The 245,586-nt window shown below is 42.2% G+C and overlaps 6 protein-coding genes across 11 annotated transcripts in view; 3 read left to right on the forward strand and 3 right to left on the reverse strand.

The window, feature by feature from the left end:
* MAGOH (mago homolog, exon junction complex subunit) overlaps positions 1-5,184 on the forward strand; it is a 7,267-nt gene extending 2,083 nt beyond the window's left edge. The window contains exons 2-5 of the mRNA XM_077824944.1: positions 1,262-1,320; positions 3,680-3,790; positions 4,125-4,207; positions 4,937-5,184. Coding sequence (XP_077681070.1) covers positions 1,262-1,320; positions 3,680-3,790; positions 4,125-4,207; positions 4,937-5,036 — 353 coding nt within the window. The 3' untranslated portion in view covers positions 5,037-5,184. The remainder of the gene's footprint in view (positions 1-1,261; positions 1,321-3,679; positions 3,791-4,124; positions 4,208-4,936) is intronic.
* Positions 5,185-9,771: 4,587 nt separating this feature from the next.
* On the forward strand, positions 9,772-23,618 carry CZIB (CXXC motif containing zinc binding protein). 4 transcript variants are annotated; one of them, XR_013346938.1, is made up of 10 exons: positions 9,772-10,009; positions 10,105-10,188; positions 11,329-11,385; positions 12,428-12,509; positions 14,496-14,527; positions 15,112-15,189; positions 15,674-15,802; positions 19,071-19,255; positions 22,325-22,390; positions 23,367-23,474. XR_013346938.1 is itself a non-coding variant. In XM_077825208.1 (8 exons), exons 1-7 carry the CDS (start codon positions 10,004-10,006, stop codon positions 15,770-15,772), a joined length of 438 nt encoding a protein of 145 aa, XP_077681334.1. In that variant the 5' UTR covers positions 9,772-10,003; the 3' UTR covers positions 15,773-15,802; positions 16,295-18,795. The 4 variants fall into 4 exon arrangements, 2 of the variants coding, with proteins under 2 accessions (XP_077681334.1, XP_077681333.1); XR_013346939.1 differs by lacking the exon at positions 19,071-19,255; XM_077825208.1 differs by lacking the exons at positions 19,071-19,255; positions 22,325-22,390; positions 23,367-23,474 and adding an exon at positions 16,295-18,795.
* A 2,036-nt stretch (positions 23,619-25,654) lies between these two features.
* Positions 25,655-35,638, reverse strand: CPT2 (carnitine palmitoyltransferase 2). The gene is made up of 5 exons (XM_077825206.1): positions 35,428-35,638; positions 33,608-33,688; positions 33,365-33,471; positions 28,453-29,757; positions 25,655-26,731 (listed from the first exon to the last, which is right to left on the reverse strand). Exons 1-5 carry the CDS (start codon positions 35,598-35,600, stop codon positions 26,400-26,402), a joined length of 1,998 nt encoding a protein of 665 aa, XP_077681332.1. The 5' UTR covers positions 35,601-35,638; the 3' UTR covers positions 25,655-26,399.
* Positions 35,639-42,360: 6,722 nt separating this feature from the next.
* On the forward strand, positions 42,361-128,555 carry SLC1A7 (solute carrier family 1 member 7). Its single transcript, XM_077824147.1, has 11 exons — positions 42,361-42,501; positions 43,815-43,894; positions 78,223-78,438; positions 93,705-93,747; positions 96,012-96,231; positions 106,514-106,613; positions 109,940-110,173; positions 116,949-117,143; positions 121,619-121,753; positions 124,256-124,355; positions 128,319-128,555. The coding sequence occupies exons 1-11, from the start codon at positions 42,361-42,363 to the stop codon at positions 128,553-128,555; spliced, it is 1,701 nt and encodes a 566-aa protein (XP_077680273.1).
* A 15,970-nt stretch (positions 128,556-144,525) lies between these two features.
* PODN (podocan) lies at positions 144,526-179,482 on the reverse strand. Its single transcript, XM_077824932.1, has 9 exons — positions 179,225-179,482; positions 176,367-176,460; positions 174,918-174,982; positions 163,606-163,715; positions 160,506-160,662; positions 156,217-156,332; positions 152,707-153,364; positions 149,920-150,068; positions 144,526-144,691 (listed from the first exon to the last, which is right to left on the reverse strand). The coding sequence occupies exons 1-9, from the start codon at positions 179,480-179,482 to the stop codon at positions 144,526-144,528; spliced, it is 1,773 nt and encodes a 590-aa protein (XP_077681058.1).
* Positions 179,483-191,719: 12,237 nt separating this feature from the next.
* On the reverse strand, positions 191,720-242,184 carry SCP2 (sterol carrier protein 2). Of its 3 annotated transcripts, XM_077823668.1 has the most exons (16): positions 242,025-242,184; positions 237,217-237,274; positions 235,569-235,640; positions 233,395-233,526; positions 231,276-231,340; positions 227,910-228,036; positions 226,865-226,928; positions 226,494-226,580; positions 225,723-225,873; positions 224,365-224,512; positions 218,524-218,631; positions 209,063-209,216; positions 202,835-202,928; positions 198,738-198,867; positions 195,764-195,843; positions 191,720-192,561 (listed from the first exon to the last, which is right to left on the reverse strand). In XM_077823668.1, exons 1-16 carry the CDS (start codon positions 242,073-242,075, stop codon positions 192,466-192,468), a joined length of 1,617 nt encoding a protein of 538 aa, XP_077679794.1. In that variant the 5' UTR covers positions 242,076-242,184; the 3' UTR covers positions 191,720-192,465. The 3 variants fall into 3 exon arrangements, with proteins under 3 accessions (XP_077679794.1, XP_077679795.1, XP_077679796.1); XM_077823669.1 differs by lacking the exons at positions 231,276-231,340; positions 233,395-233,526; positions 235,569-235,640; positions 237,217-237,274; positions 242,025-242,184 and adding an exon at positions 228,639-228,707; XM_077823670.1 differs by lacking the exons at positions 191,720-192,561; positions 195,764-195,843; positions 198,738-198,867; positions 202,835-202,928; positions 209,063-209,216 and adding an exon at positions 216,832-217,797.
* Between the last annotated feature and the right edge of the window lie 3,402 nt (positions 242,185-245,586).

The raw sequence follows: 245,586 nt of genomic DNA on the forward strand, positions 1-245,586 counted from the left end.
AATCTGAATCAGCTGAGGGAGCTCCACCTAGCCAGGTAAGGACAGCTGTAAAGTATAGATGGGGTTCTTATGGAACCCTACCAGCATAGGCTGCCTGGAGATATCCTGAATCTGCATCTTCCTGGATAACCTGGCTACATTCCTTCCCTGGCCAGGACTGCCAACTTTGTTAGTTACAGCTCTTCCTCTCAGCAGAGAAGAGGCTATGGGAGGCTTGTGCAGCTGCAACACTTCTACAGATGAATATTCAGCTAATAGCTACCTTGTGAATGGGTCCACCTGCATGAACCCTAGAATAAACTGAGTCCCTTTGTTGAAAAACTTCAGGAACAAATGATGATGACCTTCATCGGGGTAGTCAATAGGCAGACCATGGGCCAAATCTGAACCGCCAGACATTTTTCAACAGACCCAGAAATCTTTTTATTTGCTTATTATCATAATTGTTGTTGTTTTGTTCTTTTATCTGGAGTCTGGACCTTGACTATACCTTGACCAAGAAATTTGGACCTTGACATAAAATAATTGACTACCCTGGCCTACATCTATATAGCAGCTTTCATACGCAGGATCCAAAATGACTTTCAGATGATCCAGAATCAAAATACAGCACCCTCTAAGATGTGGGAATGGCAGCCAGACCTGCAACTTGTCCCCACAACAGGGAGGACAGAATATAAATTTTGACAAGGGCATTGGAGGAAATCTTTATGCAACAATTTAATTGATTTGTTTTTATAGCTGTTTAATTAGGAAGTATTAGCAATCTTAAAAAATCACTACCATACAAGTACCAAAAATACAACATTTACCATTATATAATAGAACCTCAGTTTGTAGAGGTATTGTCCAATTTAAGCACTGGAAAGATAAAAGGCTGAGTCAACCTACTTAACACACACTAACAGTGGCTCACTCTTCCTTTTATAAAAGGAAAAGGAGGACATGTGGCACCTTAGAGACTAACCAATTTATTTGAGCATAAGCTTTCGTGAGCTACAGCTCATTTCCGATGAAGTGAGCTGTAGCTCACGAAAGCTTATGCTCAAATAAATTGGTTAGTCGCTAAGGTGCTACAAGTACTCCTTTTCCTTTTGCAGATACAGACTAACACGGCTGCTACTCTGAAACTCTTCCCTTTATGTGGCTTTCCATACAAACACACACTTTTTTTTATTACATTTTACAATCCTTGAATATAGACCATCGCAGAACGTTGTCTATTGTAGTTTGAATCTAATATTCATCTTTATTTTAACAGGAAAACTGAGATATGCCAACAACAGCAATTACAAAAATGATGTAATGATCCGAAAAGAGGTATGTTTACTCAAATACACAAATACCATATCTTTGAATGCTCTGCAAATAAATCTGAACCAAATAAATGGTTTTCATGAATTTATATAATTGGCTTTTAACACTTAATCAAAGTGAGCATTCCTTTTAAACTGCTTTTTAGCTATAGTAACCCCATATGGTTCTATCACCATAATATCTAATTGTTATACCAATAAAATAAAAACCAGCAGGATCTTATTAAAGGGGAAAAGACAAAATGCCACATTTGTTGTGAATACAGAAAGAATCATAGTAAGCAGTTAGTTATAGTGATAACATTCCATTCAATTTCATATTTATTTACACGTTCATTCATACACACACACACACAGGTTCTGCAAGGTTGTTATCATAGTTACCAGCCTTAGAGTTGCTCATGCCAAGTCACTGGCCAGGTGGCCTGGAGATGAGGAGGGAGCCAGGGCCTTGTCAGATGCTCCTCTGATGTTCCTGGAAGTTGGTTTGCAGAATCAGACCCCTAAGTTCTCACTTTCTAGAGTCCATTTTTATAGGAATTTCTTCCTATGCCAGTCTGTGGGAATTGCTTCATCATGCTGTTGCTGAATCAGTCAGCAGATGGCACATTCCTGATGGCTCCGTGCTGTCAGATGTTATCTTGTTCTTTGGTTCTCCCATCCTTGAGGCTGTTGGGTGGATTCCAGTCTGTCCTCTGGGGGTCCTCTGGTTATTTCCACTTAATGCCTTCTTCAGCCGATGGACACTGGATTCTTAGGCTGGCACATCCCTGATCATTCAGTTACTATCCACACCAAGCATCCATCCACATGCATCCTCTATCTCTATTTTAATCACAATTGTTAACAAAGCGAGATGAATACAACAAAAGGGCAGGGAGTCTCTGGGTGCTGTTTCTGTTGTTACAGAGTATTGCTTTGAGTCTCTCTCTGTGTGAGTAGTTGTTGTTACAAAGAATTGCTTTGAGAACAGACTCTGTCTTAGAATGTACGAACACAATTAGCAGCTTGCAAGTTTCACACAGAGAGGGAGAGAAACAGTACCAAAAACCAAGAGACCTCTTAGTTTAAATTCCAGGGTATTACTAATTATGGGGAATCAAACTCATCTGTGATTTTAATACAGAACTTCTTTAATATGATCCAACATAATTACCTCACAAACAGGAATTGATTTAATTAATTCATCCTCTTACCATTTCTATGACAGATTATAACTACTTTGCATATGGAGAAAAATTAAGGGCCTGATCCAAAGCCCATTGCAGTCATAGGGAAGTTTCCAGTTGACTTTGGTCATTCAGTCAGGTTACACAGTTTGTGCCAAAGCCATGCATTGAATCCTTGTTACCTGAATCTTAGTCCAGTGCTTTAATCATCCTTTCTGTTGTTTCCTTTTCTGATGCCACCTTTCTCCCTGTGTTCTTATTTACTTTAGGAATTAGTTTTATCTGGCATAAATGGTATTGTAATATTATTTTGAGTGTAAAAAAGTTGTCACGTCTAATTTTTTTTTTAAAAGTTATTGTTCATTATTGTTTTTTGCTTAGTTGTACACCCTAGTCAAAACAGGGGATGGGGAGCAGAGAACATGCTGTAAAGTCACTACTCCCATACATGCACTTTTCTCTTCTCCCCTGAGACTAGATCCTCCTAATCTGGGTCCCTTCCAGAAAAAGTGACTGGGCCTTTTACTTCTTCATGACTAGAAGAGTTGACCAGGATCAACTAAATGCTTGGTGTCAGCTATTTATCTGAGTGCATTCAACACTTCTAGCATGGTAACATCCATAACATCGGAACAAATTCTGTTTTGTTAATGCTTTCTGTAACCTACAAGAAGGCTAATAAAAGAGCACTTCATTCATGCTCGGCTCATCCTAGATAGAATAAGGAAGAATAACTTTCATAAATAGATTAGACATAACTTTTCTACACCCAATTTTTGGAGCAGAATAATGGCCTGCTTCTGGAAACCCTTACATGCCTGAATGCTCCTTATTTATGCATGTATTCCCATTGATTTCATGCCCAAGAAAGGGTAACTCAACTGAATAAGGGTTGTCAGAATTTGGACTTATGGTCATATATATTTGTAATATGGAGAGCTGTCTTGACAGTTTCTCTAACTTCTTATGGAAGCTGATAGTTCATCCTCTTATTAATTGTACGCATTTGATTACTGAAAATCCTCATAAGAGCTTTCTGTATTTTGAAAGCGTGTGTTCTTGTTCAGAGATTCAGGGGCCTGAAATACTTTAAAAATGTCTTCAGCATGTCAACTTTCAAACATTAAGTACTTTTCTGTGCGTATGCATCAGCTCTTTGGTATATATTAAGATATGTTTAAATGTTGCTTGTAGGCCTATGTACACAAGAGTGTGATGGAGGAACTGAAGAGAATAATTGATGACAGTGAAATCACAAAAGAAGATGATGCCTTATGGCCTCCACCTGACAGAGTTGGTCGGCAGGTTAGTAGCTTTTCTGCTTGCGTTATTAACATTGTTTTAATTTGGATTTGGTTGCTTGTCATAAGCATAACTGGGTATTTAACATTTTTATTTGTAAACTGAAAGGTCCACTAGAATCTTATTTTTAACAGATCAGTAAATATGTGAAACTTAACGCTGAGTAGTAGAGCAGTTTACTCTGAAAGTGCACGTGCCTGGGTGTTTGTCACACATAATGAGATTTGCTGTTTTTAAATGTAAAACCATTTTATCTCACTGCTTAAACTGTTCCTATCAACCAGCATAATTTTCAAGCAGTTCTGCTATTTGACTGGTTTTTTTATTTATTTTCTAGGAGCTTGAAATTGTAATCGGTGATGAACACATCTCTTTTACCACATCAAAAATCGGATCGCTTATTGACGTAAATCAATCCAAGTACGTAGTTTGTAGAGAATAATTCCCGTTTTGCCAAAATGGTGTCATTAATCAGAAATCTCTGTTGTAACTACAACCAATTTATAAATCTACATTGGGAGCACTCCTTAATACATGATGATCATTATCATTCAAAAACTTCTGTTGTCTCAAACTGACTCTTTTGGAGGATCCTCTGGTAATTATTACACTGCAGAATCTCATTCTTTTGTAGTGTAGGAAAATGACCTGCAAAGTATTTTGCAGACTACCTCCGTGAATTATAAAATATTATCTGTGCATAAAACCCCCAAAATGTATTAAGAGTCTGAAAAAATAAGAAATTATAAACTCTTACAGTGAAATCCTTGCCCCGTTAAGTCTATGGCAAAACTCACATTTACTTCAACAGGAACAGTAGTTCATCCCTAAGATAAACTAAAAAGATTCTGTAACACATGTTCCTAAAAGTCTGTGACGATATTAAACTAATATGTGGAACAAAAAGGCTTTACCTTTTAAAAGTAAAGTAGTGAATGTGGGCCAGACTTACAGTATGTGTCCTTCAGTCTAAGCATGTGTAACTATCAATTTACCACAGTAAAAAGCTGTACCAGATTGAACTATGATGTTTTAAGACGGTCACTGATGAAACAGAACAATCTTAGCTCTGGCTTTTTTTTATGCATTTAGTTTTAGAAATTACTCTTGAAAAGACTTGAAAACTAATGTTTGTTTTTTGTCCTTTAGGGATCCAGAAGGGTTACGAGTGTTTTACTATCTGGTGCAGGACCTTAAGTGTCTAGTCTTCAGTCTCATTGGATTACATTTCAAGATTAAGCCAATTTAAATTGTATAATTTTGAATTTGTATTGTAACGTTGCAAGGGGTGGGATACTTTCATTCGTTATCTCTTCTTGGATAGAACTTTTATGTATGTTTAGGATTTTTTTTTACAAACTGTAAGTGAATGTCTTTAATAAAAATGGTGAAACCTGTATTTTTTTAATTTAAAAGTTGTCCATGTAATCAAGATCTCAATCTTTGAACACTGTTTACTTTCATTACAATATGTTTGAACACTGTTTACTTTCATTACAGCCAAGATGAGTGGCTTTGAGTTCCTGTAGATGAATTCAATATCTAGTTTTAGAAAAAAAACGATATTTTAACTGTTCTATCCATTTAGCACTCTGGGGCAGAACAAATGAAGTTCTATAGATCCCTGGAATTAAACTCTTGTCAGACCTCTTAAGATAAATTTGTGTCCCAGTCTTTAAATGGATGCTTTGAGCATCAGTTAATGATCAGATAAGAACCGAAGCACTGGTTCTGTGCTGGCTTTGTTTTAGCGGTCTCAATGATTGACATGCTATCAAAACTGACACTTTATAACTCTACTCTTTCCTGATACCTGCTCTTAAACCTCTGAATCGGAAGCTTTACAAGATTATTTGCTTTTTATGTGAAGGATTGATGATCAATTTCTTAAATATGGATCAATTTCATTTTCTGTGTTGTTCAAATTCTTATATCTTAAAAGTATTTTAAAAATACTCTTATATACCCCATAAGTCTGCAGGATTCATTTGCTAAGGATATAATTGTGAACATGCAACACAGTAGCCCAGTTTGAGGTAACTTTGCCAAGCAAACAAAGTATATTTTAGGCAAATTATAATATGACCATACATGTGGGGAATATAAACATTTGTCTCGTTACATCAAGTATTTTAGGTTGAAAATGTGACCATCTTTAAAACTGTCAATCAGGTGGTAAATCAGCTGCATGTATTTAAAAGCTATCCTTTTAAAAAATGTGTTTGAAATCATAGAATATTAGGGTTGGAAGAGACCTCAGGAGGTCATCTAATCCAATCCCCTGCTCAAAGCAGGGCCAACACCAACTAAATCATCCTAGCCAGGGCTTTGTGAGGCCAGGCTTTAAAAACCTCTAAGGATGGAGATTCCACCATTTCCCTAGGTAACCCATTCCAGAGCTTCACCACCCTCCTAGTGAAATAGTGTTTCCTAATATCCAACCTAGACCTCCCCCACTGCAACCTGAGACCATTGCTTCTTGTTCTGTCATCTGCCACCATTGAGAACAGCCTAGCTCCATCCTCTTTGGAACCCCCCTTCAAGTAGTTGAAAGCTGCTATCAAATCCCCCCTCCTTCTTCTGAAGACTACATAACCCCAGTTCCTTCAGCCTCTCCGTGTAAGTCATGTGCCCCAGCTCCCTAATCATTTTTGTTGCCCTCTGCTGGACTCTCTCCAATTTCTCCACATCCCTTCTGTAGTGGGGGGGACCAAAACTGGACACAATACTCCAGGTGTGCCTCATCAGTGCCAAATAGAGGGGAATAATCACTTTCCTCGATCTGCTGGCAATGCTCCCGCTAATACAGCCCAATATGCCATTGGCCTTCTTGGCAACAAGGGCACACTGCTGATTCATATCCAGATTCTCATCCACTGTAATCCCCAGGCCCTTTTCTGCAGAACTGCTGCTTAGCCAGTCAGTCCCCAGCCTGTAGCAGTGCATGGGATTCTTCCTTCCTAAATGCTTCCTTCCTTGTCTTTGTTGAACCTCAGCAGATTTCTTTTGGCCCAATCCTCCAATTTGTCTAGGTCACTCTGAACCCTATCCCTACCCTCCAGCATATCTACTTCTCCCCCCATCTTAGTGTCATCTGTGAACTTGCTGAGGGTGCAATTAATCCCATCATAGAGATCGTTAATAAAGATGTTGAACAAAACTGACCCCTGGGGCACTCTGCTTGATACCAGCTGCCAACTAGACATTGAGCCATTGATCACTATGTAAATCCACTGAATGCATCCGATGAAGTGAGCTGTAGCTCACGAAAGCTTATGCTCAAATAAATTTGTTAGTCTCTAAGGTGCCGCAAGTACTCCTTTTTCCGAATACAGACTAACATGGCTGCTACTCTGAAACCTATGTAAATCGATGTAACCATTAAGATGTCCTGCTGTGTAAACAAGAGTGTTTAAAAGAACCATCCTATTTGTTTTAGACATAATATTTTGTATATTTTATAAGTTTTCCATATTTATTTAAGACAATGAGTAGAGAATTTAATGTTTCTCCAAAAATCTGTTTTTGGCTCTGATAACTCATCTCTTTCAAAATAACTATTTAAAGAAATTATATTAAATACTGTGTAGAACATACTTTTAATATTTACAGCTCCAACAACTGAAAGGGTATATAGATATCTTAAAAACATTTAATTTATTTTTACTATAATTCATTCCTTTTTTGTTATACTCAGAAAACAAACACTTTCCCCCTACCATTGCAAAATTGAATCTGTTACTGACCAACATGGTCAATATTAACATTTAACAGTTGTCAAATGTAGCAATAGTTTTCCACTCAAATGACTAATTACACCCTCAGTTAAGCTGCTGTACAATTTCCACTGAACTGAAAATATAATTCTACTATAGACCAAGTGTTGTATGTGACTCTCCTCTTGTCACTTCAGAAAACCAGTGGCAAAGTTGCTCCTAAATACACCAAGGGAACAGAATACAAATAATAGAAACCAAATACACTATAACAACCCACTTTGCTATTACAGTATTTTCCTTTGTTTCTCAGAAGTAAGTTTTATTCTATGAGGAAAAAAGGTAACAGGTAAGTGTAGCAGAACACTGCCATGAAACCAGAGCTTTTTTCCTATTTCTTGTAGGAGGTAGAGCTAGAGTCCTACTTCAGCTTCTGATAGGAAAGAGATCCCTAGACCCAGCAGTGGCTGTGCTTTAGTTGATCAAATGGAGTAATTAGAACTGGTATTTTAAACTTTTTTTTTTAAAGCATTCTAATGCTCTCTGCAGGACCCAAAACCAGCCCTCAAATCTTTAGAAATTTCTTTATGGTTAAGTGTGTTCTATTTGAAGACATACCCTTTCTTTAACATCATCCTACCAAGAAAGAGGAGCCAATCTGGAAACTTACTTCTGTGCATTCTTTAAATACTCCAGAAATTACAGTGTTTAAACCAGAATTCAAACCAAAATCAGAACACTGTTTTTCCTCAAATTATTTACAAGATCTCTTAGAAGCAAAGGGATTTGGAAATGTGACCATGGAGGCCATTATTCAGTTCCCCTGATCTCCCAAATCCATGAGCCCATACAAGTCTCCAGAGTGGAGACGCTAATAATGACTAGAGAGATGCTGAGAGCCCCAATTGATTGCCCGTGGGTGGAGCAATCTCTCCCCTGTAATTCTCCTATGCACACCTTTTTATTTACACTATACCCAGAAACCAGAATTAGCCCTAATTTTGAAACTAACTCTACAAAGCAATTTGGGAAGTAATTTGCATGAATACTATCCCATAAAAAGGTACATTGAGTTCATGATGTTCAGGTTCCAATGTATTATTTCCAGCGATCACCCTGTGGGAGAAAAAGGAACTAACCATCTGCTCTGTCCTCGTTACTCTCTTACGGGTGCCACATATGCCCTTGCAACCGCTTCAGGTTCCCTCCTATCTCCCCACATTTCCCTGGTTAGTTTACGAGCCACAGGGACGAGGAGAGGGAGAGAGTAGCCTGGAGTACTTGTGGCACCTTAGAGACTAACCAATTTATTTGAGCATAAGCTTTCGTGAGCTACAGCTCACTTCATCGGATGCTGTAGCTCATGTTACGAATTATACCTGATAGGACACGCACACAACTGCTGCGAATTATACCTGGTAGGACACGCACTGTTCGAATCTAGGCTGAGGCACATAAACAAAGTCCACAACTGCAGAGTTCCCAAAAAACATCAAGTTTATTACGCTCGAGCGTGGTGCCCTCCTGCTAACCAGGAGGGGACCCCGAATACAGGTTATACAAAGGTTATATACTTTTTAGCAAAGCATGTTGCCCTCGTGCATCGGAAACCGTAGCCAATAAACAAATCCTTTTCTTATCTACACCTATCCCTGCTTGGTGCATTCCTCCTGCTAAACCAGTATGTTAATTACACAGCATGGTCCTAAAACCGTGCATCAGTAACTTTTATTATCAGGATGGGAGGCCTCACATCAAAGGCCAGGAGATAGGGAGTTACAAAAAACAGATACTGGGAGTCAAGGCAGGCTGGAGACAAGGAGGAGGATTTTTACAGGGATGCAGCATCTAAGGAACACTCCTCCTGGTGCAGGATGTGCTTGCTTTTAGACATGGTGGGGCCCAAACCAAAATGGAGTCACATGTGCTAACTTTTCCTTAACACTCAGGAAAGCTTACGCTCAAATAAATTGGTTAGTCTCTGAGGTGCTACAAGTCCTCCTTTTGTTTTTGCGAATACAGACTAACACGGCTGCTACTCTGAAACCAGAGCAGCCTGGTCTTTAAATTCGATGGAGGATGGCGGCCATCATTATTAGGGGCAGCCTCACTACTATCGGCAGAGTTTAGGGAATTTGCGGCCATCTTAACTGAGGCTTTAGTCCCATCCAAAGTAAGAGATGGCGGCCATCTTGGCTAAGGGCAGCTCCGGCTTCAGTCCTTGTGAAAGGCATGGAATGAGGTGACCATTTTGTCTAAGGGCAACAGTTCACAAGGAGAGGAGTCGCTTAAAAAAACCAAACCCGCCAACTACCGCGAGAGTTGGTGGCCGGCCTCTCGCGGGAGGGAGCAGGAGTCGGTGAATCTGGTAGCGCCGCTCCCGCCCCCAGGGCGGCACCCGCCCAGCTGCCTGCGCCGCGGGACTTGGGGGGCAGCTGCTGAGCCTGTCCGGGCTGCGCCTCCAGCTACAGCCGGACCCGCTGCGCGCCAGGCCCTCAGCATGGGGGTGGGTAAGGGGGGCGCGGCCCTGCCAGCGCCTGGGGAGGGGGTGGCGGCGTTGGCTGTAACACTGACTCTGACCCCCCGTCCCCTGCTTTACAGAAGATCGGGCTGCAGCTGAAGGCTACTCTGGAAAACATTACAAACCTCAGACCGGTGGGGGAAGATTTTCGCTGGTACCTGAAGGTATGGCGGGCCAGGGGAGGGTGCAGTGCCGCGCAGTGTGCCACCCCTTTGCAATGCCGGCCAAAGCAACATGAAACGCAGTCTACTTTAAAAGCCCCACAAGCCCCAGTAATTCTGTTTTTACAGTACAAGCCTGTAGTGCTAATTAGAACCCAGTGCAAAATATCATGCAATAAAAATGATATAAAACTATGAGACTGAGAACCAGAGGTCTGGACGGGACCTCGAGAGGTCCTCTAGTCTCCCCACCGCCCATGAATCTTAGAATGACTTGTGTAAATGTGCATCAGCAGGGGGACCTCTCAGACCTGCATTTCTATGATTTCCAGTTGCATGGTTTTGTATCACAGGCTTTTTTTGCATGATATTTTGCATTCTACAGTGGTATTGCAGGTTTCCATTACACAAATTATTGGTATCTAATGGGATCCTGCAATGCAAACCACTGTAGAATGGTTTCTGTACTATGATCATCATTGTGGTATTTCATTGCCATCTAAGATGTAGTTTTGCCCGTATCCAATTGGTTATATGCACCATGTTAGTGGTATCATGGCACATTTCAAGCATGGTTCATTTTGTAATCTAAATAAAAGTAAGAAGAATATATTTGATCCGAAAGTTGTGCAGGTTGTTTTTGTTTGTTTGTTTTGTTAAGTTTAAGCACTTTCTCGAAGTTGAGTAACAGTTTGATCTTTTAATGTAAACATACATACATCTGTTACGATGAAGAAAAATCATAGCTATTCCTCAGTCCATAGAACAGCCATCACCCTCTCTCTTGTGTTTATGATTTTAATTAAGTATAATTGGTGGAAAACTAGCTTGGTTGACAAACTGGTGGGATGTATTATTCCTGGCTTTATTTATTGGCTCCTGCATGTAATCTGTTTCCTTTCTATCTAAGATTCCCTGGAACAGATCCTCACCTTGTGTAAATTGTCATCGCTCACATGAAGCTAATGGAGCTATGAAAATGGACCCCAGTTGAGGTTCTGGCCCCCCATTCTTTAGGGGCAGCTATCCCACGACCTTTCACTACAAAAGGGTTAAACTTAAGTCTAAGAATGGCTTGAGCTATTTTATTGATCAGCTTACTAACAACTTTAAGATTCTTTAGTGTATGTTTTTCTTTTCCAGATGAAATGTGGGAACTGCGGTGAGATTTCTGAAAAATGGCAATACCTGCAATTAATGGTAAGCTGTCAAACTGCAAGGTGTGCATTAAAAACAAAGAAACCAAAAAATGCAGTGCATATTATGTAGAATTGACTTTAATGGAAATGGGGAATATGCTAGTTTAAATGCTGTATAAAGCAGCCTTTGAATAATTATCTACATCGGAGGTGCTGTCAGACTTTGTTTGCAAAGTATTTTGAGATCCTTTAATGAAATGTGCTATAAGAATGGTTGGTGGCAGTGCTTATTCTTTTAAGTCTTTCTTGAAAAGCCTCCCCTCATTAAAGCCAGTAAGTTTCCATAGCCAAGCAAATGGATTTGAAGTGGTATTACAATAGGGTTTTGCCAGTAGTACATTTCCTCTTTGCTAATGATAAAACAACTTTTATGGAAGTTTAGATAACCTGAGGGGGGGAAGGGGAATAATGATGATAAATTAATTTATGCAAGGTACTGGTGTTATTTATAGCATTTCTGTCATGCACATCACTGTATCTGACTGCCTTATGACATTAATGAATTCAAATAGAGAAGTGTTATCCCCACTTTACAGATGGGGAAACTGAGGCAGAGAGGTGACATGATTTGCCCAAAGTAACACAGGAAGTCTGTGGTCTCGTTTGGTATTAGAACCTCGGACTCTCATCCTGAACCACAAGACCATTCTTCTCTGTCCTTGCAGGCCCCAGTCCTGCAACTTGTTGCATGTAGGGACAATAGTGTGCAGTATCAGGGCTCTAATCACACTGGTTGAAGGTTAAATAAATATCCTATGGAATGGATAGAATGTGGCTGTATTGTCAGGACACATTCTATATGTAATTTATTATTTAAAATTTAGAATATAATGTACATTATTCCTTGATAACCATAGTATTGTGAATTATAAATATTCCTTGTCCCGAAAGAAACCTGTCTTCCCTTTACAATATATAAAATCATTGTTAGTTTGCCATTGTCCTTGTAAAAACTACTTTGTCGCTACAGAGGTTTTTGGCTGCTCAATTAAAACATGAAAAAAACTGACACAAAGTGATGGCTCCATTTGTAATTTTTTTAGGACAGCGCTCCTCTTAAGGGAGGCAGAGGGAGTGCCACTATGGTGCAGAAATGCAAGCTGTGCTCCAGAGAGAATTCCATTGGTAGGCTCTTTCACATGATTTAAGGGATTCTGTCAACTTGATTTTTTTAAACTAATTTACGAAAACATTCTAAAAGAGCACCTTTTAAACAGTATGTCCTGAATTTCTGTTATAAGTAGCTTTTTAACAGTGGTTTTTAGGGTCTACTTTCCCCTGCACCAATATGTTTGTCCTCATGTTTGTGCATGAGACAGGAAATGCAGCTGACCATCAACAAAAGAATGAGACTGACTACACATGCAAATACAAAAAGTGTGTAAACACTGGAACAATAAAGACAATTAATTTGTGCCAACTTTAGTTTTAGTAACGGTAGGTGCTAAAACAATAGTATGTTCAAATTTTTCCAACAGAAACATGATTCTGAAGTTAATGGTGTCCCTTTTAAAATGCTTGCTTTTCTTCTATAAAGTTATTTGGAAACAAATTACTGTACTTTCCAGCACTATGTTTGAGTGTACATTTAAGATGTTAACCTTTTTGGGAAAAAATGGGATGCCAATTATTTTTAAGAGAAGAATGAAAAGTAACAGAAGTAGCTCAGAGTTTCCTGGGTAATTTCTGTACTTGCTAGACATTTTTTCTTTCAGTTATCAAATTTTATCTTTTTGTTATTATTGTAGGGATTCACAGAGCAGAGAAGAAGGTCCATCTAGTCAGTGTCTGACCAGTGGTGGATGGTTCTTAAGGAAAGCCCCCCATAATGTCCATAAATAATCAGTATCTTACTATGGAAAGGAAAGTTGTTGGGTTTTTTTCTGCCCTGCAGTTGGTGATCATCTACTCCCCAACATAACTATTTACTGCCATTGTAACTCTGGCCTACAGCTGTTCTTATTTATATGAGTGTTTTTAACCCTTTTTAGATTGTATTAATTTATTTGCCTCAGTATCATCCTATAGCAGAGAATTAAACAGATTGATTATCTATTACATTAATATATATTTCCATTTATCTTTTTAAAGCCTTTTTGCCTTTCACTTTCATTGTGTGGTCTCTCATACTTGTATTATGAGGGAAGGGTAAAAAGGAACACCTGACTCATCCTTTATTATATTTTCTGTGCCCTTTGCCTTCCCAACCAAAATAGTCCCATTCATTGTCTCTTAATCACTTAACTGTTTTCACAAAAATAAGGACTAATCCTGAGACCCTTATACTTGCACAAGTATACTTCAATGGAACTAGTTTTAGGAGTAAGAATTTCTGGACTGGGCCCCAAAAATCTAAAAGCCTGTCTGGTATTTGGAAAATTAAGAGCATCCACACAAGTGTCTGTGTCAAGTGTTCATTTTCCTCTCAAGATATTAGAAACTAGTTTCATGCAAGGAGCTGCCAGCTGTTTGCATTGGCATGGTTCTTGGGATGTTAATATAAAGTTCTGCCCATTTCATAGCCATCCCACATTAGATTTTTTTCCCCCCTGGGATTGAGCTGCGATGTTGTAAAGCTATATCCATGTAAATACTTACTGCAGTAACATGAAGGAAAAGAGAAATTGGTATTAAAAACGTGTCTGATATGAAAGGCACTTCCTGTGGAATAAATACAACAGTGATAAGCTAGTTAAAATACAGGAAGGTATTTACAAGGTCTGTGCTGCAGTGATTATCCCCCAAATCTACATTTATGGGAATTAGACACAAGTAATGGAATCCTGTGGGCTCAATCCTGTAAGTAATTTGCACTCAACCCTCCCATTGACTTTGGAAGACCTGTATGAGCAACAGTTGTATGGTTGGAGCCTTAAAGCCATGTCACAAGAGTATGCATTGCTTTTTCTTCCTTAAGAGGAAAACAAAATAGCAAAACAGGAGATGAAATTCTTGGTAGCCATGGCAAAAACAGGGTCTTAGATTTTGATGGAGTCCCCAGAAATGTTGGCCTTTTTTTGAATAAACAGTGTTTGGAGGGAGGGCTCTTGGGTTTGTGTTAAGGGCTGGAAAATTTGCAGGTTTTTTTTATTCTACCCCCTTCTCTTTTAGATATCTTAAGAGACACAATCAAGCCTTATAATGTAAGTTTATTTTCTCTATGATATTGCAAATGTAAGTGAAATAAGCATTAGTAATGTGATGTTAATTTATTACAAGGCTTCCCAATTTTTGCTATCATGTTCCTCCCAGAAGTACAGGGGAAAAAATATCCAGGTATCGCCTGATAGAGAAACACCGCAAATGGGATGCTGGATGCTACAAAAGTGAAGCTGTGCATTTGGGAAAGTATATTTTAAATAGTGTGGACAACGAGAGCCAATTAATAACTTGCTTTGCCCCTTCTGCTTCACTCAAATATCAGATCATCTGTTTAAATATTTCACAGTCAACATCAGGCACTGATGTCACATTCTAAGCGAATATGTACTAGTTTTACCCTGGTCTCGGAGAGCCTACCTTTGAAGGGCTCAGAGACTTCCCCAGACCAGTCTCTAAGTTAAAGAAATTCTGGTTAGTTATTAACCATGTCAAATAATTCAAAGTTTTTGGTCCAGAGTTTGGTCATGCTGCTTCTAAAAATTTTACTGCATTTTATGCCTAGACTAAAAGGTGTTATTTCCCTTTCGTTAGGTAAAAACTAAATGCTATTCTGACTCAATCCTAGGCTGAAGACAGTGAGAAGTTTAAGACAGTAGTGGAGTTTGAGTGCCGAGGTCTTGAGCCAGTTGACTTTCAACCACAGGCAAGTTCTTATTAATGATTTATTTGACAGCTCTTAGGTGTCTTTTTCTGCTGAACTCTAGATTGATGCAGCACCCTCTCTTTTGAGAATTGCACTGCTCATTTTGGAACAATCTGTGACTCTCCAATAGTCTCCCCTCTCTGCAGTTGTCTTTCTTACCTCATCCTACTCACCTAATTAAATTTACTCACTCTTTGGAGCTGTGCCCCCTAAAGTACCTTGTAAGTCCACCTTCAGTGTAAGAGCACTGAAGATGTGAATTCATTTGGTGGATCTTTAGAGTAGGGCAATAGGAGGAGGAGAGGGGTCCTAAAGCAGTCACATCTTGGATTGCCTAATTAGGGGTCACTGGTGGGAAGAAGAGGTCTGGGTGGGCTACTGTACAGGGTATAGAGAGTTAACAAGCCTGATTTTTGGACACTGTTCAGTATTTGACTGCTGTGCTCAACCAAACTCTGAAGTTCATCCATCTCTACAAACATAGACGTGTATCCACAACAAAATGAGACTGAAAGGCAGAGCAAGACTTGCTGAAGGCATCAGTAGTCTCTTTTGCAAAACACAGCTGAAAATACTGAGTTAAAGGGTCTCTCTGAGCTGTAAACCGAGACAGGTAAGAGAGTTTCAGAAGGGATAGCTATGGATTTTGCTTGGCGGTAGTGAGACTTGGTGACTGGTGTGTTTGGTCCATCTGTGGGTTTGTCTGGCTGTTTGTTCTCTGTGTACAGGCTGTGTAGCTGGGCCCTGGGCCCCTGAGTAAGTAGCTGGAACAGGTCTGTTTGGTGTCTTGGTGAGGTGGAGTGGTTCTGACCCTTGGAACGTTGATCGGCCCAGTTGCTTGAAGTCTGAATTGGTTAATTGCTCCCTGATGGGGAGGGGCCGAGCTGAGCTAAGCAGAGAGATTTCGAGTCACTTGCTAGCAATGTTGAGAGCGACAGACTAAGGCAACTAACAGAAAAGTTTCAGAGGGAGCTGTGGGGGGGGGGATGGGGGGAGGAGAGCTTTCCTTCCAGGATCAGCTCTATGTGCAATTTCAAGACAGCCAGTGATGTAACAGTGGTGGTGACCTGCAATAGATATACCATGTTTTCTTTCCTGCCTGAAGCCAGAAGGGACTTACTGTGCACGAAGTGCAAGTTGATGGCTATATTGGAAGAAAAGATTCTTGAACTGGAAGGGCAAGTGGAGCTGCTACTGAGAATCAAAGAAGCTGATGAATTCCTAGACAGAGAGATTTGGGAAATATGAGTACCCCAGGTTCAAGGGAGAAAGAAGCTGACCACCAAGAAATTGGAGAAAGAAGTTTGAAAAGAGGCTTGGCAGCTCATCAGAGGCAAGGTGGCCATTCTACATGGCTGGAGACAGATGAGGATGGGCAGGCTGCGGCACCACAGAGCAGTGGACTGGAAGGAGTTCCACACAACGACTGCTTAAAAAACTGACCTGGTTTAGAAGGGAAGTAAAGGTAACCACAGGAAAAAATATTTAACAAATGGGAGAAAGGGGAAGTTGATAGTAACTAATATAAATCAAACTAGGAATTGTTGACAATTGATAAGGGATGCAGAGTGACACAAGGAGAAAATTGTAGCTAGGAGACTGAAGGACAATAAGGAGTTTAGGTATATTAGGGACAAAAAGATACTAACCATGACATTGGTCCCTTACTAGATGGAAATGGTAGAATTATCAGTAATAATGCAAAAAATACACAAGTGTTCAATAAATATTTCTATTCTGTATGGGGGGAAACAGATATAATATATGATGATGATAACTCTTTCCATTCCACTAGTATCTCAGGAGGATGTGAAATAACAGCTACTAAAGTTAGACTTTTTAAAACAGCAGGTCCAGATAATGTGACTCCAAGAGTTTTAAAAGAGCTGGCTGACGTGCTTGTCGGATGGTTAATGTTGATTTTTTCAATAAGTCTTGGAAAACTGGGCAAGATGCAGAAGACTGGAAGAAAGCTTAATGTTGTACCGATATTTTAAAAGGTTAAATAGAATGATCTGAATAATTGTAGGCCTGTCAATCTGATATGGTTCCCGGATAAGCTAATGGAGCAGCTGATACAGGACTCTATTAATAAAGAATTAAAGGAGGGTAATATAACAAATGGCGATTTGAGTTTATGGAAAATAGATCCTGTCAAACTAACTTGATATCTCGTTTTTTATAATGAGATTACAAGTTTGGTTCATAATGGTACTAGTGTTGATGCAATATACTTGGACAGACTCCTGTAAGGTGTTTGACTTGGTACCCCACAACATTTTGAGAACTAGAACAGAAAATTAACATGGCACATAGTTAGTTTTAATCAATTTAATAACAGATAGGTCTCACAATGTAATTGTAAATGGGGAATCATGATTGAGCAGGTGTTTCTAGTGGGTACCATAGGGATTGGTTCTTGGCCCTGTGCTATTTAACAATTTTCAGTGACCTAGGAGAAAACAAAATCATCACTGATAAAGTTTGCAGATGACCCAAAAATGGTGTAAATAATGAAAAAGACAGGTCACTGATACAGATTGATCAGGATCACTTGGTAAACTGGGCACAAGCAAACAATATGCATTTTAATATGGTTTAAATGTTATATGCCTAAGAACAAAGAATGTAGGCCATATTTGCAGGATGGGGTCTCTATCTTGGGAAGCAGTGATTCTGAAAAAGATTTGGGGATCAGCTGTGGTCAAAAGGTCTAATGTGCTCTTTGAATGCACAAAAGAGGAATCTCAAGTAGATGTAGAGAGGTTATTTTACTATTTTTGGCACTGATGCAAGCACTGCTGGAATACTGTGTCCAGTTCTGGTGTCCACAGTTCAGGAAGGATGTTGATAAATTGGAGAGGGTTCAGAAAAGTCACAGGAATGAATAAAGGATTGGGAAACATGCCTTTTTAATTAGATTCCAAGAGTTCAATCTGTTTAGCTTAACCTTCACTTTGAGGGGTGACTTGATCTGTAACTACCTATGTGGGGAATAAATATTTGATAATTGGCTCTTCAATCTAGCAGAGAAAAGTATAACATAGTCCAAAGGCTTGGAAGTTGAAGCTAGATAAATTCAGAGTGGAAACAAAGCATACATTTTTAAGTGATGGTAATTAACTGTTGGAACAATTTACGAAGGGTTGTGGTAGATTTTTCCATCACTGATCCTTTTAAAATAATGATTGTATTGTTTTCTAAAATATATGCTCTAGGAATTATTTTGGGGAAGTGTGATAGTGTGTATTATACAGGTCAAAGTAGATGATCATAATGGTCCCTTCAGGCCTTGGAATCTACAGTTCTCCTCCTGCTGTCAGCTATTGGTTTGCTTGTGTCTGGTCATGGTCTACATAAGCTAACTCCCTGCTATATATAACATATTATTCCAGTAGGATTAGGAGTAAATTGCGTAGACTGACCAATAAAAACCTGTGCTTTATCCTTCCTGCAGTGACATTGTACTAAATTTATTATTGTTCTGGGTCATTTTCTAATATGTGGGAGGGGAAAATTCAAGTCTGAGTTCTGTTATAAACAGCAGTGCAATAGAATAGGTCATAAAAATGTAAAATTATTTTTAATAAATATAATTAAAACTTACTGAAGTTGATGAGGATTGTTATTTCCATTGATATTTGTCTGTCTCCCCATACAGTCACCAGAATTCTCACTACAGTCTTAAAGGGGAAAATACCCTTTAGGTCCCTCCATGACAAAAAGAAAATCTTTCCCCTTGGAAAATCCCAGGGATGTATTGTTTTTGTTTTGTTTTGTTTTTTTACCAAGTGGGGAAAAATCTAATTAAGATGCTTGTACGTTTCTTACTTGGTAAGAAGTCTCTTAGTTTTAACTTACAATTATGCTTTTCATTTAAGGTTCCTGAGCTGATGTGTCTATCAAAAATGCCAATATATGCCTCTTTACCTGTATTAGTTCTGTATGGTCACCCCCCCCCGCAGAAGTATTATCCTCCAGATGAAAAACAGATGCATCTTTACAAAGTTTCTTTTCATCCAACTGTAGCTCCCTTGCTTTGTGACAGAAATGACACTTTATAGTGGTAAGCAGAATAACTGCATGATTCACTATGTTGAAAAGTTGGGTGATAAGAATTCCTGTTTTGTTTGTAAGGTGTGTTCTAAGCTTCAGCTACTGTTGCTCCTTAGCCAGTCAGCAGAGGGCAGACAAGTCACTTAATTACTCAGCGCCGTTTAGCAGAGATTAAATTAGAGTATCAACTGTGATGCCACAAACTGTAAGGCATCCTGTGGGTATTCTGTGCCAAAACATTAAAAATTCTGTACACGATATTTTAAAATTCTGCAAGTTATATTTGTCAATAAATAAATGCAGAGGCTCCAGCGTGGCAGGGGGGAGCACAAGCCACTGGCTGCACGAAGGTGAGAGATCACCCTGCAGCTCCCCCACTCCCAGGACACGGACTCCGTGGTGATGCTGCACCTGACCCTAACACAGCACAAGGCATGGGCCTGCCCCAGAAACACCCTGGGGCCCTGCGCCGGGGCAGGCAGGCTCAACCAGGCAGGAGCCAAGTGTGGAGGGATGGTGGTGTGGGGTGAGAGGATTCTGTGTGGGACAATCTGGGTGCAGGCAGCTTTGGGTGGGGGGGGAGTCCTAGATGTGGAGGAGCCTGGATGCACAGAGGTTTGTTGGGGGGGTTTCCAGGTACAGGGGTAATGGGACTCTGCAGGGGCTTCCAGGTGAAGAGGGTTGGGGCTCAGCGGAGGGTCTGGGTGCTGGGGGAGTGAGGCTTGGTGGCGTGGGGGCCTGCATGCAGCTAGTTGGAAGTCAGTGGCATGGGGGTCTGGATGTGGAGGTTTGGGGTGCTGGGGCTCTTCAGGATGGGGGTTTGAGTGCAGGGAGTTCAGTGGGGGGTGGTCTGGGTACAGGGCTGGGGGTCCAGAGGAAGGGGATCTGGGTGCAGGGGGGCTCCAGAGGCAGGGGTTGAGGTTCAGTGGGGTGGGGTTTGGGTATGGAGGGCTAGGGGTTCTGGATGTACTGGGTGAGGCTTGGCAGGGGTGTCTGGGTATGGGAGACACAGGGGTTAGGTAGATGGGGGAGCAGCTCCCTGTATAGTAATCTCTTCCCCCCACAGCTGAGGAGCGATGGGGGCAGGAAGCAGGGGAGGATTCTGAGCTTCCTGCAGCTGGGGGAGGTTCCTGGGGGAGGGTCTGATACAGTCCCAGGCACTGCGTGCAGGGGAAGAAGTCGTCCTGTCCTCTCCTGCCTCCAGCACAGCCGGGACTAGCATGGCTGGGGTGTCCACAGCCCTAGGGTGATCTATCTCTCCGCCGGCTCCAGGTGCCTTAAACTATGTATGTGCACTGAAAGGGAGTGGTGCATGACTGCTCTTGCAGCTTCCCTTGCTTCCCTGTCAGAAAGTCATTTTTATGCAGGGAAGCGAAGAAATCTGTGGGGCGCATGAATTCCGTGCATGCACAGTGGCGCAGAATTCCCCCAGGAGTAAGTTCTGCTGGAATTACAACAGCCTGTCACATGGTTTAATGTTCCATGGATCTCTGTTAAATGTGTACTGGGTGATGTTGGCTCTGCATCCCTTCCACTTTCATTCTTTGCTCTGTTGCAGTTCTGTAGTGTGGCCGATGGAGATGCATCTTCTCTTTGTACTGCTTTCTTCCCCCCGCCTGCCTTCCCCCATGGGCTTGTGATTCTGCTCATGTAAAGGCTGCACTCCCATTGACATTTGTCACGCATTGTGGGATGTGTATGACTAAATTCTTAGTTTTCGCAGATCCCAAAACACTTTAAAATTTATGGCCAGAGAGCACATTCCTTGTACACTCAATCTTCTCATAGTAGCTAGTGGGGATTTATGTCTACAAGGAATCCAAAAGCAAGTTCCATATGCGTTTGTTTGCAAAACCAGGAAAGAATTTTCCTTATACCATAGCCAGTTGTTCGTTTACTTGGTTAAAAATAAAAAGAATCCAAGTAGCTCACAGGAAGGCTTCTTACATTGACCATCCTTTAATTTCTGTCATTGTTCTTAAATTCTTGAGGAATTTTGTTGACCCAACAAAACATTAATCTGTAATTTAAATACCAATTTTTTTAACCCCAACTGTGAACCCTAAAATGTGAGCATGTTCTGAACCTTCTTTGGAAATGCATCCATTGCTTTATGTGCTGGATCCCAGAACTGCACCACCTTGGTTGATCTCTTTATTCCCTAGTAATTTCCTTTAGTGTCATTGTTTGGGGAGGAGGAGTGGCGAGACTGCCTGAGCAGTGGCACACTCATCCATTCACCCGTGGAGACTTAAGTGTCGTTATCTCAGGTCAGTTTCTGCTAGAAAGGGTAGGTTATGCAGACAAAACAGTGCAGATCTCACTCTGAAATTGTGCTGCTTGGATGGAGTAATCTGGTTACAGTTAAAATCTAGCTGATTCTCCTCCTCGTGGTAGTTTGCTTGACTCCTCCATACCTCAATGAACTACACGGGGTGATGATAGTTACAAACACTTGGCCCCTTTTGCCAGAGATGTCTGGGTTCTCATGCTGTTTAAACCAAAACTGAAGACTTGTCTTTTTTCCTCTCTTGCTTTCCATTGTTATCTTGCTATTAAACTGGAGTACACTGTTTCTAAAATGCCTTGAAATATCTTGGTGACAATTTTAATCTAATGCATTCACTGCTAACAGACATACTGGATACACTTAGAAACCTGTGAAGCCCTAGAGATTTTTTTGGGAAAAAATAATTTGCAGGAAAAACAGGTGTGTTCTGGAAAACTGATGTTTCCTTGCTTTACAATATTACTTGTATAGTTTTAGTAATGTTCCTATAGCTAGTAGATACAACCACACTACAGCCATTTTATCCTTTTGGAATTGAACATATGTAAAAATAAAACTTGGGCATGAACAGTCAGGCTTAAACTCTCCTTGATTATTAAACAGAGGGTCATACCCTATATTGAAACCATAGGTCACATAATAGTTTGGCCACTCTTTATACCCACTTGTAAGACAGCTAGCTCCACTAAAATAAATACTTGTACGGGATAACCTGGTTTGTTGAACTATTTTAAACATATTTAACTTATTACAACTCATACCTAAGTTATTTTAATTCTTGTTTTGTAGGCTGGGTTTGCTGCTGAAGGTGCAGAGTCTGGCACACCTTTTAGTGAAATAAACTTGCTGGAAAAGGTACAACTTCTTTTTCCTCAGTTTCCCTAGCCCCAGAAATAGCAATCACCCATTTAAAGTATGGCTTTCTGTGCTTTAGAGGGGTGTGTGTGCACAAATCTTAAGTGGAGGAGGAAACAACCTTCAAACATGAGTGCTCAGCATTAGTGTGCACCTCAGGGTGCTTATTTGGAAGTGTCTAAGCATGGACATCTTCAGTATTTTGAATAGTCATGGTATAATTGCAGCTTGCTCTTGAAAAAATGTGGGGGACCCCCAAATCATGGACTCTTGATCAACTGGGAGATTTTTATTAGGGGGGCACTGGTTTTCTTTTGCTCTGAAACTATTGGGGCAACTCCTGAGAACTCGTCCAGGTGTTGAATAGTGATGTGCAGTCTCCTTTAAAGCTCAGCATAAGACTCTTTGGGCCTGTGTGCACAGAGACTTAGGGCACAGCAGGCTGGGTGTGAACTACAGATACTAGTCAGGCATACACATCCTGCTACTGCACACTAAAAATTCCATAGTGCATTTTGACCTATTGCTGCGTCAAACACAATGTCTCTAGGTAGACAAGCCCATAAATGCTCCAGATCTTCATTGGCCATGAGCAAATCTCTCAAGCTCAGTTCCTCTCTTTGGTATTCCACATGACAGGAAGATTGGCTTGTCTGACTCACCAGAATAGGTACTGTAAATAATCCTTTCACTCCCCATGGTTGCTGGCTTGTCTGTTACTGGCTACAGTCTTCAGACACAGAAAATCTGATTCCTTAAGCTAAAACTACTAAGAAGCTTGACGCTAATTTAATTTGTTTGGTGTTCACCTCTGTTGGACATAGAACTGGACAGGTTAAGGGCATAAACACTTTCTGCAGAAAGTGCGGAACTGAAATTTGGAATGCTGATAAGGTTAATTGATATTCCAATTTGTGATTTTAAATACTACCCCATTCTGTTTTGTATTAATGCTGTAAAATTTGAATTCCTACAGGACTGGAATGACTATGATGAAAAAATAAAGGAGTCTGTTGGAATCTATGAAGTTACCCATAAGTTTATAAAATGCTAAAACTGCTTTTAATAAAATCTTGACACCTTGGCCAAGTAATGGGCTGTAGCTATTATAGAAATTCCTCCAGAGTGACTTTCTGCATGGCTGTACTTCAAAAATCAAATGTTATATCAGCTGAGTTGTACTTGCTGTCCCAAGACTGACTAATAAAGTCATTTTCCACCAGTCTGATTGGTTGTGTTCAAGCAGTTCACTCAGATGAGCTCAGGACAGCGAAACCTAATAGTGGAAGGCCTTGCTATATTTCTTGACTAACACATTGGCCCTTTGGAGACTAAGATTTCACAACGTATACTAGTAATTTTCCTCAGGGTTAAAGACAATATGGAAGGATTTATTATGGGCAAAATACCCTATTATATAAATAACTTTCAGTCTTGATCATCAGCATATTAGGTAATTGCAGCTGTTCAGGCTTGAAGCCAGAAGTGCATCCTTGTAATAGTTTCCTGCTAGTTCAAGTAAACCTGCTGTTACCTTCTGAGAAATAGCTATTTCCTGCTACTTGACTTGTATTTCAAATGTTAAATGACAACTTCGTTAAATGTAAATTACAAACATTAAGCTAAAACATTATGTATAACTACCTTCTGAAAACCAAATGATCTTTACACAGTCAATTTTTTACCCCACTCAGCATGCAAATATTTTCCCTCTTGAATAGAGCTGACATCTTCATTTAAAGGAAACAGTCAAGTACTTCAGAAGTTTTGAATTTATTAATACCTTACCCCACTCGTAAAAATCCCTCATCTTTCCCTGTCTGTTCTGTAAGGTTTTTCCCCAAAACCCAAATGTACTCTTCAGCCCCAGGAAATAATCATTCACCAAAGTCTCAACAGCAAAGTAAGTGCAGAACATAATGTAGTAGCAGCCTGCAGAGGGATAAAAAGCCCTGCTACATATTGATCGATAGGAGTCTGGTCAGTGGCATGCGAGCTAATTTTTAGTGGCACTCTGCTGCCAGCTAGGGTTCCAGCTGCCAACCCCACTCAGCCCATTGCCAGCCTGGATGGACAGAACCCCGAGCCAGCAGCAGGCTGAGCAGGGCCAGTGGCTGGAACCTGGCTGGCAGGGGCTGGCGGACTGAACCCCAGACCAGCAGCGGGCTGAGTGGCTCAGCGTGCTGCCAGTCTGGGGTTCCATCCGCCGGCCGCACTCAGCCCGCTGTCAGTCTAGGGGTCCCTGTAAATGTAAAATTTATTCCTGGCATGCAAAACCTTAAATTTAATGAAGACTTGGCATGCCACTTCTCAAAGGTTCCTGACCCGTCCTAGCACCCTGCAACTTGGTATATACCATCTGCCAGCATGTTAAGTTTTGGTACTGGTCACACAGCTGTGAAATGGACAAAAACCATCAGTTTCACCTGTAATGCTATTTTGAAAAGCTGGCAGCAGAGAAAGGAACCACTGCTGTTTAACAAGGAAGAAAATTGTCTTTTGCGCATTTAAAATAGACAGGGGATGGGGTTGAGGCACAGAGATACTTTCCCTCTTAGAGCAGCCACAAACTTTTTTCTTTGATATGCTGAAGCTAATGCAAAAGATAGAGCCCCAAAGCAAGTGACAGTACTGTTAAGAATCTCAGCAGTTGACGGGATGGGGCACTCCTAGAGGGCCAAGGTTCTTATGTCTTTTGTATGAACTCTGCTGCATTGGGTGTCACATCAGATTCTTGGCATCAAAAGTTACAAGATATTGAATAAATCTAGTAGATATTGCTGCTGTCCTTCAAGAAATTCTACTGTGCCTATTGGAAAGCTCCTTGAATGTCTCCCACCTCAAGCCCAATACCTTGGCAAACAGGCTGAAAGGTTCTAACAGATACTCCTGGTGCCATGCAAGAAGTCTGGAGAGTTCTAGAGGAGGTAGGAAATAGTCATTACGGAGAATGTCTGATGATGATTCCTTCTCCACAGTAGGAGAGAGAGATTTGGGAAAGAAAAGCAGCACTAGCCTCTGGAGAAGCTAATGAGAAATGATTTTTCTGTATTAAAGATACAGGCTTATGCAGGGGAACATAACAGATTATAGGGCAGATTTACAAACAGAAAAACTTAATTTATAAAGTGTCAACTATTTCTATCTAAAAAGTATATGCATTTGACTGTATTCCTCTATCAGCCTCTCTATGCTTATTTTAAAAGTATAAACTCTTCACACTAGGAACTCTCAAATCCCTAATCCTGAGATACTACTAAAACATTTTTTCAACCATGTCATAGGTAGCTTTATTTAAACATTATTTTCCAACCAATTTCTTAACAGTTTGAAGATTTAACACATGATTATGTTTTCGGTATTGTTAAAGTCTCACATTTTCAAGTTTTCATTTAAATCAATCATTACATTGGAAATAGTTCCAACATAAGAGGTACAGTTAGACACTGATTCAAATTTAAAAAAGATGACAGATCTAGTAAGTGAGCATATCACATGTGCAGGATTTACAATTGGTCATTGTATTTAATTTTAAATACAACTTTTGTAGATGTTACAACATTGTTCAAATGTAGTTTCTCATTCCCACTGTAAACATGAACACTTGTAGATCTTAACTGCTCAAGTTTAATCAGTACAATACTAAAGTTCCTTTCTAGAAATGAATATTTAATACCTCGTATATTTTAAGAACATTTTATAATCCATTACATACCAGTTCATAATATCAGAATTAAGTATTTCCTAAATATCACATGCAGGAGGAGCCTGCACTTAATTTCTTTATATGGCTAAGATTTTCAGAAGCTGCCTAACTCCCATGGAAATTCAATCCAAGTTGGTCACTTAACTCTTGTCGGTTCCTTTGAAAATCCCAGTCAAAATGCTTAGTAAATTAGCACTAGCAACGTTCTTCCACATTCAGCCACACATGATCAGAAGTGATCTTGATCCAAACATTTTATATTGTGCATTAAAAAAAAAAAAAAGTATCCCAGCCCTGTTGTGCCTAACTATTGATATGCTTACCTTCTAAAACATGAAAAATATCTTCCAGTGACTTATGCACACACTGGAGGAATTCGTGCACATTCCTGGCTGGGTAAGAGGAAGTATTGCAGCCAATCCAATCATCATGCACGCCATAGGCTACCCCAAAGCCATCCGGCACCACTGGAGCAAATCCTCCCATATTCACAGCTGGGCTGCTCAAGGTGCTTGTGGACAGAATGTTGTGATTAAGCTGAGCATACGCTTGGTCCTGGTAGACGTCAGGTAACGGGATACCTTTTGATGCTGCCAAATAACGCAAACTAAACAAATGCCGGTCAAATCCTTGACCTGTTAAAATAAGCACATAAGAATGTCCATGATGGATCAGACCAATGGTTCATTTAGGCCAGTATCCTGTCTGCCGACAGTGACCAATGCCAGATGCTTCAGGGGAATGAACAAAACATAGCAATTATCAAGTGATCTATCCCATCATCCAGTCCCTGCTTCTGGCAGTCAGAGGGTTAGGGACACCCAGAGCATGAAGTTGTGTCCCTAACCATCCTGGCTAAATAGCAAGTGATGGATCCATCATCCATGAACTTATCTAATTCTTTTTTGAACCCAGTTATACTTTTGGCCTTCACAACATCCCGGGCAACGAGTTTCACAGGTTGACTGTGCGTTGTGTGAAGAAGTTCTTCCTTATATTTGTTTTTAAACCTGCTGCCTCTTAATTTAATTGGGTTTGTATGTTATGTGGAGGAGTAAATAATGCTTCCCTTTTCACTTTCTCCACACCATCCATGATTTTATAGACCTCTATGATATCCCCCCTTAGTCATCTCTTTTCTAAGCTGAATGGTCCCATTCTTTTTAATCTCCTCTCATATGGAAGCTGTTCCATATCCCTAATCATTTTTGTTGCCCTTCTTGGTACCCTTTCCAATTCTAATATATCTTTTTTGAGATGGGGTGACCAGAACTGCACTCAGTAGTCAAGGTATGGGCATACCATGGATTTATATAGTGTCATTAAAATACAAAATACTACAGAAATCACTGCTTTTTCTACAGAAAATAGTTATTTTACACACTAAATATCACACCCCTTCAAAGTCACAAAACTTACATAAGTTTTTCTATAGCAGCTTTCTTACAAGTTATGGTAATATGCTTTACAGAAGGAAATTGCAATGCATTTTTAGCGCATCCATTCTCTGGGACAGGAACTCTGTTTTACTCATTTATGTAGCAGCTACTATAATGGGGCCATGATCTCTGGGACAGATAGGCACTATTGCAATATTAATAAAAATGGTTTTTAACAACAGTTAAGTTAAATGGAGAAGATGAAAATATGAGGTTTGAAAAAGGAATAAATGTTTTCATATTACTTTTAAAAGAGTCTGAGGTAGGGTGTTCCAAATGGCAGGAACTACAGAGGAAAAGGCTATTGAACCAACAGTAAAGAGATAATAATAAAATCGGACAAGGCCCTGTAGGCTACATATTTTACTAAAAATCTAGAAGAAATTAGCAAGCTCTAATTCTGACATTTTAAAATGTAATAGGGTCAGGTCAGATAGAGCCACTTGGGAAAATTTATCACTGGTGCAGCAGAAGGAACCAAGGCCAGTTTGCACAGTGGCCTCAGTACCACCTGCAGGCAGATACATGAAGCAACCCAAAATCCTGCTTTGTGTTGCACTCTCCGGGGCATCAGCTAGTTGCTTCAGATAGCTGCCACGTGTGGGCTAGTATAACAGTAATTTATCTAAGGGATGGGAAAAATCTTGATGTGTGTGGGCCTGAAGCAAATAAGGGGAACTCAAACACACTCCCTTCTTAAGAAGAATGTCACAAGAACAATATGTTTTTTAACCTGGAAAGCACTGCTATTATTTGGCATTCTACAAAGTTTGATGAACACAGGACCTTCAGCAAGATTAAATTACGCTAAGTGAGACTTCTGTAAAAGTTTAGCATTAATGAGCAACTAAGCTGATGAGACTCATTTTGTGAAGCAATGTGAATGTTTATCACCATGACCTGACATTCACACTTACCCATAGCAGCTTCTTTTGTCAATTGGCCGTGGTACTTTGAGCACTCAGCAATCATCTGCTGAAGCTCCTCTGTGGTGTGTTTGGAAGGTTGCCTGACGAAAGCTTCCGTGCACTTCTTTGTATAGATGGAGGCAGGACGGATGGTCTCTGTGCGACCGTGTTTGAAAGCTGCAGTACTGCAAGACTCGTATGTGGCAACAGTCTGGCCATACTGCCGAAGGAAAGCCATCTGGAAAGAAAGCTGAGCCACAGCATCAGGACTTACCTTCTTCTGCTTTAAAAACTCCTTGCCTCCTTTCTTAAACTGAATAAAATCAAGAGTCAAGGTTTCCATAGTGGCATCAAAGTTCTGTTTGGCTTTGGTAATTCCTGCTTTTAAGGCATCGTTCAACTTAAAGCTGAGTTTCTGCACAGCACTGGAAGAGTCAACTGCAGCAGGTTGAGATTGTGGGGTGACAGCTGGCTTCTGGGTGCTGTCTTTAAACACTTCGTTCTGAAATCTTAACACAGCCACACCATCTCCCCAGGAATGTTCAAAATGAATGGCCGCATTGCCATTTTTGGTTAGGATAAGGTTAAAGGATTTGTCATACCAGCGATTAATACCATCTCCATGTAACATGGTGTGGGACAAGTGCACAAGGTCTTTAATGGGGAAGTCATCTAAACATAGACAGAAGACAGCAGAATCCACTTTTTGGAGGACTTCCTCATTACCATTATCAAGAAGCTTCTGTCTCAGTAGTGCCCATATATCTCGGTTTTCACTGGGTAAATACGCAAGAGGGAAGGCTGGGGCTGCACTGTTGTCACTAAGTATGTATTTCAGGTGTGCTTGTATTTCGGAAGGCTTCACTATATTCCCATCTCTATCAATGACATCAAATACATAAAAATTCCCATTTCTGAGCACCAGCAAGTGCTTTGCTTTTTCATCTGTAAAAAGCTCATCTCGACTGAGCTTAGGCAATCGTGTGGAATTGAAAAGCCGGAAGTACTGAGACATATCTAAGGGGTATGCATTGACCATGTAGGCACCAAACCATGAGAGAGATGAAGGCACAAATCGGATGAGTCTCCTAAAGGTTTGAGTGTCACTTTTGACTGGATTGAGGTGAAAAACCTCTGGCTCTAGATAGCCAGCCCTGAGGGTCTTCAAAAAACGCATAGCAGAAACAGTCATGTTAGTTGCTCGTGTGAGCTGATCATTATATTCAGTTTTTGGGTCAGGGTTGAAGGACATAAATGGGTTAAAATTCAAAACAACAGATTCACGTGAACTTAGATACATATCAAACCAGGGACCTAAAAATGGAGAGTTGAAAAATAGATTAATACAGGTAAAATTGGCTAATTGTGAAAGCACTGTTTAGAACCAGCTATATTACAAGTCAAAGTCATTCAGTACAGACCTCCACTATCTGTATTTAATTACAATCCATGGACTGGGGTACATTAGGGCAACATATTCCCACCAAATCAGAAATGTACCTCCCACTGATGTCAGTGGGAGCTTTGCACCAAGATCTAGAATGCAGCATAGCCTTTAGGTTGCATCACTCAGTGGGAAAACATGCTCACCTTTGAGACCACCATTACGTCTGTCCCATTTCCCTTCCTTTCTCATCCTCCTTTCTCTATTTCTCACTTTCTTCTGCCTGTGTCTTGTCTTCTTCCCTTCTGAATTCCTTCCCTGCAGCAATCCCTAATTCCCACTGGGGACTCAGTAAGACCACAGCTGTGACCTAAATCAGAATTTGAAGTCCACATCTCCAGAGATGAAAGACTAGCTAGCATACAAGTAGGGTTTTATAACCCACTCCTCACCATGGTATATAAGCCTCTTAACTCATTCTTCCTCCTCATAAGAGTAATTATATTTTGTTACATTTATGGAAACAAAAAAAATGAACAGGACTTGAAAGTAAGGGGGGAAAAAGGGCCGGTTGTAGCTGCAGCACATAATTTAAAAAGGCACAATCCATTTACACAATAATGCTCAAGAAAACCAGTTAACGATAATAATCTGCCACATTTCCCCTCAACATTAAGCTTAGGTGGGCTATCTGCCAGGGAAATACAGGATGTAACTGGGAGACTGGATGGCAATAACGAGTGAAAGTCATTATCAAAAGGCTGATCAAGCTGGCCTATGCGAGAAGTTGGTGGTTCTCAGTGCAATTCAAATACATGTCTGGTAAACTGCCACCATTGGCACCCTTACTGGTAGCCTCAGCAAAGAGCAAGGATTGAAGCACAATGGCAGGACAGTATGGGGAGAAGATTACACTGCTGCTGCTGCTTGTGCTGTACTGGATATATTCTCTCAGTCTCCATTGCTGTACACCCAGCATCTGCCTTCCACGAACACTATAATCATTTACATTTGAAAGCCATTGGAAGTAACGTGAATAAAAAAAAAAAATCACTAACCTAAAAGCTACATGCTTTCTCTTGCTTTTCTTTCCCTCTTTTCTTTCTCTCTCTGTCTGAGTTTCATCTCCTTCTTTTTGTCTTACGTTCTCTCTTTCTCTCCTTTTCTTTATTCTGGTCTTCCTCTTTCTGAGTCTTTCCTTTTCTTGTTCTTTAAAACAATAATGCTCTGCATTTTTTTAAGGCTGAGGGAGTGTCTTCTTCCATCCCCCACTGTTCAGTCAACTTTCCCAACTTTTCTGAGAATTCAGTTTTCCAAGCAAGCACCTTCAAACAGATTCATGACTGTAACTAGACCTGGGTTAGTTTTCTTAGAGAGGTTACTAGCTTTAGAGCAAGGGGTCAGCAACCGGCGGCATCCGTGCCAAAGGGGGCACGCAAGCTGATTTTTAGTGGCACTCTGCTGCCAGCCGGGGTCCTGGCCGCCGGCTGGCAGGGGCCAGCGGATGGAACCCTAGACTGGCAGCAGACCGAGCGGCTCAGCACACTGCCGGTCTGGGGTTTTGTCTGCTGCCCGTGTTGCCGGTCTGGGGTTCTGTCCGCCGGCCCCTGCCAGCTGGCGTCCTGGCCGCCGGCCCCGCTCAGCCCGCTGCTGGCCCGGGTTCCGTCCATCCAGACCGGCAGCAGGATGAGCGGGTCCAGTGGCCGGGACCCCAGACCGGCAGCACCGGCAGCAGACAGAACCACAGGCCAGCTGAGCTGCTCAGCCCGCTGCCAGTCTGGGGTTCCGTCAGGGGGCCCCTGTAAATGTAAAATTTATACTGGCACACGAAACCTTAAATTAATGAAGACTTGGCACACCACTTCTCAAAGGTTGCCGACCCCTGCTTTAGAGGCATGGAGGAGTCTAAACACTGGAATATACTTGTATTTATATTTTTAATTACTATTGTAAAAATAAACTAAATATTTTTCACTACTGCTTTTCCAATATCCCTCAATCTCCTATAGCAGCAGGACCTTTCTTCTCCAGCAGGAGAAAACATCCAGGGCACAAGATCTTCCTACACAGATACCAACATGTCCTGCACTTGAGCAAGATGCTCCATGCTTAAGGATATTTTGATATAAGGATCCCATATTAACCTTAACTAATTCCCCTTACACATTGGCACTACAGCAGGGGTGGGCAAACTACGGCCCGCTGGCCGGATCCAGCCCATCAGGACTTTGGATCCCTCCCATGGGATTGCCAGCCAGGCATCACTCCCAGAAGCAGCTGGCACCACATCCCTGCAGCGCTTGGGGGGCAGAGGGCTCCACACGCTGCCCTTGCCTGCAGCCACTGCCCCCCGCAGCTCCCATTGGCTGGGAACAGAGCTTCGGGGAAGGTACTCGCAGGTGAGGGCAGCACACAAAACTCTCTGCCCCCCCCCTCCTCCTCAGGGGCCGCAGGGACATGATGCTGGCTGCTTCTGGGAGCGGCACGGGGCTAGGGCAGGCAGGGAGCCCACACCCCTAACCCCTCCTGCACCCCAAATCCCTGCCCTGAGCCCCCTGCCGCACCCCTCCTGCACCCCAACCCCCTGCCCTGAGTCCCCTCCCATGCTCCGCACCCCTCCCTGCACCCCAATCCCCTTCCCTGAGCCCCCTGCTACACTCTGCACCCTCTTCTGCACCCCAACCCCCTGCCCTAAGCCCCCTCCTGCACCCTCCACCCCTCCCGCACCCCAACCCCCTGCCCTAAGCCCCCTCCTGCACCCTCCACCCCTCCCGCACCCCAACCCCCTGCCCTAAGCCCCCTCCTGCACCCTCCACCCCTCCCGCACCCCAACCCCCTGCCCTAAGCCCCCTCCTGCACCCTCCACCCCTCCCGCACCCCAACCCCCTGCCCTACATTCATGGCCCTGCATACAATTTCCCCACCCAGATGTGGCCCTCAGGCCAAAAAGTTTGCCCACCGCTGCACTACAGCATACACAGCATTCTATCAGAGTGGACTATAGTACAAAATGATACTGTATACCACTGAGCAAATGTTTTTTTCACCAATGTGTTCTGATTATATACACAGAAACAAATCTTTTGCTCACTTTAATAAAAATCTGTATACTAAAAGAGTGTTGTGGCAGGCCCTCCATCTTTGATTTTGATAACACCATTGTTCTTCCTATACTACACTTTTTTTTACTATTATATTTTGCTAGTGTACTGGTTTAAGTTATTTTCTTCCAAATGAAAACGTCTTTGAGGAAATCTTGCTGTGGTTGATATTTCTGTTAGGTGACAATGAGAGATCCTAAAGTATTCGGTATATTAAAGATAACATTTTGTGAAGTGCCCTCTTTTTTCCACCAGAGACAGTCTTCTAATTAGCTCAGACATTGTCAAATGGAGTTTTCACATCTTGTTCTGAGTGTAAACAATAATAAGGAGCTTAAACTTTAATCTATTATTCACAGCATTATGAGCTGACTGTCATCAAGCAAGTCTCTCTTCAAAATGAGTCTTTTCTTCATCCCACTGTAAACCTTCCTACCTGAGATGTAACTAGTACGTTTGTTCTGCTTGTCTTGAGCAACCAGCTGCTCATGCAATTCTCTTCCAATTCCATGTTCAAAGCTGCAAGCAAGTTCTTCAGTTTTCCTAAAACAATCAATCAGACAGTCAAAATGCTGTCACCAGGCATTTTTTAAAAAAGATACATCTTCTAATATGTAGGTGTTGGAGTGGAAGATTTGATGTACGCTGAAGCATTGTTTGGTTTTCTGTGTATCCATACCTGAATTGATCATCATCTAAGAGAGGCTTTTGGGCATTCAGGTACCTCCTAACAGTATCTTCTAGTTTGGGAATTGGCAACCTGATGGGGTGAGAAAAAAAGCAAACTAAAATGTTCTTGTTAAAGCTCTGACAGTAAAGATTCTTAAAATACCATATTGTTTGTAAGTTAATTCCTATGCTCTTTTTATAATTAAGCATGACAGAAAAACAGGAACTTGTTTTACAAGTAGCCAACTCACAGATCATCTTCCATAATTTTATATACTGCTAGGCATAGAATGGCTTCTGTATTTTGATTCCTTGTGGAAATTCTAACAAATTTCTTTCCAACACTCATCTTAGCCTAAATATGAAAGCTGTTTTCCCCTAGTTACAGGGCAAGCTATTTTACCTTTTAATGAGATTAATACTTTTTAATGTTTGTGCGTATATTTCCTTCACACATAGTTTGATGTTTATTGTTTTTACTGCCATATTTCTATTTTTTTTTAAAAATGCGTCTTTGTCCCCTGTTGCTCTGTGAAAGAGCCACACAAACAAATGGGGAAACTAACTACAGTATAATGAAACAATGAAGTTAACTATACAGGAAGTGCTGTCCAATGCATAAAATAAACAAATTGGGGGGAAAAAAGGAAATTTATTTTCTCTAATCCCTTTCCTTTGTAATAATCATATGTGTTACTTAAACAATGGTAGATAAGAGATTTGAGACAGGTTATAATTAGATTATAATTTTTAAACTGGCAGTATGTACTTGAATACTACTAGCAAAGATCAAAGTCACTTCCCTCTGTTAGCAATAATAACCTTTCACCTATATAATATACTGTAGCCCATCCCAAAGACAATGTACCCTTCTTGGTCTTGTGCACTTTCAGCACATACCAAACCTCATTCATTAGGGGTGTAGCGAGCAATCTGAAACCAATACATACTGACTGGTCTGTTGACCCCACCACCTGCTGTGTACTGGTAGTTTCCCAAAGTAGACCTGACTTAGTAGCGTGCTATTAAGGCTTCACCATGAGTCATAAAACCTGTTGTTCACCATAAGAAAGCTGGCCCCAGCAATTAAGCTGTGTATTTAATCACCCATAGCACAGGGCTGCCCACTCTGCATTAGAGCAGGGTTGTTTGTTTGTTTGTTTTTACAGACTGCATTTCCTCTCTGAGGTGGAAGAATGTTGCTGCCTTTAAAGCCCACAGTCACCATTTCTGAAACGTAGAGACATGGGACTCCCTTACCAGGGGAAAGGGACTGACCTAGACAAAGGAGAAAATGGGCATTACATGCCAGCAATCATAGGAGAAAGGGGCTCCCTTAGCTGGGCAGGGGAAAGGAGATGGGGGTTTTCTTAGCAGAGGGAAATGCAGTTGGAGGGGTAGCAGAGAGGGAGCAGTTTCTGGGGGCTCAGAAGGATGCCTAGGACTCCCTTACCTAGTATGGGGGGGCTCAAAAGGGGTCGGGTAGGGGGTCCCAGAGTGGCGTGGCTCGAAGGGTGATGAGGGGGCGCTCAGAGGAAGGACCCAGGGTGGTTGTGGGGCTCAAAGGAAGATGGGGAGGTGTCTGTGGCACAGGGGTCCCTGGGGCAGCAGTGAGAGGCTCAGGAGGGGGCCAGGTCTCTAGTGTGGGGATCCCTAGGCTGGTGGTGAGGCACTCAGAAGGGGGCAAGGTCTCTGGTGCGAGGATCCCCGGGGACTGAAAAGGGGACCAGAGGGTAAGTGGGAGCTCTGATGCGGGGGTCCCCGCCTCGAGGGGCTCAGAGGGGTGCCGGGCGCTCTGGCTCGGGGGAGAGAGGGCAGCGGCCGCCTTACCTGGGCAGGCTTTTCTGGAAGTGCATGGTGGGCACGATGCTGCGGTGCAGGTACTGGGAGGAGTCGGCGCTGCTGTAGCCCCTCCGCAGCCCGGGGACCGCCGGAGTGCCCAGGGCCTTAGTCCCCCTCAGGCCGGAGGCAGGGGAGAGCAGCAGCAGCCGCCGGGTCGCCATGATTTCCAAACCGAGCCTCAGTCACTGCGACCCCGCCCGCTCCTGGTGCTCAGTAGCCGCCTTCCGGCCCGCAGCGCCTGCCCACACCCGCCGCTGCCGGAGGCCAAAGGCCGCCCTGGGGCGTGGGCTCGTCCTCCTCCGTGCGCCGCCCTGGCGCCGCGGGCGGGCTGAGCCCCTCTCTGAGGAGATCTACGCGGCGCGGGGAGCTTTGCACCCCCTGCCGGCTCGCTGCAAGGGGTCCCGCCTCCGTCCAGTGCAGGGAGCGGGGGCCCCACTCCCGGCTGTGGCCGGGCTTTCATCCACCCTGTGGGGACTGAGCCCGGTGTAATCTGCCCGCTGCTGTAGGGGGCGGCTGCCTCTAGCACCGTGCTTGCGACACGCTGCCCCTCTCGCAGTTTTGTGGCTTGTGGCCTCCCTTGGTTCGGTCAGTGAAATAGGGGGTAGCTGATGGGCCGTAAAACTGAGATGAGGGTTAACATTCATAGAATACCAGGGGTGGAAAGTCCTCTAGTCCAACCCCCTGCTCAAAGCAGGCCCACTCCCCAGTTTTTGCCCCAAATGGTCCCCTCAAGGATTGAGCTCACAACGCTGGGTTTTGCAGGGCAACGCTCAAACCACGGAGCTATTCCTCCTTGCAGGATGCTGATTATATTTAAAAGCTTGGGGTATGGTATGGACTACTGTAGTCATTGTGGCTGTGCTTGTCCCACCTTTCTTTCTCTAAAAGCAAAGCCACCCTCTCTGATCAGGGCTTGAACCAGTACTCTGGGCAAGTCATAACAGATGGAACCTTTAGGGGGGCGTTGGCTAATGTGTTCAGTAGTTTTCAGCTTCCTTTTGAAGCTGTAAGAGCAAGGTTACATGAGGTTAGCTACTTTGTAACAACAATAATACCTTGCACTCCCTGGAGCTTTCCATTCCAGGATATTAGAGTGCTGTACAAACATGAATAAACTAATTTTCACTCTGCCCCTCCGAGGTATGCAAGTATCAGCCTGTCATTTTACAGTTGGGGAAACTGAGGCACTACACAATTAAGTCACTGGCCCAAAGTCATACGAGTCAGTAGCAGAATTGAGAATAGAGCAAAGACTTATTCACAATCCTATGCATTAATTTGGAGCATACCTAAGCAGAAAAGTAAGACAAACTGAAAGTATGTTTGACAGGAAATATTGTAACTGGACACAACAGGGTATTAAGAGTAATCCTCCATAGGTAAGGATGTGAGCAAGATGATCTGCTAGTAATGGGCCTTCTCCATCTCTTAACATCTTTGATGCTAAAATTACAGCAGCATATTCTTGCAGATGAGTGAAGTATTCATACAGGTGAATGCATCCCACAGCAAATTAAAAATCCACAAAAAGAGAAGCTTCTGTACTTTGAAAAATCTCTTTTCTAATATTTGTAAGATTCCACTTATTTTCAGTTTTGCCCCATCTTTTCCTGCTGCTGTCTGAAGGAATTTTACTGACAACCTTCTAAGACTGAGTTACGTCTGAGATAGGTACAGGTCACTAATGTTACACTGATCTCTGAGTTCCATCTCAGGGGCTGTACTGTCACTTAAATACCTCAAGGAATTAGTTATGGGTACTTCACTAGTAGTTTCATCAATCAAATTACCAAGGTGAAAATATCTTGGTGTCTATGCCGCTTTCTTAACTTCTTATATAACAGAAGCCTCAAAAATGTTTTTAAAATGTTCAGAGGATGAAAATATCAATAATTAAAGAGGCACTTTTGACTTGAAATTTTAGCTTTTAAAAAAAGGTTTAACCTAACAGTAGTTTCAGGAACTATTCTTGCCATTTCATAGAATCATAGAATGTCAGGGTTGGAAGGGACCTCAGGAGGTCATCTAGTCCAACCCCCTGCTCAAAAGCAGGACCCATACCCAATTAAATCATCCCAGCCAGGGCTTTGTCAAGCCTGACCTTAAAAACTTCTAAGGAAGGAGATTCCACCACCTCCCTAGGCAACGCATTCCAGTGTTTCACCACCCTCCTAGTGAAAAAGTTTTTCCTAATATCCAACCTAAACCCCCCCCACTGCAACTTGAGACCATTACTCCTTGTCCTGTCCTCTTCCACCACTGAGAATAGTCTAGAACCATCCTCTCTGGAACTACCTCTCAGGTAGTTGAAAGCAGCTATCAAATCCCCCCTCATTCTTCTCTTCTGCAGACTAAACAATCCCAGTTCCCTCAGCCTCTCCTCATAACTCATGTGTTCCAGACCCCTAATCATTTTTGTTGCCCTTCGCTGGACACTCTCCAATTTATCCACATCCTTCTTGTAGTGTGGGGCCCAAAACTGGACACAGTACTCCAGATGAGGCCTCACCAATGTCGAATAGAGGGGGACGATCACATCCCTCAATCTGCTCGCTATGCCCCTACTTATACATCCCAAAATGCCATTGGCCTTCTTGGCAACAAGGGCACACTGCTGGCTCATATCCAGCTTCTCGTCCACTGTCACCCCTAGGTCCTTTTCCACAGAACTGCTGCCTAGCCATTCGGTCCCTAGTCTGTAGCTGTGCATTGGGTTCTTCTGTCCTAAGTGCAGGACCCTGCACTTATCCTTATTGAACCTCATCAGATTTCTTTTGGCCCAATCCTCCAATTTGTCTAGGTCCCTCTGTATCCTATCCCTGCCCTCCAGCGTATCTACCACTCCTCCCAGTTTAGTATCATCCGCAAATTTGCTGAGAGTGCAATCTACACCATCCTCCAGATCATTTATGAAGATATTGAACAAAACCGGCCCCAGGACCGACCCTGGGGTACTCCATTGACACCGGCTGCCAACTAGACATGGAGCCATTGATCACTACCCGTTGAGCCCGACAATCTAGCCAACTTTCTACCCACCTTATAGTGCATTCATCCAGCCCATACTTCCTTAACTTGCTGACAAGAATACTATGGGAGACCGTGTCAAAAGCTTTGCTAAAGTCAAGAAACAATACATCCACTGCTTTCCCTTCATCCACAGAACCAGTAATCTCATCATAGAAGGCGATTAGATTACTCAGGCATGACCTTTCCTTGGTGAATCCATGCTGACTGTTCCTGATCACTTTCCTCTCATGTAAGTGCTTCAGGATTGATTCTTTGAGGACCTGCTCCATGATTTTTCCGGGGACTGAAGTGAGGCTTACTGGCCTGTAGTTCCCAGGATCCTCCTTCTTCCCTTTTTTAAAGATTGGCACTACATTAGCCTTTTTCCAGTCATCCGGGACTTCCCCCGTTCGCCACGAGTTTTCAAAGATAATGGCCAATGGCTCTGCAATCACATTTAGTCCCCCTTCCAGTTCTTGTGGTTTTAAACTACATTTTCTTGTTTTAAAGTTTTCTCTACCCTGTTGCTTTGTGAAAGACCCACAGGAATAAAAGGGGAAATTGATTCATTGACTATACAGGGGAAACAGTGAAAGTCATTACACACAAAAGTATTTTCAAATGTGCAACATAAACAAATTACAATATATATTTTTCTTTAAGTTATAGTAATCTTTAGTGCTACATGTAATAACAGCACATTTACAGTCATAAATGTGATTTTTTTTAAATTGATAGTCTCTTTACAAGAAAGGTATAAGTAGGAAAATTCCCGAGTGTAAATCACGAAAGGAAAATGCCACAATGATAATACTTTACACCTATTTAAGATACCATCCTTCAAGATGACGAATGCCTCCCATGAGGTGATGAGTGCCCTCAATTCCCATTAAAGTGAACAGGAACTGAAGGTGCTCAGCACCTTGTAGGATCAAGTAATTTCACCACTCTGATCCTGTTACGGCAGTAGTGTTGTCCCCATTTTACAGACATGAAGAGTCTTTCCCAAGGTCATATAACAAATTGGTGGGCTGAGAACTGAACCCATATATAGTATGTGTTTGGTACAACATACCATGGTTATACCATTACACAGATATGATATCAGTGTTCAAGTGAATGGCTAACATTTTATTAATTATAGCATATGCCAGACTTAAGTTTTTATTTACATTCCCTACTACAGTACATAATTATAGTGTAAATTTCATTTTGGATAGTTTATTTTCCTGTTATTACATATTGGTGTGAAGCCTCTTGACCTAGATGTACCACGTAGAAAAGGTGTGTTTTCAGAGACTTAGCAATTCATGGAAGCAAATACGTAGAAGATGGATTGTGGGGGGGTAAGAGATTTAAGTGTTGGATGAGTAATAGCAGATTTTTAATTACCTACATTTAGAAAGTGCCTTTGCTTTAGAAGGGTTCTAAAGAGCCTTACAAACTGTATATATGGGAACTGCTCCTGAAATGCAGCCATCTCTGGGATGGTTTATGACAATAGTCAGAGCACAGCAACATTGCACAACAGTTTGGAACAGGACTTGAATATCATATCCAAGTAAAGCTGTAGAGCAGTGGTTCCCAAATTTGTTCCGCTGCTTGTGCAGGGAAATACCTGGCGGCCTGGGCCAGTTTGTTTACCTGCCGCGTCTGCAGGTTCGGCCGATTGTGGCTCTCAGTGGCCGCGGTTCGCTGCTCCAAGCCAATGGGAGCTGCTGGAAGTGGCATCGGCTGAGGGATATGCTGGCCGCTGTTTCCAGCAGCTCCCATTGGCCTGGAGCTAAATTCTCAGATGATTGTCTGTACTGGACATGCTCCAAACCTGTTCTGTGCACAACTTTCTCTGCATTTGCTCCTCCAAGCACTGAGGAGTAACTGTAACATTAGGTGCAGGAACTGAGAGTAGGGAAACTGTCTTTTCTGTGCTGTCAGTGATCCTGCTGCTAGTGCCTAGGGGCTGCATGGAGAAGGAGGAAGCTGCCTAACTGGAATGCCATAGGGTGATGGGAGCAGAGACAGACTGGGGGAAGGAGGACAGAGGTGGAATAGGATGGGGCAGAGTGGGCAGAGACAAGCTTGTGGGGGATAGAGGCAGTGGCAAGGACAGAGACAGGCTGTGAGGGCAGGGATTAGGCAGAGAAAGGCTGTTATGACACATACTAGGGGTGGGTGGAAAAGAAGGGTCTGTAACCACTAGATACACTTTCTTCCAGAACCTGAAATGAATCCAGGATTCCTGAGTCTCAGCATTACTCCTCTGTCTGGTAAATAACTGTGAAAACCAACTGCTAAAGTGTGTGTCACATCCCCCTCTAGTTACTGGCCCACATCCCAGATAACAACCTGCTCCTGCTATTGATTGCACTGTTAGCTCAAGTGACAAATGTGTGTGCTGTGGAGCGTGAGGATCAATATGGTTCCACATAGTAAAATTTCTGTTTTTTCTGTTTGATTTTTTAAAAATATAAGAAATTATATTTTAAAAAAATCTGTTAAAAGAATATTAAGATTGCAAAGTCAAGCACCCAAAAGTTAGCTTACTCCAGAATTAAGGTTGCCTGTGCAACCTTAATTTGGCCCTCTTGTGCATATAAATTGTGATACAGTCTTTAATTACATAAACACTTTTAAACACACACTTTTTTTTCTGGGATCTAGCCTCATTCAGTGCACAAGATGGAGGGATGCTGCTCACTGCTCATTACTATATTTATGGTTTATTTATTTGTTTATTTTATATTATTTATTTATATTCAGTATTTCTTTTTGGTCTCATCATTCAGTGTGTGGCCCATTGCCATATTTACCATACAAACTCTGTACTGAATACATAATTATTAATTTCCTCATGGGCTTTTCTACAGTGCTCATGTGTAGTGTGCTCATCTATAATATAATACAGTGCTAAACATAATCTTATGAATCCCCCATGTATACTGTACAGTGTTATAGATTGTTTATAGAAACACTTCAGAATGCTAGAGTTATGGTCCAAACACCGTACTAACAATATGGTATGCTATAGTTTAGTGGATGGTTGTGATAGTATAGTTTTACAAGACATTCATTATACTGCAGAAAAATCTATGTTTGAATTGAATGAATGGGACGATTAGACATACCAAAGGAAAGGAAAGATCCATGTGGGTTAGGCTGATAATCCTCTGAAAGTAAGTTGGCCCCTGCTCTAATCAACACAGTGGAAGGGGGGAAAGTGAAATCATTTCACTCCCAAGATAAAAAATGTGAAGTACTGTCGAGTCCCCTTTTATGTTTTTCTCCAATAATATTCAGTTTGTTAATGCAGTTTATCATTGTATTTGCCCAGCCTTTTGCTAACCACATTTACTAAAAGCAAAAACCAGACCTGCTTTAGTTAATGAAGTTCAGTCTCACCTGATCTGACCTGTTGTGATAGTCCAGTTCAAAGTGTTACCTGCCCTGCCCTTTAGTATATGTACTGTATGAAAAATATATTTTCTGTCCATTTAAATGCATAACTTTCACTACTTCTTTCTAGGCCTGGATGTTAGGAGACCATGCTTCAAGGGTTAAGGAATGCATGAAAATATTATTTTTCATTCATGTGAGTGTCACTCTGTTCTGACTCACTCTTGTTTTAGAAATACTACTACATTCTGTTCTAATTTTCCAGAGCTCCTTAATCTTCTTCCAGGTTCTTAATGATGTAGTCAATAATAGGATTGTTGGTATTAATTTGGAACAATAATGCCAGCTGCATGCTTGGTGGCTATTGGCAGAGGGGTGACCTTGCTGGTCAGCTAAGCAGTCCTAGAAGTGCTTTGATCTGATCTATACAGAGCTAGAGCTGTCTATTCTAACAAGGGAAGCTAGTGAGGTCTCTCTGCATGGGATGCTGATTCTTCTCCAAAGAGCACTGAGGACAGCATGGCAGTGGCATTTGATGCAATGCTGGCTCGGGTCAAGGATGTTTGTAAAAGAAATGGTTTGCTCATTCTGTCAGTATTGTCTGTGATAGTGGGATGTCTTCTTGGATTCTTCCTCAGGACCAGGCGGCTCTCTCAGCAGGTCAGTAACAAATGAGTGTGACACCGGGCAGAAAATGTCAGTTCTGTAGCAAAAGAAGAGATAAAACAACCTATGGAACTTCAAGGATGGGTATTTCAAGACAAAAATTAATTTGCTAGTGTGGTAGTATTTTGATAGGCGCCTACCTTGTTTTCTTTGGGTCCTTCCATAGATTTTATATACAATATACGCTGGACAAACTGTCATTAAGACACTGCAAGTCTACCTGAAGAAGCACATTGTGATGTTGCATGTATGAATACAGGGTTTTGAAACTGAATGAAATACTGCATTGTACTATATGGAAATGGTAACAGTGTAACGTTAACTGGTGTCAGAGTACATTCTATTTGAATTTGTATTAGAACATGTATTTCCAATGAAAATACTAGGGAACTTTTTATGGTTAACATACCCAGAGTAACAGATATTTATTTCACACTGAGTATATTTTATAAGAACTGAACTGGGATGTCCCATTAATAAAAGCACAACTTATTACATTCACCAGGGGATTTCTCTTCAAACACCTCTACTAATCTGTTTGTAGGTGCTCAATTCTTCCTATCCAGAATAGCCTGACAGACCAGACAGGCAGTGACAAATGCATTGCTGAACAAATTTTTCCCTAAGAATAAACGTTTTAATATTTTAAACAAGTTATGGTACTTCAAAAATATGTGATCATTAAACCAATTTTGACATATTCTGCTGCTGGCCCTGAGTTGAAAATCTTCTACGTCCAAACAATAGCTTCATGCACATAGAGTGAAATGGGCAAAATACAGAATAAAGAGATTATGCAGCGAAACCTATTAATTGTGGCCCATAAAGGGTCTATATATTTGACTGCTTTGGCACGCAGATGCACAATACAATTAGATTAATATGGAGAAACCACTGAAGGGGATGGAGATATTACTGATCATTAGGACAGGTGTCTGTGACTAATGAATTCTCACTAGCACCTATTTCATTGTACTGTTAAGGCAGAATTGTTTTTTGTTTGTTTTTTTTTAGATCCACAATATTTCAAAGTGTCCCTCAGTGAAGCAAAGCTTATTTTATTTTCTCCTGAACACATTACATAGCCCTAGTCAGAACACATTACGTAGTCCTAGTCATTTACAAAAAATTTCCCCAACTTCTTCCATCTGTACCACTTGAAATGATATGCAATAGTTGCAAGTAATATAAACCGATCGTACAATTTTATGAGAACATTCAGTTTTACCAGCAACTGTAAGGTGCCTTGTGAAGAAAGAGACTCTTACACATCAAAACCATAAACACATCTCTCCATATATTTGTAGGAAATTAGTTATTTCCAATTCCCCGGGGAGTTATTGATGAGGATGCTGAAAATGTTGATTCTACCACTGGTTGTCTCAAGGTAAGTGAGTGCGACAATTTGCTCAAAATAATAGATCTAGTGTCGTAAATGAGGCAACAAAACCACCTTTACATTGTAACTAAGTTGTTGTGTAAGTGCAAAGACTATTGTAGAAAGCGCTATAATGTATTAATATTTTGTGACAGATTTATGAACATGGTTAGAAAAACGTGGCTTTAGCTGAAGAGGGTTCTGGATCAATAGGAACATCCTGCCAAAATAACTCACAGAAATATTGTTTGCTAACAAACTAGCTTTTGAAATGAACTTATATTTTTCATTTAAAAAATGATTTTTTATTGAAACTAAACAAATTAAAATGTAGTATGAATCAACCACTATACCATAAGCTAAATCTAATCAGTTGAAAAAATATAACTTGCAAGTCATACAAAACATCACAGTTAATTTACAGTTCTTTGCCATATTTTGAGAGAGAGACTTGCTATAGAGAGACTTGGGGGGAGGGATAGCTCAGTGGTTTGAGCATTAGCCTGCTAAACCTAAGGTTGTGAGATCAATCTGTGAGGGGGCCATTTAGGGATCTGGGGCAAAAATTGGGGATTGGTCCTGCTTTGAGCAGGGAGTTGGACTAGATGACCTCCTGTGGTCCCTTCTACCCCTGGTATTCTATAGTATAAGGAAAGAATATATGTGGTCACTAAACTAGCATGTGTTTTGTATTAACTTCAACTGGAGTTGTGTTTGCTCTGAAAATCAGGCCCATAATGCTTTGAAAAAAGCATTATATAGACTAGATTATGTGCTCGAAATATTAGCTCTATTTCCAAGAGACAGTGAAATACAAATGTATAGTGTCTGATGTCGTGGCTGCATGGTGGTGTTTATTCCAGATCACTTTTACACTCACTCAAATAAAAAATGACTTTATTGGAGACCTTTTGTTTATTGAGACAAAACTGTAAAGTAGGTATGAAATCTCTACAGTGATATTTGCCAAACCTTGCTCTGAGCCTGTCAGTCAGACATACTAAGAGAAATGACAAGCATAATAAGGAGGAATGGGATTCCAGACTGAACACATTTTTTTTTTTTTGGTCATTGGAATGTACATTCATTTTCACAAAGAAGACTAGGGTAGCTTATCCACAGCTGAGAGCAAAATTAATGTTAATTTGTCTCTTAGTTTGGAGGCACTGTATATGTCCAATGTTAGCAGAGCAGTATTATGTAAGCTCACATAGCTTTTACTTCCGAGGCATTCCTAATCAGTAAAGGCAAGTGTAAACTAACATGCATTATATGGAAAATAGCATGCCTGATGAACTTGCAGCTTAATTAATCCCTTCTGGAAATAATACCATAACTAATTTTATATAGTGCCTTTGCCAAGCTTGGCAAAATTCAACTTTTTAAAATAATTTCAATGGATAATATCCATCTATTTTAAGTGCCTTTTTCTATATTTATTTAAGTTTTCACAGTTGTGGGAAGTTATGTGGGGGGTGTCAGACATCAGTGAGTCAGACAGTAATTATTTAATGAGAGTAGACATTGTGATTCAAAAAATTAAAGTTTTATAATCGTTAAAACCCAAATTGTCACCATCACATGTCAAAATGTACAAAATAAATATTCTTAAATCAAACTCTAATTAGTTCTCAAGCAATATTTTTTGTTACTTTGCCCATCTGTAAATTTGGATTATTATCAATGGAAATATTTTTTGTTGTTTTGTGTGTGTAAACTATCCCACTGCGCAGGAAAGATAGGAAGTATGGCAAGAGACCACCCGGGCTTAACCAGGAGATCTTCAATGATCTAAAACTCAAAAAAGAGTCCTACGAAAAGTGGAAACTTGGTCAAATTACAAAGGATGAATATAAACAAATAACACAAGTATGTAGCAACAAAATTAGAAAAGCCAAGGCACAATACAAGATCAAACTAGCTAGGGACATAAAAGGAAACAAGAAAACATTCTACAAATACATTAGAAGCAAGAGGAAGACCAAGGACAGAGTAGGCCTGTTACTCAATGAGGGGGGAAAGACAATAACAGAAAATGTGGAAATGGCAAAGGTGCTTAATGACTTCTTTGTTTCGGTTTTCACCAAGAAGGTTGGTGGCAATTGGACGTCTAATGTAGTGAATGCCAGTGAAAATGAGGTAGGATCAGAGTCTAAAATAGGGAAAGAACAAGTCAAAAATTACTTAGACAAGTTAGATGTCTTCAAATCACCAGGATCTGATGAAATGCATTCTAGAATACTCAAGGAGCTGACTGAGGAGATATCTGAGCCATTAGCAATTATCTTTGAAAGTCATGGGAGACGGGAGACATTCCAGAAGACTGGAAAAGGGCAAATATAGTGCCCATCTATAAAAAGGGAAATAAGGACAACCCCGGGGAATTACAGACCAGTCAGTTTAACTTCTGTCCCTGGAAAGATAATGGAGCAAATAATTAAGCAATCAATTTGCAAACACCTAGAAGATAATAAGGTGATACAGCATGGATTTGTCAAGAACAAATCATGTCAAACCAACCTGATAGCTTTCTTTGACAGGGTAACAAGCCTTGTGGATAGGGGGGAAGCGGTAGGTGTAGTATATCTTGACTTTAGTAAGGCTTTTGATACTGTTTCGCATGACCTCATAAACAAACTAGGAAAATGCAACCTAGATAAAGCTACTACAAGGTGGCTGCATAACTGGTTGGAAAATCATTCCCAGAGTGTAGTTATCAGTGGTTCAGTCATGCTGAAAGGGCATAACGAGTGGGGTCCTGCAGGGATCGGTTCTGGGTCCGGTTCTGTTCAACATCGTCATCAATGATTTAGATAATAACATAGAGAGTACACTTATAAAGCTTGTGAACGATACCAAGCTGGGAGGGGTTGCAAGTGCTTTGGAGGATAGGATTAAAATTCAAAATGATCTGGACAAACTGGAGAAATGGTCTGAAGTAAATAGCATGAAATTTAATCAGGACAAATGCAAAGTACTCCACTTAGGAAGGAACAATCAGTTGCACACATACAAAATGGGAAATCATTGCCTAGGAAGGAGTACTGCAGAAAGGGATCTGGGGGTCATAGTGGATCACAAGCTAAATATGAGTCAAAAGTGTAACGCTGTTGCAAAAAAAGCAAACATAATTCTGGGATGTATTAGCAGGAGTACTGTAAGCAAGACATGAGAAGTAATTCTTCTGCTCTACTCTGCACTGATTAGGCCTCAACTGGAGTATTGTGTCCAGTTCTGGGCGCCACGTTTCAGGAAAGATGTGGACAAATTGGATAAACTCCAGAGAAGAGCGACAAAAATGATTAAAGGTCTAGAAAACATGACCTGTGAGGGAAGATTGAAAAAATCAGGTTTGTTTAGTCTGGAGAAGAGAAGACTGAGATGTGACGTGATAACAGTTTTCAAGTACATAAAAGGTTGTTACAAGGAGGAGGGAGAAAAATTATTGTCCTTAACCTCTGACGTTAGGACAAGAAGCAATGGGCTTAAATTGCAGCAAGGGAGGTTTAGGTTGGACATTAGGAAAAACTTCCTAACTGTCAGAGTGGTTAAGTACTGGAATAAATTGCCTAGGGAGGTTGTGAAATCTCCATCATTGGGGATTTTTAAAAGCAGGTTGAACAAACAGCTGTCAGGGAAGGTCTAGATAATACTTAGTCCTGCCTTGAGTGCAGGGACTGGACTAGATGACCTCTCGAGGTCCCTTCCAGTTCTATGATTCAAAATATGTAGGCATGATAGTAGGCAAAATATGTAGGTCACACAATGGGGAAGTGGCACTGTATGTGAAAGAAAGCATAGAGTCAAATACAGTAAAAATCTTAAATGAATCCAACAATACCATAGAACCTCTATGGATAGAAATTCCATGCTTGAATAAGAAGATTGTATCAGTAGGAACATACTGACGACCACCTGATCAGGATGGTGACTATGATTGTGAAATTCTCAGGGAGATTAGAGAGGCCACAAAAACAGAAAACCCAATAATAATGGGCGATTTCAACTATCCACATATTAACTGGGAACCTGCCACCTCAGGATGGGATGCAGACATAAAATTTCTAGACATCATTAAAGACTGCTTCTTGGAGCAGCTAATCCTGAAACTCACAAGGGGAGAGGCAATTCCTGATTTAGTCCTAAATGGCACACAGGATCTGTTCAAGAGGTGAATATAGCTGAACCTCTTGGTAATAGCAACCATAATGGAATTAAATGTAGTATCCTTGTGTGGGGGAAAATGCCAAAGAAACCCACCACAGTAGCATTTAACTTCAAAAAGGAGAACTACACAAAAATGAGGAAGCTAATTAAACAGAAATTAAAAGGAACAGTCACAAGAGTAAAATACCTTCAAGCTGCATGGACACTTTTTAAAAACACTATGATAGAGGCTCAAACTAACTGTATACCCAAAATAAAAAACAGAGGACCAAAAAAAAAATTGCCATCATGGCTAAACAACACAGTAAAAGAGGCGGTTAGAAACAAAAAGACATCCTTTAAAAACTGGAAGTTAAATCCTACAGAGGAAAATAGAAAGGAGCATAAATTCTCGCAAGTCAAGTTTAAAAGTATAATTAGGGTGGCCAAAAAAGAAGAGCAACTGGCAAAAGACACAACAAAAATTGCTGTTAGTTTTTAAGTACAGCAGAAGAAGAAAGCCTGCCAAACAATCAGTGGGGCCACTGGACAATCAAGGTGCGAAAGGCTGTTGCAGAGAAGCTAAATTAATTCTTTGCATTGGTCTTCACTGCAGAGGATGTGAGGAAGATTCCCACACCTGAGCCATTCTTTTTAGGTGATAGATCTGAGGAACTGTCCCAGAGTGACGTGTCAATAGAGGATGATTTGGAACAAGTTGATAAACAGAAATAAGTCACCAGGACCAGATGGTATTCCCCCATGTGTTCTGAAGGAATTCAAATATGAAACTGCAGAACTACTAACTGTGGTATGTAACCTATGATTTAGCCTCTGTACCATATGACTGGCAGATAGCAAATGTGAGGCCAATTTTTTAAAAAGGCTCCAGAGGCAGTTACAGGCCAATAAGCCTAACTTCAGTAACAGGCAAATTGGCTGAAACTGTAGTAAAAAACAGAATTATCAGACACATAGATGAACACAATATGTTGGGGGTACGGTCAACATGGCTGTTGTAAAGGGAAATCATGCCTCACCAATATATTAGAATTCTTTGAGGGGGGTCAAGAAACCTGTGGACAAGGGTGATCCAGTAGAAGTAGTGTACTTGGACTTTCAGAAAAGCATTGGCAAGATCTCCACCAAAGTCTCTTAAGCACAGTAAAGAGTCATGGGATAGGGGAGTCAAGAAAACTGTGGACAAAGGTGATCCAGTAGAAGTAGTGTACTTGGACTTTCAGAAAACTATTGGCAAGATCCCCACTGTGCCCGCAAGGGCTGGGGGCGGGAAGATACCAGCGAAAGGAGGACACTCAGGCCTAAGAATAGTAAACTATGCTTTATTGAAGGAAGGAAGAATTAGGCTCCAATCTGCGCGGGGAGCCCCTAAGATGCGCGGAGGGGCTGCAGGGGACTCTGGCCGTTCAGCTGACCTGGCAGGACTCCGCTGGGGGGGAGTTCTCTGCGGCGCTATATTTTCCGTGCTTATCTCGAGGTTACATGGGGTCAACAGCTGGTTACATTCTTATATGTATGATTTATGCTCATTACATAAACTGACTCGTTTACAGGCAAAAATATGCTGAGCTATTCTACAATATCTTTTGGCAGGGTCTGTCGGACAAAGTTCATTGAAACTGCCTGCATCCTCCACTTACCTCCAGTCACATACTCAGTCCACCACTTAGCTCCTCGCCAATCTTCCACAACCTTGCCCCTACACTCACCAAAGTCTATTAAGCACAGTAAAGAGTCATGGGATAAGAGATCCTCTTATGGATCAGTAACTGGTTAAAAGACAGGAAACAAAGGGTAGGAATAAACATCCAGACTGCACAGTGGAGAGAGGTAAATAGCAGAGTCTGTACTAGGTCTGATAAATGCAAAGTAATACACATTGGAAAATATAATCCCAACTATACATACAAAATGATGGAGTCTAAACTAGTTGTTACCACTCAAGAAAGAGATCTTGGAGTCAACATGGATAATTTTCTGACAACACCTATTAAATGTGCAGCAGCAGTCAAAAAACTAACAGAATGTCAGAAACCACTGGGAAAGGGATAGATAGTAAAACAGACAACATCATATTGCCACTGTATAAATACATGGTACACCCACACCTTGAATACTGCGTTCAGTTCTGATCACTCCATCTCAAAAAATATATTTTAGAATTGGGAAAAAGTACAGAGGAGAGCAACAAAAATGACTAGGGGTACGGAACTGGTTGTATATGAGGGGAGATTTAAAACTGTTCAATTTGGAAAAGAAATGACTGAGGAGAGATATGACAGAGGTCTACAATATCGTGAATGATGTGGAGAAAGTGAATAAAGTGTTATTTACCCCTTCACATAACACAGGAATCAGGGGTCACCCAATGAAATTAATAGGCATCAGATTTAAAATAAACATAAGGAAGTACTTCACACAATGCACACCCTTGTGATTGCCAGGGGATATTATGGAGGCCAAAAGTATAACTGGATTAAAAAAAGAATTAGATCAGTTCATAGATGATAGGTCCATCAATGGCTATTAGCCAAGATGGTCAGAGATGCAACCCCATGCTCTGGGTGTCCTTAAACCTCTGACTAATAGAAGCTGGGTATGGATGACGGGGTAGATCACTGGATAAATTGCCCTGTTCTGTTCACTCCCTCTGAAGCATCTGGCATCAACCACCTTTCAGAAGAGAGGGTACTGGGCTAGATGGACCATTTGTCTCACTCAGTATGGCCATTCTTATGTTCTTGTGTGTGGTGATATCAACATTTACCAACATTTACTGATAAAAATCTAATCCTTCCAAGCCCCTCATGCACATACATGCTATCACATTTTCCCCATACCAAATATAATTATATCACACATTGATAATAAGTATGTTCCACTCTGATTTCATGTTGTAATGTTCTATATTATTCTCCTAGACTGTAAACGCTTTTGGACAGGTAACCTGTAATTAGTTTGGGATAGGTCTCCTGCTGTACAGCTCTATGGGCACTTAGGGCACTATAGAAATAATAGCAAATGGTTTAATAACAACAGTAGACATAATGGCCCAGCTCCTTAGTTATGGTTGAGAAATGCACAGCACAGCTCAGGAGAGGGGTACAAAGGTGACCTTTGCACTCCCGCAGTTCTGGGCCAGCTGTGTGCCTGTGCAGTTCCTTGGCATAATGCAGAACAAAAGCCTTTTATCTACTCTAAGTCATTCTATCTGCCGGTGGCCCAAAAGGGATGCTATAACAGCCAAAGATTAGTAGGATATAGGAAAGAAAACCTCTGCCATGTTCCCTGTGCTGACAACAGTAGAGTGAGGACATGTAGGAGCTGCTAGACTAACACTATCCCACTGGATGGCCCTCCCAACCTGGGGTGATCCTTCCATGGATAGCTATCCTGTATATAGGGCCAGAAGCTGCTGGTGGTGCAAAGCAAAGCGGCCAAACTACAGAGTAGGATCTGAGCCAGTATCTCTTGCAATATTTGGTGTTTTTCTTAGAGCACCAGCTCCTAGAGTCAGGTGAATATATCACAATCTCAGCTTTCATTTAAAAACAAAAATAAGTTTTGAGTCTCATGGTTGCACAGAACAGCTTAAAAATGTGAATCCTAAAGGCTCAAACACAACAAAATAAATAAACAGAACCCAACTGTCATAGGGTGATGCCAGCCTTTTCAGAGGGAGTAGGCTCAGTGCACCTGTGATTCATCAGCTGCCTCCCAGTTGGGTTTAAAAGAGGGCAGCTGGGCTCTAGAGGGTGAGAGACCTGGTGAGTTAGGGTTGCCCTAGCGTGCAGACTCAATTATTCAGGAAAAAGGCAGGTGAGAGACCTGGGAGACTCTGGAAGGTCCCTGAAGGAAACTGTAGGTGGTTCCATAGGACGCATGATGATAGGAGAGCAATAATAATAATAGGCATTTGCTGGCTAACTTCCCCAAGCTAGAGAGCCAGGGCTGGAGAGAGTAAAGGCCAGAGAGCAACAGAGGGAGTTGCCTACCGATTTTTAAGCTGGAGAGTCAAAGCCGAGGGCCAGAAAGGATGAAGACAGGGGAACAGCAGTGCGGCTCACCTGCTGATGTCTTAGTACCAGAAAGCTGAACCCAGGGGAACAATGAGGAGGCCAAGGATAGGGAGGGAAGCTCTGCTGGTGAGGATGATCTCCTAGCAAAGAGGCTGTAGGGGTTCCTGCTGGGAAAAGTGGGGTTCCATTCTAGCTGCAAGGCCTGGAGTGGCCATCCTAGCGGAGAGATAGAAGAAAACTGACAAGGAATCTAACTTTGGCAGAAGACACTGGAGTATGGTACAGAAGGACTCCCAGCAGAGATGCTGCGCGTGTGTGGTGTGGTCCCCACTGAGAAGAGTAGGGTTTTAAGCATTATGTACATTGAGTGTGGGAAATGGACTAAATTTGGGACTTTTGTTGAGGACTTTTTGAACTATGTTTTGGTAATAAACTGGGCCCCAAAAGAGCTGTTATTTAAGCAAAAGAGCCTGCAGTGGAGCTATTGGGGATTCTGAAAGGAGAAACTGAGGCAGACACACCTATGAGGGTGTTCAAGGAGGCACTGCTGTAGCACACCAACAATATTTTTTACAATCTCGTGGTTTTTAACTCCATCTCATAATTATTTGGGAGCCTGATTTCATTATTTTTGAAACCTTGGGGTTGTCAGTACTGCTATAGAATTAAATATAGTTATACACAATATATATGTTTTAGAGGGGACTCAAAGGGCATAGACAAAGGAAAAGAGAAGTGTTCAGGGGAAAATTGACAAAGGAAAAGAGAAGTGTTCAGGGGAAAATTGAAAATAAAAGGTCAATTAGATGTGGGGAAGGGGTGAGGCAAGGATAGAAGGAGGTTCCTGCTATGGGGCTAAAAATAGCAATGTAGACACCAGCTTGGACTGGAGTCTGGGCTCTGAAACCTGGCACAAGGGGTAGGTCTCAGAGCCCGAGCTCCAGACCAAGTGGGAACATCTACACTGCTATTTTTTGTGCCGTAGGACAAGCCCAAGTCTGTACAGCCAGGCTCTAAGACTTGCTGCTGGGGGTCTTTTTAGCAGAGTACCCACAGAGTCTAGCTGGACCCTGCCTCCTCCTCTGTTCACCGCAGGAGAACAAGAGCCCATAGTCATACATAAACTAATCATGCATTTGTACACCATAACTTCACTTGTTTTTACAAATATAAGTAATTTCAGAAATATAATTAAATTCCTGTAAAACTGTACATTTTTATAACAACATTTCTCATGCATATATTTAATAAAATCAGCAAGTTAAGGCATATGCTCTCTTTTTTTTAACAATTTACATATACATTTAAAATTAGTCTATTTCTTTGTGGATATGGAGCATCTTCAGCCTGCCCTATAGAAGCAATATTGTTCGAGTTATATGGTAAAGTCCACAGTTTATCCAGGTGGGGTGGGGGAGTGAATTGCTCAGAGGGACTGGTAATTGGGCTACAGAGCCCTTCACCTCTGGGTCACTAATTCAAATCCACTTTTGACCAGTGCTGTAGTTGTCTACTGTGTTGTACACTGTGTGCGCACATATACACATAGGGCACTGAGTTTAAAATCTTTTTATTTTCTTAAAGAGAAAAAGGAATGGGAATATTAAGTGACCAGGGAAGAGCGGATTGTGACAGACAACTGATTTGAGCCAGATCTTGGAATTCAGTAACCCCAAACCTGGACTGTGCTCTGGCCCTTTACACCACTCTACCAGGTGGATCCACCCACTGAATTTGGGCCATGGAGGATATTCTGCAGCAGAGGATCTGTCTCCCTTACTCAGTTCTTATTCAGCCAAAACTTCCACTGACTTCTATTCTTTGGGCTAGGGACTAACTGTTACTTTGAGTCTGTAGAGTCGGTTGCATAATAGGGCTTGATCCTGATTGAGATCTTTGGGTGCTGTCACAATGCAAGTAATAATAATAATTATTATTATTAATAGTTCAAAATATATTTACTATTTATATTCAAAATATTACAGTAAAAATCTTGGGGCCAGTCTCTGATTCAGAGAAGCACACGCATACATGGCTGTAACTGAGGTGAATGTTTTATGCATCCGATGAAGTGAGCTGTAGCTCACGAAAGCTTATGCTCAAATAAATTGGTTAGTCTCTAAGGTGCCACAAGTACTCCTTTTCTTTTTGGGAAATGTGAATGCTTATGAGCCCCCTAATATGTTTAAGAAATGTGAGCCCAGATCAGCTATGCTAATTTACACCAGCCGAGTATCTGACCCAGTGTTTAAATTTACCAAGAAACTATTACAGTATAAATAAGTAGTCCCTTGACCTGTTTAGTTCTGTACTACATGGCTTCCCCCAGCAGATGGCTCTGTTCTAGAAGGCTATGTAAATATCTAATTGCTAGCTAGACAACATGAATGTTCACACTAATTCAGCTGCATTAAAAACACATTTCAATAAGATCTTCTAGGGTATTTTTAATACTATGCCAGTGCCACCTCCCTGCCTACCCAGAACACAAAAAAAAGTCTCATCTCTCTGAATTGACTTAAATATGAGACATATTTTTTAGGGCTGTCGATTAATCACAGTTGACTCACACGATTAACTCAAAAAATTAATTGTGATTTAAAAATTAATCACAATTAATTGCAGTTTTAATCACAATGTTAAACAATAGAATACCAACTGAAATTTATAAAATATTTTGGATTTTTTTTACATTTTCATATATATTGTATTCTGTGTTGTAACTGAAATCAAAGTGTATATTTTTATCATAAATATTTGCACTGTAAAAATGATAAAAGAAATAGTATTTTTCAATTCACCTCATACAAGTACTGTAGTGCAATATCTGTCGTGAAAATGCAACTTACAAATGTAGATTTTTTTTTTACATAACTATACTCAAAAACAAAACAATGTAAAACTTCAGAGCCTACAAGTCCACTCAGTCTGACTTCTTTTTCAGCCAATCACTAAGAGACAAACAAGTTTGTTTATGTTTGCAGGAGATAATGCTGTCCTCTTCTTATTTACAATGTCACCAGAAAATGAGAACAGGCATTTGCTTGGCACATTTGTAGCTGGCATTGCAAGGTATTTACGTGCCAGATATGCTAAACAGAAATCTTAGGGTAAGTCTACACTACCAGCTGGATCAGCGGGCAGCGATTGATTCAGCAGGGATCGATTTATCGCATCTAGTCTAGATACGATAAATTGATTTCCAAGTGCTCTCCTGTTGACTCCTGTACTACACCACAGTGAGAGGCGCAGGTGGAGTTGACGGGGTAGCGGCAGCAGTCAACTCACCACGGTGAAGACACCAGGGTAAGTCGATCTAAGTACGTCGACTTCAGCTATGTTATTCACGTAGTTGAAGTTGCATAACTTAGATCAATCCCCCATCCCCCCAGAGTAGACCAGGGCTAAAAAGAGCAACACTCTGATGCGGAAACTACAGAACCCAAAGCAGCAAAAAAGAAAAACAGTCTTCTGCTGGTGGTACCTGCAGTGATGAGCTGCCAAAATCTTAACCTGTTCCCTATAAAAAGTTCTGATTTAAGGGATGTGCCTCTGTCCTGCCCCCTCCCGCCCCCCAGGCTCTGTCCTGCCCCCCTGCCCTCCCCAGGCCCGTTCTCCATCCCAGGTGCCTGCTGGTGGCGCAGGAATCCTGCAGTCCTTGGACCAGTGGGGTCGCTCCCGGCATGTGGGGCAGCAGCTCCCTGCAGGCAAAGGCTGCCGTCTGCCCGACTCCCCACCGTGGGATGTGAGTGCCCCCGAGCGGCGGAGGCCAGACAGCCCCGCAGCGCAGGAGCAGGAGAGACTGGGGTGGGGCTCGCCCCAGCACGCCCAAGGCAGCCCCCAGCCATGGCACCAGCCGGCCCTGCCCGGCTCCTGGGGCAGAGGAGGCTGCTGCTGCCAGGGGCCTGGCTCCTCGGCCCTACGTGGCCCCAGTCACATGGTGCCTGATCCCCCTGCCCAGAGCAGCTGGCTGCGCTTCCTGGGCCACACAGGAAGCAGCATGGAGCTCAGCCGCGGCTGCTGAGCGAGGCGGCATCGGATCAGCCTCTGCGCGTGGGGCCCTGGAGCAGCTGCCCGGATGGCTGCACAGTGCAGGTACCAGCAGCAGTGCGGCCCCTGCCCCGACACAGGACACGGGACCCCGCAGCCTTTCTATAGCCCCGCACCCGCCAAGCCTGGGAGGGTAGAGAAGTGGAGCGGCGGCGGCTCGCTCAGGGGAGAGGCGGAGGCGAGCTGGGGCGGCGGGGGCAGCGCCGGAATGCTGCCCCTAGAAATGTGCAGCCCCAAGCACCTGCTTGTTTTGCTGGTGCCTAAAGCCGGCCCTGTCTCCAACAGCCCCCGTCTATAACACTGAGCCCTACACCATGCACCCTCCCTAGCGCCGCGAGTCGGGGCCCCCTTGGCCTGGGGGGCTGCCCCAGCTGAGCCCCAGCCTGGCTGGGACTTTCTGGGGCAGCAACTGCCTACCCAACCCCCCACCCCCCCGTTTCCCGTCCCGTGACCGCACCCCCCAGAACTTCCGCCCCCCTCCAACAGCTCCCTGCTCCTTATCCAACCCCTCCTCCAGCCCAGCCCAGCCCCCTTACCATGCTGCTCAGGGCAGCGTGTATGGATGCCGCGCGGCCCGCTGGAGCTCGCAGCCCCACCCCCTTACCATGCTGCTCAAAGCGGCAGGCGCTGCAGAGCTGCCCAGGAGCAGTCCAGAGCGCTGGGGCCGGCGGCGCGGCACGCTGAGGCTCTGCAAGAGGGAGGAAGGCGGGGGAGGGGCTGGGGGAGCCTCCCCGGCCGGGAGCTCAGGGGGCCCTAACAACCGGTTCTAAAACTGCTTCTAAATTTAACAACCGGTTCGCGCGAACCGGTGCAAACCGGCTCCAGCTCACCACTGGGTATCTGACTCAAATAATGAAAATGAACATGCATCAGTCCGTACTGCTTTGGAGTGTTATCAAGGAGAACCCGTCATCAGCATGGACCCATGTCCCCTGGAATGGTGGTTGAAGCGTGAAGGGACATATAAATCTTTAGTGCATCTGGCACGTAAATATCTTGCGATGCCGGCTACAACAGTGCCATGCGAACGCCTGTTCTCACTTTCAGGTGACACTGTAAACAAGAAGCAGGCAGCATTATCTCCTGCAAATGTAAACAAACTTGTTCGTCTGAGCGATTGGCTGAACAAGAAGTAGGACTGAGTGAACTTCAGCCTCTAAAATTTTACATTGTTTTATTTTTGAATGCAGTTTTTTTTTACATAAGTCTACATTTCTTAGTTCAACTTTCATGATAAAGCAATTGCACTATAGTACTTGTATTAGGTGAATTGAAAAATACTTTTTCTTTTGTTTTTTTTACAGTGCAAATATTTGTAATCAAAAAGAAATATAAAGTGAGCACTGTACACTTTGTATTCTGTGTTGTAATTGAAATCAATATATTTGAAAATGTAGAAAACATCCCAAAATATTTAAATAAATGGTATTCTATTAATGTTTAGCAGTGCGATTAATCACGCAATTAATCATGATTAATTTTTTCATCGCTTCACAGCCCTAATATTTTTTAATTCTTTGACTTGTGTCCCTCCCCCACAGCTAATGCTCCCTGGATGAATGGATAGTTTGGAGCAATATAGGAATCATTTTCAGTCTTTCTCATTAATAACTGACATGTTTAATTAGGCCAGATTTACAGCAGATACCTCTGTGTCCTGTAGATACCTTAAGTGCTGCCCTTATAAAGTGAGGGGAACAGATATTCAGGACTGCCTGACATGTCAGCACCATCTCATATTAGTTAGTGCTAATGTAAGACTTCTGGGCAAACATATGCTGTATATACTGCAGAAGTGATGATAGTCAAACTTGTGCAGAGACCAGGTGCAATTCATGTAGTAATATTGTGTGTTGAATAACAGACACTAATGATATATGCCGAAAGATCACTATTCTCTTAAATTCTGTGGTTGAGAGAGGGCATTAGACAGTGTAAACTAGATGTTTTAAAAGTGTTTGCCCATCATTGCATAATTTAAAGGTGATTTAATTATTTTGATCTATCTTCTTATGTCCCAACCTAGTCTAGTCTTTGATTAATTTTGCCATGATCATGGTACTTATCACACTGCTTTTTGCATTTACCTTTGAATAACTTGCTGTTTGAAGACAACTAAACATGATAATGGAAATAATGCTATTAGTATGTTCTAGAGATATTACTATACATTATACACTATGAGCCAAATTTTCCTCTCATTTTACCAGTTTTACTCTAAGGTAACTTCATTTGGCCAGAACCTCAACTGATATAAATCAGCATATCTCCATTCACTTAAAAATAGAGCTATGCTGATTTACATTAGCTGAGGTTCTGTCCTATTCAATTCAATGGATTTAATCCAAATTTACACAAGTGTAAGTAACAGTAGAATTGGGCCTTTCAGTCCAACTCTCTCCCTGCTTGACTGGACAAACTTTTTAATGCAGTCACAAATACAGACTCCAGTTCTCCAAATGTTTATACATGTATATGCAGTCCCATTGAGTTCAAAGAGAAAGAAGGAAGGATGGTCCAACAGTTAGGGCACTAGGTTAGGATTTGGGAGAGTAAGGGTCACTTTCCTGATCTGCTACAGACTTCCTGTGTGACCTTGGGCAAATCACTTAGCCTTTCTAGGTATGTTTACACAGCGAGCTTCCCAGACTGGGCCAATAGATTTGGGCTAGTGGGGCTCACACTTGTGCTCTAAAAATAACTGTGTAGACAGCACTCTGAAGTTGTGGTTTGGGCTCAAACTTGGGCCCTGAAGCCCATCTCCCTTTCTAAGCTTCAGAGTCTAAGACACAACGTCAAAGTCTACATGGTTATTTTTAAAGCACTAGCATGAACCCTGCGAGGCCAAATCCATTGACCTGGGCTGGGAGGCTTGTTTCTGCGGGGTGTGTAGACATACCCTCTGTCCCTCAGTTCCTCATTCATACCATTGGGATAACAGTACTTCCCTACTTTACAGTGGGGTTTTGAGGGTAAATAAATTAAAGATTGCAAAGTGCCTTGAGATATGCTGAGGATATAACTACTACTGTTATTATTATTAGTGGGTAAGTGTTGGCAGAATAGGGATTTAAATAGTCAAAAATCTGAAACTTGCCATAACTTGTGCCTATGATCCTGCCACATGTATATTCCCTTTTAGAGAGACTCAGCCCATTCAGTTTCATCTGGGAATTAACTATAATTTCTTATTATTTTAGTATCAACAGTTTGCTGTGCACTTGAGATAACTAAAGAGCGTACAGTTTTTACTCTGTTCCATGTTCCATTGGCAACAAGAAGAAAGCCAAGGAAAGTGTGGGCCCCTTACTGAATGAGGGAGGCAACCTAGTGACAGAGGATGTGGAAAAAGCTAATGTACTCAATGCTTTTTTTGCCTCTGTCTTCACTAACAAGGTCAGCTCCCAGACTGCTGCGCTGGGCATCACAAAATGGGGAAGAGATGGCCAGCCCTCTGTGGAGATAGAGGTGGTTAGGGACTATTTAGAAAAGCTGGACGTGCACAAGTCCATGGGGCCGGACGAGTTGCATCCGAGAGTGCTGAAGGAATTGGCGGCTGTGATTGCAGAGCCATTGGCCATTATCTTTGAAAACTCGTGGCGAACGGGGGAAGTCCCGGATGACTGGAAAAAGGCTAATGTAGTGCCAATCTTTAAAAAAGGGAAGAAGGAGGATCCTGGGAACTACAGGCCAGTCAGCCTCACCTCAGTCCCTGGAAAAATCATGGAGCAGGTCCTCAAAGAATCAATCCTGAAGCACTTGCATGAGAGGAAAGTGATCAGGAACAGCCAGCATGGATTCACCAAGGGAAGGTCATGCCTGACTAATCTAATCGCCTTTTATGATGAGATTACTGGTTCTGTGGGTGAAGGGAAAGCAGTGGATGTATTGTTTCTTGACTTTAGCAAAGCTTTTGACACGGTCTCCCACAGTATTCTTGTCAGCAAGTTAAGGAAGTATGGGCTGGATGAATGCACTATAAGGTGGGTAGAAAGCTGGCTAGATTGTCGGGCTCAACGGGTAGTGATCAATGGCTCCATGTCTAGTTGGCAGCCGGTGTCAAGTGGAGTGCCCCAGGGGTCGGTCCTGGGGCCGGTTTTGTTCAATATCTTCATAAATGATCTGGAGGATGGTGTAGATTGCACTCTCAGCAAATTTGCGGATGATACTAAACTGGGAGGAGTGGTAGATACGCTGGAGGGGAGGGATAGGATACAGAAGGACCTAGACAAATTGGAGGATTGGGCCAAAAGAAATCTGATGAGGTTCAATAAGGATAAGTGCAGGGTCCTGCACTTAGGACGGAAGAATCCAATGCACCGCTACAGACTAGGGGCCGAATGGCTAGGCAGCAGTTCTGCGGAAAAGGACCTAGGGGTGACAGTGGATGAGAAGCTGGATATGAGTCAGCAGTGTGCCCTTGTTGCCAAGAAGGCCAATGGCATTTTGGGATGTATAAGTAGGGGCATAGCGAGCAGATCGAGGGACGTGATTGTTCCCCTCTATTCGACATTGGTGAGGCCTCATCTGGAGTACTGTGTCCAATTTTGGGCCCCACACTACAAGAAGGATGTGGATAAATTGGAGAGAGTCCAGCGAAGGGCAACAAAAATGATTAGGGGTCTAGAACACATGACTTATGAGGAGAGGCTGAGGGAGCTGGGATTGTTTAGTCTGCAGAAGAGAAGAATGAGGGGGGATTTGATAGCTGCTTTCAACTACCTGAAAGGGGGTTCCAAAGAGGATGGCTCTAGACTGTTCTCAATGGTAGCAGATGACAGAACGAGGAGTAATGGTCTCAAGTTGCAGTGGGGGAGGTTTAGATTGGATATTAGGAAAAACTTTTTCACTATGTGGGTGGTGAAACACTGGAATGCATTACCTAGGGAGGTGGTAGAATCTCCTTCCTTAGAGGCTTTTCAGGTCAGGCTCGACAAAGCCCTGGCTGGGATGATTTAACTGGGAATTGGTCCTGCTTCGAGCAGGGGGTTGGACTAGATGACCTTCTGGGGTCCCTTCCAACCCTGATATTCTATGATTCTATGTACAGAATCTTTCAACAAATAATTTCTCTCAATTTTTATCCAGGCTCTCAAAAGCTGGATCTGTGCTAAGTTAATGTTGTTAAGATCATCTCTCCCCCTAGTCGGTTGTACTTGACACAAGTCTGTATTAATTTATAATTTAATATATTTATTTCTGTTTTCCTCTGGGATAGTAATAAGTCTGTCTTTTTGGTGGCTGATCCAAATTCTAGATGGCTAAATATAGAACAACCCATAATGTTATCAGTTTTGATAATCCTTTATCCTTCTGCTCAGATTCCCCAGTGGGTCATCCCCATTCATGCTATTAAAGTCTGGTATTTAATTAGGAAACTACTTCATTAGGGCACTGCTCAAGGTGTTTTCCGGTACTAGATTTTTCCAGGTTTTCCTACCTGGGCATTTGCCTTTTCACATCCTGTTCATTCATGGGTATTGCCCCTTTCTCCTCTTTGTTGTTCCAGCACCATTGTGACATATTCAGTCTTCTTTCCCAAGATCTGTGTATTTTATTTGCAAACTTGCTGCTTCTGCATACTCTCTTTGATAACTTAATAGCACTTATAACTTCTTTATTTGAGAATGTGGGGCTTGGTTTAAAATGTATTTGGAAGCCAGATCCTCAGCTTGTGTAAATTTTGTCCCACAATATTTTGCTTGCTGTCAATTGAAGGTGTGTCACTTCTTGGTCTCATGCACTTGCAGTTTGCTATGGGGGCAAAATTACACCTGTAGATTTAGAGGGGTTTTCCCAGGTGTTTCTGGATAAATTTTCCCTCCCTCACACTTTCCTGAAGGGACGCACCATGCTGTCTACTTAGATGGCTTTTAACTTCCATTCCTTTATGAGATGTCTGCATTTGATGGTGTTTGTTTCATGGTTTATGAAAAGCTTTGGGATCCTTTGAGATGGCAGGTGCATACAAGGCCAGATTTCGAAAAGCCTCAGCCAGATCTTCAAAAATGCCTGGCACCCACAACCAGGGCCAGATTTTCAAAAAAGCTCAAAAGCCAGAAGCTCCCATTGACAGTTTATTTAGGTGCCTAAGTGGATGCTGACCTTTTCTGAAAATATGCCCAAATTGTTGGTACTGAACACTTACGACAATTCTGTCCATAAGCAATTTTTTTATTATACATTCAGGGAAGATATTACCTTAAATCAGGCTGCTACCAAGAGCCATGAAAAGGGATTTTTTTTCTCAAAGTGTGAGGCAGTCTCGGAATGGATGATCTTTCTAGGCTGGATCACTGTAGTCATGAAATGGGGAGGAGCGCTAGTCCCCAGATGATCTTCCTAAAACTTGTTGCTTTTATCAACCTCTGTGTAACATACATGGTTCACTGGCCCATCAAGGACAGCGTCTAGTGTTGCATGTTGACATTTAACTTTACTGTGGTGTTAATTTTTGAAGAAGGGAATAAAAAATTTAACAATAGGATGTCTGTTCCTATCTCTTTGAGATATATGTTCGTAGCTGGAGTGTAAGTGAAAAATAGCTTCATGATACTGTTTGGTTTGGGTGTGTTATGGGCAAATCTGTGCAAACAGTCATCTTATGAAGCAAGGAAACTTACATTTCAAATAGGTTTATAATGTTTCTGTGGGGGAAAGTATTGCTTTTTTCTCAGCAAAAAAAGGACCTGATAAAAATATTATTCCAAGCAGGGTCCTCGGAGAGCCGTAGGCGGTATTTCTGCAGCTGCTTTTCAAACCCCCATTAGCTAATGCAATACTAAAATGATTGCATTGTGATGCTCTGTACCAAGCATCCAATTTAATATCAGCTTTTATATGTCTAATAGCTGCGTGATTGGTCTTTATGAAATGAGGTCTAGAGAGGACAATTTACTTTATACAGACCAAAAATGAATCGAACAGAAACCAGCATTTTTTGTTTAGGTTTGTGTTTTGTTTTTCTCCCATTCAAATGATGTGAATTTGTCAACACAATAGAGACTGATCTCCTGGCCCCAGAAGCAGATTAGCAGCATTAGCAGCGCACACAGATCTGACCTCATTGTCATTCATGTAAAACTAGGATTAGCTGATGCAATGATGCAGCACTCATATTCCTGCTGGCTTCTTGGTTTAAATTTAATCATAAATATATAAGAGACAAATTTTGTTGTCTCCAAAGAGTTGTATTTCTATCCTGGACAGATATTCTAGTGACCTAAACTAGACACACACATTTCTACCAATACAAACTGGAAACAGGTGGCCTGTGTTAATTTTATCTATCATGCCCATCGCTGATAGCTAAATAATGATGAGTAGAAACATAATGCAGTCCAATTAGGACTATATTCTCAGCCCTTCCCTATGATATGTAGGTTACAAAGGAGATATGTGCCAATTTTTACATACATTCCCCAGAATTCCACTGAAGGTGTGAGCCTTCTGATTTACAGTTTTCTTCTTCAGGGAAAATGGCCAAAGACCCAGAGTAGAACAGCTCCTGCCCTTTTATAACTTTCCAAGCTCATTTTTCAGGTGACTCTCTGATCAACCTCCTCTGACAATCACCGACCCCTACCAAGTGATGTAATTGCTAGGCGATCTTCCTTGATAAACCAGTTCTCAAGGAGAGGAGTTGGCCATTGTCTAGAGTGCTTCTATTTGAATAGAGGACCATCCAGGTTTAACTACCCCCTTGAAATTCTAGTCCATCCTGGAGGTAAAAGGACAACAGAGAATGCAACCAAACCTCATAATCAAAATGGAGTTTGCAGTTTGATAAAGATATATACAGACTCCAATATCAAACAGAATTAATAAGCTGTACAGATTCCCCAGATCATCACAGTGAAAAATTTTATATCTCATTATCAATCACTTGAACACCTAGTCTCTCGTATCGCACCCATCTAACATGAAGAGAAACTTGATGCAATGCATGTAATACTAAATATAATGAATGCTTCTACGACCACTCTTTTATATATGCAGTGCTATAGATGTGCATGACATTTAACAGATGCCTAGAAGGAGAAGGTTATATTTAAATTAGATGTGACAAAGACAAGGATGACAGACAAAGAGTGGGGGAGAGCAAGGGTTACAACAGTGAGAGATCAGGAGATGCTCATTATTCCAAATGCTTTTTGTTAGTTCCTTTTTAAGTTTTTATTGAAAATTTGTCTTAATATATTAAAATCTGGGAAGAGAGGACAAGAGTAGATATGAGTGAGGGAGACCAAATCTGTTATACACAATGGACCAGTTGTTTATGACATGCCTCTCAGGAAATGCAACACAGAAGGTGCATGGGAAGGGCACTTAGGCTGTTCTTAAATGTATGTAACATGTATGGCTGCCTATGTGCTGCTCTGTAGCTCAGAATAACTGAAGCATAGAGCACTCTGGCCCCTGCACCTACCCTGGCATACCTCTGTGCTGGGGGCTGCAAGCAGAGATGATTTAGGGCTGCATACACCAGCACCGAGTTGTTCCTGCACTAAGGGACTTCTCCTGAGGGTAGTTCAGGTCCTTTTGGCTACACAGGGGCTAGAATCTGACCCAATATATTCAATTTTGTCGTATTTTCTCCTGTCTTATCTGTAAAAAAAGAGCAAGGTCGGTAATAAAACATGTCATGTTGTAATCTCTAAATTGGACTAACCCAATAGAAATTACATGGGAAAGGTCAGGATCCAATTTTATGTGATGGACATCTGTGATCACAAAGTGAACTGGTGTGGAAAGAGCCAAAGCAGTTACCAGCTGGGATAAGTAATTTGTAGATCTGACAGAACATTTCTGTACCTTCTAAACTCCTTCAAACACTTGGACACAATGTTTCATACAATGAGCAGCAGTGACATGCCAGGTTGGAGGAGTTGGGTGTATTTCTTCTGTTTCCTCAGGATAGAAACATCTGTGAATCATAAACAGTTGAATGAATCTTTCGTTTATCTATAATTCAAACTGACTGTGTTTTAAACTTTGTTTATTCTTTTATTAATCTAGAGACACTTGAAAGAATTGGCAAGCCAGAAAATTAAAGACCATTACATGGATTTTTTCCATAAATCCAAAGCCCTATTTATCTAATTTATATGATTTCTTTTCATTTGCATCCCGAGTTCTGGCTTTGGAAAAGAGTTTCTTTATTAGAGCATTTCAAGGCAATGTAACAGCTTGCATTCTATGAATGCTGCTAACACTACAGTTTCTCAGATCTTTTCATCTCTCTGTAATCAAAGTCTGATGTATGTTCCTTCCTACCTTCCTGGGGCTATCTGGGTGGCCTAGTGCACTGGACAACTTGGAAGGGAAGCAGTGATGTAAAAGTTGCCTGGCTTATACCTTCAGTGGGACATGAAACATGTTATCCTGCTCACATCAAAGATAATTTTGCTATAGAGTTTAATGGGAGGAAGATAGGGCCCATAGGGCTGGAAGGACAGAGCTAGCCCTGGAAGGAGTAGCAGCTCTCAGTGGAAACAGGAAAAATGTGTCCGGTCATGATGCCATACTGAGGTTAAAGCCTTGGATGATCCTGCATCACTGCCTAGATTCAGGGAGAATGGATGGAAGAAGGAGGAAGACTCAGAAGGACATTTTGCGGATTGGAGAGATTTTGAGCTGGAAAAGCTTTTATTTCTGTGTCCATCCCTTTAACTCCCATGCCCAATATTATTTCTAAAGACGACAGTGCTATCCCAGCCTAATGGAGAAGGCCCATGACTATGGCATACAGGATCCAAGTGTTTGTTTATTCTATTTCCTTATGGTAACTCCAAATCCAGCTTAGTGCTGCACTGATTTTTATTTAATTAAATATTTCCTGCAGACTTTTGAGGACCTCCTGAACTGGTGCAGAGCTTGCTGTAATGAACTGGGAGAACAGAATGCATGGGGTGGATTCTGGGCTAGATTCTTTTATTATTATTATTTACGTATTTATTATTTATTATAGTAGTACCTAGCAGCCCTAGTCATGGATCAGGACCCTATTGTGCTGTACGAACACAGAACAAAAAGACAGTCCCTGCACCAAAGAGTTTACAATCTAAATAGAAAACAAGAGACAACAGATGTATAAAGGCAGACTGAAGAGTACAGGGAAACAATGTGATAATATTGATCAGCATCATAGGGAGTGGTTTCAACACTTGTTAATTTCTTATTAATGCATATAAGAACTAATAAAAATGAGGGGGAAATATTGTGGAATATTATTTCAACTTTTGGTCAAAATTCCAAAAATTCTAGACTAGCTCTAAAAGCATCTTATATTTCTGGGGCATTGTGATCAGAAAATACTGGGGGAAAGCATTTTTTCAGTTCTGTTCCTTCATTTGCTGAGCTATGAAATTCCCCCTTCAAGTTGCTCTGTTTTATCTTTGTCATCACTGTAAAGTCTCTTTTTATAGTTACAGTCTGTTCCAGAATGGTACTCCACAGGAGTGGAGTAGTTTGCAGTAAAACCAGATACAGGTGTACTTGAGAAAGCAGAAGTGTGCAACTCCTTGCTCATATATAAATACTTTGTAGACTTATTGTCTTGAAGAAGGATAGTTTTGTGATTAAAATGCAGGACTGGCAGTCAAGAGACTTGGGATCTGTTCCTTGCTTTGCTGCAAACTTCCTGTTCGACCTCAAACAAGTCTCCAGATGTCTCTGTGCCTTGGTTTCCCTATGTGTTAAATGGGGAAAATAATGCTTCCCTATTTCACCTGTGGCTAAATTCTTTAATGTTTGTAAAGTACTTTAAGATGGCAGGATGCTACAGAAATGAAAATTGTTATTATATTGTTGAGGCTTTCAAAGATTGACCTTGACAAAAAAGGTAAACAGAAGCATGACTGATAAATCAACAAGCATTAGAGAACACTGCAATGCACTGCACTTCCATGCTGCTGAACAGTAATGTAATAATCTCTAATGTAGTTGTTAGAGAGGCTTCCCAATCTCATTGGGAGCTCATGTTTACGAAGGGCTTTTCCATGGCAAGCAATTACGAAATGAGAATACGACTCAATGTGGGGGATGAATGAAAACAAACATGAGTCTAGTAATGACTGTTGGTGGTTAATACTTGACCATTACTTCTTGACAGGATTAATGTCTTTCTAATCACACTAATCCCTTTTGATAACTTTATCCATAATCCATCTATTTCAAAGCAATATCCAGATGGCTTCCGGTGGTGGGGAAGAGAAATGTTTTACCTTTGCAAGGATATGTTTTTGATGTTGAGGCAGGTAAAAAAGGAATGCAGTCTTTTAAAGAGGAAGCTATGTAGAAAGAAGTAGGAAATATACAGAAGGTTAGGATGGGTCTGATTTTCCTAATGTAAGTAAAAGTTTTCCCAAGCACCCGTTTGATGTATATCAATGACTGTTAATATGACCCCAAAGATGCTGGTGAGAAGTGGTCATCTGTTTGCCATGGGACTTTCTAATTAGGGTCACTGGAAATCTGGGGAGTTCCCCCCGTGATTAGTCAGAAGTTGTTTTAAAATCTGTGTTTTGCTTTGCTTAAGCAAGTTTTACTCAAAGCGCACATGAAATACACTAATAAATAGTCTCAGTTATTTGTGCCGTTACTAGGTAGTTCAAAATAAAACTTTTTATTTCATCCAGTCTTGTATTTTTTAAAAAAATCCCTAAATCCTTGATCTTTCTTTCCCCTTCCAACTTCCCCTTAAGATTTTAGCCCAGATATTTTAGTCCATTGAGACCTTCCCATTACCCTGGATTTCCCCTTTGTTCCTTCCTCCCAGACTACTAAACTGAAGCCCAAACAAACATACCTGGTTGGATAGAACTTTAATTTTTGTATATGAATAAAAATTGTAAATCATTCTGAAATGCTCTCATAGAAGGTGCTGTATAAGTGCAAAGTATTACTATTGTGGATCATTCTTCCTAATGAATTCAACCATACTAGATAAAACATTTTAGCTAGATGTTTCTGTTAGGATGATTATCAGTGAACTATTTAATTACTGACACCTAAAATGTTATGTTTCAGAGTCTATATGCCACGAGTGAATGGGGATAGCTATTGGCAAAATTCTGCTCTTATTATGTAAACTCAGAGTAAGTACAATGACTTAATGAAGTTCCATCCCCAATTAGTGGGATTTTCTGATGTGATCTGATACATCAGTTTAGAAAAGGCAAGTTAGAATTGGTCATATTATGAAACGATAACTTGTTTTACAGGAAATGGACCAATGTAAATGTAGAGCTAACTAAAGCCTCATAGTGGAGCACATTTCATTTGTTAAAAGGAAAATTCTATACCCTACAAGTAATGCTAATATGGGCCATCAGTTGTGCAGCATGCAGACCAACAAGCCACAGTAAGTCAACTTTAATGAGGTTTGATGGCCCATAAACCCAGAAACATTTGGACTCATAGTGAACACAGAACTTTCAGTGGGTACAACTTGATGACCAGCCGTATGGATGATTGTTGGATCCTGAGAATGCACAGGTTCACCAAGGATTTATTGGATCAACTAGGTTGAATCAGAAAAAGAAGAAACAAGCTACTCCCAGGAGCACAAAGAAGCCCCTGAAATACTTTTCCTATTTTATTGGAACATTACACACATCAGATTTTTTGTTCATTTCAAAAATTGAGGTCATGGGGTTGTGTATGTGAGAGAGGAATGTATAGAAATATAGGTTTCAGAGTAACAGCCGTGTTAGTCTGTATTTGCAAAAAGAAAAGGAGTACTTGTGGCACCTTAGAGACTAACCAATTTATTTGAGCATAAGCTTTCGTGAGCTACAGCTCACTTCATTGGATGCATCGATGAAGTGAGCTGTAGCTCACGAAAGCTTATGCTCAAATAAATTGGTTAGTCTCTAAGGTGCCACAAGTACTCCTTTTCTTTTTATAGAAATATAGGCATTGCCATAGTGGATTAGACCTGAGATCTGCTCTAGTTCATTATGCTGTCTCAGATAGTGCCCAACATCAGACACTTTAAACCTTAAAGGAAGGTGCAAGAATTGTCTCAGTCCCTACTAGTTCGGCTTTGGCTTAAACTTTCGACCATGACATTTAATATCTCTTCCAAAATTTGTTAGCATTAACTATTCTCATATACATTTTGGAAAAGCTATTAAACCTTATAGTCAAGGGCATATTTTGCTGTAACAAAATTAACAAATATTTCCTGGGAGTGGCGTGAAAAGAACATTCATGTTTTTGCAGAAATGATGGAAAGTCAGGGGTTGCCATAACTACTCAGATAGGATGAAAAGTATCTTAAGTTGTAGGACTCCCATTTGCCCAAACTCTGACAAACACCAAACAACTCTTTGAATGCTTTGCCTTATGTCTGGTGACTTAATTTCATGTATCAAACATTTTTCATGTGACTTCAAGGCTGATCAATTTCAGAGGCCTGATGAGGGGTGACATTATAGTACATGAGAGCCAGATACTGGTTGGATGATATTGAAATGTGTCTGCTAAGAAGTTAAAAGTGAACTAATACAACATCTTGAAAGAAGCTTGTGAAACTGCTGGGAGTATTTTTGTTTACTTATATAGTCAAGAATGTGCATTATAAGAACCTAGAATAGAGGGAAAACCTGCATTTGTAAGGTCGGCTTGATTTAAGATAGACAACCATTTGGAAGCTCACCTCTCCTGACTTCTCTATTTTTCTAGAAATTAGGAGGCATATTTTTCACTGACATTCTTGCATCCCATTATAAGAACTCTTAGGGCTGCTCAGACCAATAGTGAAGAGACCCTTTCTTGGAGGAGTAACTGCATATTACTTATGTTATGCAATAGTTGTGATGCTGGGTGTGTGTGGTAGACTGGATCTCCTCTTCCTTTTGGCATCAAAAACACCTGAAGCCAACTAAGAAAAAACGTCAGACACTGTCAGACTTGTCATATTAGTTACTGGACTTCTCTTCTTGAAAGTGATTCTCAGGGTTTGCTTAAAATGTAGCATGCCCCATCCCACCCACAGCCTTCTGCCAGGTAATTTCTACCCCTTTCTTCTCTAACTTGGGCATTGCATGAAATTAGCAGTATGCGCCTTGTCTGAGAACTGCAAACCCTATTCAGCCTTTCACCCCTCCACTGGTTACCCCTGTTGTGCCTCCATAGTTAATTACTTTTGAGGACTACCTCATCACAGTGTTACCTCACCACTACTTTATCTGGTGGCAGGATAATCTTATTACAAGATGATGATCTTGTTAATGAAATCCCCAAAACAGGACAATCTCATTATTAGCCCCCTCCAGGATTTATCACCTATGAGCCAAGCTTTGATTGGATCCTAACTGCACATCATATTCCCGTGTGTAGCTCCCTCGCCCTCAAGTTGATGATAGGCATATGAAGCAGCAGAGATGTACTTGTTTTGCGAATAACCAAGTCCATTCTAACTTTGTGCCCAGACTGCCTTCACCATCAGTCTCCAGTTGAAAGTCCCCTGTTGATCTATAAAACAATGAACATCCATGAAAACTTCTTCATACTGTCCAACCAATATGATCATGTGGTTAAACTGGTATTAGAATATTTCTAGATACTAGGGTATGGTTTGTATTATATTCTATAATGATGAAGAAAAGCATGTATATTTTGCATTCTCGTACCCTTTTCAGCATGTAGGTCTTTGGTGTAAGTCACAAAAGGGAAGAATACTCCTATCTGCATAAACTGGTTTGGGTTAGTCCAACCACCTTTTACTCTTGCATTAGGTTCTTTGAAAATGAAGACTGTATTGCTCTGGGTTTAGACGAATCTCTTTGTCTTAGGGCTATATAGTGTGTGAGGTATAGAAACAGTTACATGTTTTTATTGTTTGTGCAATGCTCACTGGATGTTGAGGCATCTGTCCCAGGCCTTCCTGTCAGCTTTCAGGCTCTTTTTAGGCCTTGTCTAAAGGAGGAAGTTGTGCTGATTTAACTAAATCACTTGTGTGGACACTCTTATTTTTGTTTGAGTGCCTTCTATCAACGTGGTTTACATCACTAAGGAATCAACTAAACTGATTTAGTGCAATCAGTACAACTTTCTCACATACACAAAGCTTCAGGCTGACAGCAAAGAATGGTGTTAAATGCTGGCTGAAGTTACAAGAGCTGTGGGAAGACTATCTGTAGTCTCTGTGGCGGGCGAGTGCTCATTTTCACTGGAGAACAACTTCCTGATTAACGGAAGTGATGACTTTCTCAAAAGGGGTCACACGCAGTCATCCTTTGCTAGAAGCTTCGTGGACACTCCATTGGGCCTCAAAAGAGAGAATTGTGTTTGAAAAGGGGACTAATGGTTAAGACACAGGACTGGGAATTGCAAGACCTAGGCTTTTTTCTAAGCTATGCCCCAGATTTCCTGTGCAACCTTCAATATGACACTTAGGGCCAGCTTCTTTCCCCATGACTCGTGCTGGGCCTGATTCGCCACTGAATTGCACCCGGTGGAATAATTTATCTCAGTGAAAAGTGAGTGTAGAATACTATCATTTTGAACTGGTTATATTTTGCATTCACTTTGCACAGGTGCAGTGGACCACACAAGGTGCAAGGAGGTGGAGTATCAGGCCTCTTGAGTAGTACCTTACTTTACAAGTCATTCTAATGTGAGTCAAGGTGTCAGAACTGGGCCCTTAACCTGTCTGTTTGCCTGTCTGTAAAATTAAGATGATAATAAAGGGATATTTTGAAGCTTCATTCATTAATGCTTTAAATACATTTGGGATTATCAGACAGACGATAATCTACATACATATAAAATTACTTTATCATAACAAAGAGAAATTTTTCCTCTCAGTTTGGGCCTATCATCTGCGGATGATATTGCAGGCCATGGGCCAAATCTTGAGAGGTGCTGAGCTCCCATAATTACCATTTATTTCAGTGTAAGATGCAGGTGGCCCAGTACTTCTTAAGATCTGATGCCATACAAGCTGCAATGGTTAGACACCATGTGGGAGAGTTAAAGAGGGAATTTCTACCTTGTAACATGGAATTTCTTTCCTCTGTGGTTCAAAGCCGGAAACATAACATTAGTTTAGTGTGCAATATAATTAGTTTTCATCTAGTAGGTTTAGTTGGCAAGCAGAGGGTAAATCAAAAGCCAGAGCACAATTGCTGACTCTTAGAAATAAAACATATTAAGCTGGCTATCTGTATTGTTACTAAGATTTCCAAACAACCCGTGTTTCCAGAAACACTCTGACCATTGAACAAACAGTTTGCTTCCAAATACTTAGTCATCTTGTCCTTTGATCTTTTATTTGTTCTGTTTAACTGAATCTATAATAAATCTGTTAATATTTTAACGGTAATTTACAATAATTTAAACGTTAGCAGGCATTTGTATTCTAATGTAAAAGCAGCAGTTTAACTCTTAAAAGTATCTCATCTATGCTCTAACAATTTCAAAGTATGATCAACAGCACTGGTCATTTTTTAAGTTTTGTAAACCATAAAAAGCAGAAGTGTCAGAAATTGATTATTAAAGGTAGCACAGAGAGAGACAGCACTGATTTGCTCCTCCCTAAAATCCATTTTTAAACTCCATTTCTGCTGAAAGGCCTATAAGGAAGCAGACAACATATGGTGGCTTAGCTGACAGGCACTGGGAGAAAGCTATTTATGTGATACAAAACTAAAACCAAAAAAAGGAAAACATGCATAAATATAAAAATATAGATTAACATAAAATTTAATTGCCTCTTCCTCCTCCACCCTTTGTATGCCACCTGTCTTCTTGGATTTAAGCTCTTCATGGCAAGTACCATGGCTGCTTCTTCGTTATTTGTATTACAATAGCACCTTGAGACACAAAATGTGTGTCCATGTTACCGATCAAGTCATAGGTAGTCTGGCCTAGTAGCTGAAGCAAGAGTCTTACCTACCAGTTAAGAGCTGAATCCAGCAGGAGTGGGTCAGGAGGGAAGCCCAAAGTTTTGTCAGGTGTCAAGAAACCAAAGCCTAAGCCAAAGGGTTGATCTGAGCCACAGTCAAAAAACACAGTATGGGGGGCGGAAAGAGCAGGAGTTGGAGCCAGGAGTCAGAAACCAAGGCCTAAGCCAAAGGGTTAGCTTGAGGCAGAGTCAGAAGCCAGAGCCAAAGGTCTGAGCCAGGAGTCAGGAAGAAGCTGGGGGCTGGAGCAGGAGCATGGCTAGAGACAGTGGGGACAGGGACAGGACCAAGTGCAGCTGCAGGGTAGGAATGTGTTCAGCAGCCACTGGACTGCTACTGCTACTGAGCTTAAGTATCAGCCTGTTGACCTGGCATATGCGTCCTTGTGGAACAGGGCATCTGTCTTCCCATTCCATGATCCCAAGCAATAGCTGACGATGAAATCAGATCTGACAAAGAAAAGTGACCCGTAGATCGATAGCTGCTTAAGGTTACAAGTGATTTGACGATATTCCAGATTCTTATGATCAGTAATGACCAGGACCAAGAACCGATCTCCCTTTAGAAGTTATCTCCATTCTTCAGATGGTGCCTTTATCACCAGTAACTTCTTGTCTCAGATATCATAATTCTTCTCAGTGGGTGTTAGTTTTTATGAATAAAAGGTGTAGGGATGGAATTGGTTTTGAGAGCCAGTATGTTGTGACAGAACGGCTCCAATGGCAAAGTTCGAAGCATCTGCCACTATGGTGAAGGTCTTGGCAGGATTTGGGTGTACGAGAATGGGAGCTGAGGTAAAAGATCTGTTTAGCTGACCAAACTCAATCTGTGTCTCTGATGACCGGACAAAAGTGGACCCCTTTTCAAAGGAGTGCAGTTTTCAGGGCAAAAAGGTGAGAGAATCCTTTGATAAAACCTACAGAAATTGGTAAACCCAAGAAACCACTAAACTTTTGGGGCATTCTACCTGGAGATGGCAGATACTTCAGAGGAAATTATATACCAGAGGAACTCGATTGTATCTCTGTCAAACTCAAATTTCTCTAGTTTGTTATAAAGATGGTTTTGGCAGAGTGTGTTGAGAACATGGGCCCTGTTGCTTGTGCAGCATCTGGTTTTTGGAAAGAATGAGAATATCGTCCAAATAAATGGCTGTCTCCACAGAATATCGTCCAAATAAATGGCTGTCTCCACAGAATCCAGCTGAAGGGCAGTCTGGCCCCTTACCTGCCCTTGTTCAATCTTTTGGGCTGCTTAAACTGTCGGCAACCAAGTCATAGGTGGTCTGGCCTACTGATTGGAGCAAGAGTCTGGCCTATCACTTAGAGATGAATCCGGATGGGGCGGGTCCAGGAGAGAAGCCAAGGGCAATAGCTGGACGTCAGAGACCAAAAACCAAAGCCAAAAGATTAATTGGAGTCACAGTCAAAAAGAACAGCGGGGGATCAGAGCCAGAGTCAAAAAATGAAGCCTAAGCTGAAGGGTTAACCAGAGTCACAGTTAGAAGGTGGAGCTGAGGGTCTCAGCGGAGAGTCAGAAAGATGCTGGGGGCTGGAGCAGGCAGGTGCAGGTCAATCAGGGCCAGCTTCACTCGTTAGTTTGCCAGGAGATTGGCCCTGCTGCAGCCTAGGCCCCTGACAGTCCGGTGTAGTAGAAGACAGTCCCTACCCAGAAGAGCTTACAATCTAAATGGATAAGACACACAAAGGGTGAGAGGGGAAACAGAAGCACAGAGAAGTGACTTGCCCAGTGTCACACAGTTGGTCAGTGGCAGAGCCAGAAATAGAACCAAAGTATTGTAGTCTAGTTCCCTGTCCACACCACAGAACACATCTTTCTAGTTACAGATCTGCTAGCCATGGGATCAGTGCCTCCCTCTGCCTCTGTTTGTCCAGTACCTAACATAAAGGACCCCTGAATCTGATTAAGGGCTTTGGGTGGCACTGTAATATAAGTAACAATAATTAAAAATGGTGACTGGTGTGAAACTAGAGAACTGGTTGTATGTTACAGAAACATTTGAGTTTTTCCTTTTATTGAGGTAGCTTGTCAGGAGTCAGTATATTTATGTGTTAGATTCAAAAGGTGTTAACCTGTATCTAGGGCACAAAGGCAATTCCTCCATCTTCTCTTGATAGGGTGATCCTGCAAAAATGTTTTGTTCATATTTTTTCAAATAAAGGCACACAGTTCAGTTCACTCGGATTTGTATGATCAAATTGTTCATGTGTATTCAGAGAATGGCAGGGTATTTGTAAAAATATTCACAATTCAAGAGGTCCATGAATTTTTAAGTTATTTATTATTTAATTATTTGGAAGTGATTTATTCATTAGTCTTGTTTCAGTACCTGCACAGAATCAATATCATGTGACTCAGCGGATTAATCATATAATGTGAATATCAAATGGCAAATAGACCAAGCGAGCTCAGTGAATTCTTATGAATAACAAATACATTTGAAAAAAATCAGCAACAGTTTGCAAATGCTCTGTTAAACTGAAAAAGGAGCTACATTTGTAACCCGGCTTTAGAACAAACGTGTATCTTCTTGATCAAGCCATTTCAGTCTTCTTCCAGGGACCATTTGACAATTAAAGGTCAAATTCTGCCCTTCGTCACACCTCAGAAAACAGTATAATTGTAAGATTGTAATGGAGAGCAGAATTTGATTCCAGTAGTCTAATTAACATCAAAATTATTCTGCATAAAATGATCCTGTGAAAGTTAGATTACTTACAATATTTAACTTAACTTTTATAAAATAGTTTTTTGTTTGTTTTAGAACAATACTCGCCCTTCCTCCCCCCAGTACTGCTCTGAACTGATAACAAAACATGCTGGACTGGAGATTGGCAAAGCAGAAAAACAATGCATTTTCTTAATTAATCTACTGGATAGCAGGAACCTGAGCATTAAATCCCACCACTATTATTTCACTCAATCTACTATTAAGGTTAAGCTGCCCTTCAGCTCTAGACAACTTCACCAAACAGTGCAAGATGAAGGGGATCCTGCAAATATCAGGAGTTGTCTGCTAATAAATGGTTATTTGTGATGAAGGATTTGACAAGCAACTCTCCATAATGGTACCAGCTCCATGAAATGGTCACACTAAAACTTGACAACATGTTTTTATTTATTTATTTTTTTTTTACTGTGCTCTATATTTAAAGGAAACTAGAAATTGTTTTAAAAATTAAACATTAACCAAAGCCAAGTGAAACATTGGTGTTTCCAGGTTTATTAGTAAATTGTAACACAGCTTGAGATAACATAAATCTTCATGATCCTGGGCCTAGTTCAAAGCAGTGCTGAGCAAATTTAGGGCTAGATGGTGGCCTGTCTTATGTGCCTGTGCAGTGAAATTAGGGGGCAGTAAAGCACTACAAAGGTTGCTGTGTGATGTTTGGGGGCTTGAAGAGCCTCTGGTCCTCCTCCCACATAGGTGGATGAGGAATGGATGGGCAGGGTGGGTATGGGCTTCACTCCCCAATGTGTGGGGCAGTGCAGCTACACCAGGTCACTGTACCAAGCAGAGGGCTGGTACAATGTGTGACCCCATCACTAGAGCAGGAGGAAACTGGGAAGCAGAATGAGTCATAATCTGCTTCCTGGTCTGCTCTTGGAGAAGCACAAGAACACATTGCCCTGACACAGGGCTCATGGCAAAACCCTCTTCAATCTTTATACTTTTATGTAAAAACCAGACACAATCACATGCCTAGGTTGCACATGTGGTTACTGCAGTTGATTCTAGAAATTGTCATTGCACACACAAATAGCCTGTTAAACATATAACTGACCATTTTTTCTATGTAACTCTTCAATTTGCATGTGCAAGCAGAGTAAAGTTATGTACAAGTCAGGTGCCAATTGCACACAATTTTTCCAAGGACAATTTTGAAAATCGGTCCCTTGAGATTCATAGAGCAGTCAATATGTACTTAATTTACTTGTGACAAAATGCACATGGAGCTTTGACGCTGAGAATAAGGTGATACATTACTGGAATGGCTAAACAGAATATCTCCAGTTAGTTTATTTTTTCACTAATAAAGTAACAAACTGCTGTGGTCAGTTTATTCACTCAGCAACAGTAATTTAACCACATATTAGTAATAACCATAAGTTAAGCACATCTGAGTACTAACTATAAGTTAATAGTATCTGTATGTATCATCGGTACTTATGACGTCCATTACCATAGCAGCTGAGTGACTCGCATTCTTTAATGGATTTAAAGGTGGAAACACCCAAACGTGAATGCAGTGTCAGTTACAGCTTATAGCAAAAAAGAGCAACAAAATAGTAGAACAATGTAATACTAGCCCAAAAGGCCAAGAGGAAGGAGAATTAATTTTACAAACATATCTAGGGGAAAAAGCTAGTAGGAAGAAGAAAGCATGTCTGTTAATATTATGAGGCAAGGGATGAAATTCATGGTGACCCAGGAACAGCCGAGAGGGTTGGAGAGTGAGTCCACCCTGCATTCACCCCGCAGCAGCTCCTGTCCCACAGGGCTGGCCTGGCTCCCTGCTCCAGACCATTGGCGCTCATGTGCCAGTAGGGTCATCCACACTATGATGCACCAGCCCACTCCTTTCCTGGCCCCTACCCCACTGGATCGCCTGCCCCAAGCTGGGCTGTGGTGAGCCAAAAGGTGGTTGGGCAACAACCCAGGTTGTTGGAGCCTCAGCTCCACGGCCTATGGCCAGGGTTAGGGTCAATATTTCAATAAAGGTGGGTATGTCTGCATAAATTAGTGGTCTTGGTAGTCAAAGAAGTCCATCAATCTAGTCACGCACCCACAGCAGTGATTTGATTTCCCAGTGAGGGAACCATATGTAACCCACATTAGCACAGTGTGGCTCTGTCTCCTGCCAGTTGCGAGACCATGCATGGAGTTTTGTGAAACAGCTACTTCTTTCAAGCTACTAGGATCTGTTTTTATTAGCTTGGACAGTAGAGGCACATGCGTTTAGATCCAGAGGTCCCAGGTTCAGTCACCTCTGGGGACTGAATCTCGGACATCTGGATCGAAAAGCTCCTTCCAGAAGCATCATTATATAGACAAGTAGGTGGAGGCTAATTAGAATAATTAAGAAATGAGGTTTTACACTGTACTAATTATATGCAAAAGATACTATATGTTTTGTGTGTTTTTTTGTGTTTGTTTTTTCTACAGCTTAATGTCTGGGCTAGCAGCCTTGGATGCCAAGACTTCCAGTCGATTAGGCATCATAACTGTCACTTACTATCTGTGGACAACATTTGTGGCTGTGATTGTGGGAATAATTATGGTCTCCATTATCCATCCTGGTGGAGCAGCCCAGAAGGAGAACACTGAAGAGAGTGGAAAGCCAATTATGAGCTCTGCAGATGCACTGCTAGACTTAATTCGGTAACTACATTCATTCTTACTGCTTTTCGAAGGTAACACGTTGCATGTTACATAACAACATAAGGAGCCATGGCATTAAGGATATATTTTGAAATCAGTGATGATCCTTTTGAGAATATGGCAGAAACTAGATCTAAAAACAATACCCCAAAGTAAGATTATAAAGGTAAATAGGGAGCTCCTTTTTACCCTTTCTCATACTAGACCAAGGAGACACCCAATGAAATGGAAAGGCAAACAATATTAAACTGAAAAAAAGGAAATATTTTTACAGAGTTCATAATTAACTCATGCAATTTATTGGCACAATATGTTACTGAGGCCAAGAGCTTAGTGGGATTCAAAAAAGGATTAAAATGTTATTGTTTTATTGGTCTTTACCTCACTTAATATCAACACCTACTGGATAGTGGACAGTAGGTAGTTTCATGGTTTAGGGCAGAAGCGTGCCTCAGCCTAATTTGCTCAGTTCAAGGCAACTTTAACTTGCACCTTTTCTACTTTGAGCACAGGACTGTAAGTGCCATTGGTACTAATTTGGGGTAATTGCTACTCGGAGAACTCTGGATACCAGCTGGATGACTCAGTGACTAATGTAATATCATGTATGACTCATTTGTGATATAGAGGTCACACTGATGTCCTACTGACAAGTGGACAAACCCATACCCCAGGGTACAACCTGAGTTACAGGATGGAAAGAATTTTCCCCCACTCAAGCCATGAAGTGGTAGAAGAGTTCCATGCGGGGTGCCCCCATGGATCTCTCCCTCACAGCCTGCAGAGATCACGGGTCCACTGTCCAAATTCCCCAGATCCTGCTCTCAGCCTCACATGCAGAAGAAAGACACAAATTCCACTGCATCTGAGTCTGGTTTACTTGTAAATTGAACACAACGATGCCATCTTTTTTTCAGGGAAAAATCAAACTTTAAATATTCAAATAGTCAAAGCCTGAAGTCTGCACACAAGCATTCAAGATTTATTCACACAAGAGCTTGGAGAAAGTGAAATTTAAAATTGTACTTGCAAGTGTTTACACCAGAATACAGTATATTTTTCATGGAATGAGACATGGCTTGATACAGGAAGAGGACAGGGTTCTCAAACCCCTTCACAAAATCCATGGCACAAGGCAATTAAGCTTGCCAGATGAACCTGCCCACATCATTTATTTCTCGGATTGCACTCCCACGGACACTCAGTTATTTTATGGAAATGTGATGAGATGTAATTGAGTTTAACCTCTGTATCCAGTCAATAATAGCACTGTCTTTTTAAAAGTCTATTTATTATTCCAAACTCTCTGTTTTATGTGCATCCTCCACAAATAAAATCCCACAGACTGTTAATAAAACAACTGCTGGAAGTGGGTTTCCTGTTTGCTACATACTATGGGTGAAATCCTGGCCCTATTAAAGTCAATGGCAAAACTCCTGAATATCAATAAGGAAGTCTGGATTAAATGTAACAGTGTATCTGCTGGTTCGAGCTAGGAGAGTTGATCCTGTAGCTGAATGCTAAATCGCTTCCATTCACAGCTGGAGACAGTCTTTATATCATACAGGAAGCACCTGGCATCCTGTGAATAACGAATTCTAATGAACAAGAGAAATGTTACATAACTAAGGTTTTGGATAGGTTTTCTTATGTATTTTTAATAAGTTTTAAAAGTGCTCTTGAAAGGTGCCATGTTGATTGCATTGGGATCTGAAGTCACAGAGACCATCAACTCATTTCATAAACTGTAGCTCACCAAACAGATGTCCATATGGCAATGTCTTTTTTTCTCCTTTCTTGATAACTATAGAAAACATCACCATCCTGCCTGTCACTCAGACCTATAACCTGGTCATCATTTCTCTAGGTCCCCCCATCCAATCTAAGTCTAAGTCTTGCTGTTTCTTTTTACATAACATCTCTAAGATATAGTCTTTCCTATCCATCCACACAGCTAACTCTCATCCAGGCTCTCATCTTCTTGCCTCCTGACTATGGCAATATTCTTTTCTCTGGCCCTGACAAATGCAGTCTTTTCTCACATCCATTCAGAATGCTGCGGCAAAGATAATTTCCCTAGCCTATTGCTTTGTCCACATCCTCCCATCTTTGCATCCCTCGACCAGCTCACCTTTCTCTATAGCACCAAACATAATTGCCGCTGCGCTTGCTGAATTGCCACCGCAGGACATGGACTGCTGCCCCATTCTGAAGGCCACCCAAAACACCTGCTTGGAAAGCTGGTGCCTGGAGCTGGCCCTGGCTACAGCCTCTCAGTAAAAACAAAACTTGGCTTGTCCTTAATGAAAGTTCATATCTTCCTTTTACTACCTCTAGAGATTGGATTTGTTCAGTTGTATCCTCTGCCAATGAAATCCTACCTCTGTCATAATTCAGTACTTTATTAGCTCAGTAATGAATAACATCAAATGTATTAAATAGACATTCAGAAGAGTAATGAGGCAAGAGAGTTAGAAGCTGTCAAGGTCCTTTAGCATCAGTTACAAGGCATAAAGCTTTACTGATGGCCAGGTCTAAATATACCATGCTTTAAACGATTTATATGCTTTAAAAGAGCATGCTACGTAACTCCTATGTAAGAAGAATGTGACAGGTAGGAAGGTCTGAGTTCTATGGCTATAGTGGTTTTCTGATATTTTGTCTTCCTGTTTGAATTGTCTGAGTGGTGGCACACACGGTGAAGTTGGGAGAGAGCTGTAGAGTCCAGGGAGTTTTTGCAATTAAGACTGAAGAAATGATATGGAACATGTACTGAGGCAAAATAGCCACTGTCATTTCTTGGAATTTCCTATGCCACAGAAATCTGGAAATGTTCAAAGAAAGAGCAAAAATAATAGAAGAGATACAGACCGACCAGACTTGAACATGAGATCCTGAGATCTACAGCTCCTTCCATTTTAAAAGACAGGGAAGGGATGGGATAAAATCCTTGGATCTGAAATAGTAGCTATGATTTTTCTTACAGATCCAAAAATGGTAGATGCCTATTTTCTGAGTTGGATGCAGCACAAAGTGGCAAAAGTCTCACAAGAACTGTTGTTCTCATGGGATTTTAAGATAACTCACAAGATTTTGGTATCTGAACCCTAGTGCTGCTTTGGCCTTAAACCTGCTTTCTTAACCCTCACTTAAACCTAACCTAGATCCTGACTCAAACACATCTGTCTCTAGCCATCATGAAAAGACCCCTGGGGCAATCTAGTCCATCCTCAAGCCAATGCAGGAGCTCTCCCTGATATAACTCACCCTCTTTCTTTTCCAATATACCGTTGCTGGGGGCCAACTAAAACAAGTGATTCATGAGACAAATGCAAGTCTGTAACTGTATAGGAGATGCTTAGCAAGGCTGGTGTTTTAGGTCAGGTCTTTTGTCGGTCGAGGTGTAATAAGGTGTAATTTGTGACAGATGTAGCAGTGCCACCAAAAGCTCCTAATATAGACACTGTTATACTAGCAAAACCTGTGCTTTTACTGGTACAGCTTATTTTACTCGGGAGGCTAGGATAAGCTATCAAGGCAAAAGCGCAGTTTTGCCAATGTAAGCTGTTTCCACACTAGGAACGCTTTGTCGGTATAGTACACCGGTATAGCTATACTGGCAAAGCACTCCTATGTAGATCTGATCTCAGTCTCTTTCGATGTAATTTTATTTCAAGTTTCAGACGTGTGCACACTAACACCCTATTGTCTTTAATGTTTCTAATGCAAACTCTGAAAGGCATCTGGGAGTATGTTTTCTTTCTTCATACTTAGACTGTAAGCTCTTTGGGGCAGGGACTGTCTTTATATACTGTCAAGCTAAGGGACTTATATGGACCCATTACAATAGTATCTGAGCAGCTAACAGGATTTAATGGATGTATTCTCACAACACTAGTGTGAGGTAGGGAAGTACTATTAGCCCTATTTTACAGGTAGAGAAATACGGCAGAGAGAGACAAGGTGAGTTGCCAGAGGTCATACAGGAAGTCTGTGGTAGAGAAAGGAATGTCCTCTGTTTGTACAGCGCCCAGTACAGTTGGGTCCAGGACTGGGGCTCCTAAGCACTAGCACAATACAAATAATGAATAATAAGCAAGGCTCTTTGGCTTTGTTTTTCAAGATTAGTTACAACAAATGATCTTTTGGGATGAAATTTGCTATGCCCCCCCCGGGAAATATGAATGGAAAATTATCAGCCATTTTTGTGTTACACAAGAGCAGAGGGGGAATATATCCCCTTTTTAAAAATTCAGATTTTGAGTGTCTTTTCACTTAGATTACTCAAAAATGAGCCAGATTTTCAGTAATTACTTCTGTATACAAATCAGGTGGTTTAAATGTTACCTTTGCTAACTGCAGTTAGTTGGCAAATATAAAAAATGAATTATAGGTATACTTATTTGTACTCACAAAATTGGAAGTCAGATAGAAGCCTATTTAAAGGTGAACTGCCTTGCCAAAAAAGGAAAGTACTGTCCTCTTTGTTGTTGCTGTATGATGTTAAAGAAGACTTCCAAAGAGCTTTTGTTTTTTAATTAATTAAGTCTAAACTTTCTGTTCCCTGCTTCTTTTTTAAGATTTGAAATCTCAGGTCTTGACTTGCCTTTTCTTGCTGGAGGAGTGAAGAACTAGAGAGAAAGTGACATCACAAATGTCTGAAACCAAGGCTGCAGTTTTTTCATGAGATAGAAGACAGTTTAGTCAAACTGTTTAAAGCTCTGTGTTTTTGTTTGTCTTTATAAAGGCCTTATTAACTCAAACTTCTGGCAAATGGTTGAGATAAAAGCCCTGTAAAAATCCCATCTCCATCAGCTGAGGACTGGGAAAACTGAGATGAAGGATGGCCCAGATAGCCTGGTGCTTGTGAAACCCAAGTTCAATTCTCTGTTCATCCACTGATTTACTGTGTGACTTTGGGCAAATCATTTAGTTTCTCTGTGCCGCAGTTCCCCATCTGTAAAATGTGGATAGTACATCCCTACATCTCAGGGGTTTTGTGAGGCTCTATACATTAAAGACTGTGAGGCGCTTAAATACTACGGTTATGGAGGCCATATAATATCTAAAATAAGATTGATATAATCATAATTGGCTGACATCTGAGCTCTCATTTTAACTCCCACCACTCCAGAAAAAATGGGTAGGTCAAGACTTGAAATTCCTGATCTAAAGTACCAAACGCCTACAAGAAAAAATTAGGGTGTGGGTAAGCAGGAGGATTTAGAATTTATGAGGCTACCTTTATGCATCACAAAAGGAATAATAAATGGCAAAGTTTTCCCCCTCTTGCAGGTCACCTTTATAAATCAGGCCCTTAAAGTTTGAGGTTGGCATGGTACACTATTGTGAGGAGGACAGCGATCTTTTCTTGAGTTTTGAAGTGTTTGGTTTTGAGACAGTACATTTAAGAATGTTCTAAGTGCTTTTTTAAAAAGACAAAGATAATTGATTTATTTAAAGAAATAAGTATGTGTAATTCACTGTTGGGTGTTTTACTTGTTCCTCTCAGTGCATCATTCCAGATAGGTGTGTGTTTGTCTGGCTGTGCACACATTCAAAGCCAACATAAAGCTAAACCAGTTAAGCAGTACCCTGCACGCTGTGGCTGGCCCTCCCTCCACTATAACATTTCTGACAGGTTTCAGAGTAACAGCCGTGTTAGTCTGTATTCGCAAAAAGAAAAGGAGTACTTGTGGCACCTTAGAGACTAACCAATTTATTTGAGCATGAGCTTTCATGAGCTACAGCTCACTTCATCGGATGCATACCGTGGAAACTGGAGAAGACATTATATACACACAGAGACCATGAAACAATACCTCCTCCCACCCCACTGTCCTGCTGGTAATAGCTTATCTAAAGTGATCATCAAGTTGGGCCATTTCCAGCACAAATCCAGGTTTTCTCATCCCCTCACCCCCCTCCAAAAACCTCACACACAAACTCACTCTCCTGCTGGTAATAGCCCATCGAAAGTGACCACTCTCTTCACAATGTGTATGATAATCAAGGTGGGCCATTTCCTGCACAAATCCAGGTTCTCTCACTCTCTCACCCACCTCCAAAAACCTCACACACAAACTCACTCTCCTGCTGGTAATAGCCCATCCAAAGTGACCACTCTCTTCACAATGTGTATGATAATCAAGGTGGGCCATTTCCTGCACAAATCCAGGTTCTCTCACCCCCTCACCCCCCTCCAAAAACCACACAAACTCACTCTCCTGCTGGTAATAGCTTATCTAAAGTGACCACTCTCCCTACAATGTGCATGATAATCAAGGTGGGCCATTTCCAGCACAAATCCAGGTTTTCTCACCCCCCCACCCCCATACACACACAAACTCACTCTCCTGCTGGTAATAGCTCATCCAAAGTGACCACTCTCCCTACAATGTGCATGGTAATCAAGGTGGGCCATTTCCAGCACAAATCCAGGTTTTCTCATCCCCCCCCCCCGAAACACACACACACACACACATACACACAAACTCACTCTCCTGCTGGCAATAGCTCATCCAAACTGACCACTCTCCAAGTTTAAATCCAAGTTTAACCAGAACGTCTGGGGGGGGGGGGGGTTAAGAAAAAACAAGGGGAAATAGGCTACCTTGCATAATGACTTAGCCACTCCCAGTCTCTATTTAAGCCTAAATTAATAGTATCCAATTTGCAAATGAATTCCAATTCAGCAGTTTCTCGCTGGAGTCTGGATTTGAAGTTTTTTTGTTGTAAGATAGCGACCTTCATGTCTGTGATTGCGTGTCCAGAGAAAACCTGGATTTGTGCTGGAAATGGCCCAACTTGATGATCACTTTAGATAAGCTATTACCAGCAGGACAGTGGGGTGGGAGGAGGTATTGTTTCATGGTCTCTGTGTGTATATAATGTCTTCTGCAGTTTCCACGGTATGCATCCGATGAAGTGAGCCGTAGCTCACGAAAGCTCATGCTCAAATAAATTGGTTAGTCTCTAAGGTGCCACAAGTACTCCTTTTCTTATAACATTTCTGTGATCAATAATTGTGTACAATACATATCTATCAATACATCTGTCCAACAGCTGGTATACAGAGCCCAATCATTTACATATTAGGACCATATATTCACTAGACAAGCTGCATAAAAAAATTGCAACAAATTTGGGGATGAACACTCAAATGCAAAATATCAACATCAAGCCCAGTGTTTAAATCAGCAGTTAGTACTCATGCCTCATCCTGTTGTTATAATCATATTCTTTCACTTATGAAGTTTATTCATGGTGCCATTGAAATCATGGGATCTTTGCCATACATCAGTGGGAACAAGATTTGTCCCATAATCTTAAAAAAAAAAAACCCAACTTTAAATGATTTAGAGTCCTACACATCTTAATAGGCTGCCTCCCAGTTTTGCATGTAAGGCTGAGCATGTCTGCAAATCTCTGCATGTGCCCTATCCATTAGCTGATTGCAAATGCAGGATTTGCATGCATTTTTATTCCTGTTCAAGTCTAAATAGACATCATGCCATTGTGATGTAATCTGGCTCAAAAACACCGAATAAAACTCTGAGGGTCAGTCAGAATTGACCTACACTGATGGGCAAATTCACTGAAGTCACTGGTTTGCCTGGGCGGGTAGGTTAGTGCAGGTTCTATCTGCAGATGGTCATAAATGCTGCTAATATAACAGGAATTAGAAGTAGGCAATTGGAAACAGGGTACATCTACCACCAAGCTTGAGGTGTAGTTTCCAACTTGGGTAGACGTACGTGTGCCAGCTTTGGTTCATTTAGAACACTACAAAGAGAAATGTGGCAATGGTAGCATAAACAACAGGACAGACCAGCTGCCCTGAATACTGTCCCACCCGGGACCCTAGATATCTACTGGGGCGTCTAGCCCAAACAAGTGCCTGGAAATTACACCTCCAGCTCAAGTGTAGGCATACCCTCAGTCAGACTGGCCAGGTTTACTCAAGAGAGATTAATTTACACAATTAGTTTTTAAGAGGATATAAATAATTTAGGGTGGGATCTGTTGCCTTCAATAGGAGCAGAGCTAGGCCTACCCTGAGGTCTTTTGAAAAGCTTACCCGTATTTCCAAGCTAGATACGTCTAGATTCTACAGAAACTGTGTTTCTTCAAATGAGGGAGCTTTATTTCTTAATATTTACTGTAGTTTGGAGAAAGCCCAGGCTGTGTAGAACCGGAAATCACACTTGGATCTGTTTACAGTGAAAGTTGAACAATATACTAATAAAAGTTGGCATCTACAGTACGATTTTGTAGAGCCCATTAAAATACCAAAGGGATTAAGCCGGGGGAGGCAACTTGTGGCACGTGTGCCAAAGGTGGCACACGAGCTGATTTTCAGTGGCACTCACACTGCCCGGGTCCTGGCCACCGGTTCGGGGGTCTCTGCATTTTAATTTCATTTTAAATGAAGCTTCTTTAAATGAAACATTTTTAAAACCTTATTAACTTTACATACAATAATAGTTTAGTTATATATTATAGACTTACAGAAAAAGACCTTCTAAAAACGTTAAAATGTATTACTGGCATGCTAACCTTAAATTAGAGTGAATAAATGAAGACGCGGCACACCACTTCTGAAAGGTTGCCGACCCCTGGATTAAGCTATGATTGAGCTTTTTTTATACCATGACCTACTATCATGAGTCACTGGCATGGAAATTGATGTGATGGAAATACCTGTTACCTCTATCTCATCGCAAACTACCAAATGTAATTCATTTCAGACCCACTTTAGCTCTGTCGCACCCACACAAACCTGGTATTAACTCCTTGTTTAGGACTATAAAGGACTTGATTCCTTATTTATGTTCACTCTTATCCCACTCAGGCTGCGAATGTGTCCTTTGCTCAAACTAGTCTACTAACTGCGCAAGGCCTTGTCACCCCCCGACCCCCGCGGTTGACTCCCACCTAAGGGGAAAGAAAATTATCCAGGATGGATAATCAAAGAGTTTTCTCTTGCAGCGTTTCCTCCTCATTATTCTGTCAGGGGTATATGATTTACCCTTCTCTCCTGAAAAAGAAGCAGGGTAGCTGTCTCCCAAAACCAGCAGGTCCCAGGGGATTGACAGAAGCCAGGCCCATCTGAACAGAGCCCTTGTGCCTACGCAGTGTCTCTCAGCTCTTTGAGAGCAACAGTGCCTGAAGAAGCCATGCAGGCAAGACGTCCCTTACAGCCATAGAGTGGGTAAGTTAATGGTGACTATATGCTGCAGGTAGCAGGTGTGCCTTCTCCGATGCGTTGCAGCCTGAATTTCACAGGGCCTCTTCAGAGAGGGAACAGTGTTGTGAAGACGTCACTGCCAGGCTGTTTCCCATCTCCTGCTAACCAGGATCTCAGCCTCTTTGTTTGTGGAGATGACAAAAGTGCCTAGAGCTGAAGCAGAACAGGCTGGTGGGGTTACAGACCCCAAACTGGAATAAAGCATTCCTTCTCTTGAAATAGGTGCAAACATTGTCTGGTGTAAAGGAACTTGTTACTTGTCATGTCAAGACCCTGATGAAAATGAGCTGTGTCTTTCATGAAGCTATCTCAGTGAGTCAGCATTTAGCTCAGTCTATCATCCCACTCAACTAGTACCTTTATGGATTTTCCTAAATAAGCACTTTTTGTGGGGGACAAAATTGCTTTCTCTCAAAAATGGTTTTCTGTAAGAAAGCGATCATACTGTCATCTTCCCTACCTGAGCCCAGCCTTCCCTGAGAGTAACAGGATGACAAAGTTCCCTCCCCCCACTCCTCACTGGTTCCAGAACAGTGTGCAATAGTTTCACCCTAATGAAGGAAAAAAGGGTTGCATTTCAGGGCAGAGCATTTCCATGGATGTGCATATTGCTCTGATCTGGGAAGAGGCAGACAAAGCACAATTGGATCCATTAGGCTGAGCCCCGATTAGTGATTTTTATATTCTATGAGGGTCTTTTATCACAGGAATGAGGATTTTAATACCTCATGAATTCTGAAAAGCCTGTGGTCCTTTTTGCTGAAGGTGGGAGTGGGATGGAGGGTGATATTATCTAATAGGATTAGACAATAGAGATGGGAGGTTTCAGAGTAGCAGCCGTGTTAGTCTGTATTCGCAAAAAGAAAAGGAGGACTTGTGGCACCTTAGAGACTAACCAATTTATTTGAGCATAAGCTTTTGTGAGCTACATTAGCTCACGAAAGCTTATGCTCAAATAAATTAGCTAGTCTCTAAGGTGCCACAAGTCCTCCTTTTCTTTTCACAGTAAAGATGATCACTGATGTGCAACTATCATCCTCCCATGGGCACTGAAATGACTGATTTATTTTATCATGGTGGGCCCAATTCTGCCCTCACTTTCACTAATATACATCTAGACTAAACCCACTGACACCAGTGGAGTTATTTGGATTTACAGTGATACAACTGAGCACAGGATTTGGCCCAGTGTGAGGAAATTACAGTATAGCCAGGAGTCAGTGGAGTTATTTCAAACGTTCAGCAGTGGAACAGAGAGCAGAATTTGGCCCATTTTGGCTGGGAGCGTAATGTAATAAAATCTCATTCCATGGGCAAGTTAGTGATAGAAAGATAAGGAAGGTGCCATTTGATTTGTAAAAATCTACAGAATTTCATTGGTGTCACCCTCTGTGGGATAGCTGGGGGGACTCACTGCCCGCATCAGCTGCCACCTGCAGGTCCTCTGGTTGGTGCAAATGTTGATAATACAGTGTCATTGGAAATGGGTCAAATTGGGTATCATTCAAAAGCCCTTTCTCCCACAAATACAATGGTACCAAATATGACACACCTAGAAAAATTATGTAAATTATTTCCATCAAGATCATGCTACTGAGTTTATAGATAAGGTTGCTTATAAAAAAAATTTAATCCCACATCACTTTAAGATTCTGGTATTATTATTTTTATGGCCCACCTGTGGTCCATGAAGTCCAAGAGTTATGCTGGGAACTTTAGAAATAATTTAAGCATCTAGCTCTATTTATTTAATAAACACGGCAACATTTATGGTAGGAGACAGGAATGAGTCGCTCAGAGTGATTAATTGTTATTTGGTAAGCACTCACAAGGTGTTTGATTCTGCTTGTAATATTGAAAGACACAGTCCCTGCTTTGAGGAAGCTGCAGTCTGATGCCCCAATCCTACATTAAGATCCACATGGGTTTATTGTTATGCCTGTGCAGAGTTATCACTGAAGTCAATGAGTCTCTCGGGGGTGCAAGACTCCTTGGATCAGACTGCAGTATTGGAGCCATAAAGACAGGCAAAGCGCACATTGAGAGACTGAGAAGTTGGGATATCTTATAAGTTTAAATTTTGTAATATGTTGAGTTAAATAAAAGTGCTGGGGCTCTGAGCTATACTAAACTCTCTGCAGCTGTAAACTTTCCTTAAGAGGGAATTTCGGTTCAGCCAGGAGGGGCGGACAGCATGGCCCCTCAGGAAGCCATGTGGCAAGGGAGCTGTGTAGAAGCCCTTGGCCTCTCCAGGGATGCTCATGCCCTCTGCAGATATCACAGGCAGTTCTTGGGACACTCCCAGAAGATTGAAGCCTCTGGAAGTTCCATGCTGAAAAAATTCAAACCCTACTTCCCCAATTACAAGATTCCAAGGAGACCTAAGAAGCATAAATTTGCAGAGTTTCCTGCCCCCTATTTGAGAAATCTCAATGTACAGTAGTAGAATGTGTCCCTAAAGCAGGAGTTTGTATGGAGTTTCTCCAGAGGTCTGATCCAGCCAACGAACTCCCATTCATCTTCCCTGACCATACATCCTGGTGGTATACTCCTTAGCGTTATTCCTTATTAGTCCATGAGATGTACCTTTTGTGAATTGTACTTTTGATTTTTTTTAATAAAGAAAGCTGAACTTTTGGCTAATAGTGGATTTTCCCAAGCCAAGTAAAGCAGCTTAAAAAAAAAAAGCCAAAGCTCTGGCAAACACATTCATTTCAACTCCCTTGCACTAGATCATTTGGGTGGCTTTAGCAAGGCTGGTCTCAAAGAATGGTCAGAACGGATGACAACATATTATATAATATTGGAAGAATTCCAGACTACAGTATTATGAGGACCAGTTGTAATTCCTGCAGGATAAAGAATTATTAAAAAATAAAATGATTTAATCCTCCATGAATTTAGCTAACACTTAATCTAGCTACTAAACATGATATTTCCTTTCTCCAGCAGTCTCAATTTGATCTTAATGCTATTAATTAGGGCTGCAGTATTGAGGCAGGAGACAGAAAGCACTATTAATTCAATTCATATTACAGTCTGAAAGCTACAGCCTATATCTTTGGTTCATATTCAGAGAAGGATAAAAATCCTCAATGAGAATCTGTCCTTGCAGATTAATTCTCCATCACACAGCACATTATAATTTAATCACAGTGAGACTACTTTGTACTTACACAGCGCCTTTCATCAGACCATCTCAAATTGCAAAACTAACATGAATTAATGTAGAGTGTCCTTAACAATCTTAGGGCAGAATCGTTCACTGGGGGAGGTAGGGAATAATACGGTGGTGGTGAGTTCTTTTAAGTGCTTCCCTCTCCCCACTACTCCCACACCAGCCTTTCCCAGATCCAGTTTCCAGCAGCTGCTCTTCAAGTAATTTCTGATCTCAGCCAGGCCCTTGGAGAGCTGGGATAAGGCACTGTCACAATCTGATGTAAAGGTGACATACAGCTGGGTGTAGTCTGTATATTGCACAGTTTTAGGCTCATACTGGATATTTGACCACAGAGACTCACAAGTATTTATGGGGGTGACTAGAGAACTAAATGCTAAATCTCAGTATTCAGGCTTTTGTGTTATCACTGGGGGTGAAAACTCACAGAAGACAGCAGCACAGCGTTTACAATCACCGTTATTGCTTACAATAGACTACTGTCATAAACAGTGACTGAGTCAATAAGGAATTGACTTAAGTTAAACCAATATAAAGCACTCAAACTGAAATTAAAGTGTCCCTCATCTGTAAAACAGTGGGAGTCTAAAGCCTGGAAGATGTTTTTCCTACACTAATGAGACACAGAATGTTCTGATTGCAACCCTACCAAATAGCAGGCATGCTCTATTGCACAGTGGCCTCAATTCAGGAAAACATCCCTGTTCAGGACAGCAGTTAAAAATGCACATGCATGAGCACTCTCCTGAGTAGGGTGATCAGATGTCCCATTTTTATAGGGACAGTCCTGTTTTTCGGGACTTTTTCTTATATAGGTGCCTATTACCACCCCCCACTCCCCATCCCATTTTGTTCACGGTTGCTATCTGGTCACCCTACTACTGAGTAGGGATGGACAGTGCACATGCACTTAAGTGCTCTCCTGACTTGGGGATTGAGATGGACTTTCAACAGAGAAGTCCTTTGTTTAGTGAGCATTACAGCCACATATTTTCATACAAACTGAACATGAATGCATAAGATTATGCTAGAGTATTGCTCAATTTAGGCTTATAAGTTTCAGGATGAAAAGAAATCCATTTAAAAAATGATCTTGCCACATTTTAAAATTCCTGGGAATTTTTTGTTCCCCGGTGTTAAGTTCTTGATTTAGTGGTCCTTTTGCCCAGAAATAGAATTCTCACTGGAGCCTGGAGAGGGCATTCTTTTCTTCTTTACTTAAAACGAGAAGTCTTTCTAAAACATATTGTCTAGCTCAGAGGATATGGACTCGATGCAGAAATTAGTGAGTAAGATTCTATGACCCACATTACCTGGGAAGTCAGAGCAATGATAATAATGGTCCCTTCGAGAGTTAAAAATCTATGAATCTCACTCTGAGGCCATAAGCATGAGGTCTCTGTTTTGCTCGTGCTCGCTCAGCAGTGGTAGAGGGTGAAACTCCTAATTAGCATTTTTCCAAAAGACACTAATTTTCTGCCCCTGGAAAAGCCCATAAACATTAAAATAGTGACCATTTCTAAGAGATTGTGCAGCTCTGGTCTAGATTCTTTTAATCAGGAATCAGATCCTCTTTCTGAAAAGCAGTCTGTTCTAGGTAAAGGGCACAGACTTCAGAGCCTAGCCCACTTATAATCATAATGGGATTGACAGAAGCATGGCAGAAAGTACTATTATTAACTATTATTAATCATTATTATATGTATTATAGTAGTGCTTAGAAGCCCAGAAGTAGATTGAGGGCTCCACTGTGCTAGGTGGTCTCCTGAAAAGCTTACAATCTAAAAAGACATAACAGGAATGGGAGAAAGGAAATATTATTATTATATTATTAAATATGAGTCAACAGTATAACACAGTTGCAAAAAAAGGTAAATATCATTCTGGGATGTATTAGCAGGAGTGTTGTAAGCAAGACACAAGAAGTAATTCTTTCATTCTACTCCATGTTGATTACGCCTCAACTGAAGTACTGTGTCCTGTTCTGGGTGCCACCTTTCAGAAAAGATGGGGACAAATTGGAGAAAGTCCAGAGAAGAGCAAAAAAACGATTAAAGGTTTAGAAAATGACCTATGAGGAAAGAGTGAAAAAATTGGGTTTCTTTCGTCTGGAGAAGAGAAGGCTGAGGGGACATGATAATTCAAGTACATAAAAGATTGTTACAAGGAGGAGGGAGAAAAAATGTTCTCCTTGACCTCTGAGGATAGGATTAGAAGCAATGGGCTTAAATTGCAGCGAGGACAGTTTAGATTGGACATTAGAAAAACCTTCCTAATTGTCAGGGTGGTTAAGCACTGGAATAAATTGCCTAGGGAGGTTGTGGAATCTCCATAATTGGGGATTTTTAAGAGCAGGTTGGAGAAACACCTGTCAGGAATGGTCTAGATAATACTTAGTCCTGCCATGAGTGCAGGGGACTGGACTAGATGACCTCTCAAGGTCCCTTTCAGTCCTATGATTCTATAATTATTCCCATCTAGGAGATGGGGAACTGAACCAGAAAGAGTCTGAGTGAGTTGCCGCAGGTTATACAAGGAGTCTGTGGCAGAGTCAAGAATTGAATCCAGATCTGCTGAATCCCACACAAGATGTTCAGAATTGTGTCCTTAAACCTCTACTTTAAACTTGGTGGACTTGGTTCTCCACTGTTATGCCTTCTGTAGCTATTTACACCCATGCAGAGTGAGCAGGAAATGCTATGAGATCGGAGTCTTTTCTATCCTCTGGGCACCGACTTTGCACAGGTGACTACACAAGGGGGAAGGTAGTGGACACAGAGGACCAACAAGGGTACAAATAGCCCTTTAACAATGATTCTTTTATCTATTTCTTTCCAGGAACATGTTTCCAGCCAACCTTGTTGAGGCCACATTCAAACAGGTGAGTGTCTGCATTGATGCTACAGAGAAGCCATCTTCAGATAATACATGCAGTGAAAATTTTTAAGCAAAAATTGAGATTTGTCAGAAGTATTCTGGTACTGTATATTGGTTCATATATACTCAGTACCTTCAGTGGCATCTGATGAGAATCCCTTTCAAGTCAATGAGAGTTTTTCCACTGACTTCAGTGGCTTTGTGTTAGGCCCATAATGAGTAAACACTTTGCAATACAGGAGTGAAATCAGAATCATTCAGCTATTTTAATAATCACTTGTTTTTAGGTTAGAGGAGAAAGTAGCTGGAAGGGTTACCTATTTTGCCAATGAATGGGAATTGGAGTGGGAGTCAGGCATGGGTTTGTTTTGTTGCCAGTTATTTGGCAACAGATTCCTTCATGTTTTTAATTTTTTTTAAATGCTTCCATACAGTATTTTGATGGGCACAATACAAATCATACAGCGCTTGATCTGTATCTTCAATAGCTGTTGCAAGAACTCTGCACTTCTGAGGTTCATGCCTTAAATAACTAATATCCAACAAGCACTGCATATGATCTATGGACGGGTCTAGACTAAAATATTGATGTATGTAAATCACAATAATGGAGCCTGGAGCAGTCAAAAGTGGCTATGGCACCTAGTGACTAGGTACATACTAATGTGTTGCTATCATATGTTCTGCACCAGGTGGTAATGCAGTGTTGCCATGGTACTAAAAGGCTGGTATGCTGATGGTGTCATGTGTTTGCTTGTGAGTAGACTTGTAACAAAAATGTAAGAAGGACACAATCCTGTTGATGTTAGGGTTGATATGGGTAAAATTCTCAAAAGTGTCTACATCACTTAGTAGGCTCCTATGTGACTTAAACGGTAATATTTTTTAAAATACCTATGTTCGTGAGATGTGTCTTTGGTTCAGAAAGTAGTGTCATATCATCCTATAAATCAGAGCTGCTCGTGCTGTTTTGATATTTAGTCATTTTGGTGAGGAAAAGTTTGAAATAGTTTGTATTAGCCCTTTCCACCCATTTTGCTTGATTTCACCTCACTTTCCTAGTTCTCTGGAACATGGATTTTTGATTATCCTTAGTCCCCTGTGAAAATGATTTGAGATCTGCCCAATAAACTGGATGTAAGAATATGGAAGGCGAGGGAGAGAGTGTGAGAGTACACAGGATAATTCCTTATTTGTTCCTTAATTAGAGACATTGGCCCAGACCCCAAGTTCTGGCTGAGGAGTGCTCACTGCACCTCAGGAAGTGGGGTGCACAGGCACCTTTAAGCCACCTTTGCACCTCCCACAGCCTAGGGACAACAAGGTCCTCATCAGGAATCATCAGGGCACAGGGATCCCCCATCTATGCCCCCTTTTCTTGAACACACCAGGGACCAGGAAGGGAAGTGGTGTAGGTGCCCCGATGGCAGCTCTGTGCTACCAGACAACAGACATTTGCTAAGATACTAATTTGACGTTGGCTCTTAAGCCACAAATGTATCAATCAGAAGGCCTGTGCCATTCTCTAAGAGCTCTCTGAGAGGGCTGCAAACATGACATCTGAAACTGAACAATGTTGTTGGTGATCCTGGCCCTCATTGAATGGCATTAGGGAAGGGCAGAGAACTTTACATAAGTAAACCATGTGGCAATAGAATCACTTTCCCCACCACTGAAATGCAGTCATCCGGCAGGTGGAAGGTATTTAAGAACACACAGCAAGATTACACAAAAGGAAGTGAAGAAGGATGCTGTATCCAGTTAAAGCAATGTGGGAATTTATTTAGGCAGAACCTAATTACCCAAACTGGAGTTTGAGCAGGACACTTTATCTAAAAGCTTTGAGCAGGTTAAGTAAGAGGAATGCTTGGGTGTAATCCCTTTCAAATGGGATATATTGCATGGAATCCTTACCTTTGGTGGGACAAAGGAAAAGTCACTGATTAGCATTTGAGGGAGTTATTCCTAGTTACACATGAGAAGAGCGAATATAGAGAAATGCCCTAGCAGGGTTCGATATGTCTGCTGCCTGAAGTTCTGCTTGGGGGAGTTCCTGATTTTGTCAGATTTTACAAAAAAAGGATCAGAGTTGTTTTTCCAGTAGCTTGGGAGGAGGGGAAGCTGTTTCTCTTTCTTCCACACATGCCCCTTCCTTCTTTAATAGCCATTCTCCTTTCACAAGGCACTTTGGAGCCCATTAAAGCAATCTGGGGACTCATTAACCCTTTAGTCCCTCATGACCCACTATAATATTCTGTGTTCTTTCAGTATCGCACCAAGAGCATTCCTATCGTCAAATCCAACAAGGCAGCTTCTGAAAGCACCACTCGTCGGATCATAATATATGGGGTCCAGGATGAGAATGGATCCAATGTCCAGAATTTTGCCCTGGATATCACTCCCCCTCCAGAAGTGATTTACAAATCTGAGCCAGGCACCAGCGATGGCATGAACGTGCTGGGGATTGTGATATTCTCTGCCACCATGGGTATGTTTTAAACATGTTGGAGCAGGTCATGTTTGAATTGATCTGTGTATTGTTGTTTTGGGGTTAGGTTTTTATTTCAGGGAATTGGGGGTGGGAGGAGAATTCTTGTTTAGTATTCCTGATGTAATTATTTCCCACCTACCCTTCTCTAAACTTCAAGTCAGAAAACACATGTCCTAGTAATGTACTCCAATCCTTTGGGGATGAACCTTGTTCATAATCCTTGATGACATTTCCTTTTCATGCTCCTGATTGTTTCTATGCATGCTGCTTTTCCCCCTTTTCCTTTTAATTTCACTAAGCCTTTGTGTGTTTATTGTGTATTTGCATTTGTAAGCTACTGAACTTTACTTAGGGGCCTTTTGCATATAGAGGGCAGTGAGGAACAACAGAAATGTCTGCTGTATAGTTTTCACTTCTAACATGTGTACTTTGGGCTAAGTAGCCCTATGGTTAGAGCAGGGGCGGGCAAACTTTTTGGCCCAAGGGCCATATCTAGGTACGGAAATTGTATGGCGGGCCATGAATGCTCACGAAATTGGGGGTTGGGGTGCATGCTCTAGGGTCAGGCAGGGGATGAGGAGCTGAGGGTGTAGGAGGGTGCTCTGGGCTGGGATTGAGGGGTTCAGGGGGCGAGAGGGGGATCAGGGCTGGGGCAGGGGGTTGAGGCGTGGGAGAGGGGCAGGGGGGCAGGCTCCAGGCAGTGCTTACCTCAAGCAGCTCCCAGAAACAGCGGCATGTTCCCCGCTCTGGCTCCTACACAGAGGTGCGTCCAGGTGGCTCTGCATGCTGCCCTGTCCACAGGCATCACCCCTGCAGCTCCCATTGGCTGCGGCATGAGTCACTCCCTCCTGAGCAGGAAAGACAGACAGACAAGGCATTTAGTGCTTGGACTAAGAACAGAGGGAGGATAACAAAGGGACTCCTTCTGTTGCCTTTGAGGGCCACCACCTACCAGAATGAATTGACATTTGTCCCAGTGCTGCATACTGTGGCTGTTCAGAACTTCATGGATAGAACTCAGACCCCACCTATTTTAAAAGCACATGCATCTACCACTTGAGAGAAAGGAAGATTAGCATTTCAGGGGCTGACACACAGCTGAGCAGTTCTGATTCTGTCCCGTAGGGGGCAGTGGTACTTCTAATCCACTATCCTGTCTCTAACCACGGCTGGATCCAGAAGCTTCAGAGGAAGGTGAAGAAACCTTGCAATGGGCAGGAACAGGATAATTGTGCACAGGGAAAATTTCTTCTTAACTTCCTTTAGTTAGAGGTTGCCTTATGCCTTGAAACATGAGGGTTTATATCCCTTCCCAGATATTGGTTTTATCATTAGTAATATAAATCTGGATGTATTTGTTATCAATATAAATACCCAGTTTTTTAAATCCTCTTAAATGCTTGCCTCAGTAATATATTGAGGCATTGAGTTCCACAGGATAATTATGCATTGTGTGAAAAAAATATTTCCTTTTATTAGTTTTAAATTTGCAGTTTTTTGCTTTCATTGAATGTCCCCACTACAGTTTTATTTGTACCATAGTTCAATGTTAGTAATTATGTATTATCTAGGAGGCTTATTGTAATGGACTTTGAGAGCTCTTATCCATTTAGAATGTTCAGTTTTACGGGCCTGAAGAACTCAATAGAACTCTTTATAGGTTTCAGAGTAGCAGCTGTGTTAGTCTGTATTCGCAAAAAGAAAAGGAGTACTAGTGGCACCTTAGAGACTAACCAATTTATTTGAGCATAAGCTTTCGTGAGCAACAGCTCACTTCATTGGATGCATTCAGTGGAAAATACAGTGAAGAGATTTATATACACACAGAACATGAAAAAATGGGTGTTTATCATGCACACTGTAAGGAGAGTGATCACTTAAGATGAGCTATTACCAGCCGGAGAGTGGGGTGGGGGGGAACCCTTTGTAGTGATAAACAAGGGGAATAAACAAGGGGAAATAGTTTTATTTGTGTAATGACTCAACCACTCCCAGTCTCTATTCAAGCCTAAGTTAATTGTATCCAATTTGCAAATTAATTCCAATTCAGCAGTCTCTCGTTGGAGTCTGTTTCTGAAGTCTTTTTGTTGAAGAATAGCCACTTTTAGGTCAGAAATCGAGTGACCAGAGAGACTGAAGTGTTCTCCGACTGGTTTATGAATGTTATAATTCTTGACATCTGATTTGTGTCCATTTATTCTTTTACATAGAGACTATCCAGTTTGACCAATGTACATGGCTGAGGGGCATTGCTGGCACATGATGGCATATATCACATTGGTAGATGTGCAGGTGAACGAGCCTCTGATAGTGTGGCTGATGTGATTAGGCCCTATGATGGTGTCCCCTGAATAGATATGTGGACACAGTTGGCAACGGGCATTGTTGCAAGGATAGGTTCCTGGGTTAGTGGTTCTGTTGTGTGGTGTGTGGTTGCTGGTGAGTATTTGCTTCAGGCTGGGGGGCTGTCTATAGGCAAGGACTGGCCTGTCTCCCAAGATCTGTGAGAGTGATGGGTTGTCCTTCAGCATAGGTTGTAGATCCTTGATGATGCGTTGGAGAGGTTTTAGTTGGGGGCTGAAGGTGATGGCTAGTAGCGTTCTGTTATTTTCTTTGTTGGGCCTGTCCTGTAGTAGGTGACTTCTGGGTATTCTTCTGGCTCTGTCAATCTGTTTCTTCACTTCAGCAGGTGGGTATTGTAGTTGTAAGAATGCTTGATACAGATCTTGTAGGCTGCAGTAGTTTTATTTCTTTATTTATTGAAATGTTTTCTAACTGGGCTACAATTTGAAGGATACAGATCTTGTAGGCTGCAGTACATTTATTTCTTTATTTATTGAAATGTTTTCTAACTGGGCTACAGAGGGAAGGGAATTTTACCCCTCCTTCAGATGTGCCCATGGTCCTTCTGATAATGGTAAAGTGATGATTTTCACATAGAGATGCTGATAAAAAGAATCCCTTTATCTGTGTTTATGATGTTGTGCTTGGAAGGGAATGTGTGCAGCAGATGTGGTTCCAAAAGCACCTTTGATTTTTCTTATTTTATGCATGGTTTGCATTAGTAAAAGGGGGCAAAATTCCAGCCTGTCAGTATCACATTTTTCTCTCCCTTTTGTTTCCGCAAGATGTGGAGTCCCACTTGCATCCTTGTTAGAAACCTGAGATCCCCTAATTTTCAATGATTTAACACTCAACCCTCAAAGCACCATGTCACAGCCACTGACCGTCCAGCTGAGCCAAGGATTACTAGACAGGAGTCTCTTCACTACTAAAACAACAAGGAATTTGGTGGCACCTTAAAGACTAACAGATTTATTTGGGCATAAGCTTTCGTGGGTAAAAAACCATTTCTTCAAATGCATGGAGTGAAAATTACAGATGCAGGCATTATATAATGACACATGAAGAGAAGTTCTGCAAAATTCATTTGCAAATTTAACACCATTAATTTGGGCTTGAATAGGGACGGAGAGTGGCTGGCTCATTACAAAAGCAGCTTTGCCTCTCCTGGAATTGACACCTCCTCATCTATTGTTGGGAGTGGACTACATCCACCCTGATCGAATTGGCCCTGTCAGCACTGGTTCTCCACTTGTGAGGTAACTCCCTTCTCTTCATGAGTCATTATATAATGCCTGCATCTGTAATTTTCACTCCATGCATCTGAAGAAGTGGTTTTTTAACCACGAAAGCTTATGCCCAAATAAATATGTTAGTCTTTATTGTGCCACCGGACTCCTTGTTGTTTTTGTGAATACAGACTAACACGGCTACCCCCTGATTCTTCACTACTAGTATTCATTAGATTAAAGGGGATGCATATGCTATTGAGTCATGCAAACCATTTCTCTACTCCCCAGAGCTGAGCATGCTATCTCAGCAGTGCTTCCAGCAGCTGAGCCCTTGTCTCTGAGTCGGGGTGTACAGAACAGCCATTAGACCGCTGGGCTAACCTATAACCATGTTAGCTGTCGTCAGTTTTTAGATATACACACTTACACCTTGCCATAGGCCAGTTGATCAATTGTACCAAGGTAGAGGATGGTTGGTTGTTATGTTAAATTCTCCTGGCATCGTTACAGCACCAGAGGAAACTCAGCCGTGTATAGCCATTCATTACATGGTTGTAATTTTATACTTAAGAATCTGGTGACGAGCACATATTGTGACACTCCTGAAGCCGGGGAAGAATGCAATGGAGCCAAAGAACTTCAGGCCTATATCACAACTATGTTATTTCTACAAACTGTACGAGCGTCTCTCATCCTAAACCACCTATCACCATTCAAGAAAAACATGAGCAAGCTGGATTCCACCAGGCAATTAATGCACTGGTCAAGTGCTGAATATCATTCAGTACATCAAAGATGGCTTTGAAAAGGGTATGGTAACAGGCACTGTGTTTGTCGACCTATCAGCAGCATATGGCACAGTGAATCACTGAAGGCTCCTCACTAAAGTATACGACATGATGAAAGATCACTGCTTCATACCACTGATACAACCTCTACCGGAGCACTGATGTTTTACATTGAACTGTGTGGGAAGGAGAACCAATGGCAGCAACAGAAAAATGGCCTACCAAAAGGGTGTGTACTCTCACCAGTACATTTCAACATCTACATCCATGATCAACCAATCCATCTCAGCACACGTTTTATCTAGTCTATCGATCCATGCATCACTGCCCATGCCAAGGATCTTGCCCAAATTGAAACTACGCTAACTTTGGCACCGTCTGGGCTCTCAGTCTATTACCCCAAGAACCAACTATATGCTAACCCAGCCAAAATGCAAGCAAGTCTCTTCCAACTTTGGAATCATGAGGCCGATAAACAATGTAACATCATCTGGAATGGGATATCACTTGTTCACTGCTGGAATCCTGTCTACCTTGGGGTGACACTAGACTTCACTCTCTCCTTCAAGGTACACAGGGAGAAGAAAAGAGGCAAAGTTAGCACCCAGGACAACATACTCAGGAAGCTTGCAAATTCAAAAGGGCGAACCAGCCCAGCAACAGGGTATGTCTACACTACGAAATTAGGTTGAATTTATAGCAGTCGTTTTTTAGAAATCGGTTTTATATATTCGAGTGTGTGTGTCCTCACAGAAAATGCTCTAAGTGCATTAACTCGGCGGAGTGCTTCCACAGTTCCGAGGCAAGCGTCGACTTCCGGAGCGTTGCACTGTGGGTAGCTATCCCACAGTTCCCGCAGTCTCCGCTGCCCATTGGAATTCTGGGTTGAGATCCCAATGCCTGATGGGGCTAAAACATTGTCGCGGGTGGTTCTGGGTACATGTCGTCAGGCCCCTGTTCCCTCCCTCCCTCCGTGAAAGCAGCAGCAGACAATCGTTTTGCACCTTTTTTCTTGAGTTACCTGTGCAGACGCCATACCACAGCAAGCATGGAGCCCGCTCAGGTAACTGTCACCGTATGTCTCCTGGGTGTTGGCAGACGCGGTACTGCATTGCTACACAGCAGCAGCAACCCCTTGCCTTGTGGCAGCAGACGGTACAATAGGACTGGTAGCCGTCATCGTCATGTCCGAGATGCTCCTGGCCACGTCAGCCAGGAGCACCTGGGCAGACATGGGTGCAGGGACTACATCAAAAGTGACTTGACCAGGTCATTCTCTTTAGTCCTGCAGTCAGTCCTATTGAACTATCTTATGTGAGCAGGCAGGTGATACGGATTGCTAGCAGTCCTATTGTACCATCTTCTGCCAGGCAGGCAAGATATGAGGATGGCTAGCAGGCCTATTGTACCATCTTCTGCTGAGCAGCCATGAGATGTGGATGGCTTGCAGTCCTTCTGCACCATCTGCTGCCAGCCAAAGATGTAAAAGATAGATGGAGTGGATCAAAACAAGAAATAGACCAGATTTGTTTTGTACTCATTTGCTTCCCCCCCACCGTCTAGGGGACTCATTCCTCTAGGTCACACTGTAGAGAAGGTGCAGCGAGGTAAATCTAGCCATGTATCAATCAGAGGCCAGACCAACCTGCTTGTTCCAATAAGAACAATTACTTAGGTGCACCATTTCTTATTGAAACCCTCCGTGAAGTCCTGCCTGAAATACTCCTTGATGTAAAGCCACCCCCTTTGTTGATTTCAATTCCCTGTAAGCCAATCCTATAAGCCATGTCGTCAGTCGCCCCTCCCTCCGTCAGAGCAACGGCAGACAATCGTTCTGCGCCTTTTTTCTGTGCGGATGCCATACCAAGGCAAGCATGGAGGCCGCTCAGCTCACTTTGGCAATTAGGAGCACATTAAACACCACACGCATTATCCAGCAGTATATGCCACACCAGAACCTGGCAGAGCGATACCGGGCGAGGAGGCAACGTCAGCGTGGTCACGTGAGTGATCAGGACATGGACACAGATTTCTCTGAAAGCATGGGCCCTGCCAATGCATGCATCATGGTGCTAATGGGGCAGGTTCATGCGGTGGAACGCCAATTCTGGGCTCGGGAAACAAGCACAGACTGGTGGGACCGCATAGTGTTGCGGGTCTGGGACGATTCCCAGTGGCTGCGAAACTTTTGCATGCGTAAGGGCACTTTCATGGAACTTTGTGACTTGCTTTCCCCTGCCCTGAAGCGCATGAATACCAAGATGAGAGCAGCCCTCACAGTTGAGAAGTGAGTGGCGATAGCCCTGTGGAAGCTTGCAACGCCAGACAGCTACCGGTCAGTCGGGAATCAATTTGGAGTGGGCAAATCTACTGTGGGAGCTGCTGTGATGCAAGTAGCCCACGCAATCAAAGATCTGCTGATATCAAGGGTAGTGACCCTGGGAAATGTGCAGGTCATAGTGGATGGCTTTGCTGCAATGGGATTCCCTAACTGTGGTGGGGCCATAGTCGGAACCCATATCCCTATCTTGGCACCGGAGCACCAAGCCGGCGAGTACATAAACCGCAAGGGGTACTTTTCAATAGTGCTGCAAGCTCTGGTGGATCACAAGGGACGTTTCACCAACATCAATATGGGATGGCCGGGAAAGGTACATGACGCTCGCATCTTCAGGAACTCTGGTCTGTTTCAAAAGCTGCAGGAAGGGACTTTATTCCCAGACCAGAAAATAACTGTTGGGGATGTTGAAATGCCTATAGTTATCTTTGGGGACCCAGCCTACCCCTTACTGCCATGGCTCATGAAGCTGTACACAGGTGCTTCCTAGATGCAACAGAACTGCTTAAAAATTCACCAAGGGCTATATGGCTGGAAAGGTAGTGCACAAAATTCAAAATACTCAGCAAGGACATTAAAATGCATGTCAATATTGCTGAACACATTCACAGAAGTGCAGAGAAGGACTGGTTGACCTGACAAGTTTAAATTCCCTCTGAACAAGAGCTGGCAGGTCAACAGTCAATATGCAGCAGTAGGGTTATTCCAATGACCCAGACATGCGACTTCAGTGAAACACAAACCATGGAACATCTGTTGATCTGCCAGCTCCTGGAAGAACCATGCACTATAAAAGATCATGCCAGGGCTTCAGACTGGGCCAAATCACATGCCCATCACTTGAAAAACCTATGACTGTGATGGAGGGACAGGAGAAGAATTATATATATGCATTAAAGATTCGTTTTTAGATCGTGTCAGATTGGTGGCTGAGGAAACGCAAGATTCTGCTACTTAAGACCACCTATGTGTTTTGCTTCTAGGAGCCGGACAAATTGCCCATAGAGCAACTCACTTAACAGGGTATTTCTTGACCTTTGGCAGGAGCTCTACATCACCTTCCTCCCATCCTAGGGAAAAATGAAGTGGCAGGGATCAAATGGAGGGTGTGTGGATGGGCCTTGGAGGAAAAGAAAAGCATCACTCCAAATGTGCTATGTATGAAAATATCACAATATACATCAAAATAATTCATTTGGCACTGGATGCTTCATAGCAGTTCTGCTATGAACTTCATAGTTCTGCTCAGTCATTGGGCCTGATTCTCATTTACACCAAGGTCCCTTTACACCATTCTAGCAAAGTAAAGGGGCTTTAACGTGGGCATAACGTATGGCCCCCTTACACTGCCAGAGTGGCATAAAGAGGCTTTAGCATAACTGAGAATCAGGCCCATCCTCTCTTAGTAACAGAAACCTGCTTTTTCTTTTTCTGGAAGCAGGAGGTGAGTGGCTTAGCAATCTTAGCTTAGGAAGAAAGCCACATGCAGGACTCTTCTCAATTTCAAGGTTGTGTCTGGTCCTGGCCAACTCTGCCCCAAAATGGGCAGTGGTGGCCAGAGAAGGGGTGTGAAAAAAGCACTTTAAAATGCACTGATTCAGGGCCTCAACTAGGCAGCCTTCTAGGGCACCTAGCTGGGTAAATGTAGCCCTGTTGGGGTGTGTGTGATGGATAAGAGGTGAGAGTCTAGCGCAAACTTTGAAGAATTGGAAAGCATATTTTAAATCACCGAGAGTAAAAAACTTTGCTTGGAAATGACCACTTGGCCTTCTTACATAATGGCTGCAGAAAGGGGCTTGTGCAAATGACAGTAGGGTAAACTGGTGAGGTTTTATTGTTGATGAAGATTTCTTGAAACCATCCCTTAGTGTATTTATTGTACTTACTTTTCCATGTGTAGTATATAGAGGAGTATAAACAAGTCATTGTATGAAATATTAGTTTGTACTGACTTCGCTGATGCTTTTTATGTAGCCTGTTGTAAAACTAGGCAAATATCTAGATGAGTTTATGTACCCCCTGGAAGACCTCTGTGTTCTCCCAGGCGTACACATACCCCTGGTTGAGAACTACTGCTTTAAGAGACCAGTGAGTCATATACGCATCATTCAGCAGCCTCCAGTCTTGCCTGCTACCTCTCCTGTTGCCAGCACTTGCCATACTCAGACATGAAAAAGTCTTCTTGTAAGCAAACCACAGTTATTCCTGTAAAATAAGAGGTGATCCATTTCCCCTCTTCAGCATTCTACTAAGTTTGAAAGCTAAGACTCCTGGAAAGCTGCCATGGCTTAATAAAGCCAGTCTAGCTTAAAAAACTGAACTTTGTAATTAACATTCTGTTAGCATAAATGAGCAACATTGTTAATAAAATTTAATGTGGTTTGTGACCAAAAATTTACAGCTAGATGAATATTAACAGACATATAAACCCACATCCTGCATGTATTGTTATTGTGAAATTGTTGGGTCTGACATCTAAGTGGCTCACTCCCCTGCATCAGGAGGGGATTGTTTTGGAACCATTACAATCTGGGACCTGGCCTGCAAATGCAGATGTTCACTCCAAGTGAGAGAGCATGGGCCCCCAGTCAAACCAAACACTCTGTCCATCCAGAATAACTGTTAGAGTGCACCCCACTCACAGCTTCGTTTTCTTGTAAAGTTCTCTTCAAACATAAATTGATTTGGTGCAGTTTGTTTCTGAAATGCTTCCTTGAGTGATTAACATGATCTGTTACAATCCTCACAGGGATCACTGCAGCAAATTAGTTAAATAGGAACATGATAGATAAGTTTTAATAATGTATACCTAATAATAAACATAACACCATACAGAAAATATAGAGTTACATAACTATTCTTGGAACTAGATCCCCTACCTTTATGACTGTTGGTTGCATATGAATGTGTTTTTTCCTTTGCTGATTAGTCTTGTGCAGTAGTTTGGCCCTTTCCTTGTACTCATGTGCATTTGCTTGATTCTGCTAAGGCTGCTAAGCCAGGATGGCAAAAAGGACCAGTTGTGAGGGTGGCTTTTATCTTATAGATGCTTATGCACTAGAAATGGACTGAGACCAAATTAATTTCACAGACGTCAGATAATGGCTTTTGGTCACTGCCAGTCTGGGCTGGATTTAAACTGGTGAGCCAGAAGAGAAAGGCTCCTGTTATCAGTTTTACCCTAAAATGCACACACACTCTCTCTCTCTCTCTCTCTGTCATATATATATATATACATATATATATAATGTCAGTGTTGTTGCCCTCTAGTGACTGGTGCATAGAAGGTGAGGGATTTCCTAGTGGGAAATCAAAGGAGATCTCCTTTAGCTTAAATGGTAGATGTTTGTCTTTGTGGAGCAGAAGAACCAAGGGCTGTCCTCCATGCCCTATATTTGTTTGTGTGATTTATATCTCTGTTTCTACAACACAGAGATTTGTTGGATTATCCCGCTACCAATTATCTAACCCAGCTAGCCACCCCATACTTAGTTCACTTTGAGTTGCAGTAGAGAAGGAGTATGTTGGGGATTTTCAAAAGTAAATGAGAATTAAAACAATAATGTGTTTGATTGCAGGTATAATGCTGGGCAGAATGGGTAACAGTGGAGTTCCCTTGGTCAGTTTTTGCCAGTGTTTAAATGAATCTGTCATGAAGATAGTGGCAGTTTCTGTGTGGTAAGTAGCTGTTTTATCAAGCAAAAATATAACTTTTTAAAAGTTGAAGTATATTTCAACAGAAAAAAATGCTCTGAGATGATGTAATCTTGTTTCCAGGCAAATTCATGAGGGACAACAACCTCAACTTTGTATGGTGTTAGTACTTGAAGGAAGTTATGCAAACATTCAAGGCCAGATGCTGGTCCCTGGCTCTGTTCCCTTTGCACCACTCCAGTGGCATAAAGAGGACAGAGAGCTGCCTCAACACAGATGCCAGGGATTCCCCTAACAAAAGGGAATTCCTGGGTGCCATAAAGCAACATATTTAGATCTATGCCACCTGCTCCAGATGTAGATGGCATGGCCAGTGGTGTGGGCAGGGGCATGAAGGGACAGAATGACAGTGCATGGCCCTCTGGCAATCCCCAACCAGCAGAGTAGGCCCTAAGGGACCACTCTAGCCAAAATAACTTAGAATGCCCGTAAATTAGATTGGGGGCAAGTCTGATCCCAGATCAGGAGAATGGCTTAGACCTGGTATAACAAAAGTTAGCCCAGTAGAATTCATCTGTTTTTAGCAGAGCCATCCACACATCTATACTCATGTCTGTCTCCTATCGAAATAACCCTCAGTTATTGCAAAATTGCTATTCCCCATTCTCGAGCAGCGCAAATCTCTTACCAGTGTAGGTATATCAACACAATAGCAGTGTGGATGTAGTCTGACACAGAAATAGCTATACTGGTAAAGTCATCCCACTACAATCCCAACTGCACTGCTCCATGTCTGGTAACCTTTTTGACCAGGGGTCAGAGTGACTGGAAGTTCACTTGTCTTTAAATGGCCAGTGCATGCTTCATAGCTGCACCTGTGGGGTTATAAGCTACCTAGTGCAAGAGAGAGCATAAATCCTTACCAATAGAAAAAGTATGGCCCACCTTCATTCCCACTCCCAGGTCCCATGCCAAGCACAGCTCAGACAGACCTAGGCATCTGGTTCTCTGTTTTATGCACTTTATACCATAGACCTAGCTGGTTGTAAATGAGCAGATCTGAAGTTAGGTTACTAGAAATATCAATTACTTAGAAGACCCTGAAGAATACGCAAAATTGTAAAAAGTTCCAGGGCCTAGAATTTTTCAAATCCTGCCATGGATTAACAAAAACATTCTAACTTGGGAGGAACATTCCTTAAAAAGCAATAGAAATACATCTGTCTAATAGTAGCCTTTAGCACGATAAAATAAATCTTAGGGCATGTCTACACTGCAATTAAAAACCTGCAGCTGGTCCTTGCCAGCTGACTCGGGGTTACGCATTTCAGGATAAGTGGCTGATTAATTGTTGTATAGACATTTGAGCTGCAGCCCGAGATCTGTGGCCCTCCCACCTCGCAGGGTCCTAGAGCCCAGGTTCCAGCCCAAGCCCAAATGTCTATACTGCAATTAAACAGCCCCTTAGCCTGATCTCCGTAAACTCGAGTCAGCTGGCATGGGCCAGCTGCAGGTGTCTAATTGCAGTGTAGACATACCCTTAGATTCACAACTTGGCTCTTGCATCTCCCATAGCCAGTGGCAGATTAGCCACTGTGTCAACGGGGCCCGTGCCCGGGGCCCACGGACAATTGGGGTGACCCCTTGCCCCAACCCGCTCCGCCCACCTGGCACACCTGCTGGGGAGCGGAGTCAGGGCGCGGGGGCTTGCCCTGCTCCACCTGCCCGGTGCTCCTGCCAGGGAGCAGGGGAAGCCCCCGTGCCCTGATCCCGCTCCCTGGCAGGAGCGCTTTGGGGATGGGGGTGGGGGAAACACGACTGCAGGCGGAAGGGGTGGGGAGGGGCCTCCAATTCCTCTGGTCCAGGGCCCTGCAAAAGCTCAATCCACCTCTGCTCATAGCTTTATCCCTAAAATGCTGCTCTCAATTTCTGGGATGCTGTTAAAATTAAATGTGTGTGTGTGGTGGTAGGGGGGACGACTTTCAAAATATAGTTGACATTCGCTCTTTACATCAATGTCACTAATTTAAGAATGGCTCTTCAGCACTTTTGTGAACATTCTTAATAATGAGTAAATACTGCTACTACATCATTAATACATTGTAGTTACATAGCACCTTCCATCTGAGGATCTCAAAGTGCTTTGAGGTAAGAAAGGATCACTGCAGCAGCAGCAATGCCCACCTTATAACTTTTAGCCCAGAGATTACAGCACTCACCGGGAATGTGAGAAACCCAGATTCAATCCCCCCCTTTCTGCCGGAGGAGGAGAAAAGATTTGAATGGAGGTCTCCCACCTCGCTCTCAACCCATGACTGTTCCATTGTGGATAAATACTTAAACAGTCATGGGGAGAGAGAGAGAATGACTCTGTAGTCCAGTGGTTAGAGATCCTGGTCCACTCCCCCTGCTCCAGTCACTGTTTCATTATTTATCCACACTGGAACATCTTCAGCAGGAGACACTGTGAGCAACCTCCCCTCCCCAAAACCAGAGTATCCCATAGCTCAGTGGTTAGAGCAGTCTCCTGAGACGTGGCAAACCCCTGTTTAAATCCAGGGAGGAGGGAACTGAACTGGGTCTCTCACATACCAGGTGACTGTGTTAACCCTTGGGCTGTTATAAGGTGGGTACCAGAACCATCTCTTCTTCCTGTTAGGGTCCCATTCAGACTCTATCTGGTAGGCAGGCTTTGAGCATGCCTTCTGGATCAGGTCTTATATGCAACTTAGGTGTCTGAGCGCCTACCTTGTCCTGGTCTGTGACTCACACTGGGGCTTAGGCAGGAGATAGGTATCTGGACCCCAAGAGTGAGGCAGCAGTGCATGTGCCCAGAGGCAGAAAAATAGGCACCTAGGGAACTATTACCATGAAAATGTAGGTCCCGAGTGAGTTTAGGCACCTTCAGGACTCAGTGATAGTTTTGTGGGTCACAGTGGAGCCAAAACTGGAACTAAGGCACCTAAGTGCCTTTGTGGATCTGGGCCTTAACTATTATGGTGATGGGAACCTTAAAATACATACATTGAGGGAGAGATTAGATATATACTGCTTTATTAACAAATTGTATTTGAGTGTGTTGTGTGTGTCCTACAGGCCAGTCAGTAGAAAACAGTATCATTGCTAATAATTTGATATAAAAACATTTTCCCAGAACTTGTGAATGGAAAAGGAATAAGGGTCCAGTCCTACAAGATGCTCCTATGAACACTCTCCATGCTTATTAAACACTGAATGGTTGAGTCCTAAGTCTGTATTGAAATGAAAGTACAGGAACTTGTTATCTCACTAAATTGTTTGGTGGAAATGATCTGGCTCATAGTGATAAATCTCCCTCTCTCTTCACGTAGGTATTTTCCTTTTGGAATAGTGTTTCTTATTGCTGGCAAGATCTTGGAAATGGATGATCCTACAGCTATTGGGAAGAAGTTGGGCTTTTATGCCATTACTGTGGTTTGTGGTCTGGTGGTTCATGGACTGTTCATTCTGCCAATGATGTACTTCTTTATCACCAAGAAAAACCCCATTGTTTTCATCAGAGGGATTCTTCAAGCCTTGCTAATTGCTCTGGCGACATCATCCAGGTATTAAGCACTGATATTACTAAATACCTCTGAGGTCCTAATTAGAGCTGTCTGAAACTTGGAAGTTCAGGTGCGCAGGAAATGTCAATATTTCAAAATTTGATTTCATTCCAATTCTGGACCCGATGAAAAATGAAATATACCCCCCAGGATCTCAGCAGCTGCTGAGTGAAATTGCTGCTATTTGGTGGGTGATGGCTATGAAACTGACAAGAATCATGTCAGTTTCACTCAGCAGATGCTAGGGCTTCCAGAATCTGTGGTTCAATGTTATAATTACTGTCAATATTATAAGCATCATTATCCCCATTCTACCAACGGATAAACAGAGACACAGAGAGGTTAAGTGACTTGCCCAAAGTCACATGGAGAGTCTGTTCCAGAGCTGAGAACAGAACCTAGGAACTTCCATTGTCTCCTGGGCTACCTAGTCTACACTGCATCCATATGTTCCTGAAATCATAATGGTTCCAACTAAAGGCCATAAAAATTAAGGGACTGTCAGCATCTCTATTATAAATTTCATTTTACAGGATGTTTATAAAATTTAATAACTTGCTAACTGAAATATAGTACAGTATATTTTGCACAGTGAAATCAGGAGCAAATTGTGTTTTGGGTGGCTTTATTAGTTCTAATGAAGTTTGAAAGTTTAAGGCTATTTTTTAAGTAGAACAACACATAAAAGTTTGTCGCTTCAGATGCATTTGTATTCCCCAGACTCACAGATGATGATGATCTTACAGTCATAGATCTTAGTGTTGGAAAAGACCTTTCAGGCTCCCTCTCAACACTCTCCCCTGATCCCACTAAGGTTTCCTCAGTCCTGGTTCTGAAAACCTCTAATGCTGGTGACAACACCTCTCTGGACCATTTATTCCATTACTTAATTCCCCTTAGTCTAAGGACATTTTCTTATCTATTCAACCTGAATTTTTCCCTCTTTAGGACTTGTGTCTCTCATTGTTTTACCTTTCTCAGCTCCAGAAAAAAGTGCCCCTTTCTCTTCTTCCAGTTTGTACTGTAGAAAGATAATGGCATTTTTCACCAGGTTAGAATCCTATACTTACCAAGTGTGGTCTTACCGGGGCTTTATAAAATAGCACAGTTACTTCCTTTGTCATACAATAGATTCTCTTCCTTCACATTTGTGAGTTCATATCCAATGTATTATTCACCTGATCTTTTCTGCATTATTGCTTTCTAAACAGCTATTTCACCTTTTGATTGAAGCAGGTCATTATTTCTTCCTATGTATGTTACCTTTGGTTTCTCTCATCATCTGTCTGCCTATATCTCTGAGCCCATCAGATCATTCTGCAACTATTAGCTACCTTCTCTGTAGTTTAGTCTCTAGGGTACGGGTTGGTCATGGTATCATGAATTTTTCAAAGTTTCTTTTCTAAAATGTACCAAAATCATAAGTCATAGATATACAGCAAAAGTCAGGCCTGATTTATAGTGACCAAACTACAGACCCAACTGTCTAAACTGTGTTTTGTGTTTACACAGCATTCCTTGATAGTCTGCAATGCCAGTACGGACACAAGCAGAAAATTGTGCACATTCTCAAGTGACTCTGTGCATAGTTTTGTATGCTGCATGTGCAATTGCCCGTTTGCACCAACAGATGCATTTTTCTGCAAGTGCAATGTAGACTTCTTTTTAAAAAAAAATACATTATTTGGTGTTTTTCCTCTTAAATGGTAGCATCTTGTGATGAGATAGTTGAACTTTTCACCTTGGTGATAGTGAGAAGAATAGATACTGCATATAACTGAGTTGTTGCCAAAAGAACATGCACAAATAATTGGTTTTGGAAAGTAAAGCTGCTTCTCCTGACAGTCATCACATCTGTATCTGATTAAGTAATACTTGCCACAAAGGCAACAAATTAATATTAATAATACAGGCATTGGATTATCAGATCATTTTAAAGCAGAACAAAAGGTTGGCCTACTAATGTGTCTCTACCATATGTTTCTGCATCAGTGCATGCCTACGTCTAATGCTAGACAGAACACTGAAAACCACCGGGTGGGGAAAGATTTCTTTAGTTAAAGATCGTAACTATAGAAAAGACATACCATGCACAAAAAGTGAGACAAATCACTCTTGGGAGATTTCCCTGTTCATGTCAAGGGCCATCTGTTTTCTTTGCCTATTATTATTAGTTATTATGGTAGCTCTTGGAAAACCCACTCAAAGATCAAGGCCACACTGTACAAACACCTAGCAAAGATAGTCTCCATTCCAGCGAGCTTACAATTACAGGTAAACAAGACAGACAAATGGGAGTGGAGGGAAGGATGAAGTTTTTAAATACAGATTATACTGGATAAAGCCATGGCCAAAAAGTAAATTATTCTTCACCTGGCTCTTTATATGTAGCAACGCTAATGTAGACTATGACAAAGCTTAGTGAGTCTCTAGAGGATAATTCATCTTTTTACTGAATTTAGTGTTGGTGAAAGACGATGGAATGATAGACCAGGAGTCTAAATACATCTAGCTAACCCCAGATCCGGTAAAACAAGGCAGTACTAGTGCAAGCCTTCCCACACCAACTCCTTAATTTGCCTTATTTTTGTTTTCCAGGGATCCTTTTTGAGGGTCATTCCCCAAAGCTAATTTAGTTCTTGGCACCTCTGCCAAGACTGCAAGTAAGGGTGCCACTTTGTGGAAATGGTGCTGGTAGCATTGGGATGTGAACTCCTGTCCGCTACAGGAACTGTAAGCCACCAAGCAGTCATCTCATTGCAATGACTTTGCTGACCTAAGCATAACTGGAACCCATAACCTGTAAGTGAAGGGTTCTCCATCCAACAATCAGTCCCCATGTGCTGTCCAGTTTTATCACTTTAGATGCCAATGACATACTTGGCATTTGTATGGAAATGTCAAACATATAGGGCAAAATTCTGACTTATTTGCACATATATATCGGTGGAGGGCAGAAAGGGCAGAAGTTTCTTTTACCCTCCTCCTCATCCCCCCAAACAGTGCACCCACACAGGACCATAGCACAACATATGCTTGTTTCCTTACGTGTTTGGCAGGGGGTCCCAGTGATATACTAGGTAGCATTCCATAGCCCCAAGAGGGTGTGTGGCCAGCTAGTTTGGGTGGTGATCCCAGGCTCTTAGGCCGTTGGACATTGTTCAGCTTTTGTGACAGGCACTAAGGGAGGCTTGGCTCAGGAAATATCTGTCGCTGTTACCATTCCTCCCCCCAGGCACCTCTCACAGTGTGAAGGACAGAATTTGGCTGATAGATAGAATGCCCCTTGGTTTGATTATAATTTCCCTAGAACATGTAGAAGGTTTTTTTCTCCATAGTCATCTTTCTACAATGTCAGTGAATCAAAGGCAGCGTCTTCTTAATAGTGCATCCCATCAAAAGAACCAGTTCTCTTTTCCTCTGCACACAGCGTAAATAAAATGTGAACATTTCAAGGGGCTTTTTGCTTCTTATGAAACTCTGAAACCTTGGCTCTTGTGCAGTGTAAAGTAAAGACAGATTTAACAAAAGGGAGGTGTAACTTAATTCTAGATTAAGTCAGCTTGTTGACTTTCTGGAGCAATAATAAAAATTAGGATTCATTTGCAAGATAAACAGGCAGGGCTAACCAGCCGAAGAAGGTGCTTTTTCTGTAGAGACTGGCTTTTCTTTTTTTTCTTTTTTTTTGTGGCCTATGTTAGAGCTTTGCATAACTGAAATATTGGTTTGTATTCAATCCTTGCCACTGTACAATCACCAAAATGGAGTGGGATAAATCTGTAGTTGTTTTGCAATTGCTGGTCAGTAAAACAGTCCTGAGTAGGACAAGATGCCTCCTCTCTTTACTAACGGCTTCAGGAAATTCTGAAGCATATTTAGCTATTCAAAAACAGTGCTTTAGGTTTGGCCTCAAGGTATGGGTCAAGTGTTAATACCTAACAGTTTCCTCAGCATTTGACATTAGACCGCAAAAGCTGCTTTTACTAATACTCAGTTAGGCCAGGTCTACACCAACAAGTTAGGTCCACACAGCTACATCACTGAGGGGTGTGAAAAATGCTAGATTTGAGTTTCATTGAAAACTGCAAAATTTAGGACAGGCTTTCAGAGATTAGTGATCCTTCTGATTGAACTTGGGCCAACTTTCTTGGGAACCTAGCACAGTCTATGGTTTCTGGTTGAAACCATGCAAAAACTCAGTAGCTTCTTATCATCATATCATATCATATCATATCAGTGGCTTCATAACCTCTTGGACTGAAAATAGGCCCCAAAATTAAAAATTTTGGGTTTTGCTGAGTTTTTGCTTTAATTTTTAGATTTGTTTGAGCCTGAAACTGAAAGCAAAGTTTAAGGATGTGAAACAAGAAGAAAAGGTTCACATAAACCCCACATGAACCAGAATTTTCAAGTTTTATTCTGCTGTCCTGAGTGGGTTACTGTCTGTCTGAATAGCTAGCTTCCCAAACTACCACCTGCATCTCCTAACTGCAAGAGAGCATGTGGGACTTACCTCATCTTTAGTTGGAATTTTTTATTATTTTTAATGTGGCATTTGGTAGATAGTCTGTGTAAGATAAGAAAGAGTCGTGAAGGATTGTTATTCATATGTTGTGCCCTCTGGACGCGTTAAACTATAATAATGTAAAAAACTTTGAAAAAAGAATAAACATTTCCCCCTCCTCTCCATACAAAGAAACACAAGGTTTCATTGTAAAAGAAGCTGTTGAGTTGCAAGAGATGAAGTTTCTATAAAAGAGGTGGATGTCACTGCAGAACTCTAAGTAGCTCAAAAGTGGTAATAATAGATTTTAAGTTAATTATTCATTATTATTAGCAGCTATGCCTATGGTTGAATTGCCTAACACTGTCCATTATAAGATGTTGGTTTCTGTTTTACATTTATATTCCGGTAGCACCTGGAGGCCAACTAGGTCAGGGCCCCATTGTGCTAGGCGCTGTACAAATCTATTACAAGTGATAGACCCTGCCCTGTCTTTTCGATTGAGTTTACAGTCAAAGACATAACTGATGGATGAGATGAACAAGCAGGACAGGGTAAAGGGCAAGGAAGAGGAGAAGAGAGAACAAAAATAGGATGTGTGCAATTCTTGGCCAATAAGGAGCAGTAATTTCAGTTTGCCACCAACCTAGCCATTCTCAGGTTTGTGATTTGATCGCTAGGGATCAAAATGGGTTACAGTTATATGGCTGCTTAGTAGTGTGTGTGAAGTGAACCAGTGGTCTGTGTCTCAGGGTATGTCAACACAAACTGCTATCATAGCACTGCAGCTGCACTGTGGTAGCACTTCAATGCAGACACTGCCTATGCAGCCAAGAGGCAGTAGCTATACTGACAGAAGAATTCATCCAACAACCTAGTGATGAAAATCCACACCCCTGAGCGACGTAGCTGTTCCCAGCGTAGGCCAGCCCTAAATCTTCTCCTTAGTGCACAGATCTCTCTGTCCCAGCTGGCTTCTCTGGCTGCAGCATCAGCAGAGAGGGTAAGGAATGACACTCAACTGTACTTTCACTGGTCCACAGAAGTGATCCCACCAGTTCACCATGGTTGAGGAACCTTGCACTTTATTGTATCTGATCTGTGGACAAACAGAGGACTTTAGTCCCCAGGGCTATTTATCTGACATCTTTCACCAGCACTAAATTCACTTGGAGGGTTGGGAGGAGAGAGTTTTGTAGAGTTCAGCTCAAGGAGCAAGGAGCAACCTGTTTTTAAAATAATCCTGTTTACTGTGCAGCCATTATAAATTGTTGCCTAAACAGGTATTTTATTGTTGGTTCGGTGTCAATACTCCGTAGGCACTGGCACAATCTTAAGGGCGTACGCTGCCCTCAGTCTGTGTTCAAAACTCCCATTGTTAGTAGGAGCTGAGGCCCTTAAATTTAATAAGCATGGGGGATAGGGGGAGAAATCCTGTGCAGGCACAGGATCAGACTTACATTTTAATAAAACTGCCCTATTTACTGTATGCTTGAAGGGAGATGGGGTGGGCCTGAGACATGTCCTCTATCCCTATTGGAGCCTTGAGGAGATCCTTGCCTTTCTTTGGTTTACATCTTACCCCGCTTCAAAGCTTATCATCAGGGCTATCAACTTTCTGTCTAAGGAGGACGGGATGGAACTTCCTTCCTAAAGTATCAACAGTGAAATTTTGATTCCAGACGCATCACAACTGAGCTGTATGAGACACTTTCCTTCCTTGACCCTTTGGTGGCTTAACACACAAAATGGCTTCTGCAGCATCTCCAGCCCTTGCTTTCTACCTTTCATAGGTTATAAGGCCAGCAGGAACCATTGTGCTTATCTGGTCTGACCGCCTGCCTAACACAGGCCATAGAACTTTCTGAATAAATCACTGTTTGAACTAGAGCATACCTTTTAGAAAAACATCCAATATTGATTTAAAAATGTGTAGAGCGGGAACTGAACGATTGTCTCTTGTGTAACAGTGCAAAGCAGACTTTGCACATACACGCTCAAGTGCCTTGTGCTCATTAAACACAACTGACCTGCTCTTGCTCTCACAGAAGCCAATGACAAAACTCCCATTATCAGTGAAGCCAGATTGGCCCGATACATAAGCAGACACAGAAGCGAAGATAGGAAATAGGGCTTGAATGGATACAGCATTGAATATGATCTATATGCAGGGGAAGAGAGATGAATTTGCTGCTTTTAATGTTAGTCCCTGAGGATAAAACAGCTTTCAACATGTGTTTGGTTTTGGTTTTTGTTTTGGATGTTTTGCAGCTCAGCCACATTGCCTATAACTTTCAAGTGCTTGCTGGAGAATAACCATGTTGACAGAAGGATTGCCAGATTTGTGTTGCCTGTTGGGGCCACGATCAACATGGACGGAACTGCCCTCTACGAAGCAGTGGCAGCAATCTTTATTGCTCAAGTAAATAATTATGAGCTGGATTTTGGACAGATTATTACTATAAGGTATAAACAAAAGCCCAGCAACCTTTCCATTTGACTTATTAAATCTGTGACGTTCTCTCCTTTGTGTATCAAGCACATTACTGCGGCTGCAATCTTCAGTTCAAAGCTTCCTGTAAGATCAGGGCCGGTGTGGAGGGAAATCTTATTAGCGCTATTAAAATAGACATGAATGGAGAAATATATTGCATTTCAATTTATTAAATTGGCTTTTTTTGTCCTTCGCTTTTTGGCCAGTTGTAGCTCATTCATTTAGGATTACAACTTTCTTGCTAGCAGTGTTTAATTTTTTTCCCTTGAATCCTATACAAAAAAATGAATCCCTCCAAATCCCTGTGCTGTTGGGGATGCACTTCCAGTGCATAGGACGGGGACTATGTAAAGAACACACCAGCCCCTTCCCTCCACAAATAACTTTAAACATTGTAAACTTCAAAGGTAAGCTCCTCAGCAATGAGTTCTGCCCTTTACACCACAGGAGGGCCAGAGCAGCATTCAGGAACCCTAAGTACCACAGCAGACCAGGGGAGGATCATCAAGTGCAGGCAATATGGAAGACAGCTGTAAGATTGCCTCCCAAGGATCCCTCGCAGGTCTCGATAAAACAGGGGCATGCCGGGCACATCAGGAATGAAGCATGGCAGAGAGATTCCAACTGCATGGCCCATAGGGCAAGCCCAAGGAGGTTGCTGTAATTTACGCCTGCAGGGCTATCTACGTTACAGAATGGGCCTCCTCAGGTTTTAAACATGGCTTCTACTGCTGCTGCTTGTAAGTTCTCACTGGCTAGAGAGCCCTGACTATAGATTCTATATTTTAAATAACTTCTTCTTGAAAATAGTATAACCAATCCTAAATAGAAAAAAAAATTCCAACCAGTTAACTATTGCCAGAATGATTTCACTGCCTGTTAAAGAACGTCTCAGGGAGCGAAACCTGCAGGTTTTCAGCAAGGAACGAACGATTAGAAAAACATTCATATAATAAGTAAGGCCTGACCACATTAGAGATCGACCTACCATCTACCCTCTGACCTCATCACCATCGTATCTGGGCATGTTTACACTGTTGTGACCTGCACATCTTCAGTTCTAGTGTGTATAAGACCTAAATGACAACAGCAAGAAAGTTTTTTCAATTTTTCCTATAACTGGAGTCTGCTTATGAATTAATGGGAAAGTTTGGTCAAACTAGAAAAAAAAAATCAATCTGGCCCATATGAGCTGTTGCCTTCTCACCCTGTACTATAAGTGAGAATGGTCATGTGCAGGGCTATCGATATGTCTACTCAGCTGGGAGAGACAATTCACAGCTCAAATAGCCATACATGTGCTAGCTTTGCTCAAACTAGTGTATGCTAAAAATAGCGTGTGACTGCAATGTGTGTGACAGCGTGCGACTTGGCCTAGTCATCGGAGTGCAGTCTCGGCCGACCTCCTGGGTACATATTTGGGTGGCTAGCCCAAGCTGCCTCTCATGATGCCAAGGCCACATTGCTATTTTTAGCACACCAGCTCACGCAGAACTAGTACATGTACATCTATACACAGCAGCTGGGACGTGTGATTCCCAGCTTCTGTGTAGACATACCCTTAGTCTTTGTGATCTATAATTTGGTTACACTTTAATTAGAGATGGGCCCAGAACAAAGATAAAAACAAGTCGTATGTTATAAAAATCATCCAAACGGAAGAGGAAGATGGAAAGGGTGATCTGGAAGATTAGAGAACAAGAAGGATGATGGGAGATGGAAAGAATGTATATTGTAAACTGCTCAGAGCAAAACCATGTCTGCTCATGTGCCAAGCACAGGCTTCATGCCAATAAATAAGGGGATATAAGTAAAGCCAGAGTAGGAGGAAAGGGACACAGGAAGATTAAAAACAAATCAAAGAGAAGAGGGAAATCAAGGGTAGAATGGAAGGAAAGAGAGGGAGAAAACAGATTGTTAACAGTGATCGGCCCCACACCAAAATCTAATCTTGAATTCCACCACTGAATCTAAACATCTTCGGTCTAAGATGGGACAAACCCTCTCTAGATTTAGCTGCTCCCACGCTGGGAGATTTGAAATCTGGATCCAAACCTGAACATTCCCAAATTTCAGGATGTTCTGGTTTGATTTTTTTTTGTCTCAGCCTGTTATGAAGATAGGTTTGAGGGGATCGAGATCTGGTACTAAGATTGCAAGGGCTTGTTGAGGCCCATCTCTGTAGAAGTGAAAGAACTAAAGACACTCTCCTAACCTTGCCAATTTCCTTTTAATGTAATTATGCCAACAAACATCTCTATTTGGGACCATTGTTTAGTGGCTGAATTTGTGAAGTTGGCCTGAAAAGTAGCATGAGCAACAGCAGAATTCCCTGATCTTACTAATTAAGGGCCCTATACTTGCTCCCAGGTAAGTCATTGGTAGTTTTACCACTGACTTTAATGGGAGCAGTAGCAGGTCTAAATCCTGGTTGGCAAGCGAGTCAGAGGTTCTGTTCTGAAATAGTTTGGTGTTCAGGGAACCTTTAACATTCACCACTGAATTTCATTTCCATTTCGTACATTGAGATGACATTCCTTTCTGTTTAGGCTAGGCACACCACCATGGTATCCAAATGCCACACAAGCTTTAATTTTTTTCAACTTGCTTATAAATCTAAATTTTCACTCTCCCTCTACCCACATAAGGAATTTATTTATGTATTGTGGGAAAGCTAAGACTCCTAGGTTCTTTTTATTGTAGCGCCATGGATTCATTGTGTGGGTTTGAGTAAGTCAATGAACATCTCTGTACCACAGTGTCCTCATTGGAAAATAGGGATAACAACAGTTTGAGGCTTAATTAACTAATGTTTGTAAAGAATTTTGAAATCATGGGATGACAGGTACTGTATCAATGCAAATGGTTATTACTTACTATTTTCTTTAGTAAGTCACCCACTTACTGTCTTTATATTTATGTTTTGTCTTTTCTAGTAGCTGGCCTAACTCTCTTCTTCCTATCTACCTCTTTCCATCTGTCAATCTACCCAATCATTTATGCTCCTGGAAAAGGGAATCCATTTTCCAAAAGAGCACTAATTAAATAGAACACTGAACAAGTATGTAGTAGAGAGCTTAAGCCTGCATGGAAACTAATATTTGTATCAGAGATGGTCTCAAACTAGAATCCTGATCTAAGACTCCCCCCACTGAACATGGGGAAGAGGAACTCAAAATGGTACCCTCAATCTGAAAACACCTAAGCTTTGTCTCACCTAGATCATGATCCAAACACTCTGACTCAGTCCCATTTCTTATTTGAAGTCAGACATTTGGTTCAATACTCAGTGTCAAATAAAAATGAAATTTTCAGTTCATTCATGCACTATTTGTATTGCGGTAGAGCCTAGAGTCCCCAGCCAAGATTGGAGACTGGCACCCATTGTGCTAAATACTGTACAAAGACGTAGTGAACGGCAGTCCTTGTTCTGAGGATCTTACAGACTAAGTAGATGAGGCAGGCAAAGGGTAGGAGACAGGAAATATTATTATCATCCCTGTTTTACAGATGAGGAACTGAGGGATATAGAAACTAAGTGACTTGCCCAAGGTCACACAGGAAGCCTGTGGCAGAGACAAACTGAATCCAGTGGTCTTGAGTTCCAGCCTAGTTCCTTAATCACAAAACTATCCTCTCTTTTCCAGAGGATGAAATTTATGTCTGCCAGGTCCCCCTGCCCTCTTCCTGCCTGGCTGAAAAATACGAGAATCAAACAGGAGTAGTGACTGGTTTCTATTTTCCAGAAACATAAGAGAAGGATGAAATCATTCATGCTTGCTTCATACTTAGACCCAAATAGATGAAACCAGGATCTAGGATGAGATCCTCACCCCTACTCCCGTTCATATATGCTGGCTAGAAGGGCTAGAACAGCATAAAAGGACTGGCAGAGGAGGATTCCCTTGGTACAGGAACTACAGACATCATCTATTAGGTTCGTTCCAAGGACCTCCTTGCAAGCCTTGACATAGGTTTTACACTGAGGGTGGGTGTGTATCAACTTCAAGTCTGCAGTATGCAGCATTGAAGAGATTCTGGGGTCAGGCTGACATCATTGAGACAGGCCCCCACAACTGTTTAAATTACACTGAAGGCTGCAAAGCAGCCTAGAATCAGGAGGGTGCAAAAGTAGCTTAAAGCCACTTTAGCTGCCGTCCCTTCCCTTAAGGTCAGAAGTTCTGTGCCATGACTTAGAGGCGCAGTGCAGAATCTTACCACTGGAGCTCACCCACTTGGCTATAGGCATAAAAGATGAAAATGTAGCAGGCTAATGTGTCCCATTCTAGCCATCTGGCTGATTTCTAATAACAGTTCATCAACTCCTGTTGCAGTGGCTTGTACGTGAGTGATTCTGGTCCAGAAACAGTCATGTAGAGATACTTTGTGTTATTGCCAGCCGTGTGATATGGCTGTAAAATCTTATTGTTCCTCTTCTTGTTTAAAGTATCACAGCAACAGCTGCCAGCATAGGTGCTGCAGGGATCCCACAAGCTGGCCTTGTGACTATGGTCATTGTTCTGACATCAGTTGGGCTGCCTACAGATGACATCACTTTAATTATTGCAGTTGACTGGGCATTGTAAGTAACTTAGTGTCTGAACCTTCCTTCCATCTGCAAATCAAGTTGTTGTTCTGTACTCTGCATGTCAATCCATAGACGCTTAGGGTGTCACAGCTGTCACTTCTGCACATCATAATCACTGGGAACTTCACAGAGACAACAGGGATAGAACTTGAGAAGGCACCCAAACTAACAGAGACTCCTCATTAGCAGTCTAGTGTCTGTGGCCAGAGCGAGCTGAATTAATAACAAATTATTTATTTTGAATTTCAGCTCTTTCTTTGTGAATTGCCCATGAGCAGATTTAAACTTTCATATCCTTCATTATTCAAACCTGTTCAAGTTTTTGGTATCTAGATTATGAGCAGTTCAGGTCTTAGCCCTGATAATGCACAGGCCAGGTCTACAGAGATAATCTAAACAGTTCAGCATTTTATCAGTTAACTCAACTGTTGGCATTCGTGTTCAGACATGATAACATTTTGCAGTGTAGATGAGGCCATAGTTGAGCAGTTCTGATTATATCCAGTAGATATAATACCCTCTCTCTCTTTACAATAGCTGCTTTTCTTTTATTCTAAGTAAGTCCTACAATCTTACATTTCTTCATGATTCCTCTAAATACAGTAAAGATCCATTGCACAAGATGCTACAAAAATGCAATTACAAGTTCACTGTATTTTATTTAAACTTACCACACTGAAAGTACTTCATGAAGTATTCGGGGGGGGGGGGGGGAAGTTGGGCTTGTGGCCTTTTTTGTTTCTGTAGGAGGCTTAGACAACCTGAAGGTTGAGTATTTTTTTAAGTTTATTTTTTATTTTCAAAAATATCAGGAATGTGAAGTCTGGCTTTTCTTGGTTTTGCTGGAGAACTTCTGGGATGTTTCTGGGATGTTTATTGTGACCTCTAACCTTTAAAGGGCAAGGGTGTTGAATCTATAACAAAGCCATTCTTTAACAGATAACAAAGCTCAACAAAAACAAGGTGTTTAAACACACTGACTAAAAAGCTCTTCCCGTCTCAATTACTCGGCTCTGACTCAATACTTGTAAAGTCACCATTTCACTATTTGTCTTGTCATCAGAGCCTTTCAGCTTAGACAAGCCTTGAATTTCTAGTGTAAAACCAGCAGAAATTTAAAAACAACAACAAAAAACCACTTCAGGCTCTATAAAAAGATCAAAGAAGGTTGCATGCCCAATTTTTTTCTTTTGCAGGTCACCTTGAGTGAGAAGGGCATACTTACATTTCTTGGACTAGGGCTTGGCAGTTTCATAAACCTATAGGTGCAGAGTGAACTGATCTGTCTATACTGTGGCTAGCTTTACAAATATTTTCATCATTACATTTGGGGGTAGAAAAACATAAAGTTGCTTAAATGATCTGATAGAATTGAAATCTCCATTACAATGCATTAGTTGTATTGCTTGTAGAACAACTCATTTAGGTAACCTAAGTGGGTACGTGAATTTAATAATTTTATCCAGTGCCCAAGAAAAAACATACACACACTTCTTACCTACTTGGTTAAAATGTTGAGTACAAGTTTTGTATCTGATTATATATAACTGTACCCTCTTATCAGACCCCAGAATAGCTTCTTCCCACTCAAAGCTGCCTCATATTGGTGTTTCACACACAAAAGGATACAGTTAGTTTGAAATACATGCAGTGTAGCTGTAGCCATATTGATTCCAGGATCTGAACGAAACAAGGTGGGAGAAGTATTACCACACCTACCTTGTCTCTCTAACTTGAAATACTGTCAACTGGAAATAATGTATTAAAAGTAGTTTCAGATACTACCCTTGTCCGTGAGTCCCATCAATATTTGTGGTTTTACAATCCATTTTTTAAAAATATTTTTTTCTTATAACAAGGGGAAACAGACTGATTAACTGACTAAACAGGGAGAACACTGAAATTGGTCCCAGGATATGAGAATCATGAAATCTATGATACAGATGTTGTCAAATGCACAAAGTCAATAAACTGAAAATATTCTCTCTCATTTCTTTCTGTCCTAGTCTTAAGTGTTACTTGTAACGATAGCAGGTAAGGTGTTTTCAGACAGGAGTGTGATATAAGTTGACTGTTTCCTGTTAGTTTGATATTGCCAGGAAAGCACTGTTATTTGGGTATGTTGTTCTGGAAGACTGCAGACTCTGCTACACACAGTGATCTCCTTAACCAGCATTCTGGTTGCTGTGATTCTTCATTTATCAGGGACCTGCAAGATATTGATTGCCCTCAACTCACTTGAGTTGAGGAACTTGACATTTTGCAGGATCAGTCCCCAAATCAGACAATATTCTGAGTTTTTAATATCTAAATACTCAAATACAAAACTATGAACAGAGGCAAATAGCTCACAGACTATGGAGAAAACAGCAATGATTATTCTTGAGTTGATTTTTTCTAAATATTTAAAGTGTTGAATCAGTATGTACCTGTTGCAGGTATGACTATTTCCAAGACAGAGCACCTGTCACCTAACACCACTGTTTTGTTTGTTAGAGACAGATTTAGAACCATGATCAATGTCTTGGGAGATGCCCTAGCTGCTGGAATCATGGCTCATGTCTGCAGAAAGGAGTTCACCAAGGATGGTGATGAGGTAAGAACAAAACAAAATGAGTCAGTCTGGAGCAATGAACTCCTTGTCAGTATAAAAATATTTTAAACATCAACATCTCACATTCATTTATTCTGGATGAAATTTATATTAATGGAAAGAACAAAATTAGGCTATGGATCAAAATTCAAACGTAGGTAATATTTGTAGCATTAGTGTAAAGGATTTACCTTTTTTTAGGACAGTACAGACGATATGTTATGGAGTTTAAACAATTGATTGTTGCCCTTTAATGAGGGTGATATTTTAAACTCTGGGGGTGGGAATAGGCGGTATCTCCAAATATAGGATAGCAGTTAGACTTCATCACTGTGCACCATCACCTAACTAAGCAGGTAGCGCCAGAGTCATGGCTTTTTAAAGTCAGTCCCAGGAGTATGACCATACAGTGCAAGGTATTTGTTTGAATAATATTAGAGAACCCAGAACACTATGTTGTGGGCTCTGTAGCACATTGCACAAAATGCCATGTGCCTAGGGTGACCAGACAGCAAGTGTGAAACATCAGGACAGGGGTTGGGGGGTAATAGGAGACTATATAAGAAAAAGACACAAAAACTGGGACTGTCCCTATAAAATCAGGACATCTGGTCACCCTACACGTGCCACACATAGGACCCTCAGGAATATGTATTAAATGGGGTCGGGGTGTAAACAGAGCTCTACAGAAGTTTTTTCCATTAAATTTTATCTATAAAATTTCTCTTTCCATTTTGGGTGAGTTCACAACTCCCAACATTTTGCTTTCTTGTGAAGTTTTGGGACAATGCTTTTTTTAGTATCAGATCATGCAAAAAGCCCACTCTCGCACAAAAAAAATCAGATTGTGAAATTGTGATCCGAAGCAAGATGGCAACCATCTTTGTGCGTGTACAGAAAAGGGCAAATGAAGAATATGTTCATGATCACAGTGAATATTGTAGCACAGCTCACAACACCCACTGCTAAAATAATCTTCCTCCCTCCACCACTGTGAACATGTCACTCCCCTCTAAAATCCCTCCACTGGCATCTTCACACCTTCTACATCGCATGCAAGCCCCTGCTTACATCTCTGCTTTTCTTTCCTCTTACTTCTTCTCACATTCCCTGTGCTCCACTCCCCTTGTTTCCTTCTCCCACTCTTCTCTTGGTGTTTTCTTCCATGCCTCACTTTACACCTGGAACTCCCACTCCTGGTGCAAAAGGTGACCCCTCTTCATTCAAATCCCTTTCTAAAACAGATTTCTTGCACTAGCCCTATTGCTGCTAGTCCACCTAAGTGTTAGTCCCCAATCACTTCTGTTAATTGGAGTGACCCCAATAAACTTTCTCTGCTCAGCCCGGACAGCTTGTAACTAAGTGTTTCTCTCTCACTCTCCATGGGGCAGGACTGTCTTTTTCTAGGTCTTGCATAGCATCCAGCTCATGCAGAGCTTAACTAAATAATAGTAATAAGAATAGTAAATTATTATTGATCATTTCTCCCATTTTACTGCCCAGTCTTTCTGGTGAATCCCATTGTCACTGCTTGATATGATGTGCTCAGAACATTCAAACTTTCATGTTTTGTTAGGTAGGGTCTTATATTGAGAGGTGCTCAGCAACTCTCAACTCCCATTGATCACAGGACGGAGCCCTTAAAACCTTGGGTAAACTAGGAGTCTTGTTTAAGCATACAGACTAACAGAAAAATATTTAATCAATTATAAGGCCAGAAACTAACATTATGATCATCTCGTCTGACCTTCTGCATAATACAGGACTCCTGGCATTTTATTACTGTATTTAGAACTATTAGTTTCCTTTGGAGGAAGATTCTTGAAACTCTGTCCTGGAGCATAGCGTTTCATTCAAAAATATAACCCAATCCCCCTAAAGGATTGTAAACTTGTTTGCAGGGAGATTTATTTTCTACTTGGCACTCAATAACCATTTTAAAACATACCATTAGTCGTCTTTATGTTTTGGCTGCACATTTAGTGTAGTTAGTCAAATATACCCAAAAAGCAGATTGTCTCAGCTGCAAGCCCACCTCCTTCCTCTGCCAATATTTGCGTATTGTTTTCCCTATCAGACCATCTTGGTTTCTATTTTAAGGATATTTCAACACATTACTTGTGAAATCAATCAATAAAATCCTCTTTTCCTTTGAAACAGCACAGAGGGCAAAAACGTATGTTAGCTCAGAGGTCTAGATGATAGGTTGGTAAAAGGAAGGCAAGGAGGTGCCAAAGCATAGATAGACCAATGGTCTGTTCAGTCTGGTGTCTTGGCTCAGCAGTAGCCTCTACATCAGAAGTAGGCAAACTATGGCCCACTGGCCACATCCGGCCCACGGGACCCTCCTGCCCAGCCCCTGAGCTCCTGGCCCTGGAGGTTAGCCCCCAGCCCTCCCCTGCTGTTCCCCCTCCCCCGCAGCCTCAGCTCACTGCGCCGCCAGCGCGATGCTCTGGGCAGCGGGGCTGTGAGCTCCTGCCGGGCAGCGCAGCTGCAGAATCGCGGCCTGACCCGGGGCTCTGTGGCTGGCTCCGGCCGGGCGGCGCGGCTGCCTGTCCTGGTGCTCTGGGCGGCCCGGCTGTAGCGCCGCCAGCCACCAGTGCTCCAGGCAGTGCAGTAAGGGGGAAGGGAGCGGGGGGGGAGGGGGTTGGATAGAGGGCAGGGAAGTTTGGGGTGGTGGTCAGGGGGCGGGGGTGTAGATAGGGGTCGCAGCGGTCAGAGGGCAGGGAACAGGGGGTTTGAATGGGGGTAGGGGTCCCAGCAGGGCAGTCAGGAAGGGGGCGGGGGTTGGATGGGGCTGCAGGGGGCAGTCAGGGGCAGGGGTTCCAGGGGCAGACAGGGAGAAGGGGTGGTTGGATGGGACAGGGGTCCTGGGGGGCGGGGGGGGGAGTCAGGAATGAGAGGAGGGTTTGGATGGTGCAGCAGGGGGCAGTCAGGGGTGGGGGCTCTGGGGGCAGTCAGGGAGCGGGAGGGTTGGATGGGGCAGGAGTCCCGGGGGGGGCATCAGGGAGTGAGAAGCAGGGGGGGCGTCGGATGGGGGCGGGGTCCGGGCCACACCTTGCTGTTTGGGGAGGCACAGCCTCCCCTAACTGGCCCTCCATACAATTTCGGAAACCCAGTGTGGCCCTCAGACCAAAAAGTTTGCCCGCCACTGCTCTACATTATGCTTCAGAGAAAGACAAAACCCCTCATAGCATCAGTAGTCAATAAGGAGGAGCCCCATGATAATGCAGTATTGTACATGACTCCATCTGGCCCAGAAACATTAGGATTTGTAGCCCTTGTAACTTGGCAGTCTAACCAACTGTGGGCGTTTTTCCTACTCATCTCTTTTGAGGATCTTACTAAATTATTTGCTTTGATCAAATCCTGTGACAATGAACACTGATTGCAGGTTGATTATAATGTTTCATAAGTAGTTTTTCCTTTTTTCTTCCTTGCATTTGTTTACATTTAAGTTTCTTAGCTGTCTCTTGTTCATGCAGGAAGGAATAAAGAGCCAGATTTTTAAAGGTATTTAGGCACCTAAAGATGCAGATAGGTACCTAGTGGGATTTTCTATCTGCATCTTTAGGTGCCTAAATACCTTTAAAAATTGGGCCCAGGGTGAATATAAATAGACACTCACTTAGCCATTCATCCCCTTTCTAAACAAAGGGAGATATACTGCCTTGAAGAATGGTTGAACTTCCAGTGATAACAACAGTTCTGCTGACGGACCAAGGGCCAGATTTACTAAAGTATTTAGGTGCCCAAAGATGCAGATAGGCACTTTTCCCCAACCCTCCTAGTTGCCGATGCAGGTTAGGCACCTAACTCCCATTGACTTTCACTGGGAATTAGGTGTCCAACCTGCATAGGCATTTTTTGCCAGATAGGCATCTAGTGCAACTGCATCATTAGGATGGGATTCATTGCCTGTGTTTAGCAGTGATAATATGCAGCATCTTGCTGTTTCCCACATAGGTGCCATTGATCTGTGAACCTAAACCCATCAGCATTCATCAAATCATGGCTTACCAGAGAAATGGTTGTGTGAAGAACATGAGTGAGTCTCGTGGACCAGAAACAGTGAAAGCGTTTCAGCACCATATACCTATACAAGTGGAGCAAGAACTAAACCCAGCGGGGAACCACACAAAGAAATCCAACAGTAAAGACCACTGCACTATTGAAATCAATGAACTGGAAACAAATGTGTAATTGCTACGTTTGATGGTATCTGATACCCAGTGACCTGGTACCCAATCACTACCTCACAGCTGGAGAGAGGACTCTGTCTTATATGGAAAAAAATGTGGAGTTATGGTCAGCATGCTTGTACCGGAGCTAGGAGATGAGCTGTGATCAGAAAAGATACAAGGGGCTTGAAAGAGATCAGGGGCTTCTTTAGGGGGATGATTTTAATACTGGGAAATTAACCAATGGACAACTTTGGTTCTCTCTGGGCAAACTGATTTGATTCCAGTATAGTATCTGACACTCCTTTTTTGCTTTGGCTTTTTTATTTAACCCCTTTTTAATTATTTCTGACAAAAGCCTTTTTTTTGCATCTCACTAATTACGAACATGGCATTTATGTAGATGTACTGCTGCCAGAAACTAATTCGCAAAACATACTGAACGTGTGCTAATTTCATCTTCTCTTCTACTCCTTAAACAAAGAGTTTTCGTTTAGTTTTAGAATAGCACTAAGAAAATTGCACTGATCTCAAGAGGCAAATTTGTAACTAATAATGCCACAAACTGAAAGCAGAGCAAAATATTTATCTGCAAGAAAACACATTCAAAAAGCTATTCTGTTATACACACTTCAAAGACAGGCATCAAACTGCAATATATTGTTCAAAGATGTCTAGATTCTTGCAAAGGACATTTTGGCTTCTAAGTGCCAGATCCACACAGAAATTTGTAAAAATCTATCTCTGCAGTAGAATCAGTACAATATACCTGCAATGGCAGAACCATGCAAGCCCTAACACATAAGCATTGGTGCTAAAGAGTGTTCACTGTTCTCTCCTTTTATTTAGAGATTGTTCTACTGTATATGTGTAAGCTCAGTGCTCAAAGCTCTTGACGAATACGCTTCATTCCAAGGGCAGAATAAACACAGACTGGAATCCAATGCAGATGAGTAATATTTGGGTTTTGTAGGGAGTTTGCTGTGGAAACTGGCTTTTTATTTTTCATTATACCATGGGTTGGACTCTGAATGTTGTCTCTTTTTTCAGCCATCTACTGAATCTTCGGTTACAGTAAATTCTGATGGGTGTGTTACCAATGTTTGCAATGAAGAACATTTTTAAATAAACCTGATGTTGTGAAAATAGGCTAATGTATTCTTACTACTCTGTTCAAAGCTGGGCTGGGGGGACGGCATGATGTGCTCAGAACATTCAAACTTCCATGTTTTGTTAGGTAGATCTTGGGGGGAAAGGATTTGTGTAAGGATACAGAACCAGGTAGGTACAAAGATCACAAACTATTTCCTGCCAAATACCTGTGTATTTTGTTATTGTTATGCCTGCCACATCAGTTCCTGAAAGTCCTTAGCTGGTGCTATAAAATATTGCTGAATGTTAAGGTGTCTTCTGTGGGAAAATTTATTAAATGAATTTAAACAGTCTATTCAGAGAGGGCAATTTATTCAGCACTTGCCAAAAGCAGGGGCTTGCACAAGGGGCAGGGGGAAGCAAGGGCATGCCCCTCCCCCACAATAATCGGCAGGGGCACAGAACTCCATTTCACAAATAATTAAAGAGTAGTTTCAAATATGCAAAGCAAACAATTCCTGAACAAGCCCTAGAATAGAACTGATTCATCCAAACTTATCAGAAAATGCCTATGCATAATGAATACATTTGCAGAAATCAGGATCAGATGAGGAACAGTTCACTAAACCAAAAATGACGCTAAATTATAACCACCGTCAGATCTGATTCTCCACTGCCTTGCTCCTTGTGTAGTCATTTATATCTGTGCAAGTGACTGTAAAATCCTTTCATTCTGAACTGGTAGCTTTTTACACCTACTTTGTGCAGGTGTAAATGACTGCAAAAGGGGCAGGGCAGACCCAATGTTTTTAATGAATAGTCAGTCATATGGTACCTACTTCTTAGACAGGTCTGCCCACACACCTTGATTCCAAGGTGCCATGGACTGCCAGCTAAAAAGTACCATCAGGGTGCCAGCCAGCAAAGCCATATGCTACTTTTTGGCCTTGTCTACACAGTACATTAGTGCGCAAGACAAGCTGGCATGCACTAGAATTTATACTGCAGATTGTGAGTACTAATTGGCCCATGTGGATGCTGTTGTTTCAAACTTCAAATTAAGTGCACGAGGGAATGTTTAGTGCACACCAGCAGGGTCCATGCAGGCTGGTTAGTGCATGATATGCTGATGCACAGTAGACTTTATACCCCAGCTAGTGTCCACTGAGACACCATATAGACAAGTCCTTAGTCAAATGGTAAGATCTATGAAGGACTGCAAACCCACACTGCCTGCCCTCAGCCTTCTTTCCTAATCTATCTTCTAGGTATATATAGGACACCATGCATCATAATATCTAGGTGTAGTTTCTTACCCTATGATGTCAGGATGGCTCTTGGACTATACACACAGTATATCACTACACATCACTATATGCCTCCCATCATTAAGGCAGCTAGGTGTCTGATGCAAGTTTCCAAAAAAGATGTCCTAATTAGGATCCTACAGTTGTGAACTCAGCTCCCCACATTTAAAAATATTGTTTTAAACCTTCCTTTGTTCAAATTACCAACACAAAAGTCAAAACAAGACTCAAGACTAGATGTCCTCTTGGTGGTCATAGTGCTTCGAAAGATAGGTATCAATATCAGACACACGCAATATCAAACTCTGTGCAGGAGATCCATCTATTTGCTTCCTGGAACAGTCGCAGCAAATGTTAAGATCTTAACCTGAATGCCTCCATGAGTTTAGAGGTATGGCAGCTCGTAAGAGTGTAGTGAGGCCTCAAGAGACCCAAATCAATCCTAGCATTAGAAAATGGTATAATTTCCACAAAATACACCTCTCAGAAGGAAAAGCTTTCTCACTCAGAGGAAGAAGCCAGTGGTCCTGAGTGAGTCTTGCTTATCTAATGAATATCTTTAATCCTACATAATGGTTTACCTTCTCTCACCATCTTTTGGTGGTGGGTCATGGGGAAGTCTTAGATATGAAATTGCAAAATGGAAACATTTTTGTAGGGTCTCTGGACAGGAAGGAAATGTACTTTAAAATGAATGCTCTGCTAGTTGTATTGGGCACCTATACCCCATTGATAAATAGACTTTGCTTTGAGAATATTAAATGTTTAGCTCACATTGTGTCAATGGTGCCATTAAAAACCTCAGCCATCACAGCAGTGCATGCCTTCTGTATGCCAGTGTGCTGTGACTACTGCCTATTACACTGATCATACCTCACTGTTACCTTGTCAGTTTGTTGTATTCACTCGCAGTCTCTAATTTTATACTTTGATTGTATGTAAGTTCTTTGGGACCCGGATTATCTTTTCTTTATGTTTGTCCAGTGCATCACTCAAACGGGACTCTGATTGGGACCTCTAGAAGTATGTCTGCACTATATACTAAACCCAGGTCTGCATGACCCAGGCCTGCAGACTCATTCTTTCCAAGCTCACGCTTGAGCGTCCATACTGCATTGCTATGCAAGCCTCATAGCTGTGCTGTGACACCTCCATACTGCATTACGCAGACACAAGTTAGACACTGTGGCTTCTGGGGGCATCTCCCAGGGTTCTTAATGCCCATGCTAGCTGTGGCTGCAATCGGGCTTGATTCATGGTGTACTGTGGGAGAACTTGTCTGGCCAGCCCATGGCACAGACTGGAAATGCTGTTAGCCCATCGGCACATCCAGCTTAGCTACTTCCCAGCAACTGGAACTAGCAACATGGATCCAGTGCCAGCGGAAGAATGTCTCCTGCTTCTGCTTTCACTCCTATTTCAGGAATCAGGCAGTGCATCTGTGAGATGCTGGTGGACTTTTTGGCAGCATCAAAGGCCCCTCTTGGAGGAGGATACAGACATGGCATCTGCAAACCAGCTGATGCTGCTCATACCTGTTGCCACAGCTGCAGATTCCCCATGTAGAGAGAGAGAGAGATTAACTGGAGGAAATAACATAGGAAATTACATCAATTAAGAATGTGTAGTTATATTCCTGGAATTTATTATCAGGGACACTTTGGCCCAGGTCCTCAGCTTTATGTTGGCTTATCTGCATCACTCCTGTGGCACAAAGCAGCCTTAAAGGCAGCTTAGGCATCCCTTCAAGGAATCCCCCCAGTATTGAGGGGGATTGCCAGTACTGCCATAGTGGCTCCCTAGCCTGGGTACAGAAGGCATGGCTGGGGGAAAAGGTGCCTGGCCAGGGCATATCTGTATCCCACTCATCCCTGGCAATTAAGCAGCCCTTGGGGGTTACCAGCAGCCAGCATAGCAAAGAGAAGCCCTGAGACTGCTCTAATCTACCCGGGGGAGTATGCCAGTGCAGAATAGCCCCAGAATTTGGGAGTGGCAAAGGTGACAAACTCAGTCACCTATGCCCAGCACAACTAAAGTGATTTGTAACCCAACACCAGCCAAAGCTGATCACTTGCAGCTACACAGCTCCTGTCTGCTAGATACCTATGCAGAGTAGGTGTGTTCATGTAAATACAGTTTGCTTTTGTAGTCTCTCCCTCCCCAATTAGCTGTCAGGGGAGAGTACATTCAGACCCTGCTTACAGGGACATTACATCTTTAGCATTTTTTCCCAGAGAAGGGTATTTTAATAAGATGGAAAAAGCAAGAGAAGCAGAATTAAAAATGTTTTATGTTAACTGATATCTCACATTGCATCTACCACAACCACTGTAAGGGCTAGAAGAAAAAGCAAAAACAAACAGAAAAAAATACCAACGTTGAAATGTTTCATTATGATTTCACTGGTTCTAGTGGTTTTATTGGTTTTTACTACTAGGCTATTAAAAACATGTGGTAATTACACAGAGCCAAGTCAAACTAGACATTTTGCGCCCTAATCTGCCAATATTCTGTTCCATTTAAATATGCTGAGTGTTTTTAATCTTTGGTGGCTTTATTTCTTGAAAACATAGTTACACTCAAAAATCAGAGATTTGCCTAGTTTTCAGTTTATCAATATAATTTACTCAGCAGGAATACATTGTTTTAAAATGGACCCTGCCCCCCGCCCCTCAGGTTTTTATATAGGAATGACTATATCTACGTCAAATTATTCGTTACATGTAGATGATATATAAACTGAACGAAGCACACAAATGCATATTAGTGGAGAAAGGCCCTATGTACAAAGCTGACAGCCAAATGCTAACTGTCCCAAAACCTGGGGCAGGGGATTGGATCCAGAATTGCGGTTGGGCACAGCTCAAGTTGTCATTATTTACACATTAGAAGATTCAGAAAGAGAATACTCAGGGTACGTTTTCACTCAGGTGATCAGTACACGAGAGTAGGTGCAAACAGTCCAGGTGCAAATTGCCACATTGCAAAGCCAAACCAGAGTCACTGGGTACTCACTGGTGTTGCACTCACCTGCGTGTGTTGCTAGCTATGGGCCTATCCCCTTGTGCTGCAGTAAACTGACCTGCTCTATGATTCTTTTTAAGAGAACTGTAGGAGAACTTGTTTGTCCTTCTTGGTACACAGCAGGAATTGTGGGAAGGCATTGGAGGACTATCAAGTGATTTAGCATATAATGCAAAGTAGGTGGGCTAACAGCTTCAGTGACAGCTTCAAATGACTTTTAGTCCACAAACCCAGATGAGGTTTCTAGCCCAGGTTGAATGTACCACTGAACTCAGTGAGAGGGTTTTGCATGTGGATAGGAGTGGGATTAGGGACCACACCCAGGTAAGAGCCTGAGTTAATTCTACAGTGAAGACCTACCCACAAATTTTTTTCTAAGGTTGCCAGGTTGTCAATATAACATGCTACCACACCCAGGGTGACTCAAGCACGAGACATACTAATTCCTTCATCTCTGGCTGAGAGACTATTGCAAATGTAGTCTCATTTACCAATCCAAAACAACATCCTTGACATTGCCATAATCTCACACTACAAATAGGTTTTGGTATTTCCATGGGAAAAACCCCATCCATTGTATAAAACAATTTGAGAACCTTAGCATATGTTTTAAAAGCATTTAGAATGTGGATATTTTAGACACAGCATTTGGTGTTGGTCTGTTTAATGTTCTTGGATTTGCAATTGAAGATTTTTTAGTGGAAACACTTTGTATGACTGATTGATTGTACGATACATTCAATATCCACGCCCTCCATATATAACTCCAGCTGGCTGATTTCATAAATGCATGACAATGAATCAGAGTAGCAATATAACACAAATATTTTCCTTAATAAAAATGCAGAATGCAAGACTTCTTTAGGGAATTCACTCACTGTTGCTTACACTAGTAATTACTTTGTTACATTGCAATGGCCTCCATAAAATTCTCTCCATTCGGGAGAGAAACCACTTGAATAAAGCAGCCTGCGTTCTATGAAGTCTTGAACTCAAGTTCTCTAAACTCATTTGAGTGTACTAGAACTTATAAAGCAGTTATTCCCAGACCAAAACAAAAACAAAAAACCAGCCTGCTAACAGAGTCCCCCGGTGAGCACAGCTGCAAGCAGAATGGAGTTGGGAATTGCATTCCTCAGGCCTGCACTCTCAACTCTGCCATGGACCAGGTCAGGGGGCATGCAGTGGAGAACTGCAGGACTCTCAGGTGCATAGCTCCCTACCATACATCTGCTGCTTCAGGTGCAGTGGGGCTGAGAGCCAAGCTCCTCCCAAACTTTCAGCTTCCAACTGTCACCTCTGTCTTCACGCAAGCACCCTATGGACCATAGAAAGGGCAGCTGACAGCATGACAAACACAGTTCCCAGTCCAGCTGTGTCCGCAGGGAGCTGTATTACTGATGCAGCAACCCCATCTCCTGTGGCAGTTCAGGGAACAAGCCTCCTCTCTCCTGCCTGCAAGGGGGCAGGGAGATGGGACTTGCCCTAAACACACCTCAGGAGCTGACGTGACAGCCCAGCTCCTCAGTTGTCTGGGGGTGCTACAGGGTTCTCCTGGTGGCCCCAAACCACTTCCCCCTGCACCCTCCTAATGGGGGTCTGGGGGAAAGAGTCTCCAGGCTCTCCCAGCTGCTGTTCTTCCTCAGGAAAGGAGGGCTTGCAGTTCCTTCCCCCAGCACTGCTGCCTGATTGCGGGGGGGCGGGAGATAACTTCACTCTCCCTCCCTTCCCCCAGCTATGTCCCTGCAGGGCCAGGAGGAAGGCCTCCCACAGAAATGATCCCCACCTATTCATTTAAGGGCTTGTCATAGAACTCCCTTGTGAAAAGGATGGTTCTTTTAACAAGCCCCATGATGGGTAAGGGATAGGATTGGTCAAAATCTTTCCACCCAGACTTTTTGATGTTCTTTTTTCCTCCCCATGGAAAACTGGATTTTCAATTAAACTAAAATTTTCACCAAAGAAGTGTCTGCTTTCTTTGGAAAAATGATTTTTTTTTTTTTTTTTTTTTTCACCAAAGGGGAATATCCAAACTACAAAATATTTCAATTCTGACATAGCACCACGGTGCCCCCTGGGCATTGGAATTCAGCTGCCTCTTCCTACCAATTCTCTGTGGGGCCAGGCTCCCCAGGTGGACTTTCTCTCTAATGACGCACCAACCTCCCTGCACCAAGAGGTGACCTCCAGTGGTCGTTAGAGGCGCCTATGACCCACAGGAGTGGATGCAGTAACTGTGTTTGTACCTGCGCTTCACTAGCTGCCCCAGCAGCATCCCCCCACCACCATGCTTGGGGACGGGGAGAAGGGGAGCTGGAGCAGTTTATGGCAGAGAAGGGGCCCGGCTGCAGCTCTCATACCCCACCAACACATCCCCTTAACCAGCTCTGAACCTCCCTCACCCCCCACAGCCCAGCTGCTCTTCCCCAGGCTCCTGGGCATTCCCCACAGCACTCACCGTGTGCAGTTTTCAGACAGGGCAGTGGCCGTTCTCCCTTCCTCTCCCATCAGCTTCTGCGGCTGCCTGACTGGGCTTTTCTCTTCAGCAGGCCCCTGCCCCCTCTTCCAAGGGAGATCTTCAGGGTGCCCCCCTCAATCCATGAGGAGGCCCCATCTTCTGGACAGGACTGTTTTGCCCCACGCCTTTCAGAGCCTGGACCCCACAGGGGCCCGATGGGGTGGGCCTGGAGAAGCCACATCCCCCAGTGTGAATGGGGTTGTCAGTCAGAGACACGCTGCACCTCTGGGCGGGGGGGGGAATATCTTATATGGCAGGACCCTTCCTCACAGGGTTCCCTGCCTGTAGGGGGGAGGCAGGCTTGGGCCTTGACATGAGGCTGCTCTGTCTCTGCAGACTCCTCCCTATAGACTGGGGGAAGGTGAGGGGCACATCCACTCCCAGAAGCAGCTTATGGTAGGGATGGGAGGGTGGAATCACCACTGTCCCTCCCCACTTCAGGCCCTGAAGTCTCCAAGGGTGAGTTATGGGGTCCAGCAGGAGGACGGGGGAGCAGCACTGGAGAGCAGTGGTGGGGTTTGAACCTGGGGGTGGGGGATGAGGAGTAGCGGTGTCAGTGCATTGGGAGATGGGTGTAAGAGCAAGGGGGGAGTGAGTGGGGGCAGCACACTATGGGTTAAAGAGAGTGAGGGGACTTGCAGGAAGAGGGTGTGGGGTGCAGAGTGGGAGGGGAAGTTGGGAGGCAGATCTGAGACAGGAATGGGAGCATGTGGAGAGAAGGAGCTGAGTTGGGAGGGGTTGAATTGATGGGGGTGGTGATGGAGCTGTGGCAGGAGTGGGGAAGTGAGGAGGCAAAGCTGAAATGGGAGAGTGGTGGGATTTAAGGGGGGCTGAACTGAGTTGGGAGTGGGTGGGGGGATGGACAGTGTCAGATCTGAGGCAAGAGGGGTAGGAGGGCAGATTGTTTGGCAATAAGGAGGTGTGTAATGGCAGCAGTTGCAGGAAGAACAGAGCTGCGATCTGGATGGGGGGGTGCAAGGGACTTGGAGATCTGGACAGTACAGATGATTGCTAGGAAGAGGAAGGTCCTGTGGTTTGTAGATTGTAAATTCTTAAGAGCAGGGACTGCTGACTAGTCTAGATCCACAAAGGGATTTAGATGCCTAACTGCCACTTTAGGGACCTAAATCCAAAATCCCCACTAGTTGCCACCAAACCCTTTGGGCACCTAAATTCTCTAGGCACCTATGTTTCTGTCAGTAAAGTCCCCAGGGCACCTAAATTTCTGCTAGCAGGCATGTGCAAAGTCACCTCAATTCTGACACCTGATGTTTAGCTTATGCCAGCCCCAGCTAGATCTTCAAACTAGCTGATTCCCTGCCTATCTCACCTCCAGGTACATATCTGGTAGGGCCTCACTCAATGTCTCCTGTTGAAACTGTTCCACTTTTTATAAAATACTTAAATATTCATTAGGCCAGTGAACAAGAGCATGAGAAGGACTCTACAGCACAGGGGTTAAGGGCCCATGTGGGATGTTAGACTCAAATTCAATTCCCTACTCCCATGAATAAGTATTTTATATAAAGCTTTCTCAGGAGAGACAGAGACCCACCCCAATCACGCAGATGCTAGGCACTTACCTGGAAGAGAGAGAACTCGGTTCAAGTTGTTACTCTGCATCAGAGGGGGTCTCCCACAGCCTGACTGCTGTGACTACTGGATATAAGGGCTCTTCCTTATTTGTTTGAAATGACTGACTTGACTTAGGTACCTAACAACAAGAGAGGTTGGGTATCAGTGGATCCCAAGAAGAGGACGGTGCCTCCCATTAGGCACCTAACTCCTTTTGTTGGGCAGGTTTTAGGCCCCACACCGCTCCTCAGCATTTCCCATTGCCTAGTTTAGGCACTGCAAAGCCTAAGACCCCTTTGTGGATCTAGCCCTATGAATCTGTAGAGTGGGTAGCACAATGGGGACCCAACTGCAATTGTGGCCTGTAGGCACTTCTGTAATATAAATAATAGACTAGACAAAAATTCTAGAAAATATAGTCTAGGGATGAATCCTGCCCTAACTGGATTAGGACTGGCTACCCCAACAGTACATTTCCCTCTCTACCTAATATATGTGAGATGTTGTCTTTGGCCCATATCCTGATGGCAGGAATGAGTCTGTTCTCCAGTCATTAATGAGAAGTTGTTAGACACTTGGCAGAGCAGTATATGGAAGTTTTTCTGTGAGAATGGGGCTCTGCATCCTATAAGGGAAGAGGAACATACACACACTCACTTGTTTGTCTTAAATCTCACTAAAATAAACCACTAACCTTGTTCCTTTTCAATAGTTGCAGCTTCAGGAAGAACCAGAATCCCTCAGAAGGTTTCAGTTTGAAGGAAAGTGATAAAGATTGAGTCTTGCTGGTGAGGACTTACCAATGGGATAATTAGGTAGGTCAGGTTTTTTTTGGTTAACATCCATGACAATGTTCTTCTAAATCCACAAAAAGGTAACGACAGTGCAAGCTTCTCTCACTCTGAATTGGAGGGCTAACTCCAGTTGTCTGAGGGTTAGTTTCAATGCCCATTCAACCCTTTGCCTTACAGGTACTTACACTGGCTTGGTGCCACTGTAAGAACTTCAATAGGTAGTTAAGAGATTCTTCATAGGACCGACTGCAACATAGCACTGGACCAAAGTCAACTAACTCATTTCATCTAAGCTAAAGCAGGCTCAGATGTTAACTTTCACTCGCTACTCTCATAGCATGAACCATGGAGCAGAAAGGGGATTAGTAATAGGATAGAAAACCTAACACAAACTAAGTCATTTCCAATATTACAGTCCCAGCAACTACAAGGATCTCATTCCATAACTGTATTGAAATAGACAATCGTGTCTAGGGAGGTTTCAAAACCGGTCAAGGTTAATACACTGTTCTAAAATACAAGGATCATTTTAGGGAGGGATTTTAAAAAGCACCTATCTTCCTTAAGCACTTCAAAAAATCTCACCTTTAAACAATATATTTCTCCTAACACCGCTTTACTTTTTAAAAGATCTTGGTTTAATAGCCTGTAGCACTTGATTTTTTGGGTATTTGTATAGGACCTCTTTAAAAAGTTTACTATAACAGTTGGTGTGCTGGTGGTATTGCAAACCATTACACATCTACAATACCATGGAACTGACTGGTGTGTGCGTGGCCTTATGCTGTACAATTTTAGTTGCATCTTCTCTATATGAACCAGATCCCGTCAAAAATATTTGCACCGTTGCTGCAGTGAAGAATTTTGTCCAAGCTCAGAAAAATCTTATTTTTCTTTTTTTCAGACTTGTGTACTGTCTCCTTAGTATGGAAAATGGGTTTTAAGAAAAAAATTAAATTGAGGCCTTCATTTGTATACACCCTCATACAGGCCATGCAAACATACTGTGTGTTGAAATGCAGGCTCAGTAAAATGCTGCTAGGACAGATATTCCAGATCTGAGCATTTCACTACCAACAACATGCATATCAACTTCAGTTCTTTCTTCTCAAAGTCTGAGCAACAGGAGTAACGGGAGAAGACAAAGTCATACCCTGTGGTGGTTATGTTGGTCTCTAGATTATATTTCTTTTCTTGGCGCAGTATTATAAGTTAAGCAGCTGATTTCTAACCTGTCCTCATTTTTGTTACAGGGGATAAAAACAGAAGCCCAGATCTTTGGGTCCCTTGATCCTCAGTGCTTCAGGGGGTGGTTAAGACCCTGGGACAAATCCTCCAGAGGTCTTTGCAGCTGGGGCTCTCCATGATGCAGAAGCACTCCAACCATACCCCCTGCCCTAGCCACATCCTGCCAACAGCCAGATATGCTGGCTCTACATCAACCAGGGACTCCCCAGCTGGCTGGTAATGCTGGCTTTCTAGCCCTTCTGAGCTGACAGGGTAGAGCACACTTAGCTGGAATAGAGCCAGGGATCTGGACAAGGGGTCCTGATTCTCTACAAAGGAGGAGGGAGTGGAGACATTTAGATCTGTGCAAACTGAGTTGCAAACCCCACTATTTTGGTTTGATAGAATTTTGTGTCTATTTTGCACAAGCAGAAATGATATAAGAAGCTGTGCAATGAGGAATCAGACCTATAGTTCTTTTTTGAGCAGCAAAGTAGGTTAGCTTGTGATGGACAAAATACATTTTTTGTGTCATATTTTTATTGAGGAGACAGTGGCTTCTTTAAGCCTAAGGCCAGATTCTGGTCTTAGTTATGCTGGTATAAAGCCAGAGCAGTTTTCTTTATTTTAGTCAAGTTATTCCAGATTTACACTGGTGTAAAAGAAAGCAGATTCTGGCCCTCAGACTGAATCTAGGCCTTCCTTAGCAAATGCTGATACTTGCCCTAGGGGGCCCAATCCTGGGAAATGTTGAGTACTCTCAATTCTTATTAATTTCAGAGGCAGATGAGGGCACTCAGCCGCTTCCCAGGAGCACTCAAATGAAATGGAAAGTTTAATGGGAATCAAAAGGTGCTCAGCAACTCCCTGGAAAAAAAATCAGGTGACTGATTGACTGTGGTGGGGGGAATAAGTTGTTAGATGGACCCCACCTTTACCACCACTGCATTCCAATAGTAATAGGTAGAGAGAAACCTTCAGCTGTTTGAAGATTCTGAAGATTCACTCGTACATAAGGTAACTTAAATATTGGCCAGGGCTGCAAAGAGAGGGGTTGCAGGTTTGAGACAACTTTGTAAAATATATTCAACATTTTAAACCATGCTTTCTCTTATTACTCTGCTTACATCTTCAGAGGTTGCTGTCTACGGTCTCATGGCAACTCTGATATCTGTATGTTACCTCAGAAATACACTCAATAGTTTGGGGGTGCTGTAAATTGATCTGTTTTGTGGGGTGATAGTTATTCTGAGTGATCCATATACAGCTTTATGTGGAAATCTAGTCCAGAAATCAGTTGGCAGTTGATTTTTTGACTCAAACACATAATTAAAGCTCACATTTGTATTTCTTGTTCACATTTAATATTGGATTTCTGTTTTTTCTTTGTTCTGGAAGTAATTTTTGCTTTTTTTTTTCTTCTGTGACTTGTGGCCATGTTGAATTTTCCCCACATGAGAACTGGCAAGGCCTTGGAATAACTCATGTGCTGCAGAAATCAAAAGGGAGAATGTATAACTAGACTTTCTCCAGTAGGGAAAACAGCTGGTGTAGAAACAAGCCAATGCAACACCTGCAAATAAATCTTAGGAGCACATTATGCAAAACAACATGTGCTCAACCAGAAACGCTCACTGAATCAACAACTTCCTTGCACTGTTTAGATTGCTCAGATGAAGGACATTACAAACAGATTAGAACCTCACAGCCCTTATGCTTTGATTCTTATTTTTTCATGTCTATTCCATGATTTCAGTAGGAACTGAGGGCACTGAAGATCTTACAGGAGGTCCTGCAAGGGTTGGGTCCCCAGTCTGGCACTGTGATGAGAAACCCCTCCCCTAACTGTCCTAATGACATCTTAGGGTCTGCTTATGAGAGGTTCTGAGTACCCACGACTTTCACTGGCTTTGGTGGTCATAGGATCAGGGTCTTAAGTATGTATGCTATACAGTATGCATCTAGTTGAGAATGTGTGCTGCTGTCCAGCTCCTAAATATTATTTGGTCCATTCACCTGGCCACTATTCTGGGATATTTGTACAAATGCCTCATGGACAAAAAGCAGCGGGACAGAAACTTTGACAAGGACTATAATGTAGAAATGCATTTCTTTTTTTATATATGTACAATAGTTGTTGCTTTGTTTTAAAAACCTTTCTAGCACTGGTGTATACTGCAGGCTTTGATAGTAGGGATAAGTTACTATGGGCTCCAGCCTTAACTTGCTTTTCTCATCCAAATATACATATTGTATTAACAGAGGAATGGATTAATCCAGTCTGGTTGTTCTTATTGCTGTTTGGTGATAAAGATGCCTCATATACTGCTCCACAGATGAAGCTACTGTAAATACCCATCCCTCTTGATCAACTATCCACCTGTTCGGGGTGAGAGAAAAGAGACAAAACGTATATATGGTTCACTTAAAATGGAGTGACAGAAACAGCATCTGAAGGCATGTGTTCAAAACAGTCCCATATTGTTATTATAGATGGAAATGGTAGGGGAAGAGAAATAGAAGAAACAAAAGCCAGCTTTTGTGAGTTCCAGAGCAATTCCTTATGATCCAGAGTCTTGTATAAGATGAATTGGAAGCTTCAGGATGGCATTCAGGGTCTCTCCCTGATTAAAGCACTATAACAGGCTGTCTTCATCAAGCCTGGCCCAGTGCCACAAATAGTCTGGGTGTAATTCACCGCACGTTTCGCTAAGTGCTCTCAGTATGTCTATATATAGATACAGGAATATAGGTCATTTTCCATACGTTTTCCTGCAATACATAATATAAGGAAGGCAAAAATCAGAGTTATATAACTTTGGAGCTTGTGATTCAAAACGCAGTAAGCTTAATGCATGCTGACAGAAGTCAGATGTGTCCTGGCCCAAAGCAGAGATGTACTTATTAGAAGGTTAAATGTACCCTGAGTTATTAAATGTAAACTATTTTCCTAGAAGGTTAGTTTGACCACTAGTTCTCTTGTACTTTTACGGATAACACAGGCATGGGTCTAATATTTGACTTTCCCAGTAGCTCCTGCTCTGGTCCAGTGCTGATATCTCAAGTAGACAATCCCCAGTACTGAACTGTTCCATACTCTAAGATGAAAACATTTACTAGGACGGAGTCCACATTTGTTTTCATATCTAACCAAATCCAAATTTGAGCTTGGATCTCCAGTGGCAAAAAGCTAGTATGTACCTTGTCTCCTGCCACCTTCCCACCTATAAAAGTCGCTTTTTTAGAATAGAGCACTGCACAGCAAACAATAATAAAAACATAAGAATGGCCATACTGGGTCAGACCAATGCTCCATCTAGCCCAGTATCCCATCTTCTGACGGGGTCCAGTGCCAGATGCTTCAGAGGCAATGAACAGAACAGGGCAATTATCAAGTGATCCATCACCTGTCGTCCAGTCCCAGCTTCTGGCAGTCAGAGGTTTAGAGAGAACTAGAACTTGAGGATGCATCCCTGACCATCGTGGCTAATAGCTATTAAGAGATCTGTCCTACATGAACTTATCTAATTCTTTTTTGAACCTCATTATACTTTTAAATAATCAATGGTCTCCAAACACTGCTGTTCCTCCACCTTATCACGTACAATAGAAGAGAGAAAAAAGTTCAAATAGAGGGATTAATTGGCTAATCAGAGTGGTAATGAGATACAGAGCTCTTCATCTCTAGGTCACCAGCTCAAAATCAGCCCAGGTCGTTAGTGACCTGGACTTGTCATGATCTGGAGGCTTTTCATTGAACCTATGTGAAATGAGTAGTAATGATTTCAGTACGACCCACAATGGACAGCACTAACTATACAAATACCAGCCCCGCTATAACTGGGACTCTTGTTTCAGCCTTGGAAGGGGTGGTGAATATGTAATAGTGACCCTATGGATGGGTCATTATCTGGATCTAAAAGCATGAGCCTCGAGCTACAGGATTATGAGCTCACAGGCACTGGCAGACAGAAGCCTCTACATGCACTCCAGCTATTTGAGTGGATCAAAGAGCCACACTGGTATCAATGTGGGTTGCAAGTGGGCATGGAGACTTTGTCATCCCAAGAGGCCATCCCACCAGGCCATAACTGAGACACATCATGGGGGGGCAAACTGGAAAGTGCGGCTGCTTCCAGTGCTGTACCTGCTGTGGGGATAATCAGAGGCTGCTAGGGTCTGTCCAGTATTTTTGATAAACACCAGATTCACAATGGTTTTTTTAAGAGAAATTTTCCAACCAGCTTTGACTGTGCCATCTCTGTCCCTTTATATTTTCAGATGGGTCTTTGAGTCCAAGACTCCAACTCTTACCCAGGATGAGTAATTCCATTTACTTCAATTGCACTACTCTTGTGAATTAAGGTTACTTACGTAAAGGTTTCAGGATTGGACCCTTGAGTAGGTATAGCAGGATGGTTACCTACCACATGATGTGCTTGAGTATGTGCATAGTTATCTTGATTCTTCCTCTTCTTCTTCTTCCTCCTCCTCTTCTGAATTATCCCTGTTCTTTGAAGTATCACTGAATTCAAAGTTCCCTTCAATATCCAGCACCTGTAAATGCTTTAGGCTTTGGAATGTACTTTCCTTCACTGCTCCAACCGCTATCTTATTGTACCTTCAAAACAAAAGTGTGACCGCTGTGTTTAAAATAACTGTTCTCTGCAGTGTGCTACATTCTAATTTTGAACTTTGCCTTTATGTTACAATATATAATCTCTGTAGATGCAAAGTACAGTACACCTTCTACAAACACAGGAGTGTTTGGAGATAAGAAGGTAGCCTGGGTATAAACTTGCCATAACTTCAGCCTGGCACACAATACCACTCCGAGAAGTATTACACCAGCCTAAAAAAGCAGCATTGTTCAAAGTTCAAATGCTGATTGGCCTGACTCTAGGATGACACTTCTGAGAGCAGGGCCTTTTAAAGATGGACATTTTTTAAAAAGTCCCAGGTTCAACAGCCTGGATGCCAAAATGCAGAGGCCAAATCCTGAAGTCCATAAGTGGTTTTTACTCAGACAAAACTGAGACTTCTGGCTGAGGACTGAGTAAAACCAGAGGACTTGGCCCTTTTGGATGGGGAGAGGAAGAGATGGAAGGTAATGATCTGTGAGCAGCCAGGTGAGGCAGTTATTTATATACCCTAATTATTTTTAACTACCACAGTTGACAAAGGACTTTTACAGCAGGGAAATCCTGAAAATGTGAGTGATACACAGAGTAACTGCTCACTGGGATTCCAACTGATCTGGCTGTCAGAGAAACAATTGTTCCAGATTCCATCTATTACCCTGCCCCTAATTTCTACAGCTGTACATAGCAGAGAAAAATCACAGTATTGGAAAGTCTCCCCCATGTATTCTTCATCCCAGCACCCAGTACTTTCCCTCCCATAGGGAAATGGTACCAGCTGCATATCCTAAGTTTCAAAGTATTGTGTGTTTGCAGTGATGTTGTAGTTGTGTTGGTCCCAGAATATGAGAGAGACAAGGTAGGTGAGATAATCTTTCTCAACCTTTTTGATTCCAGGGACCAGCTTGTTGCCTTCCTACACTGTGTGAGGGAGATCTTAGGTACTGGCACCAGTCCACAGATTGGTTGTTGAGAAATGCTGCTGTAGGAGACTGCATAAAATGAAATGGGTAATTGAAGGTTAGAAGGCAGTGGGGTGTTTTACAGATAGTTGTAATGAGCCATAAAACCAGTGTCTCTGAGTCCATGGTTTTTCACATCTAGCAGAGTTATGAATTTAAGTTCCCAGGCTTGCTTTTGAAGATGGTGTGCAGAGGCAAGTTCCCCACAGACCAGGACCCACCAAATTGAAGTGGCACCAGACCCTGCCAGAACATCAGATAAAAAATCTGCAGATATATCGTCTGCTACAATGATCAAAATCCCACACAACCTTTCAAGAGTCATCAGTCTTACACACACCTATCACAACATGTGGTTGTGTGCATTATCCAGTGCATCAAATGCCCCAACATCAACTATATGGATGAAACCAGACAATCACTACACTCTCAAATGAACTCACACAGACAAAAATACCAGGTCACCCAGGGACCAACACTTTCCACAAAGCGAGCACTCCCTATCTGACCTCTCAGTATTCGTCCTCCAAAGGAAACCTGCACAACACCTTCCAAAGAGGAGCCTGGCAACTTACATTCATAACTCTGCTGGACACTGAAAACCGTGGCCTCGGAAACACTGGTTTTATGGCTCATTACAACAATTTGTAACACACAACACTGCCAAACCCTAAATTGCCCAGTTCATTTTAAGTGATCTCTTACAGGGTGAGTAAACCTTTGTGCTTAACAATCCATCCCAATTTGTATTTAGCTCAGACACTCTGGTTTCCTTCCCCAGATCTAAAGAAGAGCTCTATGAAGCTCGAAAGCTTGTACTTTCCACCAGCAGAAATTGGTCCAATGTCTCTCTCAAAGTATAGTGTACTTGTTTATGAGACTCAAGGACACCTGTTGATAGTTTTAGATTTTATCCCCTTAAATATTGACTCAAAGGCTACCTGCAGAAACACAACAAAGTGCAACAATTGTTAATCTGTAAACAATGTGAACACACTAATATGTATTTTTTAAGGCTCATTCATGTCTATTGCATGGCCCATCACTCTTGAATGTGGTCACTGTTATATTCTCTTAAATATTCCCAGATGCACATGCTATTGTTTTACAATGGTATGATGACGCACGGCTTCTTGTTGACAAATATATCTTAGGTTGACAAGGCCTTTTACTGAATACTATAGCAAGACGTTTTTGCGTATTTGTTTTATATACACACATTTTTATATAAATTTGGTTTCTGATCTGCATCCAAGTTCTCACTAAATTCTCAGAAGTCTGAGCAGCTGGATTCACAGACAATAGGCTTTTAAATTATTGCATAGTAAGCAAATCAAATTATCCAGGAAGGAATGATTCAAATCTGTAGGTTACACAAAGCAGTTTAATTGCATATAAAGAAATAAGATCAGACCATATAAAGCTCACTATGCCATGCACATCCCAGGCTTTTGAACACATTACTGCAGGATAAAACATCAGATTAATCAAATATTCCATACTAACCAGGGGTTTTATAAATCCTGTCTGAGCAGTATTGCCAACATCAGTCTGTTAGAATAATAAAAATCCATACATTTACTGGACCAAAAACTGATTTCACCTGCACTGGTGTAAATCCTGAGTAACTCCATTTAAGTTTGTCACCACAGTTTGGATTTACGCTGAGCATAGATGAGATGAGGCTGTGGCCCATTACACCTACCAAGTATATAGTTAACAAACACTTCATCTGGTGGAGTTTCTAGTTCAATGCTATTTAATCTAAATTGCATCCTGGATAGACATCAGTATCTAAAGGATGGGAAAATATCAAGTCTCTGTCAGCGCTGTGGGAAACTGAGACCTCTTGGTTTGTAGGGCTTTTCATGCTCATGAGTTGTGAATTTGAACAGAGCTCAGGCAATACAATAAATTGTCCCAGGCTTGTATGAAACTTACTCATTGAAAAGTTGATAGAAGTGAGTGAACTTGGCCCAAGTTTGGGGTTTGCACTGAAAGCTGGTGAGTTTCACTTTTTGTTTTGAAAGTTTGACCCAGTTCTAGTCTCTGTCCTTAATTAACTTGAAATTCTGAATATAAGGCTATGAACTAGTTTGAAACTTTGGGTTTCTATCCCTATATTCCAGGTCACTCTTCTGCAGGCAAGTTCTGTTCAGTGCAGGACAATGGCAGTGGGGGGGGATATGGCTGTATGGCCCTGCCACTTGTGTGTGATCTGAACCATTTGTGCCACCTGAGATGTGTAAAGTGGCCATAGCACACTTGAGAATGTGGTTCTGCATGCTTCACACAAAGTGCATAAACGGCCATGTTGAAAAGATTTGCTGTAATATTGCTGATTGTTACCAATGGTAAGAGATCTCCTCTTCAGCAAACATGGCATGCTGGTTTTGAGGTTCCCCCCAACCTCTGTAGCAAGGATAATGACTAGAGCAGGAGCTGAACAAATGTATGGTTTATGTATTTCCTCTGCACTGTAGATTCTTTAGATTCATAGAAGATATTAGAAATCGGAGAGACACGGTGCGTGTCTTTTACTGGACCATCTTCTGTTGGTGATAGGGTTGTCAGGTGCCCGGTTTTTGACCGGAAAGCCTGGTCGAAAAGGGGACTGTAAGCGGGCTCCTTGTTGGGCTGCAGCAGCTCTCATCCCAGCCCCAGAGCAGAGGGAGCCCAGCTGGAAGGAGATATGGGGGATGGAGATAATCCAGCAAGCGACAGGGGTGGGGCCTTGGGGGGAAGGGCAAAGCAGAGGGCGGGGCCTTGAGGGTCCGGTTACCAGCCATAAGAAAGGTAGGAACCCTAGTTGGTATGAGAGACAAACGTTCGAGCTACACAGAGCTCTTCCTCAGATCTGGGCTGAAGTAAGCTCTGTGTAAGCCTGAAAACTTGTCTCTCTCACCAACAGAAGTGGATCCCATAAAAGATAGTTCCTCACCCATCTTGTCTCTCTAATAATCTGGGACCAACACAGCTACACCACCATATATTAGAAATCAGATTCAGTTTTTTGGCACAGGATTGAAAATGCTCCTTCCCAAAAGATCTGCAGGGCACTTTCAAATGGTTATTGAAAATCAGTTATTATACAACATCAGGACTAGAATGATCAGTCTGCAGCACTACAGAGATCAATTGTCAAACTGTCAGCCATTCCCAAGTTGCCCCATGGTGGCCAGAGGTGCCTCTGCAAAAGCCTGCCTCAATTTCCCCTTCACTCAGGGCCCCTTTAAAAGTCCACTTGGTCCAGATATTCAAAACATTCCCCTTCTGGAGTCCAATTCATTAAGTGCTGCACAAAGTCATTCAAAATAGAACTCAAACCTACAAAGTCTTCATTCAAGTTTCAGCTGGGCCCAGCCCCTCCTCTCTGAGGGTCTGTCCTCTGTTTAAAGTTTATTTCTTTTACCCCAGTGCTAAACTGGTCACATAGTCCCTTCTCCCTGTGGGTCTCTGTCTTCCTGCTCTCCCAGCACCCCACACTTGGACATGGCCTTCTCCACAGACCTTCTCCACTCATGTTTTCCCATTGCTCACATAGGGCCCTGCAGGAGCCTTTGTAATCCCTGCAGTGTCTGCAGGAATCTGCCAGCCACCCACAGCTGTCTACCGCTTTATAAGGGCAAGATATCTCCCCTTAAGTTCAACTAGGCAGCAGGTAATCAGTCAAGGTGCACTGGATCCCACTTCCTCTAAGAGGGTCAGGCCAATCGCCGTATGACACCCATGATCATACAAGCATCATAATCACATCATGGGCTCACTCTTTCCCCACAAAACTACCAGTGCAAAGCTGTAATCGTGCATGACCCCAAACCACTAGCAAGCTTTTATTTGCTATACTATAGAAATTCAGGACTGAAAATCAGTGGCAAGGCTGACTGAGTTAAAATTAGACCTTCCAAACTTTTAGTTTCTGGCTATATCTGGGCACATGACAAGCATGTACACTGACATCCTACAGTCTCTCTAGCCTGTCTGCCTGACCCATTCTTATAAACACTGAAATTTAAAAGGATGCAACACTCAAAGCAGAGTGAGTGTATGAGGTGCACACACAACCCCTCATTGCATATAAACCTAGCTGCACCCTGGATTACTGTACCATCAAGTTGCCCATAGGAGAAACTAGGATTTTAAATGCCTCCCCTTCCTTACTCCCCACCCCCGAAGCAAGCAATCAGAAAAGAGGGAAAAAAAGCAGAACATCCTGTGTGCAGACTCAAAGTAGCAAATGCCCTTACCTGAGGAAAATTCCCTTTATGTTGGGTGTGGATTCAAAGGCATTCTCTGATACCATGGTGATTTTGTTGTTCTGGAGATACAGATATTCTAGGGATCCTGGCAGGTCCGATGGAATAGAGATCAGCTGATTGCCACCCATATCTAATAACTGAAAGGAAGAGTCATACAGCCAGGGGTTAACTGAAGAGATGAGTGTAGACATTAGCAGCACCAACCGTATTTCATTACTGGTGAACCAGATGGTGATGTGTGAATCTCAAAAGGATGGGTATTGATAACCCTCACTATGGGTAACCATCCAGAAGTTAGGTACATGTGCAAAACCTATCCCGGATTACTGGGTCTGAATATCTGAGTAGGAAGTCACCTGCAAACAGGCTCCCTTTTGTTTGTGTTCGTGTGTGTGAGAAAGAGAGACAGAGAAACTGAGCATTTTGAGAGGGAGAGAAACTGAGCATTTTCAACCCTGTAAAAAGGTTCAGTTTCAGTTGAAGGTGGAGGGATTTTTATTGTTTCCAACCTTGTTTCATGTCAAGATCAATGTGGCCAGGAGGATTCTGGGCAGCCAAAGCAGGGGGTCCTGCCCTCCTGCAGTGCAATTTAATCTAGCAGTATCACATCAGAGATCATTCTGCTTTCTTTAAGGGCACCTACATTTCTCTATCCCTATCCTCATGCGTTAGTCCAGGCCTATTTGTAAATGAATGAAAAACAGACTGGGTTTCAATTATGCATAGAACTCCTTGGATGATATTCTCTCAAACACTTCATTGATTAAAGTTACTTTTCAAATGGCAAGAAATGTTTCTGATTCCGACCAATGTGTTAAATTAGCTAGGGCCTGATGCCACAGCTCTTACTCACATGTATAGTCTTACAGAAAGAAATGGGCCGAATATTTCTCCAACTCTCTATCTAAGATATAGTGGTGTAGCACCAATCGCCATAATATCTGGCCACTGCTCTGAGTTACGTTACTGCAAATCTGGAATTCCAGTGACTTCAGTACACTCATTTTGGATTCAGGCCCCAACCTTGCCAACGTTTATGCCAATGCTTAACTTTGTACATGCAGGTAGTTTCCTTGACTTCAGTGGGAATAGTCACATGTGCAAAGTGAAGCGTGTGGATAAGTATTTGCAGGATCGGGGCCTTACTCAGCTATAATATGTCAAACCTACGACAACAGGACTACTCATGTAAGAACTGCAGGGCCAACCCCTTAATGAAGTATAAATTACGGTATGCTGTAAGAGAAAGAACTGAATAAGTAATAAAGCCACTCAAAAAATGCAATGTGCCAAATGCAACCTTAAGCAGTGACCTTAGTGGCTACCTGAAGAAAAAAAAAGTGGGGGGCCTGTTATAGTGATGTCATTTTTCTTGAACAGAGTTTACAATGTGGTAGGGTACAGCTGGACGCAAGGGGCTCTGCATTACTGTGGCTTGACAGTGGTGTGACTGGCATAAAACCAGCGTTATGTGGTAGTGAATCAGACCCCTAGATAACAGAAGCTTATGTCTTCTTAATAATCAAAGCTTCCAAGATCTTAAGAGCATTTGGTTTGGTTTGAAAACAGATGGGTTAGGATGGATAAATGTCTTTAGTACGACAATGAAACAATCCCGCCATCTGTAATCTTCATTGGTGACATCATCCTTCTAAACTCAATTCCAGCTTTGAAATACAAACATACAGTGAGTCACACTTTAGTTTACCTGCCTTCATTAAAAGCATCACGTTGACAAGAAAATTAAAAAGGTATGATAAAACCATGGGCCAGAGCCTCAGCTAGTATAAACTGGCATTGTTCCATTAATTTCAATGGATTTATGCCAATTTATACCACCTGAAATCTGATGCACCATTTTCTCCATAGACTTCAACAGCAGAACTAACGTGAGATGAACGGCTGTACAAATCAAAATTCTTGGCATGTCGGAAGCCCTAATGCTGATAACCAGAATCACATATGCTCTGCATCTCTTATCCCTGCGGTGCTTTCAGATACAAAAGCTCCCTCCTTACAGTGCACTAATGTAGGTACAGTGGATGGTTTCCATAACAAGGGCAATACCTTTTAGTGCAGGGAATCGGCTCTTGCCTAAAAGGAAATGCAGACAAATCCTTCAGCTACTGACACAACTGCAAGATCATTTTGCATAGCACAAATGTGATTGTTCCTGCCTGCCTTATGTTTCTGTTCAACTTTCCCTGACAAGTAACCAAAGGACAGGCAGTTGATTGAATCCAGGCCTCCTAACTACTATCCAGGTGCCTTACCCAGCTGAGCTGCTAAATCCTACAGCTTGGCTTGTCTGACTGTAAGCTGCTATGGATGTTTTGTGCATTAACAGCTTGTTTTGTTTATGTACTCCTTGCCTCCCAGTGTCCCTCCCTTCAGAACTCTACACAATAAAGCTGATTTAAAACCCTTGGGGGTGGGGAGCGGAATTTGTATGGCGGCATCTGGAGTTTTAGCTGCATGACTCATTAATATCCAGTTGAAAATATAACACAGCTTCAGAATCCAGGACCAAAGAAATTCTTATGTTTCCTCTGATAACAGTACAATGGCGGCTGTCTTTCTATTTAGGAGGACAACTCTGCCACAAGACTTTTAAAATCAGATAATGGCCTCTTTCTACACTGTCTTGCACTTAATGTGCAGGCCTAGAAAATAAGGACCAATCTGAATCTACCATTAATGCTCCCTGAATTGGATCAAGCAAATAGGGAAGAGACATCCATATTATCAATATCATAGAGAAGGTGGTGTTTGTACCTGGAGACTGCTGAGTTCCCTCCATGCTCCCCTGTAAATGGAATTGACTTTCAGTTTATTGTTGCTCAGGTATAGCTCCTGCAGCTTTGTCATTCCTGCCAGGGCTCTTCTTGGAATGGTGCTTATGTCGTTCTCCTTCAGTTTCAGAATCTGCAAGTTCTTTGGAAAGCCAAAAGGCAGCGTGTGGAGGTTGTTCCCAGAAAGATCCAAGGACTTTAGCAGTCTCAGCTTGCGGAAGGCCTCCCGATGGATATGAGGACTTGTGATCTTATTGTAGCTCAAGTTTAGCTCCTCCAGTAAGTAAGTGGTAGCAAAGTCATTCCTGTTAATCTCAGAGATCTGGTTATGAAGGATCATAAGTGTCTTCACTCGCCGAGGTAGCCCACTGGGAATCCTTTCCAGCATATTGTTGTACAAGTGGACAGTGTGCAGCTTCTTCAGGCCCTGGAAGGCTTGCGGGTGGATCCCTCGGGCTTTTAACTTGTTGTTGTGAAGTAGAAGGTACTCAAGGTTTCTAATTTGGATCAAGACGTCTCTGCCAATCGTCTTAATTGCATTCTTCTCCAGGTGAAGGAGGACGATGTTTCGAGGTAAGCCACTCGGGATTTGTGAAAGATTATTGCTGGACAAATCCAGATATTCAAGGCTGGATAGTTTCCTTGGAAAAGCAGAAAGAAAAAATTCTCCATTTATATACTCCCAAGTGAAACAATAATATGTTTCCCTGGGGGATTTACCCCCTTTTTAAAAGACTTTCTCCCCCCCATCATGGCCACCTTGCTACTTCCCTTTCTGTCCTTGATGTATCTCTGGTGGGGACAGGTTTCAGAGTAGCAGCCATATTAGTCTCTATTCGCAAAAAGAAAAGGAGGACTTGTGGCACCTTAGAGACTAACAAATTTATTTGACCATAAGCTTTCGTGAGTTACAGCTCACTTCATCGGATGCGTAGTGGGGACAGCAGACATGTAGTTCCTTCACTGGCCACTAGGGGATATCCAGTGCAATCAAGCACCAGCTACACTTGCAGGAGAGCTGGCTAGATTCCATAAGCATCTGCCAGGGAGCTGAGATCTGCCTTTCAGCATGGTATTTCTCTCTGTTAACACCACATGCAAAATACTACAGCCGAATGATAAGAGTTATTGCATGCCACCAGAAAGACAGGCAGAGATGCAGTGGAAAGACCATTAAAATTTAAAAGTTCTGCTGTCAGTTTAAAATGACTACATCACAATCAACTCTAACTCCTGTCTCTCATTTCAAATAAAAAGGTATTTTTCACACTAAAAAAACAAGTTTTGCCTTTGAGATGATGCTGAATTGTTCTCACCAAAGGGGGAAACATAAACTCAGAGGTCTATGCCAAGATTATGAACTTCTTGTGACCTCCTAGTATTATGGAAGTGATTCAAGGCCAGATCTGCTTTGTGTAAACTATTCAAACTAGATTCCAAGGACTCAGTTGTAGCTAAAGCAAATCTTCAGTCCAGTCTCTTAAACCAACTGGATGCAGGTAAGTGGTATTATTTCCCAGCTCTGTGTTTCAAGGCAGACATTTCTGGAACTGGATAGTTTCTCAAGTCAAACAGTATACTCAATTGATATAATCTGTATGGCAATGCATATCCCATTTTACATTGCCAAAAAGTCTTCAGGAAATATGGCTTTATGTTGTGCAACCTTCATTGACCACTGAGTGCAAAAGATCAAACCCCTTCCCCACTGCAAAAGGTGATCTGTGGCTTAGCCGGAGGGATTGAGCTATGCTCATCCAACCCTTATAAGAAATGTTACACAAAACATTATTCTGGAGATAAAAATAGCAAAACCACATATAAATTACTATGCAATTGTGAGGATGCTAAATGGTAATGGAAAGAATAAAGGGGTTGTTGCATTTTCCTTTCTTCATAATCTGACAGGTTTATAGAGTACATAGCAAATTATGGGCAGGACATGTACTGTGAGTCAGATCCTCAGGTACAGCCAGTCAAGTACTCCACACAGCTGGGAAGGTAAAGGTAGCTTCCTGACACTCTGATCCCAAGAGCCTCAGTTTACCCATGGCACACTGTGGAGAAGCCAAAGGGCTATTTTAAATTGCACCAGCTTGTAAAAAACCCTTAGGGGCCATTTTGCTTTGGGGAAGTATCAAAGTACAGCATTCTCCAGCTTTCCTCCTACACTGGGGTAGCCCCATGCCAGGGTGATCCTTAACTGCACAATTAGGGCAGCTTTCAAGTCTGTTTTGCACTGTGAGAGCAGCACAAAAGAGAATCAGCAGAGCTGAAGATCTAGCCTTAATGTCCAGAAAACTGCACTTGGATCTGATCATGAGAAGTGCTGAGTGATCTCACTCCCTGTTGGTTTCAACAGGAATAGGAGCCCTAAACTTTTATTGACTTCAGCAGGACTCTAGGCCTCTCCCAGTAAGCACCTGGTACTTTGCATGATTGGGCCTGTAGCTACCAGGGGGCTAGGATCATTGGTGTCCTTTGTTTAAAGACACTGTATGATACCAGTTCAAACCATTGACCAATATGTTTGCATTTGGGTGACTGCACCTGAATCTAGGCCTTCTCATATAGACCCAGTAAATAAAATGGCACATTTTATAAAAGAAATCTTGTACCTTCTTTCAGAGTAACAGCCGTGTTAGTCTGTATTCGCAAAAAGAAAAGGAGTACTTGTGGCACCTGACAGACTAACCAATTTATTTGAGCATAAGCTTTCGTGAGCTACAGCTCACTTCATCGGATGCATACTGTGGAAACTGCAGAAGACATTATTATATACACAGAGACCATGAAACAATACCTCCTCCCACCCCACTCTCCTGCTGGTAATAGCTTATCTAAAGTGATCACTCTCCTTACAATGTGTATGATAATCAAGTTGGGCCATTTCCAGCACAAATCCAGGTTTTCTCACCCTCCGCCCCCCCCCCCCCAACTCACTCTCCTGCTAGTAATAGCCCATCCAAAGTGACCACTCTCTTTACAATGTGTATGATAACCAAGGTGGGCCATTTCCAGCACAAATCCAGGTTTTCTCACCCCCCCCCCCCTTCCAAAAACCACACACACAAACTCACTCTCCTGCTGGTAATAACTTATCCAAAGTGACCACTCTCCTTACAATGTGTATGAAAATCAAGGTGGGGAAATGAGTGAGTGAGTTTGGGGGCGGGGGGGGCGGAGGGGAGAAAACCTGGATTTGTGCTGGAAATGGCCCAACTTGATTATCATACACATTGTAAGGAGAGTGATCACTTTAGATAAGCTATTACCAGCAGGAGAGTGGGAGGAGGTATTGTTTCATGGTCTCTGTGTATATAATGACTTCTGCAGTTTCCACAGTATGCATCCGATGAAGTGAGCTGTAGCTCATGAAAGCTTATGCTCAAATAAATTGGTTAGTCTCTAAGGTGCCACAAGTACTCCTTTTCTTTGTACCTTCTTGTACATGTAAAGAAAAAACAGCCAAATTTAAAGAGCAGAGTCTCACCAGAAGGTTTCATTGTCCATCCCTTCATTAGTCAAGTAGTTGTTCTGCAAATACAGCTCTCGAAGGCCCGCAAGTTCATTGAAGGCTCCTTTGGGAATCTTCTCTAGTTTGTTGTTCTATAGACACAGAAAGCACATTATTAGGCTGAGAATATCTGAGTCTTGAGAATAGTCAGGCACAACTCTGAGCAGCTAGCATCATAGGCCTCATGTCCATGGGCATAAGAAGCAATGAAAAATCAGAAGGACTAGCATATAGTATATTACATGGGGATGTTATTAGCCTGAGAGAGAAATATATCCAAACAGTAGGCCAGATCCTGCAGTCCTTTCTCACTCACTCTCTCCCCAAGAGTTCTGACTGAGGACAGAGTAAGAGAATTGCAGGATTTGGCCCATTAACAAGGCCCTACTTACCGTACAGGTTCCAATTTCCTCACCCAAGCAATCTATTCACCTATCAAACAATCCTGGTCAAAGAATCTAGACTCAGCAAACCAGATTCCACTATAAAGTGAACCAACTAATTCTACAATCCTAACAATATTCCTTATCTACCAAAAAGCACAGTTCCTAAGAGTTAGATTCCAGAAAGCTACCTTCTCCCCTTAATGTGGCTTCTGAGTGGCCAACAGGCAGCAAAAGATAAAGCTTTGCTGTTGCCCTGAGCCAACACTAAAAACGTTGCATTTGTTGGTGCATTCCATTTACAGGCAGAATTAGAAGTGGGCCCCCACACTTTTAGAATATATAAGGCACTAATGTTGAATTTGGCAGACACAAAACAATTCAAGTATATGAAGAATGCACTGGACGCTGGGAGAGCTTCATATCTCATAGAACATCTCAATCAATGGGGCTACACCAGCGTCAAAGTGATCAGAGAGAGGAAAGAGACAACATGACTGTGTCACATCAAAACTAACCCTGTCTCTCCCCTTTCAACTCCCAGCGGCTGTTCCTCATTTATTGTTGCTCTCCCCTGGGCTGGTCAAAACAACAGGTAAATGTGTAGCTACCAGCAGACGATGCTTTTTCGAAACAAAGCGCATATTTCCCTCTTCGGTCCTCCTCTTTTCCCGCACAGGGCTCAAGACTGCCACTCTCACCGCTGACTTGAGGAAAGACAGTTCAAGTCCAGCACTGGGCAAACTTTGGGTCTTGATTGTGCACGAGGCTGAGTACCCGCACGTCCCATTAAAGTCAATGGGAGTAGAGAGCACTCAGCATCTTGCCGGAGGAGTCCAGCAATTCACAAGATCAAGCCTTTTGTTTTTACCTTTCTCCAAACTGGAGATCCTAGTTCCTAAAAAGTGTTGCATGAGAGTCAATGGTGAAACCTTCAAAGTAAAGGAAAGCAGGGCAGGCAACAAAGGATTTCATAGCTTAGTGAGATGATAATAAGGTAAGAGCCCTTTTCATCTCCCAGGGATTGTCACAACTGAGCACAGCTGGACCCAAAATTCTCCACCATCGCAGCTCCTCCATGTTAGCTATGGTAAGAGCGCTAGTGCAAATGGACGACACGCGATTTTAATCACAGAATATCAGGGCTGGAAGGGACCTCAGGAGGTCATCTCGTCCAACCCCCTGCTCAAAGCAGGACCAACACCAACTAAATCATCCCAGCCAAGGCTTTGTCAAGCTGGGCCATAAAAACCTCTAAGGATGGAGATTCCACCACCTCCCTAGGTAACTCATTCCAGTGCTTCACCACCCTCCTAGTGAAATAGTGTTCCCAAATATCCAACCTAAACCTCCCCCATTGCAACTTGAGACCATTGCTTCTTGTTCTGTCATTTGCCACCGCTGAGAACAGCCTAGCTCCATACTCTTTGGAACCCCCCTTCAGGTAATTGAAGGCTGCTATCAAATCCCCCCTCACTCATCTCTTCTGCAGACTATATAACCCCAGTTCCCTCAGCCTCTCCTCGTAAGTCATGTGCCCCAGCCCCTAATCATTTTCGTTGCCCTCTGCTGGAATCTCTCCAATTTGTTCACGTCCCTTCTGTAGTGGGGGAACCAAAACTGGATGCAATACTCCAGGTGTGGCCTCACCAGTGCCAAATGGAGGGGAATAATCACTTCCCTCGATCTGCTAGCAATGCTCCTACTAATACAGCCCAATATGCCATTGGCCTTCTTGGCAACCAAGGACACACTGCTGACTCATATCCAGCTTCTTGTACACTGTAATCCCCATGTCCTAGAATCATAGAATATCAGGGTTGGAAGGGACCTCAGGAGGTCATCTGGTCCAACCCCCTGCTCAAAGCAGGGCCAATCCCCAATTTTTGCCCCAATCCCTAAATGGCCCCCTCAAGGATTGAACTCAGAACCCTGGGTTTAGCAGGCCAATGCTCAAACCACTGAGCTATCCCTCCCCACAATGGAGGTTTGCCACTCCAGGCCAATGGAGGCTGCAGGAAGGGTGGCCAGCATATCCTTCAGCCCGTGCCACTTTCCGCAGCCCCCATTGGCCTGGAGTGGTGAACCGTGACCAGTGGGACCGCAATCGGCCAAACCTGCGGACGCGGCAGGTAAACAAACTGGCCTGGCCCACCAGGGGCTTTCCCTGAACAAGTGAAGGTCCTAGTTTGAGAACCACTGGTCTAGGTCACTCTGGACCCTATCCCTACCCTCCATCATATCTACCTCTCCCCCCAGCTTACTGTCATCTGCGAACTTGCTGAGAGTGCAATTAATCCCATCATCCAGATCATTAATAAAGATGTTGAATAAAACGGGCCCCAGGACCGACCCCTAGGGCACTCCACTTGATACTTGCTGCCAACTAGACATCAAGCCGTTGATCACTACCCATTGAGCCCAACAATCTAGGCAGCTTTCTGTCCACCTTATAGTCCATTCATCCAATCCATACTTTTTTAACTTGCTGGCAAGAATGCTGTAGGAGACCATATCAAAAGGTCATCCACCACTTTCCCCATATCCATAGAGCCAGTTATCTCATCATAGAACCAATCAGGTTGGTCAGGCATGACTTGCCCTTGGTGAATCCGTCTTGACTGTTCCTGATCACCTTCCTCTCCTCCAAGTGCTTCAAAAGGGATTCCTTGAGGACCTGCCCCATGATTTTGCCGGGGACTGAAGTGAACAGGGCCGTCCCTTCCCATACACAAAGTATGCAGCTGCGTAGGGCACCAGGAAATTTGGGATACCAAATTTCCTGGTGCCCTGTGCAGCTGTGTGCTGCTCCAGCCCCTGCCCCGCCTCTTCCCCACCCCTGCTCCTGTGCAGCTGTGTGCTGCTTCAGCCCCTGCCCCGCCTCTTCCCCACCCCTGCTCCACCCCAGCCCTGCCTCTTCTCACTCCTGCTCTGCCCCAGCCCCTCCATTCCACTCCTCCCCCAAAGCCCCCGCCCTGCTCCACCCCTTCCTGCCCCCACTCCCCTGAGGACTGCAGCAGGGCCAGGCCTACACTCACCGGGGGTGGTTCCCCCCGCCCCTCAAGCCAGCCCCCCCACCCCCCTGAGAGGCCTGGGGCCCCACACATTCCCCCCCTCCCCCCGGGGAGCTGCGTAGGTCCCCAGAATAGCTAGGGACGGCCCTGGAAGGGAGGCTGACTGGTCTGTAGTTCAAGATTAGATGACACGGAGATAATACCAGAGCCCAGCTAAACTACAACTTCCACCAATGCCTCTGCCAGGGTTAGCTGCAGCCATGGAAAATTACTGGTCCAAATATTCCAGTTGCCAGTTCAGTAGATACCAAAAGTCATTGCTACTTGAAGGTGATACAGCCTATGTGAAATAATCTGGTGAGCAAAGACAGTACCTTCCTAGTGAATAAGCAACTATATCAGGAAAAACACCACCATAAATTGCAGGCTCAGCAAAGAGGACAAAGACCAAATGGCCTTAGAAACTTATCTGCCCTCTCATCTCATCCCTTATCTGCCCTCTGTGTGATTCCGACACCACGTGAGGACAGCATGACAAAATGTGCACTCTCTCTGTCCAAGGACTGCCTGATGTTTGGCTACACTTAGGACTGAGACATGCAAGGCTGCCAGCCAGCCACCAGCAATACATTCCTTTGGAAATAGAAAAAACGGAATTTTGGTCTAGACAAACAGCTCGTTGCTCTCACTACTCATGCCAGTACACATGTATGTACAGGGGAGACTGGCTACGCGCTGGCGTGCTTTTCCTTCAGCCCAAACCTAGCAGTCGCCATCTAACAATGGGCCCGCCTCTGCAGTTTAAATCTCAGGCACACACAGAACTGCATCCCAGATGTAAGAGAATACACAGAGTTGGTTCCATTACCTTTAAGTGTAGTTTATATAGTGCTGAAGGCAGGTTCTTTGGAACATACTTCAGGAAATTGCTGGACATGATCAATATCTCCACGTTATTAGAGCCATTGAACATATCATCAGGTAACCCAGCATCTGAAAGTTTATTGTTGTGAAGATACACAGATCTACCAGAAAGAAAGAAAGACTGAATTAGGCAGTATGGTTTGCTTTCCTCTCTTACCCAATGCAGCCTTCTGAAATCTACACCTCAGTCTATCGTCTTCCTTTTCTTAAGGTACATATGTTCATTTTTTTAATGTATCACTTATTCTGCCAAGTATAAAAACAGATGTGCCCAAACCACAACACTGGCCCCAAGCAGTCTCTGAGTGGTGGAGTGTTCAAAATCCAAACCTGGATCTCGATCTGTATTTTATGAATCGCCCCATCTTTAACAGGCTGAGACAAAGCCTGGGATCTGTACATAGCAAGACTTAGGTATGTTTGAACTCTGGATCTGAATTTAGCAGCTTGAGCCCAGCTCAGTGTTTGGCCACAAGGCAAAGGGAATCTATTGGAGCGATAGGCAACCTCAGAAAGTTCAGAGTTTGGACTTGGTACAGACACGTACCCAAAGTTTGGGTTCTAGTCTAAAGCAGTGGTTTTCAACCAGGGGTCCAGGGCCCCCTGGTGGGCCATGAGCAGGTTTCAGGGGGTCCGCCAAGCATAGCCGGTGTTAGACTCACTAGGGCCCAGGACAGAAAGCCAAAGCCTTGCCGCACAGGGCTGCAGCTCAGGGCGCCAAGCCCCGCCACCTGGGGCTGAAGTCAAAGCCTGAGCAACATAGCTTCACAGTGCCCCCTGTAACTCAGGCACTGTCTTTTATATGCAGAAAAACAGCTGTTGTGGCACAGTTGGGGGTAGAGTTTTTATAACATGTTGGAGGGGGGGCCTCAGAAAGAAAAAGGTTGAGAACCCCTGGTCGAAAGAAAAGGAGGACTTGTGGCACCTTAGAGACTAACCAATTTATTTGAGCATAAGCTTTCATGAGCTACAGCTCACTTTAGTCTCTAAGGTGCCACAAGTTCTCCTTTTCTTTTTGCGAATACAGACTAACACGGCTGTTACTCTGAAACCTGGTCTAAAGCACATCCTGTCCTTGAGTTTGCAAAGTTGGGCTATAAATCTCTTGAGGATTGGTTATCTCAGGAGATTTCCATTATTTCTGCTTCCATGAAGGCCGGAAATAATACAAGAATAGCTTCTACGTTGCTATTTCAGAATTTCTGCTCCCAGAACTCAGGAGTGCAGAGACCACTGTGCAGATGAAAGAATAGACTTAACCAGTCCGTAAGAAAGACTTTTACACTTAAGGTGAAGGTTTGGAGGAAAAAACATTTTATTTTCCTTATGCACCAGTTAGCCCCATCCCTAGGTAAATTCCTCCCAGGAAGTCTTATCAGATAAGAGGAAACAGTTCTATCTCAGAGCGAGAGGAAAAGGAAACAGAGCCTTAACTTCCTTTCTTCCACAATTTTTATAACCGTGCAATGACAGTGATGTCAATGGAGCCACTCCCAATGTACACTTGTGCAAGTCGGAGGAGAATTGGGTCCAAACCATCCCCTGGTTGTTTTTACAAAAACCCACGGTCATAAAAAATGGGTGACTACTCCCACTTCTATAGTCCCTTTGCTTCTGCATATGCTGCAGGAGGCACTGTGTGGCTAAAATCCTGGAGGCAGATTAACAGTATGATAGGGAACCACTTCCAAAGCAGGGATTGAAAAGCCTGCATTCTCTAACTTGTCCTAGGATTTTGTTGTGATTGTGGTGATGATTTGGGGGGATTTTTTGGACTCAACATAGAAACACAACAGCTCCATGAGCAGAGAACCACAGGACAGGATATTATTCACTCTGTGTGGTCAGCTATGCTTTTAACTGACAGATATCTGACTTTCTGAAAACCTCTCGTTCCAAGTCAGCAGAGCCTGAAAGTACATACTTTACTGGAGGGGAAAAGTACAACAGTTGAACCTCCAACTTAGGATCTTGTATCAGTCGAGCTCAGGAAACAACAAGCTGCTATTCTGTATTAAACAATGGTTGCTATGGGAGAGCTTGTGAAACTCACTTCAGAAAGAGTCCAGCTACTTAATGTGATGCAAGAACTCAGCAGCTTCTGTAATTCAGGTTTTGGAAGGAAGACACATGTATAAGCTGAGGTGCAGTCATGATGAAATATCACGCACGGTGAGCGACTGACCCAACCTCTTCAGGTAACTAACGGCTTACCAGACTAAGAGCCTAGAAGGTACTGAGCCAACTCAACTCCCCCTGAAGTCAATGGAAATGGAGGGCTCTCCGCATAATTGCAGGATTAGACCCTGTGCTAACGGTGCCAGCCAGCGCTAGCCACTTACAATTCAAATGTACACGTTGTAACCAGCAGCGGAGCTTGGGCTGCTCTTGCAATGGTCACTGCAGTGATGGAGGCTGTATCAATAGATTACACTGGACTAGGTAAAACTTCTGTGGAGCAGACCACGTTTCACCGCAGGCATGTGTACCCACAACTGAAATGAGGGTGGTCTGTGGCACTGCACTGGGGTCCAACCGAGAAAATCATCACTAAAGAGTCACGGTGGTGCCTAGAGAATCAGCCATACAAGGTTGAAGTAGTGATGGGGGTTGGGAAGTACTGTTGAACCAATACTGTTGCATCATTAGCAACAGCTTTACAGTCTCAGCTTGATCACAGCCTTTCAGTGAAGGAGCTAAGGTGGAGTTGGGGATATTTGACCAATTAGTCACTGAATTGATTAATCAGTGCTGGTCCTTGCCACTCATAACAGATAAACACAAAAAAGATTTAGAAGATTATTAAACATTATTAAAAATGTTGTGTGTATATTTGTGTGATGTCCAGCAAAAGCTACTAGAATGCACTCATCTGAGAGTGGTTTTGGTCCCCTCAGTAACATAAACAATCCTCCTCCTCCAAAAGTTATCTGCAGGCCAAAAATGGTTTCAGTAAACAATGTAAACAATCAGTTCTTCCTACCAACCCATTTGCGCTAAGCAGTGACAGAACATACTCCTCCTTTCACTTCTTGATCCCTTACCTCAGGTTTGGCTTCTGTCCGAACGTGAGCCCATAAATCTTTGTGATGTAATTGGCTGCAAAATCTGCACTGATCAAGGTATTTGGTAGGAATTTCGGAGCCAGAGTTAGCTGAAAAACAAATATTGGGGGGAGAGGAAGCCAGTTAGATGCAGTGAATGCTTTAACCACCAGTATTGGGTTAGCAACAGAATATTTGCAGGATATTTACTTTGAAGAAGCAACAGTAAATGACAAAGTCCAAGTGGTCTCATTAAAAACAGTGAGCATTTCTGTCCTTACTAAATAATCTCTACAGGAAGGAGCTAGGCTTTTGCTTCAAAATGTTTGGATGGGTTTTGTTTTAATTGGAAGAAATCAAGGGTTCAGAGAGTAAATACATTTCATGCTATGGTCATAATTCCTGTGAAATACTGTGCCAAAATTTTAAAAAAGCATCATAATGCCCTCACTGCTAGAGTCTCATGTGAAAATAACTCACGTGGTGGTTACTCCACACTTTAGTTCCAAAGTCCCACGCGTGTTTGACAATCTCTTCAAAACAGGATGCAGATTACCAGGGGTGTTTTTTCCAAACAACACAGCAGAATATAATATCGGCACAAAAGCAAATATCTGATGTGTATGAAGAGTTACATCTTATTTGTTAAACACAGACAGTGTATTGGAAACAAAATACAGTGTTCTTATCCCAAAGAGTTTATAATCCAAACAAGACAGACACAGGGCTTGTTTCTCTTCATGGCCCAGCGCTATTCAATATCTTTATCAATTATCTGGAAAAAATTATTGCTGGTAAAGTTTGCAGATGACAAAAATTGGTGGAGTGGTAAAAGATTAGGACAAGATTACTGAGAAGAATAGACAGGCCTGTAACCAGAGCTGATCCAGAGAACAGAAGGGTGTGCTGTCGACCGAGTGCTAAGATATGGGATGTGGACCTGAGGTTAAAGAGGATCCTAAAGGGAGCGGGAAAGAATCCACTGATCATCCTTCATGTGGGAACAAATGATACCGATAGATTCTCGCTGGAACGTATCAAGAGAAACTATGCCAGGCTGGGGAAGACGCTTAAGGAAATCGAGACTCAGGTGGTCTTCAGTGGGATTCTACCTGTTCCTAGAGAAGGGCAACAAAGGTGTGACAAGATAATGATGCTCAATAGATAGCTCAGGCAGTGGTGCTATAAGGAGGGCTTTGGGATATATGGCCACTGGGAGGCATTCATGGACAGAGGACTGTTCTCTCGGGATGGACTCCATCTGAGTAGGGAGGGAAATAGACTTCTAGGATGGGGACTGGCACAACTGATTAAGAGAGCTTTAAACTAGGAATTTGGGGGAGATGGTTGGGAGACGTCCAGGTAATCTCCATGCCAGATTTTAACATTGAGAGGGAAGAAAATGAAGTAAGAAAGGATACAGCTGTGGCTAGGAGAATGGACATAAGGAGGAAGGGCAGTAGTGGATACCAGTCTAATAGGTCATACTGGCGGTAGAATGTCCGTGCCCAATCAGGTGAAGAAAGTGAGTGAGGCCAAATAGCAAAAATTAAGATGTTTGTACACCAATGCGAGGAGCCTAGGTAACAAAATGGAGGAACTAGAGCTATGGGTGCAGGAAGTGAAACCAGATATTATAGGGATAACAGAAACATGGTGGGAGATAATTACTGGAATACAGTGCAAGTTCATTTTAAAAAAGGATGTTGACAAATTGGAAAGGGTTCAGGAAAGAGCTACAAGAATGATTCCAGGTCTAGATAGCCTGCTTTACAAGGAGAGACTAAAGAAGCTCAATCATTTTAGTTTATCCAAGAGAAGGCTAAGAGGTAACTTGATCACAGTCTGTAATTACCTGTATGGTGAAAAGATTTCTGATAGTAGAGGGCTCTTTAATCTAGCTGACAAAGGTATAACACAAGATCCGATGGCTGGAAGCTGAAGCTAGACAAATTCAGATTAGAAATAAGGTGAACATTTTTTAAGTGAAGGTAATTAATCATTAGAACAATTTACCTAGAGTGTGATAGATTCTCTGTCACCTGGAGTCTTTAATCAAGATTGGATGTCTTTCTAAAAAGATATGTTCTGGAGAATACAACCAGAAGTTGTGGACTGGATACAGACATCAGTTGGTGAAATTCTATGGCCTGCATTATGCAGGAGGCAGACTACCTGATTATAATGGTTTCTTCTGGCCTTAAATACTTTGAATCTATAAATCGTTCTCTCACACAGGTTTTACACCAGTGTTACTCCATGAAGTTCAATGGTCCTACTCCAGACTTACAGTGATGTAAGTGAAGGGAGAGTCAGACCTATAGAGCAAGCAAGACACAATGAGACTCCACATGAAGGAATGTCAGTAATTCTTTTTTAAGTCATTACTCATATTATTATTAACACTTCATGAGGGCCTTGGGGAAGAACAGAGATTTTAATGAGGAATTGCTTGGCCTAACTTCTTAAATAAATGAATAACTGAAGAGTATTCAAGCTTCTCTTTCTGCTGGTATGCCAAGCATGCACTTGGCAAAGTCGTGTTTCTATCACCTTGTAGTTCACCAGACATATAACTCAGACTTTTATTTTTAAACCGAAAATAAATTTGTTTATTTGTCTCTTTCTCTCCAGTGTCGGTAGTTCCCTCCTTAGGCTGCCTGAAAATGTCTGATGGACACAAATCAAGCAAAAAGAGCCCTTTCCCCAAATCAATTATCCCCTGTGAAGCTTTCTCAGCACCAGAAATAATGGGTGGAAATTAGAGGCGTTTTACCAACGACCAGCACTGACACCACATTGCCTTTAGCTTTGGATGTACTCACTTGCTGACTTGGGAGATGTAATCTCATGGGAGTGGGTTAACGCTAACAAGCCTGGTCAAGAAGCTCTGGAAATGTGTCATAAAGCAACATTATGCCTATGTGTCCATATGTAACATTATGCCTTTTGTGTCATAAGGCAACATAGCAAAGCTTTTGATACGGTCTCCCACAGTATTCTTGCCAGCAAGTTAAAGAAGTATGGGATGGATGAATAGACTATAAGGTGGATAGAAAGCTGGCTAGATCATCGGGTTCAACAGGTAGTGATCAATGGCTCCATGTCTAGTTGGCAGCTGGTATCAAGTGGAGTGCCTCAAGGGTCGGTCCTGGGGCCGGTTTTGTTCAATATCTTCATTAACGATCTGGAGGATTGCATGTTTGCAGATGACACTAAACTGGGATGAGTGGTAGATACGCTGGAGGGTAGGGAGAGGATACAGAGGGCCCTAGACAAATTAGAGGATTGGGCCAAAAGAAATCTGATGAGGTTCAACAAGGACAAGTGCAGAGTCCTGTACTTAGGACGGAAGAATCCCATGCACTGCTACACAATAGGGACCAAGCGGCTAGGCAGCAGTTCTACAGAAAAGGACCTAGGGGTTACAGTGGATGAGAAGCTGGATATGAGTCACCAGTGTGCCCTTGTTGCCAAGAAGGCCAACTGCATTTTGGGATGTATATGTAGGAGCATTGCCAGCAGATTGAGGGACGTGATCATTCCCCTCTATTTGGCATTGGTGAAGCCTCATCTGGAGTACTATGTCCAGTTTTGGGCCCCACACTACAAGAAGGATGTGAAAAAATTGGAAAGAGTCTAGTGAAAGGCAACAAAAATGATTAGGGGGCTGGAGCACATGACTTATGAGGAGAGGCTGAGGGAACTGGGATTATTTAGTCTACAGAAGAGAAGAATGAGGGGGGATTTGATAGCTGCTTTCAACTACCTGAAAGGGGGTTCCAAAGATGATGGATCTAGACTGTTCTCAGTGGTAGCAGATGACAGAACGAGGAGTAATGATCTCAAGTTGCAGAGGGGGAGGTTTAGGTTGGCTATTAGGAAAAACTTTTTCACTAGGAGGGTGGTGAAGCACTGGAATGCATTACCTAGGGAGGTGGTGGAATCTCCTTCCTTACAGGTTTTTATGGTCAGGCTAGACAAAGCCCTCGCTGGGGTGATTTAGTTGGGGATTGGTCCTGCTTTGAGCAGGGGGTTGGACCTCCTGAGGTCCCTTCCAACCCTGATATTCTATGATTCTATGATTCTCTACTATGGCATAATACAAAGAAATCAGACACAGGAACTCATTCATATATGCAATTAGTCACTTCCATCCAGGTTCAAGCTTTGCTGCCTGCATACATAGAATCATAGAATCATAGAATATCAGGGTTGGAAGGGACCCCTGAAGGTCATCTAGTCCAACCCCCTGCTCGAAGCAGGACCAATTCCCAGTTAAATCATCCCAGCCAGGGCTTTGTCAAGCCTGACCTTAAAAACTTCCAAGGAAGGAGATTCCACCACCTCCCTAGGCAACGCATTCCAGTGTTTCACCACCCTCTTAGTGAAAAAGTTTTTCCTAATATCCAATCTAAACCTCCCCCACTGCAACTTGAGGCCATTACTCCTCGTTCTGTCATCTGCTACCATTGAGAACAGTCTAGAGCCATCCTCTTTGGAACCCCCTTTCAGGTAGTTGAAAGCAGCTATCAAATCCCCCCTCATTCTTCTCTTCTGCAGGCTAAACAATCCCAGCTCCCTCAGCCTCTCCTCATAAGTCATGTGTTCCAGACCCCTAATCATTTTTGTTGCCCTTCGCTGGACTCTCTCCAATTTATCCACATCCTTCTTGTAGTGTGGGGCCCAAACCTGGACACAGTACTCCAGATGAGGCCTCACCAATGTCGAATAGAGGGGGACGATCACGTCCCTCGATCTGCTCGCTATGCCCCTACTTATACATCCCAAAATGCCATTGGCCTTCTTGGCAACAAGGGCACACTGCTGACTCATATCCAGCTTCTCGTCCACTGTCACCCCTAGGTCCTTTTCCGCAGAACTGCTGCCTAGCCATTCGGTCCCTAGTCTGTAGCGGTGCATTGGATTCTTCCGTCCTAAGTGCAGGACCCTGCACTTATCCTTATTGAACCTCATCAGATTTCTTTTGGCCCAATCCTCCAATTTGTCTAGGTCCTTCTGTATCCTATCCCTCCCCTCCAGCGTATCTACCACTCCTCCCAGTTTAGTATCGTCCGCAAATTTGCTGAGAGTGCAATCCACACCATCCTCCAGATCATTTATGAAGATATTGAACAAAACCGGCCCCAGGGGCACTCCACTTGACACCGGCTGCCAACTAGACATGGAGCCATTGATCACTACCCGTTGAGCCCGACAATCTAGCCAGCTTTCTACCCACCCTATAGTGCATTCATCCAGCCCATACTTCCTTAACTTGCTGACAAGAATACTGTGGGAGACCGTGTCAAAAGCTTTGCTAAAGTCAAGAAACAATACATCCACTGCTTTCCCTTCATCCACAGAACCAGTAATCTCATGATAAAAGGCGATTAGATTAGTCAGGCATGACCTTCCCTTGGTGAATCCATGCTGGCTGTTCCTGATCACTTTCCTCTCATGCAAGTACTTCAAGATTGATTCTTTGAGGACCTGCTCCATGATTTTTCCAGGGACTGAGGTGAGGCTGACTGGCCTGTAGTTCCCAGGATCCTCCTTCTTCCCTTTTTTAAAGATTGGCACTACATTAGCCTTTTTCCAGTCATCTGGGACTTCCCCGGTTCGCCACGAGTTTTCAAAGATAATGGCCAATGGCTCTGCAATCACAGCCGCCAATTCCTTCAGCACTCTCGGACATTGTCAGCTGGGTCAAAGCAGATACAGTAACTCCTCACTTAAAGTCATCTTGGTTAATGTGGTTTCGTTGTTACGTTGCTGATCAATTAGGGAATGCGCTTGTTTAAAGTTGTGCAATGCTCCCTTATAACATCATTTGGCAGCCACCTGCTTTGTCCACTGCTTGCAGGAAGAGCAGCCCGTTGCAGCTGGCTGGCGGGGGCTTGGAACCAGGGTGGACCGGCAGCTGCCCTATCAGCTCCGCGCTCCCCTAAGTTCCCAGGCTATCAATTGCTGGCAGTTCAGCTGTCCCTCCCCCCACTGCCCTGTGCTGCTCCTGCCCTCTGCCTTGGAGCTGCTTCCCGAGCTTCCTGCTTGCTATGTGGGGGGTAGGGGAGGAAGAGGGGGCCTAATGTCAGGGTGTTCCCCTCCCCCCTGCTCGTGCACCCTGCTTACCCCATCTTCCATAGAGCAGGGGGGACACACGACAGGGCTCAGGAGGGAGGGAGCTTCCTGGCAACAGCTGCGGTCTCAGCTTGCTGATCTACTTAATGAGGCAGTGTATCTAAGAGTGAGATCAGCGTACTTAAAGGGGAAATGCGCATCTCTCTCACACACACATGGTATGTGTCTCTGTCTGCCATGCTGTCTCCCCTCCCTCCATTCGTGCTGCCTTGTAGAGTGTGAGGCTACATTAACGACGAGTTAATGCTTGAGGGCTCAGCCAATTGCTAGTTCATCATTTAGCGGTAAGGCATTCCCTGGGAAATATCCCACCCTCTGACTCCACCACCTCAACCAAGCCTCACAATCATCATCACTGTGTACCAATATTAAATTGTTTTTTAAAACTTATACTCTGTGTGTCTGTGTGTGTGTGTGTGTGTGTGTGTGTGTGTGTATATGTCTTTTGTCTGATGAAAAAAATTTCCCTGGAACCTAACCCCCCCATTTACATTAATTCTTATGAGGAAATTGGATTCACTTAACATCATTTTGCTTAAATTTGCATTTTTCAGGAACATAACTACAACGTTAAGTGAGGAGTTACTATATATGAAACACACAACAGCCCTGGACAGCCCTGTGGGGCACTCAGAGAAATAACAGAACCACTGAAAACCACAGAGAAAGAAAATAGAGAGGAGGTGTTTCGTTCTGAAAGAAAGAAAGAAAGAAAGAAAGAAAGAAAGAAAGAAAGAAAGAAAGATCAAGCTGCTCAGATCCTTTTCTCGGCATCTCTTCCTCTTCCAGGACCAGCTTGCATCAACTATTTGGGATTGGACAGCTGCTGCTGCCCAAGCAGATTTCAGATATAAGAAGGCATGCTCAGATTTAGCAGAAAGAAGCAGGCAGCCCTTTCTTAATCTGTTTCACAGCTAGGTAGCAGGAGTAGAAGGAAGGGATACAATAATGATAGAACTGACACAACAACTGTCCTAGTGTTAGAACTTCCACTCATTGGCATTTATAACTGGATGAACTGTTTTGTGTGTGTGTTCACCAAGAGCCAAAAGATGGTTGAAGAGCACTAGGATCTTTGTGTATGTTTCCAGGAGCTCCATTGCACAGAAGTGTCAATATCAGATTTACCTTCTCATCACCCCTCTGCATTCCATCCTCTTGATATGAGGCAGACATGAGAAAAACATGGCTGCTCTCAAAAGCCTATAAACAAGTTACTCTGATGTTTGGCAAGTTATACTTTCATCCACCTCAGGTGCGTAGAAGCCTGTTGAAAATTACAGAACACATCTCCGAAGGGAAATCCCATTCTCTTACTAGAAATGGTAATGCGACCAGCTGAGGGAACATCACTGTCCTTTCTCTCACCTGCCATGACAGGTCTAACCAATGTTCAATCCAAGTGTGTGTTTTTGCGTTCCAGGTATTGCCAACTAGGAAAAAAAAAAAACCCACAACACTCCCTGCAGGGGCCTCAATTGTCCGACAATAGCAAGTTTGTCTTGAGAGCTATTTGCTGTATCTGCTCCTGCAGAGAATGATGAATTTTCCAAACTTGTGCTGCTTCTCCTGCAGTACACAGGATGGATGGCATGCTGAATGCACTATTCTAGGGAATACCCATAGGACTGAATGGTGATTTTCATTGGTTGGCTCTTTGGAGAATGTATGTTGGGTTTTCATCGTTGTTAGAGTTAAAGTAGATTCAGTGGCTGGGCACTCTCCCATCACTATTGTCTAACACAGCAGTCTCCAAAGTGGGGTGCGCAAGACCACCCCTGGGGGTGCGCGGCAGGAGGAGCGCTGCTGCCTGGACCTTCGATTCTTCGGCCCTCCCCGCTCCGTCTCAGGCGGCACGCCGGTGGCAGCTCTCCTTTTTCTTTTTCTTTTTTTTTTCTTTTTTTTTTCTTGCTTCCCTAGAGCTGGCCCTGGGGGCACGCGATTCAAAAAGTTTGGAGCCCACTAATCTAGCAGCAATCTAGTGACTTGGACTAATGTGATTTTCTCTGCAGCCTTGTGGCTGCCCTCCTCCCGCTCTCCATATTACAGGTTTCTTTCCCCCACTGCTAACTGGTAGAGTAACCAATTACAGTGCTGCCATAAAAGTTGTCTTCAGGTTTTGGAACCAATTTTCTCCTTGCCCGCTGTAGACCCTAACACAAACAGAGAAGCCTTGGATCCAGTGAATCCCATATCACTACGGGAATACTGAGAAATCTAAAGCCTCCCTTACCCAAAGGGTTGATAATTATCTTAAAGTAATCAATATAGCAGCTCAGTGCCCTGCCCTACATTTCAGCAGGTGAGGTTTTTGGTAAAAATGTGGCCTGCTGTGGCTCCCCACAGGCTACATGACCAAGGCTTCTTGTGGGTGTTCTTGGGGACTTTAAATAAGAAACGATAATATAAGTTATTTACTTATGGTGAGTGATACACCTACAATACAGCAGGGTTATGTATTAGCCTAGTTATGCTAATTAAAAAAGCCACCCTGCCAATTTACCTGTCTGTGAAATAATCAGAACTGCCACTAACTAAAACAACATCAAGACAAGCCTCCTTCCATACAATGAGAGAAGTAAACTACCAGCAAACCCCTGCCCTCCTCCAAACACCACAGTTGCCTGAGCTGAAGCACTTCCCATGGCAGCATGGATGCAACACAAAGCCAATCTGGTTTGTCCTGGCTCATGATTTCTGAAGACGTGTTATTTTTGTGGGTCCACAACTTCTCACTGTAACTGCTTCTGACAATTTGCTGATGTTTGCATTTTTATCTTGGATGTGTGTCTCTCCCTGCAAAAGTCTCAGGAAAAGCCAAACACTTTGTTTTATCACACAGGAAAAGTTGGACTGCAAAGTTCTGGAATATTAGTCACAGCCTGGCTTGTTCTTCTCTTTTATGGATCTACTTGCTGCCAAGACCATTACATGGACATGTGGCTTGAAAGAGTAGAGAATGTGATGTAGTTGTACTAAGGGGCAAATTCTGAGCTCAGTCACACCAAGGGAAATCCATGATGTTATTATGGATTTGTCCTGGCAGGACATTTAGACCAGAATCTGGCCACTTGGTGTGTAATCTAAAGGCCAAAGGATCACAGACATTAAAAAAAAAAGTGTGGTTAAACAGATAGAGAATTTCATTTCTTTTTCTGTCTAAAAAGGGCTGTCTGTTTGCACAGCTGCGCTTTCTCCTTTTCCCACTGACCTGTGCCTGGTGCTTTAAGCCATACTTTTCTGTGACATTACGTTTCCTTCCATAGCAAGTAATTGTGTGGGTTCATTTAAAAAATGGTTTCACTGCAGAACCAAGCGGGAGTAAGGTGATATCAGAGAGGGTATTTCCATTCCTGTTGAGATAGTATAACCTTTTCATCAAGGCCCGGGGTATCTGTCGTGACTGCTACCATGGGTCATCAGCAGGGACCTGAGACCTTAACCACTAGAAGTATGCGCTCCAACCATTTGAGCTAAAGAAGTAACTTGATTATCTGCTAGCAACAGTAGGCACTTAGTCGCTTATGTGAACCAGACACTACCGTGGGACACATAGCACACAATAAATTGCGGGGAATGGGGGTACACTTCCATCATGTCCCAAAACCTCAGTAGCACTAGCTCATCTTTAACATCCACTTCCACTCACTCCACAGTTGTCCTAATCCATAGAACCCACATTTGGCGGGCAGTTGTCTCTACTATGCATGTGTATAGCTCCTGTAGACATGATGGGAATGGGATCCATGGAGAATGTTGTGGCTTTTTCAGTTCTTGACTGTTCATTATGAGAGTCCCACACCAAAGCGTTAGGACCTGTTTTTCAATGCGGCTTAACCCAACCTCTTCTAGTGTGTGTGCAGCTTTGTATACCTGCACTCACAGTTTATGTGCACTATCATCTCTGTGTGCAGGTGAAAAAGTACACCAACTAGGGCCTGATCCAAAGCCCACAGAATCATAGAATCATGGAATGCAGAGCTGGAAGGGACTTCAAGAGGTCACTCAGTTCTACCCCATGCACTGAGGCAGGACCAAGTATAGCTAGACCATAACTGACAGGTGTTTATCGAATGTATTCTTTAAAACCTCTAATGATGGGGATTCCACAACCTCCCTTTGACGCCTATTCCATACTTAACTATCCTTATAGTTAGAAAGTTTTTCCTAATATTGAATTTAAATCTCCCTTGCTGCAGACTAAGCCTATTATTGCTTGTCCTACATTCGGTGGACCTGGAAAACAAGGGCTGTTACAAAGAGGACAGTGATCAATTAACATATTTGAAGACATTTTTCAGTGCCCCCCTTAATCTCCTTTTCTCAACACTAAATACTCCCATTTTTTTTAACCTTTCCTCACAGGTCAGGTTTTCTAAATCTTTTATCATTTTCATTACTCTCCTCTGGACACTCTCCAGTTTATACACATCTTTTTTAAAGTGGCACCCAAAACTGGAGACAGTACTCCAGCTTTGGCCTCACTAGTGCCAAGTAGGGCTTAATGATTACCTCCTGTGTCTAACATCGGTGTCATACAGTGCTACTGCCTAGTCAGTAATTCCCCATTTTGTATTTGCGCATTTGATTTTCCCTTCTAAATGAGGTGTAGTACTTTGCACTTGTCATTATTGAATGTCATCTTCAAGTCAGTGGGAGTCTCTCTCTTGACTTAGTGGGCTTTGGATCAGGTCCCCAGTGAGTGCAGGTTATAGACTTTACATGTTCAAACACCACATGGTCAAATGAGCTTGTGGATGAAAACTCTTTTGCCTGTATATGCGTGAAGTAATGGATTGAAATCACTTGTGCGCTATTGCCTCAGTGCAGAAGTTTACACTGATTCCAGATGGCATTAAACTCTGTGCACACAGGTGAGAGCTCTATTTTGAGTGATTAATTTCTACCTCTCTCTTACCGATTGATGCACTCTTAAAACGAACATCTTCACACAACATCTTAAGAGCATAAATAGCCCTTTTGCCTTAACAGTTTTGCAGCATGACGGAAGTTTTAATTGTAGATAGCCCCAGATGAGCCCTGATTGGAACTACACACCTCAGCACAACATGACAGGCATGGAGAACAAACGTATTTTTTAAAATCATCATTATTGTTTAACTTTATGAATAACGCCAGAAGGCATCTACAAAAACCATGTCCCCTCTTACCTTATTGTTTGCAAGGTACAAGTAATTCAGATTCTCCAGCTGTTCAAATGCCTCCTCTGGAAGCCCTTCAAACAACAGGAATGATTTACAGTCAGCACCCTTTGTGAATGAGAATGCTAGAGGGGCTTTTTTGTCTCCCAAAGGATATCTATAATGTAAGTTTTAAATATTTTTCAGAAACAACCTGACACATGCTTTTCATTGTTGTTTCATTTTCTGTTATTATAAAGGCTAAAGAGATTCATAAAAAGAGCTGTCTGAACAAAGCACATTGCTTAGCCTGTAGTAACGAGCGTGATGATCAGAAGATGTAAAAGAGTGCACCGGATTTAAGGTCGCTTGCTGTGGGATATATATTACTAACTGCACAGAGCATCCATGCTGCCTGGGAAGAAAGGACAGAAATCAAATGTGGATTTTCTTCCCTCCCCTGCACCTCAACATCTTTAGAGTTTTTTGGTTAATTTCTTTTTATGAACTTGTAGAAAATTCTTCTCATAAGGACATAGTCTAAATCATAGCATATTTGAAACTTACGGCTCAATCATGCACCCACTGAAGTTAATGGAAGAAGTTTCACTATTAACTGAAAAGGGAACAAGACCAGGTCCTGAATCTATTAAGTAAAATTTTCATTTTGCTGTGCATTATCGATGTACAATGGCCCAGTGCTTCCAATCAAGTCTACTTGTACACCCTGAAATAGGAGGCTGCTCCTGTTATTCGTTTGAGTAGTAGGGTGCACCTCACAGACAGGGTCACACCAGAGGGTGTTGACAGCAGTACCATTCTGAATCACACACCTTCCCCCTTTATTATCATGTGGCTCTTCCCCAGCCTCTCTTTTCTTCCTCTTTCAAAATCTGGCCTTTTCCTTATTAACTAAATGGCAATGTTCGAATGCTTGACTTATCCAGCCAAACTTGCCTGAAGCAGTCAAAGTGGGTTGACAGAAAGGGTGGGAGTTATGTTATTTTTAATTAATATGGTTTGGTTCCAAAGGTTTTGAGTAATTTAGACATCAAATTAACTGAATTGAACTGAAGGAGTGAATTAAGGAGCAGGCTCTGTCATAGGGAATTTGTTCAGCATGCAGATATTTCTGGATCCAATTTGGATTGTACTGATGCGCTCTAGAGGGACTGGAGGGAGTTTCCTGGATATGCGTGTACTATGCCACAGTACATAATATTGCTGCCATGTCTCTTCCTTTGGTACAAGGAGGGCTGCATTTTTATGCACTGAGCATTATTTTTCAGATGATGAAGTGCCTCCACGTTTTGTGTGCTGGCCAAAGGAGTGACACTGATTAGCCAACCATTCTAATAATTTAATAACATCTGAGCACACGCACCGTTCCTCACGCCGTCCATCTGTGACCACTGACTGGCTTGTTGCAGTGCTCATCAGTGGCTCTCTATACTCTGATGCTTGGCTTTTCCAGCTTACCTTTCGAAGTGAGCCTGTTGTTCTGTAAATTAAGCGTTTCTAGTCTGTAAAGACGTGCAAGCTCTTCTGGAAAGATTTCTTCTATCTGGTTATTCTAAGGAAAGGAAGAATAGAAATCATCAGTTAAGTAATCAGAGAAGGACCCTAACTCTGAACTTTTGGAAATTTTGGATCTGGATCTGAATGTCAAAAATAGACCCCTGACTATAAAGGCCAAACTCAGATCTCAAATCTGACAAACCCAAAGTTAGCAGAATTTGAAATCTTGCAAAGCCATGTTCTGCAGCTTGGGATCATCCCTAGAAATATCCAGGTCCTGTACTTTATGAGGAACAGGTTCTAGTAAAGCCCATAATGCCCTTAGCCAGAGACAAACCCTCTGAACAGCTGGCAGGTAATTAAAGCACAGCTTTATTCTGAAAAAGGACTATGTAAGACTGGCATATTGGGGGGGGGGTCCCAGGTTTATTTTCTGTCAGTGGTTTTATTTTTTTTAAATCAAACGTGATTGGTTTTATAAGTAGAATGAAAGATTTTTTTCCGAACTGCAAACTCATCATGAGATCTGAAAGTCAAGTGGGTTCTATTTCTGACATGCCACCGCTAATAAAGAATCTGCCATCAGACTTTAGTTAACATTATTTTATAGTATACAAGGCTTAACAGTGTTCATATTCGTATTAAACATGTATATTATGGTAGCATCTATAGGCCTCAACCAGGTCAGTGGCTAAGAGCTATATATAGAAAATTACAGCCTCTTCTCCAAAGAGCTTACAGTATGGAATCCTGTCCAGTCTCCCACAGCCCATCTAGTGGGCTAACAGGAGTTAAACTTCTGTTTTGACAGTAAAATAGCTCTAACTGGAACACACCTGGAGCAGATCTGTTGAGTAATAAGGTGTCATTTTACATTACAACTTTTCTAACTACAGCTGTGCATTGATTGACAACTCTGAATTTTCCATTGCAAAACTGTGCACTCCATCAATTTATCAAACATGATAAATACCAAAAATACACTAATTAGGGACCACAGGACACATTCCATACCAGCGGGAATCTGCAGTCACTGCATTAACTGTGGAATTACTTTGAATTCACACTGCTTTAACTAAGCGCACAATCTGGCTCACGTTCTCCAGTAAAAAAGAATAATTATGAATGTGTTCCACTGGCCTGGCACTAAAACATTTCAAAACTTATGAATGAATAGCAATCAACACTTGATCAAACGCTTGCCTGATGGGGAGCAGTAACACAGCACCACTGTGGCAAGCAAGGAAAGGGAAGGGCTTAATTTTAAGGACTTTCAGTGAGACTTGATGAACACCAGCATTAATCACCTTGTCTTGAACACAACTGCCCTGCTCTACCAGAGGCCTCAGACGATGGATCAAAGGGAGGAAAAATATGCCTTTAATTAAACTGCAACTTACTAAACTCCTGCAAAAACCCCTTCTTGGCAAATGAAGCTACTGACAGCACAGTGTGAGTTGATTCTTCTAAGGACCTGTCGACATGGGAAAGTTAGACTTGTATAACTAAGGCATGAATTTAATCCAGTGTAGTTACAGTAGTATAATCCCCTAGAAAGCACTCTGACATCAGCATGATGCCATTTAGTTTGTCAGTCACTTGGGAAGAGGTTTAACTAAAAAAAAAAAAAAAAAGCCACCCTCCAGAATGAGAGTCCACACAGAGGGTTATGCTGGTAACACTTTCCCATGTAGACAAGGCCTAAGAAGTTTAGAACATATATCCTCACACATGCATACCCTTGCCCTGAAAAACCACTCAGCCTCAATAAACAACCATTATTTAGGGAAGTGAGCTTATTATGCCTACTGCCTTCCATTTTAAAATGATCCACTGGGATCATATTGCTGAACTTGGCTTGGATGAGGTCAGCACCAGCTGCGTGCAAGGGCCTCATCTATGGAATTCCCTCCCTGTGGGTTCCCAACAAGGTTGCAAGATGGCTGTTTTCAGCCCTTGTAAGTTCTTCTCATTTGGATGATTTTGCTCATCACGACCATTTAACTTCCCATGTTTCTGTATAGATGGGGGCTTGGGGGATGTTTGGCACTGGGGGTAGGGCAATGCATCTGGGCCAGTGGATCCTGTTTATGATATTTCAATTAATAAGTGAGACGAGGGAACTTCTTGGCAGCTGCTGCAGTTACACCAGGGAAGAATTAAGCCTGGGTTTTCAAAGGGAGAGCAGAATTAAGAATTATTATACACTGGAGGCTCTTATTTGAGGAAAAATTCTCCTCTGAGCCACAAGGAAGGTCTCAACTTTGATCATTTGCTCTCCTTACACAACCAGATCTCAGGGAGGAGTAATACCAGAGTTAAAGGTCTCCCATACCTGTCTGAGGGGAAAAAAACATTTTAAAATAAATGAATATAAACTTCAATGTAATTAATATTTGTCAGGCACAGAATCTTTCTGCTGATCAGATCGCTGACCTCTGAGCCAGGAAGGTGAAAGAAGAAACAGAAAGGGAAAATCAGAGAGCCAGAGATGCAAGCAGCCTTGGGAGCTAGGGGTAGGGAATCTTCTGGGGACTAATCCATGGGCTGCCAGGGCACAGTGTGGCCCCAGCCTAGCCATCAGGGCTGCTCTACCTTGTGCTCCCCACTGTCTTAGACCACATGGGTTTTATGGCAGTGAGAAACACCTGAGGGTAGGGATGCCCTGCCATACATTTTCTCTACCCACAGCCAGTCCCAGAACACCCCAGCTCTGAGTCAAGTGGATAGGCCCCCACTGGCGTATTCAAAGGAGCCATGGGATAGCGCTGAATCAGGCCTGCTGTTTTGGTGAACAATCCTGTTGTGTTTTATTTTACCTGCAAGGAAAGGTGGTTTGTTGACTCTGGTAAATCTATGGGAAATTCTTTCAGATCGATCCCTCCACAATCCACAACTCCTTCCTGGGTGCAGGTACAGTCTCTAGGGCAGTCCGGAGCCAGGAAATTAGGGTCTGGATTCAGTAATTTGGATGAATTTTCCAGAAACTCATTGTCTTCATCATTGTGACCATGGATCATATTGTAGCTAAATACCAAAAGCCACAGCACCAGCAGGGATCTGCTGCTTGGAAGCATTTCCACTGAAACCAAACAAACATCACGGTAAGTGGGGAGTTAGTATTTTTGCAGGCTAAATACTATTTCTGTTTTAAAGCCCAACACAAACTACAAGTGGAAGGTAAAGGACCTAATCATTTCGGGTTGACTGCCACATAGCAGGCGATTTAAACAGTAAAAATCACACCAAATAGCAGAATGGGTCTAATTGCCGTGCGGGCAACCAAGCTAACATCTCAGCATCAGTATTGTCAACCCCACAGATTCAAAAATCCTGAGTCAGCCTCCTAACAATAAAGCGATTGGCAAAAATCATGAGATTTTTTATAAAGTTTGTATTGTGCTTTTCTCTTTTCACTTCTAAATTGGTTGTGGTGATTTTGGCTCCCATTGCAGGAGCTCTCCCCCCAACATCTGCCTATCCCCCTGCCCAGCAACTAATTCTGCCCCCTCAATTCCCCATCAGCACTGCCCTTCCAGTTTCACTTCGGCTCCTTCTGCAGCTCCTGGACCCTTTCCCCTCCCTCACCCAGGCCTGGCAAGGACCTGCAACAGGATTCCCTTTTCCCCTTTCCAGGCTAGGGCTGGGAGCAGCTCCAGGAGCTTTTTACCCCCCATTGTCCCTTCCAGTCTGGGAGGGAAGAGGAGGAACAGTCCCTTTGCTCACAGGAAGAGAGGGAGGGAGCAGAGCTGCCCTGAGCTCTTTCTGCTTCCTTCCACCACCACCCCCCACCCCTACAGTGAAGGTGTCAGGTTGCAAGGAAGGGAGATAGAGAGAGCTCAGCCTGCATCCTGCAACAGCCCTGATTGGCTTCCCTTCTCCAGGAGCCAGAGAAGCAAGGAAAGCAGCCAATCAGAAGGCGGTTTCCCCCTCCAGGCAAAGCTAAAATTCAGGAGAGGACTGGAGTTTCTCGCATCAGTACCGGACTGACTCCAGGCCCAGTGGAAACTGAGACTTGGCAAGACTGCAGCATATTTCAATTAGCCAGCCCAGCTGTGGAAACCCTCCACCTGTCTGTATTATTGCCAGATGGCATTACGACCGTTCACGTTTAATTTGTTCCTCATAATGGTTTGCCACAGAGCCTAGCAGATCTGCCCTTTTAAGCACACATAAGTATCTTGGTAAAGTAGGAATTCTACAGTAAGTGCATGAAAGAGGCTAAAGGACGAGGGGTGCAGAGGGTGGCTATTAAGAGCTCCAGCTAAAGAGGAAGCCCTATGCAGTGCACAACAAGGCATTTTATTGGACCTACAGAACTCGGAAGTATGCTACATATTCTTGAGCACCACCTGCTGGACTTCATTAGCTATTTACGCATAACACAGCAATCACACTTACAGAGCAGTGGCACTGGTGATTCAACAGACAACTCTTCATAGATACTGACCCACTGTTCCCTCCTATTTGTAATCACATCTCATCCCTGTGAGGATTGTAGTAGTTGTCATATGGAACATTAGGAAAGCATTTCATCTGTCCAGCTAAGGTATATAAGAACAGCCATACAGGGTCAGAACAAGGGTCCATCTAGCCCAGTATTCTGTCTTCCGACAGTGGTCAATCCAGGTGCCCCAGAGGGAATGAACAGAACAGGTAAGCATCAAGTGATCCATTCCCAACTTCTGGCAAACAGAGGTTAGGGACACCATCCCTGCCCATCCTGGCTAATAGCCATTGATGGACCTATCCTCCATGAATTTATCTAGTTCTTTTTTGAACCCTGTTATAGTATTGGCCTTCAAAACATCCTCTGGCAAGGAGTTCCACAGGTTGACTGAGTGTACGTTGTGTGAAAAAATACTTCCTTTTGTTTGTTTTAAATCTGCTGCCTATTAATTTCACTTGGTGACCCCTAGTTCTTGTGTTATGAGAAGGAGTAAATAACATTTCCTTATTTACTTTATCCACAACAGTCATGATTTTATAGACTTCTATCAAATCCTCCCCCTTAGTCATCTTTTCCAAGCTGAAGAGTCCAAATCTTATTAATCTCTCCTCATACGGAAGCTGTTCCATATCCCTAATCATTTTTGTTGCCCTTTTCTGAACCTTTTTTGAGATGGGGAGACCACATCTGCATGCGGTATTCAAGATGTGGGCGTACCATGGATTTATATAAATGCAACATGATACTTTCTGTTCTGTTATCTATCCCTTTCTTAATTATTCTCAGCATTCTGTTTGCTTTTTTGACTGCTGCTGCACATTGAGTGGATGTTTTCAGTGAGCTATCCACAGACTCCAAGATCTCTTTCTTGAGTGGAAACAGCTAAATTAGACCCCACCATTTTCTCTGTATCTCTATATGACCCACAGTATCTGAGTACCTCATGGTCTTTAGTCTTTTTATCCTAATAGTGCCCCGATGACCTAGGGGGAATTAAGGCACAGGGAGACTTGCGCAAGGTTACACAGAGGTTTGAGGCAAAGTTGGGACTTCAGCCTTGAGCTCTCCAGCCCCAGATTAACACCCTAACCATTAGCCCATTCTTACTCTCCCTTTATGTATTTTCAGTTTCTTTTAAAGCAATTTAGGAGCTGGAAACAAGGAGAGGAATAAAGGTCATGTGACTGGGCAGTGCCATGTCGACCACAGTTTGAGAACCACTGCATTATTGTTTCAACGTGTCTCAAGAGTGGCTACCCCGGGCGCCGTGTGGCTGCAGGGGTAGCAGCATCCACTGAACTAGACCCAGCTACTGAAGTAAGTTATTCCCTTTCTCACACTGAGAAACGCCAGGTCCTTGGAGAGATTTATATATGAGGTTATGCAATGTTATTCTTATGCAACTGTTGATCATAATGTTCCACAAAGTTTTGCATATGGAAATAAATTCCCATCACTACACAGTGCCCTGGTTAATGTAAACAAGGTGTGCTGGAAAATAGTGACTCATGCTGTCAGGATGGCCCTACACTGTGCGTCTGTTTTATATGCATTGAACCATAATGAAATCTTGAGCTACTGCAGTAAAATATGGTCTGGATCGTCCATTGATTTTGGACAGCAACATTTATCTGAACCTTAGAGCCTTGGCTATTATTCAACCTCTATCTTTCTGGCTGCAGGTTGGAATAACCTAAACAGAAGTTAAATATCTGCCGAATGAGCCAGCTGGCTCAGGCCCAGCTCCCTCTGTTTCATTCTTAGCACGTCTCAGGTTTCATAGATGATGATTTGCAGTAAGAGCTGGTAGTGGCCTTTATTTTATCCTTTCTTCTTTTTTCAGTCCTGCAGAGGATGCAGCATTTGAGACAATGTGATCTAGGGTCTACTGCATGCTCCAGCCAGTTCCAAACATGGAAGGTCCTGGAACAGCCTTTCTGGGATAGCTGGTTTGTATTGATACTGCTCCTTCAAGATCCAAACATAATGGGTTGTCGCCCTTAATATGACATAATTACTCCATTCAGTTCTGACAATCAATGCTTCTCTTTTGAGTTCAGAAACAAGAATCTCTCAGAGCCAGGTTTTCAGATGGTGTGAACTGGGAGACCAGCTGTTTTTGAGCAAGTGAGAATCTGGCCCTCAGATGCATTGGGTTTGTCTATGTTGCAATTAAACACCCGTGGCTGGCCTGGGTCAGCTGTCTCAAGATATGTCTACACTGCAATGAAACACCTGCGGCCCTGCAGCTGGCCCCAGTTTAGCTGACTTGGGCTTGTGGGGCTCAGGGCCTGGGGCTATGAAATTGAAGTGTAGACCTTTGGGCTGAGGCTGGAGCCTGAGTTCTGGGCCCCTCCTCCCTTACAGGGTCCTAGACTCTGAGCTCCAGCCTGAGCCTACATGTCTACATCAGAATTTTACAGCCCCATAGCCCAAGCATGAAGCAGCTGACACAGGCCAGCCCCAGGTGTTTTATTCCTGTGTATGCCTTTGTTTTTACAAAACTTTAGGCACTCCAGAAGTAACTGGGCCAGATTTGTTACCAGTTTAATTGGTGTAAATCTAAAGTAAATTAATGGATTGGAATGGAGTTACTCTAGACGTCTACTCGTGTGAGATCAAAATGTAGCACAGTGCGTCTGCTAGCAGTGAGGCATACAGAACTCTAGAATATTTAGTTTCAGAGGAGCAGCCGTGTTAGTCTGTATTCGCAAAAAGAAAAGGAGGACTTGTGGCACCTAGGAGACTAACAAATTTATTTGAGCATAAGCTTTCGTGAGCTACAGCTCACTTATTGAGCTGTAGCTCACGAAAGCTTATGCTCAAATAAATTTGTTAGTCTCTAAGGTGCCACAAGTCCTCCTTTTGTTTTTGAGAATATTTAGTGCCAGACCTGACCTCAGAAACCTGACACAGCTAATTGGTTTATCGTTGTTACCTAATCTTTCCTGATGTCTTCTGAAAGTATTGAAAAGCTAGAAAAAACACAGTTTCTGTTTTTTTTAAATCATATATTGATTTGTTCTTATAGCTGATGAAAAAAGGACTAATTAAAATATTTTAAATGTCAGCCAGGGGCAGCCCTGGTGTAACTACATTGAAGTCAATGCAGCAGAACCAACTTACACCAGAGCTATAGTTGACCTGACCGTTTTTGGACTCAAACTAGTGCTTTTTGACACTTTTACATAGACATCAGTTGACTAAAGCGAGGTGAGAGTGTAAAATCTGGTATCATGTTCTAATATGCGAGAGGAAGTCTCACACTGCTGCCATCAATATGTGCTTTTCTGCTACAATGCCTTTGAAGTGATTATTGCTAGGGTGCCACAGAGTGACACTTTGGATAAGAAACATCTGCTTGCTTCTGGAGTTCAGGAAGTAAATGTAGGCATGGATTTTGATTTCTCTTAGTTCAAAGAAAGCTTGAAGAGACTAACCCTGTTAAGATCACTAAGAGCATAATCCAAAACACATTAGTTTACTAAGGACCTGATCCAAAGCCCCTTGAAGTCAATGGAAAAACATCAGTGAACTTTGGATCAGGCCCTGTGCCTCAGAACAAAATTGCAATTGTATTGGAAGTCAGCGCAGGGTTTCTTCTGGGTTGTGTCTGCACCTTCTGATTTCATTGTGCACGGTCCCATATAGAACCAAAATTTACTCCATCACATTGCAGCTACCATCATCCACTGCAGTACCAGCAGCCCAGTGCTTCAGCAATCAACCTCAAGCAGCAAGGGAAGTTGCAGGAGTCAGTTACACTGTACAGTAAGGAAGATGATCTGAACAAACAGCATAAGCATGTTTTCTATATTTCACCATCATGTCTACAGCTCTCCACACTCAGCCTTACAAGACAGTTTCAATTTTAAAAAACATGATCTTCATTTGTTTTTAAGATCAGCAGGTCATGTGTATTTGTTATTTGCATTAAATGTCTTTTCTAAAGGCTGTAGCTAAAAGGCAGGCTTGTTCAATGCTCTCAGTGTACCAAACTGTTACAAAATAAAGTGCTAAAACAACTCACCGTTGTTGACAGAGATCAAATGAATGGAGAAAAGCGTTTCTCTTGCCCCCAAAGGCTCCCCTTAGTTCATGCCATGTCAGTTACACACACTGAGCACAGAAAGATATTTTCCCTTTCCCAAGTCAGATCCTTTCCAGATGTGAGCAGCAAAACTAGAGCGAGAAATAGGCAACCGTCTCCCAAAGAGAATTTCCTGTCCTTTCCAGTGAAATCAGAGAGGAATTTTCCAAACTTACCGAATGGGAAAATGTGAGCAGAGATAAGGGGGGAAGCAGCTGTAGTCTGAACATAAAGACTTGGGCAAGGAACAACCTCCAGTCTTTCTTGTCAGCACACTTTGCGAGACCAACAAGAGATGCCAAAAAGAGGAGCAATTTAAAGAATTGATGGAAGGGAAGCAAAGGCTGTACATGCTTAACATTTCACTGCATGATATTTACATTGTCAGTGCAACTTCATTAATTTATTTATTTAAGGAGCATGCCAAATTCTGGATCTCCCACCCACCCTGCTGTTGGGGCTGGCTGAAATGAACAAATTCTTCCCATCTTTTCCTCTCTAGCTCTCCTTGATTTTCACCCCATCAGCAGACCTTCAGGGACTAGAGAAAGCCTGCAAAATCCCAGAAACCTCAGGATAGAATTCCAGAATCTGGGACAAACAAAAAATCCTTCCTTTATCCCCAGTCCATCTTCCTCCTCTTCACTCCCCACATCCCAGCATTTCACTCACCTCTCCCTCCCTCCCACCCCCAATAATCAGTTTTGGTCAGGATCATTGCATTTCCTGTTCACTCTCCTCTTTGCAGGAGGGAGATGAGCTGCTCTTTAGAACATAATTAACTCTGAGTGCAGTAGCATTTCCAGGCAATGTGATGGGTTTTTTTACACCAGGAGTGGGTTATTCCAGTCAGAGGTGGCATACTGTAAAGAAAACAATCTGTTGCGTGAATGGCCTGCTGTGCCTTGTACTGTACCTGTAAGAAACCTGCAGGCAAGCTCTCCCTGCTCAGAAAAAGGCCTTCCTGGTCCTTGCTGTGCTCCAAAAAAGACTCTTCCCTTCAGACTCCAGCTGAACATTTAGTTAACACCGGTTCAGCTGTTTTGTCCCCCTCTTCTTCCAGGCTTGTATAATCAACTGGAACTGATCCACCCCAGACCATGAGCAGGTTCCCAGAAGTCAGTGTGGGAAGTGTATGTTGTTATTTTTTTAAAAAATTGGCTGCTGTGTTTTAAAATGATTCAGAGATCTAGGATTTATTCCGCACTTCCCACCCTCCTCTGCCACAGTCCCCATTGTGTGACCCCCTAGACCACACACAACAAAGGCAACACAAAACAGCAATTTGTTCTCAGGGAGCAGAAGACCATTATGGAGGGGTCTGGTGCTGCTTTGCTCAGAGTAACGTGTGCCTCTGAAAATCAGATTATGCAGAGAGGAGAAGCAGGTGGTCAATGGCAGCCCAACTCATTAATCATTTTAGAAAAAAGACAAAAGTGAGAGGGGGCAGGACTTGTTCTCTCTTGGGAATGATATTTTTCCTGAGTCTTGTGCTTTGTTTTAGATTAATCATGATTCAAGATACTCCCAAACTGTTGCTTTCCGCACTTGCTTATCCCCTTCTAGCACACCCCATGTGTGCTCTTTCCTTTGTGCTCAGCCCCAGTCCCTTTGCATTTCCATTATGAGAATCTGCTAGACAAACCCCTCTCAAACCAGTCCTTTAATCATGCCAAGTCTGAATTTGCTTCAGTGACTATTAATCCAAACTGAAGGGCATGACTCCCATATACTTATGTAACCATTAGTATGTGATTGTAGCCATCAGTTAGATGAGATCCGCTGTGCAGACATATAAAGGAAGCTGTGCCTGCCCCCAGAGAGCTGACAATCTAAGCCTAAGGAACACATGCAGAAAATATTTCCAGCCAAACTCATTTAGTGTAATGCCCCACCTCTAAGAGTGCCATACCCAGTTGATAACATTAGCAGTTAACACCTGCAAGGAGGAGTATTTTTAGCCTGAAAAGCTTAAGTACCAAAATTTAAATCGTGATACAATCCCTTCTGCAGGTCACTGGGATCTGCAGAAATAGGTCCTTAAGCAGTCTGGTTTTGACGGGACGACTACCTATTTAAAAAAGAGAACGAGGAGTACTTGTGGCACCTTAGAGACTAACAAATGATCTAAAACCCATTTCACCAGATGCATGGAGCGGAAAATACAGTAGGAAGATATATATACACAGAGAACACGAAAAGATGGGGGTTGCCATACCAACTCTAAGGAGACAAATCAATGAAGGCAGGCTATTATCAGCAGGAGAAAAAAAACCTTTTGTAGTGATAATCAGGATGGCCCATTTCAAACAGTTGACAAGAAGGTGTGAGTAACAGTAGGGGGGAAATTAGCATGAGGAAATAGCTTTCAGCTTGTGTAATGACCCATCCACTCCCAGTCTTTATTCAACACTAATTTGATGGAGGCTCCGACAGTTTCTTTATCAATATGATAAATGATCAACAACCTAATTTCAGTTGATAAAAATAGTGACATATTTCAAAAAGAAAAAGATTATTCACTGAAGCCCACAAACAAAGGGGAAACTTTATAAAGGTTTAACTGCTGAAGCTGAAATTTTTGCTCATATGAGCTGGGAACCTGAAACTACTAAGGCTACTGCCTGAAGTAGAAGTGTTGTTTTTTTAAGGCCTTTGATACCAGAAAAGTTATTTTCACTATATAGAAGAGGCTAGTAGTCAAACATTTCCTGTGCAATACTTCACTGCCTGCAAGGGAGAATCAGAGAGATGGGGGAAAAGGAATCAGGTTAACACAAAAAGCTAAGGTACTTGAAATAGTAGCCTGCTCGAGTTCCACCACTTCATTCAGTTTGGAGCACGCTGTCAATGTAGAGATGCATACATTCTGAAGGTCAGGAAAACAGATGATCAAAAGGTATAGAGGATCTTAGTTATGAGATAGTGAAGAGCTTAAGTCTATGTTACTTGGAGAAGACAAGGTTATGAAGGCAAACAGGGAATCTTCTTGTACGTACAGGTTCTTAAAGAGGTGACAAAGGCTTCAGTAATGATTTATTTATTTTATGCAACATATGAGAAACACATGGACAGTCTGGAAATGAAAGACACATGCAAACCAAGTTTAGGTTACATCCAAGAAGGACTTTGCCCCCATTCCCCATCACCAGTGGATGAAGCAAGTGATTCTTGTGCACAAGCAGAGCTTAAATCACCACCAAATTTGGGGTCATGAAGGAATTTCATTCTACCGCACATGAGCAGGGAACTTAGTGATTTTCACCTCTCACTAACCTTTGAACAGATTCTTCTCTATTAGGATAAGATGGGGCGTAAACATCCCATGTGATCAGATTGTTGTGGCTAAAAAAAGTAAGAACATTGCACAATGGGGGAATCCTGATTGTGTTTGTCTGTTTCCAATATACTACACAAAAACACTGTTGTGAGAAAGTTAAGGTTGCTCTATACACAACACACTTAACACAAAACCAAGAAAACAAAAAGTTAAATCATCCAACACAATATGCCTTTTATTCCTCAACCCAAACACGCACACCTCACTACTAGAATGACCTTTATAACAATGCCAACATGGCATCCTAATGGGCAGAGTTAAGGTTGTGCCAACTTGTCAATATCGCCTTCCCAAGACCACCACCACCATTAAGAGCCAAACTTCCCCCCAGCAGTCACTCCTACTCTCTGTTCTGGAAAAACACTCATTCATATTTGGGGAAGAAGTTAACTGATCTTCTTGAAATTGTTCGGAAAATTCAAGCTATACTCAGAGATTGTATGCCAAAAGTTTGGGGCAGATGCACTGTTTTTCATACAAAACAAGCTTGAACTTCCATTGTAACTGCAAAACACACAGCCTTAACTATCACTGTACAGTGGTGCTGGCATATGATGTCCTGCTAAGAGTATAGCTTGGTCTACTTAATTTCTCCATGCCTGAGGGTTTTTAGAAGAAGCCCAATAAAAGAGACATTAAGGAAACGTGTATCTTGTATGCATTACATCCAGTAGTATAGTAGTGGAGAAAGAGTGAAGGATTTTCCTCCTTTAATACAAGTTATGACAAGGAGATGAGGAGAGGGAGAACAGCAGGACTGAGACAGTAGTGTGAGACCTCTAAGGTATTTCTGCCCTTTGGCTAATGTTCTGAAGCACTGCAGAAAAATCAACACTCCAACTGAAAGACCAGGGCCATGTGTAAAACCTGGGATTTCTCTGCAAATTCAGGTCTTAGATCTGGATGCTCTTCAGCTTGGTGGCAAACATTTCTTCCCCTGCATCCTTTTCCAGCTTACTTGATAAAAGTGAACCAAACTCTGTGCAAATTTGTTTTGCATGTCAAGCAGGCTTTCCTTTTATATTCATGTTATGCTATTTACATCATCTACATTTGCAAGTGAGTGTTTCTGTCCCAATTCTTGATTGTTAACAATTGCTGTGATCCATATCAATTCATGACCTACCTTCTTTATACTAGGAAGTTAACCCACTGGTTAAAGGGGCAGCTGAACCGGCTCTGGAAACCAAGGTTAACTGCAAGTGTAGCCAGGACCAAATCATTTTAATCGCTGTTTCAGAAACCATTACACTGAGCATACCATAAAATGTAACTCTCTTTATTTAATGTTTTCAGAAGTACAGTGGTGACGTAAGTACTATTATAACATGACAATGCATATACCAGTGGAAGAAACTGGCAGTATCACAACACATGGCAAGATCCCCAGTGTTGTGATTTTGTTTCACTGGATCATATTGTGGCTTCAGTTTTGAGCAGAATGCTCTGAGGATTCTAGAGTGGAGTTCTGTTTACGTTTATGCAACAATACAGCCTGCATTATTTTAATTTAGGTACAATTAGAATGTGTCATTATTACAATTTACTGTAGCTTGTGTGTATACCAATTACATCTGTTTCCTTTATCATTCTAAAGGGTTCAGTAAATACTTTGTATGCAGTTCCTATATATCAGGAGCAAACATTATGTGGCAGATAGAGGCCTATATATGAAAACTGGAGTACCAAACTGAAATTTTAAAAGACTTTTTGCTCTGAAAGAGTTGAAATCTAATTGTTCATTGAAACTTTGTGTCAAAAATGCTGTTCAGAGTTCATCTGCTGAGTACCAAAATGCAAAAGGAAAGTTTTGCAGAACGGGAACAGTCACTTAGTCTTAAGAATAAGTGCATGATTAAATGCAAGAGATTGCTTTCTCTGACTTCAGTTCCAGTTTTTGCTGATTTGGATTATTTTCAAGTAAGGATTGTTGTAGGATGGTTGAGATATCGTCTGCAGATGGACCCATGACTGTCAAATGTGTCAAAATACCTATGAACCTGCTGACTGGATATGATTTTGATCTATAAACTTTCTGAGCTTGAAATTAGTAGCATTGGGCAGTTATTTGTTTGCATAAAGGAGATCTATCCAAACCCCATTGTATAATGGCAGTGTTTTCTGAAGGGAAGTCGCTCACTTGGATTTCCCAAGAAATTCTTGAGTAGCTCCAATGGGTAGGAACCAGTCAGACCACAATCTTCAAAAAATGAAGGTATAGAAGAAACCATTGCTTCCGGCTATCGCTGCTGGCCTCTTGCCATATGCTGCCACAATGACTGACAAAAAGGCCCAGGGGGCAGGAGGACAGAAATGTGCAGTGTCTGAGATACAACAGCTACAATCAAGTGACCTCTAGCCAGTCAACAACTCTGTTCACATTTAATGGCTGAGCTAACAAACCCACTGGCTAATCTTTTCAACCACATACCAGCCTCATGAAGCTGAATGAAAACCACCCTGAGTATCAGCCTTTTGGGTTTTGTATTCTTTTCCAATTTTTTACTAGTAGAGGGATACCTCTATCTTAACATGCTTGTACTTTTTTTTAACTCCAGAAGATGGCTGGTAGTGGGCATGTGGATAGAATTCACAGAATTTGAGAACATGTCCATAGAATATTTCCTTAAACACCTAAAACTGCCCCAGGTTAGCACTGCTATCTAAAGAATCACACATATTTCAGGGTTTCGGGGTCATGTGCTTAAATCCTGAAACTTATTTTCATCTAAACTTTTGTAAGTGCAATAAGCTGTGTCATCTTCAATTGTATTGGAATCTTTCATGTAACTCTGTTTTAGAGGAGATGGGAAAGATTGTTGCTTAACCACCTGTAATTTAGGCAGGGGATACCACACTGGGCATCAGAAAGCTTCAACCTGTGAGTGATCTGATCCTCCCTGTTGCTATGACAAATATATCAGTTATTTTGGGGCTGATAGCCAAGACGGTCTTCCAAATTATTAGGTAAAGCTTTTTAAGAATTATAGGTTCATTTGGTGTGGTTTAATCAAGCTGATACTTAGATTAATTCAAAGATTTGATGTTAATCCATTTTATTTTAATTTCATAGAGTCATAGCATCATAGAAGATTAGGGCTGGAAGAGACTTCAGGAGGTCATCTAGTCCAACCCCCTGCTCAAAGCAGGGCCAACCCCAACTAAATCATCCCAGCCAGGTCTTTGATTCATTAATATGTATATTTTATGCTTTTTGCTTGTTTAGTTTAGCCAACAAATATATGAAATCAGAACCTTATGTGAGATATTTCTTCCCCAGACACTGGGTTCTCTACAATGAATCCAGCAGTAGATAATAGACTACTCTGTCACCCACTTGGTGGTGGTCCATAGAAAAACTGGCCCCAATAGTCGTCACAATATGCACCATGAAAATCAATTTGTATAATAAAATATGACAAAAAAGCCACACAGAACAGGAAAAGCATATTTAATTTTCTATTAAACATTTGACCAGAATACATTATTTCTCCAAAACCAAATACAAAGGAATAAGAATTTTTTACAGTATTAGGTAAAAACTTAAAGAGAATTATCAACTCAAGGAAAATATTTAAACAAAGCAGATTTTAATATGTTATCTGATTTTCCCCATTATCTTATTTCAAGGTGATGAGGCATTACAATTAATGCTGTGAATCTCAAAGCAAGTTTTGGTCTAACCACTAATTTTGAATGTTTTTATTTACTTACAGAGGTTGGGTTTTTTTTAAATTTCCAAAGCAGTAGTATGGAAAATATTTTAAAAGCAGATTCCCAAGAGTTTAAAAAGAGTTATGTAGCTGTAGTGATCCCTCTCAAAAATAATTTTAATTAAAGAAGCAATTTGTTATAAAGTTCAATGACAGCAAAGTGACCTTTCTCATTAATAATATGTGAGGCTTTTAAAAATTTCAGACTGGTTAACACCAATTTTTGTTCATATAATTCCTTGCATTATACTGTTTATAACCATTATGAATGTCTCAGTTTAGTCTAAAGTCACAATGACTACATTCACTTTGCCCTAGAAAGATATATGGAGTTCAGCAAGACAGATGAATCTGATTACCCAAATTTAGAAAAACCTGTACTACTGTTACTTTCCATGTCTAGTTCCACTCTAAATGTTGACATATATATATATATCAAGTCTTGTGTGAAGTGCAGTCAAATGAATTCAAAGTTTAGCTTTGCCTGGCTGAAGCTGTAGGCTCTGAAGCTTCATAGCCATGCCCATGTTCCCAGAAACCTTCAATTTACCTTGAAAGAAAGCCTGCAAAGATGAAATGAAGAATGTTATTTTGTCCTTTGGATGCTTCTAATCCTTTCAGGTGACAATGTCTCGTCCTTATTGCACCACTTCATCCAAGGTATATACTTAATATTCTGAGGCTTTAAAATAGTATGGCAATACAGAATATGAAAAGACTTTGTAGCGTGGGCTGTAATTTCTTTAAAGACCAAACACATCACCTCTCTGGCACTTACATGTAGACTCAGTTAAAGAACCAAGGAAAGAAAAAAAAAAAAAGGAAATCATATGCCTGCTTCTCTACAGTTATTCCCCATATCAAAATACTGCACTATAAACTGCTTTACATATTTTACCTTTTAAATACTGAATCCAAAATGGGATTATAAAGGAAACCGCCAACCCCAACCGTCTGTGAAGAACGTGAGAAGAGAATATCTAGAATATGGGCATTTGAGAATTAGGTCCCAATCCTGCAGAGATTTATGCATGTGAGCAGTCCCAACAAAGTCAATGAGATGATTTACACATGTAAAGTTAAGCACATATGTAAATCTTTTCAGGATCAGGGCCTGATTGAACTTCCTGAAGTTTATATATAGTGCTACGCAATTGTGGTATCTAAGCAGTGAAGTATATTAAATGTCAGAAGTCTCCTTCACAACATAAGGAATGACTTGGACCCCACAAAAGCATGTCAGAACCCCTGAAATTTCAATCACAGACCACAAAACAGAGTTAATGGTTACTTCAGACAAATTATATAAAAATATTGGAAAGCAAAGGTGTATTTGGAAAAATTAGGACAGTATTCTATCTAAATATCTTACCAAACTTGGCAAAAAAGTTTTGGGATTGGTTTTTTTTATTATATTCTCAGCTTTGCAAAGCAAGTGTACAATGCAAAGAGAAATTAATTTTCATAAATTTCATTAAGCCACCATCATATATGTTGGAGGGGGCTGGTGATGAGGAAAGCCAGACATTCCCGAATTGAATGGGATGGCTAACTACTTCTTTCTTTCACTTCAGACTGCTTCCTTTCTGTATGCCATGAAGCCTCCTCACAAGTGATTCATAGGCTACACACTGGAGTTCAGAGTGGAATATGCTTAACATCAACTGAAAAGCATTCCGAGATTGAGCATTATTGGCACTACTGTCCCCAAACAGCATTAACTGCTCTGTAGTGACACCATGCAGTAACTATATGATTCTGATAAAGGCACTTTAGGGTTTAGGGTCATGTGCATTAAATGGATTTTTAAAGAGAGATTTTTTGTTCTCGTCCCCATATTGTGTCAGTACAGGACGGTTATGGTTGTTTGGATTTCCATACTTTCACATATTTGGATATTTAAGTTTAAGGTTAAATCTGAATTCCTGGGTTTGCAACATTTGTTATTTGGGATAATTAGAAAATCCCTATAATGTATTTTACCCTAAATTAGTGGCGGGTAAATTCAACCTCAACTCCATTTTATCACACTGTTAGCCTGGGAATTTCCTTGAGTACTTTTAATAATAAAACTCAAGGAAATTCCCAGACAAAAAGCGTTATATATGAACTGCAAGCAAGAATACCAAAGAGAATGTTACCCTGAGATATTTCTGATGGTTTGAAAATATAAAGTAGCCACTTAAAATTAAAAATAATTTAAACTTTTAGTCCAGATTCACCAGTATGTTCTGATGGCTTTATGCCACTCTGAAGCAGAGCAAATCAGCAGGAGCATACTGGCCAATTCAACTGGGGGTTTTTTGGTTTGGTTTTTTTTTACAGCTGCCTTGAATCACCAGAGCAGCACAAAACAGCCACAGCATGTACTTCTGTTTCCTTCTTTCCCAAATTCTCCCTGCTGCTTGTGCCTGCCTATATCTCCCTGTAAACTACACCAGTTTCTCCCTCCTTTGTGCGCCCCACAATCCCCTGCATACAGATAATAATTTCCCCCTCTTCCTCTCCTGCAACCTTCAGACCTCAAATTTCCCCTCCTCGCCTACCTTGTGAATACATCCAGTATAATATGTAGCTTTTCAAAACAAATGTTTAGGATTAAAAGGTCTTTCTTGCCTTTATTTCAAAAATGAAAGTTTGTGTGTCACAGAAACTAGTTAATAAAAATCAGAGAAACTCAAGAATTGCCCTCTTTCTCAATGGCCATCTTCTCAATGGGACAGAGCATTAGCTGCCACCCTCAGTCAAACTGACAACTGCCACCACTTGTTTCCAATAAGTGAAGCCCCCTAAACTATCAGAAGGCAGAGAGGAACACTATGAGAAACAATCCCTTATAAAAATGACCATCTGAAAACAGCCAGTGTCTTCAATCCCATTGAGAATAATGGGAGATGACAGCCATTTTGAAAGAGACCAGTTCTATGTGAAATTCTATGCAGAAGAACAAAATTCTTCATCATCTCCATGCTAAAGGAGAAACTTTCACTTATGAAGAACAGGGAAAAAATGACCATTAATCCTAAAATTACTCAAAGGACTCATTTTAAATTAATAAAATTTGCTTGTAAACTAATTAATATATTTGCTCGTAAAGTCTTACAAAATTGTAGTCTGTATTCAAAGAGTGAATGCTGTGATTTTGGTGAGGATATGCTGTATTCTTTGTATACAACAAACTGGTTGAATCTCTAGTTTAAGTGCAAAAATGCTCAATTAATCCTTAACTATGGAACTGTGAGTGGCACTTTCATAATTTCTAAATGTCCCAGTAGTGCAGTTACAAAACAGCAGGAATTTAATAAACAGAGTTTCAAGAATGAGAGAGTAACATTTCTAGAAGCAATATATGACTCGCATACCTACAGAATCTTAGAATTGTGGCACAGTAAATTGCCTTGTTTTAGACTGTTCAGTACTTAGGTGTTCTGTGACTAGTGTACTTTCTACTATTCATTTCTTCAGCATGTAGCCTTGTTATAGTCAGGCTGAATCATGAAGCAATTCCAAAACAGGAAATTGTTTCATTGCACTTACTTATTGCCAGGTAAACATTCTGCCAAGTACACTGGAAGTATGTTAGTGTAAAACCCTATATTTGCTGTCCTTTAGATCTAACAGGTGTTCAAAAATACTTTTACATAAAAAAGCCTTGATCACTTCACCAAAAGAATCCGGGAAAAATAGAGGTGTTGCTTCACAGCCTATGTAAAATAAAAACAGTTACACGTATTCATCTTTTCATTTAATCTTCATTTTACTTACTGTCTGTGGATTTATTTTGCCAGTCATTAAAGCCAACAAGTCAGAATCAGCCATTGTAATTGTACAGTCAGCCTTCTTATCTGTAACATATAACAGAGACAGAGTTTCACGGTTTAACTTCAAGTTGAGAGAGACAGAGCACTCTCAGTCATGAGTCACATTACAGCTCCTGAGAACGTAGGGCAGTGGAATGATTTGGTCTATAGGGTCACATGCTGCTTATTAACAGAGCTCAGCAGAAGGTGGAAGGAAGGGATAAAATATAAGCAAGCCTAATGAGCAGGTATAGCAGCATAGGTACAGCATAATCACCAACAATTATTTGTCAGGTAAGTGTCAAAAGGAACTTGATTGAGAAACCCTGTTACATAAGGATCAGCAAGAGTCCCTGACAGGGCTTTACAATATAGCTTATATAGTCAGACAGTACTTAGATTTAAGTATTACAGCATTTGCTACAAAATAAATCCATTAATAATAAAAGGGCACTGGGATTAGATGGGCTGGAGTATAGCAATAAGATTTAAAATCTTTCTCTAGACTGCTAGTTGAAATCAGAGCCAGGTCACTGGCAACTGGAAGTTGCTAATATCTGAGGACTGTTTGGGCCCTGTAAAGTGAGTCTGTGATCACAATCCAGTTCCAAAAGTATTAGAGTCCACAGCAATAATCCACCACAATTGTTCATCTCAACTGAGATGAGGGAGAGATCCTCAACCACACTTTAGCCCCTTTATGCTGGGGAAAGGATCAGACATAAATGGCCTCTAGAAGTCCTGGCTGGTTGGGATTTCCCTAATGCTGGCACTGCAGAAAAACAACTGTAAAACTGTCTTATGAGGACCTCTTCACAAGCCCAGCTGCAGGGGTTGTGCCAAGTGTGGGAGGGAAACATCAGATGTGGGGTCCAGCACACAGTGCAACAATGATCTTAGGGGCCACCACAGCCCCCAGAGCAGCCTAGGATCAGGAGGGATCAGGGGCCTCTTAAAGCCTCCCCTTCTCCTGATTTGTGAGTTTTGTGTTTATACCTCTGAGGGTGTGTCTACACTGGAATCAAAGACCTGCAGCTGGCTCAGGTCAGCTGACTCAGACTCACAGGGCATGGGCTGCAGGGCTATACAATTGCAGTACAGACATCTGGGCTCTGGCTGGAGCCAGACTTTGGAACGCTGCAAGGGAGGAGGGTCCCAGAGCCCAAGCTCTAGCCAGAGTATCAACACAGCAATTTTATCGCCCTGCAGCTCAAGCCCGAGGCAGCTGACCCGAGCCAGCTGTGGCAGTGCAGATGTACCTTTGGAAATGCAGCACAGAACATCACCTGCAATGGGCATGACAAGATCTACTCTACAGAGTCCCCCCAGACCCAGCTTGATGCTCATTTGCAGGGAAGGGAAATGTCACTTCCTGTTCTGCTCCTGGGACTACACAGGGGATTTTAATATTTGTGAAAGGTGCTGAAAATTAAGTAGTACTATTTTGTATTAGGTTTGGGAAACATACTTAATTCCCCATTCACGGAGAAACAGATCCTTATGTGATTAGTTAAAAGTTAACTCCAGGAGTTAGATTCATATTTTTTCACCCTTTTGGTATGTATTGTGAACTTAATTTCTAAGTAGCAATAAAAACATGGATTAGATGTTTATTTTCTCCTGAGACAGTTCCTGGAGATATGTATCACTACACAAACTCCAAGTTCAGGCATTTCCTGCCCAGAGCTTTTCAAAAGGAGGCATGCGTGTTCTGTTTTCCTTTGTACATTTCTTAACAAAAAGCTCACAGCCACAGCTGCTGAATTAGTGCAACCCCAGGAGATTTCAAGATCTCCTTAACTATAAGCCAGCTGAAAATGTTATCTATTTCATCTGTATCTGTAACCACAATGAGTTTTCACTGACTTTCTTGAATGGATTTTAATTATGACAAAAGATAGGCCAGTATCTATATATAGCATTATTCTTTAATGCATTCATAACAGAAAGAATAATGCACTGAAAACATCTTCTCCTTAAACTAACAATACCTTACTTAAATTCTGCTAACTCAGTTGCAGTTGCAGATTCATGTCCAAGGACAAAATTACAAAAGACATGAACCATCCAATTCTCTGAAGTACATTCAGTGAACAAGTTTGAGGTATGTTTACTCTACCGCAGTGTAAAAGAGAATGTCAAATATTTCCACTATTTCTGTAATATCACTTCCCCTACCAAGTTTTGTACCCTTATCCATGCAGCCAATGATGATTTATCTTCCCTCAACCCTGGTGATTGTAAATGGGGCTTGAAATTAACACGGTTTTGTTAGCTGACTGCTAGCAAAGTATCCAGATAAATGGGATAAATCTGGCCTATATGGATGTTCTTGGAGGGCGGGGGGGAGGAGAAAAAACAAAACAAAAAATGAAGAGTCCATGATTGGCAACACTGGCCTGTCAATATCACCAGCAGCCAATGACAGTTCTAAGTGAAAACAAGGGTAATCTGTGGGTGCAGCAATTCTGGACATAGGCCATGCATGCTCCAATTTTCAGCTGCAATTAAGCCTGCCCCCCAAATTTCAAAAATAATCTTCTATCTGTCCATTCAGGCATTTCTAGGATATCCACTGGTGTAGTAGCTACCCAATTTTGTTTATTCTGGCATTGGTCCTTCCAAGAGTCATATGTCTGTTATAATCTCCTCAAATACTGCTTATTTAACTGGGAAGTCTTAAAAAAGTGTCCTAGAAAACATGAGGACAGAAGGAGAAGAAGAGGAACAGCACTTAATCTTAGCCATATCCAAACAATGAGGATTAAAACTTAACTTCATTTGTCAATGATGAAGTGGGGATTTTAAAAATAATGTAGTTCTTGTTTAACTAAAGTAGTTCATATTTTGTACCTAACCTTCAAGGAACTGATGGTTCCCTTTCATTCTGACAGTAATGGTGATACCGAAGGACATACTGGAGAGATAACATCACTGACCTGAATTAGTATCTACAGAGCCTTTACCATTTTTCACATCTACTATCCAAGTTGCTTCTTTACCACCAGGACCATCTTTTACTTTGAAGGCAAAGATACCACCAATTTTCTTGACAAATTGTTCTCCTTCCTGTAATGATCATGCACAAGTTACATTTGATGGACAAGCGAATCACTTCATTCCATTGGCTTTGGCACAATTAAAATAATTTGTTTTAACAGATGTTTACATCAAGCAGCAATAGATGAATCTTTCAAACTGTAATTAAAGATTTATTCAATTCATTTTGCTAAGCTTAATTTAACACACGCAAACCTGAATTTATGTACTATAGCTATTGTACATACATACATACTCTTCAAAAGTTGAATATCTGTTAATTTTTAGACCAATGGTAATACATAATTGCTTTAATTAAACGTAATCATTCCCCATTTTTCAGAGTTACCACCTCCCACCATACTGATAAAAGTCTACTAAAAACGAAAAGAACAAATAATTCCAAGGTCTCAAATAACACTGACATTTACAAATATAAGTTTGAAAGCAAAGAGGCAAATATAGTATTATAAAACAGGTAAATATTAATACTTGCTTGAAAATTACAGGCTTGCCCTACTATAATTTTTGCTTTAAGCTTGGAAGAAGGCCATGTTACCATTCTTGCATTATATCAAGATAGCAAGCAGCAAACACCAAATAAAAGCTGAAAATTCTTAACAGTAACTAGGGTGAGCACAATACACAAAGATTAACAACAGAAAAAGAGGAATATCAAAGACTAATTAAGTAACGCATAAATGCAACAGATTAGCAAAATTTGAATGAGAAATACAAAGAAAAAGTGGATAAGGAGAACAAGGTGAGATGTATCAAAAAGATAAAAAACTTTAATTAAACAAAAGCGATCAATACAACCCTTCAGGACAAAAATGGACAATATCTCAATATCTAAAAGACAAGAATGAGTTATGGCAAAAATATATCAAGGAACTATATATGATGACAGGCCTGAAAAACCTCAACTGGAGATCCATCAGGGAAGCCCATCAATAACTGATGAAAAAATCATGGCAGCAATAAAAAGACTGCTGAATGGAAAGCACTAGGATGTGATGAAATACCAGCTGAATTGTTAAAAAAACATAGGGGATGAAGGGTTGAGAGCCCTGGCAGATGTAATGAAGAGTATGAATGATTTTACAACTTCACTGTGTATCCCAAAAAAGAACAACGCTACAGATTGTGAAGACTATAGAACAATCAGACTAGTATCGCATGCCTCTAAGATACTTTTGTGAGTTGTTCAAGACCAAATACAAGGAAAAATTGAGAAGGAAGAAAGCGAACAACAATATGGAATCAAACATGGATAGGGTACCATAAACAGCATTATGAATGTGAAGCTCATCTTAGAAAGATCAATAGAAATGAGGAAACAGCATACTTGTGTTTCATTGACTTCTAAAAAGCCTTTGAGAGAACCACTACAAATTTCTCAATATAGTAACATCTGTAGGGACTGATGGGTACAAACTCCCAGTAATGAGCCAATTAGTGTATACTGGAATTAGAAGGCAACTATATAGAGAGAGATGAAAATGGAAAACTTAACAGAGGTTAAGAAAGGTGTGAGACAAGGTTGAATAAAGTCAGTAACATTATACAACATTTATGGCAAGTATCTGATGAAATTAATTGAAGAAATGGAAGGTTTTAACATGAATGGAGAATGAGTGAACAACATTTGCTATGCAAATGACAGTGTTGTTGGCTGATTCAAAAGAAGGTCTGATGAAGTTAGTGACGATTATATATAAATATGGCAAAGAATATGGCCCAGAGTTGAATATGGACAAGACAAAAATTATGGGTGTATCAAGGATCCTAGGAGAACATGCAAGATTCCAGTGAACAGCACAACTATACAGCAAGTGAGAAATTATTGCTACTTAGGAAGCATCATTACAGAAGATGGAAGATCGGATACTGAAGTCAGCACCAGAACAGCTAGAGCAAAAGACATTCTGGAAGAATAAATATCTGATGAGAATGGACATGAATCTGAAGATTAAATTCCAACTTATAAAAACTTGTATTTGGTCTGTGTTAAATCACAACTGTGAATCATGGACAGTCAATAAATTAATAACAAAAATTCAATCCTTCAAATTATGGTGTTATAGAAGAATTCAGAAAATATCATATATAACCAACTAAAAACTACTGGAAATGATTGGCACTCAGCAAAAGTTAGATTTTATGACAAGGAAGTTTTTATTTCAGGCCACATTTTAAGAGGTTGAGAGTGAGATGTATGTTTACAGGCACTGGAAGGGAAAGTTGATGACAGAAGAATGTGAGACAGAAAAAGAAGATCTTAGATGGATAATATGGTATCTTGGGTGGATCAAAAGGACGATTCACCCACAAAGAGATTAGCAGAGGACCATACAGAATGGGTTACCAAAGTTGCAAACCTCCAGTAATGGAGAGGCCATATTAGAAAAACCCAGTGAACTACTAGCACCTGCCAGCAACTAGGAGCAAACTGTTTTAAGAACAAAGATCAGTTTGATATTCTTAGAGTAATCGAAGTGTTTTTGTAACTCATTTCACCTTCGGTGTACCAGAAACATAGCCTAGCAAATTCATAACAAATCACATCAGTTTCAAACTTTATATTACTAACGAAGAGAAGTGGACTACTTATACGCTTAAAGTTAAGCACGTGCTCAAGTGCTTTGTTAGACTGGGCCAGTGTGCTCATCATCTTGCAGGATCGAGCCTATAATTAGTAGCTCCTCTTCCAGCAACCTGTCAGAGGTGGAGGGAGGATGGGTTGAAATTTTGCAGCCATAGTAGCAGCAGCCTCTCTCAGCCTCAAAATCTTCTGTAGAGGTGGCAGAAATGCCCCACACTCACTCCACTCAAATTAGTATTGGTGGGCTTCCCACCCTGCACACAGAGCCCTTTACTAGTGTGGTTATTGTCAGTTTCAGGGTAAGTGCATCTGCATTCCCTCTCTGTGGTCCACTCCAGGAATACTGCCCAGTGAGGTCTCAGATCTCTAGCTATCACCTGTCTCTGGGCAGGGACCCTTGTCCCACTCCCTTCTGCATGGGGGTTTTAAGACTGCCCAGCCCCATGTCACACTGTAATATCCCCAGAAAGCCATCTGTCTACAGGCCAGCATCTGCGCTGTGCTTTCTCTCTGAAAACAATGACAGGGTTTTTACCAGTGACCACACAGATCTTTCTCAGCAGAGAATATTTACTTTAGGACCAAAAAAAGCATTAAAAAACATGTAAAAAACAATAAGAGTTCCTACATGAATGCTAAAACCTTACCAGAAGTCACTCATCAGTCTTATGGGGCCCTAATAAGCAAAAGTCTTTCCAACCTTTCCACAAGGGTTGGTGCCCCCTTGGACAGAAGGTCCTGTCCACTTGCTGGATCAGTAAGAAGGACCTGTATCAGTTCAGCTTTTTGTACCAAAAGAGTCTCTGGAAAACCCAGTTTGAACAAGTATATGCAAACACCCCAGAAGGTGGTGCTTTGGAGTTGTTTACATATCCCAGGTTATTACCTCCCACGGTTTTTAGTTCCAGGAAGAGCTGTGATAATCCGCCCCCACAGAGCAGAACACAATCATACATAATCCATCCATAAATTTAGTACAACGGTCCCCAAAAACACTCCATAGGATTGCAATATCTGTCACAGTCACCACCTACACAGTGCTTCCCAATCCAAAGTGTGGAGTGGAAAATCGCTCACTCACACAGACACCAACACCCGATTGTCAACAGCAACAACCAATTTTCTCCCTCAACACACATAGTGATCCTCTTAGTAGACTTAAGAAGGGGTCACATCTTTCATTTTAAAACACGCATGGATTCTGCAAAAGTTGATACAGCTTATGTTGAACAGCTCTTGCTCTGGACAAGTACATTTTTCAAGTCTTTGCATGTAGTGAGGCACTTGAGGTGTGAATTAAAGCTAGATGATCAACCTTATCTCTGAAGCCAAAGCATAACAAATAAAAAGTTAAGTCTCCCATTATAAAGACTTTTAAAAAATGTGATTTACCTCTTCAAGTTTCTTTTCAATCTCTTTGAAGACAAGATTGGCCTTAAATCCATCAAAAGTTGCGCTGGTGGGAATAGCCTGGATGCGCTGGGTGCTGAAATGAAAGGAAACCACTCATTTAAATCACTTAGGCTGTCTGCCACTGCAAAGTAAACTCAAGTTATCTACATTCAAGTTAGCCTGGCTCAAATGAGTGCAGCCACACTACAAAGTAACACTCAAACTGCACAGAGTGATTATGTTAGCAGCTGATGAATTATGCAAACTTAAGCTGTAGCCTATACCCTGACAGGTCAGCCAACTAGAGTTAAAAGCATCATCACACTCAAGTTAATGGCGTGTGTGTGGGGATGGGATTCAAGCTGTAATGCAAGTTAACTCCGCAGTAAACACAAGATCTTAGAATAATGCAAAGAACCTAACAAATAACCCTCTATTACGTACAAATCTATCTCACCTAGAGCTACATATAAAGGCACCAAGTTCTGCTCTCATTTACCTGGATGTATACACAGAGTAACTTTTAATTACTGGAGCCACCGAATATAGTACATCTAGCTCTGATGACTTAAACCAACATTGCGCTAGTATGAAATACAATTTATTAAGATCTTTATGACCATGAAATGCAATAGTTTTCCCTTTGTTACCCAATGTTAACATATCACACTAAAACTGCATAGCTAAACGATGTGAACAGAGGAGCTTAACTTTTTCAATGCCAACATCTTACATTGTATACGTGCAATTCTTCTATTAGAGGTCTTTTACAGGCACAGCCTTTTGGAAAAACAACATTAATAAGAAGGCAGCAATTGATAGATGTCTAGATTTTAATTTTCTATACTTTGAAAGTTATCTTCAGGAAAAAAGAAAAAAAAATCTCACAATCTCCAACCAAATTTTTGTAAGATGAAATAAATGGGTTGTAGTAATAATTTCTAATTGCAGTTATTTAGGAGGAACACAATCAGCTGAGTATGCAAAACCTTTCCTCACACCCAAAGGAGAGCACTATTGTCAGTAACTCAAGATATGCTAGCAATGTAGAGACAATGCAAAGACTGCCCTTGCTCCAAAAAGCTTACAATTTAGAAAGACAAAAAAAGGGGGCTCAGGAAAGTAAATAATTGTGGCAGATATGGCAATTTCCTGCAATATACGTGAAAAAAACTAACTGAATTAAGTTTAAAGTATCTTTGGAGTCCATTATATTAAATGCAAAGGTTATGTGTTATTGTAGGCCAGGATTGTATGTAACCTCTTTAGGGGGCAGAGGTGATGTGAACCCTGGAAAGGGTTATGAACCTCAAAGGGCTATATTGAAAGTGGGCCAGACAAAAATGGACCTTTGGGACAAACAGTCAAGCAGTTTGCCTGCAAATTCCCCATCTCTGATTATGCAAAAATCTAGTCTTTTGAAGCAACAAGGAGTCCGGTGGCACCAGTCTTTTGAAGCTACACCCTGAGCAGAAGACCATTGTCTGCTGATTACCTATTCCCACAGTCTCAACATTAAAGTACAAGCTATATAAAGGAAAGACTGAACTATTCATGGTGGTTCTGGTTCTGAATCTGAGACAGTTATGAACTTGTAACCCATGGGGAAAGCTCTGCTATGGATTTTGAAGAACAAAAAGCTTCCTGAGCCTGAGGCTGGAGTTGGGGTGACCTCTGATAAGTTTTTTTTAACATGCATTTAGGTTCTTCTACTGTTTTTAATATGTTTTCTCCATAATACTGTCACCTTAAAAATAAATGTGCTTGCTTGTAAAGAGCTGTGTGGTAACTTGTGACTGTTGGCAATTACAGCCGTTCATAACCTTCAGAGAGAAATTAAAAGCACAGATGCTGGCCTATTTAGGGGATGAAACAGGGTAGGCGGAGAACTGTGCAGCCTGGAAAAAACATGGTTAGAGATCCGACTGCTGAGAAGCCAGGAGCCTAAAGTTGGTGCCTTTGGTGGATCACGAGGGAGAAATACAGGTGCTGTTGCCCTGAACTGTTACAATAATATACAACACTTCCTGAGTTAGTGGGTTTAGAAATCTATATTGATGCCTATTGCAAAGTCTCCTGAACTAAACAACTGTAAAAAATCAATTAAATATACCACCACCCTCGGCTTTTTTAATAAAAATCCTCATTTCCTATTAAAAACGACAAATAAAAGCCTGGCCAAAAAGACGGAGAGGGTCTTACAATGTAGCCTAAAGGCTGCTAAACTCTGGCACACTGACAAAAGGATCAGATTCCAGAAGCCTGGGTCTCCCACCAAGAACACTATATCACAACAGCTGTGAAAAAGAGTAACCTCATGACATCTGTTGCTTTTATTTTCAACCTTTCAATCTCAACATCATTAATGAAAAATCCAACTCTTTGCTGTTTCATTCACCACTCCCTGGAGTACATTAATATAGTTGGCATGCATGGGAACTAGACCGAGATCAAACTAGAAATGAGTTGGAGAAAAACATCTCTCTCTGTCTTTGAAATTTTAAGAGAGATAATTTTGTTGTTCACGTTTTGAAAGCAACAGATACTAAATACTGGAACTGAGATGTCAAAAAGCTGTATAAACCAACATTAGAGAGACATGGTGAATGAGGTAATACAGTGAGAGAGAAGCTTTCAAGAGAAGAGAGCTCTCTTCTTCACGCCTGGGACCAACACAGCCACAACACTCCACACGTAAAACCAACATGTCAATTTTTCTAAACAAGGCTGAAAGTGAAAACAAGGGACAATATACTCATAGACTCATAGATATTAAGGTCAGAAGGGACCATTATGATCATCTAGTCTAACCTCCTGCACAATGCAGGCCACAGAATCTCACCCACCCACTCCTGCAATAAACCTCTCACTTATGTCTGAGCTATTGAAGTCCTCAAATCATGGTTTAAAGACTTCAAGGAGCAGAGAATCCTCCAGCAAGTGACCCGTGCCCCATGCTAGAGAGGAAGGCGAAAAACCACCAGGGCCTCTTCCAATCTGCCCTGGAGAAAAATTCCTTCCCGACCCCAAATATGGCGATCAGCTGAACCCTGAGCATGTGGGCAAGATTCACCAGCCAGATACCCAGGAAAGAATTCTCTGTAGTAACTCAGATCCCACCCCATCTAACATCCCCTCACAGGCCATTGGACCTAATTACCATGAATAGTTAAAGATCAATTAATTGCCAAAATCATGTTATCCCATCATACCATCTACTCCTTTTCTTTTTGCGGATACAGACTAACACGGCTGCTACTCATAAACTTATCGAGTTTAATCTTGAAGCCAAATAGGTCTTTTGTCCACACTGCTTCCCTTGGAAGGCTATTCCGGAACTTCACTCCTCTGATGGTTAGAAACCTTAGTCTAATTTTGAGTCTAAACTTTCTGATGGCCAGTTTATATCCATTTGTTCTTGTGTCCACATTGGTACTGAGCTTAAATAATTCCTCTCCCTCTCCAGTCTTTATCCCTCTGATATATTTATAGAGAGCAATCATATCTCCCCTCAACCTTCTTTTGGTTAGGCTAAACAAGCCAAGCTCCTTGAGTCTCCTTTCCTCAGATCATCCTAGTAGCCCTTCTCTCCACCTGTTCCAGTTTGAATTCATCCTTCCTAAACCTGGGAGACCAGAACTGCACACAGTATTCCAGATGAGGTCTCACCAGTGCCTTGTATAATGGTACTAATAAGTCCTTATCTCTACTGGAAATACCTCGCCTGATGCATCCCAAGGCCGCATTAGCTTTTTTCACGGCCATATCACATTGGCGGCTCATAGTTATCCTGTGGTCAACCAAAACTCCAAGGTCCTTCTCCTCCTCCGTTACTTCTAATTGATGCGTCCCCAGCCTATAACTAAAATTCTTGTTATTAATCCCTAAATGCATGACCTTACACTTCTCACTATTAAATTTCATCCTATTCCTATTACTCCAGTTTACAAGGTCATCCAGATCCTCATGTATGATATCCCGGTCCTTCTCTAAATTGGCAATACCTCCCAGCTTTGTATCATCCGCAAACTTTATTAGCACACTCCCACTTTTTGTGCCGAGGTCAGTAATAAAAAGATTACATAAGATTGGTCCCAGAACCTATCCCTGAGGAACTCCACTGGTAACCTCCCTCCAGCCTGACAGTTCACCTTTCAGTAGGACCTGTTGTAGTCTCCCTTTTAACCAATTCCTTATCCACCTTTCAATTTTCCTATTGATCCCCATCTTATCCAATTTAACTAATAATTCCCCATGTGGCACCGTATCAAACGCCTTACTGAAATCTAGGTAAATTAGATCCACTGCATTTCCTTTGTCTAAAAAACCTGTTACTTTCTCAAAGAAGGAGATCAGATTGGTTTGGCACAATCCATCCATTTGTTGTTGAACTCTAGCAAGTTCCCTCCCAAATCCTTTTATTTTTATGGACTGTCATATTTTGGCCAACCCCTGTTCATATTAATAATTTAAAACTACAAAATATATAAAGTTTTGAAAATAAAAACAGTTTGGAATTGCTTTACAGGAATGGACCAATTATCCATTTACAATAGTATGGCATTCTACAACCCTGGCCAAAACTGAATGAGCCACAGAAAGGTATAAAACTTCTACAATGCCACTTAAATATGTGTATTATACAATGGTGGAATTTCTCTATGACCACACCTGATAGTTCACCAATGAAAACCTGACGACCCTTGCAGCTATTCATATAGATTTACCATTTTTAATCTTACTACATTCTTGGCCTCGATAATCCCATGACAGAGTTCCTCAGATTAACGACCTGTTTAATTTTTTAAAAATTCGTTTTCTTTGTTGTCTTTTAATGTTTACCACCCCCCTTATCCTTTTACTATGAGACCAGAAAAATATGAAAACTCAAATGGACTTCCATATACCTTTCATTAATTTATATACCTGTAGTGTATCTTCTCTTACTCTTGCCTATCTGAATTAAGAAATTCTATATCTATAATCTCCCTTCGTATGGAAACTCCCTCATATGCCTATAATCCCAATTATCTCTCTGCTGTAAGAACACATATACATACACTTGTTCCTAAACTATGGGTTTTTTATTCCGACAATACTCTTTTTAAACAAATATTATTGCAAAAATATTTGTACACGCAGGAACACCAACCCCAATTCCTATGCAAATATTCCACATCTGTCATCACCAAAGCCATCAAATATCCACATCACTATCAAAATCTGTGATGGGGATTATTAAACCCTTCCCAATAGTAAACAAACTTCCAATAAGTAGTAACAAACCTTACGCTGCACAGATTTGGAAACAGGCATCTCTGTTGTCAGTAGTATTGGAAATCCTGGCCCCACTGAAGACAATGGCAAAACTCCATTAAATAAGAACCCCAAAGAGAAATATCAGGTGCGTGCTAGTTTAAAAAACAAAATCCCACTCACATGTTCTCTGTGAAACTAAGATTTTTCTGCTACAAAAAAAAACTGCTCTTGAGCAGAAAAGGCATGAAGCTACTCTGTTTTATTTCGTATTTCTTATCCAAATGACTATTATTTGTACGTCTAAACAAATAAAAAGGAATCTATGGCTACTGACTACAGTACCTAGGAATGGTCAGTGACCTGTGCATTCAGCCTGGAGCATTTTGAAGTACTAAAGGTATGAAGGTTGTAGCTTTCATGCTGTTTTATGGCAATTGAATTGCAGTCTTAAAATGTCTGGAGTTTTACAAGAATCATATAATAAAGTATCAGTGCCAGTTTTTTATATCCCTTTTCCTTAAATTTACTTAGAATTTTGGACATGGAGACAGATACTTATGAGAACACAATTAAGGAGGGGGGAAAAAAGCAGCCATCGTGCCCAACACCAAAACCATTATGAAAGTTGAAACAGACTGCAGAAAAAATAGCTGCACATAAGCATTGAGAAAGAGTTGTGCATTCAGAAACTGCATTTTTCCCTGCTGTGAGGGAACAAACATAATCCAAGCAGTCTATTTAATGGGGTACTGAGAAAACTGCATTGTATGTGCCAAATAAGCCAGTTATATGCACATTTTCATTTCAGCACTACCGAACTGGATCTACCACACTATTTAAACATTACATCCTACTTTTCGCTGCACTCAAACAGGAAACCTCTGTCTTCCAAAGTAAAGTATAATGCTACCTCTTCTCCGATGACATTTATGCACAGATTTATAGAAACGCAAATAGATAAAAACTCACCTTACAGCTTCAGGAAAACCCATTCTGTATAATGTTACAACTACAGCACCACCAAGGCCTATGTTATGTTGCAGAGCAACCTTTGCACCAGGAACTTGTCTCTTCCCAGCTTCCCCTCTTAGCTGCCAGCAGAGTTCAGCACATTGAGCCAGACCTAAAAAATCAAACACAGAGGAGGCAGATCTTAAAACACTCCAACTATTGCAAAAGCAAGCAACAAATACAATAACGTTTTATATCATGCTACACTTCAGCAAACTAAAATTTAAAGAACTCCATTACCAAAATACTAAGAAAAAAGCCTCTCAAGGATTTTGTTTGTTTTTTTTAAACAGAAGCTTAAAGGATGAGGTAATATCTTGTATTGGACCAACTTCTGTTGGAGAGAGAAGTTTTCGAGCCACACAGAGCTCTTTTTCAGGTCTGTGTGGCTCAAAAGCTTGTCTCTCTCACCAATAGCAGCTGGTCCAATAAAACATATTAATATCCTGGGACTGACACAGCTACAATTACACTGCATACAACAACTGAAAGGAATACAAGGAATACAAAAACTAGGAGTACTTAGGGCTAGAAAGTTATACTGATTTAAAAATGAACAAATCTTAAAAATGCTGTTTTCTTTTATGGCAAATTCACTACTGACCATGACTTAGGTAATAATAGTATTTAGCTCTGATATAGCTAAAATATGGGATAATATGACAAAGTGTTTCAATCTATTTTGAAAATATTAGTTTTATGAAGTTTTAGTACACATCAAAATGTAATACTGTAATAAGACTGCTTGACAAACATTTCTTATCATTGATATAACACTTAATAGACAAGTATTTTTCCACAATACAAACCTTACCATTTGAGAATTCTGACTGCAGTTTTAAAAAGAACAAGCAAACAAGGAGGACACTATGAACCTAGGCAAGACTAAAAATTGACCAATACTCAGAGAGTTGTGCTTTTGGAAAGCTTTAGCTTAAAGAACACTGTCAATTTTAATTTTTTTGATAAAGCACCAGTTCAATTGTACTATAGGCATGAACATTTTTTTAAAGTCCTTTAAAAATATTTAATAATTTTTGCCTCCCTCTTGAAATTTGGAAGATCTTTCCAGCAATTAAAAAACTAACTATATAAGTAAAACAGTGAAGCTGAATATGGCCTTGGATCTAAGGTCCATTAAAATCAATGGGAATTCTTCCATTGATTTCAATGGGCCTTGGATTGAGCCCTATTTGTTGATACGTCGGGGTACCTAAACTTTTTGACTAATTTGCATAGGTTTATTTTAAAAATGCCCACAATCACTGTATTTTGTCTGTACTTTCATCTTCCTTGAAAGATAGGACAGAAATTGTACAAATTTCTCCAGTGAAATAAACACCCCAGAGAGTTAGCTTTATCCTGACTTTGGAGCTGCAATGCTGGCATATTTTAGTACTCTTACGCTGACTTTGGGCTTCAGGGTGTCTCTCTTAAGCAATCTTTGGTTTTATAAAACTAATATTTTCCCAGTTTTAGGAAAAAAAACCACAGTATTTACATTAGTGCACGCATACTCTATAAACATACAAGTTCCTGACTCAAAGTAATGCATTTTTCACTTTCATCCCCTTCAAATGTCCACTGTATTGAAGATTAGTTTCCTTATTCTTTAACCATTTTATGGTAATACCTTCCAGATGAAGCCATTACTCTGAATGTCAAATTCTGGCTTACCAACATGAGAGTCCCTTTAAGAAAATTCCAATTATTTAATGAAGACTTTATTACAAAAACAGCTGCTTGACAGTGAATTTTTAGTCTTTAGAAAGAGACTACGTTCTGAAAATCATATAAAGCATTTTTATGTAGTTCCATTTTTCACACCTTGATGGCAGTACTATAAATCCTTCTGCCAAAAGTCTGTCCAAAGATTGCATTAGCACAGCATTCGTGACACCTTTAGGAATTCATAGATTCATAGATATTTAGGTCAGAAGGGACCATTATGATCATCTAGTCTGACCTCCTGCACAACGCAGGCCACAAATTTCACCCACCACTCCTACAAAAAAAACCTCACACCTATATCTGTGCTATTGAAGTCCTCAAATCATAGTTTAAAGACTTCAAGGAGCAGAGAATCCTCCAGCAAGTGACCCGTGCCCCATGCTACAGAGGAAGGCGAAAAACCTCCAGGGCCTCTTCCAATCTGCCCTAGAGGAAAATTCCTTCCCGACCCCAAATATGGTGATCAGCTAAACCCTGAGCATATGGGCAAGATTCATCAGCCAGATACTACAGAAAATTCTTTCCTGGGTAACTCGGCTCTCACCCCATCTTATAGGCCATCACAGGCCATTGGGCCTATTTACCATGAATATTTAATTACCAAAACCATGTCATCCCATCATACCATCTCCTCCATAAACTTAGCGAGTTTAATCTTAAAGCCAGATAGATCTTTTGTCCCCACTGCTTCCCTTGGAAGGCTATTCCAAAACTTCACTCCTCTGATGGTTAGAAACCTTCGTCTAATTTCTAGTCTAAATTTCCTAGTGGCCAGTTTATATCCATTTGTTCTTGTGTCCACATTGGTACTGAGCTTAAATAATTCCTCTCCCTCTCTCGTATTTATCCCTCTGATATATTTATAGAGAGCAATCATATCTCCCCTCAACCTTCTTTTAGTTAGGCTAAACAAGCACAGGAGAGAAGTACTTCTTTCAATTCTGCTGTAGTAATAAATAAATAATAGTAACAATGTAGTACTTCAAAGGTTGGAAGTAACCAGTTGAATTCAAAACCATTTGCTAAGTATTTCTTACATAAATAAAAACCTGATCGCAAAGACTCCTGAACATGTTAGGGTTGTGGGTTTTTTTAAACTAAAAAAAAGCCTACTGCTCAAGTAGTGCTTTGTTTTTACGTTATACAGGAAAGTATGCTGGCATACAGGACCATGGTGTATTTGGATTTGGGTAATAGGTAGCAGATTTAAAACAAACAAAAGGAAGTATTTTTTCACACAACACACAATCAGTCAACCTGTGGAACTCCTTGCCAGAGGATGTTTTGAAGGCCAATACTATAACAGGGTTCAAAAAAGAACTAGATAAATTCATGGAGGATAGGTCCATCAATGGCTATTAGCCAGGATGGGCAGGAATGGTGTCCCTAGCCTCTGTTTGCCAGAAGTTGGAAATGGGTGCCAGGAAATGGATCACTTGATGATTACCTGTTCTGTTCATTCCTTCTGGGGCACCTGGAATTGGCTACTGTTGGAAGACAGGATACTGGGCTGGATGGATCTTTGGTCTGACCCACTATGGCCGTTCTTATGTTCTTCACAGCTGAAAATGCTGTGAATGGAGGAAGGGCAGGAAGACTCGGCAGGTGAGGCAGATGGCACACAGCTCCAGGATGTTGATGTGCATCTGCGCCTCCCTGGGGGCACATGGCCGTCCAGATGAACTCCCCAGCCAACAAGCGAGTCATCCGTGGTGAGAGTGGTATGGGGGGCATGAAAGGGATGCTGGCTAAGACTCTGGACAGGTTGCACCACCACATGAGGGAGGTGAGCACAGAGGGAGGAAGCAAGATCAGCTTGCCTAGGCTGTCTGACTGAGGATCACAGATGGAGTGGAGCCACAGCTGGAGGCAAAGCATATGGAGGCAGGCATGCAGCATGACAGAGGTGCAGGCAGACATTTGGTCCAGGAGAGAGAGGCACTGATGGACTCGTGTGCGTGGATGACGGTGGAGCTGCGTGATGAGAGCAGTGAGGGTGGTGAAGCGGTCCGAGGGAAAAAAGGTGTGGGCCGCAACTGAGTACCGACAGGTCCCTATGAAAATGAGCATGCAGGCAGGGGTAAGGACAGATTTCTCCTCGTTGATGCAAATCCCCCAGGTGTCTAGGAGGATGCGTAGGGTCCGGATAGCGATAAGGAGGCAGGCCTGGAATGGAGCCACAAGGAGCCAATCATCCAGGTAGGGAAACACGGAGTGACCCAGGTGACGCATGTGGGCCAACACAACAGCGAAAACCTTCATAAAGATGAGGGGGCAGTGCAATCCCAAAGAGAAGGACCTGGAATTGGTAGTGTGAACGCCCCACCGCGAAGTGGAGGAATTTGCAAGGAACAGGGGGGTGTCTGTATGGAAATATGCATCCTTCATATCAAGAGCCGTGAACCAAGCCACCGGGGGAAGGGACAGGATGATGAGGGGGAGCATGACTACCTGGAAACGGAATCTGCGGATAAATTTGTTCAGCAACTGGAGGTCCAAAATGGGATGGACGCCCCCTTCTTCAGTACGAGGCAGTAAGGGGAGTAGAAACCACAGCCATGGTAGTGCTGTTGAACAGATTCTGTGGCACCCTTCCAAAGGAAGGCATCTACTTCCTCTCAGAGAAGGTGGTACTGGGAGAGATCCCCAAGAGGTCCCCGGAGTGAGTGATGGGGCAGGAAGGAAAAGAATTCTATGAGGTACCCCTGGTGACCAATGTCCAACACCCAACCATGAGTGGTAATCTTGTCCAGTTGCGACCAAAAAGGGCAAGATGACCCACAAAAACAATTGGGGGGGGTGACTGGAGGGAGGTTCACGGGTCTCCAGGAAGGACGCAAAAGGGCTGCTTGGAGGAACGTTGCAGGAAAGCAGAAGTGGCAGGAGCAGCGGCAGTGGAATAGTAGGGCGGTAGTGAGCGCAGATGATGCTGAAACACTTCCACTGGACATTGAGGATAGGGCTGGTAGGTGGCATGAGGGCGGGGTCTGAAGGACAGAGCCATTCCTTATGGTACGGTGAATTGGGGCGACCGCTCCGGGCCCCACACTTTGGGTGGCCCCGTGAGCTAGCGCGATTGGCCAGCATGCATGGATGGCGTGTGAACCGCTGGCTGGGGGAGGCTAGCCCCAGCCCCACCCCTTCCACCCGAGGGAGAGCGCACGGCGGCGGCGCTGCAGCCTCCCCAGCCCTGCAGCACCGGGAGGGAGAGTGCACGGCTCTGCCGCAGCCTCCTCAGCCCCCTGGAGCCCAGCGTCACTGCCCTGGGGAAGCAGAGTGTGGGCAGGGCCACGCTTGGCTGTTTGGGGAGGCACTGCCTCCCCTACCCGCCGCCCGGGGTGGTCAGTCCTGGAAGTGACGGATTCATCACTTCCACCCCAGGCCCTGCACCCCTCTAGGGACGGCCCTGCTAAAGGACCACCTCTGTTGCCTGCAGGTTGGGGTCAGGGTGTATATGCCAAGTGACCAGAGGGTGGTAAGAGAGTCCTTAAGGGAGTGCAGGGACTCACTGGTTTTGTCGCTAAACATTTTGTTATTGTCAAAGGGGAGGTCCTCAAGTGTAGTCTGGACCTCCTTTAGAAACCTGCTAGATTATAGCCAGCAATCATGGCAGAGGACAACCCCTGAGGCCAGAGAGTGGGACGCAATATCAGCAGCATCAACTGCTCCCTGAAGGAACGTTGTGACCAACTTGTCTTCGTCCAGGAGGTGTTAAAGTCCTGCTGCTTCTCTAGATGGAGGAAAGCTTTAAAGTCCACCAGTTTGGAGTATGAGAGGAAGTTGTACTTGGCCAGGATGGCCTGGTAGCTGGCAATGCAGAACTGTCCCCGCAGAGGAGTTAGGGTGACCAGATGTCTTGTTTTTATAGGGACAGTCCCGTTTTTGGGGACTTTTTCTTATATAGGCACCTATTACCTCCCACCCCCTGTCCCATCTTTTCACAGTTGCTATCTGGTCACCCTAAGAGGAGTTGACCTTGCAGCCAGCAAGTCCAGCTTCTTGGCATTGTGATTGGCATGGGGGGGGAGTGGAGGGGTTAGATTTAAAGTGCAGTTGCCAGGCATGCTCAGTTACTGCATGGACTACAAAAGAGTTTCATGGCAGGTGAGTATATAGAAAGTCTGTGCCTTTGGTGGGCACGAAGTAGAGATGCTCCACCCGCTTGGGAGTAGGGGCACAAGAAGCTGGGGTGTGCCAGACTATTTGGAACAGTTGTAAAATGGCCTTGTGAATAGGCAGGGCAGTAGGGGATGCCCGGGCGGGTTGCAATATGTCCAGGAACTGATTCTGGGGGTCCTGTACGTCATCTACAGGCAGGTTGAGGGCTGTAGCAGATCCTGGTCTTGCAGGTGGTCATCGGGGAGAGAGAGAGAGGGCAGAATAAAGGCATCATCTGGGGAGGAAGAGGTGCAAATAGGGACCAGAGGATCCAGTGGTGCTGCTGGTGCTGGAAAGTCCTGGGGCTTCTCAGACAGAGGGAGGGACAGTACATTGGGAACAGCAGGTGATGCAGGCATGGTTGTCCCTTGCAATTCATCTAGGGGTCCCAAGCAGCCCAGTAGGGCCAGGCATAGGGGTCACCTGGCATCAGCATGGAACCATGGGTCAACCAGAGGGGCGTACATGATATGGGTGATGCCAGGGGTCCAGGCTATATGACTGGGTGGGCAAGAAGGCAGAGTCCGGCTCAGAAGACCACTCAGAGGCCGAAGACAAGTCCAATAGAGGCAGAGTTGTCAGAACCGTCAGTGTGGGATGAAATAAAGCCGGATGGTCCAAGAGCAAAAGAGGTTCCTCTGTGGAAGGGCCTGGAGGAGAGAGGTTGAGTGGAGCAGGATGCTGAAGGAGAAGGGGATCATCTGCAGGAGATGGCATTCTGGGAGCGACGAGACGCTGGGAGCATGGACAGGAGCTGGCATATGGCAACATCAGTTCAGCCATTGGCATGAGAGGGGACAAGTGCCCCGATGTATGTAGGATTGGGCATGCAAGTCCAGACATCCCCGTGGAGTGGACAGAGCTGGAGGTGACAGCAGCAGGCCACTCACTGTGGCCAGTGGCAGGGCCGATGGAGCGCGGTGCTTGGACTTATGCGCTGATTGGGACTTTTTGTTGCTGGAGCATCCAGGTTGATGCGACACTTCTCATCCAACCTAGCATAGCTCGGGGAAGCAATGATGTGTTTAGAGGCAGTCCCCATCAGGGAGCCACCCTTATGTCCACAGCTGTGCCTCTTATGAGTATGGTGGGTCTTGGGCAGCAGCAGTGGTGCCTCTGGTGCCGGCTGGGAAGGGCCCGGGGAGGAGCTCACCGCCGGTATGAAGCACCATTCTGATGCATCTGTCGGTCCTGGATCCAGTTGTGCATATGGTCACATTACCTCCTCCATACGACACTTGCAGAGGTGAAGTTCTCTGGCCTCTCGAGGCCAAGCCGGGAAAGAGTGCCAGATGGAGCAGCGGGTGGCAACATGAGCTTTGCCCAAACAATACAGACAACATTGGTGCTCGTCACTCACAGAGAAGGACCATGGGCACGAAGCACTGTATTTAAAACTGGCTTGCCAGGGCACAGTCCCTGGACTGGGGAGGAGCCCCACAAGGGGAGAAGTCAAACAAAGGAAACCTAGCTAACTAATGGACAACCATATACAACTAATAAAAACTATCTACAGACAACAATCAAAGAACACCTCTCTTGGTAAGCTAAGAGCACTGAAGAACAGGGGTTCCGACTCTGGCCATACAGCAGCAAGAAGGAACTGGAGCAGTGTCAACCTGCTTAGCCTCTTAAAGCCTCAGATGCACCATGAGGTCAATGCACGATGCACGTGTGGGTTAACGGATACTACTATGAACCGTTCTGGTTCCAGCGTATGTGGATCCATGTTTGGAATCCACATAGGGATCATCACTCGAAGAAAAACATAACACCTAATCATCTAAGTTGGCACATCCAAAATCAATATTAGAAAAGTTCTCAGTTAACAATATTGCTGAAAGTTAAAACATACTATATTAAATAGCAAATCAGCAGAGAATACACATGTAATTTCTAAAAAGCCTTTAGAGTTTTTTCCAGAAATGACCAACTGGCTCAGTGAGAAGCAAAATTACCCATATAGGATTTCAAGGCTTTATCAAAAATCTGATGGGTTCTCCACACTTTTACCAGTGGTGGTGGATGATTTCCTTTTAAAATCATAATTCATTTTAAATTGAATTGAAACAATACTTCAAGTACACCATGAAGTGTTAACTAGTGTTTAAGGTAAGGATTGTCCCAAATAAATCCAAATATATGCAGGTCAAAAGAAAAATGAAGTTCACAAAGTTCACAGGTCAGTAAAAAGTTAAGTACAAAGTTCAATGCCAGCCTGACTCTTCATCATATAACACCACAGACATTGGTTAAAGATTTACATTTTAAGCAGCTTACATTTAAATTATAACTGAATAGCTCTTCAAAGAAGTGTTACAGCATTTATGAATAAACGTATATTATGGGAAACACATGGGTATGATATAATCACATCTTATTATGTTATGTGCAGTATACTTTCCTATATACATATGGAAAACGTCTAATGAAACCCATTAAATTGTGGCAATACTGAGAGAAATTACAGATGGTCTTAAACTGAAATTATTTTTGAAAAAAAGAAGTTGGAATATGTCTTGCTAAAATGGCACTTCTAAAACCACAGATATTTAGCTTCTGAGAAAGATTGCTGAAGTACGAAACTGGAAAGAATGCTTGAGAAAGTTGCTTGAAGGTTGAGATTTAAATTACTGCATGAACGTAAAAGTCTTCAGCGGACACATTATATAATGCAGAAGATAATATTCACATCAACTACTTTGAATCCCTTTCTCTGAACAGGCAGCTGGAGACAGACTTTGTATATAAAATAAAACTACCACATTTTAAAACTAATAGCTTGATTTTGATTGGAGTAGTCTCTAAAACAGAAAAATGTTTATATGTCAATGTAAACTGTATATTCAAGTATTCTGCAAAGTACAAAAATGTATTCTTAGTGTAGTCTATTGAAACTTAAAGAAAAAGTAGTAAGTACTCAGGTCTTGAAAGAAAAAAATTATATCTTAACTCCATATGCTTTGTCAACAACATGAACTTTCTCTTGAACACGTTTGCTCTCTCCAGACAGATAATTAGGTCTGTGCAAAATACCCCTGTACGCCTAGCTACTTAGACATTTTAAATCAAGTGAAAATGGATTTTATTTTAATTAAGAAAAACAAATTCTAGCCCACACCTTTTTTAAAAAATTCACTTTTAATTTAAGCAGAAGTTATGTCACCTAGCATCCTCTATTTGAACTATTCATTTAGTTAACTAGTGAAATGAATATGACAAATACAAAATTCATATTCATAGCTCAAAGATGGAAAACATTAAGAGTAAACCGCATGCTGTATAAAACACAAAGTCAAGAGAGTATTTTAACCTTTGTAAGTGAAAAAAACAACCAATAGCAAGATAATTTCTTACATACTGGAAGTCACTAGACAGACACATTATATTCTCAGACCCCAGCACTCCTTCTGCACAATTATTTCACCATTCATAAATCATGGATATCATCAGAACCTGATGGAGAAACTGCCAGTTTCCACATGCAGACCTCAAAATCATTAGAAATACAAATTCTATATTTGCCTTACCTGTGGCACCCAATGGATGCCCTTTTGAAATCAAACCACCACTGGGGTTTACCACCCATTTTCCACCATAAGTATTGTCTCCTCTATCAATCAGCTCCCCAGCTCTTCCTATAAATAGTAATTGAAAAAGGGAAAATAGCTGAAAAAAAGTCATCTTCTGGTACATTTTTAAACCTTACTGTTATTTCTGGATATTATTACATGTTTTGACTCAGCCAAAACCAGAAAATTGTAGTGCATAAAACTTTTGGAACACACATGTGAAATAACCAAAGGATATGAACATTAACTGCTTACACTGTTTGGACAATAGGTGTTAATTTGCTTCCGTTGCCCACCAAATATATATTTTAGTACACTATATAAGCTTTTCAATTTATACAATAATTAAATTAATAATTGGTAAAATTATAATGAAAAGAGCAAATGTTCCTGAAAAGGAGCAGTCAGTCATTACAGATACTGTTATGTTTTTCACTTGAAATCACAACTTGCAGTAATACTAATGAGACATAAGGTGGGTGAGGGAATATCTTTTATTGGACCAATTTCTGTTAGTGAACGAAATACTCCTGGGGGAATTCTACACCACTGCACAATGAAGAATTTTGCAGAAATTAATGTTGGGCATGCAGAATTTCCTTTTTCCCTCCACAGAAATGGGCTGCAGAGATGTTGGGTGCCACTAGGGCTGCTGGACCCAGCAGAGCCCACCTCGCAAATAGAAAACAAGGCCTTGAGGGAGGGGAGGGAAGGGAACTGGAGGGTTCCCAGCAGCTGCAGTTCCCATCACACCTGGAAGAAAAGAGGTGGTGGCACGCAGGAAACTGCAAGCCTGCGACCCAACATTAGGCTGTTTCTGCTTCTGGATCCCTGGGTTCTAGAAGGGTAGGGTCTGTGAGTGCCTGGGCTGGGGGTGGGGGCGCAGCTGGGTTCTGAGGGCAAGGTGGTGTGAGTGTCTGGGCCAGGGAGGGCCCCACGGCTGGGCTCTGGATGGGAGGAGATTGAGTGTATGGGCTGGGGGTAGGGTTACCAACCATCCAGGACTATCCTGAAGTCTCCAAGAATTAAAGATTAATCTTTAATTGAATAGTATGTCACGTGATGAAACCTCCAGGAATATGTCCAACCAAAACTGGCAACCCTAGCTGGGGAGGGGGCATAGCTGGGCTCTGGGAGAAAAGGGGTATGAGTATCTGGGTTGGGGGGCTCATGGCTGGGCTCTGGGGGTAAGGGGGCATGACTCCTTTGCCCCCTGGCTGGGTTCTGTGTGAGAGGGGACAGAGAAGCAAGCACTGAATTGTCGTAGGGGTTTCTTTAACTCTATTCCTGGGGGAATTTGTGTGGGTGTCTATTGTTACAGACATACTTGCTGACAGATATTTTGAAATAAATTACCAAAATAATTGAAACTGGTGTGATTATACAGTGTTATTTTGACAAATAAAATTTGCAGAATTTTAAAATACTGTGAGCAGAATTTCTCATATTTTGGCACAAAACTGCCCGAAGAGTGAAGGACCAGCTTTTGAGCTACACAACCTGAAGAAGAGGTGTGCGTAGCTCAACAGCTTGTCTCTTTCACCAACAGAAGTTGATCCAATAAAAGATACTACCTCCTCCACTGTATCTCTCATATCCTGGGACGAATATGGCTACAACTCTGAAAGCAGTAATATTAATGGCAGTTATTGGCATGCTGCAGACTCAACACTTTTAAATACATACATTCTTACTTAACAGTTTCAGTATTCAACAAACACAAACCACATGAAGTGCCAGATTTTGATTCATAGGGGTGAACAAATAATCATGTTCATTTGGATTAAGCAATTTTCCCCACTGAAGAGCTCTCATGGTGTAAGAAGGTAAAGAAACATATTCTCATAATATTGACTGAAGAGTGAAATTGATTAGAACACAAAGAAAAAAGACATACAAGATATGCTACTGAGTTATAAGTTAATAATTGACCAAATGGGAGTCACGGGAGCAGTGTGTTGCATTTTCTAGGTGCACCATGACAGATGTAGAACAAAGAGCGGGTGCTTCTTTTTACTAATGAGTGTACATATCTAAATAAATAGAAAATGACTGCAACCACTTTTGCTGCTACTGGTGCCACAGAGACCCAGCAAATAATAATGTGGTATAAAGGAACAAGTCAGAGAAAGGGAAGGGACAGTAAGAAGAAAAGGACAGAGGAAGAGACCTTTTTAAAGTTTCGTTCAGTTAAAAATCTTGAGTCTAAATTCTTGCAGGCCTTTTTATTGAATCCCCAATCTCAGTTTGGCTGTTCATAAATAAGACTATACATCACCTAGTGGTGTGTAAGTAAAATCATGCTATTTTTCAGGAAATGATTCACAGAGGATGTTCTCAACTTTTTAATTCAATGTTTGAAGAACCAATAATATGTTTAAAAGGTGAACTTTTTAAAATCTGAAATGTAATAGTTCAACATATTTTGAACATAAGAACATTAGAAAAGCTATGCTGGGTCAGACCAACAGTCTATCAAGCCCAATATCCTGTCTTCCAACAGTGGCCAGTGCCATCTACTTCAGAGAATGAACAGAACAGAGCAATCATCGAGTAATCCATCCCCTATTGTCCAGTCACAGCTTCTGGCAGTCAGAGGTTTAGGAACATCCAGAGCATGGGGTTGTGACCCTGACTATCTTGGCTAGTAGCCAGTGATGGACGTATTCTCCGTGAACTTATCTTATCCTTTTTTTAAAACAATGTTATATTTTTGGCCTTCACAACATCCTATGGCAATGAGTTCCACAGGCTGACTGTGCGAAGTACTTCCTTACACTTGTTTTAAAGCTGTTGCCTATTAATTTCATTGTGTGACCCCTGATTGTTGTTGTCACGCTGTCTGGAGTGGCTCAAGACTGAGTGCCAAACTCAGGACAGACTGTCAAAAGCAGAGCAGAAACCCCAAACTAGCTGTATGTTCTATAATTAGATTTCACCAATCCAGTAACAAGTGTGAACTCCTAAAGGACTATAACAGTCTTACCATGGAGTCACCGGCAGTCCCCTTGGGCATTCCAGTTTATCTTGCCATCCAGGCAAGCTGAACTATGTGATAGATGGTCACTTTACACCAAAAATGTAAAGTGACCATCTTTACATGTTCAGGTCCCAGTCCCAGAGGACCAGTCACTTACTCTAGGTCAGTTGTACTCAGATCTCAAACTAAGGACAACACCTGTAGCCAATCCTATAATAAACTAACTAAAGATTTATTAACTAAGAAAACAGAATTATTTACAAGATTAAAGCAGGTAAACATACATACACAAATGTGGTACAATCTTAAATTCAAAAGGTAATAGAAGCTTCTATAATAAGCAAGCTTTTATATCCTTTGGGGCTAACCCAAGCCAAGCAGCTTGGGGATCTCTTGCTTATGTCTAGGAATCTTTTCCCCTCAGAGTTCAAACAGCATAAAGAGACACAGCTTCTCCTTGTCAGAGATTTTTATCCACACTCATCCCAGAATCCAAGCTGATTCTGCATATAGGTGAGTGGGGGGGAACAATCAACAAAGTCTTTGTTCAACAATGGCTCATTTCAATGCACTAGTCCTTCCTGATGGGCAGGAGATGATACTTCTTGGGGTAATCTAATATTTCACACTTGGCAATGCTTCTCCTGTAACTGTGGGGAATTTACAGTCAAACATTTTTATAGTTTAAATGTTTGCTCTGTAACATTACCTTACGACACAGGATACTGATATACATGCAGCATCTTATAAGCATTCCATAAAGTCTAAACACTAAGCACATTGTTATAAATCTAATATCTATTTTCATAATGCTAACACACAGGTAAACAAGACTGCTTTCAAGCTATGCATTTGTAAGTGTTCAGTGAGGCCTAGGGGCCTTGGCGTGAGCTGGCACCTGGCCTGCCAGCGTCACGCTTGTGTCATGTAAAGGGGTAAATATCACTTCCCTATTCACTTTCTCCACACCATTCATGATTGTATAGACCTCTATCATATCCCCCTTAGTGGTCTCTTTTCTAAAATGAGCAATCCCAGTCTTTTTAATCTCTCCTCATATGGAAGCTGTGCTATACCCCTAATCATTTTTGTTGCCCTTTTCTGTAAATTTTCCAATTTTAATATATCTTTTTGAGATGGGGTGACCAGACCTGCACACAGCATTCAAGGTGTGGGCACACCACAGATATATATAGTAGCATTTTGATAATTTCTGTCTTATTTTCTATTTTTTCCCTAAATTTTCTTCCTATTAGCTTTTTTGATTGCAGCTGCACACTGAGCCAATGTTTTCAGAGAACAATCATTGTGGACTCCAAGATCTCTTTCTTGAGTGTAAACAGCTAATTTAGAACCCATCATTTTGTATATATAGTTTGGATTATGTTTTCTGATGTTCACTACTGTGCATTTAGCAACACTGAATTTCATCTGCCATTTTGTTGCCTAGTCACCCAGTTCAGTAAGATCCCTTTGTAACTCTTCACAGTCTGCTTTGAACTTAACTATCTTAAGTAGTTTTGTATCATCTGCAAACTTTGTCACCTCACTGTTTACCCCTTTTTACAGATCACTTATGAATATGTTGAACAGCACTAGTTACAATATAGATCTTTGGGAAAACTCTGCTATTTACCCCTCTCCACTGTGAAAACTGACCATTTATTCCTACCTTTTGTTTCCTGTCTTTTAACCAGTTATTGACCCAATGAGAGGATCTTCCCCCTCTTCTGCTGTGATTGCCTACTTTGCTTAAGAACCTTTGTGTGAGACCTTTTCAAAGGCTTCTGGATGTATTGTATTTGGAATCAAGAAAAAAAAAATCATATCTGAGACTGAGTCCCTCCTTTATTCTTTGTGAATATTTCTGAAACAACTTATCAGCAAAGCTATCTTTTATGTGGCTTTATTTGAAATTTACTTTGCTGTATGATTGGTTTAAATCTATAGTCAGTGCTTCTTGTTCAAATCCCTTAAGTAAAAAAACACTAGAACATAAAATTTAAGGTCTTACCTTAAATACAAAATGTTAATGCATAGTCAGAAAACTGATGGAAAACTAAGATGTTAGAATAGGAGACACCTTTTAGGAGATTTCTAATTTTGTAGCCCCAAAATTTTCCAATTCAATACTAAGTGTTGGTGGATTTTTTTAAACTATAAATGTTGACTAAGTGCATCTGGGAATTAAGTGTGAAAGAAAAATTGAAAAAAACCCACTGTGTTTACTCACACTAGCCAGAAAATTAGTTCGTAGCAACCTAACATTGCCACTGGAAACAGCAGGGAAGCACCAATGGTGTTAAGAAGGTTGAGAAGTAGCAAGATCAACTGGCCACAGCAGAAGTTGGAAGGAAGCAGACCAAAATCTAGGATAAATGAATAAAAGTCTAGGAACAGGGAACAAGAACTTGAGCAGCTGAAAAGAAGGGGACCTGAAGCTGAGACACAAATAAGAGGGAGGAAAGTGGGTCAACTCTCCGCCCCCCACTTCCTTTTAAAAGAACTCTCCCCCTGCAACTTGCTAACCACATGATTTTTTGCACCATGTATCTGGGATGCATTAATTTGCCTTCTGATATTCATGTGGTAGTCTAAATGGAGTCATTTGTCCAATTACAGTTTTTACAATATATTTATGACTTTTATTAATATTTTGCTTTTCTTCATCCTTATGAAGTTACAGAATAATGTTCTTACCATACAGGACAGATTCATGCAATGAAGCAATAATAGCATTTGTAACAAACACTAAAGTTACAAGACATGTTTAATGTTGTCCATTTTAATAAACTAAAATTCTTCATTAATGTTATTACCTTCAGGACAAAGTCCTAAAGCTTCATAAGTAACAAGCTCATTAGATGAGAAACAATCATGGAGCTCAATCACATCCACATCTGTAGGTTTCAGACCTGCTTTGGAAAAACATCTTTTCGCAGCTTCTTTACTCATATCATAGCCAACCTACAACAACAAATCGTGAGTTACACAGCTCAAGACTTTAGACTACGCTCATCTGCTAATTGTGACCGGAACGAATGCTGTAAGTGAGCTGGCCTATAAGTGATGGAAATCTAAGACTGCAGTACAAGGCACATTAATATTAGAACAGATTACCATTATGTGGCATAATTTTGCAGCAAGAAATCAGAGATTCTAAACTTCATTGCAGGAACATTCTAAGTGATGGCTCCTCTCTGTTCTTCCTCCACTCCTTCTTCCCACATGTAATAGTATACTCAGCCAAAATTTTATTTCATCATTAAGGGCAAGATATGCTGCTGGTATAATTGGGCGCAATTCGATAGATGTCCGAAGAATTGCAAATGCTTATGCCAGTTGAAAGTTTGGCCTCAAATCTCTATTTAGCTAGTAATCTGTACCTCTGCTGCCAGCCATCTTTGACTTTAATGCTAATATTCAATATTTTCTAAATCAGACTGTCTGGAATGCATTAATTTGATTTGCACCTACTGGGCTGAATTTGGCCCTCAGTTACCCCTGTGCAACCCCACTGACATCAATGAGGTTGAATATTATGTGGTAGATTCCCAGATGGTGAAAACTGTCACAGCTCCATTGACCTATGCAACAAAGGACAGAATTTGGTCCTTAATTACAATAGTCAAACTCATACTAGAACTATAGATGCAAATAACCCGAACTTTTGAGAAAACTTGGCTCTGCATCCAAACTTTGCAGTTTAGGCCTATCTCTGGTTTAAGTTAATCAAACTAGCAATTATACCTATGAATGACATAACCACCACACATTGATGGTTACGTGGTTTTCAGGTTCATAACCCTGCTGTAGAAGAGAAGGAAAACTAGATACATGGGTTCAAGTCACAAACAGATTATTCAATGCTGCATCTGTCTCACAATTTGTATGTTTTAAACCATGTGAAAAAGTGCAGCGTAACACTAAACTTTTTACAATCCTACACTTGATACCTATACGTACATAAACACATACAAAAACTGTTTTCTTAGCATTACTCCACAGATGTAACTTTTGTCCTAGAACTTTTTTTTAAGTATACAGTACATAGTTTATTTTTACTTCATAGTGAAGTGCAATGCACCTGCTATCTGGATATTTTTATCATGGAAACATCTGTAGTAGTATTAGGATCAAAGTGGGGAGCAGAGGAAAAGCAAAATTTTAAACCTACCGCCTTAATACAACTATTCTCCTCAAATGTACTTGAAAGATCAGTGACCATCTCTTGGGCCACAATTTCCACCGCTTTTGACTCCAATCCATGTTTTCTCACAAATTCCTCATTCGCTAAAACCACAGCTGCAGCTCCATCAGATGTTGGGCTAATTGAACATAAAAGAATTATTTACTCATTGCACACAATTAACAATGGTTTTCCAGAAAAAGAGCGCTATTTGTGGCAGTAGTCATTGATATGCAACCAAATTAGATCCATAAACTATTCCAAAGGGGTTTGCTGACATCACCTTGACCTTTCCATCAAAAAGCTGGCTGATCTCTTCTAGCAAAATCTTTTATTGAAACAGATTTCTTCAATTAAAATAGCATATTGCTCAAATTTCTATTAGAAACAGTGCTGACTTTGGAAAATCTTTCATGGACGGACAGGAAAGACAGCAATGAGGGAAAAATCTTGTTAAACAGCAGCAGAAATGCACTGATATGCAGGGCCAGAGAAATACACGAAAACAGGAAAATGAGGTATACTTTTGTCTAGTGAGGTATAGTTTAAGGATTATCTAGTTAAAGTTAGAGCAAAATGGGCTGAATTTTGTTTTATTTAAATTTTAATTTATAAAATGCATTTCATACTCTGAAGACAGATGGTACAGCATTTGAAAAAAGTCTACAGTTTATAATCCAGTGGCAAATTAAAGTTTGTTTTTTTAATATAAAGTGCTTCAGCATTTATTTCTACACAGTATCAAACTCCTGTTCTTACCAACACTGTAAAACAGTCAAAAAATCATAAATTTTGCGAGACTGCAACACTTGATCTAAACTGTACTTCTTCTGGAACTGGGAAAACCTAGGAAAAACAAACATATCTTATTTTAGCATAACCTTAGGAAGAAGACATATTAATCATAGCTATACCCACTGTATTGCTTTCATACTGTAATTTTACAAAGTGTAAGGCACTGAACAAAGAATTTATATTGGAGTATTGTTCCCATTGTATAGAATGGAAAGTGTCTTGTCTATTTTATGCTTTTTAAAAGTTTTGAATTTTACTGTTGTGCAATACAGGATCTCTTTCAAATTTGGTTTTCTTGCTATATTTTCATTACCAAAGTACAATATTGCACTCACGGGTTGTTAATTGAATGGCTATGATTCTTCCATGCAATTTTTGCAAAGTGTTCTGGTTTTGTCCCTGAAAGAAAAAAGTTAAGCGAAACTGAGAGGCTGTAATATTTTCTCACAGACTTATTAACAAGTGATAGGGATGCTGTATTCATTTCAAATTCTTATGGCACTAGCTCTAAAATCTCTGTTATAACAGATCCATTATATTAAGGATTCTTTGCAATACAACTGGGTTTGGGTCAGTAAATGTTTCAATTACTAGATATGAGATTATTTAAAACTGGCTGAATTCCAGCAGATAAAATGTCCAACTTAGATATTTAACGCATGGTGTTGTCATTAACAGACACACAGAAAATACAAAAGAGGCTAACAGCAATCAATTTTTAGCCAAATTTGAACAGAGATATGTTCATGTATTACTATTTGTCCACTGCACAGTAATTTAATTATATTGAAACATTTGTCTTCTAAATTATTTCCATAAATCGTCTGAAATAAATTTTAAATACGAGATGTCCAATAGTTCATCTGGCAGGAATATGTGCTGCCAAATAAGAGACTAAGTTTTAGAAGCAATTATGGGACTGCTATTCCTTTGGTTGGTGAGAACTGAAGGAATTGCAATGGTGGTACTTTGAGAATGTAAACTGAGAAATGACTAATGCAAAAAAGTTGTCGTAAAACAGTTATAGTTGCTAAACACATCTGTACCAAGCGCAAAACCACAAAACCAAATAAATTAAAAATTAAGCCTCCTATACAGGCACAAACCTTACCACTACCACAACTACTGTACAGCACAGAGTATACACCACAAGCTTAACTCCACCCCATGAATCCACTTTTCTGAAAATATCCCTTGATCAAGATTCCCCTTTCCCAACACTATTAGTTGTGGATGTTGAGTATGGCAAGTTACTGTACCTGGTGAAAAGGAAGTCATGGAATAACGTTTTATAACTAAGCTCCCAAACAAATTTTTCACTTTTCTTTGCCTAATACTTTATTCTGCAATAGGATTTTTCCCCACAAGTTTGAACAGTACCATATTTCTCCATATGTTCTTTTCCAGCATTTCCAAAGAACTGTGCGGCTACTGGAGCAGCAGAAAAGCCATGTTTGTTTATCATCATTTCTGTGTGTTTATCTAGTGGATTTGTCCTGTTCGGGAACTAAAAATAAAAAGTTGTAAATTAAGCAACTGGCAAGTTTAAGGTAAATTATCCCTTTCCTTTATAAACTACAGTATTGCTGCAAAAATATAATGGACTTTGAGAAAAAGAGAATCTCTCTTGTAACAGGACAGCACTCTGCCCGAGTAGGGTATTTTGAAATTTCAATAACTTGCTTACTTGTAAGAAAGGACAGATAAGCAGAAGATAGTCAGCAACTGCGTTATAGGGAGGTGGGGCGGGAAAAGGACTTATTGAAGCCCTTAAAAAATGCCCAGGAGGCATTTAGGGTCTACTGGATTCAGCATGGGACTAGGAGTCAGAAGAATTGGCTTCTCTTCTTCCTCTCCCCCCCCCAACCGAAATATGAGTACAAGATTTATATTCCAATTGACTTCTTTTATAATTATATGGTAAAAATGTGAAAGTAAGCAATTTTTCACTAATAGTGTGCTATGACACTTTTTGTATTTTTATGTCTGATTTTGTAAGCAAGTAGTTTTTAAGTGAGGTGAAACTTGAGGGTACGCAAGACAAATCAGACTCCTGAAAAGGGAACAGTAGTCTGGAAAGATTGAGAGCCACTGGTCTAGGTCACATACCGCAAGTGTTAGGAACTATTGAACTTTAGTCTTCCAACAGTGATAAATTTACTGGGAAATTAATCTCTTATCTGTGGATACAAGATTTCACATTGTACATTTATATTTCCCAATAAATGGTTGTGAAAGGTACCTTAATTATTTTCATAGATTCATAGATATTTAGGTCAGAAGGGACCATTATGATCATCTAGTCTGACCTCCTGCACAACGCAGGCCACAAATTTCACCCACCACTCCCACAAAAAAAACCTCACACCTATATCTGTGCTATTGAAGTCCTCAAATTGTAGTTTAAGGACTTCAAGGAGCAGAGAATCCTCCAGCAAGTGACCCGTGCCCCATGCTACAGAGGAAGGTGAAAAACCTCCAGGGCCTCTTCCAACCTGCCCTAGAGGAAAATTCCTTCCCGACCCCAAATATGGCGATCAGCTAAACCCTGAGCATATGGGCAAGATTCATCAGCCAGATACTACAGAAAATTCTTTCCTGGGTAACTCGGCTCTCACCCCATCTAATAGCCCATCACAGGCCATTGGGCCTATTTACCATGAATATTTAACTACCAAAACATGTTATCCCATCATACCATCTCCTCCATAAACTTATCGAGTTTAATCTTAAAGCCAGATAGATCTTTTGCCCCCACTGCTTCCCTTGGAAGGCTATTCCAAAACTTCACTCCTCTGATGGTTAGAAACCTTCGTCTAATTTCTAGTCTAAATTTCCTGGTGGCCAGTTTATATCCATTTGTTCTTGTGTCCACATTGGTACTGTGCTTAAATAATTCCTCTCCCTTTCCTGTATTTATCCCTCTGATATATTTATAGAGAGCAATCATATCTCCCCTCAACCTTCTTTTAGTTAGGCTAAACAAGCCAAGCTCCTTGAGTCTCCTTTCATAAGACAAGTTTTCCATTCCTCGGATCATCCTAGTAGCCCTTCTCTCCACCTGTTCCAGTTTGAATTCATCCTTCTTAAACATGGGAGACCAGAACTGCACACAGTATTCCAGGTGAGGTCTCACCAGTGCCTTGTATAACGGTACTAAAACCTTATCCCTACTGGAAATACCTCTCCTGATGCATCCCAAGACCACATTAGCTTTTTCACGGCCATATCACATTGGCAGCTCGTAGTCATCCTATGATCAACCAATACTCCAAGGTCCTTTTCCTCCTCCGTTACTTCTAATTGATGCATCCCTAGCTTATAACTAAAATTCTTGTTATTAATCATGCATGACCTTACACTTCTCACTATTAAATTTCATCCTATTGCTATTACTCCAGTTTACAAGGTCATCCAGATCCTCCTGTATGATATCCTGGTCCTTCTCTAAATTGGCAATACCTCCCAGCTTTGTATCATCCGCAAGCTTTATTAGCACACTCCCACTTTTTGTGTCGAGGTCAGTAATAAAAAGATTAAATAAGATTGGTCCCAAAACCGATCCTTGAGGAACTCCACTGGTAACCTCCCTCCAGCCTGACAGTTCGCCCTTCAGTAGGACCCGTTGTAGTCTCCACTTTAACCAATTCCTTATCCACCTTTCAATTTTCCTATTGATCCCCATCTTATCCAATTTAACTAATAATTCCCCATGTGGCACCGTATCAAACGCCTTACTGAAATCTAGGTAAATTAGATCCACTGTGTTTCCTCTGTCTAAAAAAATCTGTTACTTTCTCAAAGAAGGAGATCAGGTTGGTTTGGCACGATCTACCTTTTGTAAAACCATGTTGTATTTTGTCCCATTTACCACTGACCTCAATGTCCTTAACTACCTTCTCCTTCAAAATTTTTTCCAAGACTTTGCATACTACAGATGTCAAACTAACAGGCCTAGAATTACCTGGACCACTTTTTTTCCCTTTCTTAAAAATAGGAACTATGTTAGCAATTCTCCGATCATATGGTACAACCCCTGAGTTTACAGATTCATTAAAAATTCTTGCTAATGGGCTTGCAATTTCGTGTGCCAATTCCTTTAATATTCTTGGATGAAGATAATCTGGACCCCCGATTTAGTCCCATTAAGCTGTTTGAGTTTCGCTTCTACCTCAAATATGGTAATGTCTACCTCCATATCCTCATTCCCATTTGTCATGCTACCATTATCCCTAAGATCCTCTTTAGTCTTATTAAAGACTGAGGCAAAGTATTTGTTTAGATATTGGGCCATGCCTAAATTATCCTTGACCTCCACTCCATCCTCAGTATTTAGCGGTCCCACTTCTTCTTTCTTTGTTTTCTTCTTATTTATATGGCTATAGAACCTTTTACGATTGGTTTTAATTCTCTTTGCAAGGTCCAACTCTACTTGACTTTTAGCCTGTCTCACTTTATCCCTACATGTTCTGACCTCAATAAGGTAGCTTTCCTTGCTGATCCCTCCCTTCTTCCACTCCCTGTATGCTTTCTGCTTTTTCTTAATCACCTCTCTGAGATGCTTGCTCATCCAGCTTGGTCTACATTTTGATGGAAATGTAGATAATTTACTTTATGCAATATGTCTGATGATATCTTAAACTAATCGATGTGTACATAGGAATTTGGAACTCTTTTATACATTTTAAACATTTGTACTCCTAGATTGAATTCAAAAAAAGGTGCAGATATTTTAAAGACACTTACTTGAACTTCAAGGGACCCCCTTTCCATCTTCTCAAAGCCAAGAGCCAAAGCACAATTTACCAAACCTTAAAATAAAGCTTTCATTATTTGAAATATGACTAAATGTCTAAACATCATGCACTATAAATTGCATTTTGCTAAAAATATTATACAAAAATTGGTATATTTTCCTTCCTCTTTTTCTTCACTTCTGAATTTGAGTCAAGTTTGAATGAAAATGGTATTGAGGTTACACAAATTATTGATGTCAAATAAGAAATGTACCTGAGAAGATCAGATTTCTTTATTTCAAACCATATAATTATTTTTATGCTGAAAAATCAATTTTTTAGCATTGTCAAGTGTTCTCACCTCAGCCAGAAATACTGAAATACAATTATTGAGAGGAACTCGTGGTTAATATTTTTAATTATAGAAATAACAGGAATATCATGTGTCCTCCTCTCCCTTTCTGTTCTATAGAACTCCCTGAAGAACTAGAGAAATGGAGTGTAAACTCCCTCACCCTTCAGTTGAAAAGGAATAGATATAGAATCTTTCACAAAGAGTTTTTCCTGAAAGTGTTAGCCAAGGGTTTGAGTTATTTAAGTTAACACAATACAGAACAAAACAAAATTTAAACAGTCTGACTGAAACTCCCTTCTGCTCTCAGTGATTCAAGGTTTCTGTCTCTCGTGATGCCATAATCCCACTAGTTTCAATTCTCCAAAAAGTCATTCCAGTTAAACTGAAAATCAAAACCTGATATTTCTAGTATATAACACAAGCAGAAAAAAAAAAACCCTTGAAAAAAACCATTACACACCAAAAAAGGGTAAAAAAGGCACTCTCCTTTTCAAGATCACCTTTTAACTAAGGGCTTGTCTACACTTACATTTTATAGCGCTCTAACTTGCTGACTCAGGGATGTGAAAAATCACCCCCCCGAGCACAGCAAGTCTGAGCGCTTTAAAGCACTAGTGTAGACAGGCTCTGAGCGCTGGGAGCTATGCTCCCAGCGCTCGGAGCTAATCCCCTCGTGGAGGTGGATTACCAGGAGTGCTGGGAGAGCTCTCTCCACACTTGCACTTCAAAGCGCTGCCGTGGGAGCGTTCCCGTGACAGCGCTTTGAAGTTTCCAGTGTAGCCATGCCTGAAGAGAATTTTCCGTGTAGTATTACTTATTACTTGTAGTGTGGGAAGGAAGTATAGTTCAAAAGGTAACTAATAAAATAAAGAGCTGCAATAGACAAAAAAAACTGTCTTAAAAGAAATAAGCATACACCTTCTCACTGTTTTGCTGGTAAGCAAGGCAGGGGGAGGAGATAAGAAAGGAAGGCCTTGGAAGGAGGAAAGCAGCAAGGATAAACTGCTTCAAACTGTGTTTTGCTAAAGCTAGTAAGTTAACTGAAGGATATAAAGAGAGCCAGGAATTTGAAGATTCTTTGTCAGACCCTAACTGAATATGCTGAAGCACGACAGGATGAGATGATTTGCCCTGGGTCTGGCCTATTTGTAAATATACTGCTCACATGCTTATGAATACTTTGTTCCTGTATTGGGTGTACTGACTGTTTATTTTTAGGCTGTTAGGCATGTTTAGAGCAATTGTATAAAATACCATTTGGCCTCTGGATTTAATAAAAGAATTTATGGTTAAATTTGTATCTGGTGGTCTCCCATATGAATAATCTCAAATATTAATAATTCCAACATAAATTGTCAATATTTTGTAAAGAAAGTGCAGAATAACAAAAAGATGAATGCTGGCACTTCCATTAAGTTTTACTCTTAAAAATGAAAGTACATTCATAAACAATTTTAGATTACTTAAACCAATGTTGCTTACTGTATTAGGCTCCTATCCTGCAATCTACTCCATATGGAAAAATCCCTACTCCCACACAGGGCATGACAAAATTGATCAGTCTAGGCAACACCCATCACCCTTCCCAGTCTGAGGAGGCAGGCAGAGAATTTATGTAGCTCTGCTTATGGAAACTGAACAAATGTAATTTATAAAATTTGGAGAACATACTATTCCCTTTCACCCCCATTTGTTTCAGAGTGTGATTGACAAAATTAGTTAATGAATATACATATTACATCATGCTAATTAATTCTAAACAAACATAGCTTACCTCCCTGGATCACTTGCCGGGCCATGAACAAAGCAGTGGATCCAGTGGAACAGTTGTTGTTAACATTAATGATAGGAATGCCAGTTAATCCCAAACTGTGATAGATAGCCCGTTGACCACATGTTGAGTCACCTTTATACAAAGATGAAACATTTAAAAGAAAGTGGAGAGTAGTCATATAGTAGCAAAAATTCCAACAACATAAGTGTAATGCCATACTTTGATTCTAGAAAAGACTTCTAAAATCTTTGAAGAGCACAATTTTCCAACTCAACCAATAGCAACAGGTAAGCTAAAATAGCACTTAATCTTGTTATAAAGCGGTTCAGTCACTATTGCCAGGCTGTACAAATAAACAGTCTACAATATAATACCAGATACATACACTCATGACACTAGGGGAGTTAGTTTCCCAGACATATACTAAGCATCATGAGGGGTTAAGAGTCAACCTGAGCTGTGTTCAAAGGGCATGGACTCCATTTCCCTAAATATCCCAGCAGCTTTTCTTCTGCTCATATCTGGTCAATCACAAACACATTTACTGGAAGACAGGTGGTTAAAGTGCAGTGCCAGGTTGAATTTTCTGTAAAGAGTATTGTATTAAAATAAAATGAAATTTGAAATTAGTTGCTATTAAAATAAGCTAGAAGGACCATGTGCTTGCCTATTACGTGCTTAGGCACATACAAGATGGCAGTATTTATTACCAAATGTCTTTCTAGACAGGTCTCTCCTTCACCCTAAGGAATTAACTCTTCAGATTCAAGCTTACCTTTGCCTTTTCCTGGCTGGTTAAAATTCTGAAAAGTGATTATCTAGGGAGTATATTTCCTTTTCTTCAATTCCAGCTGCAAATGTGTGTTAATATTCACTTGACCCCAAAATGCCCATTTTGCTCTTAAGTGGCAAAACAAACTACTCAAACTACTTAGTTTCTAAGCATTTGTAGCAAAGCTCTTTGTTAATTTTTCACTGTAGGAGGTTGAGCAGTATTTCTATTTATATCTTTAACTACTTGTTTTAAGAAAGTTCTTGGCTACTTTCTAATGATTACAAAAATATAACATAAATCCTCAAAGAAACTTAATCACCTTAGCTTTATTTCTTCTTCATTTGATCAACAAAATGCCACTTATTTACAGGACTACAAAAAAAGTCACAGAAATGCTCTTCACTGACCTGTATCCTTCTCTTTAAAATGACCCTGAAAAACTGTATTTTGACATTCACTCTTCTTGGCCTAATTTATTTTAAAGAGAGCTTTGCCATGTTGTTTGGCTTCTTAGTGGTAAGTGTTACCAATAAAAGTAGTTTAATTACATAGTTACGTCATTGTCTGTTGTACTGTCTACTCACAATTGGGTGATTTAAGAAAAGAATTCTCAGAATTTTAACCTTCCTCTTGAACTTCCCTGTTATACCATTTCCTTTCCATAATGTACTTGAAGGAGGACTGACTTTGCCCAAATGATAATTAATCTTTTTCTACAACTAGCTTACGATGAATTGGGCAAACGTGCTCTGCAAAAAAGAAAATGTATAGATGTATCTTTAAGTACTGTGAAGACAAATACAGAAAAGATAAGGAAGAAAGACCAACAGAAATGCCTCCCAAAAAAATGACTTGATATCTAAGGTAATGTTCTAGCTTTGCAGGCAAGGTTAGCATAACTTCTCAACCTCCAGTGGTGGCACCAGCTGGCAAAACTATACTGTCATTTAAACTACTGCAATGAATGACATTACCATAACAATTATAAGAATGTATGGATTGTGGATAACTCACATAAGGTGCTGGAGATGATCAAACACAAAAGATAACACTGTAGGGATCTGATCCTGTAATGGGAGCTACTTAGGATACTCACACATGTACCACGTTTCCTTGAAATCTATATCTACCAATGATTAAAATAACTGGACACTGTACAGGTCTCTATGGCTTGAATTAAAAATCTGAGGCCCTAATCTTGCAAAGACTTATACAGGTGCATAGTTTTAAGCAGGGCTCTGTGTTAAGGCAGATCCAGGAATGGGGAAGGAGGAGCAGATGTTAGGCTTTGTATAGGAAGGGACAAATTTCATTCTCACTGACGGGACTCCTCATATGCATAAAGTTAAGCAAGTGGGTGTTTGCAAACTCACACCCTAAACAGGGAACATTAACTTACCGTAAACATAGCCCACACATGCCTGCTCCACTGCCGAGTAAGGAACACCTGCATCAGCTAAAGCCTTCTGACCTAGAGAGAGTTTTTTTTTTTTTTTAAATCCAGCAGTCAAAACTTTTAAAAAGTGAATAAAATATTTTTTGAGAAACTGATCCAAACAAAACTTATAGAGAGGCAATTAAAGAAATTAAATCAAGGGCAAATACATTATTGATTGTCACAGGGACAGACTTATATACTCTTACAGATTTCTGCAGTCTGGAGGAACACACAAAACTTAGCTTTTCATCCTCTACCATAGAAGCCTAATTAATATTTTATTGAATGTAGCTCTGATTTCTGCAAAAATTTAGAAGCTAATTTAGTAAAATAAATTCTTCATCTCTCTGAATAAAAAGGCACATCATAGTATGCATTTATGTAAACAATATACAAAAATAGTATTACACATGCACTATAGAAACAAACTTCAAGGCCCACTATGTTTGAAAGAGGAAACAACATATCTTAACTGACTTGTTATATTAGGAATCTGTAGAAGACTCTAATATAGGGATTGGCAACCTTTGGCATGCAGCACACCAGGGTAAGTCCTATGGCGGGCCGAGCTGGTTTGTTTACCTGCTGCGTCCGCAGGTTCGGCCGATCGCAGCTCCCACTGGCCGCAGTTCACCTCTCCAGGCCAATGGGGGCTGCGGGAAGCAGCGCGGGCTGACGGATGTGCTGGCTGCCCTTCCCGCAGCCCCCATTGGCCTGGGACGGTGGACCGCGGCCAGTGGGAGCTGCGATGGGCCAAACCTGCGGACGCAGCAGGTAAACAAACCGGCTTGGCCCGCCAGGGGGCTTACCCTGGCAGGCCACACGCCCAAGTTTGCCGATCCCTGCTCTAGTATAATTAAGGCAAGAAAATCTTGTCTAATAACTAATTATTTCAATGAAAGTGTCAAAATGGCTGCATAAAGTCTAAAGATAAGATGATAATGCTGGAATATAATAAATATTTGAGCCTTGTGATGTATGCCCAACATTTTCTCGGGCCACATAGTTCAAATTTCATTAGTACATAGTTTTAACAACAGAAGTTTCTTCCTCCTGGCTGTTAAGTGATCAGCTGGTATGCCTATGCATGAAAGTTGATATCACTTATATACATTAATTTTAGCAAGTGCAACTACACAGGATATTGTTTATTTAAATATCTAATTAATTTTTGCAAAAAGAAAAGGAGTACTTGTGGCACCTTAGAGACTAACCAATTTATTTGAGCATGAGCTTTCGTGAGCTACAGCTCACTTCATCGGATGCAAGTGAGCTGTAGCTCACGAAAGCTCATGCTCAAATAAATTGGTTAGTCTCTAAGGTGCCACAAGTACTCCTTTTCTTTTTGCGAATACAGACTAACACGGCTGTTACCCTGAAACCTGTAATTAATTTTTGAATCCCATGTTCTTGGCTTCGATTCTGTGTGGCAGTGAGTTCCACAGGTCAATTATGCACTATGTAAAAAAGTATTTCATTTCATCGGTTTTAAATTTGCTGTCTTGAATGTTCATTGGTTGCTTCCCTGTTCTCGTGTATTTTACCCTTTCTCATAACACAATTCAGAAAAAAAATGTTAAAACTAAAAGTCATCTTGGCCGCTAATTACCTGCCTCCTTAGCCATGTCAGGGTAATCCCAATCTTCCTGCACACCAGGCTTTTCAAACTGGAAGGAAGAAAAACAAGATTTAAACTTAATATAGATATTTTGCTCAAATTGCTACACTCAAGTGTCATATGAGTAAATTATTTTTTTGATATCTGAACACCCAGGGTGAAATCCCTCTTGCAGAGGGCCCATGCAGAGTCATTGTTCCACAGAAACTACACTGTATATAGCACAGTGTTCCCCAAACTGTGGGGCATGCCCTCTATGGGGCTGCAGAGGAACAAGGGGGGGGGAGGGGCGTGCAGTGGGGCCCAGGCCAGCCCCCACTGCCCTCATTCCCTCTCCACCCCCATCCCAGCTCTGCCTCTAGCCCCAGCTCCTCCCCATCCCCAGTTCCTCCTCCAGCTCTGCCTTCAGTCCAAGCTCCACTGCTGAGGAAGCCTCAGATGTGCATTAATAGGGGCCGGGGTAGTGTAGACAAATTTCATTAATGGTAAAGGGTGGGGGCATGACTGGAAAAGTTTGCACACCACTGCTATAGCATGAACAAAGACTATGCAGGCAAGGCTCATCTCCTCCCGAGAACCAAGGCTGTGCTCTGTGCTGGCCTTGAACTGGCCAGAAAGGAGAGACTGGACAGGGAGTTCTTGGCTCTGTGTTAAGACAGATCTGTGAACAGGAGAGAGGCGCAGAGGGGATGAATTTCATTCTCACTGATTAATACAGTACTTATAACCATCACTAAGTTTTGACAAAGTTTTTGTCCTTTTACACAATTTTATGGCTATGTACCTTTCAAAAGCAAGCAAGTTCAATGTTATTTTGCGTAAGCCTCCCTTCCCATGCCTAATGTCATCTCACTATGCACCATAACCTAGGTGTCAAGTCATGTCTAGCCTTCAGTCTTGCAGCAGGGACTGTACTTTTATTCTCTCTATGAAGAGACAAACATGAATGTGCTACATACAAACGTTTAATAAATAATGATAAAATATGTCAGCAAAAGATTTTACGTATGACTTACGAATTCTAGTTGATATTATGAAGTTATTATAAGAATGGCCCTACTGGGTCAGACCAATGGTCCACCTAGCCCAGTATTCTAACATTTATTTTGATAATGCTAACACAGGTAAGCAAGACTGGTTTCTAGCTATGCATTTGTAAGTGTTCAGTGAGGCCTGAGGTCTTGGCATGAGCTGGCACCTCGTCTGCCAGTGTCATAATTAAGGCTGCGAGTCTTTCAGAGCAACTTGCAACTGGTAAGAGCAAATGGGACAAATGCCCAGTTTTGCCAAAAAAGTCAGGTTGTCCGGGACAGGGCTTAAAAAAGGGACTGTCCCAGCCAAAACAGGATGTATGGTCAGTCACCCTACACCTTGGAAGGGATGCAGTAGTCTGCTAAAGCAGAGAAGACCCTGAGATACCAGGGGAGTTTAGGAGCTCTGCCCAGCTTAAAGATGAAGGGAAGACTTTTGTGTTTCTTTTTGAACTTTAAGTTAATAAACCAGACCCTAAGGAGGGATGTTGCTATTGAACTTGTAAAATACTAGTTTGGTTTATTTAGGAAAAAAAGAGGAAAACTGAGGCGAAGGGCTGGATGACTCATGGGAAGGGGGGCACAAAGGGGGGCACCAGCTAAAGAGGGGGAACATTACCCCCCCATGACTCCACTCTGCCCCCAGCCTGGGGGGCCCACACTCTCCCTGTCCCCATCGCACTAGGGGATAGGCTCTGTCCTCCTGCTGCTGGGAGCTGCAGCAGCGAAAGGAGCAGAATGTGTGGCCGCCGGGCAGCCCCACACCAGCATCTCCAGCGCGGCTGTACCGCCCCCAGCACAGCCTCCAGTCCCGTCCTCAGGCGGGGCTGTACAGACCCCAGACAGGAGACGCAGCTGCATGGAAGGGCTGGGGGTGCTACAGCCGCGCCGGAGGAGCTGCTGGTGTGGAACCACCCAGAGGCCCAACATTCTGCTCCTTTCGCCGCTGCAGTTCCCTGCTGAATGTGCTCCCGCAGGCATCTGGGGAGGGGCATGTGACCCTTTGTGCCCCTCCCAGGCGTTGCCAAATGCTACAGCAGGAGGATAAAGGGCACTGGTTCCAGGGACTGGCCAAGGAGCTGTGTGGTCTAAGCTCTCAGGAGGAGGTGCCAGATCTTCACCCTCAGGAGTGTACCCAGGGGCCCCAAGGCACGAACAGTGCCTGGACTCCAGTCAGACTTGGGAGGCTTAAAACACATGGAATCCAGTGGTGATATACAATGGGAACATACATCAGCATAGCTACGTCTGTCGGGGTGAGACATAGGCCGACCTAACCTGATAGCGGAGGGAAGCACAATGGCATGCTCCCCCTCGCCACCACAGCCATGGTCAACTTCCTGATGACTGCCAACGCACCCTCCAGCAACACCTCTTGACCACAGAGCCCCCTGACCATGATACCCTGGGAGGTTGCCCATGGCACTCACCCTTAAGGCCGACCCTGCCAGAGTCGGCCTTAGGAAAACCCTGGTACCGCCACTGCCTCATCTGGCCCCCCACCCCCTCCATCACCGCCTCCCCTGGCCCCCCACCCATCATCCTGCCACTGTCTCCCCCACCCCTCCCCATTGCCCCTAGCCCCGCTATTGCCTTTCCCAGCCCCTCCCCATCACCCTTGGCAAATTACCTCCACTCATGGGCAGTACCTACACTGAAGCGTTACAGCAGTGCCACTGTAGAGGTTTAAGTGTAGACAAAAGTCCAAACCTCTGGAGGTCTGCAATTATTCTTTTTCCAATAGCCCCAGGGGTTTTACATTCAATTAGAGTAGATACAGAAAATATATCACTGGTGCACTATGGAGTTCTACATCTCTACACTGCCACAAGCAGTAGCTTAATTGGAAAAGATTATATATTTTATTAAGATGGTGTTTAAAAAACATGAACCATACAGACTTTAAGTGTAGAAATTTCTGGTTATTAGGGAATAACGTACAGGTTATCAAGGGGTGCGAAGTTTGGTTTAAGATCGGATGGCATAAGGAATACATAGTCTGCAATAGCCCCAATTGGGGGTAAAAGGCTCAGGAGTAGGGCTTGCAGCTGCACAGGATGTGGGGCAGGGTCTCAATGGAGTAGCCGCACTTCCTGCAACGCTTGTCTCGGTTCACATGGCGGATGGCTCCATTGAGCGGGACGCAGTTGAGACGGGCACAGTGGATGAACCGCCAGTCGGCGAAACGGGTGAAGCCGCCCTCAGCAAGGAAGTGGTTGCTGGTGTCCCACTTGCTGGTCAACTGGAAGGCTTTACCCACTTACTGATCAACTCAGGTCCGGTTTACACTTCAGGGTTTCCACGTACAGCGAGTGGACGGCGGCCTTCAGGGTCTTCTCCAGCATGCCCCTGGAGCTCGGGGTGACAATGGTGTTGACATCGGACCTGATCTGTGGCACCAGGACTCCCAGCAGCAGCCGACATGCTTCCCCAGGTGACGCGTGTCACTGTGAGCGCGGAACCACAGTGAAGTGATGTCGCCCCTGTCCTGTCCGAATTCGCCATCCAGGGAGCCGCTCAGAAAGGTGGTGATGTCTTGTTTGGAGGGGGCTCTGCCAATCCGCTTCTTTGTCACATCACTCCACGCAGGGCGTTCGCCGTAATGTTCCTTACCGTGGCATCGAGATACGTCAACAGGCGGAAGGCATGGGTGATCACCACGACGTCACACAGTTGCCCATGCGGGGGACACTGGCGCCACTGTGCCTGTGAGCGATGTAGACCAGTTTGTTGCTGGCTCTCTAGGGAAGGAACAGCCACTTCTTCACCAGCTGCCAGACGATCTTGTCTGCCTTGTTGAGGGACACTTTGCCACGGTGGATCCCCTTAGGACGAACAAGGTGCGGGGATCTCTACTTACTTCCGGGAACTGAACCAGCGAAAGGAGCAGAACGCGGGCCACCAGGCAGCCCCACTTCAGCATCTCCAGCAGGGCTGTACAGACCCCAGACAGGAGGCGCACTTCGTCCAAAAATGCATTGGGTGGTCTATTCCTGAGGACTAGTCACTTGTGACTAGACCTCTAACAAGGGCAACTGGAGCCATTTCAGTTATGCACTCACCAAAGAAAGTCTTCTGATTTGTCAAATCCAGAAAAATACATTCCTCTCCTACATGTTCCCCTAACTCAGAATGAGATGAATAGGCTCGGCTCCAACGTTGGTGGGGGGAGAACACCTATTAACCAGAACAGTTTGGAGGCAGGGGGCAGAAGAGTTATGCCTAAAACCATTCTGGGAGACAGGCGTGAGAGTTCAAGCATGAGAAGAGTCGAAGCCCTTTGCTGCACAGGGAGCTGGCCCCAAGTCTCGTCCCCTCAGAGCATTCAGGGACCGGGGCAGGGAAACATCCTGTGCCCGGGTTACCGGACCGTCCAGACGTTGGGAGCTTTGTCTTATATATGCAACCACACACACTCCCCCCCCCCCCCACAAAGTGTCTCGATTTTTCACACTTGCTATCTGGTAACCCCAGCCCAGATACTACGGTGATGGGCAGTAGTTAAAACCTTAAGGCAGAAGGAGCGCAGCTACATAATTAGGGACCTAGGGAAACGCTGTGAAGCGGGGGAGGGGGCTGCGTCCTTAAGGGAAAGGCGTTGGGGGCGGAGGGTGACAGCGGCGCCACTCACCCCACAACCTCCGCTGTCCAGCCCCAGACCCGGCCGAGCGCTGGGGCAGACACACCTCCCCCGAGCCCCTCAGAGAAGGGGGCAGAGACGCACGCGCGAGGCGCAGGGTGCCTGGGGCCGCCCGGCGCCCTGAGTACCTTGGTCATCCCGACTCCCACCACAAACACTCTCCGGCCGAACAGCGCCATCCTGCAGCTGTGAGAGGAGCGCGCGCTCGAGCCGCCCCTGGGCGAAAAGGAGGCGGGCGCGCGCGGGCGCTGGAGGCCAGGGCGGAGAGGAGGGTCGCCCAGTCCCGCAGCCACGCCTCTGACGGCCAGGCTAGAGGAGCCAAAGGTCGAGGGGGCGGGGGAGCGCGCGGGGGCTAGGTTCCGTCGCGCCGTTCTCCGGCCGCTTCCCTCCGCCCCTTCTCTTAAAGGGACAGCGCCCTTGTAACGAACCCTTGCTTTCCTGGCCGCCACTTGTCCCTTTCCTCGGCTTTACGTTAGGGGAGCGGGCGGGAGGAGGGCGAGGTCGCCTCAGTGTCAGTGGTAGAAAGGGCAGTGGGAGTGGCAGCCATGCTAGCTGGGGATAGGCGGCGGCGGCGGGCAAGGTATGGCTGCTGGTGTGCGGCCGCCTCGCCCCTTTCCCGGGACCGGCCCCTGGCTCGCACCCGCGGCGGCCGCGTGCCCTCTGAGGAGCGTTAACCGCCGGCCGTGGCGCGTGCCGCCTCCCCCAAAGGGGCAGGATCGGGGCCTTGGACTGTGAACTCGCGGGGGGTCGCCCGCGTGTGTCCGGTCTGTGCCGCCCAGAGCCCGCTGTTAATGTTTAACCGCCGCCAAAGGAGGTGGCTGGCCGGTGTCCGTGGCTCAGCGCCGCCGTTGCAGTGAGGAGGGAGCCCGGCGCCCTGCGGCTCTCCGCGCCAGCGTCGTTGGCTGGGGAAGGGCGTCCCGCCCGGGGCGCGAGAGGGAGTTTTGTGTAACTCGTGAGCTGGGCCTGAGGGGGCCGGGGGAGGGGAATCGGCCGGGGTTATTTCGGGAGAGGAGCTTTCACTTCACTGGCACGGAAAGTTCTTTTCCTTCTTTAACACCCGCCGACATTAATCAAGCAGCCTGTTCCAGGCGACAAGGTGTTAAAGTCCTGTGACCTTTGCACCTATGGGCCTGCATTAGGGTGACCAGATGTCCCGATTTTACAGGGACAGTCCCGATTTTCGAGCTCCTATTATCCCCCACCCCCGTCCCGATTTTCCACATTTGCTGTCTAGTCCCCCTAGCCTGCATAGTGCAACCAAGTCCTCCTGGACAGACCTGTGTTGAGTTCACTGGCTCCTCCTGGGTGCTGGGTGACCCATTCAGAATCAGTTGCAGGATCTAGACTGGAGAGAGAGGAGGGTAGCGGACAGAGCCATTGGGAGAGCCATTTAGGGTAGGAGTCTAATGAGTGAGATGAAAATTACCAGTGGGGGGGGAGTGGGAGTATTTGGCAACTGAAAGGAGGTCAAGGTGGGTATAGGGTGATCAAAAGGGGAATATTGTGGCAGATAGGAGGAGGCGCTGAGCAAGTCAACAGAGAGGAGGTGCACTTAATAGTGCTGCAGAGGTGCTCCAGCATGCATACCTTTTCAATTCTCAAATTCCCCCTGGTTAGAGAGTGGACAGTGTACTCGCAACAATCAATTTCATTAAATCATCTGGTATGGCCTCTAAAAACAGGATATTTAATTCAAACTAGATCAGGTGCTCAGTTAAGTTATATGGTGAATATGCAACAACGGAGTTATTCAGAACTCGGGGGTAAATATTTGAACTTTCAGTTTGTCTTTTTGCTATACTTATTAAACTAACAGCTTAATTTTTAAAAGAGTGTTCCCTTTTCATTCCAAGCCCTGGAGCAATTTGCAAAGCATCATAAATGGGAATAAAAAAACCTCCATAAACTGTTAACAAAAGTCAGGATTAGAACCTAAGTGTCCTGATTTGCAGTCTCCTGCACTAATCACTAGATAACACTCCCTAAAAACAGGTACATGTGTGAGAAATATATATAAAATCAATCTGACAAATGGAGAGTGAGAACTCACCTGTCTCACACCTGTCAGTTTTTCTTCAATTCCTTAATAACTCCCATAGGTCTTTTTCATCTCTAGCTTCTATGATTCTTTAAAGAGATCTTCTCACCTTGTTTACTGAGTACTTCTTGTGGGGACTGTACACTAAGGAGTGGCCTGGGGAGGTATCATATATACCACTATAGTTCCTATAGTGATGGGAGCATTACAAATGTGATAGATAGATATAGATATAATTTTATTATAATTAGATCATAAATACTTTATAAAATATTGTTAGATGGCAGCACTCTATCCTTCAGGTTTTTTTAAGTCACTATTATTGGTGTGACAGACCTGAAAATAATGTATAAAATTCCCCCTATGCTGGTCTGATGAAACCAGCACTTAACTAACCAACACTATTCCCAGGGCTGTGCTAATAACTGGAAATAAGCAAAAAAGTTAACCAAACAAGAACCTAACCAATATATAAATATACACATTCATGCTGCAAAAGCCCTGAAGCTGCAAACTGTTTTGTGTGGGTAGACCCTGGCACCCATGCAGAACCATACTGACTTCCATGTGACTGCACGGGTCTGCTTATGCAGGTCTCATTGCAGCATTGAAGCCTAATACAGTAGTCTTGACAATTTTTTTTTCACATCTGAGAAATTAATTTGGGACTTTTACAAGGCATAATCTGAGTTTTAGAATTAAAGGATAAAGGGTGCGCCACTCTGTTCTACAAAAAATAATGCAGTGCTTGCTAAGTAGTTAACATATAAGGTCAAAAGCTCTTGTAGAACTGTTGACTTTGATTTTACATGCAGATGTACGTACATTGCCTAGTCATATGTAATAATCTTTAGTTGAACTTCATGCTGAGTATCTCCTCAGTATAGTAATCCTTCCTTTTATAAGGAAGACAGGTATGGTGCAGTTGAGTAGGAAAAATGTACATGTGTTTGTATACATTTTTGCAGCTGTTACTTTTTCCATATTTTGCTGGGCTTTTTGGTTTGAGACTTTTTTTTATTAGTTAACTTTAATTATCTAGTATGGTTTGTTTTCCAAATGAGGTCTGCAAAATAGCTCTAAACGTGAACAAGGAAATTTAAAGAGCCTTTTGCAATCTGCAACTATAGTCAAATTCAAATAGCAAGTTTGGCAGAAATGTCCCTAGAAAAAAATGGATAGCCAGATTACCAAATTATTAAATTTTCAGATAGTAATTGTACAGCTCTGTAAAGTTGTCTTATTGGGTTGTACAATTGGTACATTCCTCAATAATAATTAATATCATACTTAGCACTGTACAGATATTTGTTAATTAATCCTCAAAAACCTGTGTTGGTAGGTAAATATGAATATCCCTACTTTATAAGTAAACTGAGGCAGAGAGGGTAAGTGAATTATTCAAACCCACAAAAGAAGTCAGATGCAGGATTAGAACTCAGGGCAGTATTGTCTCCCTATGAATTATGAGGAGTAACTCATATCCTCTGACAGAAAGGCAGTTCCTGGCTTCTAGTCCTGTGCTCTGTACATCTATGGAGTTATGTAGTTTCCATCATTGTAGCATCTGAGTACCTCACAAACACTAATGAATCTGCACAACACCTCTGTGAAGTTTTATTGTTACCATTTTGCAGATGGGGGATTAGCAC

Source organism: Eretmochelys imbricata, chromosome 8 (assembly GCF_965152235.1).
Source record: "Eretmochelys imbricata isolate rEreImb1 chromosome 8, rEreImb1.hap1, whole genome shotgun sequence".
NCBI lineage: Eukaryota > Metazoa > Chordata > Testudines > Cheloniidae > Eretmochelys > Eretmochelys imbricata.

What these genes read in the sequence shown, in the direction of transcription:
- SLC1A7 (XM_077824147.1), top strand. Translation starts at nt 42,361, where the DNA reads ATGGCAGTGGCATTTGATGCAATGCTGGCTCGGGTCAAGGATGTTTGT. An exon ending in CTACCACTGGTTGTCTCAAG is followed by an intron (nt 43,895 to 78,222) that starts GTAAGTGAGTGC and finishes TTTTTTCTACAG; the next exon opens with CTTAATGTCTGGGCTAGCAG. An exon ending in ATAGTGGCAGTTTCTGTGTG is followed by an intron (nt 106,614 to 109,939) that starts GTAAGTAGCTGT and finishes CTCTTCACGTAG; the next exon opens with GTATTTTCCTTTTGGAATAG.
- CPT2 (XM_077825206.1), bottom strand. Translation starts at nt 35,600, where the DNA reads ATGGCGACCCGGCGGCTGCTGCTGCTCTCCCCTGCCTCCGGCCTGAGG. An exon ending in TTAGATGATGATCAATTCAG is followed by an intron (nt 33,472 to 33,607) that starts GTATGGATACAC and finishes TGATTGTTTTAG; the next exon opens with GAAAACTGAAGAACTTGCTT. An exon ending in ACGTACTAGTTACATCTCAG is followed by an intron (nt 29,758 to 33,364) that starts GTAGGAAGGTTT and finishes CTCCATTTTTAG; the next exon opens with GTCCCTGGTTTGATATGTAT.
- CZIB (XM_077825207.1), top strand. An exon ending in ATTTTCGCTGGTACCTGAAG is followed by an intron (nt 10,189 to 11,328) that starts GTATGGCGGGCC and finishes TTTCTTTTCCAG; the next exon opens with ATGAAATGTGGGAACTGCGG. An exon ending in ACACAATCAAGCCTTATAAT is followed by an intron (nt 14,528 to 15,111) that starts GTAAGTTTATTT and finishes ACTCAATCCTAG; the next exon opens with GCTGAAGACAGTGAGAAGTT.
- PODN (XM_077824932.1), bottom strand. Translation starts at nt 179,482, where the DNA reads ATGCTTCCAAGCAGCAGATCCCTGCTGGTGCTGTGGCTTTTGGTATTT. An exon ending in TGTACCTTGCAAACAATAAG is followed by an intron (nt 163,716 to 174,917) that starts GTAAGAGGGGAC and finishes TTTGTTTTTCAG; the next exon opens with CTAACTCTGGCTCCGAAATT. An exon ending in ATAAAGGGAATTTTCCTCAG is followed by an intron (nt 144,692 to 149,919) that starts GTAAGGGCATTT and finishes TTTGTTTTGAAG; the next exon opens with GTACAATAAGATAGCGGTTG.
- SCP2 (XM_077823668.1), bottom strand. Translation starts at nt 242,075, where the DNA reads ATGGCGCTGTTCGGCCGGAGAGTGTTTGTGGTGGGAGTCGGGATGACC. An exon ending in TTTAGGACTTTGTCCTGAAG is followed by an intron (nt 218,632 to 224,364) that starts GTAATAACATTA and finishes TACTATTTATAG; the next exon opens with GAAGAGCTGGGGAGCTGATT. An exon ending in GCATCCATTGGGTGCCACAG is followed by an intron (nt 209,217 to 218,523) that starts GTAAGGCAAATA and finishes TTGATTTTTTAG; the next exon opens with GTCTGGCTCAATGTGCTGAA.